General features: G+C 40.6%; 9 protein-coding genes across 20 annotated transcripts; 5 read left to right on the forward strand and 4 right to left on the reverse strand.

Annotated features, from left to right (window-relative positions):
• Positions 1–19,052: 19,052 nt before the first annotated feature.
• LOC133152861 (zinc finger protein OZF-like) lies at positions 19,053–24,124 on the reverse strand. Its single transcript, XM_061276804.1, has 3 exons — positions 23,974–24,124; positions 21,354–21,463; positions 19,053–21,211 (listed from the first exon to the last, which is right to left on the reverse strand). Exons 2-3 carry the CDS (start codon positions 21,454–21,456, stop codon positions 19,680–19,682), a joined length of 1,635 nt encoding a protein of 544 aa, XP_061132788.1. The 5' UTR covers positions 21,457–21,463; positions 23,974–24,124; the 3' UTR covers positions 19,053–19,679.
• A 12,217-nt stretch (positions 24,125–36,341) lies between these two features.
• samd4a (sterile alpha motif domain containing 4A) lies at positions 36,342–78,299 on the reverse strand. Of its 5 annotated transcripts, none has more exons than XM_061277543.1 (13): positions 78,119–78,299; positions 76,472–77,135; positions 55,895–56,473; positions 51,459–51,746; positions 49,488–49,597; positions 49,237–49,323; positions 48,894–49,137; positions 48,720–48,805; positions 48,296–48,414; positions 48,000–48,204; positions 45,464–45,590; positions 39,817–39,900; positions 36,342–37,173 (listed from the first exon to the last, which is right to left on the reverse strand). In XM_061277543.1, exons 2-13 carry the CDS (start codon positions 76,665–76,667, stop codon positions 37,145–37,147), a joined length of 2,154 nt encoding a protein of 717 aa, XP_061133527.1. In that variant the 5' UTR covers positions 76,668–77,135; positions 78,119–78,299; the 3' UTR covers positions 36,342–37,144. The 5 variants fall into 5 exon arrangements, with proteins under 5 accessions (XP_061133527.1, XP_061133526.1, XP_061133530.1 ...); XM_061277542.1 differs by having other exon boundaries at positions 48,000–48,207; XM_061277546.1 differs by lacking the exon at positions 51,459–51,746.
• Positions 78,300–85,258: 6,959 nt separating this feature from the next.
• On the forward strand, positions 85,259–119,953 carry pacsin3 (protein kinase C and casein kinase substrate in neurons 3). Of its 4 annotated transcripts, none has more exons than XM_061276209.1 (11): positions 85,259–85,687; positions 89,168–89,246; positions 92,717–92,833; positions 93,156–93,312; positions 93,715–93,950; positions 94,049–94,204; positions 95,201–95,376; positions 97,103–97,223; positions 97,799–97,941; positions 117,006–117,178; positions 118,721–119,953. In XM_061276209.1, exons 3-11 carry the CDS (start codon positions 92,774–92,776, stop codon positions 118,834–118,836), a joined length of 1,338 nt encoding a protein of 445 aa, XP_061132193.1. In that variant the 5' UTR covers positions 85,259–85,687; positions 89,168–89,246; positions 92,717–92,773; the 3' UTR covers positions 118,837–119,953. The 4 variants fall into 4 exon arrangements, with proteins under 4 accessions (XP_061132193.1, XP_061132195.1, XP_061132192.1 ...); XM_061276211.1 differs by having other exon boundaries at positions 92,717–92,817; XM_061276208.1 differs by lacking the exon at positions 89,168–89,246.
• A 183-nt stretch (positions 119,954–120,136) lies between these two features.
• LOC133152539 (Golgi apparatus protein 1-like) lies at positions 120,137–135,661 on the reverse strand. Of its 3 annotated transcripts, none has more exons than XM_061276205.1 (27): positions 135,306–135,661; positions 132,140–132,169; positions 130,722–130,808; positions 130,082–130,297; positions 129,800–130,003; positions 129,618–129,689; positions 129,334–129,520; positions 129,223–129,243; positions 128,930–129,147; positions 128,649–128,770; positions 128,429–128,530; positions 128,015–128,168; positions 127,318–127,455; positions 126,285–126,371; positions 126,149–126,211; positions 125,896–126,009; positions 125,703–125,791; positions 125,372–125,489; positions 125,198–125,290; positions 124,987–125,124; positions 123,588–123,711; positions 123,377–123,519; positions 123,184–123,285; positions 123,004–123,111; positions 122,729–122,849; positions 122,518–122,624; positions 120,137–122,026 (listed from the first exon to the last, which is right to left on the reverse strand). In XM_061276205.1, exons 1-27 carry the CDS (start codon positions 135,621–135,623, stop codon positions 121,859–121,861), a joined length of 3,444 nt encoding a protein of 1,147 aa, XP_061132189.1. In that variant the 5' UTR covers positions 135,624–135,661; the 3' UTR covers positions 120,137–121,858. The 3 variants fall into 3 exon arrangements, with proteins under 3 accessions (XP_061132189.1, XP_061132191.1, XP_061132190.1); XM_061276207.1 differs by lacking the exon at positions 135,306–135,661 and adding an exon at positions 134,558–134,739; XM_061276206.1 differs by lacking the exon at positions 129,223–129,243.
• A 2,340-nt stretch (positions 135,662–138,001) lies between these two features.
• On the forward strand, positions 138,002–140,327 carry LOC133152487 (troponin I, fast skeletal muscle-like). Its single transcript, XM_061276113.1, has 6 exons — positions 138,002–138,110; positions 138,191–138,227; positions 138,664–138,792; positions 139,561–139,650; positions 139,766–139,942; positions 140,053–140,327. The coding sequence occupies exons 1-6, from the start codon at positions 138,103–138,105 to the stop codon at positions 140,137–140,139; spliced, it is 528 nt and encodes a 175-aa protein (XP_061132097.1). The 5' UTR covers positions 138,002–138,102; the 3' UTR covers positions 140,140–140,327.
• A 7,021-nt stretch (positions 140,328–147,348) lies between these two features.
• aph1b (APH1B gamma secretase subunit) lies at positions 147,349–153,743 on the forward strand. Its single transcript, XM_061276112.1, has 6 exons — positions 147,349–147,644; positions 149,521–149,691; positions 150,640–150,713; positions 151,085–151,207; positions 152,173–152,300; positions 152,536–153,743. Exons 1-6 carry the CDS (start codon positions 147,532–147,534, stop codon positions 152,701–152,703), a joined length of 777 nt encoding a protein of 258 aa, XP_061132096.1. The 5' UTR covers positions 147,349–147,531; the 3' UTR covers positions 152,704–153,743.
• Positions 153,744–157,876: 4,133 nt separating this feature from the next.
• On the forward strand, positions 157,877–199,734 carry otog (otogelin). Its single transcript, XM_061276666.1, has 53 exons — positions 157,877–158,384; positions 159,821–159,919; positions 160,289–160,446; positions 160,678–160,799; positions 161,080–161,288; positions 162,475–162,605; positions 163,051–163,157; positions 163,584–163,693; positions 164,142–164,267; positions 164,335–164,443; positions 164,600–164,646; positions 165,104–165,249; positions 166,379–166,511; positions 166,756–166,933; positions 168,996–169,147; positions 169,501–169,713; positions 170,046–170,211; positions 172,237–172,311; positions 172,785–172,828; positions 173,015–173,180; positions 176,822–176,929; positions 177,445–177,583; positions 178,324–178,458; positions 178,667–178,813; positions 179,429–179,548; positions 179,672–179,788; positions 180,470–180,626; positions 181,098–181,124; positions 181,499–181,669; positions 181,944–182,222; positions 182,889–183,006; positions 183,170–183,249; positions 184,073–186,528; positions 186,726–186,903; positions 186,996–187,147; positions 187,224–187,313; positions 187,431–187,623; positions 188,572–188,792; positions 188,931–189,069; positions 189,734–189,922; positions 189,999–190,208; positions 190,296–190,400; positions 191,095–191,199; positions 192,024–192,125; positions 192,296–192,394; positions 192,598–192,638; positions 193,274–193,349; positions 193,685–193,869; positions 194,320–194,424; positions 194,506–194,625; positions 194,792–194,837; positions 197,678–197,757; positions 198,685–199,734. Exons 1-53 carry the CDS (start codon positions 157,877–157,879, stop codon positions 198,883–198,885), a joined length of 9,690 nt encoding a protein of 3,229 aa, XP_061132650.1. The 3' UTR covers positions 198,886–199,734.
• Positions 199,735–206,280: 6,546 nt separating this feature from the next.
• LOC133152523 (myoblast determination protein 1 homolog 2-like) lies at positions 206,281–208,569 on the forward strand. The gene is made up of 3 exons (XM_061276171.1): positions 206,281–207,019; positions 207,392–207,464; positions 207,713–208,569. The coding sequence occupies exons 1-3, from the start codon at positions 206,474–206,476 to the stop codon at positions 207,853–207,855; spliced, it is 762 nt and encodes a 253-aa protein (XP_061132155.1). The 5' UTR covers positions 206,281–206,473; the 3' UTR covers positions 207,856–208,569.
• A 301-nt stretch (positions 208,570–208,870) lies between these two features.
• LOC133152522 (troponin T, fast skeletal muscle-like) lies at positions 208,871–216,997 on the reverse strand. Of its 3 annotated transcripts, XM_061276168.1 has the most exons (12): positions 216,791–216,997; positions 215,012–215,029; positions 214,749–214,769; positions 214,181–214,199; positions 214,059–214,104; positions 212,421–212,537; positions 212,263–212,340; positions 211,883–211,996; positions 211,659–211,768; positions 211,457–211,547; positions 210,951–210,991; positions 208,871–209,137 (listed from the first exon to the last, which is right to left on the reverse strand). In XM_061276168.1, exons 1-12 carry the CDS (start codon positions 216,975–216,977, stop codon positions 209,098–209,100), a joined length of 882 nt encoding a protein of 293 aa, XP_061132152.1. In that variant the 5' UTR covers positions 216,978–216,997; the 3' UTR covers positions 208,871–209,097. The 3 variants fall into 3 exon arrangements, with proteins under 3 accessions (XP_061132152.1, XP_061132153.1, XP_061132154.1); XM_061276169.1 differs by lacking the exon at positions 214,749–214,769 and having other exon boundaries at positions 216,791–216,992; XM_061276170.1 differs by lacking the exons at positions 214,749–214,769; positions 215,012–215,029 and having other exon boundaries at positions 216,791–216,992.
• Positions 216,998–227,111: the final 10,114 nt, after the last annotated feature.

Genomic DNA, 227,111 nt, shown 5'->3' on the forward strand with positions numbered 1-227,111 from the left:
TCCAAACTCAGAGGCACCTTTGAGAAAGGTTACTTGCAGAGTTTCACGGATGAAATATTCAAGATAACACAACGACTCCACCGTGTCCCGCCTGTCTACAAAATATCAGACTTGGACGGTGTGCTTATAGAAGGCACTATTTACAAAGCTGAATTACAAAAAGTAAAAATGAAAAAAAATAAGATTTTCCGGATACAGAAAATTCTTAAATCACGCACTGTGTCAGGCAAGAAGGAGCTACTCGTCCACTGGGTCGGCTGGCCAACCAAATTTGACAGCTGGGTGCCTGCAAATAGCGTTAAAGACATTTAAAAACTGATAGGATAGTCATTCTGTTAAAATCTCGAGATGGGTGATGTACAAAGAGAATTCTACGTAACATTAGCCTCAAATGCTAGCATGCACATCTTTCCTGACAACACGCTTTCAGAATTTAAAGTGGAATTAGCGCAACATATCGATTTAAAAGGATCATGGCCGAACCGGTAGATGGCGTTACCTCGAAGATTAACGGGGGTCCGAAGAGGCGATCGAATTGCTGTCTGTAGCTAGGCGGTGAGGAGAGTTGCGGCGTTGAGAGGAAGGCGATGTCTGCGTAGTTTGTCGGGGGAGTAGAATCTTTGAAGACAGACCATACATCTGCCGGCTGTGGCTCCGTCCCATACGGAGGAAGGAATTCAAAGTTCTTTGATGGCGTTTGAACCGCTACCTCAGCCGTCGCGTTTGTTTGCGGAAATCTGCTGATGTTTCTATCTGCAGGAGTTTCATCAGGGCTGGACCAGAGAGTGAGCAGACAATCTGGAACAGTCTGAACACCTCTGGAAAGTTTCTCTCCTGGGCCCTTCTCCATAGGTGGAAAGCTTGATAGAAGACGTCGGGCAGATCTTTGGGCCATCTTGTTGTTGATCTCTTGTCTGGATTCAGGTACGAGTTGGTTTCAAGTCTGAGAGAGCTCGGTACTTATACAGAAAGTCTAGGGGCGTAAACACTCCCCATGTCTAAAGTTATGCTAATGTTTACATGTGTACGTGCAGGTAGGTGTGCGTGTGCGCGTGCATGTAAGTGTGCGCGTGCGTGTAAGTGTGCGCGTGCATGTGCGCGTGCGTGTAAGTGTGTGTGTGTGTGCGTGCGTGTGTGTGTGTGTGTGTGTGCGTGGTGTAAGGAGTTGAGGAGTTTAAAAGTTATTTTTTAGTAAGGCTAATCTAAAGTTAATTTACGTTTCGCTCCAACGATATTTGTCCAGACACGACTTGCAACAAAGAGCCTTGAAATACTATCACTAGAGGCTTGCATCTTTTCTTGCCATTCAGTTAAAGGCACATTAAGTAATGTTTGAAAAACCCCACATTCGTTATTGAACGCTTCTAATGTTAAATAAAGCAAATCGACTACCTCGCCATCTTCTTGGCCCTCAATAGTTTGTGGATAAACTTTAACCCGCAAAAAACATTTTCCGCTCGCCGTAATTCTTGAAACCCAAGTCATGTTCAGTACACCTTGTACACCGTAATCGTTTAAAAAATCAGTCAAAACCCGGGGCAGGAGCTGATTTAGCACACCCCAGTCGTTCGAAGAAAATAAACCAAATGTATTGTTACCGTTAGAATCTCCTCGGCTTTTCATGAAGAAAAATAGCTCCCCGACTTCATAAAAAAATTTAAACCCCCATCGAGTCTCTGTTGTCAGGTCCCAGCTCTGTTCAAGTTTCTCTGTAGAAGGCTGCTGCATACGCTTGAGGTACATATGTTTTTTCCTAGGAGCATTTAACAATCCGTCGTCAGCTTTATGAGATAAATGAATAGTAACAGGCGTTTCAGCGATCATGATTTAAGCTTCAAGTTTAGCACCGTCGCTTTAAACTCAGCGCTCACCAACCCTGACCTTAAATATACTTGCGTAGGTCCACCCACCGTCTCCTTAAAACCACACCTTTGTCACGTGTTTTACTCGAGACATGTTAGACTACTCCTAAAACTATCTAAGCAAAATGTAGTATGTTAAAAGTACACCAAATATACTAAAATATAAAGCTTTCAGAAGCCTTCAACTGTTTTCTCAAAATGACCTCTGACACAGCACAGCATAGTTGAGTCCAGTAAAAACTGGTATATTCTAATCAGATCAGAGTCGTTGCCTTTGTGAATAGTTCAGAATCGTAGAGAGTCGTTACCCCAAATTCTCCTCCCTTTGTCCTGACATCTCTCTAAAAACTTACAGCTGCCCGCATTCTTCAGAGTCGTTGACCCAAGTTTTCTCCTGACATATCTCTCTCTCTAAAAAAGCAACATTTCTTACAGTTTTTCTCCCCTTTTGTAAATGCTTCAAATCTTAAAATACTAATTTCAAACATGTCCCAACATAACACCTTTCTTCAGACATTTTGTTTCCAAAAAAAACCCTATAATCTGCAAGTTCAGAGTCGCTGCCTTTGTAAATAGTTCAACTTAAATCTAAATGTCTCCCCTTTGCTTCAACTTAAATCTTAGACAGACTTTATTGTCATTTTGTAAACACACGCTGCACACAAAAACGAAATTACGTTATTTCAACTAAATAAAAAGTGATATTTCTATATAAATGTGAAATAAGATAAAAAAGTTAAATAAGATACTAATTTCAAACATGTCCCAACATAACACCTTTCTTCAAACATTTTGTTTCCAAAAAAAAAACCTTATAATCTGCAAGTTCAGAGTCGCTGCTTTTGTAAATAGTTCAACTTAAATCTAAATGTCTCCCCTTTACTTCAACTTAAATCTTAGACAGACTTTATTGTCATTTTGTAAACACACGCTGTAAACAAAAACGAAATTACGTTATTTCAGCTAAATAAAAAGTAATACTTCTATATAAATGTGAAATAAGATAAAAAAGTTAAATAAGATACTAATTTCAAACATGTCCCAACATAACACCTTTCTTCAAACATTTTGTTTCCAAAAAAAAAACCTTATAATCTGCAAGTTCAGAGTCGCTGCTTTTGTAAATAGTTCAACTTAAATCTAAATGTCTCCCCTTTACTTCAACTTAAATCTTAGACAGACTTTATTGTCATTTTGTAAACACACGCTGTACACAAAAACGAAATTACGTTATTTCAGCTAAATAAAAAGTAATACTTCTATATAAATGTGAAATAAGATAAAAAAGTTAAATAAGATACTAATCTCAAACATGTCCCAACATAACACCTTTCTTCAAACATTTTGTTTCCAAAAAAAACCTTATAATCTGCAAGTTCAGAGTCGCTACTTTTGTAAATAGTTCAACTTAAATCTAAATGTCTCCCCTTTACTTCAACTTAAATCTCCTTTCTTCAGACATTCTGTCTCCAAAAAAAACAAAAAACAAAAAAAACCCACCTAAGCCTCCCACCCATTTCTCCCCCTTACAAATACTACCCTCTAGTGTTATCTTAGTGACACTGCACCTCTCCATCTCAATTCTTTTCCTGTCAATTTTTTTCCTGTGCGAATGTCGCCATCTAGTGTTATCTTAGTGACACTGCAGCACATCCCCCACAACACTTGCTCCCCCTCCCCCCTAAAACACCTGCACCCCCTTCCCCCATGACACTTACAGCCCCTCCCCCCAAAACACCTGCACTTCATTTGCATAACAATAACATCAAGGGATAAGTGCATGCTCTATTTGTGTGTAACACCGCATCACTGGCAAAGAAAGCCCAGCGCCGCCTGTACTTCCTGCGGAAACTCAGGCGAGCGAGCGCTCCTCCGGCCGTCATGACTGCATTTTACCGCGGCACCATTGAGAGCGTCCTCTCCAGCTGTATTGCTGTTTGGGGTGGCGGCTGCACTGACTACAACTTGAAGGCCCTGCAGCGCATAGTGAACACTGCTGGCAAGATTGCTGGTGCTTCGCTCCCCTCCTTGAAGGACATTTACACCTCCCATCTCACCCGCAAGGCGACCACGATTGTGAGTGATGCGAGTCACCCCGCTCACTCTTTGTTCGAGCTTCTGCCCTCTGGGAAGAGGTACAGAAGCCTGCGCTCCCGCACCTCCAGACTCTCAAACAGCTTCATACTCCAGGCTGTTAGGATCCTGAACTCGCTCCCCCGTTCTGCGTAGCGTCCTGTACTTTTACTGTCTGAACTGTCTGAATGCACACTGGCTCTTATTATTTATTATTTGTTATTACTCTTATTTATTGTTTGTGCCTTTTTGTTTATGATGTTTTTTACTTTTGCGCTATGCTTGCTGGCTCCGTTATTTATTGTGTTATCTGTTTATTTATTATTTATTCATCACTCTTACTATTGATTGTTTGAATTTTTGCCTTCTTGTTTTTATATTGTGTCGCGTACATGTATGTCTATCGTGTTATGTTTCTCGTCACCGTGGGATAGAGAAAAACGTAATTTCGGTCTCTTTGTGTGTTGTGACATGTGGAGAGATTGACAATAAAGCTGACTTTGACTTTGACTTTGAAATACTCTTATTGTTTGACATAAACATGACAGCTCATTCAAGGGCACAGATACAGTACACCAGAGGTGTCGAACTCTAGACCTCGGCGGCCGCGTTCCAATATGTTTTCCGAGTTACCCTTGTTAAACACACCTGAGTGAAAAGATCAGTTCATTTTCACGTTCTGCAAGAGCCTAACGTTTGACACAGGTGCACTTAACGAGGGAATCTTGGAAAACATGTTGGAATGCGGCCCCCGAGGACTGGAGTGTGACACCCCTGCAGTACACAGAACTGAGCAACCTTCCAATACACATGGGCACAAATGAGACACACACACGCACCCACACATTGGAGTGCAAGTGTTTCCATTTGTTGAGGCTGATGATGAAAGTAAACACAATTTATAAGAAAAAAATAAAGGGGTTGGGGGGGTTCTGCATACCACTCAGAAAGCAGGTAGTTGTGCCTCTGGTTCAGATACTTTGCTTTCAGGTACTTTATATTATTATACTTTATATAGTATTTTTCACCTACACACAATTGTCTGTCTTTTGTTAACCAAAGACAAATAACAAGTTTCTCTTTGGTAACGCGCCGTGAGTGGCTGCCTCCCAGCAGTGTTCTCTCTTTTCCTCTTTATTTCCTTCTTTTCTCCTTTTTCTTTCTGTCTTTTTGTCCATTCGGTGATGCTGGTGCCTTCTACCGCACCTCGGTATCACTTCGGATCGGATATTTTATTTTACTTTTTTTTTTTTCTTCCTGGGACCGGGATCATCGGTCGAGACCGGCGTAACTCTACGACGGCTTCCTGCTTATCCGGCCAGTGATGACCGGGTCCCTCGCCTTGCAGCCGCAACCCCTGTGGGGAGTCCGGTCCCTCGTGCTCGTCGGAACCGACTTTCGCCGTGCTAGCCCCGTGGTGACCATCTGCACGTGCCCCGACTGGGTGCCACAACAATGATGAAACATCTTTGAAAAGCTGATTTGGGGGAAAACGTCCATCCATCCATCCATCTTCTTCCGCCTATCCGGGGTCGGGTCGCGGGGGCAGCAGCTTCAGGAGGGACTCCCAGACTTCCCTCTCCCCAGCCACTTCGACTAGCTCATCCCGGGGGATCCCAAGGCGTTCCCAGGCCAGCTGAGAGACATAGTCTCTCCAGCGCGTCCTGGGTCGTCCCCGGGGTCTCCTACCGGTGGGACATGCCCGGAACACCTCCCCAGGGAGGCGTCCAGGAGGCATCCTGATGAGATGCCCGAGCCACCTCATCTGGCTCCTCTCAACGTGGAGGAGCAGCGACTCTACTCCGAGTCTCTCCCGGATGACCGAACTTCTCACCCTATCTCTAAGGGAGAGCCCGGACATCCTGCGGAGAAAACTCATTTCGGCCGCTTGTATCCGGGATCTCGTTCTTTCGGTCACGACCCATAGCTCGTGACCATAGGTGAGGGTAGGAGCGTAAATCGACCGGTAAATTGAGAGCTTTGCCTTTTGGCTCAGCTCTCTCTTTACCACGACGGACCGGTACAAAGTCCGCATTACTGCCGACGCTGCACCGATCCGCCTGTCGATCTCGCGCTCCATTCTCCCCTCACTCGTGAACAAGACCCCAAGATACTTAAACTCCTCCACTTGGGGCAGGATCTCATCCCCGACCTGGAGAGGGCATTCCACCCTTTTCCGATCGAGGACCATGGACTCGGATTTGGAGGTGCTGACCTTCATCCCGACCGCTTCACACTCGGCTGCGAACCGCTCCAGTGAGAGCTGGAGATCACGGCCTGAAGAAGCCAACAGCACCACGTCGTCTGCAAAAAGCAGAGACGCGATGCTGAGGTCCCCAAACCGGACACCCTCAACGCCTCGGCTGCGCCTAGAAATTCTGTCCATAAAAACTATGAACAGAATCGGTGACAAAGGGCAGCCTTGGCGGAGTCCAACCCTCACTGAGAACGAATCCGACTTACTGCCGGAAATGCGGACCAAACTCTGGCATCGGTGATACAGGGACCGAACCGCCCTTATCAGTTGGCTCGGTACCCCGTACTCCCGAAGCACCCCCCAGAGAACCTCCCGAGGGACACGGTCGAACGCCTTCTCCAAGTCCACAAAACACATGTGGACTGGTTGGGCGAACTCCCATGCACCCTCGAGGATCCTGCTGAGGGTGAAGAGCTGGTCCACTGTTCCACGGCCAGGACGAAAGCCACACTGTTCCTCCTGAATCCGAGGTTCGACCTCCCGACGGACCCTCCTCTCCAGCACCCCTGAATAGACCTTCCCAGGGAGGCTGAGGAGTGTAATTCCCCTGTAATTGGAACACACCCTCCGGTCCCCCTTCTTAAAGAGGGGAACCACCACCCCAGTCTGCCAATCCAGAGGCACTGTCCCCGATGTCCACGCGATGCTGTAGAGACGTGTCAGCCATGACAGCCCCACAACATCCAGAGCCCTTAAGAAATCCGGGCGGATCTCGTCCACCCCCGGGGCCTTGCCACCGAGGAGTTTTTTAACTACCTCAGTGACTTCAACCCCAGAGATTGGAGAGTCCGCCTCAGAGTCCCCAGGCCCTGCCTCCACAATGGAGGGCGTGTCGGTGGAATTGAGGAGGTCTTCGAAGTATTCTCTCCACCGAAACACGACGTCCCTAGTCGAGGTCAGCAGCACGCCATCTCCACTGTAAACAGTGTTGACGTTGCACTGCTTCCCCCTCCTGAGACGCCGGATGGTGGACCAGAATTTCCTCGAAGCCGTCCGGAAGTCATTCTCCATGGCCTCGCCAAACTCCTCCCACGCCCGGGTTTTTGCCTCAGCAACCGCCGAAGCCGCGTTCCGCTTGGCCATCCGGTACCTGTCAGCTGCCTCGGGAGTCCCGCAGGCCAAAACGGCCCGATAGGACTCCTTCTTCAGCTTGACGGCATCCCTTACCGCCGGTGTCCACCAGCGGGTTCGGGGATTGCCGCCACGACAGGCACCAATGACCTTACGGCCGCAGCTCCGGTCGGCCGCCTCAACAATGGAGGCGCGGAACAAGGTCCACTCGGACTCAATGTCCCCCGCCTCCCCCGGGACCTGGGAAAAGTTCTGCCGGAGGTGGGAGTTGAAGCTCTTCCTGACAGGGGATTCCGCCAGACGTTCCCAGCAGACCCTCACAGAACGTTTGGGTCTGCCATGTCGGACCGGCATCTTCCCCCACCATCGGAGCCAACCCACCACCAGGTGGTGATCAGTTGACAGCTCCGCCCCTCTCTTCGCCCGAGTGTCCAAAACATGCGGCCGCAAATCCGATGACACGACTACAAAGTCGATCATCGAACTGCGGCCTAGGGTGTCCTGGTGCCAAGTGCACACATGGACACCCTTATGTTTGAACATGGTGTTCATTATAGAAAATCCGTGTCGAGCACAGAAGTCCAACAATAGAACACCGCTCGGGTTCAGATCGGGGGGGCCGTTCCTCCCAATCACGCCCTTCCAGGTCTCACTGTCATTGCCCACGTGAGCATTGAAGTCACCCAGTAGAACGATGGAGTCCCCAGAAGGAGCGCTCTCCAGCACCTCCTCCAGGGACTCCAAAAAGGGTGGGTACTCTGAACTGCCGTTTGGTGCATAGACACAAACAACAGTCAGGACCCGTCCCCCCACCCGAAGGCGGAGGGAGGCTACCCTCTCGTTCACCGGGGTGAACCCCAATGTGCAGGCGCCCAGCCGGGGGGCAATAAGTATACCCACACCTGCTCGACGCCTCTCACCGTGGGCAACTCCAGAGTGGAAGAGAGTCCAGCCCCTCTCGAGAGTGCTTGAACCGGAACCCAAACTGTGCGTGGAGGCAAGTCCGACTATATCTAGTCGGAACTTTTCTGCCTCGCACACCAGCTCGGGCTCCTTTCCAGCCAGAGAGGTGACATTCCATGTCCCAAGAGCCAGCTTCTGCAGCCGGGGATCAGACCGCCAAGGTCCCTGCCTTTGGCCGCCGCCCAGCTCACACTGCACCCGACCCCTTTGGCCCCTCCCACAGGTGGTGAGCCCATGGGAAGGGGGACCCACATCTCCCCTTCGGGCTTTGCCCGGCCGGGCCCCATGGGCGGAGGCCCGGCCACCAGACGCTCGCCTTCGAGCCCCGCCTCCAGGCCTGGCTCCAGAGGGGGGCCCCGGTGACCCGCGTCCGGGCGAGGGAAATCTGTATCCATGTGTATTCTTCATCATAAGGGGCTTTTTGAGCCGTGCTTTGTCTGGTCCCTCGTGCTCGTCGGAACCGACTTTCGCCGTGCTAGCCCCGTGGTGACCATCTGCACGTGCCCCGACTGGGTGCCACAACAATGATGAAACATCTTTGAAAAGCTGATTTGGGGGAAAACGTTCAAAAGATATACCTTAAAGTCTCCACTTTAATCACGTATTATTCCTCAGACCCCCTCATTAGTGACATGTTTATGGTCAGTTATTTCCAACAACCCTTAACAATGGTGGTAGTCGGTATGCCACTGCAAATATACAGTATGAAATCTCGTGTATGACATTTTCTGAACTAAACAGATTTTTGACAATGGCGTCTTTTTAAACGCCATGGCTGGTTTGAGAACAACAGAACCACACAGACAAACTTGAAGTCTTATAACTTTTTTTTTATGGATAACAGGGCATGCCAAATCACAGCATTCTGGTATGTCTCAACAAATTACAGCAAGACAATAAAAGCACTTGAATGCATCCACACACAGACATACAAATTCTCTCTCACGCACACATATATACACACACGTAAACACACACAAGTACATATATTGTACAGACCAGAATAATTCTGAACTTCAAGGAAGTACCTACAGAAAACAGGAAGTGGACAGGCGGTCATTACCATTGACATAAATGAATGGACTAACAATTGGCCCCTTGAGGCTTAAGACAGAGGGCAGCTATCTTACATTGCCACTGGTACTTTTTCCACTGAAAAGACTGGTATAGGTGCGTTTTACCTTAGGATCCCTGAATGAAGTAATGCAAGCCTCTCGTTTGCATCGACCATCAATAGTATATGATGTGAGTATCATGAATCGTGATTTACAGGGATTGGGATTATATTTCTCATTGATTTTTTTTTTCGATGGGTTTTGACTTCGTTTTATTGTTGATGATTCTTACAGCACGATGCAGACTAATCTTCAAGTAGCACTCAGAGCTACACCTTCTCAGAGAAAATTAATACTAATTGCATTTTTAACAGTGAAATCAGCATGTCGCGCCCTTTCAAGACATATTGGTGCAACCGTACACCACACACTGCGTAAAAACACAAAATAACGGGACCGTGCTGTGGTAAAATCAACGTGTACAAGGTGCGCTCAGCGGGTGGCAACGCAAGATGGCCGCCGGTGGCTTCACTTCTCGCTACTGCTAGTAAGCGGCATTTTTAGTCCATTCATCTATAAAGCAGTGGTTTTAACACGGCGACTCCAAGTGAAGGTGACTGACTGGTTGAGTTCACACAGCGAAGTTTCAATTAGTATTCATCTCGTGAATTTACTCCTAGAATTGGGCCAATCAAAAGTCAAAGAAGTGTTCCTTGTCATGCCTTGATAGAATGTTGATTAAAAACGTTACAAATATATTTTAAAAAATAAAACATAGCTCTAAGTCAGTAGAGCCACGTGTATCCCGCCTTATCAATTAAAAACATGCCTGCACAAGTAAAGTCTACACGGCAGCATAAAGCATGACGCATACAAAGACTTTGAAAGATAAATGGATCTGCAGTGTGAACACGGCCCAGCACAGCATCCACTGATTTCCTCATAAAAGAAATCACTTTTTTTTAAAGTTGATAAAAAACAAAAGAAAAAAACGAAACCAAGATTATTACATTAGGGCAGTGCTTCTCAAATAGTGGGGCGCGCCCCCCTTGGGGGGCGCGGTGCTATTCCTGGGGGGGCGCGTGTGACCCTGGGGAACAGGCTTTTTTTTTGGCAGTACTAGAATAAAGTGTAATTGCGCGTTTACTACAGCAGGGGGCAGTGGCGCTCTCATTGTTACTTCTGTGACGTTTGCGACAGTGCAACATTTTACGACTTACAAGACAAGTTAGGATAGTCGGGGTGGGGAGGGGGGGCGCGAATAGTTTTCTTCTTGCTAGGGGGGGGCGTAACAGAAAATAATTGAGAAGCACTGCATTAGGGACATCGGGGGTAAATGTCTCAGAGTACAAAAAAAAAAAGGCACTGCCATTTGTTATTCTAAATATGACTCTCAGCCTTCTGCATGCAGGTTTTAAATGATAAATTACTCATTTGTCTTTTTCTGCACATCCCACAAATGTTGTCCTTTTGTTTAAGTGTTTTCTTTTTTACAATATACAACAAAACTCTTTAAGTCAAATATATACGCAAGCCTGCAGTCAATACAGGACATCGGCTCTTTGATGAAAATGAAATTATAAATGTAATAAAGGAGCACAGTCAAGCAGTAGAAATTTGTTACACAGGAGACGCTGTTCAATTTACAAAGAAAAAAGACACCACAAAAATAAAATGGAGTATTTCAGCTAAAATGCAGAAACTAGAACAAATCCCACAATACAAAACAGTATATTATATATATATATATATAACTTTGAAAGTACACAAATACTTTTGGAATAACACTAACTGCAACGATTGCAGCCCACACACACCGAGAAAGGGGGAATTTGGTATAAAGATCCATCGCCCAATCTCAGCCATGTTCAAATTGCAAACATTCACACAAACCGAGCATCTTTGTTTGTGCTGCCTTGAACAAATGTAAAAAGAAAAGATAAGGGGGGGCGGGGGGGGGGGGAGCCCACACTAGTGATAAGTCCCTTTATCTACAGCGTACTTAGATGGACCTTTTTTTCCCCTAGTGTGTGGGACACTGAAACAACCTCACGGTTGGAACTGGAGAATTTAACAAAGCAGGATTAAAAATATTTTCTATATTCCGAATCTGAACCCATCATGATATTTTTGTGTGCTACACTTCAAGGGACTTTCAGTGACAAATTCACATTTTACATACAACCATTTGGTGAATGAAGATCATTGGACAATGGAAAGCGTGTACTCCCAACAAATCCATTGTGTATCAACTGTATTTTTTTCCTTTTTCTTTTTTTTTTAAAGGCAGACCAAATAAGAGATCTGGTTGCCTCCAAGAGGAAACCACAAATATCGCCGGAGATCTAACCTAAAAAAAGTTGAACAAATACTGTACATACATATTTGCAGTTCTTCCGGAAAATATTCACAGCGCTTCAATTTTTACACATATTGTTAGGATTAAGCCTCTGCAATTGATCTGATTGATTTCTTTCCTGAAAACTCCACACACAACACCCCAGAATGGAAATACTAAGAAATCATCAATTGATTGTTTGGAGATTCTGCAGTTGACTGTACATATCGGAGCACAAACCAAAGATGTTGTCAAAGAACTGTCAGTAGATCTCTGAGACATGTAGAGTTGGGTAGTGGAACAGAATGAGTAATGTGGCCTCCATTATCAATGAATGAAAGTAGTTCAGGTCAGAGATGAGTGATTGTCCTCAAATGACACAGCCAGCCTTATGTGCTAACAATGCCTTATGATTTGTTGTTGTTGTTGTTGTCATTATGGGGTGCTGGGCGTAGCATTTTGAGGATTAAGACTGGAATCCATCCATTTTCTATACCGCTTGTCCCCACGGGGGAAACGGGCGTGCTGGAGCCTATCCCAGCAGGCATCGGGAAGTTGGCGGGGGACACCCTGAACTGGTTGCCAGGGCACGCAGAGACAAAAAGCTATCCGCACCCACACCTGTGGGAAATTTCGAGTGCTCAATCAGCCTACTATGAATGTTTTTGGGATGAGGGAGGAAACCGGAGTGCCCAGAGAGAACCCAAGCGGGCACGGTGTGAACATGCAAACTCCACACAGGGAGGGCCAGAGGTGGAATCGAACCCGCACCTTCCTAACTGTGAGGCGGACGTGCTAACCAGTGCCCCACCGTAAGACTGTAATATAAAAATATCTATCAAAAGTGAAGCCGTGTGAATACTTTCCGGATGAGCTCCTCTTCCTTGTCCTCTCCTCTGGCTCGTGTGTGACTGAACGGTGATGTTTGGACACTGAAGCTTCACATGAAAAAAAAATCTTGGTATTTGACTGAAGGATGCAAACACGAATACAAAGTTACATAAAACCATCAATTAAAAAAATGTTAATATCTGAGATGTCTGTATGGTTACCAGCCATGACTTGTTAATACATTTGGTACTTTAAATAATAATATACCTAACTGAGTAAAAGTATGACCTCTGCAACGATAATGAAGAGAAAAAGAACAGAATAAATACGAGTATCTTCCCCAAGTACTGATTAATAAGGCAAAGGACACTGGGATCAAGCTGCACATAAACAATGTCACATTGGTGCCTTGGTGGAAGCTTCTAGTTGAAGAAACAAAGGGCTCGTAATGCAGAAGAGCCCCTAACACTGAAACAAGTGCAACATCATGGCACACGTTGACTCTAGTGCACGTATGCCCACGGCGACAGACTTGTTATACATGTGGCCTCACAGCAGGCACAATAAGGCACCACATCAGAGTGTTTAGTCTCTTGAAGGAAAACAATGCGCCCCAATGACAAATATGCTGCACTTTAAATGTGTTCATGCTCATCGTGAGGATGCAGCCACTCCACTTTTTCACAGCATAGTATTTGAGGCTATGATGCGCATTAGGAAGGAACGCCAGCAAAAACCCCCACAAAGGTTTGAAGCGCTGTTGTCCAATGGCATGACATCAAGTTGAAGTAAATAAACAGAACAAAATATGAAGTGACCCATGCATGCAAAAAGTTGGCTTGGTCATCGAACTGCGTGTTCAAATTTGGCACACAGTTGACGGACATGACCCGACGCCCAAACGCAGTGGCGTAGCCAGGAATTTTTCCAGTAGGGGCGCGCGCCCACAGGAAAAAAAAATTGAACATCACCCACGCCGTTCGCTGATCGCAAAAACAACATCCGGGTCCGGGAGGCAAACGGTGAATGGATAACATCGCGCACATAGAATAGCGCAAGCACATTCGCGCAAGACCGAAAGAAAAAAACGGCATGAAAATGAAGAATCGAAAAAGCTAGTCGGTTTACTTCCTGCTACGTAATGGTGATGTCATTTGAGTGAGGTCCCGGATGCCCTCTAGCGGAAGACACTGGGACGTTTTTATGTTGTTGACCAGCAAAGTTGGAGGCGAATTACACTCACGTAATTGGCTGTATTTTGCAAATATACGGCCCAATCATACCTGCAAACCGACCAGGTGACAAGCAAACATTGTCCACTCTGATTGGTTAGAAGATTTGTGAATCGTCACCCTGAATGCAATAGTTTTAGGAAAATGTTTTTATTGCACTGCCGTTGACAAGAAAAGCTAAAGAGAAGCAAATGCACAATATTGGCAAAAGTACGTTCTTCAAAAAAGATTTTAATGTCTTCAAAATAATTCAAATGATCTTGCACAGTTAAATATCAAAGTGTTAAATGTTCAAAATGTCCCCTTTCAACATTGCAACGTCACACAAACTTAAGAGGTGATACTTGTCGCGTCTCGGGCGTAAAGATTCAAACAACACTTTGTAGAGCAACTAGACGGTCTTTATTTGCGTCTCATATTCTTCTAAACTCACAGCCATTCAACATCACTGGAACACCCCCAACCCCCACTTCCTGTTTGGCCCTTCAGAATAAAACAGCAGTACAAACACCTAACACCACATCCCCCTTTCTTTGCAAACATGAAGACGTACAAATTCTGCATGAAGGAAAAACTTTTTCTTTTCTTATCACACCACTCTTAAACATTCCCTTTTTGTTTTCTAACATACATGCTTATAAATCCAGTTTTTGTGGCCTTGTGACAACACGGCCAAACCTTGTTCTGACAGGACTTGTTGCCTTTGGAGTTTGGACAGGGGACTCACTTATGTTTGGTGTTGGTAAGGTATCCTCTGTTGGACTGATAGGAGTACTTGGGATTGCCATCTTTGGTGTAATTTCCGGCATTGGCAGTAGATGATGTCTATTCCTCCTGATGGCTCCGGAAGGACCTTCAACCAGGTAAGAGCGGGGTGCTGAGTGAGAAGAAATGACAGTCCCTTCACTCTTAGTGTCCGTGATCCATACAGGTTGTCCTGGTGACAGTTGAGGAAGATCTCTCACACGATGTCTCCTGTTGTACCCCTCACTGTACTTTAACTTCATCTCTCCTTCCCTTGACGCCACAAAGCCCTTGTTCGGTAGACTGGGAACAAGTAACGAAGGGAGCTGGGGCACTGGAGTCCGAAGTCTTCTCCCCATTAGAAGTTGAGCTGGGCTATATCCATTAGCCAAAGGGGTCGCTCTGTAAGCTAAAAGTGCAAGATACGGGTCTTTTGCCTTCTTGAGTAGTCCCTTTACAGTTTGGACATGACGCTCAGCTTCACCATTGCTTTGTGCAAACCTTGGACTGCTGGTTACATGTCTGAAACCGTAGGCTGAGGCAAAATCTTTGAACTGTTGGCTAGAGAACTGAGGTCCGTTGTCACTGTAGAAGAATTCCGGAATACCATGTCTGGAAAAAATTGACTTTAGGTGTACTATAACGTCTTCTGATCTAGTGGGTGTCAGTTTAGCTATCTCCACGAATCTGGAATAGTAGTCCACCAGAAGTACGTAGTTGCTGTTGTTGAGTGTAAAAAGATCTGCACCTACTTTTTGCCATGGTCTCTCTGGAAGCTCGCTGGGCATTAAAGGCTCCACTGGATTGACACGTTCTTTAATGCATGTGGTGCAGTTTTTCACAAGCTCATTTATTTGGCTACTCAAACCAGGCCACCACACTGCCTCTTTCGCTCTCTGTCTGCACCTTGACATGCCCTGATGTCCCTCATGAAGAGCTACAAGGACTTTGTTACGCATAGTGGTAGGAATAACAAGTCTAGTGCCTTTCAGTAACAGTTCGTCATGGACTGTTAACGTGTCTCTCTGTGGCCAATATGCTTTGATTGGACCTATGAGACGGCTGTAGTCTGGCCAGCCTCTCTGGCAAAATGACATGAGTTCCGAACATACACTGTCATTTTTTTGCTCTTCTTTTAATTGTGTGATATATGTCGAGCTAGCAGGTAGGTTTTTGACTATTTCGTTCACATAGATGTTTGTATCATTTAGTAGTTCCTCCGTAGCTTTAGAGTCTGTCTCTTGATTGACAGGTGCGCGTGACAGTGTATCCGCAGTGAGAAGTGCTTTTCCTGGGGTGTGTGAGATAGAGTAACTGTACCTCATGAGCCGTAGTCTGAACCGTTGAATCCTGGGTGGAAGTTCTGTTAGTGCTTGTTGTCCCAACAGGCAGACAAGTGGCTTGTGGCCTCTGCTCCGTCTCTGTTAAGGAACGTGAAGCATATGCTACTGGTCTCCACTCCTCACTCTCCTTTTGGAATAGGACTGCTCCAAGTCCATAAGATGAGGCATCTGCTGACAATTTCAAGTCTTTGTTCGGGTCATAGAGTGTGAGAACGGGAGTGGATGCCAGCTCGTTTTTCAACTGATCAAAAGCGTTCTGCTGCGCATAGCTCCAAACCCACTGGTTTTTCTTTGACAGCAGGTCTCTCAGGGGCTTGTCTTTTTCAGCCAGACCAGAGATAAATTTTCCTAACTGGTTAACCATTCCAAGAAAGCTACGCACTTCACTGACATTTGACGGCTCCTTCATTGCTTTCACAGCTCTTACTTTGTCCGGGTCTGGTCTGACTCCCTCAGCACACAAAATGTGTCCCAGGAACTTCACCTGTAGCGTGCTCAGTTCACACTTGTCCATGTTTAGCGTGACACCGGCCGCTTGAAGTTTGTTTAGCACTGTGTGAAGTCTGGCGTTGTGTTCCGGTTGGTCCTTCCCCCAGATGAGGATGTCATCCATGTGACAAACCACACCAGGCAGCCCATTGAGAATCATTGACATTCTCCGCTGAAAATGCTCCGGGGCTGAGGCAATTCCAAACGGAAGTCTGTTAAAATGGAAGCGTCCGAATGGGGTAATGAATGTTGTGTAGTGTGCTCACTCTGGTGCCAATGGAACCTGCCAGAAGCCTCTGTTTGCATCGAGCTTGCTGAAGACTTTTGCTCCAGTCAGGGATCCAAGTGTCTGTTCAACTGAAGGCAGGATGTACTTTTCTCTGCACACTGCTTCGTTGAGGTGGGTGAGATCGACACATATGCGCACTGAGTCACTCTTAGTAGGCACTGGGACCATACCTGAGCACCATTCAGTTGGCTCTTCAACTCTGCTGATCACCCCTATTGACTCCATTCTTTCCAGTTCCTCTTTAACTTTTCCCAACAAAGGAATGGGAACGCGTCTTGGTGTGGAAAGGGAAAAAGGCACAGCATCAGGTTTCAACTTTATAGTATAAGGTTGCTGCATTAAACCCAACCCTTGACATAACTTAGGGTAGTTCTCACTCAACATTTTAATGTCTATGCTACCTGCTCTAGACACAAGGTTTAGTTTGACACTTGCTGGCCTACTTAACAGCGCCATGTTTAAGTCTCTGATAACATACACATTTTCCTGAATCTTTTGTTCACCTTTACACAGTGTTTCTTTGCACATACCTAAAACATTGAGTGGAGTGCCACCTGGTCCAATCAATGGTCTATCTGGTTTACAAAGCTCTGTTTCATTTTGGTTTATACAAAAGTACATCTGGGCTGGGATAACAGAAACATCAGCTCCAGTGTCTCTTTTAAATCTGACTTTGTGGTTTCTGATGGTTATGTCTGCATACCAAGGATCTGAACCTGCATGTACTGAACCAAGGAATATAGGTGTCTCATTACATTTCTCTGTTTCAATCATATGTATATTTTTAACAGATTTGCATACTTTACTGTAATGTCCTCTTTTACCGCATGTATGACAGGTTACATCTTTCGCTGGGCACTGTCCTTTGCCATGTGCTGGGCTTCTACCACATCTGTAGCACTGACCCTCATTTGGTGATTTAGCCATTTTGTGTTTTGGTAGACTTGGGGCTTTGTATGTAGAATGTTTTTCTCTCTTGTATTTCACTGACACTGCATCTAGGTCCGCTTTCTTTTCCCCTCTTATATCGGTTTGCTGCCTTTTAATGACTTCTGACTGCCGGGCTTGGTTCACGGCTTTTTCCAGCGTCAAATCTTTGTCCATTTGGAGTCTCTCAGCTAAACAGCTAAATTTCATACAAATACAATTAGGTTGAGACGTCAATACTGTGAAGTAAACAACTTTTTAATGAAATGTCTTAATACACCTCAAGTACATTTTAACATGTTATTAGTAAGGGTTCACGGCTTTTTCCAGCGTCAAATCTTTGTCCATTTGGAGTCTCTCAGATAAACTGGTGTCTCTCAGTCCCACGACGAGACGATCTCTTCTTAACTCATCGTGCAAGGCTCCGTAGTTACAGTTTTCGGCCAACGCGTACAGGGCAGTGACAAATGAGTCTACAGTCTCATTAACTTGCTGTACTCTTTGGTTAAATCCAGCCCTCTCGTAAATTATGTTTTTTCTGGGCACAAAATATATGTCTAAAGTGTCTCTTACTGCTTGGTACTGATGCCTCTGCGCGTCCGATAAAGCTTGACCTCGAAGTATGTCGTCTGCTTCGTCCCCCATGCAGTAGATGAGCGTGTTAACTTGATTAGCTTCCGAACGAAGGTGCAGGTTGCTAGCAAGTCGGAATCTTTCAAACCTCCGTATCCACTTCTCCCATTGCTGTGGCCTTGAAAAATCAAATGCTTCAGGAGGCTGAATGGAGAATGTGGCATTCGGGGGCGGATTAGCCTGTTGCTGGTGCGGTGGAGTCCCCACGTTAGCTCCTGCGTTACCCTCCGACATCTTTCTGTGTGTGGCGAGGGCTACTTTTTCTTCCAGCACGACCTACTCTCAATCCCCGGCGAGTAAGCTCTTACAGTTGATCCACTTCTGACACCATGTCGCGTTTCGGGCGTTAGGATTCAAACAACACTTTGTAGAGCAACTAGACGGTCTTTATTTGCGTCTCATATTCTTCTAAACTCGCAGCCATTCAACATCACTGGAAAACCCCCAACCCCCACTTCCTGTTTGGCCCTTCAGAATAAAACAGCAGTACAAACACCTAACACCACAATACTATCAAGTCAGGGCTGGCTAGGTTTTAAGGTTGGGTCTGAAACCAGGAAGGAGGTGGTTAGGGTTTGTAGTTTGGGTTGTGGTTTTATGAAAGGGATGATGAGGGTTTCAAGAGTATTGTAGACGTAATAGTGATGAATTAGATTCATATAACGCCCCTGCTCCTTCAAAATGCACCTTTTGGTAAATATATTTCGTTTCTACCGCTAATAGTGGCACTTGTCTTTGTCCTTGTCTGTTATTTATCCATTTTAAAATGTGGCACTTGTAGTCTTGCATTCTTGAACGCTGCTGTGACAAGTAAATTTCCCCGCTGTGGGATAAATAAAGTTCTACCATCATCATCATCATCAAATGACAGAAGATTAATAGTCTTAATTAGGATCCTATAATTAAAAATAATTTCATACAAATACAATTAGGTTGAGACGTCAATACTGTGAAGTAAACAACTTTTTAATGAAATGTCTTAATACACCTCAAGTACATTTTAACATGTTATTAGTAAGGTAAAGTAACAAAAAAAAACTGTTGAAGAAAAATGGGGGATATCCAACACTATTTCATTTTTTTTTTATCCACATCATCATTGGTTTAAAGTCCGCTTTCCAGGCATGAACATGAAAAGCTGAACAAAACAAAATCCTGAACCAACACTAATAAGAACCAAGCAACTTGCCCTAAATATGAACACACAACTAAAAACAAAATAAACATCTGTATCATGAAACATACAAAACTATTATCATTCCAAGGCCGGTTAATTTTATTTTCAAATTCATAGGTAAAACTAAAATGAATTGAACTTAAAGGAAAGGAGTTCAGCATCTCAATCAAAAGGTGCATACTAGAATAGAACTATTATTGATGCATAAACTCATAAAGTCTGCTCAAAAAGAAGGTGAGAACTCCATGGATCATTGCTCATCTCTCCAAAACACTCAGAATTCTTAATAGAGACTCTTTGGCAACTGACTGAGCAGGCAACACGTTTCTCTCCAGTGTGGGCTCCTGCGTGCCTGATTAAGCTTACCCTGAGAGACTGTTTGGCCGAACTGAGCATTAAAAAGGTTTCTCACCAGTGTGGATTCTTGTGTGCCTATTTAAATTTCCCTTGTGAGAGAATTTTTGGCCACAAACTGAGCATGAAAAAGCTTTCTCGCCAGTGTGGATTCTTGTGTGCCTATTTAACTGTCTCTTTATAGAGAATTTTTGGCCACAAACTGAGCATGAAAAAGGTTTCTCACCAGTGTGGATTCTTGTGTGCGTATTTAAATTTCCCCTCTGAGAGAATTTTTGGCCACAAACTGAGCATGAGAAAGGTTTCTCGCCAGTGTGGATTCTTGTATGAATTTTTAAAGATTCACTCAGAGAGAATTTCTGGCCACAAACTGAGCATGAAAAAGGTTTCTCGCCAGTGTGGATTCTTGTGTGCATATTTAAACTTACCACCTGAGAGAATTTTTGGCCACAAACTGAGCATGAAAAAGGTTTCTCACCAGTGTGGATTCTTGTGTGCATATTTAAAGTTTCCCTCTGAGAGAATCTTTGGCCACAAACTGTGCATGAAAAAGGTTTCTCACCAGTGTGGATTCTTGTGTGCGTATTTAAATTTCCCCTCCGAGAGAACTTTTGCCCACAAACTGAGCATGAAAAAGGTTTCTCGCCAGTGTGGATTCTTGTGTGCCTATTTAAACTTCCCCTCTCAGAGAATTTTTGGCCACAAACTGAGCATGAAAAAGGTTTCTCGCCAGTGTGGATTCTTGTGTGCGTGTTTAAATCTCCCCTCCGAGAGAATTTCTGGCCACAAACTGAGCATGAAAAAGGTTTCTCGCCAGTGTGGATTCTTGTATGAATTTTTAAAGATCCACTCAGAGAGAATTTCTGGCCACAAACTGAGCATGAAAAAGGTCTCTCACCAGTGTGGATTCTTGTGTGCCTATTTAGATTTCCCCTGTGAGAGATTTTTTGGCCACAAACTGAGTATGAAAATGGTTGCTCACCAGTGTGGATTCTTGCGTGCATTGTTAAAGATCCACTCTGAGAGAATTTTTTGCCAGAATCTGAACAGCAAAAGTTTTTGTTTTTTGTGTGCATTCTCATGTGTTGTTTCAAACTACTGCTATGACGGAAAAAAATTCCACAGTGAGAACATTGCCTGTGTTTGTTTTGAGAGTCATCATCATCAGCAGCAGCAGGAACATGTGACAACACGTCATCACTATCGGATAGTGGAGCTGCTTGTGATCCACCACAGTGGTCTCCATCACCTTCTCTGGTCATATGTGGACTAGAGCTGCAGCTTGGAGGCTCCGCCCCTTTGCTCACCTCACGTTGAGCCTCATCTAAACGCTTCACAAGTACACCAGTCAATGGCATCTCACAGGTATCTTCCTCCTCCTTTTTGATGTCGCAGGAGTCCTCTCCGTCCTCTTTCTGACAAGGCCGCTCCGGCTCTTCCTCCTCTTTTATAGTGGAAAGAAACTTCTGCTCCATTTGTTCATTGAAGTGGTGTACCTCTTTGCCCACATCTTCCTCTTTAATGCCTGTGCGGTCCAGCTCCTCCTGCTTAGGACGAATAGCTTCACTGATGTCTGCAAAACAGGACAAACACATATTAACAGTGAAAGTTACAGTTGAAGAGAAACTGGCAAAAAACGATACAGGGGCTTTTTCAATCGGCATACGACACATGATTTCGATAGAATTCATAATAGAAACTAGACGTGTACTAACCTGCTCTGCGCAACACAACATAAGGCTGCAGCCAAAGATGTTCCAGTCGTCGACGACTGCGGTCCTTTTCCTTCACGTACTTTGCTGTGGTCCTTGCAGACATTTTCCCACTGCAATCACAAAACTGGTTCAACGATATTTGGCGAACAAAAGTGTCTTTAGGTCAGCGGCAAGCGAGCTATTTGTTGAAGTAATTGAAATATAGGTTATCCCGTATTTACGCAATAGTATTTTGTGTTGTGCTAGATAGTTTGGCAAGAAAATAAACTTAGCAAAAGACCGGCGAGTCGCTCGCATTGTTCTACAACGCCTATGTACCTCGGAATTCCTAACAAAATGAAAATAGCAGGCGCAAATCATGGTCAGGTTAGACAAACTCATGTTCATATGTGTGTAAATCTTCTTATTTCATATAGAATCGATCTTTATTGTCATTGTCACATGTACAACGACATTTATATAAACATGACTGCTCAATCAGCACACAGAGCTGCGTAAGCTTCCAATAGATAGATACCAAATGGTCAGGTGACCACACCAAGTAGTCAGAAATTTGCCTTATAAGGACATCCTTTTGCTTTCCCGCCTTTTCCGGACAGTACAAAACCTTCTCACCTGGAAGGTGGGGGTTGTTTGGTCTGCTGGATTGCCACGTGTACTGACCGCCATTATACAACCCAAGATCCTGCCAATAAATCTTTGTTCTTCTTTCTCAACGACGGACATCTCAAACAACACGCAATATGCGTCAACTTCGACATGTTTTGTTTACAACTTGAACTTAAAGCGATCCAATACACACATAACCACATTTCATGTAGATCGGACCTGTTTTAGCAAACGTGATTACGCGTTATCATCTGGTAGATTACGCGTTATCATCTGGTAGAGTGCATGATTCAAGAATTTTATTGGCCATGTTTGAGCGTGCCAAATTTGACTTCGGTACGAAGGCATTGAGACTGAAAATCGGGAGCATGCCTGCCTGCAACCATCACTGCTAATCCTCGACTTTGACTATTTCCACAGTACAGTATCACTCTTGGGCCAGGCAAGAACCAGCATGTGATGATGGCTCATTTGAGAGCCAACATTCGTCGAGGGTACTCAAGCTAAATAGCATAAAGTTAGCACTGTGCTAGCTACCACGTTCATGAAAGCGACCAGCACTTCTGTACAGCAACCAAGCAGTACTACAAAAAACGTTGCCTATGATCACTTAGGTCAGTGGTCCCCAACCTTTTTTGCGCCACGGACCGGTTACATGTCAGAAATATTTTCGCGGACCGGCATTTATATAAATAAATCAGCGGCGTAGCCCACAGGAAAAAAAATCGAACATCACCCACGCCGTTCGCTGATCGCTAAAACAACATCCGGGTCCGGGAGGAAAATGGTGAATGGATAACATTGCGCACATAGAATATCGCAAGCACATTCGCGCAAGTCCGAAAGAAAAAAAACGGCATGAAAATGAAGAATCGAAAAAGCTTGATTTTTTTTCAACCGGGGCGCGGCGAGAAACCTTTTTTATGCTCAGTTTGTGGCCAAAATTTCTCTCAGAGGAACCATTTAAAAAGGCACACAAGAATCCACACTGCCGAGAAACCTTTTCCATGCTCAGTTTGTGGCCAAAGAGTCTCCATTGGGCATTCTGAGAGTGTTGGGGAGATAAGTAATGATTCGTGAAGTTTTCACTTTCAATTTGAGCAAACTTCATGAATTTTTGCATCAATGATAATATCGTGAACTGGTCTCGGGATGATAATAGTTTTGTAGTTTTCATTATACTTGGTGTTAATTCTGTTTCTAGTTGTGGTTTTTAACAGTAGTATATTTAATATTCAGGGCAAATTGCGTAGGGTCTATTAGTGTTTAGGTTTTAGTTTTGTTCAGCTTTTCATGTTTATCTTAAGGTTTTTGCCCCCATTTTTGTCGAGACGTTTTGAACAATGTGGAATGATGTGGAGAAGTATTGAATCATATGGAATTATGTCAAATGATATTAAACGATGATGAATGATGACACGCGTCATGTGATACACTTTAAGAAATGGAGATCCATGAGATCACTCTTATTTATTCATTGTTTGTGCCTTCTTGGTTTTATTTTTTGGTGTTGTTTACTTGTATGTATATTGTGTACTATGTCTTGTCACCGTGGGAGAGTGGGAACGTAATTCCGATTTCTTTGTGTTTCTTGGCTTCTAAAGAAATTGACATTAAAGCAGACACTGATGTAATTCCCAACCTTTATGACACAAGTAAGTTAAGTATCACAAACACCATATCAAAGTCAAAGTTTGCTTTATTGTCAATTTCTTCACGTCAAGACATACAAATAGATCGAAATTATCATTAGTTCATTTGATACTTTCCTGCTCTCCTTGAGTGTGTTTCTAACACCAATTCAGCAGTAAGCCTAACTCCTGCTAAGGTAGCACTGAGTAAGGGTATAGCTTCCAAAGCTCCTTTTTATTGCAGTGTTCTCCCAAAACATGGAGTAAAACTGAGAAGCAATACAGAAAAAATACGACATAAACATTCATACTTACAATAAAGACTCCTCATAAATAATGCGAAAATATGATAGAGCTTTAAGGTATAAATGGAAACTTACAGACGATGATGTCGAAGGCACAAACAGAAACAAGGATGACCATGGACGAACACTTGACTAGCACTAGCTGCACACGGCTTGTTGTGATTAAAATAAAACGGCCGACAGCCGACTTCCTGCTAGACATCGCCTACGGCCGACTTCCTGCTAGACATCGCCTTCAAAATAAAGGTCTATCTATCAAATGCAATATAAACCGATATAATACAGTCAAACAGACAAGTTTCAGGGCAGAACAGATACCACAGCATTAACCTCAAATTAATCAAACAGATCACATACACTAAAACCAGACCTAATTTTGACATTGAAGGCTTTGGCCACCAGTGTGCGTATGAAGTGGCGGGCTGTGCATTTCACACCGAGGCCTTCAGTAGTGCTCCGTCTGAATCAATCCAACCCTAAATAACTTACCCTACTGGCCCGAATATAAGACGGGTTTTTTTGCATTGAAATAAGACTAAAAAAGTGGGGGTCATCTTACATTCGGGGTCTAAACATTATACCTATTTACAACGCTAGATGGCGCCAGATATTTTTAAAGCGAAGGGCATATACTCTTATTGTGCCCTACGATCGGCAGGTACGCTCATATGTATGTATGAATGAATTATCCGTTGCCAGCCGATCGCAGGGCACACCGAGACGAACAACCATCCGGACTCACACCTCGGGGCAATTTGAAGTGCTCAATTGGCCTACCAAGCATGTTTTTGGGATGTGGGAAGAAACCGGAGTTCCTGGAGAAAACCCATGCGGGCACGGGGAGAACATGCAAACTCCATACAGGAGTGGGAGAAACAGCAACGTGTACACATTCTGTTATACAAATTCATATACTTTTTCATGGTCATATATGTGTAAATACTCTTATTGTTTGATATAAACATGACTGCTCATTCAAGGGGACAGATACAATACACCAGAGGTGTCGAACTCTAGACCTCGGGGGCCACGCTCCAATATGTTTTCCGAGTTACCCTTGTTAAACACACCTGAGTGAAAAGATCAGTTCATTTTCACGTTCTGCAGGAGCCTAACGTTTGACACAGGAGCACTTAACGAGGGAATCTTGGAAAACATGTTGGAATGCGGCCCCCGAGGACTGGAGTGTGACACCCCTGCAGTACACAGAACTGAGCAACCTTCCAATACACATGGGCACAAATGAGACACACACACACACACACACACATTGGAGTGCAAGTGTTTCCATTTGTTGAGGCTGATGATGAAAGTAAACACAATTTATAAGAAAAAAATAAAGGGGTTGGAGGGGTTCTGCATACCACTCAGAAAGCAGGTAGTTGTGCCTCTGGTTCAGATACTTTGCTTTCAGGTACTTTATATTATTATACTTTATATAGTATTTTTCACCTACACACAATTGTCTGTCTTTTGTTGACCAAAGACAAACAACAAGTTTCTCTTTGGTAACGCGCCGTGAGTGGCTGCCTGCCAGCAGTGTTCTCTCTTTTCCTCTTTATTTCCTTCTTTTCTCCTTTTTCTTTCTGTCTTTTTGTCCATTCGGCGATGCTGGTGCCTTCTACCGCACCTCGGTATCACTTCGGATCGGATATTTTATTTTCTTTATTTTTTTTTTTCTTCCTGGGACCGGGATCATCCGTCGAGACCGGCGTAACTCTACGACGGCTTCCTGCTTATCCGGCCAGTGATGACCGGGTCCCTCGCCTTGGCCTTGCAGCCGCAACCCCTGTGGGGAGTCCGGTCCCTCGTGCTCGTCGGAACCGACTTTCGCCGTGCTAGCCCCGTGGTGACCATCTGCACGTGCCCCGACTGGGTGCCACAACAATGATGAAGCATCTTTGAAAAGCTGATTTGGGGGAAAACGTTCAAAAGATATACCTTAAAGTCTCCACTTTAATCACGTATTATTCCTCAGACCCCCTCATTAGTGACATGTTTATGGTCAGTGTTAGGGTGGTGCTCACTCTAACTTATTTTGCAAGAACCACACTGGAGTCAAGTTAGTCATTTTAGGCACCTGCAGGCGGAGAGTTCACTCGTCGCTGTGCTCACAGCGATGGTCGAATGAAGTCTGACTCAGGCCTCGTCAGGCGCTTATTTATTGAGAGAAACAAAGTGGGGTTGAAAGTGGGGGTTTGGGAACACACAGGTTGGGGTGAAGACGGTCCCCTGCTGATCAAAGCATAGCAGGGGACCTTTTACGACGTTCTGTAAACAAAGCAACTTTGATTGCTTCCTCTGCAGCTAGTCAATAAGTTGAAATGATCTTAGCACTTTGGTAAACTAATTTTGTCTAGACAGGACAAACTAGTTAAATTATTACAGGTTACATTCCAACATAATCATACGATGAAGATATTCTGCAAACCCTAACAGTCACTTATTTCCAACAACCCTTAACAATGGTGGTAGTCGGTATGCCACTGCAAATATACAGTATGAAATCTCGTGTATGACATTTTCTGAACAAAACAGATTTTTGACAATGGCGTCTTTTTAAACGCCATGGCTGGTTTGAGAACAACAGAACCACACAGACAAACTTGAAGTCTTATAACTTTTTTTTATGGATAACAGGGCATGCCAAATCACAGCATTCTGGTATGTCTCAACAAATTACAGCAAGACAATAAAAGCACTTGAATGCATCCACACACAGACATACAAATTCTCTCTCACGCACACATATATACGCACACGTAAACACACACAAGTACATATATTGTACAGACCAGAATAATTCTGAACTTCAAGGAAGTACCTACAGAAAACAGGAAGTGGACAGGCGGTCATTACCATTGACATAAATGAATGGACTAACAAATGGCCCCTTGAGGCTTAAGCCAGAGGGCAGCTATTTTACATTGCCACTGGTACTGACATGTTACCTTTTCCACTGAAAAGACTGGTATAGGTGCGTTTTACCTTAGGATCCCTGAATGAAGTAATGCAAGCCTCTCGTTTGCATCGACCATCAATAGTATATGATCAGAGTATCATGAAGCGTGATTTACAGGGATTGGGATTATATTTCTCATTGACTTTTTTTCCGAGGGGTTTTGACTTCGTTTTATTGTTGATGTTTCTTACAGCACGTTGCAGACTAATCTTCAAGTAGCACTCAGAGCTACACCTTCTCAGAGAAAATTAATACTAATTGCATTTTTAACAGTGAAATCAGCATGTCGCGCTCTTTCAAGACATATTGGTGCAACCGTACACCACACACTGCGTAAAAACACAAAATAACGGGACCGTGCTGTGGTAAAATCAACGTGTACAAGGTGCGCTCAGCGGGTGGCAACGCAAGATGGCCGCCGGTGGCTTCACTTCTCGCTACTGCTAGTAAGCGGCATTTTTAGTCCATTCATCTATAAAGCAGTGGTTTTAACACGGCGACTCCAAGTGAAGGTGACTGACTGGTTGAGTTCACACAGCGAAGTTTCAATTAGTATTCATCTCGTGAATTTACTCCTAGAATTGGGCCAATCAAAAGTCAAAGAAGTGTTCCTTGTCATGCCTTGATAGAATGTTGATTAAAAACGTTACAAATATATTTTAAAAAATAAAACATAGCTCTAAGTCAGTAGAGCCACGTGTATCCCGCCTTATCAATTAAAAACATGCCTGCACAAGTAAAGTCTACGCGGCAGCATAAAGCATGACACATACAAAGACTTTGAAAGATAAATGGATCTGCAGTGTGAACACGGCCCAGCACAGCATCCACTGATTTCCTCATAAAAGAAATCACTTTTTTTTAAAGTTGATAAAAAACAAAAGAAAAAAACAAAACCAAGATTATTACATTAGGGATGTCGTTATGTGCGTCGAAGCAAGCACCATACGTTCAGAGGACAGCAGTTTAATAAACTCACACGAGGATTCAGAGAACTAAATCTATCACTTGGTTGCGTTACATCCGGGGAGCGAGAGCAGCTTCTTCGTCTCAGCTACGGTAGCCGTGCGGGACATTCTTTTAGCACAATACACAATCATGCAATTATCTACATCCTCTCCTTTTAGAACATTGCCTCTATAAAAAATATTGTTAACTAAAAAACTGTAATATACAAATGTGACGTGACAGTCTACAAATAAACAAGTCTGCGTAAAACTGGCAGCATAAAACTTACTGAATTAACAAATTATTCCTCTTGGAAATGCACGAAGGTACACTTGGTAATAATAACAAGTATGTAAACAACCTTAGAGCTTACTTTTTTTTTTTCAAAACGCAACTAACAAACATGCAGTTCAATCCTTGTACTTCGGATTCGGCTTAGAAATCCGACCTGAGCGAGTCACATAAGCAGAACAATTGTGTGACACTCGGGTGGGCACGTCAGCTGGAGATGTTGTCGATTGCTCATTGGTGGAGTAGTGAGCAGATGGTTGAGAGAAGTGAGACGGTCGGGCATGTGGACTGGATAGAAGAGGGTCTGGCGTACTCGGAACCGGTGGTTGAGAGTGATGGTCAGAGTCGGCGTGCAAAGGTGGGGTTGGTTCAGCAACAGGAAGGATGTGACGGCGATTCCTCCTGTAGATACCTCCGTTGGATTCAACGATGTAGGAGCGCGGCTCTTTGCAAGCCTGAACCACTTTCCCGAGGCGGTCATATCCCTCTGCAGTCTGTAACCGGACAATTTGTCCTCTCACAAGTGGCACCAGAGGGCGACTTGTTGCATCATAGTACTGCTTTTGAACAAGTCTTCTCCTTTGAAGCTGAGTAGCCACTTGTCCTGCACCCTTTATTGCAGGCACAAGCAGAGTGTTGTTGACAGGAAAGGTAGAACGCGTCTGGCGAGACATGAGACGCTGTGCAGGTGATCCAAGCGTGCTGTCTCGAGGAATGTTCCTGAGGTTGAGCAGGTTGAGAAAAACATCCGTTCCATCTCGGTGTGACTTTTCCATGAGCTGTTTGGCACTGCGGACGGCACGCTCGGCTAATCCATTCGACTGCGGGTATCCGGGACTGCTGGTAACGTGCGTAATGTCCCACTGTTTGGAAAAGTCGCGGAATCGTTGGCTAGTGTATTGTCTGCCATTATCAGAAATCAGTGTATGGGGTGCTCCATGAACAGAAAAATGTCTCTTTAGCTTTTTTATCACTGTAGCTGAAGACAAATCACGAAGCAGATCAATTTCGAACCATCCCGAGTAAGAGTCAACAAGGACTGAATACTGTTGACCATGCCATTCAAAAATGTCCGTTGCGACCGTAGACCATGGCAGGGTAGGGACAGGATGAGCTTTCAGCGGTTCCTTTTGCTGGTGTGGTCGTGTGCTATTGCATACAGCACAAGACAGTAGTACTTTTGTGATGTCCGTGTTCATGTTGGGCCAAAACACTGTACTTCTGGCTCTACATTTAGTTGATTCAAGGCCTGGGTGACCTCTATGCATAATTTGGATGTACTCTTGTTGCAGTGAGATTGGTATGACAGGTCTGTGTCCTTTAACAACAATACCTTCTTCCACTACCAACTCGTCTCTGTATGGAAAGTATGGGCGGACAGAGAGCGGTGCCTGACGTTCTTTGTTAGGCCATCCATTCTGGATCACATTGCTAAGAGTTTGAAGCACTTGGTCACTGGCAGTGTGTGTTCTCAGCTCTTCAAGCCTGGCTGTCGAGATAAAACTGACTGACATGACTTCAAACGAGCTGTGAGCACTAGATAATTCAGAAACTTTACCGTTTGGGGCTCTTGACAGGGTGTCGGAAAGGTACATTTGCTTGCCCTTTTTATAAACCAAGGTGATGTCAAAAGCTTGTAGACGAAGTAGCATCCTCTGCAGACGAGCTGGAGCTGTGAGGATCGGCTTCTTCAGTATAGTGACCAGAGGTTGGTGGTCTGTTTCAATGACAGTGTGCTTGCCATAGATGTAGTCCTTAAACTTAGTGCATGCAAAAACAACAGCAAGGAGTTCTTTTTCAATTTGCGCATAACGGGTTTCTGTATCTGACAATGTGCGAGATGCATACGCAATTGGCTTTCCATCTTGTAAACATGCTGCACCCAACCCATAACGGGATGCATCACATGTTAGCATCACAGGTTTCCCTACATCAAAATAAGAAAGGACAGGTGAGCTGGATAGACATGACTTCAATTCCTCAAATGCCTGTTGGTGTTGGGGGAGCCAGCACCATGCAGCGTCTTTGTGAGTGAGCTGCCTGAGTGGTGCTGCAATGTCGCTGAGATTTGGGATAAACTTCCCCAAGTAGTTCACCATGCCCAGGAATCGTTGCACAGCTAGGGCATCTTGCGGGACCGGCATCTCCGTGATGGCTTCTGTTTTCGTTGGATCGGCTTTCAGACCTTCTTTTGTGAATATGTGACCAACATAGCAGACTTGGTCGAGCCGAAACTTGCACTTTTGAGAGTTGAGTCTAAGTTTGATCTCTTGTGCACGATCCAGTATTTTCTTCAGATTAGCATCATGTTCTGCAGCATCGCGACCTCCCACAATGATGTCATCGACTATGACAGCACATGGGTAACCGGCAAACAGTTGTTCCATTGAGCTTTGGAAAACTTCACTTGCTGAGTTGATGCCAAATGGCATGCGGAGAAATCGGTAGCGCCCAAAAGGTGTGCTGAATGTTGTCAACATGGATGACTTTTGATCTAGCTTTATTTGCCAAAAGGAGTTCTTGGCATCAAGCACCGAAAACAGGGTGGCACCTGACATTTTGCTGGCTACGTCTTCCACACTACGCATCGGATAGTGGGGTCTCTTTAAAGCATTGTTCAAGTCTTTTGGGTTGATGCACAGTCGTATCTCTTCTTTGTCTATCTTGTGTGCTGCTACCATCGATGAAACCCAGTCCGTGGGCTCAGAGACGGGGCAGATGACTCCTTTGCTTGTCATGTTATCAAGTTCAGCTTTAACGCGGGCCTGCATCGCCAAGGGGACACGGTGCGCTGGACGCACGACTGGCCGTACAGCTGGATCTACTACCATGGAGTAGGTGATTGGCAGTTCTCCTAATTCATCGCTGAACACATCTTTGTATTTCTCTTTGATATTTTTGACAAAGTCTGTAATAGTCTCCGTGCCGACCTGGTGGACGTGAGGGCTGAATGTGACAAGTCCGAGACGCATACATGCACGAAATCCCAAAAGTGGAATAACATCACGCTCCACGAGGAAGAAGGGTAGCGTGTGTTGCTGTTCATCCAAGTAGCATGACAGTGAGACAAGACCTGCAGTTTCGATCTTGCTGCCGCCATAAGCCACTAGATTTGTAGACTTGCCACAGGGAATAATGTTCCCCTCAGAGAGTTGTACAAACATGTCCTTAGCCATTACATTACATTTCGCTCCGGTGTCGATCTTCATTTCGATGGGTTTCCCGTGCACATGCAGAGTGACAAAGCCTTCATCTCTATTTTTCATATGTGCATTGATAGTGTCCACAGAAATTCCATCTACATAGTATGTATCATCATCAGCGGTGTATTCTTTCTCTTGCTCGACCTTCACGTGATACACTGGTCTTCTAGTGGAGCTTTTCTTTGTGAAACTCTTTCTTTCTGTGTTGTGATACGCTGGCTTTGACTTGCAGCAATCCTTGAAATGATTCATCTTTCCACATTTGTGACATTTCAAGCCAAACGCTGGACATCTATCCCTTTGCGCTGGGTGGCTGCCTCCACAATGATTGCAAGTAGTGATGTTCTTTGAATCATATTGATTTGCTTTCTTATTTCTTGACCTGTACAGTCCTCTATTGGAGCTTTGTTGTAGCGCATCCACAGGGTTTACTTGCAGAGTTAATGCTTTTGTGTTTTCCTCGGTCATTTCATAAATACGGCAGATAGAAATTGCCTTAGCGAGGGTCAAGTCACTATCGCGTAGCAGAGCCTTACTTATACTGTCGTTGTTGATGCCACACACGATTCTATCACAAATCAATTCGTCTGTGAGCTCTGCAAAGTGGCAACTCTTTGCTTTTATCTTCAAATCACTGATGAAAGATTCAATAGTCTCACCTTGCTTCTGATTTCGAGTGTGAAACTTGTGCCTTTCCATCGTCTTGTTGTGTTGTGGATTGCACATTTCTCGAAATTTTCGCTTGAGACACGTGGGGTCTTCCCGAGACTCGGCCGGGACCATAACGGCTCCATTTTCTCCTGGCGCTCTAACTTCCGCAGCGTATACAAATGAACGCTCCCGTTCAATGGCTTCTGCTCCTGCAAGGTTGAGGAGGATGTACGCTTTTGTCTTGGCAGGTTTATCCGCGTGTGCAGCCTCGATAAAAATGTCATATTCACTTTCAAAAATACGCCAATTCTCGGCAACGTCTCCTTCAAAAACAAGAGGGTCTGGCCTGCGAAATCCTTCCGCCATAGTCAGCCTTCACTTAATTCCCCTCGCACTTCGGAGCACGGCGAAGAAAAAAAACACCACTCAATACACAGAGGGCAGGTCCGAGACGTCTTCTGACACCATGTCGTTATGTGCGTCGAAGCAAGCACCATACGTTCAGAGGACAGCAGTTTAATAAACTCACACGAGGATTCAGAGAACTAAATCTATCACTTGGTTGCGTTACATCCGGGGAGCGAGAGCAGCTTCTTCGTCTCAGCTACGGTAGCCGTGCGGGACATTCTTTTAGCACAATACACAATCATGCAATTATCTACAAGGGACATCGGGGGTAAATGTCTCAGAGTACAAAAAAAAAAGGCACTGCCATTTGTTATTCTAAATATGACTCTCAGCCTTCTGCATGCAGGTTTTAAATGATAAATTACTCATTTGTCTTTTTCTGCACATCCCACAAATGTTGTCCTTTTGTTTAAGTGTTTTCTTTTTTACAATATACAACAAAACTCTTTAAGTCAAATATATACGCAAGCCTGCAGTCAATACAGGACATCGGCTCTTTGATGAAAATGAAATTATAAATGTAATAAAGGAGCACAGTCAAGCAGTAGAAATTTGTTACACAGGAGACGCTGTTCAATTTACAAAGAAAAAAGACACCACAAAAATAAAATGGAGTATTTCAGCTAAAATGCAGAAACTAAAACAAATCCCACAATACAAAACAGTATATTATATATATATATATATATATATATATATATATATATATATATATATATATATATATATATATATATATATATATATATATATATATATATATATATATATATATATATATATATATATAACTTTGAAAGTACACAAATACTTTTGGAATAACACTAACTGCAACGATTGCAGCCCACACACACCGAGAAAGGGGGAATTTGGTATAAAGATCCATCGCCCAATCTCAGCCATGTTCAAATTGCAAACATTCACACAAAGCGAGCATCTTTGTTTGTGCTGCCTTGAACAAATGTAAAAAGAAAAGATAAGGGGGGGGGAGCCCACACTAGTGATAAGTCCCTTTATCTACAGCGTACTTAGATGGACCTTTTTTTCCCCTAGTGTGTGGGACACTGAAACAAGGAAACCACAAATATCGCCGGAGATCTAACCTAAAAAAAGTTGAACAAATACTGTACATACATATTTGCAGTTCTTCCGGAAAATATTCACAGCACTTCAATTTTTACACATATTGTTAGGATTCAGCCTCTGCAATTGATCTGATTGATTTCTTTCCTGAAAACTCCACACACAACACCCCAGAATGGAAATACTAAGAAATCATCAATTGATTGTTTGGAAATTCTGCAGTTGACTGTACATATCGGAGCACAAACCAAAGATGTTGTCAAAGAACTGTCAGTAGATCTCTGAGACATGTAGAGTTGGGTAGTGGAACAGAATGAGCAATGTGGCCTCCATTATCAATGAATGAAAGTAGTTCAGGTCAGAGATGAGTGATTGTCCTCAAATGATGCAGCCAGCCTTATGTGATAACAATGCCTTATGATTTGTTGTTGTTGTTGTCATTATGGGGTGCTGGGCGTAGCATTTTGAGGATTAAGACTGGAATCCATCCATTTTCTATACCGCTTGTCCCCACGGGGGAAACGGGCGTGCTGGAGCCTATCCCAGCAGGCATCGGAAAGTAGGCGGGGGACACCCTGAACTGGTTGCCAGGGCACGCAGAGACAAAAAGCTATCCGCACCTACACCTGTGGGAAATTTCGAGTGCTCAATCAGCCTACTATGCATGTTTTTGGGATGCGGGAGGAAACCGGAGTGCCCAGAGAAAACCCAAGCGGGCACGGTCTGAACATGCAAACTCCACACAGGGAGGGCCGGAGGTGGAATCGAACCCGCACCTTCCTAATTGTGAGGCGGACGTGCTAACCAGTGCCCCACCGTAAGACTGTAATATAAAGAAATCTATCAAAAGTGAAGCCGTGTGAATACTTTACGGATGAGCTTCTCTTCCTTGTCCTCTCCTCTGGCTCGTCTGTGACTGAACGGTGATGTTTGGACACTGAAGCTTCACATGAAAAAAAAATCTTGGTATTCGACTCAAGGATGCAAACACGAATACAAAGTTGCATAAAACCATCAATTAAAAAAATGTTAATATCTGAGATGTCTGTATGGTTACCAGCCATAACTTGTTAATACATTTGGTATTTTAAATAATAATATACCTAACTGAGTAAAAGTATGACCTCTGCAACGATAATGAAGAGAAAAAGAACAGAATAAATACGAGTATCTTCCCCAAGTACTGATTCATAAGGCAAAGGACACTGGGATCAAGCTGCACATAAACAATGTCACATTGGTGCCTTGGTGGAAGCTTCTAGTTGAAGAAACAAAGGGCTCGTAATGCGGAAGAGCCCCTAACACTGAAACAAGTGCAACATCATGGCACACGTTGACTATAGTGCACGTATGTCCACGGCGACAGACTTGTTATACATGTGGCCTCACAGCAGGCACAATAAGGCACCACATCAGAGTGTTTAGTCTCTTGAAGGAAAACAATGTGCCCCCGATGACAAATATGCTGCACTTTAAATGTGTTCATGCTCATCGTGAGGATGCAGCCACTCCACTTTTTCACAGCATAGTATTTGAGGCTATGATGCGCATTATGAAGGAACGCCAGCAAAAAAACCCACAAAGGTTTGAAGCGCTGTTGTCCAATGGCATGACATCAAGTTGAAGTAAATAAACAGAACAAAATATGAAGTGACCCATGCATGCAAAAAGTTGGCTTGGTCCTCGAACTGCGTGTTCAAATTTGGCACACAGTTGACGGACATGACCCGACGCCCAAACGCAGTGGCGTAGCCAGGAATTTTTCCAGTAGGGGCGCGCGCCCACAGGAAAAAAAATCGAACATCACCCACGCCGTTCGCTGATCGCTAAAACAACATCCGGGTCCGGGAGGCAAACGGTGAATGGATAACATCGCGCACATAGAATAGCGCAAGCACATTCGCGCAAGACCGAAAGAAAAAAACGGCATGAAAATGAAGAATCGAAAAAGCTCGATTTTTTTCAACCGGGGCGCAGGGAGGCCGCCCTGGCTTGGCTACACCACTGCCTAAACGGATGCGACATGAGCGCAGTGGTGCTTGAGTCGTGTCGATTTTGATGTTAGTGTAACATGTTATCAGATCAAGTGCAGGGAACAAAGGCAGTACTGTGCTATTATATAACTAACAAAATAAAAGGTGTGCCATTAGATCACCTTGTTAGTGTTTCCTAACCACATTTCAATATAAAACTGAACAGAATATAGTCGGAATCCCAGACACAATAACTTGGTTTTCAAAAGTAAATAAGAAAATAAAATCCTTGTCAACCTATATTCAAAGGACGCTATAGTTAAAGATAGAATTCCCCGCTAATAGTTGTCCCATCAACGAACGATCTTTGGCCTCTTGGGAGCCTCAACACGTGTGCCGTCTCTTCTGGCCAGTAGGTGGCACTATCTCCAGTCAGACAGTCTCTGGGCAGCAACCCTTCATGGACTGATTAGTGTGAAGCCTGCCCATTTCCTTCCTCTCCGCACTTTCCTCCAAGGAAGACGTATACGTAGTTGCAATATGCAGCTCAAATCACCCCTGTTTAACAAAGGTCTTAAAAGGAAAAAATATATATCTATATATAAATGCATATAAATTCCACTGGTAATACAGCTTGTATTGAGCTCCCACTTATACGGTGAAAGACCGCATTTTTTAAGGCCTCCTCGTCACAAACACTCTGAATTCAGAGTTAATACAGTACAAGCTACAGATAAACAATAGTGCTCACTCCCTCTTCCGCTTGCAGGACAAACTGATGACGTGATTTGACATGACATCCATCTCCCTCTGTCATTTTAAGGACACCAAAGGTCCCGCCTCTGATGTCTTGTTCCTTCAAACATCCGCATCTCTTCCAGGATCCCTCCTCACTTTCCCAGCTCCGTTCCTCCAACTTTCGGCACCTTTCTCCGACGTCCCCGTTTCACATTTTTACTTTTCCTCCCTCTCTCTCTCTTTCTCTCTCTCTTTTTCTCTCAATTGGCACATTTTTATAAACAATGAGCATGTTGCTTGTAAACTAGCGTGACGGCTACTTGTGGGGGATGTAAAGCTGGCAGACAGCCAAGGCTTTTTACAGGATAGTCCAACATCCACACCCGATTCTTTTTTTGTTTGCGTACCCTTTGAAAGTAGCATCGATATGTAAACAATAGAGACATGTGATCGACAATCTGTTTTGTTTGCTGCTCAAAATTGAGCAACAGGCCTTTCCCAAATGCTTGCCATCCATCTGCTTGTCTCGTTTTTGGGGGGTCCGAGGTACTGACACAGATGTGGAAAATGCCACTTGCACTGTTGGTTGACACATGGGGATTGTAAAAGAAGGTTTGGGGGGGGGGGGGGGGCTTCATTGGACCCCGATCCCCCAGCCCAGTATCTTCAGCTCTGCTGATGGCGCACTGCTTCTGACATGATCTCCTGAAGGGGCTCTGGTCATACACTGTTCAGCCCATGTTTGATACCTTCCTCTCCCCACATGACTGAGCTGGTCATGGCAGGAAGTGTGTCCCTCCCCCCACCCCATCGACGCAGCCAATGTGTTGGCTTGTGTTTCTCGGATGCCTCCCAGTCCCTTGGTTGAGCTCTACTTTGGCTACGGGAGAGGGCACTGGAGGGCAGATGACCTCAGGGTGACTTGTTGTGAGAGGGCCTTCTGAAGCTACACAGCACGCGGTTCCGCTGCTCTCATCCAGGTTCTCATTTCATATTGTCGATGTGCGATCAGCACCATCTGAAGATGAAAAGGGGAGAAAAAAATAGCGTTTGAGAATATTTGCACCAAAAAAAAAAAAAGCTAAAATGTTGACGTAAAATGTTAAAATGTTTCAGTTTGAATATTCCATAGCTTTTATTTGGAGTGTATTCGATTGACAGGGTGAACAAGATTTTCAAATAATTGTATTCTGCTTTTAATTTACGCTTTCAACGTCTCAATTTCATCGGAATTGGGGTTTGTGATTAAAAGACACTCAGAAGTGTTAGGCCCTTTTACTCCAATTTCAACCAATTGTTAATTAAGACAGTCACTGCAGTGTTGATAATATGTACAACATAGATATGAATATCGAAGATCCCAAGAAAATAGCCATTAAATACCGACTGGAGAAACTTGGAGATTGGAAAGTGACACTATAATGTACCATTAGTATGCATTGCAATTTATGTACTGTATCTCATTCCTCAAAATATTCACCCATACATGACAATTGCTTATGACAGTAGAAGGGGAGAAATAATGTATAGTAGATGCACCTTGAAAGGCACTGACAAGTTACAACAGGCATTCAAGCCACGGAACTTTTGACATAGTGCCTGTTTGAATCTTTTCTATTAACTGTTCATGGCATGAATCACATGATTGGTTGTGTCGTGTTGAAACTGTGCCGGAGCTTTGTCTGCGTGCAGATAACGAAAATTTGATTTGATTGGACAGTCGTCGACTGCGTTTGAAAGGGCATTTATGCAGGCTTTATTTCTATGGAACTGCGTAGCTTGGTAACATTTTCCTAAGCAGCCCTAGAGGCAACAGCTGTCAAACTGTTGTTTTTCTCTGAAAGCCTCTATCAGTATTTTGACAGATGTGTTATTCCCCAACCATAACAGTGAGGGCCCGAGCCCCCTCGCTGTCTGCCAAGTTTGGATGAGAAAGCAGCAAAATGACTAATAGACAACAGTCAAGTATGGCAAAGGCAATTTCTGAAAATAAGTAGAATCACTTGAAATTAGAAATAATGCTTACTCAAAGTTTATTAACCAAATGCTTGGACCTACGGCCGAGAAACTCCACCAGAATGAGGAAATGTTAGTGTTATGCGCGGGAGACCGGGGGTCAAGCCGCAGCGCAACATTTTTTGCGTCTGGCACTCCAGCAGCACCTCGTCCCGATGTCCAGTCACTGATATTGTTTTGAACTATGAGAACATTTCGTAAGACTTGCCTACGGTAAAGAAAAATGGCTAAAATTCCATGGTGTGCTACGTTTCTGTCAAACTGGGGTCTTGCGGTCGACACGAACATATGGTATGTAGTATAAAATGCAGCATTAGCATCTTTCAGGTAACTTCTGTGGCTGCAATACATTTATTTCTTGTTTTCAACACAAACACACATGCAACATAGCTTTTGGAATTTTGTGTTTTACTGACGAACCAAAGTCTTTTGGAATTCAGGAAATATAGACAAAATATAAAGTAAATACTTTTGGCCATGACTGTCAAAGATAGTTAAAGAGTCTCCTTTTTAAGCAAGGTCTTACACTCTATTGCTCGATGCTATTCTGTGCCTTCCCGACTGCTGACACATACACGCATACACAAAGCAGCACTTGTCCAAAATTCAGTGTGGAGCACTGAGGCCCTACTGTCTTCACCTCAGTTAAGTTAAGTGGGGGTGGCAATGACTGTAACCCTGGGCAAAATTTGTTGTACATTATGCACAACCATGCAAACACACACGCGCACGCACACAATCATTTCAATCTTTACTACATAACCAAACAGTTTAGAACTATACGGCAAGAGGATTATCAGGAAGCTGAGTGAACATCAACCTGCAGGGGCAGCGTCTTTTTAACAAATTATTAACAAATACGATTCGTTTTACCGTCTGACATTGACATACAACTGAGTTCTCATGAGAATATATAGCATTTTAGTGTCAGAATCTCGGTGTGTCATCACGGCAGCGGTTTTCAAACACGCCCATGGTATTAAAATAAAACTAAAAAAAGATCTGTGGCACAAATGGAGATCTAGCACATGGGACCAAGTCAGATGCACAGTCACTGTAATGGAAAGTCTCCCGAGTGAGCAGTGTCACACCCTGTGCCTTTCTGCTAGTAAAAAGCAGATGAGTTGAAGTGGGTTAAAACCGCCTCCTAAGCCCGTATCTCAGTGAGTGTTGACAGAAACAAAAACTGTTGATGACTATTAAAACTATTGGCTTGGTTACTATTTGCCACCTTGAACCAACTCTGACAAAAGTCAACATTACGGCCATGTGCAAACTCTTGCTGCTCAGTGAGATACAGGCTAAGATGTCAAGGCTAATTGACAGGATACAGCGCCTCCGAATCTAGAGATTACCGGTACTAATGACCCCAAAGATAACAATGACTATGTTACTGTAATGGTCCATGGCAAATAGACTTTGAAAAAACATTAAGTACACTTGTTATAGAATAAATTAACATATTTCAAAGGAGTTATAGGGACATTTGATCCTGTGAGTGCCAAACACAGTTGAGAGGAAAAGGTCAAAGACATGGGTGCTCAAAGGATACGACTATAAGAGTTTTAAAATAAAGTGCGTGTTTGTATGCATTTGCAAACACAAATTCCATTAACAAATGGCACAACTGTTAAATATGTATTACCTCCCAATGCATGCTCTGTCATACTGAGACATAAAGATTCAAGGCGATTGTTGATGTCCGGCTCCGTAACTGGCAACTGAAGATCTGTACACATGGGAAAAAGAAAGAAAGAAAAAAAAAAAGACACACACAATGATTAAATAATAAACAAGATGAATACGGTAGTTTCCAACTACAGATAAAACAATGAGTGTGATAGAAGTCAAGTCACGTCATATTTGAATGCCGCATGGTACAGATGTCAAATAATGGTGTAGTTCCTGTTTTAGTCTAAAGTAAATAATTCATATGAATAGTACTAATTCAAGGTAAAAACAAAGACTAAATTGTCTTTATATCATATGGTACAAGAATGGATATTTGATACGCGTGTGCACGGGGTGAGTGACCTCTACCATGAACCACCATGTCAATAAACTGATTTAAAAAAGGAAAACATGAATTACGGTAAGCTTGTGTGAACATAAATGGAGGAATATCTCATACTGTTTCCAGCAGGCACATGGCAATTACATTGCAGGCCACTGTGGAGTAAAAACACAGGATGAAAATGACCAGGCGAGGGATTGATAAACACTATCAGACCATGATTCCTTTTGATGCCTGGCCAGGTTTTTAAACTGTCAAAAAAGTAAATAAAAAATGACACAGAAGACGTTGCAGAAGACAAATGCAATAGGCTGTAATAAAAAGTGGCAGTAGAGGGCGTAACAAAAAGTTGTCCATAGTAGAACGGAAGGCATGTAGTCACTGTCAGGTGGAAACCTTTTATGTCTAAAAGTCAGTATAATTACTATTTTTTAAACTACACTATTTCATAAATAAACACATAAATTGAATGAATGACAGTACATATAACCCAGGTAAGAGTTTCTGTCGACTGCCTCAGGTCTTGAACTGGGTGGAGAATATTTGAGAGAAAGGGTTTGGTTGGGGGTGAAGATTTTCCAGGAGTGTTGGGCCTATATTTGGGCTATGCAACCAAGCAACCCCTTCTAGCTATTCAGTCTTTAGCTGAGTCTTCAATAGAGACAGGGCAGCGAAAATCCCTTGCGGTCTGAGAGAAAAGCTGAGTTAGGCAGTCATCCACAGTAGACTATTTATAGGCTTCAATGAACAGCCACTCTCCAAAACAACTCGAGTCTCACTCCCCTAACGGGACATACACATTCCACCCTTTTTCAATATCGCACCTCAATTGATGTGGGTCTTTCCAACCACTTGGGACTACAATACATACAATACGTTCATACGAGAGAGAAGGCGGTGGACTTTTAAACTGGCCTAGTCTGCCCAAGAGTGCATGACTCTGCAGACTTGAGAACGAGGGATAGACGAGACAGTCAAGAAAGAGAGTGGGTCAGGTGGGAGAGAGAGAAGGCAGGAAAGTGGGCCAGAGAGTTGTCGTCACTGCACAATGAGCCCCATTGTGGGACTCTCACGCTTTCCCTTCCCTGCCTCGTTTTCTTCCTCTCCCACATACGTTCTCCACTCACACCCTCTGACATGGCAGTTGAGAAACTGTGGAAGAACTCCCAACTTTCCGTCGAGTGCTGCTGTGGTACTTGTTGTAACAATATGATCTATTGTTAGTCAACTGGTTGAGGGAACGGGGAACGTTTTAAGAACGGACACTTCCTGTTACAGGGTTGGGCTAAGTGTACCAGGAGACGGAAATAAAAGTTACAACCACGTTGGGTTGAATTGAGACCAGAGTGTGTGCCTTGTTTCTGAAAACACCATACATTAAACATGTTGGCAGCGGAGGAGGACTCCGTCTGAGCTTGAAAGTGATTTTTCGGGGCGAGGACCTTTACTGGATGCTAACTTAGCCGCTAGCATACGGCTACCGAGTGACGACATGGAGGGACTGAGGACGCCGCAAACGTTGTGCTTGGATTCCAGCAACCTCTCTAAGACATGGAAGAATTGGAGGGACGAGTTTGCACTTTATGTGGATCTAGCGATGGAGGAGGCTGATGACAGAAAGAAGGTACGGCTGTCCACTTATCTTGTCGGCGAGGGTGGCAGAGAGCTCTTGGATACCCTGATGGGCGACGTGGCTAAGGATACGTGGAAACTAGAGGACATCATTACAAAGTTTGATTATCACTGTAACCCGTCGTGAAGGAGATTGTGGAACGCTACCGTTTCTTCACTAGAAATCAGGCCATCGGCGAAAATATAGACACTTATCTCACGGAACTTCGGGACGTTTCCGAGACTCCCTCATTCGGGATCGGATTGTGTGTGGTGGCAACAGCGCAGGGATGAGAGACTGAAAGCTCACTCTAGACACGTTTGCAACTGTGCAGAGCTGCGGAGCTCTCAAAGGAGAATGTTAAAACCATAACAGATCCGTCGGGGGAGGAGGTACACGCTGTTCAAGAAGCGCAGTACAAGAGGAAAGTTGACAACTCGGTGGATTGTAAATTCAGTGGGAAAACACATAAGAAAAGTACATTTAAATGCCCGACAATTGGGAAAAAGTGCGCCAAGTGTAACAAAGAGAACCACTTTGCGGCGAAATGCAGGGTTAGAACGGACCAAACGTGGAAGCAGAACGTGAGGGCCGTAACAACGGAAGATGTGAGCGATGGATTTGAAGATGTATCACATATAAGCGTAGAGTGGAGACAAGCTCAGGCACGGATGTGGTAGCAGCAAGAGCACACTGTGATGAGATAAACACAACTAAGACTAACACCCGGCTTCTCTTTGCTGGCATGCTATTAGGGAACAACCTGGTCAATTTTCAAATAGACAGTGGGGCTACATGCAACGTTATTCCAATTAACCTGTTGAACCCTGACATTAAGCTGGAGCATTATACCACAGTGCTAGTTATGTACAACAAAAGTAAGGTGAGGCCATTGGGGAAATGTAAAATCTAAATTAGAAATCCACGAAATCACAAACAATATCGCTTGGAGTTTCAAGTGGTAAATACAGAGGGTGCAGTGCCACTCCTGGGCAGGAGTGCCAGTGAGGCAATGAGGCAAAGTGCACCATGAGAATATCATGGCTACAGATGCGATAGTCACAACAGGGAAAATCGCAACAGAACAGTGGACAATGGAACAAATTAAAACAAGTTATGCCGACGTGTTCAGTGGAGATGGATGTCTGGAAGGAAAATATAAAATGGAGATAGACAGCAACGTGAAGCCTGTAAAGCTGCCAAAGCGACGGGTCCCTGTTGCACTGATGAAACCGCTGAAAGAGGAGCTCAAAGACCTGCAACGCAGAGGAATAATCACCCCTGTTGACTGCAGCACGGACTGGACCAGTGCTATGGTGGTGGTACAGAAACAGAATGGCAAGCCAAGAGTCTGTATTGATGCTAAACTATTAAACAGAGCATTGAAGCGCAGACACTTCCCACTTCCAACCACTGAGGACGTCTTAGCCGACTTGTCGAGAGCCAAAGTGTTCACAGTGTGTGACGTCAAGAGTGGATTTTGGCATGTACAGCTGGAGGAGGAGTCCAGCTATTTAACATTTGCCACTCCCTTTGGATGTTACAGATGGCTGAGGATGCTGATGGGCATAAGTCCAGCCCCGGAAATATTTCAGCGAAAGCTCACACAGGCCTTGGACAATGTGCCCGGTCTGTACATTGTTGCGCATGACATCCAGATCACAGGACAAGGGGAGACACACGAGGAAGCAGAACGGGACCATGATGACAAAGTGAAGCAGTTTCTTGACAGATGCAGGGAAAAGAACAGACAGAGGGAGACCACATACATTGGACACCGCTTGTCGGCAGAGGGACTCAAAGCGGATCCGGAAAAAGTGCGTGCAGTGGAGCAGATGCCAGCGCCGACAGATGTGAAAGGAGTGCAGAGGCTTCTCGGTATGGTCAATTACCTCACAAAGTTTTGCCCTCATCTCTCAGACCAATGCAAAGTACTGAGGGACCTGACGCACAAAGACGAGGATTGGAAATGGACAACAGAGCACGCGGAGGCATTCTTCAAACTTAAAGAGACAATAATGAATGCTCTAGTGCTGAAATATTACAATCCGGATGAGGAGCTGTCAGTAGAGTGTGACGCCTCAGACACTAGGTTGGGCGCAGCGCTCATGCAGAAGGCACACTGGGCAATTGCACTCATCTCATTTGGGCGTTGAAGGATGCCTACAGAGAGCTAGAGAATGCGTCTTCTGGCAGGGCATGAACAATCAGGTCAAGCAATATGTTGCCAAATGTAAAATCTGTAGGTCAATGGACAATAAACAGCAGAAAGAAACATTGATGTCACATGATATTCCGCACAGGCCCTGGGCTAAGGTGGACACGGATCTCATCACTGTGGATTATTTCTCAAACTTTTGGGAACTTGACTACTTGCCGGATACAAAGTCGACCACGGTGATAAAGAAACTTAAAGGTCACTTTGCGCACCAAGGCACTCCGGATACGGTGGTCTCAGACAATGGGCCGCAATATGCATCCCAGGACTTTAAAAAATTCAGTGAACGGTGGGGTTTCCGGCATATGACCTCATCACCAGGGCAACGGCAAGGCTGAATCAGCTGTTAAGACAGCCAAACAACTTCTTATCAAAGCCAAACCACCCGATAGGGATCCTTATCTGGCTCTTCTAGACCACCGCAACACACCATCACAGGGCCTGGAAAGCAGCCCAGCACAGAGCCTACTCAGTCGCAGAACCCAGACACTGCTACCAACAAAAGAAAGCCTGCAGAAACCACAAGGGATGCAGATAAGTCGGAATCTAAAGAACAAAGAGCAGTGTCAGAGGGCATACTACAACAGAGCACCTGAGGACTTAGACATACTTAAAACAGGTGACTGTGTGAGGATACAGCCACTCTCACCTCACACTGTCTAGAGATTGGGCAGGGTGCTGAAACCGGTGGATGAGAGGTCCTACGAGCTGCAGTTGCTCTCGGGAGGAGTCATAAGGAGAAATCGCAGGCACCTCAGGCGGGCACAGGGAGTGACCCTCAATGACCCGATGGAGTCAACATTCCCAATCAGCTACAGGCCAAGGGAAATGCAGAGGCAGTTCCTGTTCCTCATATGATCGCAGAAGGACATACCCCCAGAGAAACTGAGAACGGAAATACCCCTGCCACAACCAGAGCCGGTCGGGTAGTGATACAACTCCAGCGATATAAGGACTAGTACATGTTGTCACGTTGATTGAATACAGTGTTTTGTTGTTTTATGTTGGCACATTCTACTCTAAATATGCATCCAACAACAAAAGTTATATGTTTTCAGTGTTTGCAATGGTTCTGTGTTTTCAGTGTGTTTGCAGTGTTTTCAATGCCGCAATCCAGTGTTGATTATTTTCATCAGCTACTTAGATGATATTCAAAGTGAGCAGTTTTGCACAAATGTTTAGGATTCATGTCAGCATGGTATTTGGTCTTTGGTTTAAGAAAACCTTTTGGGGAGGTAAGAACTTATTAAGACTGTTGCTGTTCCTGAAGTGACTGGAAATTTTAGACTTATGCAAATAAATCAGTGTTAGTAGGTGTCCAATTATGAAATAATACATTAGTTATATGTTTCTAATGACAAGCTGCAAGTTGCCCTAATTGCAAAGACAAAATTTGTGTCCTCCACAAAGAACATAAATGTGTAAGATTTTTTTTCAAAGGTTCCTACCAGCTTGTTGGAACATGACCATAGTTTGCGGAGTTGTATGAACAGGCAGGGAGCGGGTCCGTTGCACGGAGCTGTGAGTTCGACTCGGCATACTGTTGCTGCCTCCAGGATTGGCAAACCACAGACCCTGAAGGGAAACAAAATAGCAAGACCAGTCAACTTGATGAATTGGGGGAAAAAAAAACAGAAAGGGGCTACAAATTCTCAATAGAGCACAGGTCAGGTGAAGAAGGGGGCCACGTCTTCGTTCTATCATCGTAAAGGACTTCACTGGCGAGCTACCAAGCTACTTTGAGCAGGGGATGGAATGGCAGTTAGTTCATTTCAATTAAGTTTTGATTTAGAGTTAATTTGAAGTCCACCTTTAACTCAAAAAGGTCCAACCAGCTCATTTTACGTAACGATACCTTGCTGGTGTCTGATTTGAAGTGGAGCTCTGTGGTTGTTAGTGATCCAGCCACGGGTTCGGCCGGTCCGTCAAGAGTCACTCTTATCTTATCAGTTATTGAAGTTCTGCAAAATGGTGTAGCACTGATGGATAATGGGTCCCTGGTAGTTTCATTTTTGCGTCTTCTCAAATCTTTCTCAGTTAATTTGAGTCTTTTTTTTCCTGAGCACGTTTCTTGCAACATTGTTGACTATTTACAATGAAACGTTTGATGGTTCTGTGATCACAGAAATCTCTCACTGTAACCTGCCTATTATAACCTCCAACACTACAACCCCCCACACACACTTGCTCTCTCTACAACCCCACTCATGGACCTCCAGTGCCGCGGGCCAAGGAAAAACAGGAAATGCCTATGCTCTGTTCTCACTGCTTCCCGCGCTCTTTATTTCTCTCATATTCAAACGTAAATTCTCTCGCACTCTCCCTCTCTCTCTGTTGTGTCTTTGCCCCTCCCTCACAAACACCTCTGCCAAACTATTACACCTCACACATCTCTCCCTAGTTTCCTCTGCACACATCTACAATACAGACACACAAGGAGGTATGGGGAAAAGGAACTGAGGTATTTCCTTCCATTGTTGGGGATGAGTATGTGTGAGAGAGGGAGAGACCGCGGTTTCAAAAGTCAAAGTCTGCTTTATTGTCAATCTCTTTACATGTCAAGACACACAAAGAAACCGAAATTACGTTTCCTCTATCCCACGGTGACGAGACACAGCACACGATAGACATACAAGTAAACAACACAAAATAAAAACAAGAAGGCACAAACAGTAAATAATAAGAGTGATGAATAAATAATAAATAAACAAATAACCCAATAAATAAGAGGAGAAAAAAGTGTGCATACAGCAGACAGTAAGCATAGCGCAAAAGTACAGGACACTACGCAGAAAGGGGGAGAGAGTTCAGGATCCCAACAGCCTGGAGTATGAAGCGGTTGGTGAGTCTGGTGGTGCGGGAGCGCAGGCTCCCGTACCTCTTCCCAGAGGTCAGAAGATCGAACAAAGAGTGAGCGGGGTGACTCACATCACTCACAATCGCGGTCGCCTTGCGGGTGAGATGGGAGGTGTAAATTTCCTTCAAGGAGGGGAGTGAAGCACCAATAATCTCACCAGCCGTGTTCACTATGCGCTGCAGGGCCTTCAAGTTTTAGTCAGTGCAGCTGCCACCCCAAACAGCAATACAGCTGGAGAGGACGCTCTCAATGGTGCCACGGTAAAACGTAGTCATGACGGCCGGAGGAGCGCTCGCTTGCCTGAGTTTCCGCAGGAAGTACAGGCTGAAATGGGTGCGCAAAGAGTGCCAGGACGAGCCTGAAGCAGCTTTATAGCTCCTCCTGTTTCAGCACTGACGCAAGGTTTATGGTATGCGGGGTGACTTCCCTAAAGTTCCATCCACCTCATTTCATTTGTCTGACGCCAACACTACACCCCATTCCTTTGTCTTATTTTTGCACTATGGAATGTGTGTGTGTGTATCTGTATGTATACTATATACACACACGCACACGCACGCACACGCACGCACACACAACTAAAAATAAGATAAAAATCACAGGTTTGAACATATATGGCAGGAGCAACACATCACACACAATCTCCTTCACGTCAGACGTCACGTCAAATCTTGCAAAACTTCCCAAGATAAATTGTGACTTCAGAGTGAACAAATGGCGGACAGTTTTGGTTTCGATTTTTTAATAGAAAATAAGGGTCATAAAAAATAAAAACTTTCTATGGCCCCATAACTATTTTGATTTTGGATTCCCCACCGCGCTTCCATGCCACCTCGTCACGTCATTTACTGATTGTCTGCATGTTGCTGTCAACCGGCTACATGATTGTTTGTGCTCGGGGGACACCATACATGGTGTGAAGTCGGCCCCCCAAAAAATCCAACATGTTGAATATCTCTAATTCGAGGTCGCATGTTCTTCCAAGCAGCGGGGAGCAACCTGAAAACACCACACGCGGCATGATTATCCGGTAAGATTATCTTTGGAGGCATTACTGGCCGACCTACGACTGTCGGGAGGGGAGTCTACATTTGGGCTAAAAAATAGAATCCTGCCGTGTGACTCACCTGTCTCCCCTGCTTGGGGCCCGTGGGTGTGCTGCTGCTACTGCGAGGCGTGGGTCCCAGCAGGCCACTACTGCTTAGCAGGCCTAGCCTTGCACCTGGTAAGCTCCTCGAGGGCATCTGGAACTGCCGAAGGCTTCTCCGCGCCATAACACTGCCCCCAACACAGCTTGTGGTAGGGAGGGAATTGGACTGACCGAATCCACGACTGCTACAGGACAAAACACGACAACTCGTTTAGTTCCTTGACTCATGTACGGGGCGCAATACAGAACGCAAGCAACATAGTGTATATATACCTCCTCTGCGTTCGGTAACCTGCAATGTCAAGGAGCGTTTTTCTCGGAATGGATCTGAACAGCCTCTGGACCTGCTGTTTCCATGACAACAGCCTCTTCTTTTGAGTTTCACCAAAGGACTGATGGTCAAGGGAAGAGAACAGAGTTCAGTAGCGTGCATAACTAGGGTGTTGAAACAGAAAGTGCATCATTCAAAACAACTGAGAGATCACTTGAATGCTGTCATTGACCAAAAGCACTTCTGCTGAACTTTACCATGACATGACATTTCAGTTTCTCCTCCAATTCTACTGGTCTATTATCGTAATTTTGAGAATTGCTGGTACTTCAAGAAAGCTTTGCGAGTTAGATTAGGGAAATTAGCTGTGGTCGACCTAATTCACGAAAACGATGGACGAATAGAACTAGCAGTGGTAATGCGTACCTCATGGATAAGACACTTGTCAATGAGTTGTAGGTAGGAGCTGATGTTGTCCTCATCTGACCTTGACACCAGAAGCTGAGTGCAAACTGAGACCAAGATAGGAAATTATTAATTCTTTTCTTGATGATAATTTCTCAATATTAATTCAACTGACCAGCTGTGTCCTCGGCTCACCTTTGCCCATGACACGAGTGAACTGGCTTGGTAGATCCCCCTCTGCAATGACACTTGAGCTAGCCTCAGCCTCTCCACCTCCTCCAGCGAGATGTGATCCAGGTGCAGAGCTTTTGGATTCCGTATTCAGGAGAGGGCGCTGCAAGGACGTCTCCTCGCCACTAGTGAAAGCCTTGATAGGCGTCATGATCATCTGATGAAGTTCTTGCAGCGGTACACGCAGATTACTGCCTTCTAATACATCCTGGCGGTGGGAAGGGACACAAAGGAAAGAGACGTTGGAAATAGGTACAACTCACAAGATATCACGCACATACACACGCACACAAAATAGGTAACTGACTTTTTCAAGGCTGCGCAGCAGGTTTTGTCTCTCTTTTAGCTTTTGAATACTGATAACAATCTTGTGTCTTGCTCCTTTGGTGACTTTCTGCAGAAACAACAATAACGAGAACAACAAAGCATCAAAACATATGCACCTTCCGAACAGGCGTCAAGAATGCGTAAAGGTTAAACAAACAAAAAGAAGTACATAAGTTAAAGGTAGAGTTTGACTCAAAGACCTATAGTCCATAACCAAAAGTCAGTGTGTACCTGTGCCTCCAGTTGTTCTTCAGTCAGTGACATCATTTCATCATAGGTCATGGTAGAAAACAGCGCTGCATACTTATGAAGACGGAGACTCTTCAGCCATGCGGGAACATCTGTAGTACACAAACACACATTCCAGCATTTTAGGGTAAATGGTAAAGTAATACAAGACTAAAGCAAGCCTTAAAAAAATCAGGTTAAAACTTTATATTTGTGCGTTTGTATGAAAATCTTGGCATCTAAGGATTTACCATTTACGTTTTTTTTTATTTTTTACATATACAAAGTTATAGTGCTGATTCTTAATTCAGACTGGAACAATCCTTACTGAGCTTAGGCACCATTGGAAAAATCTGCCAAACAATGATAACGATAATAATAATACTAATAATAAAAACAATAAAACTAAATTCAGAAAAAACGATATTGTCACAAATTTACCATAACAGACTCGGTTTTATGAATGTTGGATACACAGGTTTAGTGTTCAAATTTAGGGACAAACTGAGTGAAATATGATAATTTGCCACTGGTTGGTAATGTCTGAATGTGTTACAATATTTCTGAAATTCCTCATCATTCCATCCATCCTATTCGGCTTCTTTGAAGTTAGGCTATGGGTGGGAGTTGGAGAGGAAGGGAAGCACAGGATTCCCTCTCCCAGCCATTTTGTCATTCTCAGTATTTCCTGATCAGCCGAGACACATTGCAATCTCAGCATGTCCCAATCTTCCCCAGGGCCTCCTCCTGGTTCCACGTGCCCAGACTTCCTCAACAAGGAAGCATCGTTCACCCATTTGCTCAAGTTGAAAAATTTGAACTTTTATCTCAAATCTCCTTGCGGCAATCCAATCAGATTCGGCAATTCATCACAAACACAGCGATTTGACAACAATAGAAGTAAAAAATCATTGCAATTCTGTAATCATCTGGAACTCCACAACACAACCAAATATCAACACTTTATTACTATGTCACACACATTAGCAACACAAGCACAAACAGACACACACTGTGGTGGTGAAATAAACACAATGTAGGAAAATAAGCCAGCTTCCAATACCTGCTGAGACTGAACCAAAATGGAGTAGCCGTCGAGAATGCGGAGCGAGGAAGTCGACATACTCCATCACTGGACGGACTTATTTCTTTTACAGCTAATAAATTGTCAAACCAAAATACACAGCCCAACTAACAGAACCATCCACCAGCCACCAGATTCACTAACGAATTTTTTTTCGGGCCCCTCCTCTCCTCTGCTTGACGGAAGGAACCCTTGTGTAGTTTCCAAGCGAACAAATGCGAGTCAACAAAAAGCTGATATATAATAGTGTAGAATTCCCAATTTGCTGCATTTTAAACCCATGTGGAAGACGGACAATCGACTTACCTGTAATCAAGTCATAAAGGCCAACATTTCCAATGACTAATTATAGTAGTTAACATGGATTTCACCCCATTAATTCAATGTGAATAACTTCTATATTAATTCAGTGTGGGCAATAATTTTGCTTACCTATAGATGTAACATATTTAGATCATCTTTCAGTGTTATTATTTGGCTGACAGTAGACATCCCCAATTGGTATATTTTAATGACATCAAGTTTGCACGAATGTTCTACATTATAGCCAAGTTGTGTGTTTATGCTGCACTTATTTTGGCAGACACATTACATTTTGAGCCACATTTAGAAGAGACCTGATTTCCATCTGATGATGTCTAATTGCGTGTGTTTCTTTCTATTTATGATACCATGATGTATACTGAACAGCAATTTGCGGACGGAAGAAATTGCATCACAATAAAGCGTAAATCTGTCCTAACTTTCCTAGGAGACTCGTGCACCTGTCGATAGGTACGTGGCCCGAGTTTTAAGGGCGCCTTCTTCATAATGTACATTTCAGCGCCTTCCACAATACAATTCAAAATGTTTACTTTTGGTTGACAGAAAATAAAACCCTTCCGACTCACCCCTCATGCCACTGCCCTCCTCATGGAAGCAACTGCGATGTAGACTTAAACCTCCTCCCAAACTGGCCTCTTCCAGATGTTCACTTCCTCCGCTGCCTGAGGAAGCAATGCTGCTTTGAGGGGAGAGGGGCGCGTGATCGGGGGCTGGGCCTCTACTACTACGCAGATCTTCCTGGGACAGCCAGACAGGACCCATAGGATGGTTGTTTGGGCCACTCATTGGTGGAGTTAGAGACACTGAGCGCTTCAGAGGACTGTGTGGCTGGTTGCCACTTCCACTCGTTAGGACTGTGAGACATAAGACAGGTAAGGTTTATTCCTGTGTTCAAGGAAATGGTCGCCAAAACAAAACAACACTATGTAGTACTTCTATTGTTTGTGCAGTTCACTCATTGTGCTTCTACACAAACGCCCGATTGCCTGACACAAGCCCCACCCATTTAATGAATGTCCCACAAAGCTAATGAAGATCAACATTTGCTTAGTCAATTCAAATACTACGCAGCAATTCAATTTCTATACCACTTGTCCTCATTACGCTTGAAAGTGAGCTTGAGGCAGCCCTTGCTGAATATGAGCTGGAGGCAAGGTACAAACAAGACTGGTCGCCAACCACTTGCAAAAATGAAATACTAGTCAAGACATTATACGTGAGGTAAGCTTGTTGTAAACTTTTGTTCAATGATACATGTGTATGGTTTCGTGGGAGTTTTTCGACAGCTGTCCTGGCTTTCTAAGTTTGCGCGTGGAGTGTCAGTTCAACACACACTGATCTAGGCCTTTATGTCACAATGCCAATTTCAACAGCAGCATTGATTAAACAGCCCAAAACAAAACATTTGTTGTAGACTCACTTCATATCGTATGTTCAGCACTCAGCTGGGCTCACAAATGTCTTTAAGTACTACACTACTGGTAGATTACATGTTTTTCTATGTATTTATTTAGAAATATTGTGGATATAATGTTGAGAGAAAACTGAAATTTTATGCCCTACTTAAAGTTTTAATAAAGGCTTCGCTCCATTTTTTTATTTTCAAAAAATATATACGTACATTCCAATAATTATATTATCCATTTGATCAAGTATCACAAGAGGAGCACTCAAGAATGTTTTCCCCAGGCTGTGATGGCATATAACCTGGATGAATTGGTGGAACGTCAAAGCATTGATATCTGTCACCGTTCTGACGGGGTAAGCTGCTTCCAACACGCCTGCCTCTTCGCCCATCTTATATGTGGTCGTCTGACTGTCGGCGCTATGTATAGTACTTCATGGGCCCTGTTTAAAATAGGTGCCCAGCTAACATTACATGTTCCAGTCCCTAAATATTAGCCATTTACCCTAAATACAGTCTCCCACAAAGGATGCCTTACAAGGGAAGGGATGTATGGCATGCTCTGCTGTGGCTTGGGCTGGAGCTCAAACTATGAGCCGGAGTCAAATGGATGGTCCCATCAATAGCACACATGACAATGTGACAGCAAAATAAGATTCTAGAAAGAATGATCATAACCGCCGGAGTTTACGACTTGCTTACTGTTACTCATTTAGTGCCAGAGAATAAAAACTCCTAAGAATGTTTATGCAAACAGATGGCTCACACATTGATCATTGTTGATGTGGCATATAATAGAAATTGCACACAATTCCTCTACGTCGGCAAGAATATTTTTCAAATGGTTTTATTCAATCCGGTGCGGTTCATCAGTGTGAAAACTCTGAGATTGTATGTGTAGGTCTAAGGCTACAGGCAGTCAAAAATATAAGATGATATTTCTTGGTGCTGCCAGCAGAGTTTTAAATATGTCTTTATTTATAAACCCTCAGCTGTTTCTTTCATGTCCCAGCAAGAAAAAAACAGAGCCCTTGCATTCTTGTCTGGAAATATCCTGCTCAGACCATAGTTATGCTTAGTTTCAAAAGGCCAGCCTTCTCTCTGTGTTCTTTGATATCACACACCCACTCTAGTTATCTTCCACCATGGTTTGACTTAAATCACAAATGGTAACGTGGTCACTATCCAGCAAGTAAAAATCTAACAAAACTAAACCTGTGACACGATTACGCGCCAACACGCCACCGCATCGAAAACCCAACGCAATTAGTACAGTACAAAAAAGGTGTAACATTATTTACCACTGGAATAATAAGTCGATATAACGACCCTGCGTGGTGTTGTTGTTTACAATTTTTAAGAACAGCCCTTTACGTATCAACTCTCAACAAACGGAGAGGCTGGCCTAGTTGACACTACTGAGCTGCACATAGCATACATGTGTATGCATTTTAATATATGAACCGCCAAATGTGGATAGTAGGACAAAACGTTTTTTTTTTTTTTTTTTGCTCAATGTTTGGCAGACTCTCTACCTCTGAGTTGAGGTTACAGGTGCATGCTTGCATATTCTCATGGCCACCCTTTCATGAGACATTGTGCCACTGAAAAAGTTCTGAAAAGGCCCCTATGATTGGTTGTTTATGTAGCAGCGGCATTTTGACTGAGTGTAACATCTGTGTTGTGATGCGATTCACTTGCGATTTGGCATGTTAAATCACAGCCAAACGCATTGCAAAAGAACAGCCATTATTGTAACCTAGGGGCAGAATTGTCATGCTCAGTGTGCGGGCTACTCATCTATCTATTTCTTTTGATTCCAAATAACATTTGTTGCAATGTTTTGGGTGCATGTACTGTATCTGTATTTTTTATCCATCCATCCATTTTGGAATTTCCTGATAATACAGATAACATAATATTTTAGGTTCCACAATTTGCACAAAATCCCGTTCGTCTTTAGGTGAAATTTAGAGAAAAAAAAATCACCGTGTGGAAGGCCAAATCCAACGTTCTAGACTGCTGATGTCTCTAGTGCATCGGTGTGTGAGGTGCTAACCGTTCCTGTACAAGGCTCCAGGTTGTAGTTCAAAGTTACCATATGTCTGCTCCTCCACACACACAACACTAAACTTGGGTACAGAGAAACATTTTGTGTAACCTGAAATACAGAGATGGAAGGTATTGTTTTATTTTTCATTCTTATAATTTTCTTTCTGCAATTAAGTGAGATTACAGTCTGAAGTAGTAATTAGTTACTTACTAATTCCTTAGATTTTGTACTGGTAACTGCTTACATACCTGAAAGTATCAGTGCTGTCAACGAATGCGCAACAGAAATGCAAGAATTTTTCACTCGTCACCACCACACAACACGTGATGACTTGGGTTAGCTCAAGACAAAAAAAAATTTACTATTAGTACTACATACGTTAGTACGCCATACGAAATGTTAAAGATATTGTTGCAAAACACAATATGTGTATTGTATATACTGTAATTTGAAAGACTGCTCCATTGCACATGTGATTCAAAATTTAAATCGCTGCAAAGCCCAGTGATCATCCACTCATGAAAATAGTTGGCAAACCCCGCACACTGCTAGACTAAAGAAGCAAGTTGCCAGCTGAATGAGCCAAATACAGTAGTCAATGGTCTGAAGTTGAAACTACTAACAGTAAAGATAAAACAGCCACACAATGAGGGGAGCATATATGTAATACATGAGGATTAATGAAAATGGGCTATTGAAGGCAAAGCTCTCGATTTACCGGTCATTCTACATTCCTGCCCTCACCTATGGTCACGAGCTGTGAAAGAACAAGATTCTGGATACAAGTGGCCAAGATGAGTTTCTTCCGCAAGGTGTCCGGGCTCTCCCTTAGAGATAGAGTGAGAAGCCTGGTTATCCATGAGGGACTTGAAGTATAGCCGCTACTCCGTGTTGAGAGGAGCCAGATGAGGTGGCTTAGACATCTGATTAGGATGCCTCCCGGATGGCGCTCTGATAAGGTGTTCCGGGCAGATTTCACCGGTAGGAGACCCCAGGGACGACCCAGGACACGCTGGAGAGACTATGCATCTTGGCTGGCCGAGAAACACCTAGGGTTCCTCTGGGCTAAGCTGGACAAAGTGGCTGGGGAGCAGGAAGTTTGGGCTTGCTTAAATCGATGCTCCTGCGAGCCAACTCCTGATAAGTGGTAGAGGATGGAGGATGGATGGATGGCTTTTAAAGGGTGATTTTGTTTGGGGGGGTGAATCTAAAAATGAGGGTGTTCATTCTGAAAAGCCGCTAAGAAAGATAATCGCATCTAGCGAAAACTTGAACTAGTGTGGGTTCAGGAGATTTTATACAATGATCGGATTGAAATTCAATTGAAAATATTTGTCCTATACTGGTTGTTGCTGTTCACATTTTTGTGTATTCAAAAAAAGGGAAGACACTTATCAGTCACAGTGACAACTTCATTGTGAAAGAATGGGGAGCTAAATAGAGTTCTTGTACTCAATGCAAGCTCCACAACAACAGACCAGAAAGGATGAGCAGAACCTTGACAGAAAGTGAAAGTGTCAAATAATAAAGGATAGTACACTTACTGGCATTACCACTGCCACCAGTTCCGATTGTGTTGATGGTTGCTGGTACAGAGGATGACGGGTAGAGAGGCAGGTGTCCGTTTTCACAGCCCTGCTGCTGCCAGCCTCTTCCGAGCCCTGAATCCCTGTTGCTTTGCCATCCATTGAGGCGATCGTCCGAGCCGTATCGCTGGTGGTGATGCAAAGCATATAGGTTACCTGAAGAGGAACTGTTGGTGGAGGATCCCGATGATGTAAGGGTAGACGGTGGAGTGGACTGATGGTGGTGCGGGCCGGCAGGCGATGGCCTTTCGAGTGAGTCTCCTGTGGCAGCGGCCCTTTCTTCAAGATGGTTGAGCCAGAGGGCCAATGCAGCACGGTCCTCCAGGGAGGTGGCAGGATGGATGAGGGCATAGGATAAGAGTTGGCGAGACTCTTCCAGGTGGCGGCCATGTTCGATAGTGTGCGCAAGGATGCGTGGTAGTAGGCGCATGTACTCGCCCTTGGCTTCTATATTGCCCGGTTTGAGCAATGGCAAATGGGTGAGGACAAGAGAGATGACACGTTCTTTTGGCTCGCTTTGCCACTGGCTGATAACCTCTGTAGGAAGACAGAAAAGAAGAAACAAAAGATTGGAGCACACACATTTCAAATTGTAAATAATAATAACACCACCAACAACAATAATATTATTATTAATTACTACTACTACTAATAATAATACCGTTTTTTCCCCATGTATAATGCGCAAAATTTAACTAATTTATTGTCCTAAAATCTGGGGTGCGCATTATACGTGGGTACAATTTATTTTTATTTTTTTTAGAAAATCTCCCTCAAAATAAAACTTGAAATCACCTTTCTTCTTGTTTGTTGTCAATCGTGCATCGCATTCAGCCATCCTGCCCAACACACTTAGTCAGGGAAATTCATAATTGACGACACATCGTTTGATGCGATGATGCTATCCTTGATGGTGTGTTATTGTCAAATATTGTTTGTTTTTTAATCTCCATCGCAAACCGGATATCATACGGAGGCCGCCATGACAATATGCGCAGAACGGATGCGCAAGACACGTCAGCTATATAAAGAGCGAGAGTTCAGTTCCTACCTAAATGCGTATTACAGGTAATATTTTATTTCACAACACTTTGCCTTGTTCCTTTCTTCTCTGCTGTTCACTTCAAACACGCTCCATACGAACACAATGCTCTCGTATCAGACGCTTGCTCGATCACCTGCTCGGTTGCTGTCACAATGTACCCCACACAAATCCGAAACATTTCTTTGCTATCGAGTTTGCTTAGCGCATGCGCAGTGATACTGACTGGCAGAATAACATCTGGTTGTTCCCAAAGATGATCTTTTTTCTGAAATAATTTTACGTTTACGGACTTAAGTAAGAGTAAAAATTTGGGTGCGTATTATACATGGGTACAGGCTTTTTTCCAGCATCGACATGCCACTTTTAGGGTGCGCATTATACATGGAAAAAAACGGTAATAATATTGGTTTCGCTTTTTCTCGTGGCCCATCCCATTATTTGTCCAGATTGTTACACATAAATTGTCCCATTGAAATTGAAGATATGTGGCTGGCAAACAAACACCAAACAAACAAACAAACAAACAAAGAAAACATAAAAACAATATTGGCTATCCTGTAGAATCTAATGTTTCAGTTTATCAGATGATGCTAGGGCAAGTCTCGAACACCGCTAAAAATAAATGAAAGTGAAACTGAAAAGATGACAGACTACTTTGTTGTCATGAACTGTCATCCTTTAATTATTGCTCTCAAAACCTTTCTGACAAGTATTCTACAAAAGAAGACTGTACTATACATAATTTCTGAGGTAATGGCGCTATTGTTGGCTATCAAAAGGCCGCGGCGTGATCCTCGATCTTAGATAAGAGCTATAGATACCAAAAGGAGAAGCCCTAAAAAAGATAAAGACACGAGAGAACAAGACTACAGCCATAATTCCTTCCAGCTTGGGATAAAAGTGACTGCATGAGTAAGAGCACTACTTTCATTCTCTACCCATTGGTCTTGTCTCTATGCTATGAAACTAGAAAATGCATCTGCCGCTATGTCCAAAGATATCCTCAAGTCATGCTCTACTTTGTGGTAACATAGCTCACTCTCTCCTACTAAAAGGACAGCTGCAGCACCGATGAGGCACATGGAAATCCTCGGACAGTGAAGCCTTCCAAACAAGGTTCACATTCATTTTGTCCTTTGAGAGATGGGCTGGGTTTAGGGACTAAATCATTTCGGAATAAGCCTTTAAAGGAATAACAATAAAATATCTATGCTTCGAAAACTCAATTACGAGTCTCGTTCTACTACTCTAACCATGCAGATCTTAAGAACGCAGGCAGCTCGTCTAGATTTTCAAAGGTTTGATGTGAAAATAATGTGAACAGAGCCATACGTTTCCAAATATAATCCTATTCAGTCCACAAATGTCTGTAGAAATTGAGGCTATTGAAGCTTTTTAAATTGCATTGGCTTTTCCTCCTTGACATTGAAAATGTCCCTGTAAAAAACACAGAAACTATTACTCATCTATTTTCCAAGGACGAGAAATACATGGTTAAGTCATGCATATATTACATATAGTTGAACTTTCAACTCTGGAAAATAATTCTACTTGTCTAGACCGGATATGCATTAAACGTTAGTTGTCAACTAGTCACTCTTCAAAAAGTGGAATTTGGGCCTGTTGTGAGTGGGATGGGAAAAGGGAGGGGCGACACTCACTCCAGTGATGATTCAGTTCTTCATTCCTTTGAATGAAGCACGTAGAAAACACTTCTTTTTTTTTTTGTCGAATGTCTGGAAATCATTAGCAGTGTACATAGCATAGCATAAAACTCCATCATATTGAGATTTTGAGAAGAAGTAAACTCAACTTACTTACGCTCCGTTTCCCCCCCAAATCTAGAGGCAAAACATTGTTCTCTCGGTGCTCCAGGTGTTGTGCTTGATTTGGTTCCCCCGTGAGATCTTGTTCCCTTTGCCGCGGTAGCGCGCACGCCTTATTTGGAAAGCGAAAAACCCATGTCGTACGGCATCAGCACTATGTTGTCCTTTATATCCTTTATAAAAATTAAAATTGACTGTTACAAACGTGAGTTCATGTTTTTATTGAAAACAACATAGTGCTGATGCCGTACGACATCGGTTTTTCGCTTTCCAAATAAGGCGTGCGCGCTACCGCAGCAGGGGGAACAAAATCTCACGGGGGAACCAAATCAAGCAAACCATAACTACGACCCGCAACAACAATGAGTTTGCTACCTCTGTTTAGAGGGAAGTGACAGAGAAAAATGGCAAAAATATAGTCAGGACATCAGCATTTAGTACCGTTTTTTTCCGTGTATAATGCGCCCCCATGTATAATACGCACCCTAAAAATGGCATGTTGATGCTGGGAAAAAGCCTGTACCCATGTTTAATACTCACCCAGATTTTGACTCCTACTTAAGTCTGTGAACGTAAAATTATTTCAGAAAAAAGATCATCTTTGGGAACAACCGGATGTTCTGACGGTCAGTATCACTCCGCATGCGCTAGCATACTCAATAGCGAAGAAATGTTTCGGATTTGTGTAGGGTACATTGTGACAGCAAACGAGCAGGTGATCTAGCAAGCGTCTGATACGAGAGCATTGTGTTCGTATGGAGTGTGTTTGAAGTGAACAGCAGAAAAAAAAGCACATCTGTAATGGCGGCCTCCTTATGATATCCGGATTTAAAAAAAAAAAAAAAAAACATTTTGAGAATTTTTTTTTTTTTTTTTTTTGTACCCATGTATAATGCGCACCCCAGATTTTAGGACAATAAATTACCGTTTTTTTCCGTGTATAGTGCGCCCCCATGTATAGTACGCACCCCTAAAAATGGCATGCTGATGCTGGAAAAAAGCTTGTACCCATGTATACTACGCACCCAATTTTTATGAATTTTTAAAAAAAAAAATTTTAATTTTTTTTTTTTTTTTTAAGTCCCTATGATCGTCACACACGCAGGGAGGCAATGGGTCCCATTTTTATAGTCTTTGGTATGGTCTTAACTAGGCTGGATGTAATTTTTTTTGTTGGCGTTGATTTCTCCGACTGCCCGTAAACGCACCACCGCGCTCCGTGCGCATGGAGCGTGTTTGAAGTGAACAGCAGAGAAGAAAGGAACAAGGCAAAGTGTTGTGAAATAAAATATTACCTGTAATACGGATTTAGGTAGAGAACTGAACTCTCGCTCTTTATATAGCTGACGTGTCTTGCTCATCCGTTCTGCGCATCTGTAATGGCGGCCTCCGTTTGATATCCGGTTTGCGTGTGTGCGAGAGCGAGAGAGAGCGAGAGAGAGAGCGCGCGAGAGAACGCTCAACCGTAGCGCGCCGCCGACCGCCCAACTGCACCGGGCTGATCGATTATTGTGACAGAGCCGTCGCTGAAATTTAGAAGATATTTTTAAAGTCCTGATGTACTTTCTAAAATTTAAGTGGACCTCAGTGCGCACTGCGCAGGGAGCTTAATTTGGTGCGGTCGCGCAACCGCAGCGCGCCGGGCGCTCACTGTCGCATTGCTTAAAGAGCGCCTTTGTGTTTTAGGATGAACAGCAGAGACCAAAGGAAGAAGGCAAAGTGTTGTGAAATAAAATATTACCTGTAATACGCATTTTGTTATTTGCTGATTGAAACTGCTAATTAAACTGTGAATTGAAACTAATAGGAATAAAACAACTCTCGCTCTTTATATAGCTGACGTGTCTTGCGCATCCGTTCTGTGCATTTTATTTCACAACACTTTGCCTTTCTTCTCTGCTGTTCACTTCAAACACGCTCCATGCGACCGCAATGCTCTCGTATCAGACGCTTGCTCGATCACCTGCTCGTTTGCTGTCCCGTGCGCGCACGAAGCGCAGTGGTGCGTTTACGGGCAGTCGGAGAAATCATCGCCAACAAAAAAAATTACATCCAGCCTAGTTAAGACCATACCAAAGACTATAAAAATGGGACCCATTGCCTCCCTGCGTGTGTGACGATCATTGGGACTTTAAAAAAATATATATAAATAAATTAAAATTTTTTTTTTTTTTTTTTTTTTTTGTACCCATGTATAATGCGCACCCCAGATTTTAGGACAATAAATTAGTTAAATTTTGCGCACTATACACGGAAAAAAACGGTAGCTAAATTTTGCGCATTATACATGAAAAAAAAACGGTATTAAACATTTGCTTCGTTATTTACTTTTTGACATAACAATATAAAAATGCAACAAGAGATCAACATTTCCAAGTATATTTCAAGGTATTTCCAACTGACTATGATAGACAAGTTAATTCCAACACACCCATTTTCATTAGCACAAAATTATTGAAACTTGACTTGCATGTGTGTTATGTTGACCAGTTGTGTCCCGTTACATTATCTATTAAACTAGAAATAGCTGTGAATGTCTATGCTCAGTTTGAGATTTAGGTTTTGGAAATCAATCAGAGCTATTGCACAAAAATTGACCACAGCCAAGAGGAAAAAAAACATTAGTGCACTCACTACACTATGTAACAAGAGTCGAGTACGTAATCAGGGAAAACATCAGCGGAACGGATGAAAACATTGGGAGATCTGTAAAGAAGGCAACAACTTCCAAACAGCAAGAATGAATGGATCACAATTTACTTTGCAGAGGAATTCTTGATCAAAACTACAGAATAGAGGCTACGCTGGGTGAATACCAAGAAGACGATAGGAAGACCAGGGGGGGTATTCCAGAAAGCAGGTTCAACATACTCTGAGTCGATCCCTGAACTCTGAGTTGACTTACTCTGAGATGGGAGAGACTGAGTATTCAAGTCAAGAGCGATTCGTCAACAAATCAACATAATGGCGACTGGAAGTAGGAAGCGTTCCTATTCAGTTGCAACAGGCGTCATGAACTTTCGAAGTCACCAGCATGAAGCACTTTTTTGTGTGCGGCAAATAGTTGAAGAATGTATTTTGCTCACACCCCGAACCCGAAGGGATAAGCGTTAACAGGAGATGGAAGGAAGAGAAATGAGGCGTGGCTACGTAATGAAAATATAAGAAACATAACTCAGCGCTCATCTCTGTGAACTTACCCACCTCAAAATGCCAATATTGGATAATTAATTGAGTCAAGTTTTTTGCCACTAGATCAAATTTATGCCATGTACAAGAACAACAATCAGTAAAACAACACAACTGAAATAGGGAAGACTTATATTGAGGCAATTCAGCAAGACAAATTATGTGGTTTGCTTTGTGTAAGACAGAAACCGGAGCCTGCTCGGAACTGATGAGTCACAGGAGCATGACCGAGAAGAAAACACCGAAACAGAAAGTTAGATCCACAGAAATCACCAATATGTCAGACAAAGTTATTTGTTCACAGGTGAAAAGAGCATATCAAAATGGACAATGCAAAAACCGAATGTATGTGCCATTCTGACTTGGCACTTTACACCGACCCCCCACTTGGGCACATAACAAAGCCAAGAATTGCGGGCGAAATCCTGCCTGCTTTGCAGTTATTTTATGTAACCCGCAAAGTCTTGAAACCAATATGATTATTTTAAATATGTTTGAGTCCATTTTTCCAGTTGGGTGACAGTGTTGGAAAAACAGGAATAATTCCCAAAATATCTATGAGAGAACGATGAAAGCATTTTTACAACTGACGGGGAGGCTTTTGCTCATTACACATGGAAAGAGAGACAGACAGTATAGTTTGTCTTTGCTATGCCAAGTGTCAGAGAATTCAATCCACATTGGCGCCTTTTTCAACTTTTAGACAAATTACGGTAGATGGTAACAAAAGTAACATATGGTCCAAGATCTATGGCGCATTCATATTTCATAATAGGAAAAGCTGTGACCTCAGCAGACCCCATTCACAAATAGTTTGCCTCAGCCTGTTAATTCGGTGCTTTGTTGTACTTTATTTTTACCTAAACTTAATTAAAAAGGTATTCAATCAATCACAGTCGTTCGCATGCAAAGTCGAATCATTTCATAATTTCTGTTTGAACTTGTTACACTAAGCTGTGTGCAGTATGTGTGTGTGTGTGTGTCGTCTAAACTCTGTCCTGTGATTCTCCTGTTAGCAAAACAAACATGCAAGTGGCTCACTTCATCCCACTGCTGGCTACTCTTTCGAGCTATTGTTGATTCAACACCACATCCGACACAGCCAGTTCCATTTTCCAACCAACAATAAGAGACCGCAGGTTTAATTTAGGAAAGAGTAACTTGAACGAGTAGTATGCGATTTCTTAAAGTCCTGAAATATTATTTTTTTATGAAAACACATTCTAAGGCCAGTCAAAGCCAAAGGAGCCCAAAAATACAAATTAGGGGATGTTGGGTAAGCAGAAAAAGTGAAAGGTTAGTGGTGAGGGTGATTTAAGGAGAACGAAGTTGAAGAGCGTTTTAGAAGAGTGGGAGGAGATAGAAAGGAAAAGTTCCCGTCGCTGCTTTCCGAGTGGATTCTCCAGCTCAGCAGTGGGGAATGTGCTGGCATACCACAGAGCCTGTTGCTGAAGAATGCAGTGATTCCTAAGGGACCCACAGCTGAACTTACTAACACACACTCATACACAATGACTTCAGCACAAGTAATTAAACAACAGCACAAGGTGCTAAGGTACTAAAGGAGCCACAAAATTAGCCTTGAACACTACAACAATGATGACAAAATCCCGTCAGGCGTATTTGCTTTGGAAAGTCTATGAATCTGATTTGCTAAGATCTCAAATAGCAGACGGGTTTTGTAAATTGCGTGTTCACTTACAAGACACAGATTGCAAGCCGTGTTGGCATGATTGATGACTGCCATTACGTTTTATCAAAAACTTGCAACCAAACTAAATCATAGTTCCACAAATCAAACAGTATTTAATTGAAACCCTCGCCAAATAAAATTTTAGAATTTTTTTTTTTTTTACTTTAATCATATAGACAATGTGTAATGTTGGGAAAGGGGAGAAGATTAAATAATGTAAAAAAGACAAAACAAAATTTATCCGACCTTCTGGTGAATGTACTTTAGGAACCCTACCATCATCTTTGTTTACTACGATCAAGATGCATAAAGCAAGTAAATTACAAGACACAAGCAAATAAGTAAACATCAACTTTGCTTATTTTCCAACTGACATGACCCCTCTATGACAGATTCTATTTTTCATCAAGCATTGAGTTATGACTGACAATTACTAAATTATTTCCTGAAGAGGGCACATAACTATTTCTTACATCACTCATGTATAATGCTTATCCTGTGCAAGACAACAGGAAATAGAAAACTGAGCGGACTAAAGGTGCTTTCCATGCTAATTGTAAGGTGGTCCGACAATTAAAAGAAATAAACAACAAAACAAAGTACCGTATTGGCCCGAATATAAGACGGTGTTTTTTGCATTGAAATAAGACTGAAAAAGTGGGGGTCGTCTTCCATTCGAGGTCTAGACATTATACCCATTCACAACGCCAGACGGCGCCAGATATCTTTAAAGCGAATGCTGAACTTAACTCCCCAGGCCAAAGCGAACCTTTGTCACTAAGAAAAAAAATAAAAATAGCGGTAGGACAAAGAAGAAAAATAAAAAAAAATAGCGGTAAGCAAGAAAAGAGAAGAAAATAAGAGAAGAGATAACAGAAAATAGAGAAACGTAGCGACAATCAGGAGAAAAGTGGGTCGAAGATCGGTCAGGTTAACCGGCACCTGAGGAGATTGTTATGATGCAAACTTCAAGATGATACTGATAAATGAGGCAGAGTCTTCAAACAATTGCAAAGCAGCTGTGAAATATGGTGTCACAGAGTGTAATGTACGGAGATGGAGAGCTCAAAAAGATCGCCTAAAAAAATGCTCCCAATCAGAGAAAAGCTTTCCGTGGTCCTCAGAGTGGCCGCTTTCAAGACCTCGACAGGAGTGTGTGCGCGTACGAGGACAGTGACACTGAGCACAGCGAGGCAGAGGACGTTTGTGAGGAGTAATGTTCTGACATGACCGATCTCAGCTACTCTCAAGTTTAAAACAGTTTGCATTATTTTATTGCAATGTGTTTCCTTATTTAGATTTGTTTCAAGACTACCGTTACAGTTAGACTTCACTTTGATGGTTAATGCAGTTAATGAAATTTTGTGGTTTTATCACAGTAGATTGGTTTATTTACATTTCAGAAACCAGAAGCCATTCATTTACAAATGTGATTGCACTTAAATCTACATATTAATATATTGAGATGTGATAGACAGTTTTTGCATGATTTGAATGAAGCAAAATAACATGCTTTTTTTCTCAAATATATTAATAATCATTTGTTTCAGATGTACTGTAATTTCTTTCTGTATAAAAATTAAAATTGGTGTTCAAAAATCTTTTTTCAAACTCGAGTCTTGAAAAAGAGGGTATCATCTTAAAATCAGGGTCGTCTTAGACTCGGGCCAATACGGTAATGACAATAATTCAATTAGAAATTAAAAGCAATGTAGTGTTTAGTTTATTATGAAACAAATAGAAAAGGGAGGGGTATCTTAAAGCTATCTAGTATGTATTGCAAGACTATATGAACATGATTATGTTGACAGGGTTACGGTTAGTACGCAATCAGCGTAACCAGCAAAGGAAAGTTCAAGAAAAAAAGCAAAAGATAACAAAACCGCATAGAAGGTGTGAAAGAGTGAGTGAGAGAATCTGTCCTCGACCTTAGCGTGACCTAACGACAAACTGGGTTGCAGAAGCAATGACATCTCCTGAACTTTTTCACAAACGCAAAGAATTTGCTTTTTTTTCACAGATTCACAATGAATCGGGCAAAAATGCAAGACCACAAAGTTTTTGATTAAAACAAAGGACGTGACAATTTTCCTCGAGACAATTTCAGTAATTCATTCAAAATATTTGGTATTCATGTTCTTCCACATAACAAAAATCATGAGGCGTTAGAACCAGATCGACGGTAATTATACAAAATGAAAGTTAATGAAAGATGCAGGGAGAATCTTTTGTCTAAATTGTTGAATTTGTATTAATGAAAAAAATATGTATCGCGGTAGACTGGAATAGTGATAGTATGAAACTGCCAGGTAGTTAGTTTGTCAGCAGGCGATTTTGTGACTCTTGCTCAACGAGTCCTACTTGAACAGGAGACTGATTTTAATTAAATTCTTTGATCTCAATTTCATGTTTTTTTTTTATTTTAAACTTGACATCTGAACAGGGATGTGTAGACATGTTGTAGTCTCAAGAGTCAGTATTTTGGAATATATGGGACCAAATGTGCATCCATATGTGCCTCAAGGGAGAAATACAAGGTTGTCCTTTTTCTTAAACCACAGCGGGATGCACCTGGCGGTGACAAAATATTTGTGTTTCGCTTCTAGCGGAAAAGGAAAGGCATCATCACAGCTACTGTTCACAGCAGCTTCCTGTTAAAATGTCTTCACCAGAGAAGGGTGCTATCATCAAGTGGTCCCTAACTAGTGGGCCGCACCACCTTGGGCTGGCCAACGGCGGCTTGCACAAATGAAAGAACGAATCCTTACAACATTTGTTGTGACTGGATTCTCTGAGTTACTTCATCTGGAACTGACTTTTGACACATGTCAAATTGACTCAGTAAATTCACAGGCTACCAAAATGAGTAAAATAAACAGACGTATGTATTTGTAAAGTTTCTTTGCAATGAAGAAAAGGCCCAGTGAGGATTCAATGCAAGAGCAAGAAGAAGAAGAAAGGTGCATTTCTTAGTTAGACAATACCAGACGGCCCACTTGAAATATGGATTTACGGCAACTGATATTTTTCAAATACTGTACTGATGAATTTCTAACCTCATTTGAGCATTTTGGCGACGATAAAATAATATTATATTGGTTTGTTTGAGATTTTTCTTGTCACAGCCGAGGAGGTTTTCTTGTAGGACACGGCTGCTGAATGGGGAACAATTCTTTTCTATGCCTCTCTCCTCCCCTCACTTCCCATTTCCTCTTAAGTGTATCGTCAACATCCCCTGTGCTCTCCTGCTGCCGGATTAACTGGTCCTGGAAGACTTGATCGAACACAGCGGGGGATGAAGGAAGAACAGTTGATTTACGGTCGACCTGTGGGGGCTCTGACAATAGCAGTCACAGATATCCTGAGAATGTGAATGAACCTCAATTCTGCCAGGGCTGGGCGAGAGTAACCTCAACTCAACAAGAAATCGCAGTCAGGGAACCATTGACATCTCTCTTCTTCAATAATTTTAAATCTACACCATTCGAAATTTATTTCTGTAACTGCTAAGAGTGAAAATGATAGTTTTACCGTATTTTCCGCACTATTAGGCACACCTAAAAACTTACATTTTACTAAAAAAAACACAGTGCGCCTTATAATGCAGAGCGCCTTATATATGGATCAATTGATGAATTTGTTGATCCATACTGGTTGTACACAGTGCTCTGCCAAAATGTTTCAGTACGTTTTAGTACGACTAGTAAATTACAAGTTCGCATCGCTTCCCAACATTACGGCAACTGTGGTCAGGGGGCGTCACTGAATAGCTGTTTTACCCGCGAGGCTATTTCATTTTAAAATAGGCTGCTCCGTTAATGTTTCGAGTAAATCTACGGATCGATATGGAAGGGAAACATAGATAAGCAGTACCAATGCGTTAGATCAAACTTTAGTCAGTTCCGATCATTTTATAGGAGATCGTTTGAGAAACGTGATTGTTTACACTTTGCTGAGGCTCATGGGAGATTGCGAGCTGAGGCCCATGGGACTTTGCGGATGCCTAATGCTATAACGATAGCTGCTATACGCGCGAGGCTATTAGTCAGTTCCGATCATTTTATAGGAGATCGTTTGAGAAACGCGATTGTTTACACTTTGCTGAGGCTCATGGGAGATTGCGAGCTGAGGCTCATGGGACTTTGCGGATGGCTAATGCTATAACGATAGCTGCGATACGTACCAGGGTATTTCATGTCAAAATAGGCTACTCTGTTAATGTTTTGAGTAAATCTACGGATCGATATGGGAGGGAAACATAGGTAAGTAGTACCAATGCGTTAGATCGAACTTTAGTCAGTTCCGATCATTTTATAGGAGATCGTTTGAGAAACGCGATTGTTTACAGAGGGCTCGTTGGTTATTGGCTAGTGGATGCATACCGCGACCCTAGTCAACCTCAGTTTGTTGCAGTATAGCTTCTATTTTATGCGCCTTATAATCCGGTGCGCATTATATATGGACAAAGTTTTAAAATGGGCCGTTCATTGAAGGTGCGCCGTATAATCTGGTGCGCCTAATAGTGCGGAAAATACGGTACCTGATCTGTATAGAGGTTAGCTTTTATTTTCAAACGCTGGCTTTTTTGAGAATAGCCCCCAGTCATAATGTTCACAAACCCTATACTTGGAATTATATAAGTGGGTGAAGTAAGCAGTGGCTCATTTCCATGAGACATGACTTCAACCAGATTGTTCTAAAAGGAAGTTCAGAGCTGGAAGTGTAAACCTTTTTTCTTAGCGCTTTTTGACCATAGGTTGTCCATACTTTTTATCAGTAGATGTCAGAATTGTTTCAAAAACGGCATGAGATCTTTTAAAAAATTTAAATTCAAATAATCATTCACGTCTTAACCTGCCTCTTGCCCAATCTCAGCTGAGACAGGATGTCACGATTACATAATCACATTGCAAATTCCTGCCATCAAAAAAGAAGGGTGATTACCTTTCCCTCACTCCGCCTCATTCACTCTTTCCGTAAATGTGCATCGCTGCTGCATCGTTATTTCCAACAGTGCGGAGTATTAACAGTAGCCAAGCTTATTTTCTCTCAATACATACACAACTGACAAAAGGGGCCTTTAGTATAGAAACAGCAATAGACAGGCCTTATTTCATTTTCCCCTCTGGTCGTTTTGGCAGGCTGTCTGTCCCCATTCCTGAGGTTCAGTATGAGTTCACAGAACTAGCTGTCAATTTCCAGAAATAAACTGTTTGCTAATGCGTGGGTGCTATGAAATACTTTGGTGTCCAAAAGAGAAGCGTTTTCTCTCAAAATGCTACCTCTTGAAGGAAGTCGAGCTTACAGCACAAAAAATCTGGGGACCAATCAATAGACTGTGTGTAAAGAACCAGCGTCAACAAGTGTACCATTACACCCGGCACTTCAATGCAGAAGTACTGAAAGTAAAGAGGTTTAGGTCAGATACGTGAGAAGTCAGGACGCTTCATAATAGTAAGTTGGTATCAACACAAAATACTCTACAAACTCAAAAACAGGCCAATATTATACCACGACTGCTTTTGTTGTACATGAGTTTGAAAAACCTGAGATTTAGAAAAAGAATCATTCTAGCTTTGAAATTAAACAGCCGTATTTGGCGACAATGAGAGGAATGACTGAATGACCCGTGAAAATTCAAGCTGAAATAGACATCAGTACTCACCACAAGCGTAGTTAGGATTTCTTTTTCCTTGGAGGGGGGACATGGATATAACAGGGGGTGCGCAAAACAAACAACCATTTACAAATCCCCAAACTTCTTCTGAATTTGAAGAAAGATTGTTGCTCTTCGGCAGAAACACGTTTTGTCCAAACACCATGAATTTCATTTTTTGTCACAAATCGATACTAATGCTCCGTCTCTACCTTGTCTGTAGTTTTTACGCAGTGGTAGCCAATTTAAAGCTGTGAAAATAGCTTGTAAATTTATTGCATCAATCATGGCTTTAGACCAGGGGTGGACAAACTACAGCCCGCGGGCCACATCCGGCAATAAATTGTATTATTAAACTTTTTTTTTTTGTCATATTGCCTACAATGACTGCGTTTCCCCAGTAGATGGGAACCGCTCGCCTGCGCATTTACTACCGGAAGCCGTGTCAGAAAGCTCGGTGCACACTCACAAGTGCGTGTACGTACTCAGTAGTACGGACATGGCGCACTCGCGCTCTAGTTGTATCAGTCCCGAATTTAGAGCGTGGGCTGTGACGACAGCATTCTTGTAATTCGCGCGCTGAGCTTTCAGATACAGTTTTACGTTAAAGCCACCCACAAACCTTCCCCTGGAATCCTTCTATTAAAATGAGTCGCCCAAGAAAAAGCAAGGTGGACACAGTGCCAAGTGTTTAAAAGAGAGTGGCCAATTTGGCTCAACGTACGCGACGTGATGTTCAGCCACATGAACGTCAACATCCACCCGTCACAGATCAAGGTAAACGGACCAACACCTCGGATCTCGCCTAAGAATTGCCACAACAAATTTTACTCCAGACTATGACGCACTACCAAAAAAGGGAGACCAACAACACTGTTCCCACTGAAAATGAAGGGGAGGCTCTCAAGTTTGTTGTAAAAAAATGCATTTTGAATAGGATTTGTACACATAGCAGGGACCAGCGACCAGCGACCATTCTCATTTTCAAACAATGCAGGATGCTCAAGGACATTGATGCACCACCTGTTTGCGACTAATCTTAACCTGTAAAGTTCCTAAGTGTTTTTCGTTTCCTCACCTCTGTTACCAGGTGTTTGTGAGTTAAAACTCTGCTCTGATTTTCAAATACCCCTCACCGTATTGCCGTTTTGATTACTTTATTTGGATGTATGCTTTCACCGATTCTTGATATAGATAGAAGATGATATATTTGGTCAGAAAGTTTGCCGTTTGATGTGATCTCATAAGATAAACATCTTTCATTAATCTGACCTGCAGGCACTGAAGTGATGGAGACTGTTATTCATAATAACAGTGTCGTATTTTATGAGAATCACTGATAGCAGTTTTTTAGTGATTTTTTTTTTTTTTTTAAATGCTGTTAATAAATGCATTTGTTTTCAAAAAACTTGTTTGGAATATCCATGCTTTACTACCTACTAAAGGCCGAAATCTTTTATACAATGACCTTTACAGGTCGCTTATATTACTTCACACAAACACTACGTCCATCTGCTCCTGGTTTGGCCCTCCGGTCCAAATTTAGAACTCAGTTCGGCCCGCGAGTCAAAAGGTTTGCCCACCCCTGCTTTAGACCCTAAAGAAGGCATTTAATGTTGAGAATAAGTTCCTGAAAAATCAGTAAATACCCAGAGGTTCCAAAAATATTTTGTGTGGGGGAGCTCGTGCCCCTGCAGCCCCTCTCTAACAACACCAGTGGTACACACATCATCTTTTCCCTTCTTTGCCCTACTTACTTTGCCTTTCACTCTCCCGCCTTTGAGACACTCGCTCAACTGAGGGTGGAATCAGCTTTTCTTTTCCACTATGTATTTTCCCACCTAAATTCTGGAAAGCTCCTGTCACCCTCTTCTTGAGCACAGTGCTCAGACCTGCCCACATTCTTAGGCAATATTCCCAACATTGTACAGTAACCGTTTCATGAATCTCTCAGACAATTACACACTCGAAATTAGCACCACTACTTAACGAACAAGGTTATTTGGTTAAAGAGGAAGTCAAGTCTGGTTTTAAAATATGTTTTATGCGCCTCGCCTAGTCTAAACACGGTATTCTGATTAATATCACATTGTGGAATATTAACAATCCATCGATTTTTATCCATCTCAGGGGCGGCTATTTTGCATTTTGCCTTGTATTGCCACTTGTCAACTGAAAATGACATTGCCTATTGCCTATTGTACGTACGTACGCATGTAAGTGTTTGAAGGGTGTTATTTTCTCATATTTACTGTTGCTGGCAATTGCTGGAATAGTGTCACTTAATCAAGTTTCTCTTAACATTTCATACTAAAATTATTGTGTCCTTGTTGGTATAGTATCTGATTGATTTCAGTATCAGATATAGGCTGCAATATAAGTATCGATATGAAGTGAAATATTCGCATCAGAACAACCTTACTTCAAATTCGAATGATTTTTCATTTCCCATCAAATCTTGGGTGTTTTTTTATCCACGTTAGGTAATTTTCCTGTTTGGAAAGACCATGACCTGCGGCTAAGACTAAGCATTCTGACACAAGGCAGCACATTTCACTCCAGAAGGTTTGATAGTCTCATTCTCATTGTTGTGCAGAGATTCAGGGCGCTACTGAATGTTGCAAAGCAGCTGCAAAACATGAATGAGCTTCTTCTGTTCTTTTCCTTGTATGCTTCAATTTTGCGCCTGGAAACATAGAGCCAATGTGATTGTGCCAGAACACTCAAGTTATTCTTCATCTGTCTCGAGGACATTTTCCCAGAAGCTTTGAGGTTTGCCAATGTGTATTTTGCCAAAATGTGTTGTCAGTTTTAAGATATTGCTGTAACCGTCGAAATGCAGATGGCTTTGTCCTTGAGTGTAAACCTTTTATCTTAAGGCCTGAACTGCAATATTACCGTAAAAACAATTTTATTTGTATTAAGAAATTAAACAAAGCTGATGTATAAAAATGTACTCATTAGATTGTGTACGTGATGAATAAACTAAAAATGAAGAAAAATGTATAATATATCCACCAGTTGTGACAATCTTTGGGTCACCAAACAAGGAAGCTTCTCAGTTGCTCAAAAGTAGGCCACGGAGGATTCCATTCATTTGTACAGGGCTTTCCAAATAGTTACGCTCTTCTACACAGACTGCCAGCGGCAGTTTAACCCTTACCCAGTCAAGCAAGAATTTTGATACCAGGATTGTGCACTTTGCCATGATAATTCCAAAATGCAAATTTCTACAGGACCAATCTTCAGTGTGGCTGGGTCTTGTAAGAAATATTTTAGTTGATGTGTTGGTATTGCGCCCGCGACCCCCGTGGGGACAAGCAGTATAGAAAATGAATGGATGGATGTTAGTATTGCACAAATGAGACAGTGGCCCTCCAGCAATTAGTGGTTTGCTGATTCGACTCACCGTTTCCCCTCAGTCCTGACGAGGCATTCTTGCGAAAGATACGAAACTACCAAATAATCCTGATGCTATGTCATCCATCCCTAGCATCCATTCTTGAGGAAGCATTCTTGATCAATGATCATGATACTAAACCGCCAATTACTCCTTATGAGTCATGTGTGAATCAGACACTGACTTTGCTCCCGTTAAGGGCTCATGGAGAAATGCACTTTTTAATTAAAGCGCTTTTACTAGAATTCACAAGCAAAAAGCTACAGACCAATCTCTCAGCCAGTCCAGGGTGTACACTGGGATTTGGCCCCAGGCCCCCTACGCAATGGATATCGGAAGAGAATAGATGAAACAATTTTCCAGCAATTGTGATAAAATGTTGTGCTGAATAGTGAATAATAATAATACACCTTCTACCATGCATGACACTTGGAACTATTTAACCTTTTTTCCTCATTATACCAACTGAGATAACAAGTACCGCCGTTGCCCACAGACATCAATCAGACTGATGTAAACAGTCAGTCTCCAACTACCACGGCTGGCGTAAAAACACGACTTTGCAAGCTTTTTCATAGGGTCATTTCCAATAAAGCAGTGATGTCAACCTTTGCAATGCTATTCCAAAACACCAAACAAGCCTCTTTCTACAGCAAAAAGTAAAGCTGTGCAAGAAGGGGCATTCATTCAGATCCATGTAAAGTTAAGAGTGGTTCTTGTTCATGTTTCCCTCCATGTAGGTCAGTGTTTCCCAACCTTTTTTCATCCACAGCACATCTTTTAATTGGAAGATATCTTGCGGCACACCACTACCAAAATCATTTTGGCATTACATCAGGTTCTATATAAAAATGTGTTATGTTGCGACAAGACGTTGTGAACGTGCTATATAAATACAGTCCGTATATTGAGATATAGTTGAATAATTTAATAACCGTTTTAGACTAGCTCTATAAATATTGCGCCAATAAGAACAAAGTCACGTTTAAAGACGCCCCTGCTGTACTGGCAGCAGCTGAGTGGTTATTACTGTGAAGATGTCATGACTTGACTATTTTATGTTGCTGAAAAATGCACAATCCAGGTTTTCCGGTCAAACAATATGCTGGGATTTTCTTCAGTCTGCAAACACACCTCAGCCATCAGAGCGTCACTCTTATCAAAAGCACACAGCAGCACACACATTAACTGAATATGTGCCGATGCAGCACAATCAGACCAACACAACATGAAGTCTCAAGATTTTCCGATTAGCCACGCACGCGTGATTAGCAAGTGGCTGACCAGGCCTTGCGCTAACTAACCAGTGGTTTGGCGAACCTTTTTACAATGCACTCCGTAATTAATGTTGGACAATTTCCCCTGGCACAGCTGAACATTTCTCCCACCACACCAGTGTGCCGCAACACAGTGGTTGGAAAACACTGATGTAGATTACCACATACATTTGCTTCACTCCATGTTGCACACTATTGTGTGTGAATCACAGCCCAGAGGCGTTATCATGTTATGCCACCCAAGTAATGCCTGCTTTCTCTAAAAACAACGCGTGAGCCAGCATATGTGTGTCGCGCAGATGTTACCATAGGTACGACACCAGCCCTACATTGCAGCAGCAGTAGCGGTTCCTTCAATTTTTCATGAGCCACCTAAGTTGCCAGGGTTGGTTTCCATGGCCACACACAGTCTGGTGCAACAAAACCTAGCCAGATCTTCCCATGAGAGCCTTTGGGGCAATTACTTTACAGATACGGATACTGTGAGGAACACGACAGTAAATTAGTACACTTCCAGAAATATGTAATAATACGGTAACCCAATAACAGGCTACTGCTGCCAATGTTGAACAGATTTTTATGGTGCATGTAAACATTCTGTATCATAACCAAAAACTTGTGGGATACGTAGTGGTCAGCTACAACTGTACCGTATTTTCTGGACTATAAGTCGCAGGTTTTTTTTTCATAGTTTGACTGGGGGTGTACCGTATTTTCTGGACTATAAGTCGCAGGTTTTTTTTCATAGTTTGACTGGGGGTGCAATTTATACTCAGGAGCAACTTCCATCCATCCATTTTCTGTACCGCTTAGTCCCCACGGGGGTCGCGGGCGTGCTGGAGCCTATCCCAGCCGTCATCGGGCAGTAAGCGGGGGACACCCTGAACCGGTTGCCAGCCAATTGCAGGGCACACAGAGACAAATAACCATTTGCACTCGCACTCACACCTAGGGTCAATTTGGAGTGGTCAATCGGCCTACCAAGCATGTTTTTGGGACGTGGGAGGAAACCGGAGTGCCCGGAGAAAACCCACGCAGGCCCGGGGAGAACATGCAAACTCCACACAGGGAGGGCCGGAGGTGGAATCGAACCCGCACCCTCCTAACTGTGAGGCGGACGTGCTACCCAAGTGCTCCACCGAGCCGCCCTCAGGAGCAACTTATGTGTGAAATTATTAACATTATTACATCATTTCACATGTTATTTATTTATAAGCGACGTAGAAGAGGAATCTTCTCCCTCTAGAGTTAGCGGAGTTGTTCAAAAGCGACACAGGATGAAAATTTCATTGGGCTTAGTGATTTGGAGTGACAGGGATGGTTTGGTAAAATTGTTAGCATGTTATTTATGCTATAGCTATATGGATAAATTTTAACATGTTATGTTAACATACCAGGCACATTCTCAGCTTGTTGTTTGTGTGTCATGTAACGTTAACATACTGTACAGTTATTCAACCTGTTGTTGCCTCTATTCTATTTTTATTTTAAATTGCCTTTCAAAAGGACATGTCTGTACTTGGTGTTGGATTTTATCAAATAAATTTCCCCCCAAAATGCAACTTATACATGTCTTTTTCTTCTTTATCGTGCATTTTATGGCTGGTGCGACTTGTACTACGGAGCGACTTATAGTCTGAAAAATATAGTACATTTCTTGTTGAAAGGTTTAAATAGGCAAAATTAAAAAATAAATCTGTCCCTCAATGCTTTTTTTGGTATGTTTGATCGATAACTATATTAAAGGGGCAGGATTAATCAGTTAATCGACAACAAAACTATTATCTAATTATTTTGATCATCCTTTAACAGTACTGTTTTCTGATATTTACAGTCCTCCGTGACTTACTGACAGACTGATTTTCTTTGTGTTGACTCAAAATAAAACATGGAAACATTCTGCTTTTACTCTTTTACTCTGCCCAATTTCTGACACATTATGGACCAAATCAGTGAATAAATCAAAACTAATGTATGTTTGTGCATTTTATCATGCACTATCAATTTGGAATAATGTTCTGTTTATGAGTAAAGTTATGGAATTAGAATTTTTTTAACGCGATTTATCAATTGACAAAATACTCGACTGATTAATCCAATTAATTAATTGACAAAATAATAAGACTAAACAATTATTGAAATAAGTCAGTCCCAGCTCTTGTCGCCAGGCAGAGTTCATAAGAACCCAATTGTAATTACCTCATAAGCCAACTGAACATTGTGATTAACACATGCTAGTAATTGAATGAATGCCGCAACTAGAAGTTGAAAAACAGTCCACTGTAAGAACTGTACAATGCTGCTGTCAAAGCACCTACAGATTTATTATCTTTACCTAACAAAAAGCGCAACAGTTCTGTTGTCATTGACATTTACACTGTTACAAAGCATATCTTGAAGACTGGAGCTAGTTGCGGTCTTTTTTTTTCAGAGAGGCTGGCTGACCTACCTGAATTGTTGGCATCTGCCTCCAGAACCTGGAGCTCCGTGCAGTCTGCGAGGGAGTGCTCCAGACAGAGCTGCAGGAAACGAGCCTGGGTCCGGCTCACCCTCTTCAGCAAAGACAGCAGAGCCACTGTCTGCTCACACTCATTCCACCCTTTGAACCAGCTGGCTAGTATGCCCACCTGATCGCGAAACATCATGGTCTGGGAGAGGGGCGGCAGTAGGGGTGAGGTAACAGCGGTGCTGCCGGGGTTCCCAAAGCAGCTTTTTTTGGTTTGGGAGGGGCTGCAGGGGGAGAAGGGACTCCCAGATATATCTTCCCTAAACTTTCCACTGACGTTCTGGATAAAACCGAGTAAGTTTCTTGAGATCTATAATGGAGTTAGGTGAAGCTGTGCAAGGCCATTCTTAGCTCTGGCAGCAGCAAGACGGTGGTCTTGTCAGTGCCAACACGTGTTGATCCACAAAGTATTCCTTCTGGAGGAGATCTGTCTTCCAGTGAGAGGATGCGAGTGCTTCTATCGCTGCTGGCTGGGTGATACAATTTGCCCTCAGATAATTACTCACCGACAGAGGAATTGATATTTGATGAGTTAACTTTCCACTTCGCAATATGTCACATTAGATCCTGCACCACAGGCACCATCTTCAATGAACCCCTTGAGGGCCTGTAAAAAAGTATTAAAGCAGGTGAATATTTAAGTGGGAGTCATATAACCCTCAACCCTTTCGATGAAAACACGACAGTGTCCCTGTTCTTTCAGCCGTGCACACTTTGGAAGCGAGTTGCTGTAAACGGGCATTTATAGGTCGTCCCCTCGCCGTCGCCCGTACGTTTAAGCTCGTGGTATTCATTGCCAGAATAAAAATAAATTATTTTTGCTTCTGGTATCCACCCATTCCTAAAAATACAGCGGTCTGTCGGCTACTCCTGGCGCTGCATCCCGGAATGACCCACAGGAAGGACGCCGGTCGGTTTAGCGACAAACGCAGGCAGGAGTGTGTGTGTGTGTGTGTGTGTGTGTGTGTGTGTGTGTGTGTGTGTGTGTGTGTGTGTGTGTGTGTGTGTGTGTGTGTGTGTGTGTGTGTGTGTGTGTGTGCGCCTGGTAGGGGCTGGAGTAACTTCCGCTGCCTTATTTTAAATGACGGGGTTGTTTTATAAACATGTACTTTGGCTTGCGTGGAGGCTGAAAAGTGGCCGCGTGTTAAGAAGCTCGAGTCAGGCGCTGACGCTGCCCACAAGCTAGTGTTAGCTTTCTAAACCTGTCACTTTGCTTCATCAGCACACAAGGAGTGACCACTGAGGGAGTGTGTGTGTGTGTGTGTGTGGGGGGGGGGGGGGTGTATCTGTGCCCGATGAATAAATACTAGTTGTCCCTTAACAAGGTCCACATGGAGTCACCGCGTTACATCAATGACTTTGTGTTAAAAGTATTTTAGGTTATCATACGCAACTGTATCTTGACGGCACAGTCGCGAATACAGTGATTCCTAAATGCCTGCTGCGTCAACAGGTAGCAAACGTGTTATTCGCGAAAGAGTTAAATAAAAGAAAATATAAAAACGAGACCAGACAACAAATTGGCAATCCACTCGGAAAATATGAGACGACTGTGATACGTAAGGACGGGATAAACTTGAATATATTTACCTTATTGCGCAGTTTGCACCGTTGGCTTTGTCTGAAGAGGGGCGACAGGCGCAATCTTTTGGGGGGAGCGGTGCCCCTTTACTCTGGGTCTGAGGGTTTTGCCATCTTGACTAACTTTTCCTCCGTCTCTCCCTCCAGGTCGGCCTGCGCCTGCTCTAAAGTGCCGCAGTCGTTTGAATGCAACACGCCGTGCAACATCTGCTTCCAGACTTCAAAATAAGACGAGCAGTTTTTGATACTACTTAACAATTTTGAAACAGGCCACATTAGTCTTTTTAAAAGATGGTGGGAGTAATGTGAATTATTTCGTAATCTAATGTGCCATAAATACTCTGGCGCATAAATATTGCAATACTTGAAATGAGAGTCAAGATCAACACCATAAAGTGAGTTTGAGAACACGCAATGTCATGCCACAAAATCTGACACTTTGCATTGGACTTCATATTTATTGTATAAAGCAGATGTTAAGCTATTAGAAATGCATTTATTAGTCATTAGTCAAGTGCCCACACTTTTTGTTAATTTACGGCACGGGTGTCAAACTCAAGGCCCCCGGGGGCCAGATACGGCCCGCCACATCATTTTATGTGGCCCGCGAAGACAAATTGTTCATCAAATTCGTGTGTCATTACTAGAATTGCAAATTGCCTTCACTTTTAATCACATCTTTTTTTTTTTTAAATATTTGACCAGTTTTTACTCGTCTGATTTGAAAACGAGTTATTTGATTTGTAGCTTTTACTGTATATGATATGAGGTGCTCATACATTTATTTGGGTTGACAGTCATAATGGCCCTCCGAAAGAAGCTATGACTACAATGCGGCCCGCGAAAAAAATGACTTTGACACCCCTGATTTACGGCAAGCAGAAAATGTAAATGAAAACAGCAAAATATGTGAGCTTGACCACAGTGGTGAACCATCGCTTAACATGATTCAGTTAGCTGGCTGACTGTGCACTGTTTAAAAATATATTGATTTTTTAAAAGTTTTTATATCAATTGATAGTTGTTAGAGTGGGCATGTTAAGCCTGACAATGTGCATCTGCACACATAATATGAGTGACATTATAAAACACAAGCGTTAATATTGACAGCCACTGTTTCAGGCTGCCTCCATTGAAAAAAGACAAAATGTCATTGGAAGAAAATCTTTGTTTTGTATGAGGTCATAACAAAGTGAGTAGTACTTTCAAGGAAACATGCAGAATGTTCCATATGATCTGGAAAATATCAAAATGTCTGTTCTACAAAAACATATAACCAATTGGGTACCATTGAAATACTTATTTTACACTGTAGTTAACATCCAATGGAGAAAAGATACCAAAATGAATGCATGAGATACATTTTCATGCAAGCACCATATAATCAAAACCAAGTAGGATACGTGTTTTTTGTAGACTTTTCGGATACGTGAACAGTACACTAATGTTCTAATTGTTTGGCCTTTTTCATTTATTTTTAATTCGTTTGAGTTCGTTTTGACCTGCTGCTTAAATTTAGTCCGTTTTGATAAGTTTGAGAGCGGGTATGTTTATTCCAACAATGCTTCGTTTTAGTTTATTTATTTCATATTCACTTTACTGTATACTTTTTCATGATATTCTAATATTTTGAGATAGGATATTTGAGTTTTCTTAAGCTGTATGCCATAGTCAGCAATATTGAAATAATAAAAGGCTTGCAATATTTCAATTGATTTGTAATGAATCCAGAAAGTATGACATTTTTGTTTATTTAATTGCATTACAGAAAATAAAGAACTTTATCACAATATTCAAATTTTTTGAGACAGTCCTGTACAGGTATATAAGGAAAACATCCCTATCGGTAAGAACAGAACTGGGTTTTTTACTTGATTCGCAGCTTCGACTTTTTTGAGAGGGAGCTTTAATTTTGAAGGCCTGGACCGTCTTGTCCCGTCTATATTTAGGTGCCTTGACGCTGACAAGCTAGCGCAGCCAGTTTCCACATGCTAATCATTAACAGTGGAGCATGACGTCAGGGGCTTGGCAGCGCGAGGCAGCACCAAAATAGAGAGTGAGTGAGAAACAGAGACCCTGCGACAGAGAGGCGGCCAACCACTACACGACAGCACAAGAAAATGCAAGAAAGACTTTGGTTTCCAGAGAAAACGAGGGGCGGGTTGTACCAGCAGAGATTTTTATGCAGGTGTATGTTCCATGCGGTGAAACATCGTTTGTGGTGAAGCTCTGACGTGACATTGGTGATATACTGTGGTGAGCGGTCAAGGACAGCCAGAGCTTCTTTACGAAACATCAGAAGCAGTGACTTTCACCGATCACTTCTTGCATTAACTTGTATTAGTTTATTTCCAACTCGAATGGCTTCATTTCGTTGCATTTCTCTCAGTTGTATTGATTTCACGGAGTTAGTTAGTCAGTTAGTTAGTCAGTTAGTTAGTCAGTCAGTTAGTTAGTTAGTTAGTTAGTTAGTTAGTTAGTTAGTTAGTTAGTTAGTTAGTTAGTTAGTTCAGATTTTAGGGGGGGGGGTAGATTGGGGTCAGATGTTTTGTACTTAAAAAAAATAAAAACTCGTACTTGACAAAATAGTTAGTTAGTTAGTTAGTTAGTTAATTCAATCAGATTTTATGGAGGTAGATTGGGGTCAAACGTTTGTACTTAAAAAACAAAACTCGTATTTGACAAAATAAAACTTGAAACTGAAAATAAATGTGTTGAGCTTGAAACTTGAAAATTCTTTTAAGAAAAAATCAAAATAAGAATACTTGTATGACAAGTTTTTTCGAGTTGAAAATAGTCTGCTTCGCTTTGGTAAAAAAAGATATTTCCAGTTGCATGTTCAACTCTTGTTTTTTCAGATTAGGATCTTTTTTTCAGGTTTAATTTTTTTTTTTCCAAATTTCACACTTTGACCCGAATCTGGTGGTGGGGGGGTTGTGGAAACACGAGTGACAGCTGAACAAGAATGCTTGGAACCACTCCCAGAGACAGCACTTTCAGGGTGTGCAGGAACGAAAGCAAATGAAACTCAACACTTACATGCACCATATGCATGACATTGACAGCTTTAGAACTGATGCCTGTTCGAATTTGCTACACTTGGTGAAAACACCCTCAGGACAACACAGAAAGAGTAAATTGAATCTGCCATGAATGGCGCTACGAGGACCGACCGGGAGAAACATGAACTTCAGTGTGTTGCTCGAGAACGCTTTGACGTGATCACCAGGCTTGAGGATTGAACCCACCACCTACAGGAATCACCATTGATTAGAAACGGTTGATGGCTGTGAGAATATCCTTCCCATCTTAAAAGGGGGAACCCAAGACAACTGACTTTTTCTGTCTTCCTGGGGGTGTTTTCACCAAATGTAGCAAATCTGGACAGATTCAAGTTACAGGGGGTACAAATTCCAACAGAAGGCCTATTGCATGGGTGTCAAACTCATTTTTTTCGGAGGGCCATTATGACTGTCAACCCAAATAAATGTATGAGCACCTCATAAAAGCTACAAAACAAACTGACAAATAACTCGTTTTCAAATCAGACGAGTAAAAACTGGTCAAATATTTAAAAATAAAAAGATATTAAAAGTGAAGACAACTTGCAATTCTATTAATGACACACGAATTCGATGCACAATTTGTCTTCGCGGGCCACATAAAATCATGTGGCGGGACGTAGCTGGCCCCCGGGCCTTGAGTTTGACACCTGTAGTTTATTGGAATAAGTCTCCCTGTGAAAATAAGTACCGCTCCTCCTGTTTTAAAATGGTGCACCCAAGACATCAACAGACTTTGTCTTCTTGGGGGTGTTTTCACCTAATTTGAATAGGCTCCCTCAACTCTCCAAGCGGTTACAGGGGATACTAATTCTAACAGCAGCCCCAATACACGTAGTCACATAACATGATTTTGTCATGTGTTTCAGTTGTAGCGTGTCAGTCTCCAAACTTGTAGGTGCTTCGGTCAATCCTCAACCCTGGTAATCATGTCGAAGTGTCCTCGATTGAAGCAATTTGTATTTAGCTCTCACTAGGGCCTGGCAGCACCATTCATGGCAGGATCAATTTAGTAGTATTTTTATTTTGAATAGATTTTTTTCAAGTTTCAAGCTTTACACGTTTATTTTCAAGTTTTATTTTTTCAAGTACATTTTTGACCCCAATCTACCACCATTGATTTCAACTTGCATGTGTTGCAGTGTCAATCCAGTCTGCTCGGGGTCTTCAAAAACACCGGTCCTGAGCGATGTTAACTACCGTACATTTGAACAATGAGACTGACTATTTCTTTAACCGATCAGATTGCAAATTCTCCTCCCAGGGCCATTTAGCTGGCCCATAGTTAACGTTTTCTGTCTTCTGATTTGTTGGTCCGAGTAAGCCAAGTATGACCAGCAAAACACTTGGCTAGTTTATCTCCACACATTAATACATGTAATAATGAGTTTCTCTCTTGAGTATGTTATACAGTACGTACAGATGATGTACGTATGTGACGCAGATGTGGTGCTGTTGTGTTGTGAGTTTCATATCATATTAATGGCATCTATAATTGCAACTTGATACGTAGTAGAGGCATTAAAGAGGTGGGTTTGGTAGGGTAAATTGGGATCACCGGTTCATTAGGATCTTGGCCTGGTTGGTCTCAGCCACCTTGATTTATTCTGGAACCTCTAGTTCATATTTGGTAGAGATTTTATACCTGGGTATGCCTCTCCATTTATGGCCTGCCTGCACCATGCATGTATTAGCAATGCAAACTAAATTGGTTAGCACGGTGGAATGTATTTGTCTCTTAATTGAGAGGTCCTTGGTTTTTAGATTAGGCATTCCTGTGTGAAATTTGGATTTTCTCCGTATGCTAGAGTGGGTTTTCTCCAGGTCGTACACTTTCCTCCAACAATGAAAAAAAACTTGCACTTTTGATTAATTGAAGACTAAATTGTCCAAATGTGTGAACGTGTAATCAAACGGCTGCTTGTTTATACTGTATGTACTCTTCAAAAGGGCTGGCGAACTGTCCAAAATATAAGATAGGCTCCAGCTCACCTATGAACTTGATGGTGACAAATGGTTAGATGGTTCGGCCTCAATTTTGCACCTGTTTTTTGTAGATGATGTGGTTCTGTGGGCGTCATGAAGTTGTGACCTTCATCTCTTATTGGAGGGTGAAGCTGAAGGTAAATCTGCTAGGATGAGTTTCAGACCCTTACAAAACTGAAACTATGGTCCATAGTGAGAAAAGTGTAGCGTGGCCTCTCCAGGTCGTAGATTCCAGTGGAGGAGTATCTTGAGCGTTAAGGCAAAGCTTTCAATTTACTACTCAGTTACAAGCTGATCTACATTCTTACGTATGTCATGACTAAAAGAACAAAATGTAAGCGTTCAAATTGAGTTTCTGTCGAAGGTGTCTGGGCCCTTCTTTAATTCTGTGTTTGTGTAGTATAAGTAGTTGGTTCTTTGTATAAATATGTCTGGTTTCAACAGCAATATGTGGTCTTTTTACATTTTATGGATCCTATTCTTGATGCTATCATTCCACTCTACACCGCAAGACCACATCCTCAGTTTAGCCGTGCATCCCAGCAATTGCGGAAGCATCATGTTAAGGTATGCAGGGCTTCAGACTAACTCTTTTTAAACTAGGAGCACAGTGCTTCCTAATCTGAAATTTTGGGGGCGCATAGTAAATCGACTTGAAAAATTATAATCCACTCTACTCAGTTTCACTATAGTACTGATAAATGGACTCAAGTTTGGAACACAAGTTTGTTGGCAACAAAAAATATTCAAGAAAACACATTAATTTAAAAAAATCTGCAAATATACTGGTTGCACAGGTGGGTGTGTATGAACAGTTTTGGTGCAGTGTTGCAAAATATTAAGAGCAAAATGCCACCATAAAGAAGCTAGCCATTTTAAAGCTACTTTATCATCTGTAACTGTGAAAAGCAAAACCTGCAATGACATTTTTCAACTTGCATGAAGCTGGATAGGGTTACCAAAGTATCTCCTCAAGCCTTGATGTACCTCAGTGAGAAAGATATCTACAATCGGAGTAAGTTTAGCACTGTTGCTATCCTCTTTCTAGGTTTGGCCACTTTGTAAATGTAACCTCAAGACCATGTTGTTGAATAAATCAGGTAAAAAAAATCCCAATGTTGACTGAAGAATAACAGAAGTTTCTGGCACATGGTAAGTTGTTAACAAAACAAAAATATGATAAAACAATAAACAAGAATGAATGCAGAACATGCCACTGCTGTCCAAAAGATTCCATTTGAAATTTGTAATTCAGCCCTTAAATGTTTGACAGCCTTTCAGGCAAACTGACGATCGTGGTAAGACAATGACCAAAAAGCACAAAACAGTGAAGACTGGTTTGACCTTAAGAGAACAACAGTAGTGCAACAGTGGTTGGTATAATTTATAGCTTTTGCTGGAACAGTTTCTGCAGTTGCATCTTGAATCCAATAGGTGGCTGTAAAGCTACGTAAAATTACTAATCAGGAAAACGCCAACTCCTATCTATCTATCTATCTATCTATCTATCTATCTATCTATCTATCTATCTATCTATCTATCTATCTATCTATCTATCTATCTATCTATCTATCTATCTATCTATCTATCTATCTATCTATCTATCTATCTATCTATCTATCTATCTATCTATCTATCTATCTATCTATCTATCTATCTATCTATCTATCTATCTATCTATCTATCTATCTATCTATCTATCTATCTATCTATCTATCTATCTATCTATCTATCTATCTATCTATCTATCTATCTATCTATCTATCTATCTATCTATCTATCTATCTATCTATCTATCTATCTATCTATCTATCTATCTATCTATCTATCTATCTATCTATCTATCTATCTATCTATCTATCTATCTATCTATCCGTCTTTCCATCCATCCATCCATCCATCCATCCATCCATCCATCCATCCATCCATCCATCCATCCATCCATCCATCCATCCATCCATCCATCCGTAGATTAATTCTACCTTACCTTCTACCTTCTATTTTAATTGGCCGTTAAGTGTTTAGTGACGTGCAGTCTGACTGAAGTTGCTATTTTCCTGACGGTCAGCGAAGGCAGCACCGTGGTGCCGCAGACACCGTGAAGGGTTAAAGTGTAAATAGGATGAATGGATATTGTGGCGTGCAGCATCTGATTACAGACGCCAGTCAGGATCGTGGAAGGAGGACTTCTCGCTATCTAGTCGTTCCAAAAACTTTTAGAGATAAGCAGCACACATGATTTGGTGAAATACTATTGCGTGTTACAACCGCAGAGAAGACACCGAGCCTGCTAACATTTGAAAGTTGGACATTAACGTTGTAAACATGGCCGAAAGTGGACGCCCTCGGATCACTGTGGAGTAAAAACTCGAGATGATGACGCACTCGATGAAGGTTTACAAGTGAAGAAAATACAAGGCTGGACCACGACCACGTTTGTAACATCTGACTACTGAATCGTCTACCCAGGAGGGGAACAACCGCGCAAGGATTCTCCTTCTGGTTTGTTCTTGCAGCTCGGGGAAAACAGGTAAGCGCTTCAGCGCATTCGGAACACTTGTCCTGCCGTCTTGGGAAAACAACAAACAAAACGTGTATGTTGAAGCCATAGAATCAGATACTCTGAATCAAATGCTGACATATGGTGCTTGATGACGCGTGTTCTACGAGGTCATTTAGTCACTGGTCTTTATTTCTTCTTGGACCAATAATCACCATAATTACCGTTAACCAACATTCGCTACTTATATATGCTTTAGTTGTAAAGTCTTATTGATTTAAAAAATAAAAACTAGGATTATATAAGACAGCATGCGTGATAATCATGCAGGTATCTTATTTAATCGACCATGTGCCGCGCTGGCACATTAATACAATAAGTTGCTGCAGGCAGTGGGACATTTTCATTTTATTTTCACATTGTGTCAAAAAAGTCCAAGTGGAGCGCCAGTCCAGGTAGCATTTAAAAACTTACTTTGGTTTATTAGTTGTTGCTTTTTTATAGGGAAAATATTAAACATCTTGGTAGCCAGTGACAGGCTGGCAGCAGCACTTCTTTGCCAGCGTCGATGTAGAAAGTCCTGTACAAACTGGCGAACTACAATGTTTTGTCATTTTAGGCAAATCATGTTTTCATGTTTCATACAGCTTTACAGGCCTGCACTACTTGAGTGCTCTCTGGTTTTAAACTTCTATTTTTACAACAGGAGATTACAAAAGACAGCGTCGAGGATGTCAATAATATTCAGTGGTAGTTAAAGTAACTGCTGGTGAAGAGGGTGTGGCACAAAGAAAACCCTAACTGTGTGTGAATAATGGTGTTTATTAACAGGCATGATCTCTAAAACTCTACTCGGATAGACATTCTCACAATGTCACAGGTTTGGAGTCCTCAAAACATCTACTAGATGAAATGTGATATCAGGAAGAAAAAGTGTGCAAAAGCAAGGACACAAGCTCCTGCTATAGCGGAAGTAAACCCCAAGATGATATGTTCTGTGCAGCCTAACTATTAAAAGCACTGTTCTGTTTGTGGAATATTAATAAAACAAGCAAAATCCATCTCAGGTGGCTGCCATTTTGCTGTCGACTAAAATGACATCACAGTTGCCAGGTCGCAACCAATTAGGGCTCAGAGGTTTTTTGAAGCGATCTAGTAACTGTGATGTCATTTTTAGTTGACAGCAAGCGGCAAAATGGCTGCCCCTGAAATAAATAAAAAAATGATGTATTTTGCTGCTTAACTCATGTTCCACAAACGCAATAATAATTAGAATGGCGTGTTGAGACTAATGGCAGCACGTATAACATATGGTAAAGAAAGGTTTTGGGTTGACTTGCACTTTAAATATGTGGACCTAAAAGATTTAATCATCTAGGCGTTTGTGAGCCAGTGGTCTGTAGTCTATTTGGAATCCATATGAGGGGCATTGGGAAGTATAAAAGCTGGAACTGTGTGGTGGTGAGTGTTAGGTAAAATCCCCCTCCAGCTTCAAGTCAGTGGAATTTTGTGGCAACCTAAATCATGTCAATGCTTGATGTTAATTCCTTCCTAGTCTATCAAGTCTTTGGTTGACCCAGTTAGTTTGCACATCAATATGTCTTTTCTCCCTGTACTTTCCCACTTTTGCTGTAGATGACAAGAAGCAAAAAAAGATAAAAAATCTAGAACATTTTGCCAATGTTGTAAACCTAAGTGCCAAGTGTTTTCTTAGGTGAACAGCAGGAGCAGGACAATCAGATTCTGGGTTAATCTTTGGCCTGGTTGCATGCGACACGTAGCGGATTATGCCAAACCACCCTCAGTCAGCGTCCCTAGGAGTGTGGATAGCGCAGAGGCGGTCCTGGCCCAATCGCTGTAGTGGCGATGGAATGAAATGAGCTTGGAGAACAGCTGTATGTGTGGGAACAAGGCTGAGTTATCCCTTTCTCTGACTCTGCTCCTGCATTTGCCACCCTTGTTCAGTTCCTATCCTCAGCTCTCGCACTGAACTGTCACATGGTTTTTTTTTGGTCAGAGAGGCGCACAGTGCCTCAGGCTGATGTCAGAGCAAACAATTCCATAACTCAGTACTGTAGTATTGACATTTTCTCAGAGATAAAATGACTTAAAGCCTCCAATTTACCAGACACAATTAAGTATAAAACTCTAAAAATTTTATGGCGTAATCGTGTGCCTTATGTGGCCTGTGACTTAAAGCCTCTAATTTACCAGACACAATTAAGTATAAAACTCTAAAAATGTTATGGCGTAATCGTGTGCCTTATGTGGCCTGTGACTTGGCATTATGAGCTCTGGTTCTCCTCGTATAAGTACAACTACTAAAATTTGATGAATTATGAGGGCTTCTCCTATTTATAGCCTATTTTGAATTGTCTCTTTTAACGTGGGTTTAGGTCAGGGCTCAGGCTTGACAATAATTTTCTTGTAAGACAAGTCTTATTTGGATTTTGATGTTGCTCTGTAAAATACTATGTCACATGACATGTATGCTTTATTATGTATGTATTATGTCATTCTGTGATACATCACCCAGTGGGTTAAACCAAGCAGCTTTCGATTTTAATGAAACCTAGTGTAGTTGTAAATAGTTATGGGGCCGCACAAAATCTCCAATTTTAGGGTAGTTGGATCAGGGGTTTGAGAGCTAGTAAAAAGGGCTGCACGATATTGGAAAAATATGTAATATGGATGTTCATATGTTGTGCAGAACATGTGAGCGATTCCATTTCATGAAAAATGTTTAGTCATGTGATGCAGGTCAAATTATGGGTTAAAAGGTCACGTTAAAAAATATGCACCAATCTTTTAAACGCAGATTCCGAATCTTTGTTGAATTGACTTTCCAAGAAGATTGACTCAGTAGTTTCAGAGATGTAAGGGTTTCGCCCACGCCGCCCCTGCTCCGATTGACCTACAATTTGAGATTTAATGTTGTTCCATTCACAAGTTCACCAAGGTTTATTAAGTCAAGAACTGCTTGGTTAAAATGTTCAGATTTTGTTTTATATTTAGTATCAGTGTATGTCAGTCAGCTGAACTTTAGTTCTCCTTGTTATAAGTCATTTAACCTATTGGCAGTTTAACTGCAGTCCAAAGTAGTTGTCAGTTATTTGCATGTATAGAACCCCAAGGCGATGCCTGTAGCTCCCTTTCCAGTATCCATGCTTCACTTTTACTGCTCATTAATTCCAACCTTTCTGTTGTAGTCCTTTAGCCTCCATTTCCAATCCCGTCCCAAAGCAGGTTATTTTAGCAGTGTGAGTCAGTAGCTTTGACCTTCTTCCTGCAAGGGCTTGGGGCATCCCTTGCTCTTTCATTAGACTTGGCCAACAGGCTCTATGTGTGGCATTTCACTGTGACTTCCAAAATGTGCCACCTTCAAACTTCTTCCGGGCTTTATAATGCTCAGCTGCCTTGGGTGTCATTCTGCAAGGGGTTCTTGCTGCTACTCTGCTGTTCAACCATTTTTCATCTTCCTTTCCGCTGTCTCATCTTTTGCCTGTGTAGGCTTTCTTTTCTCCTCTGTCTCCCAGGACTGAGACACCCTTTGGGACACCTGTCCGTCTTTGTTTTCTTCTCTGGTAAGGTAAGTTCTGCTGACTCACTGCCCTACCGGCACTTAAATTGTCTTCTTTTTGTCCTGTAAAGTCCCAAATGTGTTGTTGCCTGCTTTGCTATCAGCATCTTTTCATTTTTAGATGAGAATTATTTTAAATAGAGATATGACAAACTGTGACTGGTTCATCAATGTATAGTAAACCTGACTTTCAAATGACAATTGTGAACACCAAGAGCTGGATGTTGTCCAGTCAGAGCAAATGAAAGGTAGAGGTTGATACCGTGTGGAATGTGTGTTGCCTTTCTTCATGCAGTTGACCTTTGTCCAATGTCCAAGCAGATAACTCTTAAACTTTCCCAGATTGCAATGAGCCACATAATTTGTATTCAGTAAGTTTTACTTATAGCACTGATTTCATTTGTTTTAAAATTATTTTTCTAACAATGCAAAGTGTGTGTGGGGGGTTCAAGCAAATAATCACCCTGTAGCACTTTGTTTTTCCCCCACAATGGATTTTTCTTTAAATAAAAAAATCCGGTTGTCATTTGGGAAAGTACTGTTCAACAACCTGTTCCAAACCAGACCCTACTTTTCCTTGTAGTTGCTGTACGAAGATCACCTTGGCTTGCAGTCAGTGACATCACACAGACAGTTGAATTAAAGGCCAGAGAACCTCTCATTTTGAAGAATACAGTTTAAAAATATTTTTGCCACTTGTTCAGTGGGTCAAAACTAGTGCGGTGTCTTGTAGTGGATAATCCAACAGTGTCCTCTTGTAATGTTTTGGGTTTTAAGCTCCATATACAAGGGATTTTAAACAACAAAAAGCCTAAATGTATATTATTCCAAACGCATATTAAACGTTACTTTCTCCCAAATTTCACATACCATTTATAAACACTTTTCTTTCTGATCAAATCTCATTTGGAAAAGCGATAATGGCACCAATGGTGAGCAAAACTTGTGATACAACACTAGATGTGGGAAGCAGCTGAATCAAAAAATATCTCAGTGCCTCTGTTTATAGAAATTTGGAAGCCTCCAGGCCTTAATGGGCAGTTTAGAAGCCATCCCAAGTGTTGCTGGAATGTAGAAACCAAGCCTAGAAAATATGCTGGTGGAGCCGTGTTTGTACTATGTGTTGAAGTATATCGTACGGGAGTACAATAATCAGATTAATGACAGCGAGGTTACCAGTGGGGGCTTATGAGGTCTGGACTGGCCTCTCTATCCGTCCCTCACTCACTCCCTCCTCCTGACCCACTTTGGTATAAACCAACAACTAGTCGACCCCCTTTTTTTGAAGCAGCAGATCTGTTTGGATTGTGTTTTGAATTCATAAGCGGTTTGGATAATGGATGAATATATTTCTGTCAATTCTGAGCCCCAATCTTAGTAATATAAAAATAATTAATAGTGATGGAAATATGACTAAGCTTTGAAATGGACAAAATATGGCATGGATTTGTCTCTTGGGATGCAGACCTTTTGATTGATTGATTTTATTTGATTTTTTTACACTTCATTGTTAGTGCCAGTTATTATAGCATAGGTAATTATTATGACACCATGCTATCTATATAGCTTGTTTTTCTGGGTATACCAAGTTGACTAAACTTCTCATACGCACATTTATGGGTGGAGCTGGAATGTCTTTTCATAGTTCCTCCATCTCTAATTAAAGGCAAGCAGGAAAGTACAGAGGCACAGGCAGCTGAACTGCCAGAGACAAGTGGGCGGTGTCCTCTGGCGTGCTCATGCTCAACTCGTGCAAATGTACGTCTGCTTCAGGGTAAATCCTGACACTATTTTTTCACCACACGTTTGAATTGAGGGGCTTGACCTTAAATTCATAATTTGGAATCCAGTGTAAAAACATTGATGTATACGTACGTTCACTTCATAATATAGAAAGTGAATGATCATTAGTACCCAGTATCTCAATTGTTGTGGGCATTACCGTACATTTAAGACGTATCGTAGTTTAATTTCCACATTTGTACACCTTCCGCAGGAGACCTTGAAGCTATTCTCAAAACCACACCCTGGCATTTACATATGCTCTAGTTTGTGGGCCTCACTGCTCTTTCAACCGTCCCTAATCCTGGAAACTAAATGTTCCAACACCTAAACGTTGTGTGGACATGCATTGTGTTGCCCTGTAGGATGCACGAGCAGCTATTGGCAGCCCTCGGTAAAGTCGAGTTTCTCATCAGCCCGCATGTTCTAGCATGCAGGTGGCAGATTCCTCTACTATTCGCATGCCTTTCGTTCGCCTGTGAGACACACACACATGCACCCTGTGTAAATTACTTTGTCTCTGAGACGTTCTACGTGTCTCTTCACATCTTTGGAACGTTACTCATCTACTCGTATCAAGCACACTAGCACATAAGATGATTTATGTTTGAATATATCTTTGCTTGATTGTCTGTTTTTAACTGGATACCTGAATCGCAGAGGGCCGATCAATTGTTACATCATTGCAATAACGAAGAATTGCATTTGCCTATCAATTTGCATGCATTTACAGAATCTTCGTGGAGTTTCTTAGTGTAACTTAGTTAAAACCAAACCAAACTTAAAATGTTTTTTTTTTCTTCCATTTTTGTGTCTCGTCTTGGATTTTTTTCCCTCTATCTTTGTCCCACTATGTCAACCCTTAACACCCATTACGGAAAATTATGGAAATAGATTACTATTCGCAGCTCATATGGTTACACTATATTGTATGATAACACTGCACATGAACCATCTTGGCATTCATTCACCGCTATTATCTAACTTAGATAAATAGAGGGGGGCCTTGAGCAATGGCTGTTTTCATCTCAAGTTGTTGTGTCTGCAGCAGGAAGTTGTCTAACCTTGAAAGAAAGTTCTGGCCAATGACCAAACAGCAGGAAGTGGATGTATAGAGAAGTTGGGTCATGCTGAACTCTGGGCAGAGTTTAGTATCAGGGTTCCGCCGGAGCATCACATCTGAAATATATTTCGGAAAAGTAAACGTATTACGTTGTTTACAACAATCTCGTTGTTTATTCTTCAACCCCGATTCTCTTTGCATAGAGGTTTTTGTGTTGCCATCATTCCAAATCTCAGTTTGAGTTAGGTTTAATGTGGTTTTATTTCGGTTAATTGTTTTTGTTGCTTCCAGTAAAAATATGTCGGGCTCGGTTCTCCGATTTCATTGGTCAGCAGAAAATTTGGATCAGCGATATGCAAGAGACAAACTAGGTCAGGAACAGCCTCCAGGATTCAGTTTTTTTCTCTTTGTTGGGGTAAAGGGGATCTTGACCGATACATGGCGGGGCTAAGAAGATAATTTATGAATATATTTTAGAATATCCAATGAAGTGCTTAACTGTAGCTACGCAGATTTCAGATGTATTCTAATTTATCACTTGTTACTATTTTAACTAGATTTATGCAGATTTCAGATGTACTCATTTGTTACTATGTTTTTTAATCTAAATTATATCTTAATCTATTTTTGGCAGTTTCTTCGCTCGCTGCCATCATTCTGTGCTGTAAGGCTGACGGCAAAATGTCTTCCAATGGAGACCTCAGTGAACTCGGGAGCTGCGATAGCTTCTGGGAGGTATGCTAGCTACAAGGCAAGCCTACTAACTGTTCAAATGAATTGTTATTACAACAAAGCCCATAGGCCATTTCCACCAGAGAATAGGCCTTGGTTCATTGTGGTTCCTGCACCTGTCCACCACTCTGGGTGTTTAAAATGTAATAGCAAAGGCCTAAAGACATAAATGATGTATGCAGTTTTCAACCATAGACTGTGGAACTATCATTTGGAACAGTTGTCAAAGGCATGACCTGGATTGATCGGTCAATAATGTGAAAATGCTAAACCAATAGAAACTGCATTTGAAAAGTGTCTTTTATGGTGTGGTGAATATGATTGCTTTGTGTCCCAAAAAGCCGGGAAACTACAAGAGGACGGTGAGGCGGGTAGACGACGGCAACCGACTGTGTAATGAGTTGGTTAGCTGTTTCCAGGAGAGGGCAAAGATTGAGAAGAGTTACGCCCTTCAGCTCAGTGACTGGGCCAAGAGGTGGAGAGGTGCGGTCGAGAAAGGTTAGTTCAATGAGACCAGGGCCACAAAAAACATCCAAATACATTTTAGGAGCTTCCAAGCTAGTGGTAAAGATTTCATTTGTCATGCGATTAACATGTACAAGATTACAAGAGGCATCCCAAGTTACCACAATACTTAGTGATTTTCATTTATATTTATGACCTAGAAATGGTTTTCATACTACAATGGGGACTTTGACTATTCCCGTGACATAGGTTAGTGATAGACTACTGCACATTCTAATGCATTAAGACTGGAGTAGAACCGGAACCCTGTCAAACTTTAATATTAATTTCTATAACAGGGCTTTGGCACTATATTATACATGTCATATATATACTATGCGGTCAAGTTGAGCCAAAATGAGTAATTGTCTTGGCTTTTACTTGCGTTTTACTCAGGGCCTCAGTATGGGACACTGGAGAAGGCGTGGCATGCCTTCATGCAGGCAGCCGATCGGCTCAGCGAGCTCCATCAGGAGCTCCGTGACCGGCTGGTGGCAGAAGACAGCGAGAAGGTGCGAAATTGGCAGAAAGAAGCCTTCCATAAACAGATGATTGGAGGTTTCAGAGAGACAAAGGAGGCTGACGATGGCTTCCGCAAAGCTCAGAAACCCTGGGTCCGCAAATTAAAAGAGGTTTGCTACATTGATTTCAATTCATCATCCTGCTCAGAATGGCTTTATGAATGTATGTGTTATTAGAGAGGCTGTCATGTGCATTTCTTTTTGTCTAGTTGGACACAAGCAAGAAGAGCTACCATCAAGCCAGGAAGGAGGAGTGGTCAGCCATTAACAGGGAAACGCACGCTAAGGCCGACCCATCCAAGTCTCAAGAGGAAGTCCGCAAATATTCGGCCCGTGTGGAGCGCTGCAACCAAGAAGCTGAAAAAGTATGACGTTTACATGCAATCACTATCTAGATATCCAATCTTAACCTTCAACTATATCTTTAGCTGCAGTCCTGGATATTTGAATGCGTGACATTTGCATGTGGACGCACATGCACATGCGTACATGTTGAGCCCTTGCGCCAATCTGGGAGTGTCAGGGAGTCCAAAAAAGCCTGTTGATGTGTGTTTCATGACTTTGAAACATGACCACACTTGTTTCCTGTGCTTTCTACTCTGCAATGGCAGAAAGCTCCAGGTCATGAAGAGGGAAATGATCAACCAAACAAGAGGGAAATCCTTTGACAAATTCTAGAGCAGTCAGTCCACAAAGATGTGTGAGGCAGCCAAGAGGTCTTTAAAAAGAAACCTGCACAATGATTCCAGGAAGAGTGAGATAACATCAAAAATGTTGGGAAATTGTCTATATTTAATACTTTTCTTATTCAGAGTGCGGAATAACAACCCAGGTTTGATATGACATAATTAAACTGGTAGAGTATTTACCTCTTGTAACAGCTCCATGCTGATCTAGTATTTACACAGTAATTAAAAACCACCTAATCTAAAATAATAGCGCTGGCTTTTATGCCTTTCCCCAAGGTTAACACCATTATGCAAGGTTTTTGACTGAACTCACACTTTTAAGGCTGAAATTGCTTTTCTTGTCAATTTTAAGTCTTCTAAACTAATCCATTAATTCTGTCTGATTAAGATTTATTTATTTATTTATTTATTACTGAAAGGAAAAAAAAAATTGTTTGAACGTTATGACTCAGTGAGCCTGCTAAAATTGGTAATAAAGAAATTCTACATTCCTATTCAAAGTGGTGATTGAGAACTCACTGCAATTGAGTTTGCATTAAAGCACTTCATGATGGTGATTTTTTTTTTTTCTCGTCGATAAGCACGACCACTCCATCGTGTTTTAAACAATGAAGGTCACAATGTGCAGTCATGAAGCTCAATGTTCCTTATTGAAGGTCACGTGTTTTTTAGGCGAAAGAGCGTTATGAAAAGGCTTTGGAAGAGCTGAACCGCTGTAACCCTCGCTACATGGAGGACATGGAGCAGGTGTTTGACATCACCCAGGAAGCTGAGCGCAAGAGACTCTGCTTCTTTAAAGAGGTCCTGCTGGATATCCACACACACCTGGACTTGTCCAGCAAAGACAGGTAGGACAAAGACACATGAAACGAAATAGGGTGTAAAATAGAATGCTTGTTCCTTGGGGTATTTTGACAAAAGCATGCCACATTCATTGAATAAAGATCTGGGAACTGTTTTGAATTGTGTAAAACATTGCACAATACGTCTCAATCCCTCTATATTGCACTACGTTTTCTATTGAATTTGATTATTTATTTATTTTTTACTTTAAATAAATGTGTTTAGGGTCACTGGTATGTTGAGGAAAAAAAATATCTGGAGGTATGCTATCATCAAATGGCTTCACTGTTTTTTTGTACTTTGGTTATGTGTGCAGTATTTTTTTAGTTATTTTTGCCCCGCCAAAACATACCTTTGTAATTGGCTCCAGAGTTCATAGTTGGTTTCATCTAACGGTAGCACTGGCTATTCTGAATTGAATATGTATTTGAGAGATCGATGTAAAAAAAAAAAAAAGAGTTGTTTGTAAAGTTGTTTGCTCGCATCTTGTCTTCACTTCTGGACTTAATAACGTCATCATCGTCCTTTAATGTCAGTGTTGGACCAAAAAGATTTCAAACCACTAAAACAAAAAATAAGTTGCACTATTTAACATTCAGCGTTGGTTTCATTATTCTGAACATCGCCACAGTATAAAAGAGTGTGCCTAATGCCATAATTTTCATGATCTCCAGTATACAGATTCTTCTCATGTGCTGAATTTAAAATATACATGAGGCATGACTCAAATTAAAGATATGCAAGTATTGCATGCCTTTATTTGCTAAGTTTGCTTACACTGATGTTAATGGAAAACTCCTGCTGTTGTCCATTAACTATTGGTCTCACGTTCTGTTTAAACAGTCCACCATTACCATAACAACCCTGGTTTGCAATATCCAATGAGGTCTTAACACCAAACGAGTTCTTTTGATTCTCATTATGGAGATTCTGCCGGAGGTGTAGACAAACAATTGCGTCATCTCAAAGTTGATTTGGGTGTGAGTTTTGAGATCACCGTGTAGCACACAGACTAATGAAAGACCCTGGTCCTCTTTCTGTGACCCCAGTTCCTGTTGGAGCACTTTGGCTTCTGCCATCACAAACTAGTTACCAAGGCTATCATTAAAGTAAGTGGCTTCAATAAGGTTTAAAACCAAGTGTGAGTATTTTGAAGACAATAATGTTATCTTCAGATGTATCTCATAATATGTATATGCTTTTCGAAAATATGGATGCTATTTTAAAATAACAGTCCATAAAATACTGCACATGAGAGATTTTGCAAGTCGTCAATGGTCATCGAAAATGTCTTCAAAAATATCTTTGCCCTTTTGAACTTAAGCAGCTGCAGTAACTTGTTGACTAAGAGGATTGACCTTCCTGCCTGTTGCTCCCATGTGACCAAGGAGTCATTTTATAAGATTCAGATGTAGCTCCTACTTGTTGCCACAAGATTTCAACTTTCAAGTTGGCATTGCTGTGGCCTTGTTTCCTTAATGCCAAGTTCACATACCAATAGCAGTGGAATGACGACTGAATTCCACCTGTGCAATGGATAGTAGTTTTTTTTTTTAAACTCAGTTTGTCACATGTCTTGTTTAGTGGTTCTGACCTTTTTGTTCAATAGGCAAAGGCTGCAGTCAGACCACCCAAAATGCACTGTTAATAAAAATACTCTCGTAACTGTAAATTATCCATATAGGGCATAGACTGTGAATGTGAGCATTCGCTTGTCACCCTCTCTGACAGGTTCCGAGAGCTGTACAGGAACCTGGGTCAGACCATACGAGCAGCTAATGAGACAGAAGATCTGCGATGGTGGAAAAACACCCACGGACCAGGCACGAGCATGAACTGGCCACAATATGAGGTGAGCACACACAAAATGCACCACTCGAATAGACGTGAAGAAAACAATGAACAATATTAACATAAATTCAATGAAATCGTAGAGATAAGATCATGTGTTGTCAAAACACTCATTTGTCAATAACCTTGACTTTTGTACTCGCCAGCCAGTTTGTGTGTGTTCACTTCAGACAAACTGAATATTAAATAGGCTTTTTGTGAAAGGCCTGTTGTGTTACTGAGTCCTGAGTGGGTGAGTGGAATGTTGTGCTGCACACACACACACTTTTTGTCAGACTTTCAGTGAAAATCTGTGACGAGTGGCTGCTTTAACGACAAATTATAGTGTTTGACTAGAAGCCTCCGGAAATAGTTGGGCAGGAATAAGTCAGACACACACTAAGAAAATTATTCAAAAGTCATAATCACACAACTGCATCATACTACAGACAGACTGACTAAATAGCAAGTGGATGTGGATTCAACCATTTAGTCAAATTGTCTTGATTTGAACATTTCAAATAGTCCAGGTTTAACAAATGGGATACATTTGGATGCAATTGAAGTCATTTTTACAATGCATGTGTGTGCACGCAGGAATGGACTCCAGAGACAAGTCGGACCATCAGCAGGAAGGCGCGAGCTATACACTCTGACGACAGTGTAGTTACCCTCACCAACATTGTCTCCTCGGGAGGGAATGACATTCCACCTAGTCCCATCACCCAGAATGCAATCAGGTACGAGACACTCTTCATCTTCATTATAGCAAGTGCTGGTTTGGATCATTCAACTTCAAAATCAAACGTGAAGTCAAGCACTAAATTATTTTGGATTGTTTGGTAGTGTAGTGGCACATGCTGCCGCTTTTTGCTTAGATGGCGCTGGTTCGATTCCCAGGCAGCGTTCCAATATCCTAGCCATTGCCTGGACCAAAAAAAGAATAAACTACAATCAAATAAAATCGGTTGCGTCAAAAAGGGCATGTGGTCCAAAAAAACTCATTGGTGTGATTAGATCGCAACAAAATATTCACGATGTCTCATTGGAGGGAGGAAATTTGAAAGTAAAAAAAAAAAAGTCCAGTGGTTTTAGTCCATGCAGGTTAAAAAAGAAAAAAAGTGACTGAGACAGAAACTGTTTTGCAATTCAGACTCCAAAATTGTTCATGCCTTTGAGTTGTAAAAGACACAAAAGTTAAAAAAAAATGTAAGATGTCAAATTACGATTTTAAAATGAGTAGGTACAATATAATCATTATTTCATACAGTTTGGCAGAAGGTTCCTTGTACATTCAGACTCGCGACAAATATGTACAGAATTTCAGTGTTCGTATAGTTATAAAGCTTGCCATAATCCTTTTGAATGATGCAAAATAGGGTGAGTCATGAACTGAAATAAAAAATTTGAATGGTTGTCTCTACTTTGTATGCCCTGTGAACTGTGGCAATCACTTTGCCCAGTCAACTGGAATTGGTTCCATTTTATCCATGACCCATAGTGAGTGAGAATAAGCAGTACAGAACATGCATTGATGGATAGTGCCATGTCTTCATCTATTTTCTATGTTTCTTTCAAATTTTTATTTTTGTTATTCATTTACTTTATGAGACTTGTATGATTAACATATTTTAGGTAATCATTAAGTATTGTATGTATATGTGGACATCATTAGTGAATGTTCATTATTTGATATTTAAGTGAATTTGCACAAATAAAAGCCCCAACATTAGCCCCTGATGAAAGAATGCCTGGTATGCTTGTAGTTGAGTAAATGAGGCCACTGGACTGTTTTATCTGACTTTAGATAGCGTTTTTCCAGATAAGGTTGTGAGGAATTCTGTAGAATATTGGTCCTTCCCTCAAGGAGTTAACCTTCATTGTCTGCTTTACGCTCTCAAACGTGTGTGCGCATTTGAGAGAGTTTATTAGCCTATGTTCATCGTCGCCTTGCAGTTTATTCCTGAGCGAAAATATTTGACTAAAGAAGTCAAACACGGCACGTCTCTCCCTCATGTAAAAAACACATGAAACGGGGTTTCAGCAGCATGCTCATATGTTTGAATGGAAAGAAGCAGCTTGTGGATTCCAGATTTTGCTATGACACAAATGCTGTTCTCGTGTCTGGATGTGCCCATGTGCTGCTGGGTTGTTGTTTCACACAGCGTGAGCTTATTAGCAGTGAAAGTAAATATTGCCCGTAATCAAATCTTTTTAAAGAAAAATGCCAAGACAAAAACAATTGGCTCAGAGGACACGATGCCTGTAATTTTCAAAAACGCTTTGAAATGTGGACTTGTCAGACCACAGCATAGTTTGGTCCCAAACAAGCTGGTAATGTTTGTCAAAGTCAAAGTCAAAGTCTGCTTTATTGTCAATTTCTTCACATGCCAAAACACACAAAGAAATAGAAATTACGTTCCCACTATTCCACGGTGACAAGACATAGTACACAATAGACATACAAGTAAACAACACAAAAAATAAAAACAAGAAGGCACAAACAATGAATAAATAAGAGTGATGAATAAATAATAAATAAACAAATAACATAATAAACTAGAATTTTGCAATTTCTGGAGAAATTGCGTGTGAAGGCGAAATGTATGAATAACTTTTTCGGGGAATGCTGCCGAACGATGTTGAAACGTGTTGAATTACTTGAGAAATGTAGAATATTTGGAGAATTTGTGGTGAATTTCAAAATTGAAAGTTTGGAATATTTGGTAAGTGGGAAGTTGTGGAATAGGTAGGCAAAAGATGAACAGTTGAAAGTTGGAATGGGTTGAAACGGTAGAAAAATTTAGAAGTTAGAGTAGAAAAACGAAATTTTGGAGAATTTGGTTGAATTTTAAATTTGGAATTGTTGGTAAGTGGGAAGTTGTGGAATAGGTAGGCAAAAGATGAACAGTTGAAAGTTGGAACGGGTTGAATCAGTTAAAAAATGTAGAAGTTAGAGCAAATGTTGAATCCCCATAGAGAATGAATGGGAAAATAAAAAAAAGCAATTGCGCCAAAATCTTTCTAGATTTGGAACAAAACCAAAAAAAACGGCCTCAGGAGGTTCACTTTTGGGGTAAAAATGTTGAAACGGGTTATATCGGACAAAAAACGAAGACGTAAGCGCAAATGTAGCTATTTGGGGCACTTAGTGTTGAAATAAGGTCACTTCCGGCTTGATTCGGGTCATTTCCGGTCTAATTTGGGTCACTTCCGGTTTATTTGGGTCACTTCCGGTTTAAAACAGGTCACTTCCGGTTTAGCTGAGGTCACTTCCGGTTTATTTGGGGTCATTTCCGGTCTAAAAAGGTCACTTCCGGTTCATTTTGGGTCACTTCCGGTTTGATTTGGGGTCACTTCCGGTTTACCAGAGGTCACTTCCGGTCTATTTGGGGTCACTTCCGGTTTATTTGGGTCACTTCCGGTTTAATTTGGGTCACTTCCGGTTCGTCTGAGGTCACTTCCGGTTTATAAGGGGTCATTTCCGGTCTAAAAAGGTCACTTCCGGTACATTTGGGGTCACTTCCGGTTTGATTTGGGGTCACTTCCGGTTTACCTGAGGTCACTTCCGGTCTATTTGGGGTCACTTCCGGTTTAATTTGGGTCACTTCCGGTTCGTCTGAGGTCACTTCCGGTTTATTAGGGGTCATTTCCGGTCTAAAAAGGTCACTTCCGGTACATTTGGGGTCACTTCCGGTTTGATTTGGGGTCACTTCCGGTTTACCTGAGGTCACTTCCGGTCTATTTGGGGTCACTTTCGGTTTGATTTGGGCCACTTCCGGTTCATTCTGGGTTCATTGGTGGCACTTCAGGGTCATCCAAGATGGCCGCCACACTGGAATTGGGGGTCAAGGGTTGAATTGTGTAAGCATAGTGGAAGTGGGGGTGAATGGGAGTGAATGTGGGAAGAATAAGGTGAATTAAGTGAATAAAAGAAAGTTGGAATGGGTTGAATCTGTTGAAAAATGTAGAAATGAGAAGGGAAAAAGGAATTGGGTGTGAATTTCAAAATAAAAGATGTGAAGTTTTTGGTAAGTGGGAAGTTGTGGAATAGGTAGAAAAATGATGAACAGTTGAAAGTTGGAATGGGTTGAATCGGTTGAAAAATGTAGAAATGAGAAGGAGAAACGGAAATATTGGAGAATTGGGTGTGAATTTCAAAATAAAAGATGTGAAGTTTTTGGTAAGTGGGAAGTTGTGGAATAGGTAGAAAAATGATGAACAGTTGAAAGTTGGAATGGGTTGAATCGGTTGAAAAATGTAGAAATGAGAAGGGAAAAGGAATTGGGTGTGAATTTCAAAATAAAAGATGTGAAGCTTTTGGTAAGTGGGAAGTTGTGGAATCAGTAGAAAAATAATGAACAGTTGAAAGTTGGAATGGGTTGAATCGGTTGAAAAATGTAGAAATTAGAGTAGAAAAACGAAATTTTAGAGAATTTTGGTTGAATTTCAAAATAAAAGATGTGAAGTTTTTGGTAAGTGGGACGTTGTGGAATAGGTAGGCAAAAGATGAACAGTTGAAAGTTGGAACGAGTTGAATCGGTTGAAAAATGTAGAAGTTAGAGGTGAAAAACGAAATTTTGTGAAAATTTGTCGGAATTTTTAACGTGAAAACGTGAAATTTTCGAATTTGGGAATTTTGGGAATGTCGAGAATCCTTCCGAATGTGATTAGAATGTGCTGAATGATGTGAATTTCAAATTGGAACGACGTAAATGTGAAATGTCGAATGTGCCATCAAGAATGAATGGGGAAAAATTTGTCGGAATTTTGGGAATTTTGCGGAATCGGAAAATTTTCGGAACGAGCAAAATACAAGCGCTCGTCGCGTGAATATTTGGAATACGTGAAAAGTGGAATGGAGTGAATCGGATGAATTATGTGGAAGATGAAACGTGTCAAAAAAGTGTGGAGAAACGTAGAGAATAATAATAACTAGAATTTTGCAATTTCTGGAGAAATTGCGTGTGAAGGCGAAATGTATGAATAACTTCTTCGGGGAATGCTGCCGAACGATGTTGAAACGTGTTGAATTACTTGAGAAATGTAGAATATTTGGAGAATTTGTGGCGAATTTCAAAATAAAAGATGTGAAGTTTTTGGTAAGTGGGAAGTTTTGGAATAGCTCGAAAAATGATGAACAGTTGAAAGTTGGAATGGGTTGAATCGGTTGAAAAATGTAGAAATGAGAAGGTAAAAAGGAATTGGGTGTGAATTTCAAAATAAAAGATGTGAAGGTTTTGGGAAGTTGTGGAATAGGTCGAAAAATGATGAACAGTTGAAAGTTGGAATGGGTTGAATCGGTTGAAAAATGTAGAAATGAGAAGGGAAAAGGGAATTGGGTGTGAATTTCAAAATAAAAGATGTGAAGTTTTTGGTAAGTGGGAAGTTGTGGAATAGGTAGAAAAATGATGAACAGTTGAAAGTTGGAATGGGTTGAATTGGTTGAAAAATGTAGAAATGAGAAGGGAAAAGGGAATTGAGTGTGAATTTCAAAATAAAATATGTGAAGTTTTTGGTAAGTGGGAAGTTGTGGAATAGGTAGAAAAATGATGAACAGTTGAAAGTTGGAATGGGTTGAATCGGTTGAAAAATGTAGAAATGAGAAGGGAAAAGGGAATTGGGTGTGAATTTCAAAATAAAAGATGTGAAGTTTTTGGTAAGTGGGAAGTTGTGGAATAGGTAGAAAAATGATGAACAGTTGAAAGTTGGAATGGGTTGAATCGGTTGAAAAATGTAGAAATGAGAAGGGAAAAAGGAATTGGGTGTGAATTTCAAAATAAAAGATGTGAAGTATTTGGGAAGTTGTGGAATAGGTAGAAAAATGATGAACAGTTGAAAGTTGGAATGGGTTGAATCGGTTGAAAAATGTAGAAATTAGAGTACAAAAACGGAATTTGAGAGAATTTTGGTTGAATTTCAAAATAAAATATGTGAAGTTTTTGGTAAGTGGGAAGTTGTGGAATAGGTAGTAAAATGATGAACAGTTGAAAGTTGGAATGGGTTGAATCGGTTGAAAAATGTAGAAATGAGAAGGGAAAAAGAAATTGGGTGTGAATTTCAAAATAAAAGATGTGAAGTTTTTGGTAAGTGGGAAGTTGTGGAATAGGTAGAAAAATGATGAACAGTTGAAAGTTGGAATGGGTTGAATCGGTTGAAAAATGTAGAAATGAGAAGGGAAAAGGAATTGGGTGTGAATTTCAAAATAAAAGATGTGAAGCTTTTGGTAAGTGGGAAGTTGTGGAATCGGTAGAAAAATGATGAACAGTTGAAAGTTGGAATGGGTTGAATCGGTTGAAAAATGTAGAAATGAGAAGGGAAAAAGGAATTGGGTGTGAATTTCAAAATAAAAGATGTGAAGTATTTGGGAAGTTGTGGAATAGGTAGAAAAATGATGAACAGTTGAAAGTTGGAATGGGTTGAATCGGTTGAAAAATGTAGAAATTAGAGTACAAAAACGGAATTTGAGAGAATTTTGGTTGAATTTCAAAATAAAATATGTGAAGTTTTTGGTAAGTGGGAAGTTGTGGAATAGGTAGAAAAATTATGAACAGTTGAAAGTTGGAATGGGTTGAATCGGTTGAAAAATGTAGAAATGAGAAGGGAAAAGGAAATTGGGTGTGAATTTCAAAATAAAAGATGTGAAGTTTTTGGTAAGTGGGAATTTGTGGAATAGGTCGAAAAATGATGAACAGTTGAAAGTTGGAATGGGTTGAATCGGTTGAAAAATGTAGAAATGAGAAGGGAAAAGGAATTGGGTGTGAATTTCAAAATAAAAGATGTGAAGCTTTTGGTAAGTGGGAAGTTGTGGAATCGGTAGAAAAATGATGAACAGTTGAAAGTTGGAATGGGTTGAATCGGTTGAAAAATGTAGAAATGAGAAAGGAAAAGGAAATTGGGTGTGAATTTCAAAATAAAAGATGTGAAGTTTTTGGTAAGTGGAAAGTTGTGGAATAGGTAGAAAAATGATGAACAGTTGAAAGTTGGAATGGGTTGAATCGGTTGAAAAATGTAGAAATGAGAAGGGAAAAGGAATTGGGTGTAAATTTCAAAATAAAAGATGTGAAGCTTTTGGTAAGTGGGAAGTTGTGGAATCGGTAGAAAAATGATGAACAGTTGAAAGTTGGAATGGGTTGAATCGGTTGAAAAATGTAGAAATTAGAGTAGAAAAATTAAATTTTAGAGAATTTTGGTTGAATTTCAAAATAAAAGATGTGAAGTTTTTGGTAAGTGGGACGTTGTGGAATAGGTAGGCAAAAGATGAACAGTTGAAAGTTGGAACGAGTTGAATCGGTTGAAAAATGTAGAAGTTAGAGGTGAAAAACGAAATTTTGTGAAAATTTGTCGGAATTCTTAACGTGAAAACGAGAAATTTTCGAATTTGGGAATTTTGGGAATGTCGAGAATCCTTCCGAATGTGATTAGAATGTGCTGAATGATGTGAATTTCAAATTGGAACGACGTAAATGTGAAATGTCGAATGTGCCATTAAGAATGAATGGGGAAAAATTTGTCGGAATTTTGGGAATTTTGCGGAATCGGAAAATTTTCGGAACGAGAAAAATATAAGCGCTCATGTCGTGAATATTTGGAATACGTGAAAAGTGGAATGGAGTGAATCGGATGAATTATGTGGAAGATGAAACGTGTCAAAAAAGTGTGGAGAATAAAATAGAAGAATAATAATAACTAGAATTTTGCAATTTCTGGAGAAATTGCGTGTGAAGGCGAAATGTATGAATAACTTTTTCGGGGAATGCTGCCGAACGATGTTGAAACGTGTTGAATTACTTGAGAAATGTAGAATATTTGGAGAATTTGTGGTGAATTTCAAAACTGAAAGTTTGGAATATTTGGTAAGTGGGAAGTTGTGGAATAGGTAGGCAAAAGATGAACAGCTGAAAGTTGGAATGGGTTGAATCGGTTGAAAAATGTAGAAATTAGAGTAGAAAAACGAAAATTTGGAGAATTTGGTTGAATTTCAAATTTGGAATTTTTGGTAAGTGGGAAGTTGTGGAATAGGTAGGCAAAAGATGTACAGTTGAAAGTTGGAACGGGTTGAATCAGTTAAAAAATGTAGAAGTTAGAGCAAATGTTGAATCCCCATAGAGAATGAATGAGAAAATAAAAAAAAGCAATTGCGCCAAATCTTTCTAAATTTGGAACAAAACAAAAAAAAACGGCCTCAGGAGGTTCACTTTTGGGGTAAAAATGTTGAAACGGGTTAAATCGGACAAAAAACGAAGACGTTAGCGCAAATGTAGCTATTTGGGGCACTTAGTGTTGAAATAAGGTCACTTCCGGCTTGATTCGGGTCATTTCCGGTCTAATTTGGGTCACTTCCGGTTTATTTGGGTCACTTCCGGTTTAAAACAGGTCACTTTCGGTTAAGCTGAGGTCACTTCCGGTTTATTTGGGGTCATTTCCGGTCTAAAAAGGTCACTTCCGGTTCATTTTAGATCACTTCCGGTTTACCAGAGGTCACTTCCGGTCTATTTGGGGTCACTTCCGGTCTATTTGGGGTCACTTCCGGTTTATTTGGGTCACTTCCGGTTTAAAACAGGTCACTTCCGGTTTAGCTGAGGTCACTTCCGGTTTATTTGGGGTCATTTCCGGTCTAAAAAGGTCACTTCCGGTACATTTGGGGTCACTTCCGGTTTGATTTGGGGTCACTTCCGGTTTACCAGAGGTCACTTCCGGTCTATTTGGGGTCACTTTCGGTTTGATTTGGGGCACTTCCGGTTCATTCTGGGTTCATTGGTGGCACTTCAGGGTCATCCAAGATGGCCGCCACACTGGAATTGGGGGTCAAGGGTTGAATTGTGTAAGCATAGTGGAAGTGGGGGTGAATGGGAGTGAATGTGGGAATCATAGTGGAAGTGGGGGTGAATGGGAGTGAATGTGGTAAGCATAAGGTGAATAAGGGGAATAAATGTGGAATGGGTTGAATCGGTCGAAAAATGTAGAAATTAGAGTAGAAAAAGAAGAATTTTGGTTGAATTTCAAATTTGAGAATTTGGAATTTTTGGTAAGTGGGAAGTTGTGGAATAGGTAAGCAAAAGATGAACAGTTGAAAGTTGGAACGGGTTGAATCGGTTGAAAAATGTAGAAATTAGAGTGGAATAACGGAATTTGAGAGAATTTTGGTTGAATTTCAAATTTGAAAATTTGGAATTTTTGGTAAGTGGGAAGTTGTGGAATAGGTAGGCAAAAGATGAACAGTTGAAAGTTGGAATGGGTTGAATCGGTTGAAAAATGTAGAAGTTAGAGGTGAAAAACGAAATTTTGTGAAATGTCGAATGTGCCATTAAGAATGGATGGGGAAAAATTTGTCGGAATTTTGGGAATTTTGCGGAATCGGAAAATTTTCGGAATGAGAAAAATACAAGCACCCCTTTCCTGAATATTTGGAATACGTGAAAAGTGGAATGGAGTGAATCGGATGAATTATGTGAAAGATGAAACGGGACAAAAAAGTGAGGAGAATAAAATAGAAGAATAATAATAATAAAGTAAATGGAGTAGAATAACATATGTGTGAAGGCCTTCGCCTTCACACAATAATAGAGAATGGTGTAGAATAACATATGTGTGAAGGCCTTCGCCTTCACACAATAATAATAATAGAGAATGGTGTAGAATAACATATGTGTGAAGGCCTTCGCCTTCACACAATAATAATAGAGAATGGTGTAGAATAACATATGTGTGAAGGCCTTCGCCTTCACACAACTAGAATTGCAATTTCGGAAGAAATTGCGTGTGAAGGCGAAGGCAGATGTTAAGTTACAAACGTTAAGCGTTAAAAATGATGAGCGGGAAGAATACAAAGGGAAAATAGATAATTGTGAAATAAATGGGAAAATGTTACAAATACATGTTACAAAAAGGTACAAATGATAAGCGTTAAAAATGAAACGTTACAAATGTTACAAAAAAGGTACAAATGATAAGGGGGAAGAATAAAGAGTAAAATAATTTATGACGCCCAAAGTGGGAATCGAACCCACTACAGGAAACTGGCGCAGATTGACATTGCCATTGTGTTTCCAACTGAGCTAATCAGGTTCCTACCTCAGTACCTGTTGAATTTGGTTAATGTAATGAATGTGTTTGTTGAATGCGAATGCGTAATCAAAGTGGTGGAAATTGCTTAATGTAATGAATGTTGAATGCGAATGACAAAAGTTACAAATGATAACCGTTGAAAATGATAACCGGGAAGGATAAAGAGTAAAATAAATAATGACGCCCAATGTGGGAATCGAACTGACGCGGGTTTTGATACCACTCGGGAATGATGCTCGTGTACTGGAATCACTTGTGTTTCCCACGAGCTAATTGAGTCCCTTACTATGTCGTGGTTGCAATTGGTTAATGTAATGAATGTGTTTGTTGAATGCGAATACGTAATCAAAGTGGTGGAAATTGCTTAATGTAATGAATGTTGAATGCGAATGTTAGTTACAAATGATAAGCGTTGAAAATGATAAGCGGGAAGAATAAAGAGTAAAATAATTAATGACGCCCAATGTGGGAATCGAACCCACTACAGGAAACTGGCTCGGGTTGACATTGCCATTAAGAATGAATGGGGAAATAAAAGGCACAAATTTGCTAATTACTTAAAAACGGTAAATGTTATGAACGCGAAAAATACTGGCAAGCGTGCCATGAATTTTTGGAACGTGTGAAAGGTTGAACGAGGTGAATCGGTTGAAACATGTGGGAGTAGTTAGATGTCAAAAAAGTGGGAGGAATAAGTTGTTTAATAATAAAGTACAATATCAATGTGTGAAGGCCTTCGCCTTCACACAACTAGAATTTTGCAATTTCTGGAGAAATTGCGTGTGAAGGCGAAATGTATGAATAACTTCTTCGGGGAATGCTGCCGAACGATGTTGAAACGTGTTGAATTACTTGAGAAATGTAGAATATTTGGAGAATTTGTGGTGAATTTCAAAATAAAAGATGTGAAGTTTTTGGTAAGTGGGAAGTTGTGGAATAGGTAGAAAAATGATGAACAGTTGAAAGTTGGAATGGGTTGAATCGGTTGAAAAATGTAGAAATGAGAAGGGAAAAAGGAATTGGGTGTGAATTTCAAAATAAAAGATGTGAAGGTTTTGGGAAGTTGTGGAATAGGTCGAAAAATGATGAACAGTTGAAAGTTGGAATGGGTTGAATCGGTTGAAAAATGTAGAAATGAGAAGGGAAAAGGGAATTGGGTGTGAATTTCAAAATAAAAGATGTGAAGTTTTTGGTAAGTGGGAAGTTGTGGAATAGGTAGAAAAATGATGAACAGTTGAAAGTTGGAATGGGTTGAATCGGTTGAAAAATGTAGAAATGAGAAGGGAAAAGGGAATTGGGTGTGAATTTCAAAATAAAAGATGTGAAGTTTTTGGTAAGTGGGAAGTTGTGGAATAGGTAGAAAAATGATGAACAGTTGAAAGTTGGAATGGGTTGAATCGGTTGAAAAATGTAGAAAGGAGAAGGGAAAAGGGAATTGAGTGTGAATTTCAAAATAAAAGATGTGAAGTTTTTGGTAAGTGGGAAGTTGTGGAATAGGTAGAAAAATGATGAACAGTTGAAAGTTGGAATGGGTTGAATCGGTTGAAAAATGTAGAAATGAGAAGGGAAAAGGGAATTGGGTGTGAATTTCAAAATAAAAGATGTGAAGTATTTGGGAAGTTGTGGAATAGGTAGAAAAATGATGAACAGTTGAAAGTTGGAATGGGTTGAATCGGTTGAAAAATGTAGAAATTAGAGTACAAAAACGGAATTTGAGAGAATTTTGGTTGAATTTCAAAATAAAAGATGTGAAGTTTTTGGTAAGTGGGAAGTTGTGGAATAGGTAGAAAAATGATGAACAGTTGAAAGTTGGAATGGGTTGAATCGGTTGAAAAATGTAGAAATGAGAAGGGAAAAGGAAATTGGGTGTGAATTTCAAAATAAAAGATGTGAAGTTTTTGGTAAGTGGGAAGTTGTGGAATAGGTAGAAAAATGATGAACAGTTGAAAGTTCGAATGGGTTGAATCGGTTGAAAAATGTAGAAATGAGAAGGGAAAAGGAATTGGGTGTGAATTTCAAAATAAAAGACGTGAAGCTTTTGGTAAGTGGGAAGTTGTGGAATCGGTAGAAAAATAATGAACAGTTGAAAGTTGGAATGGGTTGAATCGGTTGAAAAATGTAGAAATGAGAAGGGGAAAGGAAATTGGGTGTGAATTTCAAAATAAAAGATGTGAAGTTTTTGGTAAGTGGGAAGTTGTGGAATAGGTAGAAAAATGATGAACAGTTGAAAGTTGGAATGGGTTGAATCGGTTGAAAAATGTAGAAATGAGAAGGGAAAAGGAATTGGGTGTGAATTTCAAAATAAAAGACGTGAAGCTTTTGGTAAGTGGGAAGTTGTGGAATCGGTAGAAAAATAGTGAACAGTTGAAAGTTGGAATGGGTTGAATCGGTTGAAAAATGTAGAAATGAGAAGGGAAAAGGAAATTGGGTGTGAATTTCAAAATAAAAGATGTGAAGTTTTTGGTAAGTGGGAAGTTGTGGAATAGGTAGAAAAATGATGAACAGTTGAAAGTTGGAATGGGTTGAATCGGTTGAAAAATGTAGAAATGAGAAGGGAAAAGGAATTGGGTGGGAATTTCAAAATAAAAGATGTGAAGCTTTTGGTAAGTGGGAAGTTGTGGAATCAGTAGAAAAATAATGAACAGTTGAAAGTTGGAATGGGTTGAATCGGTTGAAAAATGTAGAAATTAGAGTAGAAAAACGAAATTTTAGAGAATTTTGGTTGAATTTCAAAATAAAAGATGTGAAGCTTTTGGTAAGTGGGACGTTGTGGAATAGGTAGGCAAAAGATGAACAGTTGAAAGTTGGAACGAGTTGAATCGGTTGAAAAATGTAGAAGTTAGAGGTGAAAAACGAAATTTTGTGAAAATTTGTCGGAATTTTTAACGTGAAAACGTGAAATTTTCGAATTTGGGAATTTTGGGAATGTCGAGAATCCTTCCGAATGTGATTAGAATGTGCTGAATGATGTGAATTTCAAATTGGAACGACGTAAATGTGAAATGTCGAATGTGCCATTAAGAATGAATGGGGAAAAATTTGTCGGAATTTTGGGAATTTTGCGGAATCGGAAAATTTTCGGAACGAGAAAAATACAAGCGCTCGTCGCGTGAATATTTGGAATACGTGAAAAGTGGAATGGAGTGAATCGGATGAATTATGTGGAAGATGAAACGTGTCAAAAAAGTGTGGAGAATAAAAGAGAATAATAATAATAATAGAGAATGGTGTAGAATAACATATGTGTGAAGGCCTTCGCCTTCACACAATAATAATAATAAAGTGAATGGAGTAGAATAACATATGTGTGAAGGCCTTCGCCTTCACACAATAAAGTAAATGGAGTAGAATAACATATGTGTGAAGGCCTTCGCCTTCACACAATAAAGTAAATGGAGTAGAATAACATATGTGTGAAGGCCTTCGCCTTCACACAATAATAAAGTAAATGGAGTAGAATAACATATGTGTGAAGGCCTTCGCCTTCACACAACTAGAATTGCAATTTCGGAAGAAATTGCGTGTGAAGGCGAAGGCAGATGTTCATTTACAAACGTCAAGCGTTAAAAATGATGAGCGGGAAGAATAGAAAGGGAAAATGAATTATTGTGAAATGAATGGTAAAATGTTACAAATACATGTTACAAAAAGGTACAAATGATAAGGGTTAAAAATGAAATGTTACAAATGTTACAAAAAAGGTACAAATGATAAGGGGGAAGAATAAAGAGTAAATTAATTTATGACGCCCAAAGTGGGAATCGAACCCACTACAGGAAACTGGCGCGGGTTGACATTGCCATTGTGTTTCCAACTGAGCTAATCAGGCTCCTTTCTCAGTAATGGTTGAATTTGGTTAATGTAATGAATGTGTTTGTTGAATGCGAATGCGTAATCAAAGTGGTGGAAATTGCTTAATGTAATGAATGTTGGATGCGAATGACAAAAGTTACAAATGATAACCGTTGAAAATGATAACCGGGAAGGATAAAGAGTAAAATAAATAATGACGCCCAATGTGGGAATCGAACTGACGCGGGTTTTGATACCACTCGGGAATGATGCTCGTGCACTGGAATCACTTGTGTTTCCCACGAGCTAATTGAGTCCCTTACTATTTCGTGGTTGCAATTGGTTAATGTAATGAATGTGTTTGTTGAATGCGAATACGTAATCAAAGTGGTGGAAATTGCTTAATGGAATGAATGTTGAATGCGAATGTTAGTTACAAATGATAAGCGTTGAAAATGATAAGCGGGAAGAATAAAGAGTAAAATAATTAATGACGCCCAATGTGGGAATCGAACCCACTACAGGAAACTGGCTCGGGTTGACATTGCCATTAAGAATGAATGGGGAAATAAAAGGCACAAATTTGCTAATTACTTAAAAACGGTAAATGTTATGAACGCGAAAAATACTGGCAAGCGTGCCATGAATTTTTGGAACGTGTGAAAGGTTGAACGAGGTGAATCGGTTGAAGCATGTGGGAGTAGTTAGATGTCAAAAAAGTGGGAGGAATAAGTTGTTTAATAATAAAGTACAATATCAATGTGTGAAGGCCTTCGCCTTCACACAACTAGAATTTTGCAATTTCTGGAGAAATTGCGTGTGAAGGCGAAATGTATGAATAACTTCTTCGGGGAATGCTGCCGAACGATGTTGAAACGTGTTGAATTACTTGAGAAATGTAGAATATTTGGAGAATTTGTGGCGAATTTCAAAATAAAAGATGTGAAGTTTTTGGTAAGTGGGAAGTTGTGGAATAGGTAGAAAAATGATGAACAGTTGAAAGTTGAAATGGGTTGAATCGGTTGAAAAATGTAGAAATGAGAAGGGAAAAAGGAATTGGGTGTGAATTTCAAAATAAAAGATGTGAAGTATTTGGGAAGTTGTGGAATATGGTAGAAAAATGATGAACAGTTGAAAGTTGGAATGGGTTGAATCGGTTGAAAAATGTAGAAATTAGAGTACAAAAACGGAATTTGAGAGAATTTTGGTTGAATTTCAAAATAAAAGATGTGAAGTTTTTGGTAAGTGGGAAGTTGTGGAATAGGTAGAAAAATGATGAACAGTTGAAAGTTGGAATGGGTTGAATCGGTTGAAAAATGTAGAAATGAGAAGGGAAAAGGAAATTGGGTGTGAATTTCAAAATAAAAGACGTGAAGTTTTTGGTAAGTGGGAAGTTGTGGAATAGGTAGAAAAATGATGAACAGTTGAAAGGTGGAATGGGTTGAATCGGTTGAAAAATTTAGAAATGAGAAGGGAAAAGGAATTGGGTGTGAATTTCAAAATAAAAGATGTGAAGCTTTTGGTAAGTGGGAAGTTGTGGAATCGGTAGAAAAATAATGAACAGTTGAAAGTTGGAATGGGTTGAATCGGTTGAAAAATGTAGAAATTAGAGTAGAAAAACGAAATTTTAGAGAATTTTGGTTGAATTTCAAAATAAAAGATGTGAAGTTTTTGGTAAGTGGGACGTTGTGGAATAGGTAGGCAAAAGATGAACAGTTGAAAGTTGGAACGAGTTGAATCGGTTGAAAAATGTAGAAGTTAGAGCTGAAAAACAAAATTTTGTGAAAATTTGTCGGAATTTTTAACGTGAAAACGTGAAATTTTCGAATTTGGGAATTTTGGGAATGTCGAGAATCCTTCCGAATGTGATTAGAATGTGCTGAATGATGTGAATTTCAAATTGGAACGACGTAAATGTGAAATGTCGAATGTGCCATTAAGAATGAATGGGGAAAAATTTGTCGGAATTTTGGGAATTTTGCGGAATCGGTAAATTTTCGGAACGAGAAAAATACAAGCGCTCGTCGCGTGAATATTTGGAATACGTGAAAAGTGGAATGGAGTGAATCGGATGAATTATGTGGCAGATGAAACGTGTCAAAAAAGTGAGGAGAATAAAAGAGAATAATAACTAGAATTTTGCAATTTCTGGAGAAATTGCGTGTGAAGGCGAAATGTATGAATAACTTCTTCGGGGAATGCTGCCGAACGATGTTGAAACGTGTTGAATTACTTGAGAAATGTAGAATATTTGGAGAATTTGTGGTGAATTTCAAAATAAAAGATGTGAAGTTTTTGGTAAGTGGGAAGTTGTGGAATAGGTAGAAAAATGATGAACAGTTGAAAGTTGGAATGGGTTGAATCGGTTGAAAAATGTAGAAATGAGAAGGGAAAAAGGAATTGGGTGTGAATTTCAAAATAAAAGATGTGAAGTTTTTGGTAAGTGGGAAGTTGTGGAATAGGTAGAAAAATGATGAACAGTTGAAAGTTGGAATGGGTTGAATCGGTTGAAAAATGTAGAAATGAGAAGGGAAAAGGAATTGGGTGTGAATTTCAAAATAAAAGATTTGAAGCTTTTGGTAAGTGGGAAGTTGTGGAATCAGTAGAAAAATAATGAACAGTTGAAAGTTGGAATGGGTTGAATCGGTTGAAAAATGTAGAAATTAGAGTAGAAAAACGAAATTTTAGAGAATTTTGGTTGAATTTCAAAATAAAAGATGTGAAGTTTTTGGTAAGTGGGACGTTGTGGAATAGGTAGGCAAAAGATGAACAGTTGAAAGTTGGAACGAGTTGAATCGGTTGAAAAATGTAGAAGTTAGAGGTGAAAAACGAAATTTTGTGAAAATTTGTCGGAATTTTTAACGTGAAAACGTGAAATTTTCGAATTTGGGAATTTTGGGAATGTCGAGAATCCTTCCGAATGTGATTAGAATGTGCTGAATGATGTGAATTTCAAATTGGAACGACGTAAATGTGAAATGTCGAATGTGCCATTAAGAATGAATGGGGAAAAATTTGTCGGAATTTTGGGAATTTTGCGGAATCGGAAGATTTTCGGAACGAGAAAAATACAAGCGCTCGTCGCGTGAATATTTGGAATACGTGAAAAGTGGAATGGAGTGAATCGGATGAATTATGTGGAAGATGAAACGTGTCAAAAAAGTGTGGAGAATAAAAGAGAATAATAATAATAGAGAATGGTGTAGAATAACATATGTGTGAAGGCCTTCGCCTTCACACAACTAGAATTTTGCAATTTCTGGAGAAATTGCGTGTGAAGGCGAAATGTATGAATAACTTCTTCGGGGAATGCTGCCGAACGATGTTGAAACGTGTTGAATTACTTGAGAAATGTAGAATATTTGGAGAATTTGTGGCGAATTTCAAAATAAAAGATGTGAAGTTTTTGGTAAGTGGGAAGTTGTGGAATAGGTAGAAAAATGATGAACAGTTGAAAGTTGAAATGGGTTGAATCGGTTGAAAAATGTAGAAATGAGAAGGGAAAAAAGAATTGGGTGTGAATTTCAAAATAAAAGATGTGAAGTATTTGGGAAGTTGTGGAATATGGTAGAAAAATGATGAACAGTTGAAAGTTGGAATGGGTTGAATCGGTTGAAAAATGTAGAAATTAGAGTACAAAAACGGAATTTGAGAGAATTTTGGTTGAATTTCAAAATAAAAGATGTGAAGTTTTTGGTAAGTGGGAAGTTGTGGAATAGGTAGAAAAATGATGAACAGTTGAAAGTTGGAATGGGTTGAATCGGTTGAAAAATGTAGAAATGAGAAGGGAAAAGGAAATTGGGTGTGAATTTCAAAATAAAAGACGTGAAGTTTTTGGTAAGTGGGAAGTTGTGGAATAGGTAGAAAAATGATGAACAGTTGAAAGGTGGAATGGGTTGAATCGGTTGAAAAATTTAGAAATGAGAAGGGAAAAGGAATTGGGTGTGAATTTCAAAATAAAAGATGTGAAGCTTTTGGTAAGTGGGAAGTTGTGGAATCGGTAGAAAAATAATGAACAGTTGAAAGTTGGAATGGGTTGAATCGGTTGAAAAATGTAGAAATTAGAGTAGAAAAACGAAATTTTAGAGAATTTTGGTTGAATTTCAAAATAAAAGATGTGAAGTTTTTGGTAAGTGGGACGTTGTGGAATAGGTAGGCAAAAGATGAACAGTTGAAAGTTGGAACGAGTTGAATCGGTTGAAAAATGTAGAAGTTAGAGCTGAAAAACAAAATTTTGTGAAAATTTGTCGGAATTTTTAACGTGAAAACGTGAAATTTTCGAATTTGGGAATTTTGGGAATGTCGAGAATCCTTCCGAATGTGATTAGAATGTGCTGAATGATGTGAATTTCAAATTGGAACGACGTAAATGTGAAATGTCGAATGTGCCATTAAGAATGAATGGGGAAAAATTTGTCGGAATTTTGGGAATTTTGCGGAATCGGTAAATTTTCGGAACGAGAAAAATACAAGCGCTCGTCGCGTGAATATTTGGAATACGTGAAAAGTGGAATGGAGTGAATCGGATGAATTATGTGGCAGATGAAACGTGTCAAAAAAGTGAGGAGAATAAAAGAGAATAATAACTAGAATTTTGCAATTTCTGGAGAAATTGCGTGTGAAGGCGAAATGTATGAATAACTTCTTCGGGGAATGCTGCCGAACGATGTTGAAACGTGTTGAATTACTTGAGAAATGTAGAATATTTGGAGAATTTGTGGTGAATTTCAAAATAAAAGATGTGAAGTTTTTGGTAAGTGGGAAGTTGTGGAATAGGTAGAAAAATGATGAACAGTTGAAAGTTGGAATGGGTTGAATCGGTTGAAAAATGTAGAAATGAGAAGGGAAAAAGGAATTGGGTGTGAATTTCAAAATAAAAGATGTGAAGTTTTTGGTAAGTGGGAAGTTGTGGAATAGGTAGAAAAATGATGAACAGTTGAAAGTTGGAATGGGTTGAATCGGTTGAAAAATGTAGAAATGAGAAGGGAAAAGGAATTGGGTGTGAATTTCAAAATAAAAGATGTGAAGCTTTTGGTAAGTGGAAAGTTGTGGAATCGGTAGAAAAATAATGAACAGTTGAAAGTTGGAATGGGTTGAATCGGTTGAAAAATGTAGAAATTAGAGTAGAAAAACGAAATTTTAGAGAATTTTGGTTGAATTTCAAAATAAAAGATGTGAAGTTTTTGGTAAGTGGGACGTTGTGGAATAGGTAGGCAAAAGATGAACAGTTGAAAGTTGGAACGAGTTGAATCGGTTGAAAAATGTAGAAGTTAGAGGTGAAAAACGGAATTTTGTGAAAATTTGTCGGAATTTTTAACGTGAAAACGTGAAATTTTCGAATTTGGGAATTTTGGGAATGTCGAGAATCCTTCCGAATGTGATTAGAATGTGCTGAATGATGTGAATTTCAAATTGGAACGACGTAAATGTGAAATGTCGAATGTGCCATTAAGAATGAATGGGGAAAAATTTGTCGGAATTTGGGGAATTTTGCGGAATCGGAAAATTTTCGGAACGAGAAAAATACAAGCGCTCGTCGCGTGAATATTTGGAATACGTGAAAAGTGGAATGGAGTGAATCGGATGAATTATGTGGAAGATGAAACGTGTCAAAAAAGTGTGGAGAATAAAAGAGAATAATAATAATAGAGAATGGTGTAGAATAACATATGTGTGAAGGCCTTCGCCTTCACACAATAATAATAATAGAGAATGGTGTAGAATAACATATGTGTGAAGGCCTTCGCCTTCACACAATAAGAGGAGCAAAAATGGAGCAAGCGTGCATACAGCAGGCAGTCACCAAGGGTGTCCTTGATGAAAAAGAAAAAAAAAAAAAAAAGCCTTTTACATCCCAGCTTCAATTGGGCTTTGTCTAAGCTGGTAGTGGGAAGTTGCAGAACATTTACAAAACATGACCAATTTGATCACTCTGCTCATTCAGGATTGTCAAAGATGATTCCTCCGACTGGTCAGACGAGGAGAACCCAAAGAAGTTGTCTTTGAACGGTGTTGGAGAAGCGGGGGACAAAGGAGAGCGGCAGGTAGACGGTGTGCGAGTCCGAGCGCTCTACGATTACTCGGGTCAGGAGGCTGACGAACTCAGCTTCAAAGCAGGTATTAACCCTCATTAATGCTTCACCATGGGAGGCATCACAGGAGGCGTTTATTCCGTCGCTTCATCCAAAATGTAAAACAAATCATAGGCCACTAAAGAATGGTGAGCCATGATTGGTTGTGACCTGAGACCTGGCACCTGATGTCATTTTCAGACATGGAAAAATGGGCGCCCTCGAATCAAAACTGTGTTTCGACTAGTTGGGCTCCAGAGAACACTATTACAAAGAAAAACATGGATTGAGTTCCCCTTTAAGTAAAGAAGAATTTTTTTCCCCTCCTGTGATGCTTCATCTATGCACATTTTCACACACACACTCATGTCAAACCTGAACTACCAACATGAGTCCTGCTGATGTGTGAGATAAGAAGCATTATGCACGCTTGAGTCTTGTCTGCAAGATGGTGACATTTGTGACAAAAACTGTTGGAAAATTCACAACACCCGACTGTTATTGTGTCTTATTTAACTCCTGCTGTCAGAATTGTACAAATTGTTGTTTATACTTATACTGTGACTTAAACTGGATCATTTGTGTACAAGCATGCTTTGAACTCCTTAAGATGGAAACACGTCATGTTTCTTTCTGGTCGAGCATATTGGTTTGGTAATGTTAACCTATACTACATGTATCATTCCTTTGACTACATATAGTGTAATGTTTTTTATGTTTTTTGTGAATTGTTTGTATTTTTGGGTTGTTCTTACATTTTTTTTTTCTTAAAGTAGGAAACGAAATCAATACTAAATATAACAATGCATGTGTGTGCAGTGTCCGCTCTAAAAGTGCCAATTGGGCTTTGTCTATTTATTTACTTAGTTATTTATTCATTCATACAGCCATTTGTTTTTCGTGCAACATTTTAAGTTACGTTTTATAATGCGCTACTATCATTCTTCTTTTCCTATTGCTGACTTAGGGTTAGTGATCAAAGCATACTTTCTTCACGTCTGACGCCAGATGAATTTGCACATCTTACTGCAGATGGTGTTGGCTCTGCGTGGACATATTGTGGTGCCCTGAACCCTAAACGTTGCTCTAAAACAGGGGTGTCAAAGTCATTTTTTTCGCCGGCCGCATTGTAGTCATAGCTTCTTATGACTGTCATCCCAAATAAATGTATGAGCACCTCATATAAAAGCTACAAAACAAACTCGTTTTCAAATCAGACGAGTAAAAACTGGTTAAAAAAAAAAAAAAACCAAAGATGTGATTAAAAGTGAAGACAATTTGCAATTCTCGGAATGACACACAAATTTGATGCACCATTTGTCTTCGCGGGCCACATAAAATGATGTGGTGGGCCGTATCTGGCCCCCGGGCCTTGAGTTTGATACTTGTGCTTTAAAATGTATAGCCACTATGAAGAGCAGACTAATCTACAACAATGAAATTTTTTTTGAATAAGACTGGCAGGGCAAGCGATACGTTTCAAATGAGAGTGCCAGCAGATATTGTGGTGCCTCGCTGTGAATGAGAGAATCTGTACATGGAAACCTTAGTTGTGCTCGGAAGTGAACGTTTGTAACCATCCCTGCAGGTGACGAGCTGCTGAAGCTCGGCGAGGAAGACGAGCAGGGCTGGTGTAAAGGACAGTTGAGCAGCGGCCAGGTGGGCCTCTATCCCGCCAACTACGTTCAACCGGGCGCTTCCTGATGACACTCACTCTACACACGGCCAATGGTACAACTAGACTCAAGATGCCAGGACCAATCGCAAAATGATCAGTGCCGTCGTTACGGCACGTACGGACAATTACGAATTAGCATCTAAAACTCATCACTGAGTTGTTGTTCTTTTTCTTCTGTATTATAATTCTTTTGAGCATTTGAGAAATTTCAAACAAGTTTGGTTCCAAACCGTGAATTCCTCATATGTTATATATTTTCAGAATATAGTCTGACATTTAGAACTTGTCAATGGGACGCTACGCATGTTAGCCTGAATGCCGACACGTTGCAAGAAGCTAGCTAGGTTTTAAGCTAAGACAAGCTGACATCCCTTTATAAAATGCGGCAAGAACTTGACAATCATTTTTAACACAAAAAATATCAATGAGATATATTATAAACAGAAAGTTATATATATGAAAGCAAAATATATGTTTCAAACCAAAAGAGTATTTTAGGAGAGATGTATGAGTTAAGCTATAGATTTGGCTTAGTTTCCTCCTATCTGACCGAGAGATGACATCACCTGCTGGGTGTGTTCAACGCCTGACGTCAGATGGTCCAAAAACATTTTTTGTCTCCCCAGAAGCAGTTTATGTGATATAAATTCAGTGAGGATAAGCGATTCAAATAATAGATGGATAGATTTGACTGCCACCCTGCTTCACGTTTAATAAATCTACAGCGCGTTTGATTGTGACACTGCATCCACTTTACCTTTTCTATGCAATAGCTGTATGTAACATCAGCTGATTTGGGCTATGAATGTGAGGCTGGTCGTTTTTCAACTTTGGTTTCTTTGAATTTAGATGTTGGAAATTCTTCTTCATTCAGTCTCTGCTGAGTTTAATGACAAACTTAGGTGTGGTGTAAGTTGCTATGGAGACACAAAGCACGCTTGTTAAATGCTTCCATTCAAAGGCTCTGGGTTTGGGCTGTTTGATGTAATTTCATGAGGGAGTTTCTTTGGATTAACCTAATAACTAGAACCTTTTTAACACTTTTTAACACATAAAAGCATCTGAGTCCTCCCTCAATGTGTAATCTGTACAGAGAAGCAAGTTCTGAAAGGCAACAATAAAGATCTTTCTACACAATTTTCACTGGTGTTCATATTACATTTTGTACATAGCTATATCAAAGTGTAACTAATATTATTCTAAAAAGAACTTTCAACCACAATTGGAAAAAAAAAAATCGAATACCTCTCACTGTGTTGATCAAAACTGAGCATTAACTTGGTAAAAATCATGTTTGGATTTTTTTTAATGCATACTGAAGCAAAGTTAGGAAAATGTGCAGACATTTTTATTAAATTGATTGATCTGTACAGCAAAACGAAATCTCACAATAACTGCCCCATTACTTGAAGTGATCTGAAAACAACATACATTTGCATCCAGTCTTTTTTTGTATTAGTATTTATCCTTAAAACTTGTGATTCATGGAAAATAACAGGACATCATAATGACCTTCAAAACTGAGATGAGCGCGAGCAGCTAATTTTCAGCTTTGTTGATTTTTTTTTTCTTTTTTTTTTGAGCCAGACACTAGCCCTTTCCGATAAAGCCGACAGAGCATTTACTTAGTACTGCACTGAATAATAAAACCAAGTGTCCTGCAAATGCTCATACAGCATTTATGGCAAGCCTCGAGCATTATCCATTATGGTACCTTGAAATTCGAGGGCTCTGAATTGAATATTTTGAGATACAAACTGTCGTTCGGCCATAAAGCCATTATTACATATCCATTCCCATAACGGTCTTCACGAAGACAACCGTGTTTTACTAATCAGGCAAAAGTCTGCACAACTTGACATCGAATACTCCTCAAGAACTAGCTGATAGCTAGTATAATTTTATTTAATCCCCTTCTATTGCACAGAATTGTTTTAAGAGAGAAGACAACAAGCATATGAGTACATGACTCTTAGGGAATGCTGAAACAGCTTTCCATAAGTTGCTGGCTGTTGTTCAGTAATTGTTGCTCTTCAATAGGATGTCAACTGTTTGAAAAAGTTCAAGGTTGAGGCAAACCATTACTATACAAGATTATAATTACAACCATTTTTTTTCTCTCATCATTGAGTAAATGTTACATATTTGGGATTTTAACTTGCTTTTAGCTTTTCTTGCTATTGAAAATAGGAGACAATCTTCATATAAGCAATCGTATCATAAATCTACAGGAAAATGACCATATCAAATCCCTATAAAGCAACACTGGCTGATGTGTTCAGAGCGGGATGCCTGTTGTTGCTATGTTGTGATGATTGATGGGACTTGAAGGCAGCAAACTATGTGGAAACACGTCTCAACACACAATTTTGGCTTGCACTCCAGTGATCAAATATGAAATACAGAAGATATATAATACAGTAACCCTCATCTGCACTGCCGTCGTCTATGTTGACATTGAACTGCATTGTTTGGCTTCACAAATTCAAATCTCATCGAAACAATCAATACAAAAAAGGCATGAAAACAAAATACCAATTGGCATGATTATGGTGAGAAGTGTTTGACCTTTGTGAGTGTTAGCCTCACATGGCGAGTCAAAGCAGATCCTGTACATGAATAAAGAGGGAGGCATCATCAGAATTGATCCGAAATTGGTTCAAAGCAACAGCAAAATGTCTGAATGTTTGCCTCAACATCTCAAGTTGCTGTTTGACGTCTCTTCTTCGGAAGAGATGAAGCGCTGCATACTCCAGTCTTCTTTCAAACTAGGGGAAAGGTGTCCTAACCTCAGCGGTCCTCAGTCATGTCACTTACAGTGCTCCTTTTGATACTGGTTTAACGCAACCAACTCAAAACGAAAACAAAAATGCTTTGATTTGATGAGACAATTGGTGGGTGTTAGGCAATATCACAGCGAAGCTTGAAAAGAGGAGGACCACATGTGAGCAACTGGCATTGGCACTGGGCATGTTGGCTGGTGACAGACTGAGGTTGAAGAGGACAAGGACGAAGGGGGCGAAGCAGGTGACAATAGCTCTCGGGCTTCTATCGGTCCTTCAGTTCCCGCGTCACGCGCTTGGTGATCCGACCGCACAGCAGCCCCAACAGGAAGAGGACGCACAAGCTCAGGGCGATCATGAGCAGGATGTAGTTCTTGGAGGGTGAGGTCATCACCTGCACGGCCAGATCTGATAAGCCCTCTGCCGGTGCCACCTACAGGACAACAGAGTTGAATGAAACAGGGAAGTCACTCATTTGTTTGAATTATTGTTGTAATGGGATTTGCAGGTTTATGTTCACTCCACACTTAGTAGAATCTTGGGAAGTTGTCGTGGTGAACACTTAAAAGCGTGCAAGTAAACGTTTTGAATACGTTAACGCGATTCAAGTGGATCAACAAAGTGCCCTTCCTTTTAATTTGTGGCTCATTTGCCTTTATTTTAGCATGCACCCAACCTCTATAACCAAAACATTTACTGCATGCATAATAAATCTGAAATTGTACCAGATTAATATACAGCTTGTTTGTTAAAAAAATTCATGGGAAGAGAAACTTGAAAAAAAAATTGCATACTAAGTGGCAATATTGAGTGGAATAAAATATATATATCATTTTTTTTACATCGTTCAGCCCTATTTAACTTTCCTGTCTTGACGTTGAAAAGGTTTCAATGAAGGTGAAAATGGCTCCTCCTAGTGGTTACCTTAGCCGCGTAGCTCCACATGTCAATGCGGTCCTGAAGTCTTTTCTTACACTCGGGCTGCAGGCGAACTCGCTTGTCCTGCAAAGCCTCCATCAGACATGACATCTCTGCATGGTGAGAAGAAAAAGAACAGCAGAGGGAGGTTCTTTTCACCCATAGTATTTAATATTTCCCGTCAAAAGTGACACGCGATGATGGTGAAAGCACCCACGTCTTCCCCTTCCCGGCGTGATGGCAGCACAGTGATGTTTGAGGTCCAAGGCACAGGCTGTGTGGAGAACTGGGTCCACAAAAATGTCTGCTTTACTCTCTTTGAGCATGTTCAAAACCTCCTGCACACAAGAACAACAAATCAGGGAGAAGAACCCAAAACGCAAAGATCGTCACAATATGATATCGAGCAATTTACAATTTTTTTCCCCCAAAACTCAGATGTGAGCATCACGCTATCAAATATTATTATTTTTCTTTCTCAATAATACTTACCTTTTTACAGGCCTCCTGTTTGATCTTGAGCAGGTTGACTTTCAGACATTCTTCTACCTGACCAGTCTGCTCCTGAGCAGCTGCCTCTTCGGCACACAGCCGAGAGATCTGGAGAAGGAAGCGGCATTACAAGAAGCGGACGTCAGAAAGACAAAGTACAGGTTTTAATGACCAGCGTACCTCATCCGAGCAGTGCATCTGCAACTGGGGGTCCAGTCTATAGTCCAGCGCCGATTCCTGGAGAATAACTCGAATCTGGTCTTCACAGTCTGCGGACAATCTCTAAACCAAACCAGCCCATGATGGGCAACCATAAGCAAGTCTGACTTTGCCTTCTCTTGGAACCGGAGATGTCTGATGATTTTGGACTGACCTGATCAGCATATTTGAGCTTGAGGCAGGCGATCACCTGACCCTCCAGCTCGTTGTCCTCGCTCGCCTTGTTCAGGATGGATTGGCAAAATTTGGGGATGTCAGCTCGGCAAGCTTTCCTTAACACCGGGTTCAATCGGTAGTCTGGAGAAGGGTGCAGTTCCGATTTGAGTCTGACTCTTCAAATGCTGGCCTGTCAAATGTTCACGCACCTGTGTTCTGGGTGATTTGCCTTTTGGTGATCATTTGTTTGCACTTTGGATCCATCAACTCACTGTTCTTGTTCTGTTTTAGACACTGGAGAACATTCCTGGCATCGGCTTCAGTGCAGAATCTCTGCAAAAGAACGTTTGTGATAATCAGTGGTGGGAAGTACAAAGTGGATTCTGTTCATAAGGCGGTTTTTCACCATCAGGACTGTTTCAATGGATTTTGTGTGCTGAGAAGGTTATTTTTTTTCCCCTCAAGTAGTCTATCCCTTTTTTCCTTTTACTCAGGTTTGTCCTACATTTACAAATCTTTATTTTTTTCATATAATTACAGAAAGTACACATATGCATAGTAATGAGTACTTTTGCCACCTCTGGTGATATTGCTGAAGATTATTTTACATACAATGAGGTTCATAAATATTGGGACACGGACACACATCTCAAAACACCACCACAATGGCTTTGAAAAGAAACAAAATGTGCTTTAATTTCCAACTTTTAAGATTTACCGTATTTTCCGGACTATAAGGCGCACCTAAAAACCTAACATTTTCTCCAAGGCCGACAGTGCGCCTTATAGTCCGGTGCGCCTTATATATGGACCAAATTCCTAAATTTAAACTGGCCCGAAGCATTGTGTCATGAAATCAATCATAAGCGGCCCGCTGAAGACTATGAATCATGAAGCAAAAAGACTATGGATCATTATTTTGTGATTATAAAGTAATTTGTTACGTCTGAAGTTGAAATAAAAAAGATAAAATGGAGAATGATTTGATTTGGATTTAAAATCTGACATGAGGCATTAATGGTGCGCCTTATAGTCCGGTGCGCCTTAAATAAGGACAAAGTTTTAAAATGGGCCATTCATTGAAGGTGCGCCTTATAATCCGTGGCGCCTTATAGTCCGGAAAATACGGTACTTTAAGGGTATCCAAATCAGGTGAATGGAGTGGGTGTAGTTTGTTGGAAAAGTTTGTACGTATATCTTCCACTTTTAAGGGAGCAAAAGTAACAGAACAAAACAGCAATCATAAATATAATAAGTCACAACCTGAATTCTGGAACCCACAGACCACCAACGCTTTTTGTATTCACCCTCTGAAATGTACGCTCAATCAGATTCAGGTCAGGTGATGGACTTGGCCATTGCATTACAAACTTGCTGCACCGTGAGTTCTGAAGTCCCATTACTTGTGGTCCCTTTAAAAACGGGAGACGTATGCTCAAACCTTTATAATGTTCGCCTGGTTTGAATGTAAACACAACTGAAGTCTGTGCAGTTGAAGCACATGTAGTCAGTTTCATTTCAAATCTATTGCGGTGGTGTTTAGAGCCAAGAAAATGAGAATTGATGTGATTCTCGTGACGTCCCAATATTTGCTCTGCTTCTCCTCACCTTGATCATCTGCTTGCAGACTCTCATGAGCTGGTAGTCGAGTTCTGGGTCAGTCATCTCGGCCTCCTGCAGCTTGAAGATCCGCTGGTGGCAGCGCTGACTGAGCTGCTTCTTCTGCTCCTTTAGGCACTCAATCATCTGAGGAGGAAGGCAAAGACTGAGTTTGTTGGAAGGCTTGCGGAAATTGTAAATCTAACGTTCCTCATCTTACCTGAGCATTGCCAAAAGCCACGTTAGGACACAGACGACTGATGTCGGACTTACAAGGCTCGTACAGCTCCGGTTCCAACCTTATATCTTCCGACTAGAAAAAGAAGAATACATTTGAGTTGAAATGTGTATCGGCTTCATCTGGCAGAAATGATTTTCGACAGGCCATCCCAACCATTTCTAGCTCCTCCACACGCAGCTGTTTACGACATTTCAGAGAGACCCGCTGCTCTCTGGCCTCCTGCAATGTGTCGTTCCTCACCGTGGTGCTGAGGCAGATGACCACATCCACTCTAAATGAGAGGATCATTCGTGGTTAGCAATCCGATAAGTTAAAACAATCCCTTTTTTTAAATTGATTCCTTGAGGAAAAGATTCTAGATAGGCCATGATGAGTCAATTCAAGTGTGACAAATTTGGTGTACAATATGTACTTTGAAATGCACGCGAGAGAGAGTAAGGCAGAAATGTAGCGATGCAACAAATGGGAATATCAGTGTGCGTACTTCTTTTTGATGTTTGGACACAAGCGAAGCACATCTTCCTTACAAGCCATCTTGAACTTATAAGAGAAGCGGAAATCCTTCATCTGAATCTTTACAAACAGACAAGACGACTTATCAAAATCCGCAGGCATGTTTACGATCCAACACTCGGAACAGTGGGAAATGGGCTTTAAAAGAAGAAGCTGACGCTTACCAGCTGGAAGTGTGTGACGCCAACTGTACACTTTTCGTTCATCTCCTTTTGGTGCTTGTTCTGAACCAAACATTCCATAAGGTCACCTGTGTCTATTTGGTTGTCAGCCAAGTCCTAAAGACAAACACACAAAAGCTTATTGCCTTCTACTGTTATTCAAGATTGTCCAAGTTTATTATATCTGACAAAGAGTTGTTTGTTTCTGGTAGGTGTGTCTATATGCGTGCTCAGAAAGTAGTAGGAATATTCTCACGTGGCAATGGGCCTGGATCATGGGTTCGCAAGCTCTGATAAGCAGTGCATCTATTTGGATATCCTGAAAAGGAAACAATGGCAGGGTTAAATGTACGGTCGCCACCTGCTCCTACTTAAGCGATGACGTTGCTGACCTCTGACTCTAATTCTGTCAGGTTGCCTATAACATCCTTGCAGGCAGACACCAGGTCTTCCAAATGTTCCTGCAGACACTCAAGCTCCTGGGAAGCAACACACAAATGCATCTCAAATGTAGCTTAACAAATCAATCCCCTTTTGGGGGGTCTCAACACTGGTAAAAATGTATTGAATATGTATTTCAGGGGTCACACAAATCCTCCAAACTCATTCTGCAGTGTCTCCTGGCACTACTGGAAAACACGCCACAACAGTAGTTACATCAATTGACAAAAAATTCACTTCATAATAGGATGTGCAAAAGGAAGTTTTGTTTGAAAGAGCCATACGCAAGTAGGCTCCTTAAAAATACTATGTTTCAAAGTGTGTCGCTTGTGGGAAAAAAAAAAACTTAAATAGTGCAACGGAAATTAAACATTTTTCATGAGAAGAGCAGTGTAGCCAGTATTTTAGTCAGCAATTGTATTCTCGTGGATGTACGTATCTATTATGGAAGATTTTAGAGCTGACTGAGGTAAAAATGATGTTGATTTTTTCATTCATGTGGAACACGTAAAAAGTGGCTCCTCGTACAGCAAGAGATTATTCGGAGTGCCATGGGAAATTATCCAATGTCATTTAAGAGGATTATAACTTTACCTCAAATAATGTTTCTTCACGTATCAATGGCAATGAGGTATAGAAGCAAATTTCTCCACTAGGTTCCATTGAGACTAAGGCGTGGTTTGGTGCGAGAACATAAAAGGCTCAGATTCCACATTGTTAGTCAATTTGTTCTTAGTAAATTGAGACAAGATCATCATTATCTCAGTAGAAATACTTGCATGACATTTTTCGTTGGGTGGTGTATTGTTATATCGTAAAATAAATATATTCCTTGGCTGAATAAAGGTTGGAAACCGCTGATGTATTTATTACCCTGTAGCCAAAGGGAAAAGAACCAAGTAAATAAACTCCAAAACGTAAACCTACAGATTTAATCAGATTTAATCTGCATCATTGGCAGATGTGAACAATCATTTGTCTAACCTGTCCAGTATCGGTCTTCTCGCTGCACCACTTGCCAAGGTCCGTCATGCAGCGCTTCTGCAGCTCAGGGTCCAGTTTCACATCCAGCGCCCTCTGGTGGAGAATTCGCTGAACCTCCACTTTACAGTCTCGAGACAACTGCAGACGTAAAGACAAGACGCACACCATTATTCTAAGACATTGACGTGAATACCTCATAGGATAATTAGAGGCAAAATAAACACCGTCATTATAATGTGGACCAAGCACCCTCAATATTATGACCATAATTAACATCTTGCTCAAATAAAACCGGTCTGGCAGTGTCAGTATTCATTTTGTAAGTGGTCATAATGTTTTGGCTGGATGATGTTTAATACCCATTATGCCAACATGCCATCATTTTATCATTCCCTATTATGTAAATTAAATATCAAATTTTAAAAGCCCAGAAAAAGCTACCACAGATTAAATTATCCAAAGAAATTAAAATCTTATTTCAGTGCCGATTCACCATCATCAGCGCCATCAAGCATCTTAATCATTCAAATTTTTCACCAGAATCTCGATTGACAGAGGTTGTAGACCACTTACCAGAATGTCATTGTTGACCTATTAAATTTAAAAACATGTACAAGTTTTTTTTTTAAATGACAAGAAGAACTTGGAATTGCTCCAACACAATGTCAAGATTCGAGTTTCTGCTCTCATGTCATACCCGACGGCCCTGCTCCTCAGTCCGGTAGGCATGGCGGTACAGGCAGGAGAAGACAGCGCCTGGCGGCATCAACTCGCTGGTCTCATTCCAGCCATGCGTGTGACATAGTCGGGCAGCGTCGCCTTGGCATTTCTTGTATAATATAGGGTCCAATCTAAGACAACAAATTGGAGCACACCACAGTCACTAAACCCGTCTTTGCAGGGTGGTATGTGATCAGACCATGTATAGAAAAACAGAGTATGAAGGCTGAAAGTTCTACAATCCAAAGAACAACAAAGTTCATCTATATAAAGATTGTCCACATGGGTTAGTAATTCCACTTGACAAGTAAAAATAGAGCAAAGAGAGGGTCAGGCCTCAGATGTCGGGGTAATTGGCTGGTTGATAAATCCTATCAGTGAGTACACTCACTTCCAGTCCCTTGATATAAAATACTGGAGCTCCAACAGTCGATGCTCACAATCCTCCACCATTTTTTCTGTATACAGATGCTCCATCAGACAAGACAAAATCCTACAAACACACAGAGGGAGGGGGTCAGTCACTCTCTAAAAGGCAGGTGCTTATTCATCTGAATAATAAGACTGATTGTTCACGTATTTTGTGTGCTCGTGTGTGTATGTGCCCTCACATTGGGTCTCCGTTGCGGATATGTTTGCAGGCTGTCTGGATGACAGACTCACAGGCCTCATTGAGCGCTCGGTCGATCCTGTAGTCGGCGCCGGGGTCGGCTGACTGAATCAGTGTCTGGAGCTGAAGTGTTAGCAGAGTTAATGGAATTATTCAAAGAAACGAAAACACCGCAGACTACATAATGTGATTGGAAAAAATCATTTGCACCATTTGCTCTGCATACGAGCAAAGCGACAACCATTGTTTATGTATTCCCTTGCCTTTCCCCCCGTGACTTACAGCACTCTGGCAAACACCGTCGACTGAGGCGCTGCGGTCACCGCGGCCGATCCTCATCAGGCAATGCAGAGTGCGACCTTTGCGGTGAAGGCCCGAGCAGTGAGTCTCGATCTCTGCTCGGCAGTGCAGCACGATCTCCGGACTGAGGGAGAAGTCCTCCATCAGCATCCGCCGATAGTCCAGCATTTCACCTTGACACTCGCCGGTGACCGGGCGGCCTACACAGGATGAAAAGATCATACAGAGAAACACAACAAATAAATAAATGGATGAAAATGACTTCATGATGATACCCTCGAATGTCAACGCCGCTCCTCATTTCCTCAACGACACGAGATGAGAGATGAGATGAAGGAACATTTATCATATTTGAACATCATGTTTAAGCAACATGAAGAGGTCACCTCGGTGCACAGCGGCCTCCAGACACAGGAGCAGGTACGAGAGACGGGCCTCGCGGGCACGCGGCAGGTTGGTGTCCAGGCTGCAGCGGTGCTTCCTCAAGTCGAGCTTGCAAGCTTTAGCCAGAGAGTAACTGACCCTGTAGTCCTGAGAGATTAGCTTCTGCCGTGTTGTCAGAGCGTCTCTGCACTGTAAGGAGAAAGCCAACATTATAATCCGCAAACACAATCAAGCAACGCGAGTCATGAATCGGGAAACGAGCATGAACCAGTGAGGTGGGATGCACCTTTTCTGACATGGCCTCTTCGAACTTGTGGTTGAACAGGCACTTGTAGACTTTTCCCTCTCCTGCCTGAGTCTAAAATAAAGAGATGGAAAATGGCATCGTAGATTATGACTTGTTTCTCCTTATGGATAGAGTAATATGGATTCATACTAATGATGAGAGAGAAAAAAGCATGCGCTTACATTTTGGCAGAATCTCTCACGGTCGTCTCGACAGGAAAAGTAAAGATGTCGATCAAGGTGGAAGTCATCCGACGACAGCTCCGCAACACGCAGGATAGCCCTCTGACACTCCTCTTTGATTGGACGAACTTGGTCTTGTTGCTCTGCCTCCCTCACGAGAGCCTTTTCCAGACAAGCGATGACTTCCCCTTGGCTATGGATGTCCTGATGCATAAAGCAGCGAATGTAAAGGATCAAAACTAACGCGAGAGGAACTAGGCATTCGCTTTAACAAAAGGTCACCTTGTGTCCAATATTGATGCTCCCGCAGCGTAGATTGTTGATGTCTTCTTTACATTTGTCCATGAAGCCACAAATTAGTCGGTAGTCACTGAAGATAATACTGGTCATCTTGGTAATGTACTGGTTACACTGATACTCGCTGATGTTTCCACGGTGATCGACCAGACAAGATACCAGGTAGCCTCTCCCACGCTCCTCCTCGTTGCATTCTTTAAGCTGTGATCATTAAAGGGAAGGAAACAAATGAAGGCGATTGTGTGTTTAAAAATACGTGATAAAATGTATGTAAAAAAAAAAAAAAGGTCACGTTGCATATGCAATAGAACAACTGCATTACCATTATTTGTCTACATTATCAGTGACTGGCATACCTAACGTATTTGCAGATAATGATGGGCAAATGAAGATTCAAGATGATTCATGAACCGGTTGTTGTGTTTACTTAGACCTCTAGATGGCACTCACTCTCTCTTTTCACAGAAGAGCTGAAAGCCCACTGACTTGCAATTTCTTAAAATCCTCACTTAAAACATACATCACCCACCATCTAGAGGAGCCAAAGAATACAACAACTGGTTCATGAAGCTTCATTTTCCCATCACTATTTGCAGATAGATAACATTGAGAGCTGAATGCTGACCTCAGTGATGGTGCTCTTGCAAACCTCCATCGCCACCGACTCAAACTTTGGATCAGTGGTCAGATTGAGTTTGTAGTTCCACAGGAGCTGATGAAGAGCGTTATTCAGTATTTAGTTATTCAGTGCTCTCTATTCATTTATTATTCATATTCATTATATTTCCATTACGCAGAGTTACTTAAAGTCATTTGCTGTGAACATAAAATTGCTGCACTCATAAGTGCTGTACAGTAAAGCGCAATATGTACATAATCTAGATGTGTCAAACAAAAAATATGTCTTTTGTAATTGGGCAAGGCTACTGTTTAAGGAGCCACATTGAGAGTCCAGGTAAATCTAACAGATTATTTTGGTCAAAGAATGTCCTTATTATGATGTGAAATTACAAACCTGCTGATGAAGGTCCAACAAAATATTTTTTTCCTCACATCTTTCAAAGACTGAAGTACTATAAAAGGTATTGGCGCTTCCTGCATACATATAAAAAGTATCATAAAGGGCTTTTATCTCTCTTTGAGTCCAAATCACAACATTTTAGAATGCATTCATTTGCACAGTCTAGCCAGCTGCTGGATAAGCAATAAAAAGTATTCCACAAATGAGAATTTATCTCAAGAAACACTTTAATTCGACCCTGAACTAAAGCTCCAAAAAAGACATTTATCTGGGGAACAAAAATCTGAGAAGTGCATGATTATATGAACAAAACTGTTTGATTACCGCACACTGCTGTCTGATCCCACTAAGAGAAAAAAAAAAAACCCCACCACTGAATCCCAGAGAATGTTTCTGGGGATTAGAGAGAATTTTAATGGTTTGATATACGAGCCTTTTGTTTTTTTTATACGCTGAATCAATCTAATACAACAATTTAAATTCATGAAAAATATTATACTGAGAAGTAAACAAGATTCCAGGACAAACACATCACCCCAGTACATGTTTATGGAAATAAGTTTCCAGATGATTTTTTTCCCCTTCAAATCTTCCTGTTTTCCTTGTGTCTTCTTTGTTGAGGTGTTGGCTATTTTTCTTTGTGCATGGGAGATCCAATAAGAGCCAGTGACAGGTGTGTCACACAGAATAGAACACCATGTCAACACAAAAAAGGCTGTTTTGTGTATTTCAACTGAAGCAACCTCTTTCCATAAATCCTCTCAGAACACCTTGGCGTGTCACTGAACTCTGGACATTTGATATGTACTGAGCGAGACGAGCCTTTGTAATTAATTGCTCCTGCAGAAAATCTGGAATGTGTATGCGGCAGAGGCGAGCCATGCCCCCCCCCCCCCCTCCTCACGAAAAAACAAACAAAAAAAAACCACACGGTTACACAAAGTTTACAACAACAAAAAAAAAACCTACCAAGACAATAACGCAAACACAAGGCAGAAAATAAATTGTGTTTATGTACTTACATGGTTGCAAGCAGGAGCCATCTCAGTTTCCTGCAGACACACAAAAGCAGAAAATTGTGACTCACCATCTGTATGCTAAAATAACTTAATGGCAGTGACACTTCAATGCATATTTTCAATAAAACTATTGTATTTAGTGCCGCAAGTTAGGAATGTACCAAACCCTCTTCAGAACATAATTTATCCAACAAATGCATTGTTTGAATTATGTCCCAGTTTGAAAATATAATTCAGGTGTATGCAAATTTTGTTTTTAAGGATGACCTATCAAAGTTAAAATGCTGATTTTACCATGTGTCGTAATTTATAGCTATGTTGGTTCAGAATTATTTTTTCAACTGTTGCTGAAACTAACTTTTGATTCATAATTGTAATATTACCATAGTACAAATTATATTATAAAAACTGATGTTATACAGAAAAATCGAAGGCACAGTCAGACGGACAAAAAACATGTAGGAAGTTTGCTTGCGTCTTAATTTTTTTTAAAAACGGTTAAAGAAATTGTCGACTGTAATTTTACTGCGACTATAAAAGGTAGTAATGTAGGTGAACTGGGAATAACAGAAAAATGTGAGAAGCAAACTGAAGTTCTTAATTAACATTACATTATGCGTTATCCAAAGAAACCTAGCAGGAAATGTTGATCACACAGTTCCACTTTGCATAGAAAAGACAAGATAATCCAAATCCTTCTCTGCCTGCAGGAACAGGGACAGAAATCTATCTCTTGACTTTCCACTAAATGTTACAAGGACAGAGGAACGACAAGCTTAATGACGGAGAAGACTCAGCCGAGATATAAAATTACCAATTAGTCAGACTATGCGTTATTAATTAAACCCAATGTATTCTATTCAGATCAAAGGCCTGGAAACATGAGCAGATTGATCAATGCAAATCATCAAAGCATTGAAATAGCATTGACTAATTGGAGTTGATAAAGGCGTGAATGGGATGAGGGAAATTCCTGCAAACTTCAGACTAACCGGAATCACAAAAGACAAGGACAGTGGCTTGAATATAATGTAAGCCCCCACGACTGGCGGAGAATAGGGTCCAGCCCCTCCAATTGCACCTTGTGATATAAGTAATCTGACTTGCTGACTTCTATTCTATTCTATTCTATTCTATTCTATTCTATTCTATTCTATTCTATTCTATTCTATTCTCAATAGCATGGTGTTATAGTTAGAGCCCACCAGTTTGTTGGTGAAAACTGGTTTTGAAACGGATGCATTTTAACGGTATAAAGGGTTTGTTTACATGGGTGTCCCCTGGGAATGGGGAGTTCACTGTGTACATAAATTAACGAGGGCATGATAAAATGCTGATAAGAAGCCTATCAGATGGATGCTAATCTTGAAGCAGAACGTGATGGGATTGACCTCAAACAGGAAGTGCCCGTGGGCTATGTCCAAATGATGCCTTGTGTGCTAGTGTGTACCTTCTTCCTCTCTAGAGAGCAGGCAGATTTATAGTTAGTTTTAGTTAGTTAGTTTATTGTTTAGCACATATTATTATATCAATAACTGTGCAAGGAGGGAGACGAAGCCTAGGGCTTGTAAAGAGCTCCACTCCTTCTAACCCCCAATTCCAACCCTTAATGCTGAGTGCCAAGCAGGGTATAAGAGCCACTTTCCTCTTCTGGAGGCCACAGCTGTTACTAAGCTGAAGCAATGCAGTTATCTCAAAAAAGGGGCCTGAGGAGCAGGGAGAGAGAGCGAGTGTGTGTGCCTGTGTGTGTGTTGGTGGTGTGTGTGCCTGTGTGTGTGTTGGTGGTGAACAGCATGGTGCTGAGGTACAAGAGATACTAACACATATAATCAGCACACATGCATACTTCAGTAAGTATATGCACAAATGTGAGAAAACTCATTTAGATGCTTTTTAAATACCCGATGCCATTCCAAATGCAGTCAGGTAGATGCATAGATTGATGCAATTCTCATCTTTTGACTCCGAGCACTTTTGCAACAGATTTGAAATGAAACAAACAAGGAAGTGGGTCAATTGGATTGATTGACGACTGAGAAAAGTAGCACAGGGCTTCCTATTTACGAACTGGCCAACTTTTGCACAGGATTTGGCCACACTCATTTTTTGGAGGAGAAGCATGACCCTATTTGCTGATGAATAGTTGTAAATGGCAGGTTTTGCTGGCTCTCCGTCACAGTCAGCGATAGACTGATTTCTTTTTTTTCTAATCAACCCAACTTGTCATTTTGGCCACAATCTCAAGCTCTGCAGCAGGATAAATTGTGAAATGTTTCAGGCAATATTATCAACTCATATTATTCAACCAAATGCTGCACTGGACGGCATTCCACAGTGCAGATTGACAAAGACCTGAAGTATACAATAAAAGCAACTAGAGTTTTTAAGAATGTTAAGCAAGGGCAAAGTCAATCACCTGACCTGAATCCATTCCACGGTCTGAAGACAAAACTGAAGGGAAAAATATCCAAGCAAGACCTGAATACAATTACAGAAGAGGGGCTGAAAAATGTATCGTTTTGGGACCAAAACTCAATCCAATCCTGTTGAAATGATGGAGTGCATATATCATAGTAATATGTGCACCATACGGAGGCTGCCAAAGCACTTTACAAAGCCCCACATTCTCTAATGTTCCTGCTTGCTGCCTGACCGTAGTCAGGGGATGCAGGGGTGAGGTTTCTCCAAGGAGGCGTCACGGTCATCAACAGGGGAGGCCCAACCACACTGCAATCCTAGTTTATTTGGAACTCCTTTCCCTACGAGAAGTCAACTCAATATTGTCTCATTTGTTCTTATCCGCTCCTACTTTACAAACGCTTCCTCCCATCTTCCTCCTCCAAAATGCTTCTTCACACTCCGTCACAAGCCATCACAATGAAAAAATATAATAAGACAACACAGGGAACTTGCCTCGTTAAATGGGCAAAGATTTTCATCATCTCTGATCTGCCGTTTTTGTTAATGATTGGCTAAAGTATCTGCTGATGTCAATATACTCCGTATGCTCAGTGTGTCGTAAAAGTGCTCACAAAAAAAGGACACAGCAGCCCATCGATGCAGCTTCACGTCCACCTCAATGCCCAGCTGACAGCCATGAATCGAAAGCACGGCGGCCGCGGCGTCGCAGCCAGCATCATCATCACATCAAGCGGCGGTTGTCGCTTACCTCTTTGCGGTCCTGTAGACACTCCAGCACTGACAGGTTATTGGCCCATGTGTGTTTGGGGCAGAGTCGGGTCAGGTCCTCTCTGCAGGCCTCCTCTTCGGACAGCTTCCAACCGGTCGCCCTTCGAGGCTGTGAGGCCCCGGCAGCGGCGGCAGGTGCATCCTTGGCTTGTGGTTCAGCGGCTCTGAGGACAACCGGATTATTCGGAGGCTCGGCGGGGCCGCTGGCGGCTTTGAGGCCGAAGACGGAGCCGAAGCCACAAAGACACACGTATGATAACAGCAGTAGCAGCAGCGGAGAGCGACTGTGCGTCGCCATCTTCACATCACCGTTAACTAGCGCGGTGAGAAAAAGACAGCACTACTTCCGGTCAGTTAGTTCACAATAAAAGTGTGCAGTGACGCACAACACAGCTGCCGGTTTAACAATAAAAGACGTACGTTTTATCGACGAGACACAATATCCATTAGATTAATTTTACCTTTTTATTACATCACATAATAAACAAGACTTCTCATCCAATAATCAGTATGCCGCTGGACCAGGGACCACTAATGTGGTGCCTGCGAGCCTGTTCTCGAAATAAACTGTCCCGTCACCAGTCAAGGGACATTGTCATTTCCTAGGAATGTTGTAGGAGTGATCATTTGAAAATGTCGACAGGCGTTTATTGAAGAAAAAAAAAAAAGATTACTTACTGTTTATATTGAAGTGTTTCTTATTGCGAGAAAATATGTGTCTTCACATCAATGAGTATCATTAATAATTTAAAGTGTGGATGCAATGGGTTGTTCTTTGCATTGCTCAATAGCCTACCCAAGAAGTAGCTGTCGCTTTCAAGATCTTGAATCAAGATTGTTTCTAATGTCATGTTTCACTAAAAATTACATTTCACATTTTAAAGAAAAATATTACATTGATATATAGTCCTGGGGTGTGTGTGTGTGTGTGTGTGTGTGTGTGTGTGTGTGTGTGTGTGTGTGTGTGTGTGTGTGTGTGTGTGTGTGTGTGTGTGTGTGTGTGTGTGTGTGCGTGTGTGTGCGTGCGTGTTTGGAATTTTTGGATGGACATTTTGGTGATTACCAATGCCGATAAATGCAACCATGATGTGGTGTAAATAAATGAAAATTAAGCACTACACACAATACCTAATGAGTTACAAAACAGTTTAACATGTTCTCCTCATTTACCGTTACAGAGTTTTGATTGACACTGTCATTATGCTTATAGTTTGCAGTGTTTCTTAATTCTGTCAGGATTTCAAAATAAATTCATTTTTACAAGGTTTTAACGACTGGCATTTTTTCTTTAGTTGTCTGTGGCAGGATAGAGTACGTATGGACAAATATAATTCTTACTTTACAACTTTACTTTTGTTTTTATGTGGGCAAAGTTTAACACCCACCTACCTTGGCGTTGGAGCTGGTGATTGGGAAACAGGGAGGACCATAAATCCTCCTAAATTTAGAGCTGACAGCTGCCGTGAGACTTTTTCTGGCTCTTCGGCAGCCATACTAATCCGCCCTCTTCTCGCAGTTATTTACAACTTACATATTTCAAAGATGTATCATGCTGTTCAGATCCTTCAGTAATTGAATAAATCTCCCAATGACGGGGGCCCAATAGACAACCTACACAATAAGTATCAGATAAATCGAATGCAAAGCTACGTTAAAATGAAGCTTGCGGTTTGTTAATCCGCTTCCCAGTCAAGTTGTTCTGTGTATGAATCTTGGTTCCTTTGTATAATCTCTTGGTGGGCTTTATCTAGATACAATGGCTCTCTCCCATATTTCAAAAACATGCATGAACAAATGTGAGTTTTTTTTCCCCCTGACGATTGGCTCTGGGTCTACCCAACCTCACCCTCGAGAATTTAGAAACCTTTCCTTCAAAGCAAGACTTTACTGTTTTCCTAGTCCTCTAATCTGGATTTGAACTAAAACCTTTTGCACATGAAGCTGCACTCTCAACAAATGACAAAACAGATTCATGGGAATTATCCTTTAGCACCCTTGTGCTGCTCATCCTACTAATCTATGTTCATTGCAAGTGGGGAATCATTGAAAGGGGTGGGGGAGGGGGGTTCACCTATGAATAATTTACCAAACAAACCTCTCGGAATTGTTTTGCTTAATCTTATATGGATAATATTATGTTCAATAGTTTTAACATAACCTCTTTAAAAGTGTTCTTACATTCCATGTTTTCTCGTATATATATTTTTTGAGTGACAATTAACTGATGCTGACTTAGATGACGAATTCTTCATGAATTGAGACTTCTTACTCTGGTGTTGGAATTTTTTTTTCGATAGTGAAAAGATACGTATATCAGTGCACTGGAGTTTATATCCAAGGTACACTTTACTGAAGTGAAAAAAATACTAATAAAGCCTACTTAATTGTTGTAGTCCTAAATCTATGTACAGTTTAAGATCTTAACCCTGCCTCAGATTTAATCAAAGGCAACAAATCCTAGATTTAGTGTGGGGAAAATATTTCATTTTAAGCCCCAATGGAATGCTACAGGTTACAGATTAAATGAAAATAAAAACACAACATACTGTTGAGGGATGCTTCTAGAAGAGAATTCCTGGAACATTTGTTGCTCAGCTGCAACTGTCAGCTCTTAAATCCCACATTCTACCCACAGCTTCTGAAGACAACTGGTCTATTGCGTGCATACAAGCGCGCACACGCACACACGCGCACACCCATTATAAAGACAGGAGCATTCCTATTCATCTCACTTCTTTCCTGCAGGCCACAGAGGAATCAGCTGCTGCGGTGTCAAAATGGCAGAGTAAGTCCTCATTTCAACTCTTTCCTTCTTAATTGTTAATCCACAAAACTCACTGGAATCTTCTGTATTTCTTTATGAAGGAAAAAGATGACATTAAGCCGAAGGAATTACCTCAAGGTGAAGTACAATGGTCATTTTGAATCATTTTGCGGTTTTATGGAGCGCTGAAAATGATACAAACAACACATCAAAACTTTAAAAAGAAATCAAGAGCCTTTACACCATCTACTCAGAATTGAACATTATGTTAACTTTAAAACATGAATCATTCCAATCATCCTTACTATATAGAAGGACTTTGCAATTTGGGGCTTTCACAAGGAAATAAACAAAGACATATATCAGCCTTAGTTATTCACATCTGCAACAATTATCCAAAATTAGCATTCAGACGACAGTCAATTTGTCTTGTCATTTTCCAATTTTACATTTTCCAATCCTTTCTTAGTAGGGCATTGTATAGTAAATGTATTTCATGAAATTTTGTGATACATAATTTTGTCCAAATGCAATTCTCCGTGGTTCTGAACTGTCAGCTGATCCTTGTGCTCAGAGCTTGCTGTTGCAGATTGGTCAGACAATGGTGGACGAGGCAGCTAAACAGGCCCAAGAGGAAAAGACCATATATATGGAGGAGAATTGCCCAGTTCTCGCCCTCCCTGGCTGCATGCAGGAGTTGCAGGTAAACTTTACAACCAACAGGTGTCCAATTCACAAACACACAAAACGAGCCCTTACCTATCTACTGTGAACCAAACCAGCTTCTGAGGTTCACCTTAACCCTTCCTTATCTTATCCCTGGCTTGTATTGCCATTGTGTTGATAACTATTTGACCTGACTTGGACCAGAACAATCACACGTACGAGCTCACACAGCCAGTGCAAAGAAGACTTCATTTTCTCCTGGTTTAATTTTTTGTCCAAGTTCATCCATCCATCCATCCATCCATTCATCCATCCATCCATCCATCCATCCATCCATCCATCCATCCATCCATCCATCCATCCATTCATCCATCCATCCATCCATCCATCCATCCATCCATCCATCCATCCATCCATCCATCCATCCATCCATCCATCCATCCATCCATCCATCCATCCATCCATCCGCACTCGCACCTAGGGGCAATTTGGAGTGCTCAATTGGCCTGCTACTAAGCATGTTTTTGGGATGTGGGAGGAAACCGGAGTGCCCAGAAAAACGGGCACGGGGAGAACATGCAAACTCCACACAGGAACCCGCACCCTCCGAACTGTGAAGTGGACGTGCTAACCAGAGAGCCACCGAGCCGCCCAGTCCAAGTTCAAATCACTTTAAATGAATATGTGATGATGGAAAAGTTGAGGGAGCACTGGTATAATTGGACTAAATACTGTACTCTCAGCAGACAGATGCAACCCACCCATTCTTTTCAAATTTCTCATTATCTGTATTACACATTGGCAGGAGCTCTGTCGGAAACTTCACAAGCAGATCGATCTGGTAGATGATGAAAGGTACGACATGGATATGAAAGTGAAGAAGTCTGAAAAGGAGGTACGCCTACATATGCATCTTTTGGTTCTCCATCAATAATTACAAAGAATCTGTTGCATTGTTGTTGTTGTTTTTTTTATTGAAATCTAAAAGTTACATTACCCTTCCCTATCAGATCAACGACCTGAAGTTAATGATTCAAGATTTCAATGGAAAGTTTAGGAAGCCAGCCCTGAAGAAGGTTCGGATGTCAGCTGACGCCATGTTAGCGGCCCTGCTGGGGTCCAAACACAAAGTGTCCATGGACCTGAGGGGCAACCTAAAGCAAGTCAAGAAGGAGGCAAAGGATGAGGTTGGTAAATCACATACACGTGTCTTCTTTTTCCACCAATCTAATTCATCTACTTCACTCAGACTGTTATATTTTAGAACATATTCGCTGATTGCATATGTTTCACTCAGGAGAAACAGACTGGTGACTGGAGAAAGAAAATCGAGGACAAATCCGGGATGGATGGCAGAAAGAAAATGTTTGAGACAGAGGCCTGAACCAGAGAGCTTTTAGAATTATTTTAGTGTTGACATGTGTGACATAAGTGTTTTATATGTAACCACATTATTCACATTGTTGTGTAGATCACACATTCAAGGAAATATGTCAGGAAAATGATGATCCAAGATGGACAAAAACAACAATCGAGACTAACCTGGTGAAATAAAAGGAAAAAAATGCAATACTTACTGTTTTGTAGTATCAACTGTTCCATTGAGTCTTAAACAACATTTTATCATGTGTTTTTATGTATTTGGAATTGACACAAGGCAAATTTACATAAACATGGTGAGGCAGTCGCTCATCAGTATGGCTTTGGGATTAGCGCCAGAGATTCCCGCTGGGGAGGTCAAACAAACAAACAAACAAACAAACAAACAAACAAACAAACAAACAAACAAACAAACAAACAAAATGACCAAATAAATGAATTAACAATTATTATTATCATTATAGGATCCGCCATACCCACGACCCCTGTAGTGACAAGTGGTATGGGAAATGGATGGATTTTTATTATTGCCATTACATCGTCAACATTATTATCATTATTACAAATAATCTATAATGATATTCAACTAATAATTATTATCAACCTTTTTTGTTTTTGCACCTCAATCGTTAAAGCAAATTTTTACAACACCCATCACGTATAACATTCGGAAACTGCGAGCCAAGTTTTAACATCGACATTGAAATAGATGACTTGTTAGGACGTTCACCTCTTCTGCCTAATCTTCGATCACCTATCTGCACAGTTGCTTTGCGAACAACTCCATCTGCATCCTCACACACGTCTACCACCCTTGCAAGCTTCCATTCGTTGTGAGGAGCATCTTTTGATTTAAATCTTTTCTAGGCTCTTAAGGTCACTAACCCAGCACTCCTACCTTGGCTTTAACTCATCTGGAAGTGGCTCATCCCAGCTGATGCCTTTCCGACATATTTTCTGAAGAACCTAATGCCTGAGAGTATAGATGGGGCTAAAAAACCCAAAAGGTCATACATCGAGGCTACAATTGAGAGAATTGCACGTCGTGTCCATGGTTTCTCTTCGGGTATGACCTTGAAGAAGAAAGTGTCCATTTCTACATTCCATCTAACTCCAAGAACTGTCTGAACTGGTAGCTCTTCATGGCTAATCTCTATGTCTTTCACTCCCTTGGCTCTTTAACTCTCACAGATTGATTCTAGAACTGCTCGATCATTGGAGATGAATTTGTGGAGACCGAGTTGTCCTTTGGCACACCGAGCTTGGGCTTCCTTCACCAGTTTAATGGCTGCGTCAACAGATTCAACACTTGTAATGCCATCATCAACATAAAAGTTCTTTATAATGAATTCAGCGGCCAGGGGCTATTTCTCCTTATTCTGCTTCGCAAGATACCGTTGTACTGAGTGACTTGAAGAAAGAGTAGGACACTTTCCTTTTAGGGCTCTTCCTAGCCACTTTTTATTCCGGAACTATTTACACACCTTCTCGAGGTTTCTTTCCCACTCACATTTGGCACACTTGCCAATGTCACACACATCACTGCGTCACACAAACAAACTAGGCTTCATATTGAAGAAAGAGCAACAACAATGTGTACATATTTATATTAGTTTATACGAACCTATACTTTTTATACTTTCATATTTTTCATATCCATCCATCCATCCATCCATCCATCCATCCATCTATCCATCCATCCATCCATCCATCCATCCATCCATCCATCCATCCATCCATCCATCCATCCATCCATCCATCCATCCATCCATCCATCTTGTCAATCAATCATGTCAATCTGTAAAGTGAAAAAGAGGGGTGTTCCTTTTTCTTCACCAAATAAATGGTGTGCAGCGGTGACTTTTCCGGTCTCTGCGTGGTGGAGAAAAGTAGGACGATGCGTGATTCCTTTCTCAGTTGAAAACACAGCTTATTTATTTTACAAACACACTGGCGGTAAACGCAACAACTTCTCCGTCAGTCAATTCCACACAACAATCCGCATGTCCGTTGTCACAGGACTTTCTTTCCCGGTAGCATCAATGTAGTGACGTCATTACCGTATATAACAAACATAAAGGTAAACAGAATTGGTACCTTAATACACACAGTGAGTCTAAGGGCGGACATAAACAATAATACTTAACACACCCACTCGCACTTAACTCACTGTGTTATCTAGAAAAACAAAACAATAACACAGTTTGCCTCTTTGGGCCAAATAAAACAATAACACAAATACACTATGCACATTTAAGTACCAAACATGTCCTGAGCAAACCTTCTTAGTTTAAGTTTAGTAGCTGGTTTAGTTAACACGTCAGCAACCATTTGCTCAGTAGGACAGTACTCTAAGATTATCTTCCCACTTTTTACATGTTCTCTGATGAAGTGGTACTTTATATCTATATGTTTGCATCTTTGCCTGCTTACTGGGTTTCTGGCTAGTGCAATAGTACCTTGATTGTCTTCGTACACTTTAGTTTGTGCATACTCGTATTTGTCTATGCCTCTCAGCAGCTGTTCTAAGTAGATACATTCCTGTATAGCTGATGCTAAGGACATGTACTCTGCTTCGCATGTAGACAAAGCCACAGTTGATTGTTTTCTTGTTTTCCAAGAGATGAGAGCGCTCCTCTCACTCATGTTTACACAAAATCCTGTTGTACTATGCCTGTCTGTTACATCTGATGCCCAATCCGCATCACAGTACACTCTTAGACCTAGTGTCTCACTTCTTTTAAAAAGTAACTCCTGTTCTGTGGTGTTTTTGAGATATCTGAACACATGTTTAACTGTGCTCCAGTGTTCCTCTGTTGGATCAGCAAAGTGCTGGGATAGTTTACTGACCACATAACTTAGATCTGGTCGAGTGCATGTGGACAGGTAAATTAAACTTCCCACAGCTTCCCTATATTTCCTTGAGTCTTTCATTTTCTGAGCATGCTCTGAATACTCAAGCTTTGGCTCACAAGGAGTCTCTCTGGGCCTGCAATTATGCATTTCGAATCTGTCCAGTATCTTGTTTACATATCTCTTCTGTGACATTTTTACCTGGCCCTCTGTCTGGTTAAAGTCTATCCCTAAAAAATGGTTTAACTTACCAAGGTCTTTCATTTTAAACCTGTCTGCAAGCATCCCTTTTACACTGTTCAGTACATTCTCGCTACTAGCTGCTATTATGAGATCATCCACCCATACTAGCAAAATAACCTTCTCATTATCTTTTTCTCTCGTGTACACACAGTGGTCTGCTGGGTTCTGTTCAAAACCATTTTCACTCAGATATGTATGTAACATCACATTCCAGTTCCTGCCTGATTGTTTCAAACCATAAAGAGACTTGTGCAATTTACATACCATTTTTCCACCATTTTCAGACTCTTTTTCATAACCTTGTGGCTGCTCCAGATATATCTCACAGTCAATTGGTGCATGCAAATAAGCTGTCTTAACGTCCATCTGGTGTAGAATAAGATCTTCTTGCGCCGCTTTTTGCATCATTATTCGCACACTTGTCATGTCGGCTGTAGGTGAGAATGTTTCCTCATAGTCAGTCCCTTGTCTCTGACTGTAGCCTTTTGCCACAAATCTTGCCTTGTACTTGTCTGATCCATCAATGTCACTCTTGAGTGCATAGACCCACCTACCACCCACTGCCTGTTTACCCGGTGGCAACTGGGTGAGGGTGAAGGTCTTGTTTTCCTCCAGCGATCTCATCTCCTCGTCCATTGCATTTTTCCACTGCTTTGACTTGGATGACACTATGGCGTCCTGGTAGGTTTGAGGAATGTCGCATACGGCTTTGTAACAAAAGTCCACGCATGTTATCAGTTTGTCAACAGTGTCCTCGGTCTCAAACTCCTGTAGGTGGCTTGGAAGTCTCCTGTTTCTCGGTGGGTTCCTTCTAATCTCAGTCTCAGCAGCTCTACCCCGTGGTGTACGTTCAGTCATGTCAGGTAGAGCTCTGGAAACATCACTTTGGGTACAATCATCTGGCACATACACACATTCATCATCAACATTTTCATCCTTGTTGACCCTGGGATGTACCTCTATGTCATTACATCCTGTATGTGACTCAGGTGTTTGTGTTTCCTTCTCTTTGGCTGCTTGGGTGAATTTCACCAATCTATGCTTCTGAACCTTCTCTGTATCTGGATAATACACCAGGTAAGCTGGGCTGTTTTTGTCATAACCTACGAACACACCCTGCTCGCACCTTGACTCTAGTTTGCCTTTCTCTTGTTTGTAAGCAAAACATACGGATCCAAATTTTTGTAGTTTGGATACATTTGGTTCCCTGCCGTTTAACAGTTCGTATGGCGTTTTCTTTGTACGTCTATTGTAACATCTGTTTCTCACGTAAGCTGCTGTTTGAATAGCGTAGTTCCACAGCGTATCTGGTAGCTTACTCTCTATGAGAAAACACCTGCCCATATCATACAGTGTTCTCCACCCTCTTTCTGCTGTACCGTTTTGGTGGGGAGAATATGGTGCAGACGTCTCGTGTTTAATCCTATTTATCCTCAACAATGTCTGGAAGTCTCGACTTGTGAACTCAGTCCCGTTATCTGAACGGATACGTTTTACTTCCCCATAAGGTGCTATGTCTGCTAAGAACCGCTCTGTAGCCTGTACTGTATCTGCTTTAGACATAAGAAAATACACCAATATGGTCCCTGAGTAGTCATCGGTGAAAGACTGTGCATATCTGTGCCCTTCTATGCTTGGTGTCCGCATGGGACCCGCTAGGTCAGTGTGCACTAGTTCTAAAGGCTTTTTAGCTTTACTATCTGGCTCTCTGTTCCTTGTCTGGGTGAATTTTCCCTGTGTGCATACCTCACAGAATGCGGGTTTTACTGCACTGCCTTTTATCTCCATACCTTTCACTACACCTTGTAATCTTTGTACATCATCGTAGTTACAATGTCCAAAAATCTCGTGCCAAGTTTGCACATCATGACTCACACATTGTTTACATTTATCAATAACATTCTTTTCAATGGTTGGCAGATAAAACAAGTTACCACTCTCATGGATGTCAAACCTGCTGCCGTCTTTGGTAACTATGTGACTGTCTCCTTTCTTGAAGGTGATAGTCGCTCCTCCATTTGTTGCTCTTGCCACCGAAAAGATGTTGTGAGGATATGAGGGCATGTACAACGCCTCTCTCAGCTGCGCTGTCTGCTGGCGCCCGGCATCGTCACGTAGGTAGATCACCGCTGTTCCTCTGCGTTGTGCTATTCCACTGCACTTGGTCCCGTCGGCTAGTTCCACTGAATGAGACTCAGGCTTGAATGACTCATCGAAGCTGGTGAACGTCTGGATGTCATTCACAATGTGAGATGTAGCTCCCCCGTCCACCATGATGCCTTTCATCTTCACGTTATCTGACAGTCTCTTCTTTTTCATGTGCTCGGCTTTGAAAAGGTGATCTTGGTTACCAGTCTCTCCCTCTGCGATTTGTCTCGCTCCATCTTGAGTCCTCTTTTTCCTGCATATGGACTCTTGATGCGTGTTGCTGTTGCAGTAACTGCACCAAACTTTTCTGGTACATCCTCTTGACTTGTGCCCTTTTGTTCCACATCTGTAGCATGTCAGGTCAGCAGAATATTCACCGTTTCTGTTGCTGATGTGCTTTTTAGTGGAGCCTCGGCTTGGCTTCACACAAGTTTTCATCACATTATCTGCAGACTCTATTAGTTTCATCCTCTCACTTTCTTCATAAATCCGTAGCCTTCTCTTGAAATCGGTAAATGTAACTGTATCTTCATTTTGTGTTACATGTACGGCTAGTGGCTTGAAGGAATCAGGTAGGCCATTTAACACCATTGCTATGGTCAATCCATCACTCATAGTCTCACCTGCATCTCTCAGAGCAGTAATCAGGTTTTCTGCCCTTATCATATAGTCTGTTACACTCTCGTTACCTGTCATGTTCAGTCTGGTCAACGAGGTATACAAGTTTATGATTCTTGGCTTGCTTTTTCCTGAATAATGTTCTCTGAGCATTTTCAAGGCTTTCCTGCCATCATCAGCTGCATCATGTCTGATAAGTGATAAGCTTTTGTCGTCTAACAGCCTTATCAGCTCTGCATAACAGTCAGCATTTTTAGCTACGTCTTGGGCTAATTCCTCTTCACTGGTGTCGGTTGCTGGCTCATTCAAAATGGTCCTTTTTAACTTACGGATGTGCAAGTGTCCCAGGAATCTTGTTTCCCATAGTTCATATTTATCTTCTGAACCGTCGAATAACATCTGTGCTGCAATGATTCCTGCTGTTGTGCTTGCCATTTTTCTTCTTGTTGTTGTTGACGCGCCACGTTCACTCTAGCTTGCTAAAATACTTTTCACTTGCTAAGCTAGGTTGTTGGCTTCTTTAGCATTTACCACATGCAAATATCGCCACTCACGTTTCACTTCTTCCGGGAATCTAAACACGTCCACTTATTTCCAGGTGGTTGGTACACGGATAGCTTTCTTGTTAGCTTGACACAAGTTTCACGTATATACTTCGCGATAACTTTTTCCGGTCTTCTTACCGATGCTAACGTTAGCTCATGTCCAAACCTTCCCTGGGCCCATAACCTGTAAAGTGAAAAAGAGGGGTGTTCCTTTTTCTTCACCAAATAAATGGTGTGCAGCGGTGACTTTTCCGGTCTCTGCGTGGTGGAGAAAAGTAGGACGATGCGTGATTCCTTTCTCAGTTGAAAACACAGCTTATTTATTTTACAAACACACTGGCGGTAAACGCAACAACTTCTCCGTCAGTCAATTCCACACAACAATCCGCATGTCCGTTGTCACAGGACTTTCTTTCCCGGTAGCATCAATGTAGTGACGTCATTACCGTATATAACAAACATAAAGGTAAACAGAATTGGTACCTTAATACACACAGTGAGTCTAAGGGCGGACATAAACAATAATACTTAACACAATCAATGAGTAAATATCCCCATTAATTTATATAATTTATCATGTCAATCAATGTGTATATATTCCTATTAAGTTATATAACTAATCATGTCAATCAATGTGTAAATACTCCTTTTAATTTATATAATTTATCATGTCATTCAATCTGTAAATACTCTTATTCATATATGTTTTTAAAAGTGAAGAGAATTTGTAAATTTAGTAATGAAACAAAGTCGGTCTTGCGGGCCACATAAAATGATGTGGCGGGCCAGATGTGGCCCCCGGGCCTTGATTTTGACACAGGCCTTATGACCGGAAGTATGACGTTGTTGTTACATCGGCTGAAGTGTATTGTGTACCGACTGCCGTAAAACAACCGAAGATATTGCAAATAAAGAACCAACTGTTGGTCCACATCTTGCTCGACGACGGACAAACGCAACAATACCTATCTAACCAAGAAACATCAAACATGACAGCGGCAGTGTTTTTTGGTTGTACCTTCATTGCGTTCGGCCCTGCCGTTTCACTGTTCCTGTTTACCATCGCCCAGGAGCCTCTGAGGGTCATCTTTCTCATAGCAGGGTGAGTCGCACCCTTCCCTGTGGGACCTTTAGCGTATATGTGTCGTTGTAAGGACCGTAACGTTAATTTAGTCATGTTTAGATCGATAAACGGGAATCGCTGTGTAGCTAGCATTGTAGCCGAACGGGCCATTAGCTTTCCCGAACACCTTCGGTAACTGTTCACTTATCTTGAATGAGTTGCTCATCGTGTCAAATTGTATATTTCTTTTTTTTTTTTTTTTTTTTAATTATTATTGTTGTGCACACAGTAACTCACTTCGACTTGGTGTTTTCTTTGCAATTCCTTTTTTACTGCTGCTCTGTACACAAAACCCATTTTACCCATCAAAGCCCAAGTATCACGGTAATAAATTCTAATGTTTTACGTTTTACTCTTTCAGTTGTGGTCTACATAATGTGGAAAAGCCATGCTATTGCCTGAATTCCTCATTTTGATACGATCACACACTTTTCTACTTGTTCTGAGGTGCGGCTCAGAGCGAGCTGTTTTGGTGCGGTCTCTTTAAATCAGGGGTCACCAAACTACGGCCCGCGGGCCGGATACGGCCCACCGGACCGTTTAATCCGGCCCGCCAACCCTGAACAAATTGTATTATTAAACTTTTTTTTTTTTTTTTTGCTCATTTTGCCTGCAATGACTGCGTTTCCCCAGTAGATGGGGAAGCGCTCGCCTGCGCATTTACTACCGGAAGCCGTGTCAGAAAGCTCGGTGCACACTCACAAGTGCGTGTACGGACATGGTGCACTCGCGCTCTATTTGTATCAGTCCCGAATTTAGAGCGTGGGCTGTGACGACAGCATTCTTGTAATTTGCGCGCTGAGCTTTCAGATGCAGTTTTGCGCTAAAGCCACCCACAAACCTTCCCCTGGAATCCTTCCGTTAAAATGTCGCCCAAGGAAAAGCAAGGTGAACACAGTGCCGAGCGTTTAAAAGAGAGTGGCCAATTTGGCTCGACGTACGCGACGTGACGTTCAGCCACATGAACGTCAACATCTACCCTCAAAGATCGAGGTAAACGGACCAACACCTCGGATCTCGCCTAAGAATTGCCACAACAAATTTTACCCCAGACTATGACGCACTATCAAACTTTAACAAAAAAGACAGCGGTGTCTACAAGCCTACTGGAACCTACAAAAGGATTATAAGGAATCAACACAAGAACTTTAAGAGACTGCTCATATGTGTCAGAGAGGTTCTGCTCTGACAACTGAGCTGAACTTTTATCTGTTAAGATTGTGCATGGCACAACAGAAAGTTAATGTTCCATGTTTTTTTTTCTATGAAGAACCCAGAGAGAGTTATTTAGTTATTATTTATTTCCTGTTTTTTCTGTGAAGAACTCAGAGAGGGTTATTTAGTTATTATTTATTTCATTAATAGTGTTATTATTTGTTTCCTGACTTTTTTTCTGTAAAGAACCTGGAAAGGGTTATTAAATAACCGTTATTTGGTTATGGGTGGCTTTCTGTAAAACAATAAAAATTTTAAGCTCCCCTACGATCGTCACACTTTTTCTGTTACAAACTGACACCGGCCCGCCATCAGAGAAGGGAAAGGTTATGTGGCCCTCACAGGAAAAAGTTTGAGGACCCCTGCTTTAAATGCAAAGAGTACGGAAGAGGATTAGGGCCAGTCAAGAAAAAAAGGGTGGACGGGTTATAGTATTCTAAAAAATTTTTCTTCTCAGATTTAGAATTCTGACTTAAAAAGTCAACTTACCATGAGATGTCTCCTTTAAAGTTTTGAGTTCACGGGTTCACAAAATCAGTTGATCTCCATTGAGTAGAGTGAATTGTATTGACAGGGGAAAAATAATTTTGCAGGCACTTGGGACCTTTTTTGAAACTAACTTGTGTTTATTCCCCCCCAGAGCGTTTTTCTGGCTTGTTTCTCTCCTGCTGTCCTCTCTGGTTTGGTTCATCTCCGTTCAAATAAGTAATAAGGAGAGTGCGGTCCAGCAGAAAGGCCTCCTCATTTTTGGGGTGGTGCTCTCCGTTCTCCTGCAGGAGACCTTCCGCTTCGCTTACTACAAGTTGCTCAAGTAAGCTCGATCATCTCAAGCCAATTGTAATAAAAAAAATAAAAAAAATGTTATTTAGGAATTCTTGTATATTTCTGGAAAAAAAACTACACAACTTCAGATGTTAATCTGCATCCATGCCAAACTTCAGATTGTGCTTCTTAGATGTCAGTTCCATGTGTGTTTTCCTTTTTCTTTAGCTTGTCTGTATTTTTTTATAATGCTACATTCACACTTAACATGAAATGAGTAGAACACTTTAAAAATAACATAATTACACACTCTAACGGTAACCCCTCAGCCAGTCGGGGCAGAGAATTGACTGAACTGATTAAAAGGTCCATTTTGACGTTCATTCTGGGTGACCAAAGGGTTGTACAGCCATGAAAGCTCGTTCAGCGTTTTCAGGGGTCCTGAAAATACGAGTCGATGTTGGTTCATAATGTCAGGCCATTTGGTCTAAAGGTTGAGGTCAAAAGATGTTCGCCACATAGGAATAAGTTGGATGTTTGCAACACCACATATGGCCAGCAGAAGGCGCACTTCCTGTATGGTTGAAATACAAAAGAAAACAAAAGGGGCGTTTGGAATGTGTGGGTAAAGTAAAACGTTTAGGTGCACCCACGTTGAGCCATGGCTCAAACTGCGCTCCAAACGTATGCCACCCTGCATGCTTCCACACTGTGCCAACTATGTTGACTACATATGAAATCATAATAACAGAAATGCTCCCCTTGCTTTTGATCTGAACGTAGCATAATACCACAGTGCCACAGAAAGCTGCCAGTGATGGCAAAAAAAAGCACGTTTTTTAAAAAATCTGCTGTGACAGAGCATTCTTTTCCACATTTCTACTTTCTTTCTTGTCTGGCAAAGGCTCATTTGCACACCACATATCGCCTTTGAGCCACATATACTCTGTTCATAATTATTTACGATGTTTTATGACATCTGTGCATTTGTCTGCAGGAAAGCAAATGAAGGGCTCCTCGCCCTCAGTCAGGAGGAAACGATGCCCATCTCCATACGACAACTGGCTTATGGTACACGTCCCAAACTAACAAGAATTTTTATTTTAAAGGGGTAACCCTCCTATTGTCCTCAAAGCTAATTAAAAAAAAGCTAATGTACTACAATCATCTTAACCGTATTTTGCATTTAAAACTTTGCAAATGTATTTTTTATCCCTTGCATTTAATTTTTTTTTTTAAATTCTAATTAACTTAAATTAAACTTAATTGTACAACCACATGTTTGATCAGCTAAAATATTTTGTTATAGACTGCATAGTGTCTATAAATATTTGTAATGTATCACCCGCAAAACGTGAGGGAACAGTGTACATACAAATTCACCATGTCAGAGGTGTAGTATAGTTCCAGTCTTAGATGCTTCTTCTTGTGATCTGTTTTAGTGTCTGGCCTTGGTTTTGGATTCATGAGTGGCGCATTTTCTGTGGTGAACATTCTGGCTGATTCGGTTGGCCCAGGAACTATTGGGATCCATGGAGACTCGCAGCACTACTTCCTGTCTTCAGGTACCGCTTCATTCTCAAGTGCACGATTGTACTTGAGGGGCCTATATCTTCTGTTATGGTCTGAAAGTGCTCATCTTTGCGGTCAAGGAATCAAATGAAACTGAATTATCTTTTCCATGACAGTTGGAGTAAAATATGTACTTTATTACTTGAATAATGGTTGCCATAAGCAGTCCGTCCGTTCATCCGAGAGTCAGCTTTAAGAAGAAAGTTCGGACTCCCCCTAAGTCAATTCGTCCTGCTTTTCCGGGAGACATGGTCTCTTCAGCGTGTCCTGGGTGGTCCCTGTGGTATCCTCCCAGTGAGACGCGTCTGGAAGACCTCTCCAGGAGGCATCCTAACCAGATGGTTGAGACACGTCATCTGGCTCTGATCCATGTTGAAGATGTGGAAGAGCAATAATCCATTTAAAACTTGAAGTATTCAGGTTTTCTGTGAACAACCCAAAATTTGCCTTTGTTCGGGTTTTTAAATCCACCGCGTCACCTCTTTTCCAACCCAAATATTGTTTCATGTAAACCTAATCAGTATTGTGCTGCCACTGATTGCAGTGGAATATCCCCCTTTTCTTGCACTTTTGTCTTTATCCCGCTTCCATGTGGCCAGTTTTCGATCCAAGCACAGTGCTCCCTTTTCTTGCAGATCTTGTCACATTTTGACAAACCCCATTTTAAAAGATGAGCCCATCTCAACCTGGCTTAAAACTTAACTGCTTTCTCTTTAGCCATATCTTGTAATTTAAGACCTAGGGCTGAATGCAAAATACATAAAACAAGGTGCGCGGGTGGACGACTTTAGTTAGTGAGGCCCCTTGACATATTTTTGCCATAGAGGGCTGAATCTGGAAGTATGGCAGACTGAGGTAAAGTTTATGGTAAACTATGAATGATGTGGAGCAAGTGAAATGCATGCAAATCATGTTCCACTCTACTGAAACTTTTCCTTCTATTTTTTCCCCATCCTAGCATTCATGACGATGGCCATTATCCTCCTCCACATGTTCTGGGGCGTGGTCTTCTTTGATTCCTGTGAGAAACAGCAATGGTGGGCGGTTGCTGCTGTTGTCATCAGCCACCTGGTCGTTTCCTGTCTGGTGAGTGTTTGCGAAGTGAAAGTGGGGTTGGGGGGCTCGTTTTGGGAAGGCAGAAGCCTGCATATGATGTGGCTGCGTTGCTATCAGCAGTGTTGGGAAAGTTCAATTTCTGCACAAACGAGTCCAAAGTTCAGCTCCCAAATTTTAATTAATTTTTTTATTACTCCTCCTACCTAATGAAGTTGCATGCTACCCCATACCACTGACTTGAATGTATCTACCTCTCCTTCAACAGACCTTCCAGAACCCGGAGTATGTTGCCAGCCTGATTCCCACCTACATTATCTTGTTCCTAATGGGCACGTGGGCCTTTTACTCTGCCGGCGGGTCCCTCAGGAACCTCAAACTTTGCCTGACCTGCAAAGATAAAGATTTCCTGCTTTCCAACCACCGGGCCAGATAACGCACTACTCCAGGGAGCTTGCAAGAGTCTCCATCCAAAATCCCACACTCGCATGCACGCTGAACACCATAAGAGAGCAGTGGTTCTCTGTTAATCTGAATTTTGAATTTGAACCTAAGGGTACTTTTTAGTTTAAAAAAGAAGCTGCGTTTACAAGGAGCCATGCATTTCGATTAGAATTCAAATGATCACAAATGCTGATCACAACCGGAATAAATATAAAAATATTTTACAAATGATTCATGATTAGCGCTGTTAATACTTTATAAGGTGACATTATTATAAAGTCTTACCAAAATAATATTCTAAAAAAATATACTCTTTTACTGAATAGAGCCCATACTTTTAATTTGTTGAAATGTTACAGGAAGTCTCTGTTGATTTTCATGAGCTTTGCTCCAAGATTACAAGCACGTAGTCATATTGTCATGAGTTTGAACACTCAGGAAGGTTTTCGTTTTAGTAATGGGTCATGTTTTTCAAAGGATTATGATTAATTAAAAACATAATATGTAATCAACATCATTACCCTTGAGTAAATGTTGGAGAACATACATAAGGCAATGGACTTTATGAGATGAATGTTGTATATTTTTGGGTCGTTCAAACTGTTTTGATCTCGTGTTCAATTGACAAGATTTATTCAACAGCTCGCTTCAAACACTTTGAGATCAGTAAAAACAAAGTTTGATGCGAAAGCTTTGTAAATTTCTGAATGTTGTTTCTTTGTTGCCTTTATTATAAGTTGCATTTGTTGATAAGCACTGCATTGTCTTATATTTTAGTAATTTAGGTAATTATGCAGGAATCTTTTGTTTTTTTCATTGCTATGCAAGTTCTGCTTAATCTTTCTGGACCAGATCTTTAGATATGTGTGCCAATCTTTGTTTTGTTAAGAAAGGAAAACAAAGCAAAATTCACATACAAGTCTGAATGGTTCACAACGGTAATTGTATTAGAACCGGTAAGATGCAGGAGAGAAGTGTCATTTGTTTGCACTGGAATTGTCTCAAATAAATTTGTTGTACTCCATTTTGAAATGTTGCATGGTTTTAACTTATTTTAGTTTGTGTCTGTTTTAATATTGTAGAAAAGACAAGTGCTTTACTGTAACTTATATTTTTTATATTTAATTTTGGGTCCTATGCTTGTGTACTGTATAGGTTGCAAGATTTTATGATATGTATATTTAATCTCAGATTCACACTTGGGAGCATTCGCCGTACATTAATGTTCCATTGAACATAGTCTGGCACGCATTATTTGCTTTTACATTGATTCCTATGGGAAATGTTGCTTCTACTTAGAACTGTTTCAACTTACAAACACGATCGCGGAACATATAACGTTCGTAAGAGGTACAATATACTGTAATGTCATACCATATCATATATCATGTCATATGTCATATAACGGTACTTAATATCGATCGTATTGATCAGTGTAATGTATTACGATGTGAATCATTCACAGTGATTGAAGCATTTGCAGAAGATACGAGTGCATCATTTATTGGTGACGTTTGCCCTGTGTGGAGTTTGCATGTTCTCCCTGTGCCTACCTGAGTTTTCTCTGGGCACACCAGTTTCCTCCCACATCCCAAAACATGCATGTTAGGCCAATTGAGCACTCCAGATTGCCTAAAGTGTGTGTGTGTGTATGTGTGTGTGTGCGTGTGTGTGTGTGTGTGTGTGTGTGTGTGTGTGTGTGTGCGTGTGCGTGTGCGTGCGCGTGCGTGAATGGTTGTTCGTCTCTGTGTGCCCTGTGATTGGCTGGCTACCGGTTCAGGGTGTCCCTTGCCTGCTGCACAATGACTGCTGGGATAGGCTCCAGCACGCCCATGTCCCCCGTGGTGACAAGCGATATAGAAAATGGATGGATGGATAGAATCAGTTGCATCAAATCAATAAAAACCTTAGTCACACAGTGACTTAAAAAGGGTATTGTTCTATTTCCTTCATAAAATGATTTATGTTTCAGTACTATTATTCCAGATGATGGCCAAGTTACTGGAAGTGGCAGCAGTAGAGGACGATACATCTTACATACTTGCTTAGCCCAGCCCATCCATGCATGTTTTATGCTAATGAGAAGGTGCACCAGTTCTTCAGGTGCACGCCGAGCGCCTCGAGGATGAGCCGGATGGAGCAGAGTAGGCAGCAGCGGGAGTCCAGCTGGGGGGTTTTCACCAGGTGATGCTGTCTAAAGCTGACTGACTGAGGATCTACAAAACACAAATGGATCCCCACTTAGGATTTGGCTGGAGAAGGCTCTTGCACTTTTTATTTTTATATTTTATCTTAATTTATGAAGGTGAGTCATGTTGATAAATGTCACACATGCTGTCATATAACAAAGAAAAAAATAGGTGATGAATTTGTTTTTATATCTTATATTTGTTAAAAATATTAATGAATGTACTCATCTTGATTTCAGTGCATTTGTCAAGCAATGCTGTCGACGTGGGGAATTCAGATGAATTTTACAAGTAAGTTGTTGAAAAACAATTTACATTCTGCAATGTCATTTGGATGGTTTTAGATTAAAAAAAATAATGACTCTGTTGATTAATGGATGAACACTTTACCATACTCAGTAGATGTCTGCAATTCAAGTCTTGAACTGAGTTTTTTTTTATGCTAAACTGTTAAATCGCCTTGTTCTTTTTCTTTTCATTCATTCATTCATTCATTCATTCATTCATTCATTCATTCATTCATTCATTCATTCATTCATTCATTCATTCATTCATTCGTTCATTCGTTCATTCGTTCGTTCGTTCGTTCGTTCGTTCGTTCGTTCGTTCGTTCGTTCGTTCGTTCATTCATTCATTCATTCATTCATTCATTCATTCATTCATTCATTCATTCATTCATTCATTCATTCATTCATTCCAGAGGCATTGCACAATATTCACACTTTTTGAAAGGTACGGTAGGTTTAAAGAGGCGGAAGTTGGTTTTTCTCTTGGTTGACAGTTTGGTTTTCTGGTAGTTTGGCTGTGAGGGGGCTCATGAGGGAAAGCAGCAGCAGGAACAACAGACCTGTCCTTGTTCTTTCTCTTAACAGCAACAGCACCAGGATAAAGCAGCAGAAATGGGACACCACTTCCCAGGGAAAGCAGGTAGGCAGCAACATTCACCATCCTTGCTGATTGAGTTGCTGGGATCAGTCCTAAATCTTGACTATTCACACCAAAACATGAGTCAGTGAGAAGACTAGCAATTTTCTTGGCAGCCTCATTTCAATGTATTGTCCTTTTTTGTAAAATGTTCAGTTCATGTACTTTGTTCTATTTAATAAATATACAAGAGACTCCATTAGGTCCGTTTTATAAATAAACATGAGGATATTGTTCTTATGATAAAATCCAGGAGTTCAGTTATTACACATAAATAAATCACCCCAAACATTGGTTCAGTTACACTGGAAAATGTACAGAAAATACATTAAAAGGAACAAATATGTATTTTAAATGGTAAAAAAAACAAACAATGACTTGAGAAATTCCTGTAGGAATATACTAAAGTTGTCTCACTATTATCTATCAGTGCTTCCATCAGCCCCAATGTGGTTAGTTGGTCCTGTTGTCCAACTCTCCTTAGGCTCCGAAAAGCCTGAGAATGGGGTCCAAACTACATACGTGATAAAAAAGAACAAAATCATTAGTAGCACAGGTTGCAGGTCACAGGCTGAGTTGGGTCATATTAGAACAAAAAAACCTTTGTCATTTTGCGTCACATCGGTTGTTTAATCTCTGACATCTGGGTTAGTTGAACTGCGGCCAGTTTGGTTCAATACTCAGTTTCTGTTACTGACCTTTTGATGAATAATTAATCGTACAGCGAACCCCTGTGCCCCCCAATACTCCCCTTTGCCATCTGTTTTGTTCCTGCTGTTTGAGATGAAAGCCTTGGCTCGAGAGCTCAGGTATCCCTGGAGCCTCTAGTCTAGAAGCATCTTTTGTTTTTTTTTGCTGAAGAGGATTAATTTTTTGTGACTTAACATTTATATTAAAGTCAGTGCTAACGTTTATTTTTGGTTCCAGTAAACCATATTCTGAATTTAAGTCATTGGCAGTGAAATTTGGCACATGCTAATGTCGCATCAATGAAGAATTTCAGTCCCACTTCTAGCAAATGTCTTATAGTCTTTTAGTTGTTAAAGATTACATGGAAGAAACATTCCCAAATCGTTAGTTATATTATATGAAATATGACCCAACAACAAGTCACTGTAACATGAATAAACTGAGTCTTATTTTGGAGTGATACTGGTCTGCTTGCTCAGCATTATCAAAATACCTTTGTGCAAAGCACCAACCCCTCAAATTCATCACTTTAACATTTACAATACTTGCCCACATGTGTAACTCAGCAAAAACCAAATCTATGCTAACTGCCCAAATGTCAAGTCTTTTAACTACACTACCCCTGATAAAGAACTATGGACAGGTAGACACTATGCTTAGTGGAACTATTGTCATTCCACATACAAAAACCTTTGCTTGTCATAGATTGATTTAATAAAGAAAAAAAAAAATCCTCACTTAGGCCAGGGGTGTCAAACTAATTTTTTTCGCGGGCCACATTGTAGCTTCTTTTGGAGGGCCATTATGACTGTCAACCCAAATAAATGTAAGTCGCGTTTTTTTTCATAGTTTGGGTGGGGGGGGGCGACATATACTCAGGAGCGACTTATATACATATATATGTTTTTTTTAACTTTTTTGGGCATTTTATGTCTGGTGCGATTTATACTCCGGTGCGACTTATAGTCCGAAAATTACGGTATGAGCACCTCATATTATATACAGTAAAAGCTACAAAACAAACTCTTTTTTTTCCATTTATTGTGGTTGGCCGGTTATGTTTATTGAACAAAAGACCAATAGAGTGTCAATTTTCTTTCTTTTTAGGAATTTCACTCAACAGATGTGCCATTAGTTCCCAACACATCATCCTCCATGGAATCGTTGGCCAGTCAAAACAACACGACCATGACCTCCAGTAATTTATCAATCATGTCCCAAAAGAAATTGGACTTGAACGTTACCGAATTTTCAACAATTGTACCAGACGGTGAATTACCGCCAGGAACAGAACAATCCAAGCAACTACAAGTAACCACAGTATCACTCAACCAATCACCAATTAGAACAACAGCATCCAGCATGGAGCCCACCACCAAAGCACGATCCAAACAATCCTTAACCACCTCAGCGATGTCTAAGCCATCGCCAACGCAGACCGTGCTCAGCAGCCAATCACCGACCACTGTAGCCTCAGCCGGCCAATCAGGCAGCACGACACCATCATCACACGCAACACTAGCCAGCAAGTCCTCAGTTCCCTCAACTAATCAAGCAGTGATACCAGCAAGTCAGTCATCCTCCAGCCAAACAACAGCAAAACCTTTCACAGTCAACCAATCCGTAGATTCTCAATCTACTCATCAAACAGCCAACTATTCCAGAAATAGCTCACAAACACCAGACAAATTGACCACCTATCACTACCCAGCACCTTCTGACTCAACTCTGATTGACCCATCTATCCAAGTATCAACTAAGACAACAGGAAACCCTGCAAACAGAATCTTCTCTCATGATGAACGTCCAATTAATGCTTCAGTTTTCACCAGAAGGGCAAAAGAAGCTCTGAGGTTTCATATGATTTCAGGTAATTTTATAAATCCAAGAATGAATATATGTAGTTGGTGTCAGACATCTGAGCTTTTCTCTGTGGAGTTTGCTATTGTGGGTTTCCTCCTGGTACCCTTGACACTCACTGTCCAAATCATGTTTGATAAATTCATTAAGACTAAATTGTGTGGTGTAAAATTTTGGTTGTCTTTTCAATACAACCCCAGTGTTTGAATGTTACGCACAGACTCTAGTTAGCTCTCTTGTACCCTCAGTTGTCAAACAAAAAAGGAGCCTTACTAATTTCCCCCTCCGTTTGATACCTTCACTTGTGTTTGATGTGGATGAGTGGACACACATGCTGTGAACCCACCGAGCAGATGGTGTAACAGGCCAAATGAGCAGCTATTGTTTGGTGTTTGGTGATGTGAACAAAAACTGGTAATTCGTTAGGGCTCCACTGCTCCAGAGGACAGATGGGTAGTTTTGAATTGGACAAATTTGTAGCTTGGCTATCAACCTTGGCAGAAATAGGCTGCACCTTGCAATTATTGTGATCTGGGTGTTGATGTGTGAAGTAGGTTTACGATGGTGCGGCAGCTTCCTCCCACATTCCAAAAATCATGTTCGGATAATTGAAGATAGGTGTGAATGGCTGTTTTTCTTCAGTGTACATGTGCCTTGCGATTGCTTGTCGACCGGCTCAGGGTGTACCCCAAAGGAATAAAATTAAAAGATGGGTAATCTATAGCTGTTCAGGGTGTCACCCGCCTACTGCCCGAAGTCAGCTTGGATAGGCTCCAACGACCCTCATGAGGATAAGCGCTCCAGACAATGGATGGATGGATGATTTATGTGTAAAAAGCTACCGTATTTTCCGGACTATAAGGCGCACCTAAAAACCTAAAATTTTCTCAAAAGCCGACAGTGCGCCTTATATATGGACCAAATTCCTAAATTTGAACTGGCCCGAAGCATTGTGTTATAAAATCAATCATAAGTGGCCTGCTGAAGACTATGAATCATGAATCAAAAAGACTATGGATCATTATTTTGTGATTATAAAGTAATTTGTTGCATCTAAAGTTGAAATAAAACAGATAAAATGGAAAATGATTTGGATTAAAAATATGACATGATGCATTAATGGTGCGCCTTATAGTCCGGTGCGCCTTATACAAAGACAAAGTTTTGAAATGGGCCATTCATTACAGGTGCGCCTTATAGTCCGGTGCGCCTTATAGGCCGGAAAATACAGTATTTAAAAAAATTCCAATATGATTGAAAAAAAGTATTGCCATCTGTCATACCACTTCCACTGTCACAGCCGATCCCAGCAAAATGTGCTATACTCCCTCAACTGGTCGCCAAAAATGACGGTGCATAACAAGCAGTGCTACTGTGTATGTAAAAAGCATGAATTTATGGATTGTTCCAGAGTGTACTATAACTATTTTTTTTGTCTTTTTGTAGAGTCATGTTCCTTCCGATGCTTGAATGGTGGTTGGTGCACTCAGTCTAAGTCATGTGACTGCAGCCTTTTTCAGGCCACTGGAAATAGGTGTCAGACAGGTATAACTTATTTTTAAAAAATCCAGTCAATCAGTGACTAAGGGGGACTATTTCATAGGATAATATTCAGGCAAGTGGGTGATCTTACACCTTTACTCAGATACCACTGTGTGGGTATTCTAAGTCCGAAATGTTGCTTGCCAGCAACAATATATTGGGGGTGAGGGGGGTCCTGATGCAATGTATTATTTAGAAGTACTAATTTGGCAGTTAATGAAATTAACATCCAAAGCCCCATTAAAATAGGCCTAATGATGTCACAGCATTGGGCATGAACATGTTATTTTATCACTCTTGCTTTTCTTTTGCCTAAACTTGCTAATTCAGTCTTGATTTGGTTATTTCTACCTTCCTGGTTCATGTGCTCAGTTCCAAATCCTGGCCTGGAGAGGGAGATGACATGCAGGACTTGGGGTCAATACAACTTTGAGACCTTTGACGGCCTTTACTATTACTTCCCTGGCCGATGCTCGTATACACTACTGAAAGATTGTGAGGAAACTTCTCAGGCCAGCATTGTTGTCCAGGTGAGTTGTATCCCCTTTTGACAAAGATCAGGGGTGTCAGACTTTCGAGGTTCCATTCTGCATAGAGACAAAAAGGCCCTATACTGCAAATACAGTAATAATACCATGATAAATCTGTAGCTGAAAACAGACGACAAAAATCAGTCCAAAAGTAAATCAAATGCTTAATGCTAAATGTCATGTTTCCAAAAGGACATGTTTTTATGTTGCAAAGCGTCATTCTGTTTGCAGGTGCACAATGATGCAGGCTGTGGCGCCGAGCCTTACAGCTGCCAGCGCTCAGTCAGCCTCTTCCTTCCATGGGAAGGTGAGATCCAGTTGCACGCCACTGATGTGACATTCAAAGGTCAAAGGTGAGTGGAAACAAGATAAAAACATTATTGTCAAGTATTTTTTGAGATTCTTTCATATAAATCATGATGAAATATTATTGATTAAAGCAGCAGTCCATTCGTCACATTGATTTTGTCACATTTAACAAGAATGAAGTATTACTTTTTTTTTTTTTCAAAGCACTAGCTAAATTATATTTGAATATTGTGGATAAAGAAAAGAAAACGGTACAAAAAATAATGTGTCAGTATTTTTAATTTTTTTTTTTATTCTTCTATTTTACAATAAAAAAAAAATCAGCTTGCAGCTTCCACATCACATCCATAACCTACACCTGGAGCAGATTTCCCAGTACGTGTTAGTGAAACAAACGCAAGGCTTCACACTAGCCTGGGAGGGACACAGCGGCTCAGTCTACATTCAACTCAGCCCAGAATTTGTAGGCAGAACCTGTGGCCTGTGTGGGAACTTCAATGCCGATGTACAGGACGACCTCAGGACCAGCTATGGTAAGATCACTTTGCTTGCGGGCAGTCAAAATCTGTTTCATTCATTGTCTATCATATGTGGTTTATTTGTGGTTTTGAATTTAGAAGTAACCAAACATTTTTTTATTACTACCGTATTGGCCCGAGTATAAGACGACCCTGATTATAAGACAAACCCCCTTTTTCAAGACTCAAGTTTGGAGAAAGACTTTTTGAACACCTAATAAAATTTTTATACAGACAATAATTACAGTACATCTGAAACAAATGATTATAACAATATATTATCGAGGGAAAAAGCATGTTATTTTGCCTCGTTCAAATTATGTAAAAACTGTCTATCACATCTTAATATCTGAACATTTAAATATGTAAACTAAAGTCCAATCATGTTTGTAAATGAATGGCTTCTGTTTTTTGAAATGTAAATAAACCAATCTACTGTGATAAAACGACACAATTGCAATAACTGCATTAACCATCAGAGTGAAGTCTAACTGTAACTGTAGTCTTGAAACAAATCTGAATAAAGAAAAACATTGCAATAAAATAATGCAAATTGGTTTAAACTTGAGAGTAGCTAAGATCTGTCCTGTCAGAACATTACTCCTCAGAAACATCCTCTGCCTCGCTGTGCTTAGTCTTTGTCCCGTTATCTCTTCTCTCATTTCCTTCTCTTTTCTTTCTTACCTCTATTTTTTAAATTTTCTTCGTGCTACCGCTATTTTTATATTTATTCTTCGTGACAGGGGTTCGCTTTGGCCTGGGGAGTTAAGTTCAGCATTCACTTTAAAGATATCTGGCGCCATCTAGCGTTGTGAATGGGTATATTGTCTAGACCCCACTTTTTCAGTCTTATTTCAATGCAAAAATCACCGTCTTATATTCGGGCCAATACGGTAGTTAATAATACAAAGTCACACGTAGATACGTGTGTCAATCACACTTGAGCATTTGCAAAGCATGCTTTGGCAAACAATGACATATTGTAAAGATTTTCTGCAGTAATTGTACTCAGTTGGTTTGTCCTAACCAAGCCTAGCTGCATGAACCGATCAAGCCTTCAAGGATGAGAAAGTTGAAACGTCTCCTAAGAATCCGCTCCACTTGAGATTGATTCAATGCCCTGAGATACCAAGAAATCAAATTCAATACATGATATTGCTTAAAAATGATGACAAGCAAATGTGTACAACTTTACTTGCAGGTGTCCTTACTCATGAAATAGAAATGTTTGGAAACAGCTGGGCGGAGACAGAACCACTTCAGGCTTCGTGTCCCATGGTGCCCTTGAGTTTTCCCTCACCTTGTACAGCAGTTGATGTGCATATCTTGCTGGTAAGCTTGAGTATTTAATTAAAGGAAAAAAAATACAAGTAAAATAAAGAAGATATAACTAGGGAAAAATGTGTTGTATTAAACTGTGCTCCCTAACAATTGTGAAGTGCAATTGACTTTCATCCACTGTGATGAAAAAAATTGTTAACATGCTTATGAAGATGGAGCTAGTGAGATAGATTTTTCTTTGCCTGTATTAATCTTTGAAATTACAAAACAGCCCAAAAATTCATACTTTCATTTTGTTGAATTTATGTTTTCTTTCAAGGATTTATTGGGATTTAAAAATATAACAATTTCGTTTGGGCTAACCTTATTATTGTAAACTAATTTTTATTCAGCCTCTTCGCCTTCACATGCAATTTCTACAGAAACTGCAAATTATAGTTTCTAGTTGTAGGATTGTTGTTAAAAATGTAATTCCTTTTATTGTTCTTTCCATCAGAAAGTGGAGGAAATATGCCTAATGCTGCTAGATCCACCATTTCAAAGCTGCCACGACTTTGTCAGCCCTTTGTCCTACATGGCCAGCTGCTTCAACGACATCTGCTCGTAAGAAAGAAAAAAAAAATAGCATGTTGCACTTGTTATTTTAAGATTTTCTCTAATCTGATTGCGATTGTGTGGAATATTGTCTAACTCAGGGGTGCTAATTACGTGGACCAAGTAAGAAGCTAAAAACGTGTCACTCTCATACAGAATGGGAGTTGCACTTTTTTTCCACAATGTCATTTATGTCAGTTAGGCGTCCTCAAATTTCTTTTTTTTTTTTTGTATTGTAATCTTTTTGTAGTGGGTAGATCTTTGTGACTTGGTCATTTTAAAAGTGGCTTGCGAGCTGAAATAGTGTGAGCACCACTGGTCTAACTCATTCAAATATTCACTTAATCTCATAGCATGTAAATGATGCTATTGTGACAATCAGCCAGCAATATGAACCCATTAAAAGTTTACCCAACCATGTACTCTGTGTTGAAGGTCGGGTCCAAGCGATGATGCGGTATGTCAAGTGTTTACGGAGTACTCCCGAGCCTGCGCCCATGCTGACCATCCACTCAACGACTGGAGGGACCATATTCCTCAGTGTGGTATGTTTCCCATTTTTGTAGTGTCATGTATATGTCCCGCAATGTACACCGTACCGTCTTGATTGCTGGTCAAATATGCTTGACCACAAGTAATTCAGATTATTTTTCAGGGATTTTTCCCCACATTTCCTCTTGTCTCGTGTAGGGAACACTAAATTAATGTTTATCTGTGTTTTCCAAAGAATTTTGGGGGAGGGTATGTAAATTTTATGTTTGTTTGTTTTGCGGATCCTCTGCGATATTCTTGGCCACCCCAAGAAAAAAAATTCTAGCGCTGCCAGTGGTCTTGATTTTGAAAAATGCTAAAATGTGCATTCAATTAAGTTTCCATTACACCATCAAAAACTAGGAAATGCTAAGACCAGGTTAAATCAGATTTGTAAATGCTCAGTGATATCTCTTTGACCATTTTAAGTATTTTCTTTATTATTTCTTTTATTGCAACCAGTGAAGGAGTGTCCGGTAGGTCTGCAGTACCTGGAATGTATCAGCTGTTGCCCGTCATCCTGCAAGCTGGAGCGAACATGCATCGATAGCAGGCTGACCTGCCTGGATGGATGTCACTGTCCCGATGGTGATTTGATGTTTCCATTTGTGATTGTTGAAAAGGTGAAACTAAAAGTAGAGCTTCCCATGTTCAGGTTTGATATTTGAGGATGGCAACTGTGTGACGCCTTCTGACTGTCCATGTGAGTCCCATGGTGTCTTCTACCCATCTGGACATACCATACAAGAGGAATGCAACAATTGGTAAGGCACTTTTTTTTTTTTTTTATTCCATACACTACCAGCCCATGTGCCCTAAATGAAGGATAGACAAATTGGTGTGGGGCTCATCGTTTGTAAAATATATCTGTCCTTATCGCCCATTATATCAGGTGATAAATGTTTCACTTTGTGTTTCAGCACATGTGTGGCTGGATTGTGGAATTGCACTGAATACAACTGTCCAGGTTGGTTTCTGTCCTTCTTTTAATGGCTCAATTTTTACTAAAATGCATGTCAAGACAGAGATTAGTAGCATCGAGTGAATTTAAGTCTCTTTTGGGGGGGGACACTAAATGGTGGTAGATATGCATAGGAGAAGTTCATGTGAGGTTACTGCTGGTAGTATGTGTTGCTGACAAAGCAACAAGCAACGGAAAGAAAATACATGTAGATCATTTATGTTCTGTATTAGCTTTCTGTCTGGTTGATTTGAGGCACAGCATTATATCTTGCAATGTCTTGGCTATTCTATTGTAGCTGCAAATAAGAATATGACCCATTTTCATCAATTTTCTTTCCTCATTAGCCAATTAAAAATAAGCAGTAAGCGAGGTTTAGGAATGAAAATATGCATATGAAGTATGTATCAAAAAAGTCGAATGTTTTGGAAGTAATGTAGAAATTGTTCACCTTCCCCAACAGGCGAATGCTCTGTGACTGGCGATATGTATTTCCAGTCATTCGATGGGCGTGTCTACACCTTCCCCGCAACGTGTCAGTATGTCCTTGTCAAGAGTCGCAACTCAAGGAAGTTCACAGTCACCATCCAGAATGCCCCTTGTGGAGCTGTGAGTCAACTGCATGTTTGATTTCAATGTGGTTTTACAGTGCAAAGAATATCCTCATTTTTTCCCTGATTCTGCCAATAGTCTGTCAATATCTTGTCAACTCTAGCCTTTACAGTCCGACCCTACTAACTCTTCTTGGGGGCTTTTTGTAAATTGTCCATCAAGTATCGTGAGTTGCCAGTGGTCCGTCGTTCCAGGCTGAGCGATCGAGGCTAAGACGAAAAGTCTTGAACATGTGACACTTCAAACCCAAGCCCTCTTTTGCTATCCTTTAATACACAGGTGTCAAACTCAAGGCCCGGGGGCCAAATACGGCCCGCCACATCATTTTATGTGGCCCGCGAAGACAAATTCTGCATCAAATTCGTGTGTCATGACTAGAATTGCAAATTGTCTTCACTTTTAATATCTTTTTTTTTAAATATTTGACCAGTTTTTACTTGTTTGATTTGAAAACGAGTTATTTGTCAGTTTGTTTTGTAGCTTTTACTGTATATAATATGAGGTGCTCTTACATTTATTTGTCATAATGGCCCTCCGAAAGAAGCTATGACTACAATGCGGCCCGCAAAAAAAATGAGTGCAGTGAGTAAGGCACCGTCATGGTGACCGACGGTGTTTTGGACACAGAGAGGGAGATGGCAATTAAGAGTAGAAGGCAGAGCTGGGTTTTGAAAAACGCAGTCAGCTCTTGGTTCCACACAACCAGGATGTCAGTGATTAAATATTTGAGTTATTAAGGTTGATTAGTTAAGCTAAGACATGTAACTACATTTACTGTCCATATGGCATGAAAATACCTTTGTTATTCATTGTTTTTTTCAGTTTGTGATATTTGTACAAAAACATTTAGAAGACAAAACATTCAGTGATTATGATGATAAAATGATTAGCATCTCTCCTCAGTGACTATAAATAGTATCATCTGACTATAAAATTGTTCAACTCTTATTACCATTGTATACTTATTAACCTGTCCCCTGGGGTCACATGCGCGCCCCCTGGTATCCCCCAGGAGGGCCTCCGCCCCACTATTTGAGAACGACCTCCGCCCCACTATTTGAGAACGACTTCAGTACAGTATTTATTTCTTTAGTATGTTTGTCATGCCATTCTGTTTTGATCGCAGAATCTGGATGGGTCTTGCATCCAGTCTGTGAGCTTAATTATTGATGAGGATCCTAAACTGGAGATTACACTGAGCCACATTGGCGAAGTCTTCATTGCCGGGCAGTATCGCATCTCCCTACCCTACTCTGACGGTAACCCCTCTTTTATTCTCTTCCAATATTGTGATTTCAAGCAGTTGTGCTCTGTGACAAAAATAGCATTGAGTGTGTTTTGTACCATGTGCATGTGGACACATTGTGTAGATACTATATGACTGATGTGCAGTTGCACCAAAGTACCAATAAAGTTCTTGACAGAGGTTCCGGTTACAGAGGTTACAATAATATGAATATTGCTCATTTGCACTTTAATGTACTTATCCTTCATTTATTGCAGACAACTTCCACATTCAAGAGCTCTCATCCATGTTCCTCCAAGTGAAGACAATGTTCGGCCTACGTCTGCAGTACAGCTGGAAAGAGTTTCGTCTCTACTTGCAGGCCAATGCGCAATGGAAGGATGATACAGTGGGGCTTTGTGGAACCTTCAACGGCAACATTCAAGATGACTTCTTGTGAGTGTATTTTTGTTCACAAATCTAAGGAAAAGAGAGAACAGTGTGATGGGAATACATTTTTGCGTATTTTCACCTGAGAACGTGTATACTAAGTGGATTGTTCAGATAACTCGATCTACAATGAGCTCACTATAAACAACATACAGTTCTTGTGATTATAATATAATATAATATAATATAATATAATATAATATAATGTAATGTAATGTAATGTAATGTAATGTAATGTAATGTAATGTAATGTAATATAATATAATATAATATAATATAATATAATATAATATAATATAATATAATATAATATAATATAATATAATATAATATAATATAATATAATATAATATAATATAATATATGTTTTACCCAATTGTCATTTACAACCTAATTATTGTGCAGCTCTAAACATGAACTATTTTCTCACACTTTCTGTAATGCACACTGCTCGGCTCACACGATTCCTCAACAGGGCACAGATCCTCAACAAGGAATTTACTGTTAGAGGTCCACTGTACCGTGTCGTAATGGGCAGTCGTAAAGGGCGCATGTAGTTCAGCAGCTGTAAAAGGATATACATTGGAGTCTGGGACTAAAGGGTATATATATATATATATATATACAGTATTGCAAGTAACAAAGTGGAATTCACTCACTTACCGTATTTTCCGGACTATAAGGTGCACCGGACTATAAGGCGCACCTTCAATGCATGGCCCCTTTTAAAACTTTGTCCTTATATAAGGCTCACCGGACTATAAGGCGCACCATTAATGCATCATGTCAGATTTTTAATCCAAATCATTCTCCATTTTATCTTTTTTATTTCAACTTCAGGTGCAACAAATTACTTTATAAACACAAACAAATGATCCATAGTCTTTTTGGTTCATGATTCATAGTCTTCAGCGGGCCACTTATGATTGGTTTCATGACACAATGCTTCGGGCCAGTTTAAATTTAGGAATTTGGTCCACATATAAGGCGCACCGGACTATTATAAGACAATTTTAGGTTTTTAAGTGCGCCTTATAGCCTGGAAAATACGGTACTAAAATAGCGCCCGTGCCTTTGATGTTTCTGTTAAATTGTGGAATTTGGTGCATCTCTTCAAGCAATAATGAGCAACATTTTCTTAAAAAATAATGTGCATGACATCAGTTGTATCGTATGGCAATATGTAATCAAAGTCACGCTAATTTATGGAGATGACATCAGTACTGTGGGCCACGCATGTATATGGAACAACAATTCAAAGCTTTTTACTTGCTTTAGTTTTCGTTTCGTTTCGTTTCGTTTATTTCAAACATGTGAAAAAGAAAAAGATTATTGTACACAATGAAGTTTTTCGTATGTATATACCCAAATACATTTGAATATTATGATTTTTTTTTGTCAGGGTTTAAAGTGAAACTCATGTTACAAATTGTATGGAATCGTTGTGCATAGATTGAAATATTTCAAACCTTTGTTACTTTAAATGTTTATCATTATTCTGGCTTACAGACAATGGAAATGGTTTACTTATACGTCTGGAGACATGCTGGCGCAGTACATCGCGATTATTATATCACGATGTTATTATTCTCAATTTTATTCTCAAGTTATTGTCTTGGAGATGTCTTTGGAGTTATATTGGAATAACCGCATACTTTCTGAAGGGAGGGGATTTTACTCTGCTTGAGTATGTTGACATTCATCATCCATGCATTTTCAACACCACTTATCCTGTTCAGGCTTTTCCTGGAGCATCTGTGTGGGCCAGGTGTAATTACTTTATGATGTCATTATTTGAGTACCAAACCAACTATTTGGGGTCTATTTTCTTATTTTCTTGTGTGAATTGCACATCACATTGGTCATCGATGCTCTCGCTCAAGCATAAGTGTTTGTCATGAGGGCATTGGTGAGCTGGCAAGTGGATAGCACAAAAACTGGGCAACACCGCAGGTGTTGTCAAATAATCACAATTGTCTGCTTACTATTTTTGCACGTTTCCAACCTGTTTGAGCAATCTGACCCATGTTATTATTAGTATTTATTATAACAAATAGGCCACCAATAGTCATCACCTACTCTTGTCTCCCTTCAGATCTCCAGCTGGTATGATAGAAAGCACTCCTTTACTGTTTGGAAATGCCTGGAGGGTCTCGTCAGCGTGTACGCCCAGCTTGATCACTCCTCAGCTTGACCCCTGCGACACACACCAACAAGCTGGTCAGTTTTTTTTTTAAGATCATCCCATTGTGTTAATTCATTAGATCTTTTTCAAAATTTAGATAAATATTGATTCTGACTTTTAACTACTTGTTAAATGTACTAATTCAAGTTAGTTTGAAATGGTTTATACTGGAGCACGCATTTAAATACGCACTTAAAAACACACATCCCAAATTTCTTTCAAAAAAGTTTGTACAATGCATGCATATTTTAATGCCAAATAAATAAAATAAGCTATAGAAAATAAAAAAATAAGCTATAAAATATTAATTGATGATTATTTTTTTGTACAGCCTGTTTTTTTTTTTTTCCTAATCTTATCACCTCCTTTCTTCTTTGTTTTTGTTCAGTGGCCTATGCATCCGAGATGTGTGATATTCTGAACCGGGATCTGTTCTCTCCCTGCCATGAATACCTCAGTCCAGTGCCATTTCACCAGCAGTGCCGTTCAGATACCTGCAAATGCGGAACAGCTTGCCTTTGCTCTGCTCTGGCTCACTATGCTCGCCACTGCCGCCGATTTTCCATAGTCATTGACTTCCGGTCACATATACACGACTGTGGTGAGTTTTGGACATATTTGTGTTCTGTCATACATAGATAATGGTCTTCACTTAACCATGAGTTTCCTAATTAGAGGCACCGTGTGATAATTTTTTTTAATAAACTTCATAAGCATAATTTCAATATCCCCAAAATGTTTTTTTTTAGCATTTTCTTAATCATGTTAAAACTTCTTGAAGTTGACCCTATGACTAATTAGCTGGTCCTCATGACTGTGAGCAAATTGTGTTGCGTGGAAATATAGTCACTAGTAAAAATGAGATAAATAGCTGTCTGCTGAATGTCAAAGGCTCAAACTTTCCATGGATGTTGTGTGCCACTCTGACTGCAGCGGTCACCTGCCCCATCACCATGCAGTACGGCGTGTGCGTGTCATCCTGCCAACGCCGTTGCTCCGCCCTTTCCTCCTCGCAGCACTGTGGGGGGGAGTGCGAAGAAGGCTGTGTCTGCCCGCTGGGATTATTCTACAACCAGCTAACACACACTTGTGTGCACAGGTCAGGCTGGCTGAGGGATGGGTCAGAAATCAAGACAAGTAATGTAATGAACCTTTACCTTCATAAAAATGCTATAATATTTGTTCAGTTTGATATGATGGTTCAACAAATTATTTTTGTAACCTACCATACTATGCAAATCCCTTCCATTCCAATCCATTGAGTTCGGCGGAAACTGGACTTTTTGAGAGCCCAATCAGTCTGCACTCCCATTTAGGCTCTTTTGCCATAGGAGATGTACAAGCTTACTCTTTCCTAACTGTCCCACGATTTCACATCCTTCTGCAGCATTGCTTACTATGTGATAGAGTTACTTCAAGGAAGTGACCGTGAAACCCCCCTTTCAGTCCCACTTAGGGTCGAGACAACACAGATATCTGATAACCAGTGGGAGAGAACTTGTAAGACAGAGGCCAATTTGTGGACCATATGTCACAAAGCCTTGCCAGTTACCAAAGAAGAGATCAACTTGAATTTTATCTAACTTTGTAAATGCCTCATGTTGAACATTTTATAACACCAAGCAACTCATAAAGTGTCAGAATGATAGCAGTAACTGTTTGTTTACAAATGTATCTGGGCAAACAATGGCCCGGGTACCGGCCACATCCGGCCTGCCCCAGCCCAGCCCTCACAATAACCAAGAAGTCTAAGTTTGGCTTTTTTCATGTGCAGTTGTGGACGCCATTTTAAGCAGGTAGCATGCACACACTACTTGTGTCTGTAGTGTTGCCAAATAGAAATGCTCTCATCATATCTCGCGACTTATCCGACTTCTAATTTTAAGTGTGTATGTGTGATTTTAACGTCTACTCATAATTTAATTTAAAATGTATGCAGTACTTCCAAATTATAATAATACATACCATAGTTACATACATGGCAATTTATTGATGAAAGACAATAGTTTTTTCGAAATACATAAAACATTTAGACAAAGTTTAGGTTAGCATGTTGGCTTGGCCCTCACTTCCAGTTCCTCATGTGGCCCTTTTGCAAAATGAATTGCCCACCTCTGATATAGTTTATTTACACTATGAATACACGATAAATATGGACTAGCATACATATTTCTTGCATTTTTGTCTTGCATCAGACACGTTTCTTTTCTGTCTGAGTGGGGTGATCCATTCCTACACACTCACTTTGAACTTACACAAGAAACAAAAGAATAATAAAACGAAACATATATTTTTGCCTTTCACCTTTCACAGGCAACAAAAAGACTGGCACTATGCTGATTTTCCTTGGATTTATACACCGGACGGTTGCGGCTGCAGTTACTGAACATTTCTTCCAAATTTTATACAGCACTAATTATGAGGTTTACCAAAATACAAAGTTCCTGGTTGTTAGTATTTGGTTAAAGTCATGCAGTCACTCTAAGCGATAATATTATGATTTTCTGTGTGATGTGTATCAAGAGGACAATGACCTTAGAGCCTGACCACCCAGTGAGGTAAACGAGGGTGTTCTGGCAAAACCGATTCACCCCCTCCTGATCAACCCCAAGGCGGGTGGCCAGGTGCAGCCCACCCCGAGGGCCGCCCCAAGCCACGGGAACACACTGACCCTGGGGTGGAAGGGCTGTGGGTGGGATTGGAGCATGGAATGGGGGTGAAAAGGGAAGTAAAGCCACCCCTAACCCTAAGGCCTGCGATTGTGGGTAACTCTGTATCACAACAGAGCTCAGAGAAACACTCACCCAGACTGGAAGACAGGCCTACGCAGTATAAAATGTATGATAGCTATGCGAGTGGTACACTGACATATGACTAAAACTATAAAATTGAGATTGTATATGGATCACAACCACTTTCCAAGATGAAATAAAGGATGGCCGTTTTCTGAGCAAGCAGCATCAAAATTGGCCTCAATGCGAGGTGATTGCTAACGCTAAATTGTTCCAGTGAGTTATTTGGCAAGGTTCATTTTCAAGGAAGACCTTCTTGGCAATTGTTCAACTCACATTTGCATTGCATGGACTGAGTAGTGCTATTTGTTTGTTCTTTGGCGATATTGCAGGAATGAGTGTCCCTGCACTTTCCTCGGTGCTGATTACGAACCAGGAGACGTGATCATGACATCAGCAGGTGTTCAGTAAGAGCTTCCTCTCCATCACTGCCACTCCTTCATGTTTAAAATGGAACTACACCTCATAGATAACATGCAGCACTTGTTTTTCGTAACCTTCCAAACTATATGGTAGCTTAATTTCAAAATATAATGACTGAGGGAGACTCACACATGAGGTTAGTGTAATCAGATTTTAAGAGGTCAGATTTCTTCAGTAAAACAAAAACAACGTTTCAATGAGGTTTTATTTCATTTCATGTCAGTCCCACTTGACACATATTTAGAAGGCATTTCTTTTTAAAAGCTCCCATAATACTTCTTCTAGATCCAGCATTTGATGAGTGTTGGATGCCTCAAAACACAGACTGACGCCTGTCCTGTCCCCACACTGAGATTTTTATTTTATTTTTTTAAATAAGAATTGTTTAGCTTTTTCTCTTTCCTCAAATGTCCTAATGTTCATCATCATTGTGGCTTTTCTCTTGTTGTCCTTCTAGGCTGTGTCTGGATGGTAAATTTGTGTCACAAACAACAGATGGTGGTAAGTACAAATTGTAAATCACTTCCTTTACAAAGATAATGAACAAAGGGTTTAAATAAAATAAATGCAATCTTTTAGAAATAATGTACCTAAAGCTTTTTAGGGCACAAAATTCTGCATTATTACTTCCATTTACAGATGGATTCCTCTTCTTAACATCTTCTGCTATTTGTTCTGTTCATGCAGACAGGTTATGCCCTGAGAGTCAGTTATACCACAACTGCTCTGAGGATGAGAATGGCCTTCTTCCAGGACGAGGTGTGGCCTGTGAGCGTACTTGTGAATCTTACCTCCTCAACCTGACCTGCTCAGCACATGAGCCATGTCTAAGTGGATGTACTTGCCCATCTGGGTGAGTAGGTTTTGAATGTGGAGACGGAAGACAAGGAGGTTAGAGGCTAATGTACCGTTATTGCTACTACTGCAGACTACTATTCTCAGGCAAACCTTTGAAACTAACGTCATCATAGCCATCCAATGAGGGCCTCCAGTTATTTGATCCCGATAATCCAGACTGGCTACATGCCCAAAAAGAGGGTTAAGTGGTTTTGTTCTGTGAGACCAAGCAAAAAGTCATCATGATAACAGTACACACTAGCAGGAGTTAAAGAAATGTATCCAATTTAATGACCTCTTTGAACCGATTGCAGGGATGACTGGCAGATGTAGACTGTTTTGTGCTAGGGTGAGGAACTTCTACATAAATCGAACCAAGCCAACCAGTGAGCACTCATTTTCAGACAGGGCATAGTAAATGTGTTGCAGTGTAACCTCATTATTTATATTTAATATAAAACGGTTCACTTATCCAATATCCTCAGTGGTAGGTCGAGTAATTTATTGAAAATCAGAGAAACAGCTCTGTACGCACACTTTTCTTTCATGAGGCAAAAAAACTGGCAAAGAAACCTCGGGCCGATATGCGAAAAAAAAGAAAACTATATTTTTTACAACCCAAACGTCACAGGTATTTTATACAGTGTATTATGGCCACAATTTAACTTTTGCCTGCAATTCTGTAAAAATGTGAGCTTTTCCAGGGAAGAAAAATGCATGGGAAGTGAGAATTTTTATAACAGCTTCCCCATATACCCGGATTGTCATTCATCTAAAATTATGGTGTTTGACCTCCATGTTATTCGTGAATGCATGTGATGAAATTTCTCAATGTTAAACTTGCCCCTTCCCACTAAGAAGCCATGAGTTCCAACAGTGTTAATTGCTAACGTCATTACACGGAGAAAAGGTTAGCCAGGTGCACAAACAGCTCCTAGTCTTAAGGACTCTGTGTCATTTAGAAGGGTGAGTCATTCACTTCAGTAAGCCAAGATGACCTTTAAAATGACAAAAACTTGGATGCCATCATTTTATGTAGTTTGTAAAGGGCTCTTGTTGTTGTGAATGAGGCCACAAGGTTGACCAAAAGTTTATTTTCTACATTAGGATAAATAGATAATGCATTGAGAAAAAGTCTCTTTTAGTTAATAGTGTTAAAATGCTTCTCTTCTAACAACAATTTAACAGATTGCACATAAAACCACATTTATAATGTTTTTCCACAAACAGCTTAATATTTGTTCATTAGTAGTAATATTTACTGTATTTGGTTTGATTCTAATAGAGGCTGCAGTCTACACTAACATACCATTTTTTTCCATGTGTAATGCGCCCCCATGTATAATACGCACCCTAAAAATGGCATGTCAATGCTGGAAAAAAGCCTGTACCCATGTATAATACGCACCCAAATTTTGACTCCTACTTAAGTCCGTAAACGTAAAATTATTTCAGAAAAAATATCATCTTTGGGAACAACCGGATGTTATTCTGCTGGTCAGTATCACTGCGCATGCGCTAGCAAACTCAATAGCGAAGAAATATTTCGGATTTGTTTAGGGTACATTGTGACAGCAAACGAGCAGGTGATCGAGCAAGCGTCTGATACGAGAGCATTGTGTTCGTATGGAGCGTGTTTGAAGTGAACAGCAGAGAAGAAAGGAACAAGGCAAAGTGTTGTGAAATACAATATTACCTGTAATACGCATTTAGGTCGAGAACTGAACTCTCGCTCTTTATATAGCTGACGTGTCTTGCGCATCAGTTCTGCGCATCTGTAATGGCGGCCTCCGGTTTGCGATGGAGATTAAAAAAACAAACAATATTTGACAATAACACACCATCAAGGACTCCACCATCGCATCAAACGATGTGTCGTCAATTATGAATTTTAATAAGTGTGTTGGGCAGGATGGCTGAATGCGATGCGCGATTTACAACAAACAAGAAGAAAGGTGATTTCAAGTTTTATTTTGAGGAAGATTTTCTTCAAAAATTGTTGTACCATGATTTTCTTCCAAAAAAAACAAAACATTTTTTTTTTTGTATCCATGTATAATGCGCACCCGAGATTTTAGGACAATAAATTAGTTAGATTTTGCGCATTATACATGGAAAAAAACGGTAATTGTTCTGATAATTTCTTTGTCACATCACAAGTTTGGAATAGGAGAGTTTGAAGGGTAAACCGTGTGACAATTACATTATCTTCAATTACATTAAAACTGTCTCGAGCAATATTCTACGCATATTTGGGTACAAACACTAATGTAGGTGACTTTGATGCGAGTCATTGATACAACAACTTGGCTGGCGGTTAAAGGAAACTGTTAACAGCGTTTTATTTAGGGTGTAACTCTACTCAGTTGCATCGGGGGGGTTTCAGAAGGGGTCAATCAGTTTGTCACTTCATTGTCTGCACCCTGACTAGAGGATGTAACTCAGCCGTTGATATTACAAGATACTTATCAGCTTCGCATTGCAGAGCGAGAAGTAAATGGAGGAGTGAATCAGCCTAAAAAAAAAACGCTCTCTCTTGCTGTGTGAGAATCCGATTGTCCAGATTTCTCATGTGGGTAGCGAATCTAACCACTTTTTCTTCATCTGTGCTCACTCGTGCAACTTTGCGGCGCTCTCGTTTCTCTGGCATAGTTCCTCTCTGATTGTGAGGCTGCTTTGGTTCTTCTTCTTTTTTTTTGTGTATGTGTGGACTGTACTTTTACTTTAATGGTTGGAAAAAATGAACACATTGTGGAAATGAAACACAACTAAGTGTTGACCATTGCCTCAAGTTACACTTTTGACTTCGACAATTCCAATTCTTTCGTATTTTGGAAATGAAGATAGAACATTTGAAGTGTTCTATTGACCATTTCAGAGAATTGTGTATATTATGTGTATTACATCATGCCACATCAACAGGTTGTGAATATACAAACTTGGATTATTTCTTAAAGGGGGAAATCATTTTAGCATGACTTTTTTTTATTTTTTTTTATAAAGGACAATCAGGAAGAACTTTTTAATCAGTTTTGATACAGTTAGATTCGTCTCTGATTTGCAGTTTGCAAGAAGCAACTATCTCTCATTCCTATCACTACTGTACTCCACTTTAACTTTGAGTTTACGTTCTAAATCTTATTTTTCATCCAGTCTGTCCCAGCTCAATGTCTGGTGCACGGCATCCGCTTACAACACAGGCGTCAAACTCAAGGCCCGGGGGCCAGCTACGGCCCGCCACATCATTTTATGTGGCCCGCGAAGACAAATTGTGCATCAAATTCCTGTGTCATTACTAGAATTGCAAATTGTCTTCACTTTTAATAATATCTTTTTTTTAAATATTTTACCAGTTTCTACTCATCTGATTTGAAAATGAGTTATTTGTCAGTTTGTTTTGTAGCTTTTACTGTATATAATATGAGGTGCTCATACATTTATTTGGGTTGACAGTCATAATGGCCCTCTACAATGCGGCCCGCGAAAAAAACGAGTTTGACACCCCTGGCTTACAATATGCAACACGGGTGTTTTACAATGACTGTATTACAAGCACTCCTTGATGGTTGTTGATCAACACTTAATCACATATTAGAAGTATATAGAAAGACGCCGAAGAACACACTCATGATTTGTTCAACATCCTTTTTCTGTCAGCTTGTTGAAACATGGAGACGACTGCTTTGAGCCTGATGCGTGCCCCTGTCTGTGGAAAGGAAAAGAGTATTACCCTGGCGACAAAGTGTCTTCCCCCTGCCATCAGTGGTACGTTCATGGCTATTCAGTATCATCTAAAATCGGATGGAGTTTGTTGTTTTTTAAATGGTTTGTCCGGTTTTCTCATTCATTTCATTGATTCTTCATCCATTGCGTATCGAATACATTGAAACAAAGTTAAAGCAAAATCGTAATTTTTGTTGACCTAAAATCTGATACAAAGTGATGAGATAGTCAGCAATGTAAGTGTCCACCTGATATCATAATTATATTATCACAGAGGAGAAAAGGTTTGGCAACAAAGTGGGCGCTTGTATGGCTCTTTGATTATTTCTGCTGTGGTGAAAGGAGTCCCTCTCCCAGTGATCTCACGCTTTCCTTCCATTTGTGATCCAGGTTGAACATGATGATGACAGCCCAACAGTGCAATGAATAGTGATTCAGCCATTTGATAATTCACTTCCTTTATTCTCATGTAGACAAATGAATGGCCCAGAGATGTGAACAAACTCTTTGTAGTGCAGCGACAAAAAGTTGACCCTGAAACTTTGCTGTCTTTGTAGTATTTGTCAGCATGGGACCTTCCAGTGTGTGTTCCGTCCATGTCCATCCATGTGCACAACTTACGGAGATCGTCATTACAGAACCTTTGATGGCCTGCTCTTTGACTATGTTGGTGCTTGTCCAGTTTATCTTGTAAAGGTACATAAAGTGTTTTTAAAGCTTGTGTTTCAGTTTAAACTCCCATACACCTCACTGCATTTCCCAGTTTTCTCTTGACCTCACTATGTTTCTTAGCGTCTAGAAAAAGAAAATCCAAACCAGCTTTTAAAAGTAACGTAAGCAAATATTTGGAAATACGGTATGTCCAAATATACCATTTTAATTCATACATTCTAAGAATTAGACATTTTTGTTTTTTCATCTATGTGTTTTACCAAAATGTAGACATGAAGACATTCTTCGAAGAATACCAACTCAGGATGACAATAAATAAGTAAAACCTCTATAGCACTTCTATAAATGACGTAGAAAAGAATTTGCAGATTTTATGGCAGAATGAAAATAACTGAGCTAATTTGGTGATTCCAGTGGCCCCTTAGTTTATGATCAAGCAACGTAACCCAAACCGGTTATGTGAACCGGAAATAATCATCCATCATTAATTTTAATCCCCATTGAATTTTAATACCCCTGATCCCTTTTCCATCCAAATTATTGTTGATTATCCAATTGTTTGATTTGTGACCAATACTTTGCACTTTGTTCTTTATCTGGCTTGCTCATCCAGTCCTCTTTTGCGAGATCTGTGAAATAGCCGTCAATTACTTAAATTTGCATGCAGTATTCATATATCAATATCAATGGTGTACATTCCAAACATCATCCATTGAGACTTTGACAGCGATTGTCTTTGTTGTGGTTTATTATTTCCTGCACAGAGCAGTGCCGATATGATTTTCAGCGTGATAGCAGAAAACATCGACTGTTTTGAGAATGGCATGATCTGCAGGAAATCTTTGTTGATCAGCATTGGAAGATCCTTCATAGCTTTTGATGATGACACTGGGCAGCCTGTAAGTCACATATTCTAGTTTTGCGTCGCCCTTTATTATCCTATTGAAAATTATTGACAAAATTATATTGAAAAATATTAAAAATCTATCAAAATATTTGATGATAACATATTATTTTACAGTAAACAAATGCAGTCAATTTTGTGGCAAAATATGTATATCTTGCAAATCAAATCACACCTAGTAATACTTACTATATGTATTATAGAACCCATCAAGTGTCATAGGAAAGAATCAGAAGATGGTCATCTGGCCTGCCGGCTACTTCTCTGTGATTCATTTTCCAGAGGAGGTCATCACCATCCTATGGGACCGTAAAACCACGATCCACATTCAGGTTGGACCTCGTTGGCAGGTATGTAGCACAGTCCTCATCAAAATGCTTTGCGGTAGGTTTGTGCTTTCAAAGGAACATTGTCAGTATAAATGCTTAATTTCAGAGATTCATGAGTTTATTTATATTAGAAAATATATAATCGTCTTTTGATTTTCATATTTACTGTGCATCATGGCTTGTTCAACTTCCATTTTTGCCATTTCTTGTATACTATACTGTTTCTTTTGCATTTGTCAATTTATAAATAACAGTGTGCATTTAACCATGACTACGAGATCCACGATGCTGCTGGTTGCTACTGTTTTGTTTTTTGAAATTGATGCAACAAATACTAGATGTATTTCTTTTTTAAAATTTATAATAACTCCTGGAAATCATTTTAATAGTTGGTTGGAAGCAATGACAAGAAAGCATTTGTGCTCCAAAAGTTTACTTATTGGAGCAGCATAAATACCTGTACATGCCAAAAATACATATTAATTGATTTAATTAAAACAAATTGAACAAAAAGTAAAAATAATTTAATATTTGGTTATTCAATTGCTTTGAAATTTTAGTTTGGATTTAGATGGTCATGAAAAAGCTCTTCATCTCCCAACAAAGGTTAATTCTGCTCAATGTTGATGTTATCAGGAGAAGCTGAGTGGTCTATGTGGAAACTTTGACATGAAGACAGTGAATGAGATGCGCACACCCGACCACATGGACACAACAACATCACAAGAGTTCGGAAATAGTTGGACAGCAGCTGCGGTGAGTCATTGTGCTGCATTTTACTATGAGGACAGTTTGATAAGCCATTTCACTATCATGCTCCAAATGATCGTCATCCTTTTATCATCCATCTATGTTAAAAAAATGTTAATTTGTGTTCAGTGTGTGAATGGTCCAGATATGAGACACCCGTGCACTCTGAATCCACTCAGAGAGCCGTTTGCCAAGCAGCAGTGTGCTGTCCTGCTCAGTGAGGTCTTCCAGGCCTGCCACCCAGTGGTAAGTGGTGGTCCGACATGAACTTGCACTAAATCTTCGATCCTACGCAACTTAAACAGACAATATAAGGTACAAAGCTAAATGACTAGAGCATAAACCTTAGCGCTAGCGATTCGATGAGTTTCCGTGACCAATTTAAAGTTCACGGAAGCACCTCACCTAGTCACTCACAAGTCAAAGAGCGTGGACGGACACAGTAGTAGAATAAGTGGCTGCTTTAGTCTTGCTTCCATTCAATTCAGATACATAGCATCAAAATAATTTACTCTATCCGCCTGATATTGTCATCTGCGTATTGCATTTCTTTTAATAAAATGTCAAGGGGACGGACGGCTACAAACCCTAAACCTAACCCCCCAAAAAACAAAATGAGAAAAAGACTCAATGAATATAGGTCTATTATGAAGTACAAATTAGATGGGATAAAAGGTACACCCAGGACTGGTTGGGGACATAAGTACATATATGAGCAACCATTTACACTCGCAAACTCATGCAAAGTCCACAGCGAAAGGCCAGAGTTGGGATTCGAACCCTGAACTCCGAACTGTGCCACTGATGTGCGAACCATTTTCCCACCATGTTTCCCACACATAAAATTAAACATTATTAACCATAACATATCTTGTTGGGGAATGATTCCTTGGAATAGACTACTTGAGGTGTTTTCTTCGCTGGTAGGTGGATGTTACCTGGTTCTACATGAACTGCCTGGCAGACACATGTGGTTGCAATCGTGGAGGAGATTGTGAATGCTTTTGCACTAGTGTGGCAGTGTACGCTCAACGATGCTGTCACCAGCGTATTCCTGTCGATTGGCGCGCCCCCTCTCTGTGCCGTAAGTTGACAAGTAACATGTACATAAATATTACATATATTCGTCAAGAACAATGCAAATTTAAAAAAAAATATTTCCTTAACACACAGGTGTCAAACTCAAGGCCCGGGGGCCAGATACGGCCCGCCACATCATTTTATGTGGCCCGCAAAGACAAATTGTGCATCAAATTAACATTACTAGAATTGCAAATTGTCTTCACTTTTAATATCTTTTTTTTTTTTTTAAATATTTGACCAGTTTTTACTTATCTGATTTAAAAATGAGTTATTTGTCAATTTGTTTTGTAGCTTTTACTGTGAGGTGCTCATACATTTATTTGAGTTGACAGTCATAATGGCCCTCCGAACGAAGCTATGACTACAATGCGGCCCGCGAAAAAAATGACTTTGACACCCCTGCCTTAACATGCAGTCATGATAAAATGTTTTATAATCATACTTACCAGTGTATCTCTATTTCTTTCTGCAGCATTTGATTGTGAATTCTACAACAAAGGTATAGCAGCCTTTCCAATTTGTTTGTTGATGTGAATATAGTTCTACAGTAGTTTCCGCAGCAATGCAGATTAGCGATACAAGAAGGGGAAAGTGTTAAATGTAAAATGACAAAGCTAGCCGATTGGGGACCGTGTTGTCATGGGAGGTAGGATACACGGGAAAACGACAAAAAGATTTGATAAGCAAGTATAGGAGCAGAGACGTGACCCTGATGCCTTTTAGTACTGTCTATGCTTGATTTAGGCAATTTATCTGACAACTTCAAAACAACATAACAAATTTTTCATGACCACAGAGTAAACCACAAGTTTTTCTTTTTTAATGAAACATTTCTTTTCAACAACGTGCAATAACATAGCTTCATTTCTACAGTTCTTGGTAAAGGCCCTTTTAGGTTTCTCCCCTTCAGAGATCGGACTTCGGCGCTTGTTGCCAGCAGGTCCAGCGGCTCAGTATTTGTGAAGCGAGGAAACCTCAGTGACACCGCCGACACCCTCTCACATTTTATGATGACACCAGGCCTGAGCAGAGCCCGACCACATGGTGTGTTTCTCCTATTAACTCAACAGGCTTCATCTTAACCACTAGTCATTAATGGTCAGGATCAACAGTTCATTGCAAGAACTCACCCTTAGGTTTTTTTTCTCAGTTTTGCTTCCATTTTTCTCATAACCTTGAACTGGATGAGTGGTATATAGTTAATAGATGAAAGATCTTGAATTCTACAGAATATAGATGTCAGCCAATAAACTGTTTTGCTTTTACAAAATGCTCCAGAAACTGGTGGCATAGAATTTGTCTATTTCTTTCCCCTCAGACACATCGCGGATATCCTTTGAGGCAGCGCATAGACCCAATTATTTTCTGTACGTGAGCCCCAGTGGCCAGGTGAAGCTGGTCAAGTGGGCAGAAAGCGAGGCTTTCTGGGAACGAGCCACCTTTGTGCTCCACAGGGACACCTGGGTCTCAGGCTATGACTCTCTGGAGTCCCACGCAAAGCCTGGGTTCTTCTTACATGCCACCCTCCCTCGCCTCCACCTGCTCAAATATCGTTACACAGACAGCTTCCGCAAGGCCACTCTTTTCAAACTTGCAGGTATTACTCACTGACTCGCTACAAGACCTATGGCGAAACACCAAAACCGATTGAATTGTGAGGAAATGACAGTAAATAATATATGACACATTTTCACAAGCAAAGACAATGTTAAAAAAATCACAGGAGTGACTTTAATCTCTTTTTTTGTTGTAAACTCTGCAGGCTTATCAGTCATGATATTATTTTTGAGATGACAGAAATGAAGGTCAAACTGAGGTGTTAAATTATTTGCCTTACTGGGTTTTTCAGGCTTCACTCAGCTGACCGTGAGGTCTTGACACCGGGTTCAAATGGTCTCACTGCTCCTCCTTGGGGTCAAAAGTCAACAAGTCTGGCTATATTTTTATTGCAGCTAAAACCAGTGCAGCATTTGTCTTCCTTTAAAGAATCAAGTCTTAATTTTTATGGATGCAGAAATGAGACAAAATTACAATTACCGTATTTTCTGGACTATAACTTGCTCCAGAGTTAAAGCAATAAATTCTCCTCGGGTGACTGAGCCCTGTGCATTCATAAGGCCACTTTATTCACCCAATTGGCAGACACAGTCCTGGTTGCACCCAGTTAGTAGATCAGCATCCACATCGGTTTGTGGGCGCAGTCTGTTTTGCGTCTCTTTTTACATGTTCAAAATTTCAATAAATGTTTTGTCTTTTTCATGAGGCTCTGGCCCAGATGACCTGCCTCGTCCACAGTGCCAGTGGAGATATGACTCCTGCGTCAGCCCGTGTTTCAAAACTTGCAGCGACCCATCAGCGGAAGCCTGTGTTGCCATCCCACGGTGAGACTTTATCTAATTCGTTCACGCCGACCGTTGTAGTCAGGAGGCATATTTTTGTTACTATCATAATGTTCTCACTTGGAACTAAGTGTGGATAGGGGTAGGACATGATAAGGCTTTCTATAACATATTGTTTTTCTGAATTGATCTGTATGTTCATCAGAGTGGAGGGCTGCCTTCCTGTCTGTCCCCCACAAATGGTCCTGGATGAAGTTACTCGTCGTTGTGTCTACATTGAAGACTGTGAGTAGAATCATTCTTGATTTTACTGATATGTTTCTTGTATGCAAGTATTGATGTTAATTTGCAATACTTGACCCCATTGCTAAATGAAGTGGTCATCCTCTATATCGGGGGGCAGACAACCCCGGTCCTCAAGGGCTGGTGTCCTGCATGTTTTCTGTATCTCCCTGTTGCAACACACCTGATTCAAATGATCAGGATTGCTATCCAGCTTCTGCAGACCTTGCAAATTTTCTGACCATTTGAATCAAGTGTGTTGCAACAGGGACACATAGAAAATATGCAGGACACCAGCCCCCAAGGACCGGAGTTGCCTAACCATGCTCTCCTTAGTCACAATTTGGTTTATTAAAGCCTAGCACTCTGAAATGAATACAAACTATCAGTGGTAACGTATTTTCCGGACTATAAGGCGCACCTAAAAACCTAAAATCTTCTCAAAAACCGACAGTGCGCCTTATATATGGACCAAATTCCTAAATTTAAACTGGCCCGAAGCATTGTGTCATGAAATCAATCATAAGCCCGCTGAAGACTATGAATCATGAATCAAAAAGACTATGGATCATTATTTTGTGATTATAAAGTAATTTGTTGCATCTGAAGTTTAAATAAAAAAGATAAAATGGAGAATGATTTGATTTGGATTAAAAATCTGACATAATGCATTAATGGTGCGCCTTATAGTCCGGTGCGCCTTATATAAGGACAACATTTTAAAATGGGCCATTCATTGAAGGTGCGCCTTATAGTCTGGAAAATACGGTATATCCTAGTGTGTATACATTTTCTTCTCACATGCTCTTCATGGTTTTGGGTTTAGGTATCAAAGCCCCAGTTATTTTGCCCATCATTCCAACCAGTGCCATACCAAGTTCTAGGACTATATCCTCTGCGCCGACCACTGCATCACTCAAGACCACCACTAGTCTATCTGCCCCTTCTTGGTCTACTCCAACCACCAAAATCACCACCACTGTTCTTGCTGTGAGCACGCCACCATCAATTTCTGATGAGTCAACTCAACCAACCATCCCCTCACCTGCTGCACTTCCTGAACCTTCCAAAACAGCAGCACCTCTTGCACCATTGCCTCCCACTTTAAGGCCTGAAGTGGATGAACCTCTGTCCACTCTAAAAGTTACCAAAGACCATACCGCTGCTAAGAGTGCCACCATCAGCCCCTTTGGATCCAGCACCTTCAGGTTTAGTAGTACTCCCTTTGTAATCACTTCTCTTTTCTGGTTAACTTCCTCCACCAGGCCCACTGTCTCCCTCCGTCCTCGCGTCACCACAAAAGCCACGCCCACCACAACATTAACCACTAGCTCTTATGAGGGGGCAACATCCGCTTTTCCGCTTGCCACTGAGAAGTCCACAGAGACAAAACTTCCATTTGTGGTGTTCCCATTTGGAACCACTTCTCATACACCGCCAGTTTCAGAGACTTCAACAGTGACAGACCGGACCACCCTACCCAGATCTACTGACACTACATACACTGAATCTAGGAGCACAAAGCCTTTAACACTAGGGAGAACTCCTCCAATGTCCCCAATCGCACCTGCCACTCCTGGTTTACTAAGTACAGCCTCTTCAACCACTTCCCCCCTGTTTGCACCACCTCCTTTCAAAACAACAACCGCATCAACAGTCACTTCACCAACAACCACAGAGTCAGTCACTCCAGTTGAACCCTTTAAAACCAGCACAACAACACAGTTCATTAGTCCAAAGACTATGACTCCCCCTGTTGCTGAATTCACCACTGAGAAGGTAATTTTAACCACCCCAGCTGCTCCTGAGCTACCAACATCATTGCCAATCTATTTTGCTTGGACTTCAACTGTCCCCAGTCCGACCTCGGCAGCCTCAGACCGGCGATCAACTACAAAAACAACAACCGTACTTGAATCTACCACGTCCAAAATAACTGCTGCCACCATATTACTGACTGCTCAGCCACCCCCTAAATTTACAGCCACAATTCCCGGGTCTACTTTGATTCAGTCTTCAACTTCAAGATCTCCAACAATAGCTGTAGCCACCACTGTGACAACCAGTCCAATTTTATCTGCAAAGTCAACTGCCCCACCAGTTAGTCCCAAGGAGACCATTCTTCCTCCACTATCATCAAGCTCCACTACGCAGACTTCACAACCATGGCATCCTCCCGGTTTCCTTACCTCTTCCAGCCAGTTGTACAGTCATACAAAAAAGACAACAGTACAGCGCACCTCTCAAACTGTTCCACATGTGGTCAGTTTGACTAAAACAACTGAAGTACCTCGACTTCCAGTGCCAAGGCCAGTCATCACCTCTGCTACAGCAACTGCAGACACTACTACAACTGCTAAGACTACATCTTACAGGATGCCTACTACAGAATTTAAAACCAAGACACATATTACTTCAGTGCGTCCCCCTAAACCCGAAGTTCCTGGTACTTTTCTCACAATAGGGCCTACAAGACCTGTCACTGTAACCACCACCCACAGGCCTGTTACAGTACAACCAGTCGCAGTGACAATGCATCCAGTAACGAGCAGCGTGGAATTTACAAGAGACACAACAACGCCAATTTCATCTGTTTCTCTACCTGACATAACGTCTTCAACATCCAGAAAACCAACTTTCCCTATCAAGGTCACCACACAGCTTGCGTCAACTGTAAGATCTACATTTGCTGCAACAACTACAACTACAACCACACAGTTGACCTCGATTAGACCGACACAGAGAGTTCCAGTGACAAGAGTTACACCCAAAATCATATCAACCGAGAGGCCAATCACAGCAAGGGTAACTATAGAAACAAGACCGCTGACAGCAACCATCAAAACAAGCAGTTCACCAACTGTCGCGCCACAGCCAAGTAAAACAACTGTATTTGGAGCTCCATCTCCAACCACATCAGCAGAATCATTAACCTCAGTGAGCACAACAGCCCCTGCAGACACAACAACAATGCCCACCACAGTGGTCCCACCTCCTATGCCTGAGGCAACCATACCAATCTCTGGCCTGACAACCACAAAATCTGAAGCGGCACCAGGCATTTCCCAACCAGTAACATCTCCACCACTTGCCATAACCATCCAGACTCAGAGACCTGCTATTACTCCTGCTATATTGTCTGTTCCTGTAACCAGAACAGTCCAAACAACTGTGCTGGATAGGATGAATCGTACCAGTCCTGGTGTAACAACATTGGAAAAATCCAAGCCTACATCAGATAGTGTAACAGCCCCAGCTGTATCTGTCACAAGGATGTGTACGGTGGGTTCACTTTACAACATCCATTTATTGAGCATCTCACCATGGTCCTAGATTATTCGAATAGATTTAACTGATAAAACAGCAATCGAAAAGGAAGCAAAGGATTCCTAAACAAAAAGTATTACGTTATTTTTGCAGTTGTTGGATAAACCGCACAAGATTTGAATGTTCCTACTCTGTTTATGTTTTTAAATCAGCCTCCATACGCAGAGATTGTTGATGAGTGCACCAAGTTCATCTGTGTGGACAGCCAGCTCGTCTTGTTCAATAAGTCCCAAAGCTGCTCCTTCTCCTCTGAGCCGATGAACTGTGGCCTTCTTGGTTTTGCCATATTGTCTAATGGTGACAAATGTTGCCCCCTGTGGGACTGTCCATGTACGAAAAACACAATGATTGATTTATATGTACTTAATCCAGTGTTGAGTAAATAGATTCATGATGTCACTGTTTCATGGTTTCTGTTGCAGGTCGCTGCTCTTTGTTTCCAGATTTGAATGTGATCACATTTGACGGAAGTAGTGTTGCCATCTATAAAGCTGCCTGGTTCATAGTGAGCCAGTTACCCAATGAGACAGTCAGTGTTTTGGTACAGGAGTGCCCTGCTGGATCAGACTCACAAGTAAGCCATTGTCATACATAAAGAAAAAAACTATTGTCAATTTGATGTAAATAACTTTTTGAAATGTCTTTTGAAGCTTCGGTGGAATTTTACAAACCTATGTTTGGTAACACTCAACATTACCCATAATTTCGACCACATCATTATCGACAGGCTCCAGAGGAGGGTAGGACAAAGTGGATTACTTGTTCTTAATACGTACAATAACTCAAACATGAGGGCTGGAAGGCTCCAGTATGAAATCATACTATTAACACTAACACATTGCACATTTTTCCTGCAGCTGTATGTCAACTCACGATATGCCAGGCCTCGTTTTAAAAAGCTTGGTTTTGAGATCTACGACACAGGCAACATGTATCTGATCCGAAGCCCTACTGGTCTCAAGCTGCAGTGGTATCACAGCACTGGAATGATGGTGATCGACAGTGGAAGCCCCAGCTCCAGCAAGAAGCTGCCTACTGTGGGCCTATGTGGTATGAACTGGCTTGAATAGTCAAGCCTGCAGTGTACCCAACATGATTTCATTTTGCATCAATTAACACAAAACGTTCTAAGATCCAAGATCTATTCACGTTTCCTTTTTTATGGAACATTATCACAGTCAAAGACAAAAAAAGGGATAATATAACTAATGTTTTTTTTAGTAGATCTTTATGGATACATTCTTGCTTGACAGCAAGTAGGGTCTGGGTTACATTATTTCTCTATGCTTGACGTGGGTTTACTCTTTATATTTCCGTTTGCTTCCCAAAGTTCCAAATAATGCATGTTAGTTGTCTGCAGAGGATTCCTGTGTGTGGTAATATGTCATTGACCTCGGTCTCTCTCATCTTAATGAGGAAAGAATGTATCATTTATTAGTAGTTATCACAACTCTATTATCAGTCAGTATAACACATACGTAACTCATGAAAACAGTGAACAGTGAAAACTCGTGCTTAGATCAGGGATGTCCATCCATCCATCATCTGTACCGCTTGTCCCCACGAGGGTTGCGGGCATCCTGGAGCCTATCCCAGCAGTCATCGGGCAGTAGGCGGGGGACACCCTGAATCGGTTGCCAGCCAATCCCAGGGCACACAGAGACAAACAGCCATCTGCACTCACACCTAGGGGCAATTTGGAATGCTCAATTGGCCTACCAAGCATGTTTTTGGGATGTGGGAGGAAACCAGAGTGCCCGGAGAAAGCCCACGCGGGCACAGGGAGAACATGCAAACTCCACACAGGGATGGCCGGAGGTGGAATCGAATCCGCACCGTCCTAACTGTGAGGTAGACATGCTAACCAGTGCGTCACCCACCGTGCTGCCCCTATTATTATTATGATTACTATTATTATTATTGTTATTATTATTATTATTGTTATATGTCATTAAGCTTTTATGTGTTTCTGCATTGGCATGCACACTCATCCTGTAGGTTTCTGTGATGGAGATCCAAGTAATGACCTGACTCTGGCCAATGGCACCACTGTGGGGAGGAACGTGGATCCATCGCTCTTCATCAGTAGCTGGGAGGTTCCCAACACTACTAGCTATGTCAGTCACAGTCGACGCAGAGAGTTCAACTGCTCCACCAGTGACTGCTCACGGTGCCTGGTCATGGTGCAGAAACCGGTCTTCTTCCCCTGCCATGCCTTTGTAGGTTCACGCATTAAGCAAGTAATTTACAGAATTGTAGTTTCTCAGCCTAAATCAAATTACCCAGTCAGACAGGTGACCACATTATGACATCAATTGATTACCAAGAAGAATTAAATCATGTTTTTATTCGTCTAGGTTTCCCCGAGTACTTTTTGTGAGGTTTGGGTCCAAGATGCGGAGTATGTGAACAACCAGTGTGTGGCACTGGCTGCCTACGTAGCCTCTTGCCACAAATTCAACGTCTGTATTGAGTGGAGGAGACCAGATTACTGTCGTAAGACTGAATCCCCAAAACACATTCACCTTCAGTCATTTTAATGTGTTTATTTACCATAATTGGGTTTTCCAATCCCCTTGTCATTATTTTCTTTACTGTTTTTTTTTTTTTACCATAATTGGATTTTTTTGAATGCATTTGCCTCAGCAATTAGGTCACATAAACATGTATTTTCTGTTTACTCAAAATTCTGAAAAAAGTGCCCAATTATTTTCAAATAGTACATTTAAACTGTAAATTTACCTATCAAAGTGGGGCTGTCTTAAAATGGCATATACTGTAGTTGTCCAATTGGGTAGAACAACTAACAAGACAATTTATGACTTATTTCACTTCCTTTCAGTAATACATAAAAGTTGCAATCATTGCAACCATTTAATAATTATTTTATATAGAATATAAAGAATTTCAATGCAAAATATTATCTTAAATTATTGTGGTATAATTACAAACCCACACTGCCTGCTTCTTGTGGCGTCATTTACCAAATGAGAGGTCTTCACAATGAAAGTATATCAAAGTGGCCTTCAAAACTTGTCAAAAGGTATCAAATTTGTATGCCTTGATCTGTTAAAAAGATGCATAAAGACAGTTTGTGCATCTACATAATTTACTTGGAAACACTGTCCAGTGCATTCTCTTTGTGTCTCTCTTCCTGTAGCCTTCATGTGCCCTGAAACGCTGCAATATCATGCCTGTCTGCCGGTCTGCACAGCTCAGTCATGTCCAAACCAGAATTTTGATTTAGACCCAGACCAATGTTCAGGCCTCACTGAGGGTTGTGCCTGCCCGGAAGGAACGCTTCTCCATCGGCCATATACTGCCCTCTGCATAGCCCCCAACAAGTGTGGTAAGAGTCCCTACAGCAGTTTGTATGGAAAATGGCATGTAAGCACTTGGATGACTCAACTGTGATATTTGTGCAGCCTGCACTGACAGTTCTGGCATTCCACGTGCACACGGTGAGGTGTGGAAGGCCTCAAAGGACTCCTGCTGCATGTACCGCTGCGACAAGGACACGGTCATCCCTGTGGAGTACAACTGTTCCACCACGACGGCGCCTGTGTGCCAGCGAGCAGGAGAGGTGGTCGTCAGCCTGGCAGATGACACCAGTTGCTGCCCCCGTAAAGTCTGTGGTAAGGCCACCGAGGAGTGTCCAGCACCAATACAGTATGGAGCTCATCAAGTTATTAAAAAACATAAGATGACATATGACTTTGCAGTGTGTAATCAGACTCATTGTGACCTCCTGCCTCCTGACTGTAAATATGGGGAGAAGCTGGTGTCATACTACCGAAAAGACTCGTGCTGCCCAGACTATGTGTGCGGTGAGTACACCTCTGCTCCAAATATAGTCCTGCTAGCGCCGGGCAATTAATCAATTTTATTAGTTAATTTGAATTTGTTTGCGACTTCCGTGGGACAAACCACGTCACTGACTTGCAGTGCTGACCTTAACCACATGGCTGCGGGCCGTCGCAAAAGCGGAGTCAGAAAGAAAGATGTTTTTAATTTCTTAAAGTTGATGGAGGTTAATGAAAAAATTAACTTGAATGAAAAAAGTTTCAAAGCTTGTTTGTAATAAGCAAACCCCTGGAAACAAAAATTATTTAATAAGTACAATAGTTAAGTAATTAAAATGTTAATGTATTAAATTGTTGAATAGTTTAACAAGTTTTGAATAATGCTATTTGTTCTTTCTATAAGGGAAGGGAATAAATGAGTAAAATGGGAACTGTTCATTTTGTGAAATTTCTATTTTAAGGGCATACTAGCCGGCCCAAGCTTCTGCATGACAGAACTCAACAGGAATGCCTTATGCAGCATCCAATGGGAGATCATGTAATTGTTCTGTTTTTCACTATACATTGCTGGATGGGGACTGTATACTATATAATTGTCAGATGAATTAAGTGAAATATGGATAATTTCCTGTGATACTCGTATCGCTCATGGCACATTCGGGAATCACTGATCTGCACATGTGCAAAGTGCATTATGTCAATTGCACATTGGTTACAGAGTGTGATCCCACAAGTTGTGAGGCCGATATTCCCACCTGTAGAAGTGACCAGTCCTTGGTCACGACCAGAACTCATGACAGTTGCTGCCTGACTCACATCTGCAGTAAGTATCAAACAATTATTTTTATTTTTGTAATGAATATAGCCAACGAGTACCGTATTTTCCGGACTATAAGATGCCGTTTTTTTCATAGTTTGGCTGGGGGTGCGACTTATACTCAGGAGCGACTTATGCGTGAAATTATTAACACATTATAATATCATATCACATGTTATTTTCACACTAAACCGCAAGAGGGCGCTCTAGGCCCGTGGAATAATTGGAACTGCAAGTGGTCCGCAACATTTTTTGTGCCACGGCCCGGTTACGTGTCATAAATATTTTTGCGGACCGGCCTTTATATAAATAAATATGGTTGAGGACCTCTGACGTAGAAGAAGTATATTCTACCTCCGGAGTTAGCGGAATTGTTTAAAAGTGACACAGAGGATGACGTTTTCATTGGATTTAGTGATTTGGAGTGACACGTTTTGTAAGCATGTTGTTTATGCTATAGTTATCTGAATAACTCTTAATATGTTATGTCAGGCACATTCTCAGTTTGTTGTTTGTGTCATGTAACGTTAGCATACCGTACTATTATTCATCCTGTTGTTGCCTCTATTCTATTTTTATTTTAAATTGCCTTTTAAGACGACATGTCTGTTCTTGGTGTTAGATTTTATCAAGTACATTTCCCCCCAAAATGCGACTTATACTCCAGTGCAACCTATATATGTCTTTTACTTCTTTATTATACATTTTATGGCTGGTACAACTTGTACTCCGGAGCGACTTATAGTCCGGTAAATAGGGTAATGTTTTCTACTGTAATCATATGTGTGTTGTACAGTGTGATTAAGAACTTGTGTGTTTATTTCCTGTAGTCTGTTCATCTTGTGTGGACACTCCTCCACTGTGTCGGGATGGGGAGGTTCTGACTGTGGGCCCTAACACCAAGGACCACTGCTGCCCCACCTACCAATGTGGTTAGTTCACACGCATTCACGCAGACACACACGCACATGCACGCACACGCACAAACACGCTCACACACACACACATAAACAATTACAGAAACAGAAAACGCATATTTTTCTTTAACTTTTTTACTCCATAATATTGAACCTGTATGTGAATGTCTTGTGTGTGTGTTCAGTATGTGAACCTTCTAGATGTCCTCAACTCAGCTGTCCAATTGGGATGGCACTGGTGTCAGTGACCAGTTCAGATCACTGCTGTGCCAACCACACATGCGGTACAACATAAAATATAGTATATGAGATATATTCAGTTTTTCATATATATATATATACTATATATTCACATATATATATAGTATATATATATATATATATACTATATTGTGATGTGTAGCATTCACTGTATTCTCAGATTCTCTTGAATTGCTTGGTCTTTCAATTACATATTTCTAGACTTCATATCATATTTTGTTTTCAGTGTGCTCCTGTGACAAGATTGCTCCTCCCAAATGTGAACTGGTATGTTCAAGTCCTTAAAATCTGCCTTTTTTGCACTTGAGATGTCAGAGCTGGATGTGCGTTATGCTTTTTTGTGGCTTGGACTAGTTTCATGTGAAGGTATATTGTGGCAGACCTGTGTAAAAACTTAAAATTAACCTGAAAGCAACTTATAAAATACAACTTAGCAATACGCTCAATTTAATTGTTGTATAATTATCGCGAGCCTGTCGCCACAGTTTATGTAGAAAGGTTTGGTGCATGGAATACCTGTAAGCAATAACCCGTACCTTAAGTGGAACTGACAAAACTGTCTTTAAGTACAGCTTTCTTTTTCTTCAAAGTTGTAGGGTCTTGATTCTATCATCTCAGCTTTTGGACAGGCATGTGCAAATATAACAGATTTTCAGAACAAAATACTCTGATGACTCCGATGATGAACTAAAATAAATAATCAAATAAAAATAACAATGAATAGTTTTGGTTCAGTCTCCCAAAGGACTTGCTGACCCGGACTGGGACTGGGCCGTCTGCTTGGTAGTTAGGGACCCCTGTTTGCACATCATATCCGTACGAAATAGTATATATATATACATTTTATATGTAGGAGTGCACAGATCATTAAATATCAACATGCATCTGATTGTGTTGTGCAGGGAGAGGCTCCTCAGCTGGAGCAGGCCTTCCTGTCTGACCCACAGAATCAATGTGCCTGCAAAAGGTACAAGTGTGGTGAGTATTGTTGTTTCAAATTGGCTTCATATACCCAGTGGAACTTCATACGCTGAAGTGATTCATTATAATTCATTGTACAGATAAAAAATAAAATCTGAAGAAAAATAATTGTTATAGATTGATCTGCCCAAAATGTATTTATTGTATATCACCAAAGAAAATATTTCACAGGAAGTTTTACTTAATGGACATCATAAGCTGGCTAGTGAACTTGGGTGCAGTTTCTTTGGCTTGTAAAATGTGGTTTGAAACTAATGAACATTTTGGCTCTTCAATCTCCACATTGTATTTTTATTTCAACCATGCAATCCAAACCGTGGATGTGTATGCAGTGCGAGAGGCGGTATGCGTGTACCAGGGGGTGGTACAGGGGTTGCTGCGACCCGGTCAGACCCTGGTGGAACATCGTGAGGACGGCTTATGCTACAGCCGGCAGTGCAGCCGCACCCTGGACATGTCAAGTGGCTTTCACATTCTCCGGACCAGCAGCACCAACTGCTCGGCCCTCTGTAAAATCGTAAGACATAAAGTGGGAACTATTTTGATCAAAGGTTTGGGTTTAAAAATATCCTCAGATGTTTCACTTGAAATTAAAAGTAAAATGCTGGCTCATTTTTTTAGATTTTGGAATTATGCAAACGTGCTTTTTGGTCCTTCGTGGTAGGGAGCTGGATTGGTGATTCTTAAATGAGGTCCAATAATTAATAAATTTAAAATATATAGTCTTTATATCAGCATTCTACTGTAATTAAATGAAATACATTTCGGAAGTGTAAAACGACTATTTAATAGGGTTCTAAGTAAATATTCCGTGAGAAAGATTGGCGTCTCTTTCAACATATGACCTTGTATTAGATAACAGTGACATTGCCTAACTCCTTGTGGGCTAGTCGTAATTGAATGTTTGTTTGTGTGTGTGTGTGCGTGTGTGTGTGCGTGCCTGTGTGTGTGACACTGTGTGTGGTAGAATCAAATCTATATCCCCGCAAAAGACCAATCTACGTGCTGTGGAGTTTGCAAGAATATATCGTGCCTTTACACTCATGAAAATGGGACAACAATGCTCTATAAGGTGGGCAATTAGTGTCAACACATTCTATATTCATTCTAACTATATAATATAGATGAATAGTTCATATGAATGTGTTTTCAGCCAGGGAAATCTTGGGTGTCCAACTGCCTGAAGTTTGAATGCTCAGACACTCTGTCTGGTCCAACACTGATCTCCTACCCCTTCAGCTGTCCCCCCTTCAACGAAACAGAGTGTATGAAGGTCAGCATTATCAAACACGTGCACACAAAAACATGTTGCTTGTGTCCGTTTTGGGAATAGGGTAAAAAAAAATGATTACCTTGTTAGCGCTGGACTATTAACTCCGCCCCCTTTAAATGAGTTATTGTTTTGATGATTCATTACTTTTGCTTTCTTTTGTGTGCAGATTGGAGGAACTATCTTAAGTTACATGGACGGATGTTGCAAGACATGTGAGTTTGTGATGTTAGCATAGCACAGCTGTAATATAGTTAGTGTAGAGCTGTAGGCTGTAACTGACACTCACTTGTCGCCCAGCATGCCTCTGACACGTAATATTCACCTGTGCAGTTTAAATTCCCAGCCACAATGTCAAATTTGTCTCTTGCTCGGCTATCAGGATTATCTTCAGAGTATTTACATTAGTGTGCTTTTTTTCGCCTGCTGTTTTAACAGTCACTGAAAAGCACCTGAAAGCTTGTAAGTGGCTTAGTGGTTTATGTGCTGCAGTTTACCAACATGTACAAATCCCACCAGGTACCGGATTCCTTCTGTTCCCATTCCCTGTTAGCTCCCTGACTCCCACAGTAAACACAAACTGCGAAAGAGGTACCAAAACTACAACCGCATATTGTTGATATTCAACAATGTACTCATTTCCTCCAAAATGTTCCCGGTATAACACACCGAAGTAGGACTGTCCTCTCAACTTTTATTTTATACTGGAGTAGAAAATACATGCAACACGTAAACAGAACAAGAGCTGGTATACAGTGAACACCCGTTCATTGCAAATAAAAAATAAAAAATCCAGACCCATCCGCAATAGGTGAAAATCCACCTTTTAGCGAGACCATTAAAATACAGTTTTGCCACTTACACATGTTCTTTAAACTCATTGAAATGCACTTATATTTAGTGAATAACACTTTTCCAAATCAAAGCTTGCTTCGAGCTCTTTGTCACTCGAGGGTGTAAAACCAACAAGTGTGAATTAAATAAAAAAGTTGTCTTTCCATAATGTTTTATGTAAAGCACTTTGAGTTGTCTCTACACTCGCTCCACATTTAGCACTGTCTGGGCAGTGCATTGTTGATTGCCAACAATGTGCTGTTGGTAGAGACCCAGTAGTTGGCCTTAGATGTCTGCATGTCCGCCATAGTTGATAGTGATGTGGTTTGGTGTTTGGGGACATTTTCCCAAGTCGCTGCTTTAGAAGGTTGCCATGCTCCTGCATTCTTCCACTAGCTTGCTGAGAAACCAAAGCTGTTATATGATGCACTGTGCTTCCCAAGTCCAACATATAGTAGTTCTGACAGCCTAATTTGCTTTCTCACAACCAATATATACACACGATGATTCTTTTCAACAAAACAATCACATTTCTTGAGCCTGCAATTAAACCTGTAGGCTACAAGACATACCAACAACTATGTTGCATTGCTGTCTCAAGATTTTAACCTAATATAATATAATATAATATAATATAATATAATATAATATAATAGAATAGAATAGAATATAATAGAATATAATAGAATAGAATAGAATAGAATAGAATAGAATAGAATAGAATAGAATAGAATAGAATAGAATAGAATAGAATAGAATAGAATAGAATAGAATAGAATAGAATAGAATAGAATAGAATTCTTAGTTGTACAAGGGGAAAGTCCAGTTTGGTGCAGTATCTACAATTTTAGTGCAACATCCGTTCAAATAGAAGTTCCAAATAAAATAAAATAATACAGATACCTTACACAGACTGGTGTATCTAATTCACACAAAGTTATGTTTTTTTAATCAGATGATGACATTATAAAGAAATTACGTCGGTGTGAAAAAAAACCCCACAGGTGGATGACTTTAATGACTGTTCCCTCGTGGGAGCTCGAGTCCCCAGTGACTCCCACGTAACACGAACCTTGACTCTTGACAAAGAGTCCACTGAGTTGGCTTTGCCTGATGGATGTGTAGTTATATTTAAAGCTGATCTTCATAGTTCTGAAATATTGTAACACAAAATAGAAGCGTCCAACTGGCTTCAGGAATTAGCGCTGTATGAAAACGATTAGAGCTTGAAATAATTTTCATTGAAACTGTCAGAGGTATCAGTATCATGTTATAACTGTAAAAAAATATTTGATTTAGTTTTTAAGTGCACAAACATTGCTGTAGCCTCTTAATAGACTGACCTGTCAGTAGGTCCAAGCACATTTAGAACATTCATCACTCAGATAAATGTGGCTCTGGCATCATCACTGAAGCACTGCCGTGATGGCGGCTGGAACAAAGCAAGCTCGTCTCTCTTTCATGGTTATGCGACAGAGTTAAATAGATTGACTGTGTGATTAGTCTTCTATCCGTCACTCGCACCATGTGATTAGTCGTCTATCCGTCACACGCATGTATTTTTTCCATGGTGGTTCACATGACTGAGTAGTATTTGTTTTTAAGTACAAAAGCTAATCTAAATTAGTTTGACATTCTCAAAGTCATCAGGGTCCAGGATAAATTATAGCAATTAATTATACTCTAATTAAATCACCCAAAATGTTGTTCTTGACAAGCATTACAGATGTTGCCTATGGGTTACAAAGCAAAGCCAACACAGTATTGTTGTTTATTTACAAGTATATAAGCATATTGTGTATGCTGTATACTTTTAATAAAACACTGTCTTGAAATTTTTAGTGAATTGAACTGATTTAATTTGTCTTTTTTTAAAAAATTTTTTCATTTACCTTAAGGATTTAGAATGGTAATTACTATTAGGTTACTACTAGGTTAAGCGTTGCTCATCAACGCACCACTGATTTTTTTTTATATGGTTTTCATTTACCTTAAGGATTTAGAAATGTAATTACTATTAGGGGACTATTAGGTTAAGCGTTGCTCATCAATCTGGTTAAATGTTGCTCGTGCATGATTTGGAATATCGGTGCTCTTCTCCCTCCTCAACCTTCTCTTTGGAGTGTTCCTTCCACTTGGTGTTTGCTATGTTACAGACACCGATGCTCTGTGTTGTTCTTGTTCATATTTGGTTTGCTTTGGCCTGCCTATGTGTGAACAGGCAAAGAAGATGGGAAGTCGTGTCAGAAGGTGACAGTGAGGATGACTATCAGGAAGAATGACTGTCGCAGTAACAGACCGGTATGTTTCATGCCTCACTCTCTCACTAGCACGCTCGCACGCAAAACTGACCGTCCCACAATACCATGTGTGTCAAACTAATTTTTTGCTCCATCGTAGTTCTCGTTTCTCTGAGGGCTTTAATGACCTTAAAAGCATAATTGCATAACTGGTTTGAAAATCAGAAGCAAATGAAAAGTGCTGAACTCTCATTTGTTTCATTTAAAGTAAAGAGAAACTGGTGACAAAATTGCTTGCAAATCTCACTGTTTGTAAAGTGAAGACAATTTACAATTTGGGCATTTTAACACAGAACATGAACGACACATTAAATAATGCGGTGAGCTGGATCTGGCTCCCTATAGCCTAGAGTTGGATACCTGTGCACTATATTGATCGTCTGATCAACCACTCATGAACAAAGAACGCATAAAATGTATGACCACATGCATGATTTAGTTTCCAGGAAATGTACAAATGCACATTTGATAACATTTATTGCCCAGTTTGTGCCTTTGGTTTGAATGTGACATTTCCAGAGGTGCATCGTATTAGTTATTGACTGGAAATTACGTGACTATCAATGTGGTGATTGATGGCTGTTATTGAAGTTTCTACAAGGACATTTAGAAAACCACAGCTAAGTAAATTGCAGTTAAATGAATGTATGATGCTTGTTTTAAGAATACAGTATCCTACAATCAATTACAAATGGGATTGTAGTATAGTTGCAATCACTATTAGAAAACCAGGCTCATTTTCTTTCCACAGTAAAGTACCATCATTTCCCATCCTTCAATTTTCGACTGCTTCGGGTCACAGTTGGGGATTTCACCCAGAAAATGTGCCAAAGAAGTAACATTCATGTCAATTATGTCAAGTTGTCTTAAAGTTTTTACTCTGTCGTCTGTCCAAAACACCATCGTTCTGTTTTCTTCTGTCCTATAGGTCAACATAGTTTCATGTGACGGGAAGTGTCCGTCAGCCAGCATCTACAACTACAACATCAACACTTATGCGCGTTTCTGCAAGTGTTGTCGGGAGATGGGGCTGCAGCGACGCTCTGTGCAGCTCTACTGCAGTGGCAACTCCACCTGGGTCAGCTACGCCATTCAAGAACCCACCGACTGTTCCTGCCAGTGGTCCTAGAACGGATATTGCGATGAACAGAGGTTTGGGTCCTATCTAAAGAGCCTCAACAGAGTATTTCAAGTAATCTGCCGGCAACCGTGCAAAAAAGCTGTTGCATCTCTGGCAGGGAAGTGATCGGTGAAGAAACACCGAGCTGGCAGCTGCAAACACACTGCGCACTGTGACATTTGAACTCTGACCTCTTGAGGCTAGAGAGAGACAGATTTACATTGCAGGGATAGAAATAGTCACAAAATGTTAAAGAGAATAACCCAAATAAGAATGATGTGCTTTATTGAAGAAATCTAAGGGAATTTAGGTATACAGGAACAATTTAATTTGATGACTGGCATTAAGAGTGACACACTGCTGTGTTTACAATTATTTTAAAATAGGTTGAGTGTAGATGTAGATGTTACATCCAATAAGTGTGTATGCATTGTGAAGCCCTTTTAGAAAACTGTCTGTGGTCCATCTTTTATATTCGTTTTTGTCAATTTTTTAAAAAATGATTTTAAATATAAAATTCCTCATACATCTCACATATATTAAAGTGAAAAACTGTATATTTGCATATGGGAATTAATGTTTACTATATTCTATACTATATTCAAATAATGATTGTGACTTGATTTAAATCCAGTTGTGTGTGTGGAGCACTTTATTTATTTATTGGGGACTGACAATTAAAGCATTGTATCAAGCCACCAAGCTGAAAATAAGCATTCCAACTAAGAACTAAAACACCAACTAATAAGAATCCCATTAAAATGTCAAGAATTTTGGCTTTGGTATTTCATTGATCTTTCCTTTTCAACTGACTTGCTAAATTGCTGTTGATATCAACCAAAAATGATAAATACAATTGTGGGGAAAAGTTTTGTATGGTACAAACTTCCATTTGTAATCAATGTTTTCTTTGTAAAGAATATTTGTGTTTACTTTGTGTATGCCATTAAAGGATATTGTGCAGTAAATATTATGAGTACCGTATTTTCTGGACTATAAGTTGCTCGATGTACAAGTCGCACCAGCTGTAAAATGCATAATAAAGGAGAAAGAGGTAGGTAGGTAGGTAGGTAGGTAGGTAGGTAGGTAGGTAGGTAGGTAGGTAGGTAGGTAGGTAGGTAGGTAGGTAGGTAGGTAGGTAGGTATGTAGGTAGGTAGGTATGTAGGTAGGTAGGTAGTAAAAAAGCACATCATAAACACTGAGCTGTGAAGACAAATCAGCTGGTATAGCACTGAGCCATATTAGTGATTGAATGACTAGTCAGCAGATGTGTCAACACCAAATCATTTCCGTCCACCTCTTTTCCAGAATACAATATCCAACAAGGATTGTCAAAACCTCTGAAATATCCTCACAGAACATACCGAGTGGATGTGAGTCACCAATGATATTGAAGCCTTGTCACTCTGTGACACGCAGTCACACTTCACCTAATTTTCAGGAAATATTACAGGAATCTAGAGTTTCAAGGGAGAATAAGTGAGCACTTGGACAACTTTAATTTCATCAGGTCATAATAGCACATGATCTGAAATTCAGAAACCTGGCGAGTTAAGATCTAGAACATGTTGAAATTGTTGAAACTATTAAAAAATGATAACAATGCCGCACTAAAAAAACTAATCTTTCCATTCAAGATTATAGTATGTCTAGTATTGTCTACCATCTCTTTGCTTCGATTATGTATATGCAAGTTTTGATGACATAGGAGGGAAAGGGGTCTTTAATATTTTCTCAAATGTCAACAAAATTAAAAAGTGTGAAAGAAATATGAAAGGCTAACAACAGCCATCTAGGGAGTCAAAAGTGACTGTTGGCTTGACACATACGAAGCAGCTGTAGAAACAGGCATCTCTTCTGTGTGGGTGTGTGAATTCAAATATTAATGTACAATAAAAAATGAGATGTCAAATTATTACATCAGCCTTTACTGAAAGGAATTTTGGATGCACATAGACTTCCATCCAGACAACGTCTTTTTCTGGGTTGTCCTTGCTTATCTCGACAAACAGTCCCAAGCCACATTGTGCCTGTCTTACAACAGTGTGACTTAGTATGTCAAAGAGTGAAAGTAGACCTACTAATTGTCTTAGTAGTAATGTATTGATTGAAAAGGGTTTTATTTTCTTTTGCACAATGTCCCAACTTAATTTGAATTGGGGTTTGTAAATTCACACACTCATCGATGGAAATGTCAGAGAGATTCACTTTTCAGCCCTGCTGAGCAGTTTGAAGTTCAGGTGCTTTGCTAAAGGGATTTGCCATGGATGATACAAATATTAATAATACTAGTTGTCATCAACAAGTGCATGTACTAAAAGTTTGTTTGACTAACTGGTAACTGGTTCGTAATTTTTAAATGTTTTACATGTTGAAATTATCCGGCAGAATACAATAAACATTTTCTGAATTTCATGAATAATAATCATTACAATGTTGACTCTTCTTCAGGGCTTCATTAATTTGCTCATGCATCCCATTTTGAGGATCTAGAAGACAAAATCTCACTCTTTGTTCACGTCAACGTACAATACATTCTCCCTAGATGTTGAAAAGTGAATGAATCCAAAATGAACAACAACTTTTTCTTTATATTTAGATCATCTGTAGATGTTTTATGTATCCGAGTACAACAGCCAGTAGTATTAAGTTGAAGTCCTGGTGACTTCCAACTTCCTGTGCCGATGACAAGCTCATAAAATAAGTCAGTGTTGTCACCACATCAGTGCCGTTTTCAAATCACGTCTTTGAATAACAGGACAGAGCTGCCCTGATATACTCCTACGAGAAGGAGTGAAAAAACATCCCAATGTCAGAGGCTGCTGATGACAAGTCCAGACCGCGGCCGACAACAACAGAGAGCATTGGACTTTTGTCCCCTCAACAGGAAATGGCTGATGGCTTTGTCACAGCAGGAGCAGATAGAGAGAGCAGGTTGAATTGATTTAACCTTTGACCCCTCAGGAGAGAGAGCTTTGTCATCTGTTCTCAAGAAAAAATCATAGGAAATGGTCTCAGGCTGCTGCTTACTAATATTACAAAGCTGGGTTAACAACTATTTCTTTTTTTTTTTATTGAATATAGTAACACTTACTTTATATTAAATGATAAACAAATGAAAATCCCATCCCAGAGTGCTACCTATTCCAAAATTGTTTTAGATATTACCATTACTGGTCAGGACATTTCATTATGTAACTGAACACACATATCCCTCTGTCAAAAAGTTCCTAGTTCAAATCTCAGCTCCGGCCTTTCTGTGTGTGTGAAATTTCCATGGCTTTTCTTCTCATATCTACAAAACATATTCAGGCTAATTGTAGGTGTGTATGTGAATTTGAAGTCTTATCTGTCACTGAAGTCCGTAGGGATTGGCTCCAGGCCACCTGCTACCTAAGGTACCTTATTTAGGTAGCCTAACTAAAGCAATATCAAAAATGAAAGCATGGATATCATGAAATCATCCTGATATTTGAACTTGAATAAATTCTATTCCATTACTTTTGTGTCTGTGTGTGTATCACCAAGAAATAATTAATGCAAACATTTGTTTTTGATTGTGTCCGCCACTTTTAACTATTGAGCGAGACCTCTTACTTGAAACCAATTACAGCAGCTCAAGTTGCTGTATCACCTTCGCAATGGAAAAAATGAGATGACCTAGATGAGTCTGCTGACATCAGCTGTACCAAAGAGAAAGATGTTAAAACCATCTGCACATGTCTGTGTCCCAGCAGTTTACTCATGTCCTATTTAAAAACCTAGTCACTCTGTGTGTCCAGAGGTCAACCCTCTCAAGGAAGTCATCATTTTTAGTCACAACCGTGACATTGGAGAGAAGTTGTACACCTGTCTAACTCCACCTCCACCTCTGGATCATCACAACTCTTAACGCGGGCAAATATCTCCTTTTATCTCTTTAGTTTGATATTTTTCGGAAACAAAATCAATCCACATGCAACCACGACAGAATTATAAAAACTGTTAACACAATACAACAATACATCATTTGATACAGCTCAATAATAAAATGACAAAAACATAAAACTAGTAGTAGTAGTAGTTGTAGTAGTCATTGTTTTTTTGACAAGGACAATGCACAATAATGAACACTTCTACAATTGACCTACACTGTAAATATGCCAGATTTAGCTATGAGCTACTCTAAATCTAGTCCTTGTGAGGGAGAGTACATACAATTACAATTTACAATAAGTATCAAATATAGAAATAAAAATAACATCACTTACCATTACGTCTTAAGGTCTGTGTTGACATATTTGACTTGCTTTAAACCATTTTTTAAGACCTTTTTTTAAAAAAAAAAATTTAAGTAAAGCAAGTTAGTACCAACTTCATACACACCCGATATTCTGAATTTATTATTCTGTACAGATTCCTTCTGCTTGTTGACTTTCTCTGACCAACCAGTCAAAGGCTGGAAACATGCTGCCCCTATTGAGGCCAGCTAGATGGCGAATTTGAAATGTGCTTGGTTATAAAAATACAGTTGTTCACTTGCTAATGTAGTTTAAATTACATTTGCCCCTGGGTAGAGTAGGTTATACATAGAGGCTGACATTTATTTGTACAATTTTGGATACTATCTCTGCAGTCAGCACCCCTCCCTCAATAATTTTAATACACTCATTTAAAACAAGTAAAAGTGAAACACCCTTATTGGCTGTTTTAAATTCTAAATAAAAAGGTTATGCTGTAAGATATGCATGTCTTACATTTACTTCAATAAAAGATTATGAAACTATGTCGTTTATTTCAATCATTGGGCCCTTACAACTAATTCATTATCATTATGCAGTGAGATAAACATGAATTTATAGAAACAAAGTTTTATTTAGTATTTTGATTTGTACAAAAGTACACATTTGGAATATTTAGAACTCAAATCAAATTCAGTTTTTTCTCTTTTTTATTGCCTCAAATATTGTGGTACTGTAGACCTGGGTTTTCATGGTTTTCTCATTTGAGCTTTGATGGTCAGGTTGCTGACATGACGGTGGGAAGAAGATTTAAGGTTTGTTTGCTTTCATTTGAGTGTCTGACAAACAAACAGTGCAATGATTTATGACACATGTATGACTGCTAAACATCTCTTTACTTTAGATAGCTACTTCAATTTTTGTGTAAGATTTCTAGATGAGACAAAATTGTTCCTTAATCGACCCATGAAATAGAGATGATAACATTGTATTTTTTTCTCGTCATCTTACTTGAGGATGGGCAAATGCTCATGTTATTGTGTTTTATAAAATAATGGAATTAAGTGACGTGAATCATGAAGCGCATCACAAGCAATATTCTAACAAAGCTACTGTCAGCCTGCATTGCGTAATCTCAATCTTACTGTACTTCCTGCACAGGAATGCAATGTGCGAGAGTGTAAACAAGTGCCGGGGAGTACTGTTCTCAGGCATCACACTCATCCATGCATGGTCGGAATGCGGAGAAGTGGCGAAATCCACTCTCAACAACGAGTGGGAAAAGAGAAGAATCGTTTGAGAAACTTCAAAATAGCAGTAAATGATCACAAGTTCACGAGTGAATCACGGCGCTATCGTAATAAATGTTGGGAGATGCACTTTAAAGGCTTTTTGGTTTCATAAGGAGATTGTAATCAGGCCTCCTAATTCGAACGTGGATAAAATCCTGTATGAATTGGCTCTCTGCAATGTAAACAGACATACCGTGGAATTGGCCACTGAGTCAACATTTAAGATCACTAAAATATTAAACACAAACAAAACTTGGCTGACATGATACTGGACAAGTGGTCCTAATTCTAGTTTTGGTTGATGTGCAGAATATTAACATTTCTCAAAGTTTTGTCTTAAAGATGGACTTGCTTGACACTACATTGTAAATCTGTAAACACAACCACGTCTTCTTTAAATAGAAAAAAATAAAATACGTGGCAAGTGTTTTCTGCTTCTCGGCCAATGTCAACTTGGAAAGGATTCAAAGGTCCAGTTGTAGAAATGTTGAAATATGCAAGTGTATTAAGTGAAGCATTTGGAGACAGTGACAGCCAATTTTAATAGACTGGCACCTTCTTCAGCGCATTCAACAATTTCTAGTGTGAAAGAGTCACATGGGACGGGAGGTGAGATGAATTATTTTACAATAATAGCCGCTAAAGCTCAAAGGTCACTTGTCTTGGATTTCATGTGCCGCTAAATTTAAACTTCTGACATCCCAACAATGTGTCAAGAGCCTTACTCTTTCCATGTATCATTGAAGCTGTAAAACATTTTGCTCAAGTACACAGAAAACATTAACAATTCATGAACACGTAAGGTTGCTTTAAGAACCCAGACAAATCTGTAAACTTAGATTTGAAACAAAATTGTGATTAGCAAAAGTTAGGCTAAAAGAAAAAAAGGGAGGGGAAAAAATAAATAAACAGCAGACGAGAACTTCAAATGAACCTGAAGCAAAAACAGATGAAAACTGAATCTGCTAGTGAAGTTACGTCATGTCACCTGTTTAGACAAAGTGTCTTAAACTGTTGTCCAGTGCTGACCCTCACTGGGGGGTGCCTGTCCTCTCCAGATCATGGTCTCTGATCTCAGGACCCTGTGATCTCCACAGTAGGACCGGGAACTGACGCACTGAGCAGTCACGTTTTGGTGTCACTCACCACTTGATGGCATTCTCATAAAACTGCAATGATCAAAATGCTTTAAACACCATTTTAAAAGGAAACATTGCCCCAAATATTTTACAGTCACCTAAAATAATGTAGGAAGTTTAATTAAAAAAAGAAAGAAAGAAAACAATCACTCATACCTCAAGGTTTGACTGCATTTTATTAATGAGGAAATAAATGACAAAAGGGTTTAAAAACTCTGCACAAAATTAGCCAACTACTTAGGATGAAATGTGATGTCAACTTTGTTGTCTTCTGTTGTTAATCTTAAATAAAGTGCATCATTTGGAACAATATTTTTTTCCCTTTTTAAAAAGTCACTTACTTGCTTTCTTGGAAACATTCAAATCAAGTTGCTTACATAGCTATTAAGTTTTGAACGCTGCGGTTGAAATTATTTTCGATTAAAAGTAAAATATTTTGTGTATGTTATGCTTTCTAAAAAGTAACTGATTGAAGCACAAATTCCAAATGGATCCAAGTTTTATGTAGTCATTGGAGAAAGATGAGTGAAACGCCTTCCTAGTTGTTTTACTACTCTTTGATGTTTCTATTTCGCCAGATACTAACTAAATATGAGGCTAAAATGGATTCATTTTTTGGAGTTTTGTGTTTTTGTTTTGATGTTCAGTTCTACTTGTGTAAGACTTTGTATATTTTCTGTTACATACAGACACCACTCTGCTTATTGGGTAGTCACATGTAGCCCCGCCCCTTAAGTAACTGCTACTAAATATAAACAGTCAACAAGAGCACTGAGTGTTAAGTGTGACTGATCCTTACAAGAAAACTGCCCTTTTCTAGCAATCCAACTTTGACCAAATCATTCCTTTTTGTTTTTTCATTTCACCCTCTTTGTTCAACAAACTCAATTATTTTAGAACTCAACAGAGGAACTTTTGGAGCATTTTCCATTCCTGCCGAGCAAAATGGATATGTATGACCTTTCCTTGCCTCTTTCTTCGGCCGATGAGCTCTACGAAGATCCTTGCTTCAACAGTGGGGACATGAAGTTTTTTGACGACCTGGATGGCAAACTAAATAGTGCTGAGACGCCTAGATTGCAAGACCTTGATAATAACCATTACAATCATCAAGTTCCAGTGGCAGAAGAAGAAGACAAGCATGTGAGGGCTCCGCGAGACCTCCACCAGGGAGGTAACTGTCTCCTATGGGCCTGCAAAGCATGCAAGAAAAAGACAACACATGAAGACAGGAGAAAAGCAGCAACAATGAGGGAGAGGCGACGTCTCAGCAAGGTCAATGACGCCTTTGAGACACTAAAACGCTGCTCGGCCTCCAACCCCAACCAGAGGCTGCCCAAGGTGGAGATCCTCAGAAATGCCATCGACTACATCGAGTCTTTGCAGACTCTGCTGAGGTCAACCACGGATGACAGCCTCTACCCAGTGCTTGAACACTTCAGTGCAGACGAGAACGCCTCCAGCCCCCACTCCAACTGCTCTGATGGCATGGTGAGTCCAAGAACAGCTCATAAAATGTCAATTTGCTTTGTTTTCAGTATTCAAACACTCCACAGAATCTTCATTTACAATCTTGAAGCTTGACAACTATTGAAATGGACATGTCAATGCCATTTTTACTATCATCATAGTCGTTTATGATGTGTTGATTCCTTAGTTGGCATGACAAACAGATTCAGATCAGAGAAGTGGCATTCATTGCCAAGAACATGATGTCCTGAAGGTTTTTAGGCTTTCAGAAACTTCCTCTCCTTAACTTATTCGCTGCCATCGACAGCTAAATACGTCAAAGCTCCATTTTAACTGGGCTGAGTTAATCAATGTGGTCATTTTGGAAGGCTGAATGAACAACTTTGTCTTTAGGCAAATTTCTCCTCTCCGTGCTCGACCAGAAGTGAAAACAGTGACGCGCCTTACTGTGCTCAGACAACAGACAGTGAGTTTCACTTTTCTGACTTGTTTGTAATTTCTTTTTTTATTTTGGATTTAACTGACTCAGTCATGACTTGTGGGATTACCTTACCCAATGATTCTTTTTAACTTTGATACAATTTTGTGAAATGGACTGTAAGAGAAAGTACCTAAACCTTCAAAAAATGGCCTTCTTTCATTCATGTTTTCAATAGTATCTGCTGTCATTACAACTCATCAATTCACATTTTGTTCACTTATTCACTTTTCCAGGTTCTACCAAGAGCACACCATCACTGCTTTCCAGTTTGGACTGTTTAACCAGCATTGTGGAACGCATCAACACAGACCAGGCAATGACCTCCCTGGGCGATAGCGTAGTCCCCGTGGCCATCCAGTTCTTCAAGCTTGACTGACAAACATGGACCAAAGGACTATTTTCTACAACAGCAGACCAGGCAATAATTAACTTTATTTAGTCTTTGATGAGGACAGCAATGCTGCCTCATAGAGAGATGGCTCAGCTTGGATTGTGGGTCTAAATTTTGGGTCAGTTTGTGTAAGTGTGTGTGGGTCTGCGTACGTGCGCGTTTATGTGGACTTTATACATTGTCCCTGTTCTTGCACAGGTTTTGTCCAAGTAAATGTTAATTGGATTCCTTATCGAAAAAATCCACATCGTACAACGACTGTGCATCTACTGAACTTGGCCTTGTAAGACATAACAAATTACCTCTATTTGTATTTTGAATTGATTTATTATTGTTATTTATGAGTAACATACTTTTATTAAAGAATATTTATCTTTTTAAATGTCCAGTCTGATGACTAAAAGTACTGTAAAAAGATTTTTACAAGAACGCACTCTGGATTGAAGTTGTAAATTGTTTGCCTTGGGAGCTTTAATACTATAGAATTGATTGTGCTGTCAGAATTTGTCGACCCCACTCTTAACCGCAATAACAACTCGTGTAAGGGAATCAAAACTTCAGTCTCAAATATTGCTACGACGCATGCAAGACATTAAACATATCATTGACAAATATGTGTATCTTGGTTCCTTGAGTGTAAAATTTCAACCCAATGTTTCACAGATATTGCAGTTTGAGAATAAAACCATACCAAGGATATGTAGTTATTTATTTGTGTGTTTACTGATGTTTGTTGATTCATGTGTGTGTGCATGTGTGTATACATGAAAAAAGCATTGGCTTTCATCTTTGCTGAGAAAATAAAATAATACCTGCATACATTGTTTGCCCCATATAAAGAGCAGATTAAATTCAAATAATCTGTGTTTAAATTACCTTTAAACACAGCACAATCTTTGGTCTGAAATGGCTAAATCACAAATTAACGTTGGCAAAGTAACAAATATTGGAATTAGATTGTCTGATTTGTAAAATGAATTCATCAAACAGTGAAACTTAGTGAATTATTTCAGATGCAGCATTTATTTTTCTGGACAGTCACACCATCTTTATACAAACACAATGATGAACGTTTGATGTATTGAGTGGAGGTAAATCCATCCAGAAAACAGTTTCACTAAGCAGAGGCAGTAAGATGTCCGTACTGCAAGTTTCTCGTGGTTGTGGTGGTCGCAGCGTGGGCAACGATGTTACCTATCCGGCCTGACTGAAGCAGACCTTACTTCCTCACTTTCTGCGGCGGCGTGTGGCGGCTCCCTTCTTGCTACTGCAAGGTTCACACACACAAGAAACAGTGTCAGCTCTGAAAATTTTATCAAATCCAACTGGCACATGTGAATTGTCTGTGTACAGCAGGGGTCACCAAACTACGGCCCGCGGGCCGGATACGGCCCACCGGACCGTTTAATCCGGCCCGCCAACCCTGAACAAATTGTATTATTAAACTTTTTTTTTTTTTTTTTGCTCATTTTGCCTGCAATGACTGCGTTTCCCCAGTAGATGGGGAAGCGCTCGCCTGCGCATTTACTACCGGAAGCCGTGTCAGAAAGCTCGGTGCACACTCACAAGTGCGTGTACGGACATGGTGCACTCGCGCTCTATTTGTATCAGTCCCGAATTTAGAGCGTGGGCTGTGACGACAGCATTCTTGTAATTTGCGCGCTGAGCTTTCAGATGCAGTTTTGCGCTAAAGCCACCCACAAACCTTCCCCTGGAATCCTTCCGTTAAAATGTCGCCCAAGGAAAAGCAAGGTGAACACAGTGCCGAGCGTTTAAAAGAGAGTGGCCAATTTGGCTCGACGTACGCGACGTGACGTTCAGCCACATGAACGTCAACATCTACCCTCAAAGATCGAGGTAAACGGACCAACACCTCGGATCTCGCCTAAGAATTGCCACAACAAATTTTACCCCAGACTATGACGCACTATCAAACTTTAACAAAAAAGACAGCGGTGTCTACAAGCCTACTGGAACCTACAAAAGGATTATAAGGAATCAACACAAGAACTTTAAGAGACTGCTCATATGTGTCAGAGAGGTTCTGCTCTGACAACTGAGCTGAACTTTTATCTGTTAAGATTGTGCATGGCACAACAGAAAGTTAATGTTCCATGTTTTTTTTTCTATGAAGAACCCAGAGAGAGTTATTTAGTTATTATTTATTTCCTGTTTTTTCTGTGAAGAACTCAGAGAGGGTTATTTAGTTATTATTTATTTCATTAATAGTGTTATTATTTGTTTCCTGACTTTTTTTCTGTAAAGAACCTGGAAAGGGTTATTAAATAACCGTTATTTGGTTATGGGTGGCTTTCTGTAAAACAATAAAAATTTTAAGCTCCCCTACGATCGTCACACTTTTTCTGTTACAAACTGACACCGGCCCGCCATCAGAGAAGGGAAAGGTTATGTGGCCCTCACAGGAAAAAGTTTGAGGACCCCTGGTGTACAGTATGACCTAGCCAAAATAAGATACTTATTTTCCTGAACTCCTCATTGCCCTATAAAAAACACGAGAATTATTGAAGAAAATAAGAATATTACGGAATATCTGGATTGTTATCTTCAGTATTCATTACTTTTCAGCAATGATACAGCTACTAATCCCTAACAGTGAACATTCATATTCAGAATAAAAGAACCTTGAATCATTCTTGACTATTGCAAAGACATTTATAAAGCTTATAAAATGATCAGTCAAATTGTTGTACAGTTTGCACTTCATTCATTCGACTGAAATGATCAAATCTGTGAATATCTAAAGTTGAACTGTCCTTAAACTAATTAAAACAACTATGAGATGGCATTCTAAAAAATATTTGGCTTAAATATTTTCTGTTCATTTGAATGTCTTACCAGTGCAACCACAGTGTAGTCACTTTAACACTTAGTGTCAACGTGAGGATTTTCAGGCTAGTCCAGGAATATTGCAAACCACTTAAATCTATGATCTATGCATTAACATTGATACTCTTCCCCTTAATTTCAACAAATTCACTCTGAAGCTGTTGTTTGAAGTCCTGTGGAGTTTCAACAGATATTTTTATAAGTGCCCTTTTGCAGTATCTCAGTAAACTTACTGTTTTTGCAGCTCATCGATGCGATTTCTGAGAGAGATCACCTGAAAGATAATATGATTGAATTGTAAACACTTTACATTTATATTTCATCATTATATAACATTGGAAAAACAACTTTAAAAATGAACCGCATTTCACTTACAATTTATGTCACTACTTATATGCCAAATTGTGTGATCTCCGTTCAAGATTGACATAAACGATTGATTGAATGATTAGAATTCATGGAATGTAAGGCGTGTTGGTCATCACATGATTGCTCAATCGATCAAGTCATTCCGGGATTCTTGAACCACAGAAACATGCGGCTGTGATGGGGAAAGAAAATGTCTCAGGCAGATGAGCCACTGCTGGTAAAGTGAACCAAAGTAGGCTCTATGCATTCACACATATACCAATAATGCATAATTCTTTCACACTGCTTGATAATGGCTGTCTGACAAAATGATGAGAATTTTGAGGTGCAAAAAAGAAAAAACAAATCCTAATCAATGCCCTTCACAGACCTCATATCGCTGTCTCTTGAGCTTCTCTAAGTGGTCATATTTAATCTCCTCCAGGCTGTGCAACCACTCCTGCATCTCCCTTGCTGTTTCCCTGATAAACACAAACCAGCAAGTCAATGTCTGAAAAAGTTGAATGCAATGGAACTTGATCACTGTGATCTAATCAACGATTGCACTGTACTTGATGGCTTCAGCGCGTTACCTCAGGTTGTCGTCACTCAAACCGTCGATGTCCAGGGGTTGGCATCTCTCTGCCAGGATCTTCTTCTTCTTTTCTCTCTCGGTCTGCCTCTTTCCTCTCTTTGTTTCCACCTGTAAAATCACACAAAACTTTATTATTCTTCACCTGCAATTTTATGACTACAAGACAGCACATTAGAGATGTAGAAAAATAAGTGATTTAATATAAAGAATAATAAACCATACCCTCTGGAGGTGGCTGGTGAAGCCTGATCCCATATTAGAGAGAGCAATCTTCTTCTTGGCTTCATCTTCAGCCTTCCTGTGGGCATCGGCCTCCTCCTTTCTTATCCTCTCTGCCTGTCACATGCATAATATATATACAATTAATATCATCAATGAAGTCACACTTATAAGCAGCAGGGAAAATACTCCTCCAGTGTTATTGTTCCAAGTAGAAACTGTTTTTACTGCTCTCTAGTGGTAAGATCAATCGTAGTGGCTGATGCGAGCTTTGACAAACTGCGATGTCAGTGATGCCATTACTGTAATGACTTTTGTGATGCATCCCATGAACCAATATGTTCAATGTTTCACAAGCAAGTTCAGAGATAGCCGCTTTGTACCTCCCGTCTAGCTTGGCGCTCCTTATCCTTCTCAGCTCGAATCCTTTGCTGCTCTGACCGTTCAGCTCGACGCTTCTCCTGAAAACACCAAACAAAAGACACAGTTACACACTGAGCCGAAGCCACAGGGGATGCTGAATTCTTGAGGGACATCTCACAATTCTTTCTTTGAGTGCAATTAACTCCTCTTCCTCCTTCTTTCTGCACTCAAAGTGAGCATCAATCAGCGACTGGAGCTCAACAAGGTCTTTGTTTTGACGTTTCTTCTGGATGTCCTGCGTGAAACGAACCAAACATGACCATCAGTACAAACCAGGCTATGATCGTTTATGATTTATCATTATTATGTTTTTTCTTTTGCATGATTTATAAAACAACAATATAATTCACAGAGTTGTTTTCATTATTTACTTATTTAATTCATAAGATTTTAGAGCGGACACCCTGAACCGGTTGCCATCCAATCGCAGGGCACACGGAGACGAACAACCACCTGCACTCGCACTCACACCTTGGGACAATTTGCAGTGATCAATCGGCCTACCAAGCATGTTTTTTGGGATGTGGGAGGAAACCGGAGTGCCCGGAGAAAATCTGTGAACATGCAAACGCCACATAGGGAGGGCTGGATGTGGTATTGAACCCACACCCTCCTAACTGTGAGGCAGATGTTCTAACATGTGCTCCACCGTGCTGCTATGCCGATATTATTATTATTTGGGCTAATGAAAAAGATATGCTTATTTGACTATTATTGATCAGAATCTTTGCATCAAAACTGGGTGTAGGCCGATTACCCGAGTAATCGACTGAGTAATCGATCAAATAATCAATTCCAAAAAGATTGTTCTTGACAGCTCTAGTAATGGTACTAATTAATGATATAATTGAGGGCACCTTCCTGTAGCTCTTCACTTTGAATATGGACATTAACTTTTTCTTTGGATTGTTTTAGATCATATGTTCTATGTGCCCTCTCTGCATTCATTGCAGCTTGGTCATCCTGGAATGGGGATCCTCCCATCTGTGGTCTCTTCTCAAGGTTTCTCATTTTTTCCCCCCAGTGTTTTTTTTTTTTAGTTTTTCCTTTCACTCCTGGGAGTTTAAGATCAGGGGATGTTGAGAATAATTGTCAATGTTTGCACATGTGAAGCCCTTTGAGACTTGTCTGTGATTTAGGGCTGTAAAATTAAACTTGACAAATGCAAAAAGATTGATCATTTTGTTTTCTCATAATCCTAAACAAACAAATAGCATCAAAATTGTTGATTGAATGAACTCTGGCGCCTCCCTCAGGTCTAACGTTTATGTGCTCCTCCTAGTTGCTTGCAGCAGTTTTAATATCGTTCTAAGCAGCTTCTATGTTTGATGACCCGGATAAGTGGTGCAAATTAACGACATAACAGGTAGTGTACCAATTCTGCAGTTTTCGCACGCTTGTAGCCTGTGCTTTGGAATATTATGTGTTCTTCAAGTGTATCTTATAGCCTGGGTATTGGGACAGGGTGACTGGCTGCAATCGTGGATAGGTGTATTTGGGGGTATTAATCAAAATGATCTCCATACTCTATTTATTTGTGTTTATTTATTTAAAGTACACAATTCTTTACATGTGTAGTATATACGTATACGACCTTGCACAACGGCACGAACTACTTGATGGGGAAAACAGCCAGTTATTAACTCTAGTGTCTAACTGTGATTGATACCATGATGAAAAATCTCTTATTTAAATTGTGATCAGAGCTTGAATATGGCGACATAGAGCTACATGTTGATTATAAATGTAAACTTACATCAAAGTCAACCTTTTCCCCATCTGGGATCTTTGGAGCAGTTGGCCTATAACAAAATAACACAATGAGTAACCCACATGGCGACAACAAAATGTGTCCACAAAAGTCAGGAACTTCCTCACTTGAACTTTGGCTTCTCTTCTGGAGATTCAGCGCCATAAGAATGAGAAAAAGAACAGGGAGAGAGGCAAGAAAGATCAGATGGTTAGAGGCTCAAATGTGGAAGAAGATGAAGTCCAACATGTTGGTTAATCAGGGGGAGGATCCATGTGTTACATCACAAGTGGTTTCACAACTCCAGACGACAGTTGAATGATGTGAGTTTTAATTTTAGAAAAACTTTCCACAACATGGTTGCCAAATCCCTGTTAAGTACCCCAAGTTCATACTGTACTAATCCTGAGATATTGAGTTAATTTGGTCAATTAGTGTATGTAGGAAACATGACCAGTTAATCTCGTACCACAAATTACCTCAATAGTTTGACACTCGTTTGAAACCAATGAGTCGAATAACTGTTAATAGATGTGCATGGTAAAAACACAGCTCGATTCCAACAGGGAGAGTTTACAGTATAATACTGAAGTTGGAGATGATCGTAAAGTTGTCTTTAAAGGGAGCCCCATTCCAACACAGGAACAAATCAGAAACAAGCAAAGCAATAGCGACTCAGCAGAAAATACAAAGTACCATCTTGATCTCCCTCCTCCACTGGTGGGACACATTCATGCAAAGAAAAGAAGAGGCAGAGATGAGTTGTTTAAGCATGGCTCTGCGTCTTTGCTTCATTATGTTCCTTTAATAACACCTCAGTAGGTTTGGCTAATGAGGAGATTAAGTTACTTCCACCTTTCTTTGGAAACCAAGTTGGTGCATGAAAAAAAAAAAAACAACAAAAAAGCTTTTTGCACAGAAAAAGAGCAAATAAATTCAGATAATCTAGACCAACATACCTTCCTCTTCATAGTCGTCTGCATGCAGCAAGCGTCCAAAGCAAGGGCAGAAGGGAATTCATTAGTTATCAGACTTGCTTGCTGCCACTATACAATGCATGGCTTTTGAGGCCCATTTACCAAACTGGGGTGTTGCATTGTCAGCAGGAGCCACTGCATAATGGTGTATTTCTGTTTTGTTTTCGAGAGCACCACATCAAAAGCTCGAGATCACGCAGCGACTCCCCGCCATGTCATTTACAGAGAGTAGGATTTTGAACGACACCGATATCAAACCATTGCATTTAATGCCAACACCCCAGTGGAAATATCATGTTGCAGTTTGCCACGCTCGCTTTGCTTCTCATCTACTCACAACAAAAGTACGATTCTAACAATGGAGTAATGAGGGTTGAACAAATAGCTTTTACATGATGTCAGAATAAAATGACATGTCATCCAAGGTGTGATGGCCTTTAACAAAAGTTCAGAATCAATTTATATTAAAATATTTTTTTTTCAACACAATAAGGCACAATTTTATTCGAGACCTCGGATGAGATGGGGCAGTTAAATTATGTAAAAGCAGTTGAATTTCTTCTTCTCACGCTTAACAATTTATACACATTTCATTACACACGAATGTAGTAAACTCAACGGAATGTTTTGCTTTAATTATGTATCTAAAACTGATGGTGCTGCACTTTAGGGTTCTTTATTAGAACCAGACTGAAGTGCAAGGTGCAACAGAGCCCTGTTCGCCAGAGTCTACCCACACATTGAAAAGTCTTCTTTGAGGACTTTGGCAGTAAATATTCGAGTGTCACTTTGGTTTTTAGGGAGTAATGAAATTGGGAGCACAGTATTGTAAGATGAGCATGCTCCTCAGTTAACATGTGACGTCTTGGCTGGTTTCTATTGTAGTCGCAATGACAAAAGACCACTTGTCATGCTCAGTATTTTATTTTTATTTTTATAGATAGCTAATTGTGCAGTTCAGAATTGAATTTGCTTTTTTGAGAACCAGCGTCATCTTTTAAAAAAGAATCCCATTTTTGATCAGTCCAAATCTGTCTCCTTTTTAGTGTCAGGACACAGCCTCTGGTGATCAGGTTATTCCCTAAAACATGTTTTATGATGCCCCAACCAATCTAAAATTTAACTTCAAAATCATCAATTTCAGTTTCTTACATGCATGTTTGTGATGTCACAAAGCACAACAATGCTTGCCTGCATGCTTCTATAATGCGAAGGCCATGAATCATGTAGCATGGTATCATTTTAGTATCCATCTCGTGAATTTCTAAACCTAAAGGATTTTTTTTTAAATCATTTTCTTTTAGCCCTTTATAGGGCAAAGAGCTGATATACTGTATTTCAACTACAGAAAATTAGTGTACAGTACTGTAGACATACAGAGACTCTATTTTACCTTGGTATTTAAAAAAATGCTATTAAAAATAAAATGAAATGATACATATAGATTTTTCTTTCCTTTCATTTCTATTCTCCAGTTTCTTCTGCCTTTGAGCGATGCGGGTGACATCTGTTTTGCCTTATTCGTAGTTTGCGTTCCAAAATGTATTTCCATGCCCTATAAAGAGCTTCAGGTTGCACAGTTTGAAAGCATACGCTTTGTGCCAAAGGTCAAATTTCAGTAACGTACACTAACCCATTTATCTGGCAGTACAGTTGATTGGCGAGTGAAGCTGACTATGTTTTGCAGTACCGACTGCCCTGGAGGGCAGAGAGCTGAGAGGGTAGCGGGAGAAGGGAGAACAGACTGCCCACGGCACGTACCTTCCTCCTCACGAGGCTCTGGTTCAGGCTCTACCTCAGGTTCAGGCTCTACCTCTGGCTCTGCTTCTACCTGGGCCTCCGCCTCAGGGGCTACTTCTACTTCTACTAGCTCCTCCTGGGCTACGGCATGCACCAAACCGCCAAGGAGAGGGTGTCGGAGGAGGCCATTAATGAAGACCACAGACATGACAGAGCCATTAAAAAACAAAAGTGAGAGATTGCTTTAGTTACACAGAAGATGAATTGGTGAGCGAGGGACGGCGCTGCTGGAAAACAAAGAGAAACACAGATGATGACGATTGTGATGAAGAATGATGATGGGAGTCATTTGACTATTCACGCAGGAGCCATGGAGAACTTGGTGAAATGGAAAACTACAGTAACTGAAACCTTTCCATGTCTTGAGGCAATGTTGTAAGAACATCCTTACTTCCTTTTTTAAATAAAGCTATTTACCATCAACATTTAATCATATAATAAAAGCATTTTCCTTATTAGGCTTGCTGGTAAAATGGACCCTATACCAGCTGATTTCTCTCTCTCTTTCTCTCTCTCTCTCTCTCTCTCTCTCTCTCTCTCTCTCTCTCTCTCTCTCTCTCTCTCTCTCTCTCTCTCTCTCTCTCTCTCTCTCTCTCTCTCTCTCTCTCTCTCTTTCTTTCTCTCTCTCTCTCTCTCTCTCTCTATCTATCTATCTCTCTCTCTCTCTATCTCTCTCTCTATCTATCTATCTATCTATCTATCTATCTATCTATCTATCTATCTATCTATCTATCTATCTATCTATCTATCTATCTATCTATCTATCTATCTATCTATCTATCTATCTATCTATCTATCTATCTATCTATCTATCTATCTATCTATCTATCTATCTATCTATCTATCTATCTATCTCATATTATAATTGTTATTGTTTTCCACTTCCATGGCAGTTGTGTGAAAGACCTCAATGACAATTTGCACTAATCACATGGCAAGAAAATAAATGTAGTGAGCCTAAAAGCTCAATCCCATTTTTTTGCTTAACCATGTAATTGAAAACACTCCGAAGTCAGCAATACACCCTTAACTTGAACTGTTTGACTGTCAGCTGTGTGTTAGTTAACTCTTCAATTTTATTTTTTTCCAGACACATAAATAGACACATACTAAATAGAACTCAGTACCTTGATATATATTGTTGCTCTTCATACAAAAAATAAATACTACTACTACTACTACTACTACTATGACTACTACTACTACTATTACTACTACTACTACTACTACTACTACTAATAATAATAATAATAATAATAATAATAATAATAATAATAATAATAATAATAATAATAATAATAATGACGGCCTTCACCTCCACACACAAATAATAATAGCAACTGTTTGGAATGTGACTGACAGTTTGATCTTTTATGAGCATTTACATTCAATTATTCTAGACTTTGTTCCTGGAAAAATAAAGTATAGCAAACCAATAGATAAGTGATAATATGTATTGTAATACTAAACACCAGCTGTCTTTGCCAAACACTTCAACTTAAGCATGGAACCCAGAAGCTAACAAATTAGTGGAGACAGGTCTTCACAGCTCAGTACTGGTTTACATGTTTACCTTCCTCGTCTTCAGTTTTGAAAAAATAGCATGGATGGGGAAGAAAAAAAAAAGAATCTGTTAACATCATTTTAACTGTACTGTATACTCTACCTCATAATCTGTTATAAACACACTTGACACACTGGGCTCTACTTTTGGAAATGGCATAAATCCTGCAACGTGAGAGGCATAACTGCACGGAGGATGCTTAGACCAAGTGTTAGTAATTTCGCCGATGAGTGCAAGCCGGCAGATCTGAGGGATGGAGAACTGCACTGCTGTGGGAGTGGTCACAACCAACTTCAATCATCGAAGCAACTCCTCTCATTCCCTTTTAATGTGTTGCGTGAGTCACACTAGAATTTCAACATGGTAGACGGTCCACCAATTTTGGCAGGGACTGGTCTGTCAAATTGGCAAACCCGCACGAGTCTTCCACTGGCCCAAAAATTCACCGGCATTCGTGCGTCATTGCTGATTCAGTCTCTCCAAAAATAGAGCCCTTTGACTTTCTTACATTACATGGAGGTACAGTATGTATTGCAATTTGTACTTTAGCTTTTGACAGTATTGTAGATCAATCTACTTCTATCTGTGCATTTCCATCATGCACATTATTGCCAACGTTTTATTCTAGGACAGGTGTGGACAAGGGAACATTCTTCAACAAGGCAACAACAAAGAAAATAACTAATTTTATCAATTTCAAAGAACATTTTCATGCCTGATCTGGACATTGACAACTGAAACTGTTGTGGATGCTTGCAAACCCAAACATTCCTGAATGGTTACTTACCCTCGTACTGATCCCTGAAATATGAACACAAGTCAGAAATCAACTTAACATGAATTTACGATCTGTCATTTCATCCTCAAGTTGAAAATCATCAGTTAACGTGTGAACACAGGGTGTTTAGTGACTGACAATGTGTGATGCACTTACACTTCCTCAGTGTCGGACATGGTGACGGCAGACCTTGCAGCTGAGGGCAAAGACAAAGAGCCTCATGAGACCACGGTGTTAAAATAGCTGCCTCTCCGTCACTTTGACATTTATTTCTGTATTTATTCTTTTGCATTGTTTTGATGAAAAGGTGTAAAAATAACATCAAATCAAATGTCAAGCAGCCTGACACGTTCCATTGTTCAGAATCACATAATTAGAATCAGAATCATTGTTGTTGGCCAAATAGGTTAGAACGCGCAAGAAATTTGTCTCTTGTCGTTAAAAAAACACAATCACAAAATCCACATTTAGGACATAAACATAAATATATAAAATGAATCTTTTATTGCATCACTGTAACAACAAACAGAAAATGATGCAGTATCGGAGCTACAATGATGTGTGTAAATTGAAAATTACAAATCAACTGTTGATTAGGTTAGCTATTTTAAGAGGTTAACGGCAAGAGTAAAGAAGCAAACTGAATGACTTTGATCGATGCAGAAGTGCTGAAAATCCCCAACACGAGCAATTCTATGATAAAGTGTGTTCCAACGGTGTGTGTTGACGCTAAACACCTCTTGCAACACATTGCTATTTAAGTAAAGCAGAAGTGAGAGGGGAAGAGCTCAATTGAAGCTGAAATGACACGGTTTCTGTATACTGTACGCGACTGGATCATATTTGATGTATAAAAAGTCTCGGTAGATGACTCCTTCACACTTAGCGGTGGGCACAGGTGCAGAGGACTTAAAGGATTAGTTGAGGATCATATTTCTACTCATCAGCTGAAGAGCACAGTCCAAATAGTTGCTTTAATCCTCAGGCTTGGACCAGAGGGAGGAGCCTCTGGAGTCCAGCAGCCAATCAGCATCAACTTCCAACAAACGAGAACTTTGATCGACTCACAGCTGACAGCCGTGTCTCCGTTGTGTTCAGTATTCAGGCAGTACATACCTACACATCAGCGCTCTGTATATTTAGTGGATGGCCACTTCATTTCTTTAGTATGTGAACACTCAGTGCTGAGGAATATTTCTGAGTCTTTCTGACTCTAAAACTGCAACGGAACAGATGAGCCCAGGGAGACACCCATCCCTGGTCAAACTGATTGCAGATCTGAAATGTATTTATAGGCCGATACATCAGTCTGACACAGGGGAGGGGCAAAGCCCCTACCAGCCAACAGGACTTAGTTTATTATTACTGCATCTAAATGCCATATATCACCAAAGTGACAGCCGGCTTCCCAAGCCCGGCATCCGTATCAGATTAAAGTTCGTTACACTGACGAGTGAGATGAGCAGGATTCAACTTGTGATACTGCATATGTGCATGTGATAAATATGCACACATTTTAGTACTTCAATGAAATATAAATCACTTTCCAGTCTGCTTGTGTGCAAAACCTGAGACCTGTTGCTAAATCTGTGAACACACGTAGACATCATTTGCAGATGTTCAGGTATAAGTGCCCGCATAGCTGAGGGTCCATTTCACCCCTTGACAAAAACTTAAGAAATGCTGTACAGTATAATTTTAGAACCGTCATTTGGAATTGAAAAACGTGAACTTTGAACTTTGATACTTCAACAGAAGGAGAAAAAATCGTTTAACTGTAATAAGTGTAATTCAAATTAATATCAAGAAATTAGATCACATCACTGTCAATTATATCATCTTAGTTAAGCGTCAACTGACCGGGCCAACTTCACTATCATTAATATCGTCAGTTTATTATTATTCATCGATTAGTAGTCGTTGTAGTAGTTGATTAGTAGCATCTACTTCTTAATTTTCTTGGGTGATATCAATTCACAGTAATAAAAACTGCCTATTAATGTCTACATGAAATAGATGAATCACAATCATCGAGTAGAGTCCGAGAAGGAAAAAGGTTTTAAATTTTACTGAAAATGACACACATTACTAGCCCATCACTCGAGAGTAATGAAAACGGAATTATAAAAAATATTCCCACATGGTTAAAATGTTCAGCAATGAACATTAGAACTTTCCAGAATTTTAAAGATATGCCACTTGATGATATATTCCGACAGTCCAGAATCACATGGCTCAGATTGCCCTGCTGAATGTTCTCTGTATATGCAGTAAAAAACTAATTCAAGCAACAGTATATTTAATTTGAAAGCGAATTTTCCCGTGTGCCCAGTGCTTACCTCAGAGCGGAAGAGAAGCTCCTGTGACGACCAAGATGAAGGTGTGCACAATCTACAGCCTCTGCTCAGAGAATATGTCCTTGTGTTACAGTGATACTTGAGCTCATCTGGCCCTTATTGGCTGTGGGATGAGAGTGAGGTGTGGGTGTAGAATATGTTTGTGAGTGGGAAATGTGGGGAGGGGGCCAGCCATGACCCCAGAGAAGGAGATGGATGAAATACTGTGGATGGGAGACGAGGGCTCGGGTTTTGGAAAGGAGCAGCTGAGAAGCTTCTGTTGCTAAATTTACAGTGATGGAAGGCTGAGAGGAGGGGGGGGGGGGAGTTACACATCAGCTTGGCATCCAGACAATGGAGAGAGTCAGTGTGTGTGTGTGTGCGTGCATGTGTGTGTGTGTGGTTGTCACTGAGTGTTTGTCAGCCACTTCATAAATCAATTTGTCAATCAGTCTGGCATCCCAGTCAGAAATTGTAAAATCAGAACAAGAACAGCAACAAAACGTTGAAATGGAAGTATCTCATCCACTTAGGCATTGTTGCTTTCTCATACAGAATAGTTGAAGCATCCTTACATGTACCTGCAGCCTGCTTTTATAGGTGGGATTCTTTTTCAAAAAGGAGGAAAAAACTCAGCAGACTCTTCATTCCAAGAGGATCATCACTGGAGCCACCCTTGGATCATTTCATCATCATCAACTCAGACTTACACATTGTTTCAACACTTTTCTCTCTATTAGCTGCTTCTTTAGTGTATTTGTCAAAGAAGATGTCCAAGGGTTTTCTGTTGGATTTAGAAAGGTCACAAATCCCTTTGGCACAGCCAGTTGAAATATGGTGGCAACGGTATGTCGGACATTCTACTGAATATCCATCAAGTAAGAATATATCATTCTGTTACATACTAGAATGCCAGCAGAGGTGCTAAGCTCATTGTAGATGCCCACATTGTTTTCACACACATTTATGGCTGCATGACGCATTGTTGCATTGTTGCAGTCAAATCAAATTAAGCCCATGAAATGTATGAAACATTCCCATGGAAATCTATCTACCCACCATTTATGAAATTAATATATACGTGAGCACCTATAGTAAAATTTAAAATGGATTGATTTTTGGTATTTTGGTGTCAAGGTTTAGTGCAGTCCACCAGAGTCCTAGATCCCCTTTACAACTGGTATTAAAATGGAATCCGTGTCCGGACACGTAATCCAGATAGTAACAATCCAGTCTTGCCTTTGGGTTTGCTCCTTTTATTTTTAATGCAATCTCATTAACCTCATTTAGATCATATCTCTGTCTTGCAGAGCAAAATTTGCACATATTTCTGAATTGTAAAGAACATTGTGTCCCTGCGTTGTTTTTTTGTACCATATTTTTTCTTTACACATACTTTTTTCCTCAATTGCTCTATGCAGAGAGACTGAGCCAATATCTGTAACACAGGCTCTAATAAAAACGGTTATGAATGTGCAGAGGAAATGTATGTGACATCACAAGTAAGAAAGTATCACAACCACTTAGGCATTGTTGCTTTCTCATACAGAATAGTTGAAGCATCCTTACATGTACCTGCAGCCTGCTTTTATAGGTGGGATTCTTTTTCAAAATGGAGGAAAAAACACAGCAGACTCTTCATTCCAAGAGGATCATCACTGGAGCCACCATTGGATCATTTCATCATCATCAACTCAGACTTACACATTGTTTCAACACTTTTATACTTTTTCTTGGTATGGCGCCGTGAGTGGCTGCCTCCCAGCAGTGTTCTCTCTTTTCCTCTTTATTTCCTTCTTTTCTCCTTTTTCTTTCTGTCTTTTTGTCCATTCGGCGATGCTGGTGCCTTCTACCGCACCTCGGTATGACTTCGGATCGAATATTTTATTTATTTATTTTTTCTTCCTGGGACCGGGATCATCGGTCGAGACCGGCGTACCTCTACGACGGCTTCCTGCTTATCCGGCCAGTGATGACCGGGTCCCTCGCCTTGGCCTTGCAGCAGCAACCCCTGTGGGGAGTCCGCTCCCTCGTGCTCGTCGGAACCAACGACTTTCGCCATGCTAGCCCCGTGGTGACCATCTGCACGTGCCCCGACTGGGTGCCTGGGACGCTGCTCACACGTTGGCCTGCTTTGTGATGTTTTCACGGATTCACGACCACGCTCCATTGGGCGCCGTTGAACTGGACTGCCCTTACACCTGTTGATGGACCCCGTGGAGGCTATTTTGTGTGTTTTGGGGTGTTTTCTTGTATTGAGGGGTGCTGGTTGGCTGCTGTTACTTATTGAGTTGCGCTCATGCCATCTGTGTGTCTTTTGTGTACCCACTCTGTGGTATGGATACTGCTGGGGCCTGAATTTCCCCACCCCTGGGGATCAATAAATATTCAATCAATCAAAAGAGGTCATATTTGCTTTCCACTTACTGTAGTTGTGGCCAACACTTGAGAACAGGACACTTGCAGTGCCTCACTTGCCTACTAACTCACTAACCCTGAATGCACGTCGCTGTCTACTGGCTGCGATATGCATTCACTAGATCAGGCATGTTCTCAGGGGACGTTGTTCTGCTGGTTTTTCATGTCTCCCTGCTGCAACCTAGCTGATTCAAATGATTTCAACAGATGAGAATTACAATTTGAATAAAACGGTGGATTATATCAGACTATCGACACCATACACGCTGGCTGCCAAAGAGCTTTAAAAAGCCTCACATTCACTTATGTAATCCGTTCCTGCCGCCGAACCAGTCAGGGGGCGCAGGGGCGACGTTTTTCCAAGGGGGGTCTCGTTCGTCACACATCAACAAGGGAAGCCCAGCAGGAAGACAGGGGTCACACTGCAGTCCTAGTTAATTTGGCACTTTTTTTCCTTTGGCACCTTCAACTCTCTTGTTTGTTCTCATCTGCTTCAAGTTCAGACCCACACGGACTCAACGAGGTGTCCTCCTCCACAAAAACATCAAGAACATCAACGTGATTTAGGTTTAAAATTATTTACTTTAACCTAGAGCACAGGTGTCAAACTCAAGGCCCGAGGGTCAGATACGGCCCGCCACATCATTTTATGTGGCCCGCAAATACAAATTGTGCATCAAATTCGAGTGTCATTACTAGAATTGCAATTTGTCTTCACTTATTTATTTATTTATTTTTAAATATTTGACCAGTTTTTATTCGTCTGATTTGAAAACGAGTTATTTGTCAGTTTGTTTTGTAACTTTTACTGTATATGAGTATATGAATAGTTTGTGTACTATTCACCTCCAATTAATTTACAGCCACTTGGTCTGAAGGTCGTGTTTTTGCAGATTACACACGTGAGACAACGGTCCGTGTTTCCATTTCCGTCAGTTAATGGGCTTTCGTCAATGATGCATGCATCTCTGAAGCCAATTAGGCCTTTATGGTAGAGTGATTCAGACGGAGGGCATTCTTCTGTGAAAAGCTCATTATGTCACCATAAATTCTCTACTCTATAACTCTTAAGCTTTAACGTCATCACTTGACCAGTACCAACCCAACAATGAGGCATGGTCATGGTAGTGTCATGCTGTGGGTATGTCTTTAAGCGGGAGGAATAGGAGGACAAGACATCCTTCCAGCGTTGAATAAAACCAGAATTAAACCCACAACCTCTGCACGGTGACGTGCCCCACCATGCTGCCAGGACTAGACATGTTTAAAGAATAAAAATTAATAATCCAGCATTGTACAGTTATGAGAAACCGCTCAGGAATGCTGTGGAAGGAAACATTCACTTTCCAAAAGGACAACACTCGTTGCACACAACTTAAGACAACAAATGGGTTGTTTCAATGATGTGAATGTCCTTGAGTGGCCCAAGGAGAGCACAGACGTGAACCAGATGGAGTGAAATTCGAAACCTGAACCTTAGAACTGTGAGGCAGAAGTGCTAACCTTTAGGACATCGTGCTACCCGTGACTTTAGCTTTTGTTTAATGCCGCCACGCTACACCCACACACTCCAATGCACTCATTTTTAAGTGTTATTTTTAAACTGTAACTCACAGTGTATTCAACTTTGAAATTCCTCCACCAGGTGAGGTGGCTATTGGCTGCCTGTAGGGGCTGCACCTTGATCATGTCAGACAGCCTGGAAAAAAAAACATGTTTGCCTGCAACATGCATTGGAGGCAAGTGTTTTATTTTTGGAGTACCCACTGCACTGTGTCTCTCTCCTTAAGGCTCCAGTTCGCTAGAGGATGAGACGGCCTAGTGGCACTCTGAGCCGGGATTAACAAGCAGAGAGCAGTTTGTCCCAACATCCTCTCACCAAAGGTAAAGCAGTCAAACTGTGTTGCTTGATTGACAAGCTGGTGATATTTCGATGTATCCTTGTCTGGCCTAGTGCCAGATGCTTTCCTCTATGCAGCGCATTGGCCTAGCTAGCAGCATGTGCGTAATTGGAAATCTTAAATGCATGGAATGCAAGACAGTATAATACAGTTGCTCCAAAAGAGGAACAACAAAAATGGAACGGTGTTTCTGCACAGTGTTGTGCTTCAAAGTGAGTGACTCACTTCCCAAAACGTGCACAAATGTGACATCTTGTTAGTTTTTTATCAAATTGCTATGAAACATTAGTTGAGTGTTTTTACCCCACCTGTAATAATGGAACTGTTGTACCTACTGTACAAGAGTAAGCAAAACAAAAGCAGCACCAATTTCTCCTATTGGGTACACAGCGTGTTCTTCAAATTTGCAATACGTCAACCCCATATATATATGATAAAAGGGCTTGGTCTTTTTTTCTTTTTAAATTATGTTATTTATAGATACATTTGTTGAGGTCATGGCACAGTTTTATCTGCAGAGATGATCTTACACTTTCCACCTTTGAGCAGCCTCGACGTAAGCCAAGACACCCCAGCACAGAGCCTTAAAAAGGGACTTCTCATGTGTCAGCTTGCCTCCTTGCCATTGGAGTTGCTTTGACAACCCAAATTTATATTTACTGCAGACCAGATAGTAGATGGTGCTCATTTATAACGTTGATGATGTATATTATCCCTTCTTTTCTACTGTTTGGTTGTTTTCATGAAAAACACACTTTAAGGTTTGGAAGTTCTCTCAAAGTCTGTGAATATGATTCCAATAAACTGCCAGACACAAGTCCAAGCTTATAGAAGCTCTGGGAGGATTTTACGCCCCATATTGATTTCCAAGAGACTGATGTTGTTTCTCGGAGTGTAAGACATCACGCAACAGGTGCTTACTGTCAGAATGTTTGCTCTTATTTCCCCCAGACTAAATTTAGACTGCAGACCATTTTCTAGTGGCAGCTAAATAAACTATTCAAACTGAAAGGAGCCAATTCCACTCATGTTTGCACTTAAATAAAAGCAACTCTGCTTTGTGGCAAAGTAAAAAAATATCCATATCCATTTATTATAATACTGGATGTCTTTTTACATTGCTATTAAATGAAACCAAATCTTTCTATTAGTAAAACAAATGTTTTCCTAGCAGTTTCTTAAGTACTCCCTCGTTGGCTTAAAGTCCCTGCCCCTCCTGCATTGCTTGCACCTCTTTACCCTCTTACCCATGTGTCAGTTACTTTTATATCATGCCAAGGTCATT

Source organism: Syngnathus typhle, linkage group LG4 (genome assembly GCF_033458585.1).
Source record: "Syngnathus typhle isolate RoL2023-S1 ecotype Sweden linkage group LG4, RoL_Styp_1.0, whole genome shotgun sequence".
Classification (NCBI taxonomy): domain Eukaryota; kingdom Metazoa; phylum Chordata; class Actinopteri; order Syngnathiformes; family Syngnathidae; genus Syngnathus; species Syngnathus typhle.

Excerpts from the sequence above, each read along its gene's own strand:
- LOC133152861 (XM_061276804.1), bottom strand. The coding sequence starts at position 21,456 with ATGTCTGCAAGGACCACAGCAAAGTACGTGAAGGAAAAGGACCGCAGT. Across the intron at positions 21,212-21,353 it reads TGTTGTGTTGCGCAGAGCAG|ACATCAGTGAAGCTATTCGT; the intron begins GTTAGTACACGT and ends CCTGTTTTGCAG.
- samd4a (XM_061277542.1), bottom strand. The coding sequence starts at position 76,667 with ATGATGTTTCGCGATCAGGTGGGCATACTAGCCAGCTGGTTCAAAGGG. Across the intron at positions 51,747-55,894 it reads TGGTGGCAGTGGTAATGCCA|TCCTAACGAGTGGAAGTGGC; the intron begins GTAAGTGTACTA and ends TATGTCTCACAG. Across the intron at positions 37,174-39,816 it reads GACAGAGCATGCATTGGGAG|ATGGTGCTGATCGCACATCG; the intron begins GTAATACATATT and ends TTTCATCTTCAG.
- pacsin3 (XM_061276209.1), top strand. The coding sequence starts at position 92,774 with ATGGAGACCTCAGTGAACTCGGGAGCTGCGATAGCTTCTGGGAGGTAT. Across the intron at positions 94,205-95,200 it reads GCAACCAAGAAGCTGAAAAA|GCGAAAGAGCGTTATGAAAA; the intron begins GTATGACGTTTA and ends CGTGTTTTTTAG. Across the intron at positions 97,942-117,005 it reads ATCACCCAGAATGCAATCAG|GATTGTCAAAGATGATTCCT; the intron begins GTACGAGACACT and ends CTGCTCATTCAG.
- LOC133152539 (XM_061276205.1), bottom strand. The coding sequence starts at position 135,623 with ATGGCGACGCACAGTCGCTCTCCGCTGCTGCTACTGCTGTTATCATAC. Across the intron at positions 129,521-129,617 it reads AAGAGGCCATGTCAGAAAAG|TGCAGAGACGCTCTGACAAC; the intron begins GTGCATCCCACC and ends TTCTCCTTACAG. Across the intron at positions 122,027-122,517 it reads TGTGGAGCTACGCGGCTAAG|GTGGCACCGGCAGAGGGCTT; the intron begins GTAACCACTAGG and ends GTTGTCCTGTAG.
- LOC133152487 (XM_061276113.1), top strand. Across the intron at positions 138,228-138,663 it reads GCCGAAGGAATTACCTCAAG|AGCTTGCTGTTGCAGATTGG; the intron begins GTGAAGTACAAT and ends CCTTGTGCTCAG. Across the intron at positions 138,793-139,560 it reads GCTGCATGCAGGAGTTGCAG|GAGCTCTGTCGGAAACTTCA; the intron begins GTAAACTTTACA and ends ACACATTGGCAG.
- aph1b (XM_061276112.1), top strand. The coding sequence starts at position 147,532 with ATGACAGCGGCAGTGTTTTTTGGTTGTACCTTCATTGCGTTCGGCCCT. Across the intron at positions 149,692-150,639 it reads GCTTACTACAAGTTGCTCAA|GAAAGCAAATGAAGGGCTCC; the intron begins GTAAGCTCGATC and ends ATTTGTCTGCAG. Across the intron at positions 150,714-151,084 it reads CATACGACAACTGGCTTATG|TGTCTGGCCTTGGTTTTGGA; the intron begins GTACACGTCCCA and ends GATCTGTTTTAG.
- otog (XM_061276666.1), top strand. The coding sequence starts at position 157,877 with ATGGAGCCCACCACCAAAGCACGATCCAAACAATCCTTAACCACCTCA. Across the intron at positions 180,627-181,097 it reads GCGCGCCCCCTCTCTGTGCC|CATTTGATTGTGAATTCTAC; the intron begins GTAAGTTGACAA and ends TTCTTTCTGCAG. Across the intron at positions 192,395-192,597 it reads CTGTGCCAACCACACATGCG|TGTGCTCCTGTGACAAGATT; the intron begins GTACAACATAAA and ends TTTTGTTTTCAG.
- LOC133152523 (XM_061276171.1), top strand. The coding sequence starts at position 206,474 with ATGGATATGTATGACCTTTCCTTGCCTCTTTCTTCGGCCGATGAGCTC. Across the intron at positions 207,020-207,391 it reads CCAACTGCTCTGATGGCATG|GCAAATTTCTCCTCTCCGTG; the intron begins GTGAGTCCAAGA and ends CTTTGTCTTTAG. Across the intron at positions 207,465-207,712 it reads CTGTGCTCAGACAACAGACA|GTTCTACCAAGAGCACACCA; the intron begins GTGAGTTTCACT and ends TCACTTTTCCAG.
- LOC133152522 (XM_061276168.1), bottom strand. The coding sequence starts at position 216,977 with ATGTCTGTGGTCTTCATTAATGGCCTCCTCCGACACCCTCTCCTTGGC. Across the intron at positions 212,341-212,420 it reads TTGCACTCAAAGAAAGAATT|GAGAAGCGTCGAGCTGAACG; the intron begins GTGAGATGTCCC and ends TGGTGTTTTCAG. Across the intron at positions 211,769-211,882 it reads TCACCAGCCACCTCCAGAGG|GTGGAAACAAAGAGAGGAAA; the intron begins GTATGGTTTATT and ends GTGATTTTACAG.